The sequence below is a fragment of the Diabrotica virgifera genome, chromosome 6, assembly GCF_917563875.1.
Source record: "Diabrotica virgifera virgifera chromosome 6, PGI_DIABVI_V3a".
Lineage (NCBI taxonomy): Eukaryota > Metazoa > Arthropoda > Insecta > Coleoptera > Chrysomelidae > Diabrotica > Diabrotica virgifera.
The window spans coordinates 176,002,287-176,290,644 of NC_065448.1; the positions used below are offsets into that span (position 1 = coordinate 176,002,287).

The window sequence follows — 288,358 nt, forward strand, 5'->3', positions numbered from 1 at the left end:
CTCGATAAAAACTGACTTTTCGAAAAAGTACTAAGAACCAAAAAAGTTTTAAACATAATTTGTTTAAGTAATGGTACTACAATAATAATTTAATTGGAACGTACACAAAAGTTTGGGGGGGTTTAAAGGAACTAAACCCCCATAAAATTTTTATAGGATGTCCAAATTTCACTAAGTATAATTTTTTCTTAAGATGCTACTGTCATAAGAATGCCATATGTCCATTTTCAATAAAAAAATCTTTAATAATTTTCGATAAATTGGAAAAAATCGATTTTCATTTTGTAACTTCAAAGGGTTGTAACTTTTTTATACGCACATTTGTACTAAGGTAAGTTAGGTTCAATCAAACCATTTTTGGTCCCAGAATATGTGATTAAATTTATGACCTGTATTTTCGTTACAGCCTGTATTATAGCTTTGCAAACATAATTCACGACGACGCACGTTCCCAATAAAACATATGTTAAAGATTCCCTCTGGCCAGTGGCGGATCTACGGGTAGGGAAAATGAGGAATTTTCCCCCTCTAAAGGTCCAAAATTAAAGAAAAAAATTGTTCAAACATAAAAATATATTAGCAGACATGAAACCGAAAACAAAGAAAGACAAATTCAACCCAATAAACACACTAGTTAGGAAAATTAAGGGAACTTAATGCCTATAAGTTATTATGGTCTTTTATGTAATCTGAGTTTATCTTTTTTTATGTTTTTTGGTTGGTTTTTTATTGGGAGTTCCCTGCTAAGGCAAATTTCCCCTCCCAAGGCAAATTTCTAGATCGGCCACTGCCTCTGGCACGAAAAAATCTTTAATTCTAGTCTATAATTCCGAAATGGTAGACGGTGGATCTGTCTGGCTCCTTCGGAATTCCCCATATGTACGCATCTGGTGGCGTTAGTTCTGGTGAGTGGCAACTAGAGATGTTGAAAAAGTATCTATTCGTTACAAAGTACTCGTTACTTACGAATACCGAAAGTAACGATTATATACAGAGATGCAAATCGTTACTTTGATTACTTTGATTACCCTGATTACTTCGTTACTTCGTACCAATCGTATCAGAGCGAGTAACGACTATTGTGTCTACAACCAGTACACTTCAATACTTTCTACCAATCGTATCCCAGCGAGTAAAAACAGATCGGTGAACGTCGTTGTTATATCGGAATACCTATACAAAATACCTACCTACTGAGAAATACGATTCTCGATATGATTACCGGTACTTAAATACAAAAGTAACAAAAGTAATCATAGTAATCAAAGTAACGAATACTTTAAATGATTACTTTATAAAAAAAGTAACGATTTGTAACGAATACCCGAACGTAACTATAATCAACATCACTAGTGGCAACACCCAAACAGGGCCGTAACTACCATTGGGGCAACCGGGGCAGTGCCCCGTGGCCCCCCGCCAAGGGGTGCCCCACAGAGGCCTCCTTTTGGTTGGCCGTGCATAGATTTTAACGAGGAAAATAAAAATATGTAATTTAAAAGAAGATATCAACGAAATATTTTTAAATGAAACAATTTTAAAAAGACATCAACATAAAGTCTTTTTCATTGGGGAAATTGGACTTTTCGACTAAAATGCAATTGGAACAGAACAGGGGCCCTGAGGCCTGAGCTAAGCTGGGACCCCCGAGACCTTAACATAAAAATTTAAATTATTAGTTCAGAAATTAGTTATTTCGGCGTAACAAAACCTAAAATGCCATTGGAAGAGGGGACCCGGGCTAAGATGGGGCCCCCAAGACCTTTCGTAAAGATATAAATTGTTGGTGAGGAAATTACATATTTTGCCGAAATAAAAATTAAAATGCAACCGGAATGGGGGCCCCAGGTCCCAGCCCAGCTACTTTGTCTTAACCCATTTTCCTAGACCACATCATGGTATGTGAAAGGAACCACATGGTACCACATTTTGAAAAGAAGGGTAAGGGTAAGATCCCAGGCAACCAAGTGACGTCATATAACGTTGCTTTTTTAAAACACCCGATCTTTATCTACACGGTGCGAATAGTACTGCTGTCGTAAAATGATTGTAGAATGTTAAAATGATGTTAAGGGTGGTTTACCGGGAAATCCGGATTTTATTTAATTTTATTACATTTAGTAGGTATAATTTTGGCGATTCTTTAAATGCCCTATTTTTAAGAGAATATTTACACATCTAACCATCGTTTTACGATTTTCTAACAGAAATTTAAATGTGATTTGAATCAGGTACCGTAAATTAGTAAAATTAGTCACCTTAGTCGGTCAATGCGAATGTTTAGTTTTTGTGTAAAAGTACATTCTACCCTGGTTTACTCCTGGATCAGAGCCTATCCTGAGTTTCTTTACACCAATGCAAAATTATTCTGCAAAGAATGTAGTAAAATGGTGAGTTTTAAGATTGCTTTCTTCCTCGCTTTTTCTTTTGATCTCTAGATCAGAGAAAATGTTTCCTCGTAAATAATTTGGAAAAACACATTGTAGTTAATTATAATAATCGAAGATAAATATGTAGTCCTATTGTTGTTTTATTCTAAATAACTAGAGTAACTAGTAACTATTGATATCAGTTTTTGTAAAAAAAAATGAAAAAATTGCGTATATAAAAAATATTGTTTTAATAATATAATAACATTTATTAAACCCACTAGAATAGAACAGAAAATATGTGGTTTCTCGAAATGCGCATTTTTTGAATTTTTGTGCATATTTTGCGCATATTTCGTAATTTTTTACTGCATATGTATGCGCATATTTCATCAAAATTGATCGCATATAAATCCGTTCCCTACTAATGATAGTGTTTCCAGTGTCATCTTGCATGATGTATGATTAGTGTGACCAACTTCAATTCAGTCGAATTCGGGACAAGGCTAAAAAAATACCTAAAATCCGTGACATTACCATGAAAATCGGGCCATTTTTTTTAAATATAGAACTTTAATCCTTTTTTTGATTATTTATTATTTTTATGTTGAAGAAAAATTTTTTATGGGATGGGTTGTAATGATATTCACACTTTTGTTTGTTTTTGACGTTTCGGATTCCAATCAGGGAATCGTTCTCAAAGAAGGAAAAATTAGAAAATCAACTGATGTTGGACTTCAATATATGTAAATAGAACCTTAGGTTAATATAAAAATATAATTATCATAATTACATTGTCATGTTTTTAAATCGTCTTTTCAGAAACCGATAATTAAAATACAGAAACGGAAAAAAACCCAGAGTTTGAGTTTTCGTAGCATTATAATATCACGAAATAAAATGCATGCGTTTTTGATGTGGTATTTGTTTTACACTTAACACTAGACAGATAGTTTAGGTCGACTATTAGAAATTGTCGACTTTTTTTCGTCCCACCAATTCAGTGTGATGTGAATTCTTAAAAGAATAACGTGTTCAAAATTTGAAAATAGAATTTTACCAAACCGTTGAAAATTCGGATGACCCGGAAGCCTTGTCCGGGACGCCGGGACACGACTTCGTAATTCGGGCCATGTCCCGGATTTTTCGGGCTAATTGGTCACACCAAAGAATACTCCATCCAACTTCAGTTGGATGGAGTATTCTTTGGTCACACTATGTATGATTAAGGTGATTCATGTTGATTCAAGATTTTGGCAAACTTCCAGGTGTTATTGCGGTGATCAAGGACTGTTACATCCATGTCTTTATTCAATCATCATCATCATCATTATTTGGCTCTACAACTCTATATGAGTCTTAGCCGCATTTACTATTTCCCTCCATTGTTGTTGGTCCTGAGCAGCTATTTCCCATTGATATACTACCATTTTGCGTAAATCACTGGTTACTGCATCCTTCTATCTCTTTCTTGGGCGACCAACTAATCTTTTGCCATCGAGCCTTTCTCAGAATGTGGCGTTCAGAATTATTTCATCACTGATCTGGGTACGTAGCCGTAGCCCTCCCATCTTATTGGGTTTGCTTTAATGTAGCGTATTATGTTTTCATCTCCGTATAATGTCTGGAGTTCATCGTTGTGTCTTCTTCTCCATTCTCCTGTTGCCTCTTCTCTGCAAGGTCCATAGATAGTTCGCAGTGTCTTTCGAGTAGGTACCAGTAATTTTGTCGTTTCCCGTTGGTTCAGAGTCCATGTCTCGCCTCGCTTCCATACGTTATTATGGAACAGATTATTGTCTTATATACTCTTTTTGTTGCTGGTCTTAAGAGTATTTTTGATTTAAGTATGGTCAATAATGAGTAATATGCCCTGTTTCCTGCAATGATCCTGGCTCCCACGTCCTTTTAATATTTTTATTCAGATGTTATGATTGCTCCCAGGTACTTGAATTCTTTGACGACTTCAAAGTTGTATTCATTAATTGTTACGTTTTGTCTAACCCTTGGTCTTGGGTTCTTCGTAACCACCATGTACTTGGTCTTGTCTCGTTGACCTTAAGACCAACTTCCTTGACTCCGTTCTCGAATAGGGTGAAAACTTCTTTTGCATCTCTGGTGAATTGTGACATTGTATCCACGTCATGCGCAAAGGCCAAGAGTATTTTTATCCTTGGGCGGCAAATACGTTTGTCAGTTGTGGCTGAGCTTTCCTTACTGCATGTTCCAGTGCGAAGTTAAACAGCAAGGGGCGAGAGGATCTCCTTGTCTAAGCCTGGTGTCAATGAGGAATTCCTCCGACGTGGTGCTGCCAATTCTGATCCATGCGGAAGCGTTCTCCGTGCTCACCTGTGCTAATCATACCAGCTTTCCAGGTACTCCCATTTCTACCATGGTCTCCCACAATGCTTCTCTGCTAACAGAATCGTAAGCTTGTTTAAAGTCCACGAAGATTTGGTGTACATCGCGGTTGAATTCCCAGTTTTTTGCCAACACCTGGCGTAGGACGGTGATCTGGTCTATGGTCGACCTTCTCGGTCTGAATCCGCTTTGGTAGTCGCCTATTATATCCTCTGCGTATGAAGTTAGTCTTCTAAATAGTATTATGGATATAATGTATGTTTTATTGACTAACGATATTCCTTTATAGTTCCGACATATTTGTTTGTCTTTATTCAATGGCTTCAATATTGTTGCATTTTTATATATCACATGTACCTAACTAATAAATATCATATACTAAATATTTTGTATTGTGACCCTTATTTAGGGTATTTTAATATATACCTTTTACAAGAAACTTGGTATTTTTGTGATTTATGGTATACAGCCAGCTACAGGAAGTTTATTTTCCTCCTGGATTTTTTTTAATAAATATCAGTAAAACGATTTTTTTTTATTTCACATTGTTATTTTCAATTCTCAATTGCGTTCGAGTGTGAAAAATTATGTCACCATAAAACACAACACGGCTCGAATTATCTCGAGTCTGCACAATTTGGTCAGTTTAGCGTGCTCGAATTAACTCGAGCGTGCACGTTAAGGAGTTAATTTACATAAGAATTGATGGCTAATCAGCGGAAGCTACTCTGTGGCGCTGCTTAGCAACGCTGCAGGGTAGTCCGTGTGTTTCTACACTAAAGGAACATAATATGACACATTAAACGGTAAAGATTCCCGGACTCAACTGTACCTAAAGATATTTTACAAAATAGTTTATGTAGTAGTGTACAACCTCCATTGACTGAAACAACGGATGAGACAATTGCTCCTGATGAATTTTGTAGTTATTTCCAAGATAAGTCATGTCATCAAACCCGCAAACATAGAACCTTTTCTGGTTCTTCCTTGGATCACTATCTCGCTCCAGATGCTCAATATGAAGTTATTCCAGAACAGGAAAATTATCATCAAAACTCGAGCAATTTGAGTAACACTATATCAACTTTAAATTATGACCAAAACTATTATAACCAGAATAAAGTTAATTTTGGTTACAATAACCCTGGAGGTAAAAATGTACCACCAAAAACCTTAAATCTAAACCAACAAGCAAGAAGAAATTTGGGTTCTAACATATCTGCCCTTATACAGAATTTGGGTGGAAATCCTGCTGGATTACTCTATGGAGATGCTACAACAGAAGATGAGGCTCAAGTGCAAGGATGTCACAGTGACGGTACTATGGATTCGGGTTGGCAAAGTGGTTCTGAAAAAAGTGAAACTCGTAAACAAGAGGAAGAAGAAGAAGGTGTTCATAAACCGGTCAAAGTGTAATACTCATTAAATAAAGACAAAAGTGCGTTACAAGTTGTTGAATTTGAGACGGGACAAAGTAATTTATTACGTTGGCTTATGTTAAATACGAAAATGGCAGTGCTGATATATGGACAGATCAAGATTTATTTATATATATATATATATATATATATATATATATATATATATATATATATATATATATAATACATATATAATTTTCTAATCTCTTTTTCGACAAAGTAAATATATCTTGATCTGTCCATATATCAGCACTGCCATTTTCGTATTTAACATAAGCCAACGTAATAAATTACTTGGTCCCGTCTGAAATTCAACAACTTGTAACGCACTTTAGTCTTTATTTAATGAGTATTACACTTTGACCGGTTTATGAACACCTTCTTCTTCTTCTTCCTCTTGTTTACGAGTTTCAGTTTTTTCAGAACCACTTTGCCAACCCGAATCCATAGTACCGTCACTGTGACATCCTTGCACTTGAGCCTCATCTTCTGTTGTAGCATCTCCATAGAGTAATCCAGCAGGATTTCCACCCAAATTCTGTATAAGGGCAGATATGTTAGAACCCAAATTTCTTCTTGCCTGTTGGTTTAGATTTAAGGTTTTTGGTGGTACATTTTTACCTCCAGGGTTATTGTAACCAAAATTAACTTTATTCTGGTTATAATAGTTTTGGTCATAATTTAAAGTTGATATAGTGTTAGTTAAATTGCTCGAGTTTTGATGATAATTTTCCTGTTCTGGAATAACTTCATATTGAGCATCTGGAGCGAGATAGTGATCCAAGGAAGAACCAGAAAAGGTTCTATGTTTGCGGGTTTGATCACATGACTTATCTTGGAAATAACTACAAAATTCATCAGGAGCAATTGTCTCATCCGTTGTTTCAGTCAATGGAGTTTGTACACTACTACATAAACTATTTTGTAAAATATCTTTAGGTACAGTTGAGTCCGGGAATCTTTACCCGTTCGTCATCATTTAACGCAGACGAAATAAGTCGATGATAAGTCGGAAATTGAAATTTACTAAACATAACAGCAAGTGACAGTAGGTGACTTGCTGTTGCGTTTAGTAAATTTCAATTTCCGACTTATCATCGGCTTATTTAATGCTTTAAATGATGGCGCACGGTAAAGGTTCCCGGACTCAACTGTAAGAGTTGTAAACATGATTCAGCGCTAAATTCCATATCATTAGAATCTGGCAAAGGAAACATTAGACTTCTGGTAGACATTTGTTGATTTCCCATTCTATGAGCCAAATAGTCTTCATCTTCAGTTACAGTAGATGAAAAAATGTTTTCTTGAAAAGATTGTAATAGCTGAGTGATATTCACGTCTTTGGGATCTGGTTTTTGTAAATAAATTAATCTAGGCTTTTGAGTTTCCAAAGCTTCATCATACAAAGAAGAATCTTGCACATCGTTTCTAACAGAAATATTACAACAACTGCTTACGTCAGCAAAATATAACTCTGATTCGCTCGGTTCAGGTTTTTGGGGACTAGTTGCTTGCTTTTGGCATTGTAATTTTCAAGTGTCAATTGCGTTCGAGTGTGAAAAATTATAGCCATATAAAATAAAACGCCGCTCTAATTATATCGAGTAGACAAATTTGGTCAGTTTAGCGTGCTCGACTTAACTCGAGCGTGCACGTTAAGGAGTTATTTTATATAAGAATTGACAACTAAAATCAGCGGTAGCTACCCTGTGGCGCTGTTTAGCAACGCTGCAGGGTGGCCCGTGTGTTTCGACACTAAAGGAACATAATATAACAAATAAATATAAATGTATAGCAAATTCAACTAAATTTTATGTAACATTATAATTTTCTAATCTCTTTTTCGATAAAGTAAATATATCTTGATCTGTCCATATATCAGCACTGCCATTTTCGTATTTAACACAAGCCAACGTAATAAATTGCTTGGTCCCATCTCAAATTCAACAACTTGTAACGCACTTTAGTCTTTATTTAATGAGTATTACACTTTGACCGGTTTATGAACACCTTCTTCTTCTTCCTCTTGTTTATGAGTTTCAGTTTTTTTAGAACCACTTTGCCAACCCGAATCCATAGTACCGTCACTGTGACATCCTTGCACTTGAGCCTCATCTTCTGTTGTAGCATCTCCATAGAGTAATCCAGCAGGATTTCCACCCAAATTCTGTATAAGGGCAGATATGTTAGAACCCAAATTTCTTCTTGCTTGTTGGTTTAGATTTAAGGTTTTTGGTGGTGCATTTTTACCTCCAGGGTTATTGTAACCAAAATTAACTTTATTCTGGTTATAATAGTTTTGGTCATAATTTAAAATTGATATAGTGTTAGTCAAATTGCTCGAGTTTTGATGATAATTTTCCTGTTCTGGAATAACTTCATATTGAGCATCTGGAGCGAGATAGTGATCCAAGCAAGAACCAGAAAAGGTTCTATGTTTGCGGGTTTGATGACATGACTTATCTTGGAAATAACTACAAAATTCATCAGGAGCAATTGTCTCATCAGTTGTTTCAGTCAATGGAGTTTGTACTCTACTACATAAACTATTTTGAGAAATATCTTTAGGTACAGTTGAGTCCGGGAATCTTTACCCGTGCGTCATCATTTAAAGCATACGAAATCAGTCGATGATAAGTCGGAAATTGAAACTTACTAAACGCAACAGCGGTGTGTAAAGGGGTAGTGAAGCGCAATACATGATGTCGTATCCTGTTGGCATCACTTAGCCTCTCCTACTCAATTCCTATCTTCACCTCCAAGCTGGTACACACCGGTAACCTGAGCAACCCCACTGGAGATTGGGTAACCAACCCCAGTGGAAGGTGGGGTCAGGGCTGACGAAGAAGGGAGTCCTGGTCCTTCGATGAATAGGGGGTTGGGCCGAAGGTTAACTACCTCCTCCTAGATAAACTACGAGTTATGAATGTGAAAGGAAGAAAAGCCGGACTGATCAAACGACGACGACTGTGCGAGAAAAAGGAATACGATTTGAGGGTTGCGACATGGAATATTCGAACCTTGTATAGATTGGGAGCTCTCCAAAATCTCTTAAATGAACTAAATAGATACAAAATAGACATAACTGCCATACAAGAAATGAGGTGGATTGGAAACAATATAATGGAAAAAAGAAGCCACACGATTTTCTACAGCTGCGATCCTAAAGATCACGTCTTGGGCACTGGATTCATAGTAAACAAGAGAGTAAAACATACTATAAGAGATTTCAGAGCAATTAGCCCCAGAATGTGCATTTTAAGAGTTAAAGGACGTTTCTTTAACTACAGTCTAATTAATGCGTATGCCCCGACAGAAGAAAAAGAAGATGAAATTAAAGAAGAGTTTTATGATGAACTAGAGTCCGCATATCAGTCATGCCCAAAAAATGATATAAAAATAATCTATGGAGACCTAAACGCCAAAGTTGGAAGAGAACAGCAATTCCAACCCACAATAGGTAGGCACAGTCTCCATGAGCAATCAAATGACAATGGCAATAGGTTAATAAACCTATCAAGATCACTTAACATGGTGATTGCTAGCACATACTTCGCTCGCAAAGATATACACAAGGGTACCTGGAAGTCCCCAGATGGAATGACAGTAAATATGATAGATCATGTTATTGTAGACTCGAGACACCAATCGAATATAATAAACGTCCGCACCAGAAGAGGGGCAAATGCGGATTCTGATCACTACCTGGTCGAAAGTAGAGTAAGGGCTAGAATTTCAAACATCAAAAAGGAAAGAGGCTCTAAACATGAACGATACAAGGCAGGGCCGGACTGGCTCATGAAAAAGGCGCCAACCCAAATTCTAAAAAAGGCGCCAACCTAATCTCTAAACAAAGGCGCCAGACCCCCTCATAAGCTTTTACATCAAACTTTTTATGTTAAGTAAATCAATATTACTTGTGAATTTTTTTAAATGTAATTTAAATTTAAATCCATGAAGTAATTTACTATTTTTATTGGGAATAGTAAATTATATTAAGATGTCACAAACATATAGCTTCAGTTTTCAAGTATTCCTTTTACTACGTTACGCTCTTTGGTTTTGAAAAGTGCTAATAATTTTTCAACTGCTTTTACAGAATAATCTACTGGTTCAAAAACATTTGACAAAAATCATGATGATTGGTGTTAGTGATGAATGGTCTAGCGGTCTAGCGTCAGACGGCCGCAAACGGAGCCCTCGGAGAACTGACGAAACCCTTTGTAATTCAAGCCTTAGTGTGGACAAGGGCGCACTGCCTTGCCGGATAGTATATTTCGCCCCTACTTGTGGGAACTATATGAATAAGTATTTAATCACGCAGGAAATAAAACAAAACGAAGAGACAATGGAGCGAGTCACCAGTGGTGGTGCAGCTAGAACAAACTATGAATGTACAAAGGAAAGTACTCAGCGAAGAGGAAAAGAGGAAGGAGGAGACTATAATCTTCGGAGAAGGGGGTCTTCGGTTAGAAGGGGTAGGGACCTGACCAAGACGGATCTTCCAGGGAGGCAAACTTGAAAGGAGCTCCTCATTTGGGGAGAGCTCCGACATAAGGCTATGGTAAGAGCAATGGAGAAACTTACCAGCGTTACAAATAATTTAGTGAAACTAATGTCCAACCATACAGACACGAAGGTCGAGATCAAGAATGCGGTAAAAACCTTAAAAAAGTCACAGAAGACATGGAGGGCACTTTCAGACAAGTCGCCCTCGGTAGCATTGAGAAACGAGATAGAATAGTGGAGAAATCCGGCGAGGAAGGAACGACTAAGGACACGGCAAGCGTGTCCACACAGATGGACATCGAAAGTTGATTTACAACGAATGCTGCACCATTTTTTAACATAACCGCCAGAAAATTTAACTTTCTAATTTCCCCAAAAAGACAAAATGCATGGTTATAACAGCAAATCCAATAATATGTAAATTGAAGCTGGATGGTCAGATAATAGAACAAGTGATGGAGTTTAAATATCTAGGCATCACACTATCTACCTACGGAAGGCTCGAAACAGAAATGAAAGTTCAAGTGAATAGAGCAAGCAGAGCCGTAGGTTGCCTGAATGACACAATATGGAGAAATAAAAATATCGAAAAAGAAATGAACGGCAGAATTTACAAAACAGTCATCAGACCAATTATGACATGCGCGGCAGAAACACGACTCGACACAGAGAGGACAAAAAGTTTGCTCGAAACAGCGGAGATGAAAACCCTTCGAAAAATCGATGGTAAATATGCGACGGAGATGTAAGATGGATAACATTGATAACTGGGTAAGAAACAGAAGAATAGAATAGAGTTACCACATAAGCCGAATGGCAACAAATAGAGTACTAAGGACAGCGAGACACGGTTCCCAAATAGGAAGACGATCAATTGGAAGACCACGAAAACAATGGAACGACAACTTACTAGAGGCACATTGAAAAAACAGACAGGGTCATGTCTATACAAAAAGAAGAAGAAAAATCCTATGATGGCTAAATTAAACCCATGTGTTAAACTTTAAAATTCACAGGTATTATTTTTTTATACAGGTATATCGTATTGAGAACAAAAAGCAGCGTACTAGAAAAACGTTAGGATTTGGGTACCATTTATTGGGTCCACGGTTTTGGTTACACTATACATACTAATTGGCGCTAACTATTTTAACACAAAACCTAAAGTGTAAGGGCGCTGCTTGTTGTACTCACCGACTTCGTTATGTAAGATTCTCGGGCGCGAAAATCTTATATGTATAATGTAGTTAACCAGCTCAGGAAACTGCACATGTAGATTTAATGCCAATTGTAGGATGTAACATTCTTATATTATAACAGAAACAGGGGAGATTGATACCTAAAGCCGCCCTAATCGTAAAAATGGTCTTCGAGGGCGCCGCGCGTTGCATCTAGACTATTAACATAAAACCCTGGGTACCATTTTCGAGCTATGTGTTCTGGTCTTTGATTATCTGATACCTGATACGAGTTGAATTTTGTTGTACCCACTGGCTTCATTATACGGTTCTAATTTCTACTATTCTAATTATACTCTAGGGCGCAACAATTCTATATATGTATAGTGTAGTTATGGAGCACAGGAAACAGCACTCATATATTTTAGGCCAATTGTGAGATGTGACACTCTTATATTATAATAGAAACAGCGGATATTGATACGTACGAAAGGCACCTGAATCGCAAAAATGATCTTCGAGGGTGGCGCGCATCGCATCTAAACTATTTGATTATCTGATACCTGATACAAGTTGTCAAGTTGTATTTTGTTCATTGTCTGACTTCAATATTTAGGATTCTGGGGCGCAAAACTTATATGTATAATGTATCTATATGGAGCGCAGAAAACTACACCTCTATATTTTAGGCCAATTGTGGAGTGTAATACTCTTTATAATAATATTAGCTATAAGATAATCAAATAGCTTAGATGTGACGCGCAGTGCCCTCGAAGACCATTTTTACGATTTGGGCGCTTTTCGTAGGTATAAATATTCGCTATTTCTATTATAATACAAACAGCAGTAATTGATATACCTACGAAAGGCGCCCGAATCTTAAAAATTGTCTTCGAGGTCGCCGCGCGTTGCATCTAAACTATTTATTATAATAGAATCAGCGGAAATTGATACCTACGAAAAGCGCCTAAATCGTAAAAATTGTTTTCGAGGGCGCCGCGTCTAAGCTATGTATTAGAATAGAAACAACTGAAACTGATACTTACGAAAGGCGCCCGAATCGTAAAAATTGTCTTCTGGGGCGCCGCTCCTTGCATCAAAGCTACATATTTATTATAAAAGAAACAGTGGATATTGATAGCTAGGAAAGGCGCCCAAATCGTAAAATTGGTCTTCGAGGGCGCCGTATCTAAGCTATTTGATTATCTGATACCTGGTATTTTGTTGTCTGCTCGCTTCATTGTGTAGGTTTCTGGTGCGCCCTCGGGGCTAAACGGCGAAATCAGAGGCAAGTAAAAACATTTTTAGGGGAATAATAGCTGCATCATCTTTGTGTAAAAGTTAAAAAAAAAATTTTTTTCAGAATTTAATTTTTTTTATGGATAGTTACTAACTAAAACTAAGGCAAAAGGCGCACCGGCACAAGGGCCGGTGGGCCGGCGGGCCAGTCCGGGCCTGATACAAGGTAGAAGGACTCAAAGAAACAAACAAAAATAAAGAGTATAAAGAAAAGATAAGCATCAAACTAGAAAACAGACCAAAACATGAAAACCCAAATAAGGAGTGGGAACAGTGCAGAGAAATCATAAAAGAGACAGCTAAAGAAGTGTTAGGCATAGAAGGTAAAGAAAGAAGAACAAGAACGAATGACTGGTTTGACGAAGAATGTCAGATTATAACAGACAGAAAAAACAGAGCATATTTACTGATGCAACAGGGGCACAGAACCCGACAAGCAGAGGAAGAATATAAACAACTACGCAGAGAAGAAAAGAAAACTCACCGAAGAAAAAAGAGAGAATATATGAACAAAGAACTTCAGGAACTGCAAGAACTAAGTAGATCGACAGAGACAAGAAAATTTTATCAGAAACTGAACAAAAGCAGAGAAGACTTCAAACCGAGAACGACGATGTGTAGAGATAAGGAAGGTAATATATTGACAGAACAGCAAGAGATACTAAGAAGATGGACAGAACATTTTACGGAAAAGCTTGAAGGAGATGGGAGTTAGACGAACCCTGATATATCATTAGACCAAGCAGACAACAGAGAAAAGAGTCCACCAACAATAGCCGAGATTAGAACAGCAGTAGACAAATTAAAGAACAATAAATCACCGGGATCGGATCAAGTAGCATCGGAATTACTGAAGGAAGGAGGAGACGCACTACAGAAAACAATACATGTATTGATAACAAAGATATGGTCAAATAAACAGCTACCAGCGGAGTGGAATAGTGGTATTATTGTACCATTACATAAAAAAGGGAATCAGTTAGAATGTGGAAACTACCGTGGAATCACGCTGCTGAATGCAGCATACAAAATAATGTCCAACGTCATTTATGAAAGACTTAGACCACACGCTGAAAAAATAGTTGGCAGGTACCAAAGTGGCTTCTGTAGACAGAAGTCAACAATAGACCAGATATTTGTTCTGCGACAGATCCTTGAAAAAACAAGTGAACATAACATCGACACACATCATCTCTTCATAGACTTCGAAAGCGCATATGACAATATAAACCGAGAATTCTTAATAAAAGCAATGAAAGAATTTAATATACCAACACAACTAATAGAACTGATAAAAGAATCTCTAAAAGTAGAAAGTAAAATCCGGATACAAAACGAACTAACGGAAACAATAGATGTGAAAAAGGGACTACGCCAGGGAGACGCTCTATCATGCATCTTGTTCAACATTGTACTCGAGAAAATAATGAGGGACACAACAGTCAATACTCGAGGAACAATAATTAATAAAAGCGTGCAAATACTAGCATTTGCAGATGATGTTGACATAATCGCAAGATCAAGAAGAGAAATGATAGAGGCATTCAATCAAATAGAACGAGCTGCACAAAATAGTGGCCTGAAAATCAACCAGAACAAAACAAAATATATGCAGGTAAGTAAAAACACAGAAATAAGGCAGCCACAAAATATAACAATAGGAGAATACAACATTGAGGGGGTAAAAAACTTTACATACTTGGGATCCCTAGTCACATCTGATAATATCGTAGCAGAGGAAGTGAAGAGGCGAATATTTATTGCCAATAAAAGTTACCATGGCTTAATTCGGCAACTAAGATCAGACAACGTCGCAAGGAAAACAAAATGGCAAATATACAAAACCCTAATAAGACCGGTACTCACATACGGCTCAGAAACCTGGACACTCACTAAAAGAGAGGAAACATTGCTAGCCACCTTTGAAAGAAAAATCTTGCGACACATATATAAGGGCACAAAAGACAATGGAATTTGGCGAAGAAGGTACAACTTTGAACTATACGAAATATACCAGGATCCAGATATCATAACATTCATTAAAATAGGACGGCTGCGTTGGATGGGACATGTAGAAAGAATGGAAGAAGGCGAAATACCAAACAAAATATTCAAACAGATGCCAGTAGGAAAAAGAACAAGAGGAAGACCGAAGCTGAGATATTTAGAACAAATAGAAAATGATATAAAAACCTTAAAAATAAAAAACTGGAGAAAAAAAGCACGAAACAGATCAGAGTGGAGAAGAATCCTGGAACAGGCCAAGACCCAGAAAGGGCTGTCGAGCCAATGATGATGATGATGATGAAACGCAACAGCAAGTGGCGATTAAGTGACTTGCTGTTGCGTTTAGTAAATTTCAATTTCCAACTTATCATCGACTTATTTCGTATGCTTTAAATGATGGCGCACGGTAAAGGTTCCCGGACTCAACTGTAAGAGTTGTAAACATGATTCAGCGCTAAATTCCATATCATTAGAATCTGGCAAAGGAAACGACATTACACTTCTGGTAGACATTTGTCGATTTCCCATTCTATGAGCCAAATAGTCTTCATCTTCGGTTACAGTAGATGAAAAAATGTTTTCTTGAAAAGATTGTAATAGCTGAGTGATATTCACGTCTTTGGGATCTGGTTTTTGTAAATAAATTAATCTAGGCTTTTGAGTTTCCAAAGCTTCATCATACAAAGAAGAATCTTGCACATCGTTTCTAACAGAAATATTACAACAACTGCTTACGTCAGCAAAATATAACTCTGATTCGCTCGGTTCAGGTTTTTGGGGACTAGTTGCTTGCTTTTGGCATTGTAATTTTCAAGTGTCAATTGCGTTCGAGTGTGAAAAATTATAGCCATATAAAATACAACGCCGCTCGAATTATATCGAGTAGACAAAGTTTGGTCAGTTTAGCGTGCTCGACTTAACTCGAGCGTGCACGTTAAGGAGTTATTTTATATAAGAATTGACAACTAAAATCGGCGGTAGCTACCCTGTGGCGCTGTTTAGCAACGCTGCAGGGTGGCCCGTGTGTTTCGACACTAAAGGAACATAATATAACAAATATATATAAATTTATAGCAAATTCAACTAAATTTTATTTAACATTATAATTTTCTAATCTCTTTTTCGACACAGTAAATATATCTTGATCTGTCCATATATCAGCACTGCCATTTTCGTATTTAACACAAGCCAACGTAATAAATTGCTTGGTCCCATCTCAAATTCAACAACTTGTAACGCACTTTAGTCTTTATTTAATGAGTATTACACTTTGACCGGTTTATGAACACCTTCTTCTTCTTCCTCTTGTTTACGAGTTTCAGTTTTTTCAGAACCACTTTGCCAACCCGAATCCATAGTACCGTCACTGTGACATCCTTGCACTTGAGCCTCATCTTCTGTTGTAGCATCTCCATAGAGTAATCCAGCAGGATTTTCACCCAAATTCTGTATAAGGGCAGATATGTTAGAACCCAAATTTCTTCTTGCTTGTTGGTTCAGATTTAAGGTTTTTGGTGGTACATTTTTACCTCCAGGGTTATTGTAACCAAAATTAACTTTATTCTGGTTATAATAGTTTTGGTCATAATTTAATGTTGATATAGTGTTAGTTAAATTGCTCGAGTTTTGATGATAATTTTCCTGTTCTGGAATAACTTCATATTGAGCATCTGGAGCGAGATAGTGATCCAAGGAAGAACCAGAAAAGGTTCTATGTTTGGGTGTTTGATCACATGACTTATCTTGGAAATAGCTACAACATTCATCAGGGGAAATTGTGTCATCGGTTGTTTCAGTCAAAGGAGTTTGTACACTACTACATAAACTATTTTGAGAAATATCTTTAGGTAAGAGCTGTAAACATGAGTCAGCGCTAAATTCCATATCATTAGAATCTGGCAAAGGAAACGGCATTCGACTTCTGGTAGACATTTGTCGATTTCCCATTCTATGTGCCAAATAATCTTCATCTTCAGTTACAGTAGACGAAGAAATGTTTTCTTGGAAAGTTTGTAATAGCTGAGTGGTATTCACGTCTTTGGGATCTGGTTTTTGTAAAGAAATTAGTCTAGGCTTTTGGGTTTCCAAAGCTTCATCGTACAACGAAGAATCTTGTCCATCGTTTCTAACAGAAATATTACAACAACTGCTTACGTCAGCAAAATACACCTCTGACTCGCTCGGTTCAGGTTTTTGGGGACTAGTTTCTTGCTTTTGAAAAGCTGCGTTTTCAACTCCTTGTAATCTTGGAAGAAATCTACATTTTGGATTATCATTTGAAGATTTGGATTCTGCTAAAGCTGGTTCTCGATAATTATGCTCAGTTTCCTTTTTATCTTCTTCTTGATTGGCCTGGTTAAATACAGACTGAACATTGGTTCGTGTACTAGGTTGAATACTTGACTTCACCGAAGCAATATCAGTTCTTTTCTTTATTTTTCTCACTGGTAAAGTATGTGAAACTCTTTCTACGCAACTAGATGTGTCAGTACTTTCATTGTTATCATTTCCGTGATGAATTTCGGGTTCCGTGGTGTTTTCATAGTTATCTTTGTTATTAAAATGAGGTCTAGTCCGACGGGAGGTTCTACTGAACTGACTGTTTTCGTTCATCTGACAATGAGATTCGTGTCCGTGGGAATGGTGATGAATGTGGTGGTATCTAAAACAAACAAAATACGTTAAAAAACTTATACAGAAGTAAAAAACTTCAAATTGTATTTTGGTATAAAATAGTTTATTTAAACACTATCTAAAAGTGATCCACATGGATTGCAAAACGTTTTCGTTGAAATCAGAACATCTTCAGTGCCTAGAATGAAGTATTTCCACGTTCGATTAAGGCAAAAAGGTTAAAATTGTGACTGTTAATAAGAAAAATATGTGGAAAATACTTACATTCCGCAAAGTAGTTGTAACTAGCACAACAATGAAGGTGGTAACTTCATAATATATGGCTTACATTATAAATTTTAATAAAATATTGTGACTACTAGTCGATGTTAAAAGATTAAATTATGTATACGTGCCTAAAGAGCAACATGCTTCCTTGCTCGAAAAAACTAGGTACTTGCCATTTCAATTAGCACAGACCAACTGATATAAAACGAAATGGAATGACAAAGAGTGACATGACAAGACAAGGTAAAGTCAATTTTTGGTTACGAACTTCAAAAAGTGTATTTATTTTTGGATTTTAATCAAAATGTAAAGTTGTAATAACTGATTGAAAATATAATTAAAACTGTTTTAAAAATATTTTGAGAATCTATTTAGTCCAGAAAGCCACTGCGCATCCGCTAGGAAAAATATTCTAATTCGGATTTTTTGCACAATCTTACTCAAAAAGGACTCCTTTTAACAAATTTGCATGTTGCCAGGACCAAAAGGTGGTCGAAAATTTTTTAAACGTTTTTTTTTGTTTTTTTCCTAAACTTATTTTCTTGCATGGAAAAAAGTTTTTTTAGGTTTTTTGGATCATTCCAAACAGAAAATGTCTTTAGTGACTTTTCTCTAAAAATGATAGTTTTTGACATATAAGCGATTAAAAATAAAAAAATTGCGAAATCGGACATTTTTAACCCTGGAAAACTATGTCAAAAACTGAAAATTTTAATGTTGCCAAGGTAGGTAGATATTCTTTAAACATCGATTGATGAAATCCCGAAGAGTTTTTAGCAATACAATATTCAAAACACCTTTGCTCTTTAATTGCTAATCAAGCGTGCGCGACACTATTTTCCACCGACAGTATGGTGCAAATGAAAGGAATAAATTCGTTATTTCGTAAACCGGCGACTTTAAGGAAAAATCCCGAAACCGGTCGATTTTTATTTTTAAGTTATGATATTGTGGCATATATGGTATACTAGTGACGTCATCCGTCTGGGCGTGATGACGTAATCGATGATTTTTTTAAATGAGAATAGGGGTCGTGTGGTAGCTCATCTGAAAGGTTCTTGAATTCTCTATTCAGTAATGTAAACATTTACATAATTATTTATACAGGGTGTCCTTCTACTTCTTTTTATGTCAAATAATTTAATTTAATAAAAATTTTTTGGACACCCTGTATAAATAATTATGTAAATGTTTATATTACTGAATCGATAATTGAAGAACCTTTCAAATGAGCTAGCACACGACCCCTATTCTCGTTTAAAAAAATCATCAATTACGTCATCACGTCCAGATGGATGACGTCACTAGTATACCATATATGCCATAATATCATAACTTAAAAATAAAAATCAACCTGTTTCGGGATTTTTCCTTAAAGTCGCCGGTTTACGAAATAACGAATTTATTCCTTTCATTTGCACCATACTGTCGGTGGAAAATAGTGTCGCGCACGCTTGATTAGCAATTAAAAAACAAAGGAGTTTTGAATATTGTATTGCAAAAAACTCTTAGGGATTTCATCAATCGATGTTTAAAGAATATCTACCTACATTGGCAACATTAAAATTTTCAGTTTTTCACATAGTTTTCGAGGGTTAAAAATGGCCGATTTCGCAATTTTTCAATTTTTAATCGCTTATATGTCAAAAACTATCATTTTTAGAGAAAAGTCACTAAAGACCTTTTCTGTTTGGAATGATCCAAAAAACCTAGAAGAACTTCTTTCCATGCAAAAAAAATAATTTTAGAAAAAAAACAAAAAAAAACGTTTAAAAAATTTTTGACCACCTTTTGGTCCTGGCAACATGCAAATTTGTTAAAAGGAGTCCTTTTTGAGTAAGATTGTGAAAAAAATCCGAATTAGAATATTTTTCCTAGCGGATGCGCAGTGGCTTTCTGGACTAATTGTAAAGTTTAAATTAGCAACTCTCTAATCCAGAAAAAACTTTTGGTTTGTTGGAAATAAGATTGGTATATTTCATGATTATAAGCGTGACGTCATCGATTGCAAAATGAAAAGCTGAAAGTTTAATTTAGTATAATAGAATGAGATATATACTATATAGTAAACAATTAATGACCTGAAGTGGAGAGATGGGATGGTAAATAAAGCAGATTCTAATTTTAAATGTTTTAGATATATGTACTGTTGGTTGCCTAACATGATGAGGAATATTTCAATTTAGCTGTATACTGTTGTAATGATGATTCTGTCTGTTAAAGGAAAGGAAATTGTGAAAAATTAAAGTAAAAGTAACTAAAAGAATACAGGTGCTTCGCACCTCGGTAAACTACCTTGCCGCTCGGCTGAAATAGAGTACTTTCCCGCTAGGTATGTAATATACTATTAATCCATGAGAAAATACAGAAAATTAAATGGACATCCAAACGATATACATTGTGTCTGCTACATACAAAAAACCTATTTAGTATCACGATATTATTAACATTTTTATGGTGCGTTTTATATAGTTTTATCGTGCGTGAACAAATTAAGCCCAACATACAAATAAATGGTATCACCCTTCAGAGTTCCCAAAGCTTTATATACCTGGACAGAGAGCTAAATAGTATCGACTAGTAGGCTATTGATTATGTTCAGAATAAGAAAGCTAAAAGGAACTACAACGTTAACGAGATTTTATTGTCTCATATGGTCAATGGACCTCTATATTTGAAAAAACTGCGGAGTGCTACCATTTAAATTGGTGCGTTTTTGAGAAAGGGGTGAATTAGTCCCTAGGCACAGGGTGAATTAGGGTGAGTTCTATGCACTTTTGGTACAAACATGTCTACAGGAAAATTGTTCCAGGTTAAATTTACAATCGAAATATCACCTTTTAAAGTCCAAAATATTTTTAATACAAAAATATATTCAAAAGAAAAGCAAGAAAAAACACGAAAGAAAGCAATTTTGTTCTTTGCCCCACAACTTTTCTCCACAGGGATATAGGTATAGGCATTGCTTCAGCGAAAAATAACTTTCATCCTTCCTCTTTAAAATGACGTTAGGTAAAGGTCTCTGTGATTTCTAATTTCCGAAATAGGATTTTTCAAAGTTCGCCGCTTACAGCATTTTTGGGCCATTTCCCCATTATTTAGCAAACATTTTTCTGTAACTTTTTTCTACGCATATCTATGTATATAACTTTCATTCTTCCTCTTTAAAATGACGTTAGGTAAAGGTCTCTGTGATTTCTAATTTCCGAAATAGGATTTTTCAAAGTTCGCCGCTTACAGCATTTTTGGGCCATTTCCCCATTATTTAAAAAACATTTTTCTGTAACTTTTTTCTACGCATATCTATGTATATGCAATGGTATATTTAGTAGAAAGAGACGTCAATTACCTTTAAAATGATCTATCGTATAAGGTTCTACGGCTCTTTTTAAGCAAGTTATGCTTTTTCAAGGTTTTATACTTTTAATGATATTTGATATTTTTATGACTATTTTCCAAATTTATCATTATGCCTTTTTTCCTAGTACATTTAGATATATACATTGTGGAATGAATAATGCTTAATTTCTTTGCTTTAAAATGGTGTACCTATTGCAAAATTTCTAGGACTATTTTTAAACAAAATATCCGTAGGATATCCAAGGGTATCCGTAATTTGAGAAAAATTGTTAATCGTTTTATTTTTTTTTTCAATTAGAAGAATATAATTGCGTACCACAATTTTTAATTCCAAATAACTTTTCTTAATAACACTTTTCGATATTGTGAAATATAAAGTTACTTTACTCTTGAGCGAAATTCATATTTTATAACATACCTCGTACACTATTGATAACATTTTATATCTGATGATTGCAACATAGGTTTTAGACTATGTAGAAGCATATCTTGTTTAAAAATACCTCAAGAATTTTTTGCAATACACCATTTTAAAATAAAGAAAATAAGCTTTCTTTTTTATTGTACAATATATATTGTATACAATATGTATATATTGTACAATATATACAATATATAAAAAAAGTTATGAGAAATTTAAAAATAATCGTAAAATATATCAAAAACCATTAAAAATATAAAACTTTGAACAACCATAACTTCTAAACCATAACAAAAATAGTCATACAGCCTTCTGTGATAGACCGTTTTAAAGGTAATTGATATTTCTTCCTACTAAATGTAACATTACATAATATACCTAAAGCTGCGTAGAAAAAAAATTACAGAACAATGTTTGCGAAGTAACAAGGAAAATGGGCCAAAATCGCTGTGAGTGGCGAAATTTGAAATGATACTTTGGAAACTGTAAGTCACAGAGACTTCTACCAAACGTCATTTTAAATAGAAAGAATGGAAGTTTGTTTTCTGTGTAGAAATGCCTATACCTATATCCCCGTGGAAAAAAGTTATGGGGCAAAAAACAAAATTGCTATCTCTCGTGTTTTTTCTTGCTTTTATTTTGAATCTAGTTTTGTTAAAAAAATATTTTCGATTTTAAAATGTGATGTTTCGATAGTAAGTTTAACCTGGAATAATTTTCCTGTAGACGTGTTTGTACCAAAAGTGCATATAACTCACCCTAATTCGCCCTGTGTCTAGGGACTAATTCACTCCTTTCTCAAAAACGCACACATTATAATGGTAGCACTCCGCGGTTTTTTTAAATTTAGACGTCCGTTGACCATATGAGACAATAAAATCCCGTTAACGTTGTAGTTGCTTTCTAAAATACATAATCAGTAGCCTATAGACCATTCAAAAAAAATTAGAAGACGCATTGAAATAGCAAGGTCTGGTTTCATGAACTTGCGTAAAATGCTCTGCAACCCCGAGCTATCAGTCTCAATAAGATTGAGAACACTAAAGTGTTATGTGTGGTCTCTATTACTATCTGGACATTAACACAGTATGACGTCAACAAACTGAATTCATTCGAAATTTGGATGTACCGCCGACACGGTTCCCGGGAAGGGGGGTTATCGTGGGAGGTCTTGTCACTGGGAATTTTCCGGCGTCAACTTATTTCCTAATGATTCTTTAGCCAAAATTCACTGAGAGCGAAATCGCAGCACGTTCTTTTTTAACTAAACGCGAAATGCATTTTTTCTGCACAAAGCTCTACTATTCCGTAAGCATTTTACATCGTTTGAAATTCATATTGTATTACCAATATTTTTTTTCTTTCAAAATCTCTCAGAAGTAGTTTTGGTGACATTAATACATTAGTCTGAATTTTTTCAGATTTTTCTGACTACTCTAAGACCACTTTTTGAGGCTTTGAAAATGATTTTTTTCACTTTTTTAACAGTTTTAAACGCTTTTTAAGATAGTGCTCTTTGTCCGGATGTGAATATATAAATATACTTTATTCAATTTAATGATATTATTAGTATATTTATATAAAGACAAAATACAAGCTTAAATTATGCGCCAATTTAAAAAATTAACTATAAGAGAGGTATGTATTTTTGCATTACAGGTGTTACAGGTAGAAATTCAATAACCATGCCGAATTCGACAAAAAATTAGTGCCGTACAAAGGTATAATGGAACGCATATTTAAAATGGCATTATAATGTCATAATAATATTATTATTTAAAAAAAAATTGAAGGCACTCATGGGAGTGCCGACAGAAGTGAAAACTTCTTATAGTATATAAATTACGAGCTCAATGCTTTTTCCCCATCCAAAACGAATTGCTTCACCTATATCATATACGCGATGCGTATTCCCTATGCTATTTATGTATACATATATATCATTTATATACGTACAAAATTTATTTCAGCGATGTGATGACGGTAGCAAATTTAAGACTTTTTCCCCATCCAAGGAGTGCACAACGTCCCTAAATAAATTTTTAATTCAAAAATTTATTTCGTCGAAGCGATGACGGTCGCTAATTTAATAGTTTTCCCCATCCAAAAAGTGCACAACGTCCCTCATCAAGAAGTTTTCACTTCAAAAATTAATTTCGTCGAAGCAATGACGGTCACTAATTTAATACTTTTTTCCATCCAAAAAGAGCACAACGTCCCTAAAGAAGTTTTCATTCAAATGTTTATTTCGTCGAAGCGATGACGGTCGCTAATTTATTACTTTTCCCATCCAAAAAGTGCACAACGTCCCTAAAGAAGTTTCACTTCAAAAATGTATTTCGTCGAAGTGATGACGGTCGCTAGTTCAATACTTTTTCCCTATCTAAAAAGTGCACAACGTCTCCAAAAGAGGTTTTCACTGTAAAATTTATTTCGCCGAAGCGATGACGGTCGTTAATTTAATACTTTTTTCCATCCAAAAAGTGCACAACGTCCCTAAAGAAGTTTTCACTTCAAAAATTTATTTCGTCGAAGTGATGACGGTCGCTAATTTAATAATTTTTCCCATTAAAAAAGTGCACAACGTCCCTAAATTAGTTTTCCTTCAAAAATTTATTTCGTCGTAGTGATGACGGTCGCTAATTTAATAATTTTTCTCCATCCAAAAAGTGCACAACGTCCCCAAAAGCAGTTTTCACTTAAAAAATTTATTTTGCTGAAGCGATGACGGTCGCTAATTCAATAATTTTTCCCCAGCATCCCTAAAGAAATTTTCACTTCAAAAATTTATTTCGTCGAAGCGATGACGGTCGCTAATTTAATACTTTTTCCCCATCCAAAAAGTGCACAACGGCCCTCAAGAAGTTTTCACTTCAAAAATATATTTTGCCGAAGAGATGACGGTCGCTAATTTTTTTATAGATTTTATTGTAAGCATGATACTATAAATAAAGTTATTTATAGTATATAGTTATTATTAATGTTATTAATGTTATTTATAGTATCATGATTGTAAGTATATTATTATATAATTTTTGAAGTGAAAACTTCTTTCAATACTTTTTCCCCATCTAAAAGGTGCACAACATCCCTAAAGAAATTTTCACTTCAAAAATTTATTTCGTCGAAACGATGACGGTCGCCAATTTAATACTTTTTCCCATCCAAAAGTGCACAACGTTCCTAAAGAAGTTTTCACTACAATACATATACGTACACAATTTATTTCGCCAAAGAGATGACGGTCGCGAAATAAATCTTTTTTTCCCATCCAAAAATGGGTTTTACATTCATTTTAAATTTAAATACTTCTATACAATTTATGTATAGATACACATAATATAGATACGTACAAAATTTATTTCGCCGAAGAGATGACGGTCGCGAAATAAATCCTTTTTCCCCATCCTAAAATAGGTTTTACATTTATTTTAAATTTAAATACTTCTTCTATACAATTTATATATACATACAAATAATATATAGCATAAGCGATGACGGTCGCGATGACGGTCGCGAATTCAATGCTTTTTCCCCTATCCAAAAATCGCAGAACGTCCCTAAAGAAGTTTTCACTTCAAAAATGTTTTCTTTTTCAGTACAAAAAATGTTGTAACACTTTGCCAATTTATTATACATCTAATATCTCTAATAATTGTTAATATTTTGCGGTCAACATATATCTGCATATTTATTTATATAATAAATAAATAATATAATATATTTATGTATGTTATCGAATTTCTACCTGTAACAAATATAGTGCAAAAATACGTATCTCACTTATATACTCTCGGACAAAAATATTGCATATGCATGTGGAATGAAATTTTTTGTGCAGCTATCCTTAGCCCTCCTGTATCATAGGAATAGGATTTATTTTCCGAATGCCATTTTTTAAAGTATCACATAAATACTATAATCGGATTTAAATCTGATCTGGGCTATATACTGGCCAATATAATTTTTAAATTGAATCTCTTCAAGATAAGTATTCACTATGCTAACGACAAGAAGTGCATAAGCACCAATATGTCATATCCAATATGGCTTTCAAATGGCAAAACATGATCTTCTAAAATGTTATCAATGTACATATCAGTTGGCATTCGCCTAATCACCTTCACGTGTTCGGTATGTCCTTTCAAAGCAATACCGCTCCATAGCACTATGTCGCCAGCACTAAAACTAACGTTCTGTATGAAGTTACAACTGACATACTGTTCGCCAACTCTTCTGTAGACGAAGTTTTGTAAATATTGCTTCCATATGGTGAACGGTATGCCAGATGTAACCACATACAGAGGGTTAATTTTGGCGGTGGCGGCATAGTGCTATGGAGTGGTATTTCTTGGTAAGGAGATACTGAACTTGTGGAGGTGATTGGGTGAACGACAGCTGATATGTACATTAAAACATTTTAGAAGATCATGTTTTGCCATTTACCAGCCATATTCTATAACAAATTCGTGTACCATGACGCAGGTCTTAATGTCGGTAGAATAGTGAATACTTACCTTGATGAGATTCAATTTAAAAATTATATTGGCCACCATATAGCCCACATTAAATTTAAATCCGATTATACCATTTATATGAAACATTAAAACATCGGATTCTGAAAAGAAATCCTATTTCTATGACACTGAGGGCAGCACAATATTTTTTATTTCACACGTTAATTTCAAAATATGCAAAATTTTTGTCCGTGAGTGTATATTAGTTTATTTTTCAAATTGGCGCCTAATTGAAGCTTGTATTTGGTGTTTATATATATACTAATAATATCATTAAATTTAATCAAGTATATTTATATACTTACACCCTGAAAAAGAGCACTATCTCAAAAGCGTTTAAAAGTGTCAAAAAAGTGAAAAAATCATTTTCAAAGCCTCAAAAAGTGGTCTTAGAGCAGTCAGAAAAATCTGAAAAAAATTCAAGCTAATGTATTAATGTCCCCAAAACTACTTCTGATAGATTGGGAAAGAAAAAAAATATTGGAAATACAATGTGAATTTCAAACGATGTAAAATACTTACGGAATAGTAGAGCTTTGTGCAGAAAAATGCATTTCGCGCTTAGTTAAAAAAAGAACGTGCTGCGATTTCGCTCTCAGTGAATTTTGACTAAAGAATCATTAAGAAATAAGTTGACGCCGGAAAATTCCCAGTGACAAGACCTCCCACGATAACCCCCCTTCCCGGGAACCGCCGAATGCTAAGAATAAGCTGGACCAGCAGAACTACGAATGAAGAAGTACTGGTAATATCAAACACACGTCCTCATCTAGTCAATACAATTAAAATTAGAAAGACGTCATATTTAGGACACATAATACGCCATATAGTCCAGAAAGCCACTGCGCATCCGCTAGGAAAAATATTCTGATTCGTATTTTTTGCACAATCTTACTGAAAAAGGACCCCTTTTAACAAATTTGCATGTTGCCAGGTCCAAAAGTGAGTCAAAAAATTTTTGAACGCTTTTTTGTTTTTTTTTTCCTAAAATTATTTTTTTTACATCGAACAAAGTTTTTTTAGGATTTCTGGATCATTCCAAACAGAAAAGGTCTTTAGTGACTTTTCTCTAAAGTTGAAAGTTTTTGACATATAAGCGATTAAAAATTTAAAATTTGCGAAATCAGTCATTTTTAACCTTCTAAAACTATGTGAAAAACTGAAAATTTCAATTTTGCTAATGTAGGTAGATCTTCTCTAAACATCGATTGATGAAATCCCGAAGAGTTTTTTGCAATACAATCAGTCGTGTGATGGATGACCGAAGTTAAGTTTAACGTTTGAGTTAAAGTTAAGATAACTCTCAGGAATAACGTGCCCATAACTGTATAGGTAAAATTTGGTGTGATGTATCGCTCGCAGTTATGAGATAGTTATATCATCAACGTTATATTAGAAAGAAGTTTTGAGGAACAAATTTTGAAGTAACAAAGAGAACCTTATGTACAAATAGTACAAGTTGGAGTGAGCGCGAGAGATTGTTCCGAACATACCCGTCGTCGGCTACCGCCGATGACCGAACAGCAAACAGCTGTTTGGGTTCCTTGGTGTTTCTAAGTTGCTTTCAAACGGTAGATATAAACAGGGTTTCCAGATTGGTGTATTTTCCCAAAATTTTGGGTTAATTTGAAAGCGTCTATTGAAATTTTTCTAAGCAGAAATTGTAGTGGGATTTTTTGGGGGCGGAAAATTATGGATGATTTTAAGGGGTCATGGTAAATTAAATTTGCGAATGTACATAGAACTGTATATTATACTCCCATATAATTGAAGACGATAGGAACTATGAATTATTTCCATGGCCCTCGTTGATATTGTAGTATGAATTTTGCTTTACTGTTCTCTTCATTTGACTAATAATTTATTAAAATGCGGCAACAATTTAAATTTGGGGACTTTGGGGTATTTGAGCTTCAATTTCAGGGATTTCAGTTTCTAAGTGGGGGATTTATAAAATATCATCTAGCAACTCTGGATAGAAAGCTCAGTAGGTACTTATATTAAAATAAAATTTCAACTTATATCGCTCGATTTGATTCTTGTATAATTTTTAAAATTGTATTACCCTTCTATTCTTAATTATTAAATTACTAGCTTCTAAATTCACTTGATTTCTGTCTAAAAACAAGTCAAAAGATGAACCTAACCTTGCATAACTACAAAGTTATCTCATAACTTGAGGTTTAACGTCGCGTTATAAAGTGACCAGATAACTCAAGAACTCTCAAGAAATAACGCAAATAGTTAAGTATGATACATCACACCAATTCGATGGTTATAACATAACTACAGGATAACTTTACGTTAACGATAGCTTCGGTCATCCATCACAGGGCTGATTATCGAAAACCCCTTTGTTTTTTCATTGCTAATCAAGCGGGCGCGACACTATTTTCAACCTATGCATGTATGTAAAATGCGTAAATATATATGAATGGGCGGAAAAATATTCTGATTCAATTTTTTTTTCACCATCTTGCTTGAAAAGGTCTCCTTTTCACAAATTTGCATGTTGCCAGGATTTAAAGGCAGTCAAAATTTTTTTTAACGATTTTTTTTTTGTTTTTTCCTAAAACTATTTTTTTGCATCGGACAATTTTTTTTAGTTTTTTGGATCATTCCAAATAGAAAAGATCTCAAGTGACTTCTTTAAATATGATAATTTTCGAGATATAGGTTATGATTCAATGTTACCAAGGTACGTAGATATTCTATGAGCATCGATCGATGAAATCCCGAAGAGCTTTTTGCAATACAATATCGAAAACCCCTTTGTTTTTTAATTGCTAATCAAGCGGGCGCGACATTATTTTCAACCGTTGCATGTTTTAAGATGTAATCGAAAAACATTTCAAGTTTAAAAAAAATTGTTTAAACAATTTTTTGATCCATTTTTGACTCCCGCAACATGCAAATTTGTTAATAGGGAACCTGTTCAAGCAAGATGGTAAAAAAAAATTGAATCAGAATATTTTTCAGCACATAATTTACGCATATTACATATACCTACATGCAATGGTTGAAAATAGTGTAGCTTCCGCTTGATTAGCAATTAAAAAACAAAGGGGTTTTAGATATTGTATTGCAAAAAACTCTTCGGGATTTCATGAGTCGATGTTTAAAAAATATCTACCTACCTTGGCATTATTGAAATTTTCAATTTTTCACATAGTTTATGAGGGGTAAAAATGGCCGATTTCGCAATTTTTAAATTTTTAATCGCTTATATGTCAAAAACTATCAACTTTGGAGAAAAGTCACTAAAGACCTTTTCTGTTTGGAATGATCCAAAAAATCTAAAAAAAAAACTTTGTTCAATGTAAAAAAAATAATTTTAGGAAAAAAACTTTTAAAACATTTTTGACCACTTTTGGACATGGCAACATGCAAATTTCTTAAATTTTTTGAATAAGATTGTGCAAAAAATCTTAATCAGAATATGTTTCCTAGCGGCTGCGCAGTGGCTTTCTGGACTAATAGGGAATTTGAGCAACTCCAGGCAATATTAGAAGGCGAAATCGAAGGTTAAAGGGGTTATAGGAAGAAGGAAAAAATCCTTGCTCCAAAACATCAGAGATTGACACGCAACAGGGAATGACTTAATTCATCAAGCCCAGAACAGAGAGAAATTTGCCATATTGATCGCCAACCTCAATAGAGAAGGCACTTGGGAGGAAGAGATAGTGCGTCTAATAATTTGGCTAGGGACTGTAAATCACTTCTAGATACTACTTTAAATGTAATTTATTTACCTTCCTGGAGATTGAATAGGTCTTCTAGCTGGAGAATTTGGATTCGAATACGGTGGTGGAGGTCCCCAAACATATACCCCTCCCGGTGGAGGCCGATTGTCTAAAATGCTGTACGATCCTGTCGAGCCAGCTATTTGATCTTGCATATTTGTGTCTGCTCCTGATCTGTTACTGAATCCATATTGACTGTCTGCACTGCTAGCACCTCCTTGGTATGCTATGGAATTGCCTCTAAAAAAATGAAAATGAATGTAATATTAAAGTATAAAACTACGGGCGCCCGTTCATTGACAATAATATTACTGACTTAAAATATAAGGTTTTGTAATTAGACGAGTGACACACCCCTAATTTGAGGCTTAGAAATCTAAAAAGCGACCATGATAGGTGTATGACAAAATTTGGTCATTTTGTATGTTCTAGGGGTCGCTGAATCCGAATATAAAGTTTATTTTTATCTAGAATTAGTGAAACATGTTAAAAATTCAAATTTTATGCAAAAATGCGAGAAATAAGCTAGAAATAAACTTACTTACTTTTACTTAGTCCTAAGCCTTTCTACCTTTAGGTGTAAGGCTAGAAATAAAAAAGCTAAATTTCAAATTTTGTCACCCAATTTTTGCGATTACACTTTGCAATTCAGGAATTTGCACCTTTTACTTTAAACAATTCATAACTTTTATTATAATAAGACAGAAAGATTGAAACAGATCCCATTGTCTTCAGAAAGGTATGAAATATACTTATACTATATAAATTTCAAAAAAACGTGATTTCATTTTTTATATTTTTAGGGTAAAATTGCAATTTTGACAATTGTCCTCCACGTAAAATTCAAAATAAACCTAATTTTTGTTTTCAGCACCATTAAAAACATAAGGTATGATAAAAATTAGCCATTCACCACACCGTGGTCAGTATCTCGAGAAATAAGAGTTTTTTGGGTGTGCCGCTCATCTATAAAGTCATATAACTTTTTCCCCTTGCATATTTTGACTTAAAATTTTCCAAAAAAACTGTGTTGGTTAAAATTATAAACTAAAAAGTTTGTCACTCAACTTTTTTAAGTAACCATGAAACTGACGAAATCTGACCACAAAATACGTATCAATTAACAACTCCTCTTTTAATTTGTTTATACATTTTGTGATACAGAGCAGCCATCTCTAAAATACGAATAGCTATGATGATTGCCGACCTCCGCCGCGGAGATGGCACTTAAAGAAGAAGAAGATACATTTTGTACAAAGCTGATTGTTATCTAAATACTTCAAAGATGGTACAATAAAATAATCAAAAGGTAATATTTACAGCGACCAAAGAGACAGCGAGGTAAAGTTGAAAAATTATCAAAATTGATTTTTCGCATTTTTGCATAAAATTTGATTTTTAAACATGTTCCGCCAACTTTAGATAAAAATAGACTTCAGATTCGGATTCAGCGACCTCGAAAACATAAAGAATGACAAAAATTGGTCATTCACCTTAAAGTTGATTTTCGTGGTCATTATAACGTAATTTTAGGCGCTGCTGCCGCTCGCCTAAATATTATGGGAGGTAGTTTATAAGATAATTACATTTTTTATTAAAAGAAAACTTTCCGAGTTTCGACCAACCCTGTATACCGAAATTACATATTTCGCTGTTTTAATAATTTCTAACTACAGTAGATTATATAGTCTGTTCGCTAAACTCAGACGCAACTTTCTAGATATTTTAGTCGGTAATTTTCCCATTTTTAGTAAAATTGGCAAAAAATAATTATTAAATAGTTAATAATCACTAAATAGTTAGTAATTTTGCCAATTTTTGCAAAATTGGCAAAAAACAAAAAAATTATCGACTAAAATATCTAGCCAGTTGCGTCTGAGTTTAGCGAACCGACTATACTAAGAAGCATTTGAACATAAATAGATTTTTTATGTCAAAATCACTACAATTATACATATAGGTAGGTACACGGTGAGAATTTTGCTACGAAATTGCTTTGGCTTTGTTTATTCCTGCCTGCCAACCTTCCTAGGTCTATCTCTTCTTCTTTTCATTACGGTTTCCAGTTTTGTACTTGTTTTGGGAATATGTCCTCATGCATTCTTTGTACGTGACCAAACAGTTATATTTCGTTGATTTCCTCCTTTGTTGTACGTGTGACCTTCATTATTTCTCGCATCCGTTCATTGGTGACATGTTCTCTTCTTGATCTTTCTGCAGTTCTTCTCCAGAAATCCATTTCGGTGACATCTCCCATTCGTTTTGATTTTTCCTTCATAAGCCATACTTCGCAGCTCTATGTTATAATGCTTTTCACTACAGCGTTATAGATCTTTTTCTTGTTTTAATTGTTTATCTGCTTGTCCCAGAGTACTGAGTTTAGTAGCTTAATTCCTTTCTTGTCCTGAATATTTCGTTCTTTAATGGCTGCGTCCAGTGTTCCATCATTCGTGATTTTCATACCCAGGTATTTATATTCGTTACATTTATTGATTGTTTCTCCTCCTTCTAGTATCAAATCGTGCTGCGTTCCACCGATATACATATATTTGGTTTTTCCTATGTTGATCACTAGTCCCCATTTCCTGTATTCATCTATTAGTTTTCTTGTCATGTAGGTAACAGCTATCATCGAAGTCTTGTGCTTGTGTTATTAGTATTTGATGGTCTGCGAAACAAAGATTATATAGTGTATGGTCATTCAACGGGAGTCCCATGTTCATGCATTTTCGTTTCCAATTTTTCAGAGCTTGTTCCAAATATATGTTAAAAAGTGTTGACGAGAAGCAGCATTTTTGTTTGAGCCCTTTATTTGTCAAAAACTCTTCGGTCAGTATGTTTCCTTGTTTAATTCTCTTGGTCGTGTTGTTATAAAAATTTTTCATTATTTTTATGATTTCTATCATACAAATAAGTACAAATTTCTGTTTGTATTCTCCATTGCCTCCCGTAACTTTACCAAAGGTACACTGTCGTATGCTTTTTTCAGATCAAGAAATACGAAATGAATCTCTTGGTTGACAGCTGTTTTCTTTTCCATGACGTAGTTATGTGATTGCAAAAAGATCATCAATTGTAGATCTTCCGACTCTAAATCCTGCTTGTTCTTCTGCGTCCATTTCCTTGTATTCGTCTTCTATTCGGTTTTTTTAGATCCTTTTGTATATTTGGCTGATTATTGGTGTAACGAAAATACCCCTGTAGTTATCCCCCTTTTTTGTATATTGCTGACATATATGATAATTTCCATTCTTGTGGAACTTCTTTGCTCCACAGAAGAAAAATCGAGAATAAAAAATGTAAAAATTTACAGGGAAATTTGCGCGAATTGATAACGTTATGAAAACAAAATCTTTTATGAGGAAAGCGATTAGAGAATGATACTAAATTCCCACAATAGCTACATACATATTAAAATACCTTTGAGAATTATTTTGTCCAACATTACTCCTACTCCAAGGTAACCTCCTCCAGCTCCAGCCACTTAATGATCTTATTCTATTGTTATGATTGTCCGAAATATTTGGAGTATTATCTTCTGGGTTTGGAGAATAAAAGTTACCAACTCTACCTGGAGTCCAAAACCTGAAGAAAAAAAAACACTTTTAAATTAATATGATCACCATATTTTTTTATTATGTAATAGTTGGACACACTCTTAAATTGTAACATGTGAAAGAGGTCCATGTTATTTCCTTTTTATTTTATTTTATTTTATTTTATTTTTAAGTTTTGATTCATTTACAATAATGTTTTGGAATTAATTATCTAACGCCTTCTCTTGTTCTCTAGATCAACTAAGTAAGAAAGAATAAGATAGGTTATATTTTTATCTTTATGTAAATTTATATGTATTTTGTAATAATTTTTTTGTCTTTTAGTAATTTTTTACTTGAGGTACTTTTCAATAGTTTTTTATTGTTTTGTATTCCATTTCTTGGTAGACGATTTCGCCCACTATTTTATTCAGTATTTCTATTGTTATTTCAATATTATCTGTTTCTAAGCTGCTAACAAAATGTAAGGAAAACATTTTTTCCTGACTATTTCACTAGACTGTTTTTAACTGATAAAACGGCATAGCAACGCTTCGTTTGCTACTGACAAAACTCCTTAACGACGTGAAATCTCAGCGACAAAATTGTGACAGATCCGTCACGAAAGTGTATGGTAATAACAAATAAATAAAGATTATATTTCGTTGATATGGTGCATTAATTGTCTCGTGAAATAGTCTTGTCGAATATCAGTCGAGAGAAAATTATTTCCGGCAAAATTTTCTCCTGGTTTCATTCAAGTTCGTTGCCTTTTTGTAATTTTCGCTTATGAAATTTTGACAAAATCACTCGACTGACGTCTCGTGATTTAAGTCAAAATTTAATTCGCGAAAATTGCCAGGCAACAAACTTTCATACCAGTCGAAAATATTGGCGGCAAAATTTTCTCTCTTGTGATATTATATACGCCTATTTCACTAGACTGTTTTTAACTGATAAACCGGCATAGCAACGCTTCGTTTTCTACTGACAAAACTCCTTAGCGACGTGATTTCTCAGCGACAAAATTATGACAGATCCGTCACGAAAGTATCTAGTAATAACAAATAAATAAAGAATATATTTTGTTGATATGGTGCATTAATTGTCTCGTGAAATAGTCTTGTCGAATATCATTCGAGAGAAAATTTTTTTCCGGCAAAATTTTCTCCTGGTTTCATTCAAGTTCGTTGCCTTTTGGTAATTTTCGCTTATGAAATTTTGACAAAATCACTCGACTGACGTCTCGTGATTTAAGTCAAAATTTAATTCGCGAAAATTGCTAGGCAACAAACTTTCATACCAGTCGAAAATATTGCCGACAAAATTTTCTCTCTTGTGATATTATATACGAAAAATGTGCGCTTACAATGTTTTGTCAAAAACCCATCGATACAGTCTACATTTACTCAGTAACTTACCTCTCGTTAGTAATGTGATTATCCCAAGGATAAACCTGTGGGCCGGTTGTAATGGATGGATATCGACATTCCTCACAGCAACTGCAGTATGTAGATGGAGGCATGGGAGGACCTCTTACTGATCCATGGTTACTGGGCGGTCCAGAATGTTGTTGATAGAACGATCGGCATCGAAGTTCAAGCTGCTCCCAATACATTTTCTTCTTCTCGTGACTATAATATGATACTTTATTAAGAAAATGAGGAAATTAAAACTAACAGTACAATAATTTAGATAGATAGCTTAAATCCACTACTCTTTAACCTAGTTATTGAAAAAATGACGGCAGGTCAATGATACAAGGAGGATAGAAACCAAAAAAATTAGTTGTTAGACATACAACGCATATTCTGATCTCAGAAAACGATAATGGTATACAATGAGTGATAAAGACATTCAAAAGCCTCAAAATAGTCCGTTCTTTAACGGTAAAATATTGCAAAATCTCTAAATTTTAAAGAACCGCTTGGATTGACATAAAAATTGGAATACACAAAGCTAATAAGTCAAAGAAAAAAAGTGATATTGTGCCGATATGTGCTTTTGCCCTGGGGGTGCTTTTCACCCCCTTTTGGGGGTGAAAAAATATTCGTCCAAAGAAAGTCAGCAAATGGATAAACTGGCTAATTTTAAGTAACTTTTGTTCCATAGAGTTTTTTCACTAAGTCAATACTTTTCGAGTTATTTGGCAGTGAATATGTTCATTTTTTCAACAAAATAACCACGCTTTTAGACGGTTTTTCGCAAATAACTCAAATAGTAAGTATTTTGTCGAAAAAACATTCTTAGCAAAAATATAGCCTGTAAAAAATTTTAAAAAATGGTGTATATATCACGTATCTACACCTAGCAGAAGCAGAGTTATAGCTAATGAAAAATAGGTTCATATTCGTCAAATTCCAAATGGAATACTTTAAGGTGAAATAACCAAAAATGAAGCACATTTCGGGGAAAACTCATTACAACTTATTTAAAGTGTTTAAAAAAAGCTTCATTTTTGTTTTATAAAAGAAATTTCTAGCATCAAAATTAAACAAGTTACGCTCAAAATAAAGTTAGTCCCTTTTGGTTTTGGTAAAAAAATTGAGAAAATCATCCCCTAATTAGTATCTTATGTGAACTTAATCGTTACGACTTCATAAGTTTCTTGACTCGTGTATATATTGTTTATATGATCTGTAATTTTCATCGGTTCAAAGTCCTTATTATTGAAAGGGCTGTAGTTAAAAGGGGTTGAACGAGTCACTGATCACGAATGTATGCAAATTTAGAAACACCAAATCTTAATCAATTTTTGTCTAACAGAAAAACAAAAAAATACGTGATATTCAGAAAAGCAAATCTGACTTTTTTTTGTTCTTCGAGATTTTTGGTATCTCTAACAATTTTTAAGTTATTTTGAAAAAAAAGCATATTTTTCAAAATTTAAATTTTTAAAAATTTTACTTTGAAACCAATTTTTTTCAAAAATAAGCACTTTGAATCGATAAAACTTACATATCATATAAACACAACATAAGTAAAATAATTTGTGGAGCGGTAACGATTAATTTCATTTAAGTTGCTAATTAGGGGTGGTTTTCCCGATTTTTTTTTGCAAAAACGAAAGGGACTAACTTTATTTTGAACGTAACTTGCTTAAATTTAATGCTAGAAACTTTTTGTAAAAACAGAAATAAAGCTTTTTTAAACACTTTAAAAAAGTTATAACTGGTTTTCCCCAAAAAGTGCTTAATTTTTTGGATATTTCACGTCGAAATATTCTATTTGAAATTTGGTGAATATGAATCTATGTTTCATTGGCTATAACTCTGGTTCTAAGAGATCCAGAGACCTAACGCGTACACCATTTTTTTACTTTTTTATAAGCTATATTTTTACTAAGAACATTTTTTTCGAAAAAATACTTACTTTTTGAGTTATTTGCGAAAAACCGTCTAAAAATGTGGTTATTTTGTTGAAAAATGAACATATTCACTCGCAAATAACTTGGCGAAAAAGCTCTATAGAACAAAAGTTGAGAGAATGGTACGGATGTACATCAAATGAGCTTTTCAGAACAGTCGTCTCTAAAGTCCGAATAGCTATGATGATTGCCGACCTCCCTCGCGGAGATGGCACTTAAAGAAAAAGAAGGTGAAATATTTATGGGTGGTAAGAGAACGATAGGTACACAATATGAATTATCATGTGCAAGGTAGAAAGATAGAGGCTAAAACAGGTTACAAAGCAAGCCATCGGTCAAAAAAGACATCCCAGAGAACGGCAGTTCTCGCCACTATATATACACGAAATTTTTGATTTTCTAAATCTGACTGAATTGAAAATTGGGCTAGATCCAATCTTAAAGTTTAGAAAAAGACTCGCCCATCCATGTGTCAACCATCCATTTTGGTCCAAGGATGTGGATTTTATGGCCCTTCCCATTTAAGGCAAGCATCCACAGACCCGCATCGTACGCATCGCACGCATCGTACGCAACGGATTTGAGTTTTCCTTGTACAAAAACTTATGTAACTGCGTCCCCTGATCCGCATCGTACGGATCGCATCATCGGCAATGCCGATGGGTTGCTTCGAGAGGCAACTTTTACGATGCGTGCCGATGAATCATTCGGAATGCCGATCAGTGGACGCACCCTACGCGCTCTGTTTGAAATTTCGTTTGGTCCAGTGGCAGATGAGTGGCAGCTATTTGCATTTGACGATCGTCTTGTTCGTAATGAAACAAATAAACTTAGTTTTAACTGTTATTTTATATAGATTCAGAAAAAAATATTACAGGCCATGATAAGTTGATTATGGGGATTAAAATATAAATATTACTCATTTTTGATGTGTATTAGACTTTTTCAAGATATCTTAAGTATCTAACTACGAAAATTATTATTCTCGTTAAAAAGCAACATATTTTTCTATCTTAAAGCAATGAACTTTTTAAAAAATATTAGACTTGTTAATGATGTTTCTAAGAGAGAATTGATGCAAGACATTTCATTGTCCTTCACAAAAGATGAAAAAGCAAGCAAAGTGTGTTACAAGTAGTTGAAAACCACAAAAAGTATTTTACCGATTTCAGAAAGGTAACTTTAATAACGCTTTAATTAATCTTTAAAGAAACTTTTACTGATGTAGTTACTATTTTCCATTTAAATCAAATTGTAACAGCTTTGTGTATTCCTTATTCCTATTATGCGGTCTACCGTCGTGTTTCTGCTATAGCTTTCGGTCTACCGAGAGAATTTGTGTGTAAGCTGTAATATAAAAAATGTGCCGATAAAAAATGTTTACAAATCATTTTTGAATATATTTTTTAAAAACATGTAGAGTTTGTGTAAGGTTTTATAGGTCTAAAGTTAATGAGTTTCGAAATATTTAAAATGACATATGAGAGTTTTATCACTATAGTGTCATTTTTAAATAATTTAATATCTTTGACATAGGTATATCAATATAAAATACAAAGTGATACCTATTTGAAAATACACTTTTTTTCATTTTTTTAAATGGTACACCCTGTATATTGTATATTAGTATTGTATTTTGTAGTAAATATTACAGGTTTTCTTTTGATATCAGGTTGTATGTACCTAGCATTAATTATTAAATTAAATAAACAACCAATAAATAAATAAACAACCAATTTTAAAGTCTACCTTAGTAATTTTTCTACCCTAGCAGGTAGTCGCATCGGCAATCCGATCGCTGCCGATACAGTGGACGCAGTATGAAAAATTAATCCGATGCGTACGATGCGTCCGATGCGTACGATGCGGATCTGTGGACGCTTGCCTTTAGGGTTTGTTTTCGTTCTCGTCCCCAAAACTCCAAAAAAATTAGAAAATTTAAGTCCGACCTTCTGACCGTACTGATCATTATCTTTCCAAGGCATGTTTAATTTTGAAAATTAGCTTATACCATTCAAAAGTTACCGAGCTCAGAAGTATTATACAATTTCTATTTAAAAAGGGGAATATGTTTGTGTGTATGTATTATATATATACACAATATATAATATACAAGAACAAAAAACCGCTGAACGCCGTAAAATTTATAGTTCAGAGAAATAAGGAAAAAAATAGCCTGTTGGTGACACAACCCCCTCCAGGCTGAAACCAAATTTTTTGAGTAGTATGGACATCTATAATTTACTTTACTTTACTTACTTTACTTTACTTACTTTACTTAATCAGTAGACCCATTTGTACCTTTCGGTGTTGGGCCGTTTATAATACAATTCATTAAATTACAATATTTTACAATCTTCTGAATTGTCCTAGCTCTTAACGAACTTTCTCCATGCCTTCCTATTGAATGCCATATGTATTGCTTCCTGCCAAGTCCTACCCTTACTCTGCAGTATCTGCGAAATGTCACTGTTCCATTCTTTAATGGGTCTTCCTCTTCTATTCTTCCCTATTGGTTTGGCGTCCCACACTCTTTTTACTTGTCTATTATTGTCCATCCGGGTTAGATGTCCGAACCATGCCAATTTTTTCTCCTTGATTGAGTCGAGTATCGGTTTGATTTTGAGTCTTTCTCTTATTTCTTCATTTCTGATTCTATCAGTTCTTTTTACACCGATCGTTCTTCTGAAGTATTTCATCTCTGCTGCCTGAATTCTCTGATGTCTTTTGTTCAATATCCAATTTTCTGCTCCATATGTCACCGTAGGTCTATATATTGTTTTGTATATTGTCATCTTGGTCTTTGTTGATATTTCTTTATTATTAAGGAATCCTCTATTTAATGCTTGGAATAGCTTTCCTGTGTTTTCTATTCTGTTGTTAAGATCGTCCTCGATGTCTCCTTTGTTGTTGATTACTGTTCCTAAGTATGTGTATGAATTTGTCTGTATTATTTTTTGTTGGTCTATCATTACTTCTATTTGATCTTCCGTCCCTTGTTTCCTTGATATTTTCATTATCTGAGTCTTCCCTTTGTTTACGTTTAAGTTGTATTTGCTTGCTTCTAGGTTCCATTTCTCTAAGTTGTATTTCAGTTTTTCTGCTGTTTCCGCAATTAATACTATGTCGTCTGCAAATATACACATCTCAGCGTTTATCATTTACATTCTGTTCCAACCGATGCAGTATTTCTTGAAAGTTTTCTTACATTCTTTCACTATCACATCTATTACATTTAAGAATAGCACTGGGCTGAGACTTCCCCCTTGTCTAACTCCTTGAGTTGTTTCAAATGGTTCTGACTGTATATTTAACATTCTTACTGTATTTGTTGTTTTCATGTATATACTCTTTGTTGCTTCTATCAGTTCTTCACTTACTTCCTTCTTCTTTAGGCTTTCCCATATATCTTTTCTTTTGACTGAGTCGAATGCTTTTTCCATGTCTATAAAGCTCAGATATATTTCTCTGTTTTTCTTTAATGCTTTTTCTATTACTTGTTGCATGGTGAATATATGGTCTTGTGTGTTGTGTCCTTTCCTGAATCCACTTTGTACGTCCTCTAATTTATGTTCTATTTCTTTTCTGATTTTCCTTTCTATTATGGTTTCGTATACTTTTGCTGCTACACATAGTAGTGATATACCTCTATAGTTCTTACAGTCTCTTGTGTTTCCTTTCTTGTATATAGGTATAATTACTGCATTTGTCCATTCTCTGGGTATTACTTTTCTCTTCCATATTAGGTTATATATGTATAACAATTTTTTCTTTTGCTTTTACTCCTATATATTTCATCATTTCTGGTGCTACTTCATCGCTTCCTGGTGCTTTTCCAATCTTTATCTTTCTTATTGCTTCTTCTAGTTCTTCTTTTTCTATAGTTTCTGGATTTTCCGTGTTTCTCATGGATACTCTCTTGATGTGGCTTTCCTTCTCCATTGTATTCGCTTGATTTCCATTCAGTATCAGCTGGAAATGTTCCCTCCATCTTTCCATTATTTTCTTATCGTCATTTATTATTTTTCCTTCCTTGTTCATTATTTGTTTCAGTTTCGTTTCTTTGTTGCTTCTTAGGTTTTTCAGTGTTCTATAAAATAATTTTACGTTTTCTGTGCTGTTTTCTTCCATTTTTTCTCCGAATTTTTCCCAACTTTTCTTTTTCTCTTTCTTAACTATCTCTTTAACTTTTGTTCTTTGTCTCTTATAATTTTCATATTTTTGTTGTTTTTTGTCTTGTATGTAATCTTTCCATAATTTCTTCTTTTCTTTTATTTCTCTTTTCAATTCATCGTTCCACCATGATGTTCGTTTCCCTCTGTTGTTATTTCTTGTAGTTCCACATATTAATTTAACTGTTTTTATCATCGCATTTTTAAATTTTCCCCATTCTTCCTCTATTGTTTCTGTTATTTCATATTCATTGTCCATCTCTTTCTCTAGCCCTTCTGTGTATCTTATTTTCGTTGTTTCTTCCCTTAGTTTATAAATTTTTATTATTTCTTTGTGTTTTCTATTTAAATTCTCATTTCTTTTTATTTCTTTTCTTTTGCTTTTGAATGTGGTTTCTAGTAGATAGTGGTCACTACCAATTTCATAACTCCTTTTCACCCTTACGTCTCTTCTCCAGTTCTTCTCTGTTTTTTGCACTATAGTATAGTCTATAATTGATTGTTCGTCTCTTGATTTTACTTCTGTTGTGATCTTGTGTATCCTTTTATGTTGGAAGTGTGTGTTCATAATCACCAGATTATTGTCTAGACAGAATTCAAGTAGTAATTTTCCATTTTTATTTTTTCCTCCCCATAAGATCCTATGACATTGTTCCATTTTTCTGCTTCTTTCCCCACTCTACTGTTCATGTCTCCTGTATCACAATTTTCTCTGTACAATCATTTATCACTTCTTGTAATTTGTCCCAGAACTCATTCTTTTCGTTTTTTGTTCCGTCTTCATCTGGATGGACATCTATAATAATAACCTATATATTTCCTGCAGCCGATTTTGATGATATACATAGTTATAAACAAATGAAGATCAAAAAACGGTAAATTTTCGCTTTTTTCGTCTATTACTAAGAAAATAGGCATTTTAAACAAACTTGAGAGTAAGAAACTCATAAACCGTATAAAAAACTTCAATATGGCGTTCGCTTAATGTTTATCCTTATTGGTTGCTTAGAAAATTGCAAATTAAATCATAAATTTTGAGTTTTTATAAATATTCATAACTTATGTAAAAATTAACTTAGAACCTTCTTATGGAATGCTGAGACTTATGGTGCTTAATTCATACCCTAAATTTCAAAGCAATTGGTCAAATAGTTTAAAAGTTATTTAATTTGTTTATCCCAAATTAATTTTTTTTGCAACACTGTAAGTCAGAAAATAATGAAGCTACAGTAATACTTTCGATAGTTTATGGAAGAAGGAAATTTACAGTATTAATTTAATTAAAAACAAGCTGAAAATGCGAGAATTATCATAACGAAAACTTTGTTTATTTACGTATTTTAATTCATAATATAAAAAATTGCTATTATGAAAAGTAGTTTAGAATTAATAATTATGTTTTAATGTGCAATTATATCATTCTAATTTAAATGTTATGAACTATAAAGGCAGTTTACTCTTTATCGAAATTCATATTTTTTATATTCCTCGTATAAAATTAATAAAATTTTACATATGATGGTTGCATCATAAATCTTAGAACATGAAGAGCTTTTTATGAACAATAACTTTTCTTCGTCAAATTAAAAATAAAAGAGTTATAAATGAAAATGTTGCTGGTATCCATAATTTGAGAAAAATATTCAAATATTTTTTTCCACCTACCTCTCTGAAAGTATACTGTTCCGGACCTGATTGTAGGGAGCAAAGTTGTACTTTTCCTCCCTAGGGAGGAAAATATTTTTCCTTCCTAGGGAGGAAAAGTAAAAGTGACGTCATGGTATTTCATTCATGAAATATAACTTATTGACGCCCTGTACAATATCTATTTTCTATTACGTAAGTATCTATACATTTTAACGTTTATTTATAAAACACTCTGTATTTTGCAGAATGGTAAAAAACAGTAAATTGTTATTTTGATTTAACAATGTTTACATTAATAATTTGACTTATATTTGACAGTTAACAGTTTTATTGTACCTACTTGTTAGTTTTAGTTTTAATAAATTTTGTTGGTTAGTTACATAAATAAATTAAGTAAAAATGAAAAATGACTTGTTATTAATTTGAGGAAGGTGGAAAAACCATATGTATAACATGGGAGTAAAGTGCCTTTTCCTCCCTTGAATGATTACTGCCCTCCGCTACGCGTCGGGCAGTAAACTTCATTCTCGGGAGGAAAAGTAGCACTTTCCTCCCTTGTTATACAAATAGCTATTTCCATTCGAAAGATGTTATTGCACATATCAGACCATAATTGTTTATACCAAACAATATTCTTTCATATACTGTCAGTTCGCTAAACTCAGACACAACTGGTTAGTGATTTTAGTCAATAATTTTGCCAATTTGGCAAAAAAAATAATTACTAATTAGTTAATAATTACTAAATAATTAGTAATTTTGTCAATTTTGGCAAAATTCACAAAAACAAAAAAATTACCTACTAAAATCACTAGCCAGTTGTGTCGAGTTTAGCGAAGCGACTATATTTTAATTACATAGCAAATGGATCAGTCCATTTATCATAAAGGGGAGGCCGCATACTCGTATAAATCTTTTTGAAGTTTTTAATAAATTATTGCTTTTAAAATATACTCAAATTGTATTTTTGAACATATTATTTATTTTATATAATAATTAAATTCACTATCAGATGTCATTGATGTTTTATTAATACTTAATTTAGTGTCAAACTCAAATGTAAATAACCTAAGTATTATGCTTTGCTTAACAAATCGAGATTAAAAAAACTAGCCTACTTAATAGCAACGATTTCAGCTGGACGTGTAGTGCGTCGGTAGAAAATAACCCGATTTTGACGTCACATTTTAGACTTTGGGGTCGATTATCTCGAAGACGGTTAGAAATATCGAAATGCCGTTTTCAGATTTGGATTCAGAAGAAAAAACTACAGAAGAATCCATCGATAAATCTGATCTGAGTATTGCAGGAGCGGCAACGCAATAACATACAGACTTTTGCGAATTTATAAACGAAATGTTTTCGTTGAAAATACAAAAAATAATTATAAATATTGCAAAATTATTTTGCAAAAACAGGTGAATTAAATAAATGGGGGGGGCTAACTTTGTCCCTAATTGTCCTAGGACAGTTGTTTTTCTTTCTAAATGTGTATAAAAATTCAGTCTTTCTAAATATGAAAAAATAATTTTTCTACGGGTAACGGTTAAAAAGTTATTCTAATTGTTTTTAAGTAAGCAAAAAATCGACATGTTTTTTCAAAATAATTTTACACTGTTTAAAATTATTTTTTGTCATTTATTTTTAATTAAGGTAATAGTATAAATGTTCTTATTTCATAGACTGTCCGAAGTATTATTGTTGCCTCATAATTTTCTGACTTATAGTGTTGCAAAAAAAATGAATTTGGGATAAACAAATTAAATAACTTTTAAACTATATGACCAATTGCTTTGAAATTTAAAATATAATTTAAGTACAAGAAGTATCAGCATTCCGTGTAATAACAAGGTTCTAAGTTAATTTTTACATAAGTTATAAATATTTTTAAAAACTCAAAATTTATGATTTATTTTGCAATTTTCTAAGCGACCAATAAGGATGGACATATTCAGCGAACGCCATATTGAAGTTTTTTATACGCTGTGAGCTCGTACGTAGAGGGGATATTTATAAATTCGCGAGCGCCAGTAGTGACAAATCTGTAAACGTTTACCGGAAATTTGACATAAATGTCAAAGTGATTAATTTAAAATTAAAATTAAAAACATTAATTATAAAAGATATTAGTTGGTCAAAGCTGTGGTATATATTTTTACCTTAAATATATTTACGTTTTAAATACTGAATTTACGTTTTTTTAATGTTAAGTAAAACGTAATTATAAATTAATATATTAATCTTAGCTCCATCTACACGATAATTGTGAAAGTATCCGAAGTAAGAAATTAATATTTCATCAATTGAACGTCAAAATGGTTAGCAAAATCTTAAAAAACTTTATTAGAATTTAATTACTTTTTAGCGTTGTAAATATTAAGTGATAACAATTAAATGATAAATTTAAAAATTACCGGTGAAAGTTGAATTAGTAATCCGCTAGGAGCGACACCAGCGAAGCTCAGAGCGTATACGATTTATGAGTTTCTTACACTCAAATTTGTTTAAAGTGCTTAACTTTTTGGTAATAGACGAAAAACGCGAAAATTTAGTGTTTTTTGATCTTCACTTGTTTATAACTGTGTATATCATCAAAATCGGCTGCAGGAAACATATAGGTTAATAATATAGATATCCATACTACTCAAAAAATTTGGTTTTGGCGTGGAGGGGGATGTGTCACGAGAAAAATCTTATTTCTCTGGACTATTAGTGGCGCATACAATATTCCAGCTACAAAAGAGCTGATATGAATATTACGTGGCGCGAAAATATATTTTCATTTTGATAGAAAAAAAAATTCTAGCTTTATTGTGAAAGATTTTTCCTTAATATTTACTAAATTTGAAGTAAACCACAAAAGAGTAATTTTAGAGCCACGTAATATTCATATCAGCTCTTTTGTAGCTGGAATATTGTATGCGCCATTCATCTTTAAGGCGTTTAGCGGTTTTTTATTCTTGTTTCACTTATACATTATAAATGTATACTCACCTTAAAAGCTGATAGACTAGCATACAGGAAAAAATACAAACTAATATTCCACTAACAGATAATCCAAACATGGCTCTAAGGCATGAGTACAGTGCACCATGGATGACTTCACAATCAGGAGTTGAATCAAAAACATATCTCATACCTGAAATAAAATAAAGTTGTCAAAGGATATTGGTACAAAGCCTACCAATGCTAGGCCTACTGTCAAAGAAAATCACAAGGGTACATGGGCTGGATAGGTGGGAAAAAATATAAAATATATTATGTATTTCTACTGTTAGTTCATTCTTTTAATGGAAAAACTCAACTTTAACAAATTACTGAATTTTTTCATACTATTTTTGACACTTTATCTAAGTGGGCGCTCACAACGTGGCGCCGACCCTCGCTCCATAGTATCGCTCGTACCATAGTATCGACCGCTAGCAGTGCCGGTTTATCCACTGGGCGCTTGGGGGCGGGCGTCCAGGGGCTCAAGCCCCAGAGTGGCCCGAAGTGGCCCTTTCTTTTGTTAATAACAAAATAAAGTCCGATAATAATCGAGGTACATATTATTTGAAATAGAGAAAAAGACTACGAAATACCTGATAACCTTGTAAGAACCTGATAACTTTTAAACCAGAGTGATTCCTTAGAAAATTGTATTAAATTAACGTATGAAGCTGGAGACAAAGCTTGTTATAGACGATTAATGAAAGCACATCTGATATAGTAAAGCCCAATGGAGGCAAAGAGAAGAGAGATTGGCTAATATAATACAAAAGTGTTAAAGCTGTTTATTGTTACCTGTGCAAACTATTTTCAATTGAAAAAAATAGTTTAACTGATTTTGGATGTATTTTACCCACTGGAAATATCTGAATAGTTTGCTAAAATCTTACGAAGAAAGTAAATTTCATCTGAACTCTATGGTTGCATTAGTAACAAGATCATCAGTTAGATGGAGTTATATGGATCATCAGTAAGATTTTAGTTATAGACGCTGGCTTGAAAGAGCAAGTAGAACGCGAAGCTGACTATTGGGTAAAGGTCCTAAGAAGAGTTGTTGCCATCATTAAATTACTTGCTTCTTAAGAACTAGCTTTCCGTTGATCTCATGAGGAATTAACGAGTCATCATAAAGGTAATTAATTAAGTTGTCTTGTATACTTCGCCTTTGACAACTTCGTAGATGAGAATTTACAGCGGGATATACAGCAATAAAGCAAAAGGTTCAGTTAGCTATCTGTCTGACCAAATTTGTAATGAATTCCTGGAAGTGATGAAAACAAAACTTGTAGAAACTTTTGACGCTGTAAATGCATTACTTAAAAACTACGGATCCATCAAACATATTTTTTCCAATTAAGCAATACTAGAGACAAAAAATCAGCAGTTAGAAGTGAAGTTAAGGCACTGTAGAATAAAATGGATACCTTTGAGACAGCTCTATTGACACTGATTTGGGCAAAAATTTTAAAAGTCGTAAATGCAACAAGCAAACGTGTCGAATGTGTCAATTGGAGTAGAATTAATGACATTTGAGCTTTGTTGGAGACGTGAGAAAGAAATTAAGTGAAATTGAACTAGAAGCCAAAAATATTTTTTTTGCGAAGGCGAGGATACCTCAAATATATTCTATAGAATTGACCTTCAAAGAACAAAGAAAAGAAAAACAGTTGTCGATGCAGAAGTTGAAAGTGAAATAATTTTAAAGGGGCAAGAGAGATTCAAAATTGAAGTAATTACCTATTTAATGTTATATGCAACAATATTACTGAAGATCTTTTAAAGAGAATATACAAAGATGTTACATCAGTTAGATGTTTTTTTACGCTAAATAAAGAAGAAGTCAAGACAGTGAGTTAATATTTTATGCGAGAAATATAAAAAATGTTGATGAAACCAAAGAGAACTTGCATAATGAAACTACTCATTTTGTAACGTTAAACCAAAATTTGAATAAACATTTGAAAAAGTTGATGTCATCTAGGATGTAAAGGCAACTTTTCCCAATTTTGAACTTTACTGAAAGTTTATTTGATGATACCAATATCTAATGCGTCATACGAATAATTTCGGCTTTAAAAAGAAAGAAGATACATATATTAAAAGTCACATTTGGGTCAAGAAAACCTAGAAGCATTATCACTATTGTATTATAGAAAACGAAGGACTGGAGCAACTGAATTTTGATAGTAGGTATTAATATGGCAGTTTGCTAATGCCAAGTCAAGAAATAAAGTGAGCTAATTTTTGTCTTATGTATTTTTTAGATTACATGTTTTTTTGTTTGTCATGCGTTGTTTTCTGTTTTTCTTTTGTATTTTTAAATGTATTATTTGGAATATTCATTACGTTTGCTATTTTTCTTGTTTGTTTTAAAAAAAAATTATGGTATGGATTTTACAATTAACATTTATAGTTAATGCATGTGTTCTTTTGTTAAAAAAACTGACAACGAATAGCAATGAAGGGGGCCCCTAAATCTCCAGTGCCCAGGGCTTGAAGTTAGGTTAAACCGGCACTGACCGCTAGGTAAAATAAATGCATTATTTTAAATGCTAGAGTTCACGAACATGAAGAATACGGTGCTATGTTCTAGGCCAGTGGTTCTCAACCGGTGTTCCGCGGAACACTAGTGTTCCGCGAATTCCTTCCAAGTGTTCCGCGAAATACTCGCAATCCTACATACCATTTTGCTCAATTACTCTTTTCTTCAAATAAATATTTTCAAATTTTAAAATAGCCACTTACGTACATTTTAATTTAATAAAATTCTGCAGCGTAAATGTTCATTTGCCCAACGTGACAACACCGCGTCGGCACAGTGCACACGTTGGATTTTATAAGCGCCGAGCGCCGAGTGAGCTCCGCACTGGCCACAGCCAATCTGAATCACCCACGACGGTATGCCTCGTATGCCTATTGAACATTGAACGATGCGCGATGGTTTTGGCTCTAAAGACGCGCGCAACCCAATAAGCATACCGTGTATTTGTGTATCGTGGAATCACCTAACAGTCTGCAACTGAATGTTGAATTTGTTAGATCGCACAAACGTTTGTCAGATTTGAGACAATTTGAGACGTTTGAGACAATTGCCAGGTATTTTCCATCTCTGAACGTAGAAAAATATGACTGGATAAGAAGTCCTTTTAGCACAGGTAATACAGCCAATTTCCAGTTTTCTCTGAACCAAGAAGAAGAATTTATCTCGTTGTCATCTGATCGTACTCTGAAAATTAAGTTTTCAGAAGTGAATGTTCAGGAATTTTGGATCTTGGTCCAAGAGGGATATCCACTTCTTGCCAAAAAAGCGATTAGTATTTTAATACAGTTTTCAACGTCCTATTTATGTGAATTTGGGTTCTCATCTTTAACAAACATTAAAATTAAGAAACGGGAAAGGCTGCTAAACTTAGAACAAGAAATGAGAGTAGCTCTTTCCCACATCAGGCCTGATATTGAGCAAATTTGCAAACGACACCAGGCACAAGTGTCTCACTAATTTGAAGTATTTACTCATATGATGTATTTTGAGAATTACGCTTTTGTTAATTTTAAAAATGTTTTTTGTTTTCATATTTTAAGTAAAATTTTACAAATATGAGTACGTATAACGAAGTTTATTACAGAATTTATGTGCTAATCCTAATCTGTTTATCAATATATGCATGTTATTGCTTTGGTGTTCCGCAATTTTTTTCGGTAATTAAAAGTGTTCCGTCGCCACAAAAAGGTTGAGAACCACTGTTCTAGGCTATGATATAATGCGATGGTCTCCGTTATGGTAGGGGAGCCCAAGCGGGGATTTTTGCAGTTACTCGAGCTCGTCAGATTATCATATGGGGAGAAAATTGGTACCCTGCAGATGTACCTATACCATATATTGGCTCAACACAGGGGAGTTCGTCAAGGGAGGCCCGAAAAAAAATATATCCTTAAAAAAACTCGAGATTGTCATATTAAGATAAGGTAAGTTAAGTACATGCAAGAGAGTGTATATTTCAAAAATCTGACGATTTGAGTCGGGCTTAAGGAAATAGGTGAGTCCCAAAGTTTCACAAGAAAAAAGCGAATATTTCGCGAAATGAATGACAGATCGAAAAACTAAAAAATATGTGCTCAATATTGTTTAAAAATCTATCAAATGACACTAAACACGACTTCCCACGGACAGGGGTGGGGGGGGGGGTGGGTAAATTTAATATTTTAAATACGAATCCCGCGATATTTCGCGAAATGAACATCAGATCGAAAAACTGTAAAATACACTTATTCAATATTTTTGAAAAATCTATTGAATGGAACCAAACACGACCCTCCACGGAGGAGGGGTGGGGGTTACTTTAAAATCTTAAATAGGAGCTCCCATTTTTTATTGCAGATTTGTATTCCTTACGTAAAAATAAATAACTTTTATTCGAAACATTTTTTCAAATTATGGATAGATGGCGTTATAATCCAAAAAAAAAACGATTGTTGGAAATGGAAAATTAAATTAAAAAATGGCAAGCGCCCACTAAAATGGAAAACTTTACTTAACTTTTTTTGGTTTTAGGACCTACTCTTCACAACCCAATAGGTCCCCAAAGCGCTCGAGTGACTGCACATTTAGCATACTTTGCTCCCCTACCATTATGAACGTACTCTGAAAATATTAATCATATAACTAAAAAAATAATTGTAACTTCATACAGTTTCTGTAAATTGTTGACTTAAGTTTTTATTCACTGATGTTAAGATTAATTCATCATAATCTTTGGTCGACAATCCTTTGTGGATCGCCTTCTCTAAAATTCGTCAACATTTTGTTTAGTTTTTGGATCTTCGGATTTTTTGGTATCCCTAAGTTGGATCACGCTAAATTGGAATCATTCAAGGCCACGGAAAGCAGACGGACTTAAAAAAAACATTGGAAAAAGACAGTACTGGATGAAGGAAAGGAAATGGAACTTCCTATCTGTGGGATTTCCTGTTTAAGGAAACTAAAAAATATCCGAGCTTGTTGAAAGATTCAAACGACGATGTTATCATTACTGTTGATTTGTGTACCCTGCCCGTATGAAGATTTAGACCTGTCCGTATGCCAAATATAATCATGTAGCTGTTGTTGTGCGTTTCCTCTGTTCCATCCCTTTAGTTATCGGAGGATGTTCAGCTGGAAAGGTACTTTAGGTCTGCATTTGAGTACCAAATGTCCAAAAGATCATCCATGAAGTATCACCAATTAACGTAACTGTACCCTGATGCAACTATTACGTTACTAAATGTATTGGCTTCACTGTTCGCTTCTTCTTGATGTGCATATTCGTGACGAATGTTGGCAATCATCATGGCAATCTTTATCTTATCTGCAGCAGCGCGGAAAAGCTGCACAGATGTTGTGTTGAACCAGGTTCTGAGGTAAACCAAGATGTTCTTCTTCCTGAACCTCGCTTTCCACATATTTTTCCTTGCAGGTCTTGCTTGTAGGAGGGCATATCTGGATTTATTTCGCATAATGTGTCCAAAGTATTCTAACTTTCGAGATTTGATGCTGGTCAGTACCTACCTCTCGGCTGTTCTTTATTCTTCTGAGGACTTCTTGATTTGTGACCAGGTCAGTCCGGGGGATTTTAAGATCTCAAATGCTTCCAATTTTCTGCACATATCTTCGTTCAAGGTCCACAATTCAACACCATAAAAAAGGATAGAGAAGACGCAGCATTCTTAGTTTTATACCAAGAGCGAGGTTGTGGCTCTTGAAGAGGGCTCTCATGCGGTTGAAAGTGGATCTAGTTTTTCCGATGCGCGCCCTTATCTCTTGGTTGTTGGTCCATTCTTCATTTATTATAATGCCGAAGTAGTTGTAGAGCGTCACTCTTTCTACAGGGGTTTGGTTCATGTAAAGTTGACCTTCTGTTATCTCTTTCTTGCTAATGATCATGAGCTTTGTCTATATATTTCAGATGACTTTAAAAATTCTTTAAAACACGAAATACATAATTAATTACGATATAATTTATAAAATGTTAAATAACAAAACAGACGATCACTTGTTTACAGGCGAATGTAGGACACACAGAACGAGGTATGTTTTAATGACAGAGTAATTTCTGCTAAGTAAGTAATAACATTTATTATATCATACCTAAACTTGACACAGAAACAAAAGTAAAAAAGGATATAAACATATATATCCAACAAATAAAGAGGACGCGAATAGATTGGGAAGAATCGGTTAGGTTTGGGGTTTCCTGAGAGTGACAGTTGATTAGAATACTACGGGTACCGTCATAAACTAAGTACTATTAAACGTATTAATAACTGTATTTGACGTCGAATAAAATACTGATGGATATAATAGTGTATTCCTTCTAAACAACCCCCTACAGTAGAAAACATCCCGCTTATTTTTTATAATAGGGTTGAACTAATTTAAATCAAAATAATAAACATTTGACTTACCCTCATCAGCAACAGCGTGAGCTTCTAACAATACAGAATAACAGGTACATGTTCTGGTTTTTTGAGTGTAGACACATTCTCTTAGCGTTTGTAATCTGTTCATGTGGATGACCGTTGTTGTAATTGTCACTAATACGCAGGTTAAGGCACATACCAAGCAACAAAGACCACATACTTTAATCTAAAAAAAATCAGTAAAAATGAAGATTACAAACAGTATTTAAATCAAACTTGCCAAACACTTTAAAGGCAAAGCAAACAGCGTAGTCCACAAACTTAAAGTGACTCAGAGAGCTATGGAACGGAAAATACTCAACATTAAGCTCAGTGATCGCAAGTCCAATGAAGAGATAAGAAGTCGATCAAAGCTAACAGAAGATGTTATCCTCAAGGTTGCTATGTTAAAATAGAACTGGACAGACAATAGGAAGAATGTAAGACAACCGTTGGACAAAGCGAATTCTCGAGTGGCGACCAATGGCATCCAAAAGAATTGGAGGCAGACCTCAAACAAGATGGACTGACGACATCAAGAGAATGGCTGGCCACGAATGGATGCAAAAAACAGCAAACAGATGTGAATGGACACATCTAGGGAGGCTTACATCCGATGATGGATGGAATAGCTGTTGATGATGATGATGAAAAATAACGAGAGCCACAATTCTTTATGTAAAAAATTACAACATATGATTCAACAACATAATAATCAAAAAAGAGATATCTTTTAAGCAAGTACTATCTACAATGTGGGGGACAGAGTTGCTCGCGTCCGTGGTCTATCGTAAGGTACGATCACACGTGTCCCCTGGGTAACGCTAAATGAGCAGCAGCGATTCGTCGTTACGCGCGCTGATCCATGAGTGTACGAATCCCTACTCGAAACGGCCCTTCTCAGGGCAGCGACGCAGACCTCAAAGTCATCTTCTGGAACGCTGGAGGTCTAAGCAACAGTAAGTTTTTAGAACTCAAACGAAGCGTTCTCGAAAAGAACGTTGATATATATGTCATTGTAGAGGCAGGAGCCGCTTCAGACACACCTCACCTCTACTCTACAGTTGGCTATTCAACCCATGTGCTGAAGAGGAGTCGACAAGTAGCGTCAGGAATTATCATCGGAATCAAAACCCCTCTAGTATGCAAGACTAACATAATCCACGAAATGCAGGATAGAGATAAACTGGAAATGTTCCAGGTCGAAGTCTGGAAAAACTCGAAACATGTCACCCTTTTCTTACTATACAATCCGCCAGATAATATACCTGCATTGGAATTGGTAGAGCAACAAATCCAGCCAAGTACCATCATAATTGGAGATTTCAATAGTCCATCCACGAGATGGGGCTACTCTAGAACCACCAACGTTGGGAAACACCTCGAGGACTTTTTGGATAACAACTATCTTGATGTAGTGAACACCCCACCTACGTTCTTATCGTTTAGAGAAAGTCAATCAAGGCCCGATCTTGTCGTAACACACCCACACATTACAGGGAAGACCAGTGTAACCCTCCTGGACGACGCAGCAGGCTGTGGTCACCGCGCTCTGCTAGTGACATGCAAACTGGCAAAGGACAAAAAAGCCAAAAAACGAGACCCGCGCTGGAATTTTAAAAAGGCGGATTGGAAAAAGTACATGGAATGCACAGATGAAGTCCTTACTCAACTAACACTACAAGCACCAGAAGAAGCAGCAAAGAAAGTAACCGAGGCCCTACTTAAATGTGCAAAAGAGTGCATACCGCGAGGTCAAATTAAGGGGTATAAGACTTTCTGGTCCCCAACGCTATCCAAATTGAAAGCTGCCAGAAATAAAGCCAGGGGCAAAGCTGAAAAATCCAGGCAAATGAACGATTGTGTAGAGCTTCGAAAGAGACAAGCGATCCTAACTCAAGCCATTAAGTCAGGGAAAAGAGAAGCTTTCAAATCCTTCCTTGCTAAGCTCGACTTCCGAAAAGACGGCGTCAAAGCGCACAGGTTCGTTACTAAGCTAAATAATGATGGAAACAAGCAACAGCAAATGCCAATGAGAGGCATGGCTAGATAACTCACTACACATGCCGATATAGCGAACGAACTCTGTAAACACTACACAAAAGTGAGTAATATTAAGATAAATAAGAGGGAGAGAGCAAGACTGTTGCGCTATCCCCCTCCCCGGCGGATGAGCAAAAGTATAAAGGACATCTGTACAGAAGATTTCTCGATATCAGAGCTGGAAGCGGCTTTCTCTGACACAAAAACGAAAAAGGCAGCAGGGATTGACGAGTTGTGCCCGGAAATGCTTAAATATCTGGGAGCCGCAGTAAAAAACACCATTCTGAACTTGATTAACCTAACATGGAATTCAAGAGTCCCAAGTCAATGGAGGAAGAGCGAGGTCATACCCACCCTAATGAAACAAAAAGACCCGAGCCTGACTTATAGCTACCGGCCAATATCCCTCACAAGCTCCTTATGCAAAGTAGCCGAAAAAATAGTTCTGGACAGACTGAACCGAGCCATAACCCATCTTGAACTGATTGACGACGCACAAACTGGCTTCAGGAAACACAGGAACACCATGGACCATGTAGTAGAGTTTGCTCAAAAAGTCAAGGATGCTTTCCACCGTAAGATGTCAACAGTTGCAGTGCTAGTAGACCTCAAAGCTGCATACGACACAGTATGGAGAGGTTTGCTGTTACACAAGATAGCGAAGTGTGGAATTGACGGTAAACTGTTCAATTGGATAAAATCTTTTCTCGGGGAAAGGTATCAGAGAGTCAAATTTCACAACCATTGTTCCAAATTCAGACTACAAAGACAAGGGCTGCCACAAGGAGCAGTCATCAGCTGTCAATTGTTCAACCTAATGATAAACGATGTGCTCGCAATGATTAGAAAGACACCTGGTGTTGAAGCCCTCCTGTATGCCGATGACCTCCTAATATGGGCATCAAGTAGCAGTCTGAAAGCGCTCGAGGGAGTAATGACCAGGCGTAATGACCAGGCTCTCAAAAATCTAGAAAAATGGGCGGATAAAAACTGCCTAACTGTCAGTACAACCAAAACCGTATATCAAGTACTTACCCTTTCAACAAAGCAGACTGCTGTCAAGCTGACATACAAAGGAGTCGACCTGGAAAGAGAGGATGTAACAAAATACCTGGGGGTGTACATATATAAGAAAATTACGTGGAAACCTCAAATCGACGACATTGCAGAGAAAGCCACAAAGAGATGTCGACTGCTCAAACGTCTCACAGCAACAAAATGGGGCGCCACGCAAGATGTCTTGGTAGCAACATACAAAACCTATGTCCGGCCGATACTAGAATATGGGAGTGAAGCTACAATAACTGCGAGTACAAACACCACCTCCAGGCTTGAAGTCGCCCAGAACACTGCCCTTCGCGTCATCACCGGTGCTCCAAAATCAACACCGATTACATCAATGGAAGCCCAGACCGGTATTGAACCAATACAATGCCGCAGAGAGCAACACGCGTTAACCTTCTGGGAAAGGCAAAGACGAATACTTCCACAAAAATGGGACGAATATAGACAAGCAGCCTCACGTCTTAAAATACAAACCACTCCGCTTACAGTAGCAAATCAAATCATGGAAAAATACCACATTGACCTGTCGAAAGCCGCCCCCTTCCCAGCGCAAACTACACTCGCCCGCTGTCTACCAAACACAGAATTGCGTCTTGAAAACCATAACGACCCGAAGCACTTATCGTCAGAGATTGTCCTAAGGAAAGCCGCCCTAGAGACGATACACACCAATTACCCAGCGCATGAGTGGCTCCACATCTACTGCGATGGCTCCTCGATGCCGGACTCGGGAAGAACAGGATCAGGATATGTCTCAACGTTCTCCAAAGGCTCCATAGCTGTGGGTGCCCCTCTCACCAACTATGATGGTGAAATTGCTGCTATACACGAAGCCGCTAAAAGTTTCGAGAATCTCCAACACCCCCAAAAAGTTGCCTTCTTCATCGACTGCCAAGCCGCAATCCTCGCCCTGTCGACAAATCGATATACCGCCTGTGCCCAAACAATATCTTGCCGCGTCCAACTATCGAACTTGCTGGAAAAAGGGTGGCTGATTACTTTACAATGGATCCCTAGTCATGTCGGTGTTGACATGAAGGGAATGAAGCGGCGGATGAACTTGCAAAAGAAGGCACTACTCTTCCACAGCCCCCTAGCTTCCAATCGTACACATCAGCAAAGTCCACCATTAAAAGAGGAATCAAAGCGAAGATAAAAGACCAGCAAATACAAGCCGGTGCTGGAAAATCTTGGGCCCACTTAATAGAGTCACCAATCCCTCACAACTTGCCGAGACCCATCAGTGTAGCCGCGTTCAAAACAACTACGGGGCATGACTACCTGGCCTCCCATCTACATCGCATCAGCGTCCGTGAAAATGACAACTGTCCACTATGTAATCAGCCCCAGATGGATGCTGCTCACCTCCCAGAGTGCCCAGCCCTGATAACAGACCCACCCGAGGAGGATGAAGACCGCCTACGAGAAACGGCTCGTCTATACTGGTCAGCGCGCCGCCAAATGGCTAACATGTCAAGGGTGGGCGTTGGCTAGTAAGTAAGTAAGTACTATCTACAATGTGAATTGAAACAAGATGTGTAATCGCACAGGGTGTTTTTCTCCCCAACAATAATTTGGACAGCTTGTATATTAGTGCACCTAACCTACATCTGAATCTTATGTTCGTGCGTCAGTGGGGCCATATTTTTTTGTTTATTTCTTTCATAATTTCAATAAATGTTAAATAAAGAACCTACAAGAATAATAGAATAATTTTATAAGAACGTGAAAAATGTAAAAACTTTGAAATATCCACGTCTGTCTGTCCGCCCGTCCATATGTCTGTCCATAAACACAACTCCTTTGTCAATATACCAGGTAGACTGACAAATGAGGTGTCAAATGAAAGTTTATAATCCAAGGATACCTGGTATAGTGACGGAGGAGTTATATTCGCGGTCAGACGGACAGACGGACAGACACTATATGTCAAATTTCTCACCTTTAGTACCATCCTTGGATTATAAGCTTTCATTTGACACCTCATTTGTCATTCTACCTGCTATAATGACGAAGGAGTTGAGTTTATAGACAGACAGACGGACAGACAGACGGACGTGGATAATTCAACGTTTTCACATTTTTTCAAAATTGGTGAAAACAACAACATAAAAACTTTACTTAATTTGTGTTTCAAAACTATTTTTTGAATGCAACTTTACGTAATGTGAAGTATGAAAAATAGAGGATATGGCAACGGTGTTACATGTCAAGCTCGGATCCAATGCCAAAATACGCACATAAGCTAGTAGGGTGCACTAATATACAAGCTGTCCCAATAATTTTAAGATTACTTTTTCGCGAAATAAAAAAGTACTTACCAAATAACTATAACGATTTTTTCTCCTGGCTAGACTCATCACACAAATTCCTGTTAACATTAACTGAAAAAGAAAACAAAATATTTAAGGTACACAAACATAAATTAAGTTATACAGTGATGACCGCGCTAATAACCGGCAAAATAACGCAAAAGATGGATAAACTAGTGGAGGTGAGAGATTTAGCGATAATAACGTATAAACTTACATTCTGTTTATTGTTTCCTACCTTTAGACACATCAGAGGAGTATGTCAACTAAAACTGTCACTGCCACAGTGGCAGTTGCCAAATTCATCCGATACGTCTAAAGGTGGGAAACAATAAGTAGAATATTTTATAGGTTTTTATCGCTAAATCTCCACCTCCACTAGTTTCATTTCTTTTAATCTCACAATTTAATGTGTTTTCCATCTTTTCCGTTATTTTGACGGTTATTAGCGCGCTCATCGCTGTATACATATATACACAGAGGGGCAAAATTATGAAATTAATTCATTTTTTTTTTGAGAATGGGAGACTTTGGAGAGAAGTCCCGAAGCAGGTCGATTTTTATTTTTAAATTATGATTTTTTGGCATATGTATCATACTATTGACGTTATCCATCTGATCGTGATAACGTAATCGATAATTTTCTTAACTGGGAATAGGGGTCGTGTGATAGTTCAGTTGAAAGATTATTCAATTCTCTTTTCAGTTATATAAACATTACCATAATTAGTTATACAGGGTGGCCAAAAATAATAATTTATGAATTAAATTAATTCACACAAAAAGAAGATTTTATGTCAGAAATCAGAAAAAAGTACACAAACATATTTAAGTTATACAGTGATGACCGCGCTAATAACCGGCAAAATAACGCAAAAGATGGAAAATACATTAAGTTGTGAGAATAAAAGAAATGAAACTAGTGGAGGTGAGAGATTTAGCGATAATAACGTATAAACTTACATCCTGTTTATTGTTTCCCACCTTTAGACACATCAGAGGAGTATGTCAACTAAAACTGTCACTGCCACAGTGGCAGTTGCCAAATTCATCCGATACGTCTAAAGGTGGGAAACAATAAGTAGAATATTTTATAGGTTTTTATCGCTAAATCTCCACCTCCACTAGTTTCATTTCTTTTAATCTCACAATTTAATGTGTTTTCCATCTTTTCCGTTATTTTGACGGTTATTAGCGCGCTCATCGCTGTATACATATATACACAGAGGGGCAAAATTATTAAATTAATTCATTTTTTTTTTTGAGAATGGGAGACTTTTATTTTTAAATTATGATTTTTTGGCATATGTATCATACTATTGACGTCATCCATCTGATCGTGATAACGTAATCGATAATTTTCTTAACTGAGAATAGGGGTCGTGTGATAGTTCAGTTGAAAGATTATTCAATTCTCTTTTAAGTTATATAAACATTACCATAATTAGTTATACAGGGTGGCCAAAAATAATAATTTATGAATTAAATTAATTCACACAAAAAGAAGATTTTATGTCAGAAATCAGAAAAAAGTTTATTTGAAAAATAAACATTATTTTTCGCTTAAATTCAATGTTAAAGCTGGCACCCACCAGCCTCTGGGTTGTTTGAACATCTAATTTAAGCGAAAAGCAATGTTTATTTGTCATATTTTTTTTTCTGTTTTGTGACAGCAACAAAATGTATTTTGAATATAAATAACATACTTTCTTTTTGGCGACCCTGTATAAAAACTTATGGTAATGTTTATATTACTGAAAGGAGAATTGAGTAACCTTTCAAATGAACTATCACATGACCATTATTCTCATTTAAAAAATTTATCGATTACATTATCACGCCCAGATGGATGACGTCACTGGTATGATAATATATAATATATGCAATACAAATTGACCTGTTTCGGTATTTCTCTCCAAAGTCTCCCATTTTCGAAAAAATTTATTTATTCCATAGTTTTTCCCCTCACTCTATATAAGATCATCTATAAGATATATGTGTTAGATAAGATTTTTATACTTACCATAGTTGCAGGCACAAACGTTGGTATCGTTTCAAAATATCCAAGAGTTGAAGTATAGGACCGAAGAAGAAAATAAACAGCCAAAAATAAAGCTCCCAGAATTGTAGATAATCCTCCACATGCACAGCACCAGAAGACATATTTTCTGATACCACCCCCACCGCCATGATTTGCTGAAAAATATACATCTAAATTTATCCCGTTTACTAATAAACCAAATGCAAAAAAATGTTACGAGATTCTGTATCTCGGTTTAAGGGGATATGAGCAAACTTTCGGCTCCAATGCTATTTAAATAGGATTTATGTTTTTCGAATTCTAAAAAGACCTAATAAATATTTTTGAAAAATTTAAACGCAGAATGAAAGATTACGTTATTACCGAAGGCCGAAAGTCCCTGAAAACTTCTCTAATGTTTATTGTAATAAGTTACAGGGGTGAAAAACTAAGAAGAAATTTAGTGTGATTTTGAATTTCAAATATCGCATTCAAAAGAAACATTTTATTTATTCTAAGGGACTTTCAACCCTCGGTAATAATTTAGTCTTTCATTCTGCGTTTAAATTTTTCAAAAATATTGATTAGTTTTTTCAGGATTCCAAAAAAAAATGAATACCATATCCGTGGTGATCTTTTTCCAAATCAAACATTCGCTATCTTTTTCATACAATGCACTCAGTCGAACAGAATGCGCTGACAACACAGTGACAATAGGCCATTTCAAGACTTTTATTTCGCCGCTGGGAGACAATTAATAGGTGTATTCGCAGAGACACTCAGGGACTAGTCTACGACAAGTGGAGCATGTCATGACTAGAGGTACGGAATTTTCGTTTTTACGAAATAGATGCGAATTTCGGCGAAATTTTGAACATAAATGCTATAAATGCGAAATATGGAGTTTTTGTTTATTTCCGCGAAATATCTGCAGGTGCTCAACTCACCCCTAAATAAGTAGTTAGTTAGGAAGGTATGGAAAGATTTTACGGAAAGTTTTCTATTGTAATTTTTGAAAGGATTGTTTATTATTGTGTTGAAACAGAAGGATCTTTCATTGTTCATCATTAAATAGATAAAGATAAGATAAGGAATTGATATTTTTCACTTTTGATCACTTACTTCGGTCTTTTGTATTGGTAAAAATCTAAGTAGGGATAAAAGTCGGCTAATTCTTATTTTCTAAACATATAAAATAAATTAGTCAACCAGGACAAGCAGTGCTCATTCCGTCAATTTTTACTGAGTGAGAACATAGTCTATCAAAAAAGTTTTCATAGTAAAATTAACTTACTTAAAGTATCCCCTAAAATGGGACGCCCTAAAACAATTTTGAGTGATCGAGTCAAAGAATTTGCAACAGATGGCCTATATCTGTGTGACACAAATATTGTGATGTGTAAGTATTGTAATACTTGTTTGGAAGGTGATAAAAAGGACACTCTGCAGAAACATGTGAAGTCGACTAACCACATTAACAAGAAAAAATCTATAGCATCTACTTCAGGAACTAAGCGACAAATGTCAATTGCTAGTGGCTTTGAGAGACAGAAACGAGCAAAAGAAGAAAATGATCCTTTGGTGGAGGATACAGTTAGTAACTGTCTGAAAGCCAACATTCCACTTCATAAATTGGATCATCCAGCTGTGCGTGAATATATTGCTAAATATGTGCCGGGGTCGGGTGCTCTTCCATGTGCGGACACTTTAAGGAGAAAGGTAGTGCCACGGTGTGGGCTGTCTGAAAAAGCCAATACAAAGCAACAGCTGAAAGACAAGCCCATTGTAATAGTAGCAGACGAGACCTCGGATGGACAAGGAAGATGTGTTTTTGCTATTCTCTTCAGAACTATAGATTCTGTACTACATCAAGAATGTTTTTTAGCAAGTGTTAACTTCCTTGATACTGCCAACGCATCAACCTGCTCACAGGCAATTATAGATACATTAAAAGACTTTGAAATTGATTATTCACAAGTTAAAGGCCTGGTATCAGATTCAGCAAGATACATGTCTGCTTGCTTTAACCTATTAGAAATTCTAATAGAGCCACATATCTTACATTACCAGTGTTGGGCTCATAAAGTTAATCTTGTTGGTGATGTTTTTGTAGGAGAGTTCAAGGTGTTAAACATGTTTACAGCAAAAGTCAAGTCAGCCTTTCGTCTTTCAAGAAAAATGAAGATCTGTTACTTGATTTATTTGAAAGAAAACGTGCCCAATCTCCCAGCAAAACTATATCCAGCACCAGTTGTAACTAGATGGAACTCTTGGTTCTCAGCAGTGTCGTATCTAAGTGAATATCTTAATCACATACTCAATTTTTTTGATGTGTGGGAGAATGAAAATTCCAGTATTAAATTTCTTAAAGATAATTACGCCGATGAAACTTTCAGACGTAAACTAGAAATTCAAATGACCTTCACCACCGAATTCTGTCCAAAATTAATGAAATTAATAGACGATTTGGAAGGAGCCAGTTATCCATTCGCCCATCTTTTATGGAACAAATTAGAGGACTTAAAATCGTCACTTGAACACCATCGCCAAGGTTATTTTGATGTAAAAACATCTCGATTGATCACTGAAAACGAAGAAATTGACGCTACACTGAAGGAAATGCTTATGAAAGCAAACGACAAAGCCTTTAATAAACTAACTCTCCATATGACTTTAAAAGACACAAACGAGGCTTTCTTACACATTGGACAGTTATTTAACCCATGTATAGCTGCAAGTTTTACTGTGAACCCAAGTGTACTCTCAGAAAGCTTTTCTAAAATTCCTTTTTTTACAACAATGACAGAATTGGAGTACATAGATGGATATACTCACTTTCATAGATTAATCCTTCAATCGATACGAATGAACGAAGATCCCAATGTGAAGGATATATTGCTTGCTACACAGTACAGTTTTCCGTCATTTGCTAAAGCAGCATTACAGAGCATCTGGAGTCCAACGAACAGCGTAGACGCAGAAAGATTCTTCAGCAAATACAATATTGTAGTGACAGATCGAAGAACAGCTCTTAAAGAGTCGAATGTCGAAATTACAACGATATTAGCTTTTAATTATTAATGTTTTTTGTTGTTTTAATTGTAGTTAAAAATAAATGCGAAATAAATGCGAAATTTTGTAATTATAGAAAAAGTAAATGCGAAATTCATGTTTTTTATTTGCGAAAATTCCGTACCCCTAGTCATGACTAAAAGTCCACGGCAGGGTCCGCGAACGAACATATTTTATTTGTTTATATTTTTTGACATATTGTTTCTTAAATTGTGTACCCCTTTAATAGTTTTTTAGTCGTATTTTGCGAACATTTTGTTGCTGATATTGTGTAGTTTTTAGTTGTAGAAATACTTGAACGACTTTATTTAGTTTTAAGCAGTGAATAAATAAAGATGAGTGAATATTTTCGAAAGCTGTTGGCAGACAATACATATGTTGTTAGAAGTACAGTAGTTAGTTATTTAACATTTTATATTTTATAGGACATTTTATAGCTGTATTATTATATTTAACCATTGTTTTTGTCTGTAAGATCATAACTTATTTAGTTCAGTTGGTTTTATGCTTAAAATGTAGTACTGATGGTAACCGATAAAACTGAACTTTATCACGATTACTTCGCATTCCACACCTCAAAACACAACAGAAATGAAGCATGTCGATTCTTCCGGTAAAAATGTTAAATTGATCCTTGTACAAAACACAATTACAGATTAACGCAACTAAAATTATCTAAAACACATTAAGAAATGACAGAATAATATTTATGTTTGCCTCCCGGCTGTCAGATTGATTTAAAATTGACATGTTGGAATGGCCTATTTTAAATATTTGACACGGCTTCAGGTATATTTTGAGTTGTTTATTAAATAATATTGATCGTGTATTTGATAAATAAATTGATTTAAGACGTGAATTATTTATTGTTTATTATTTATGGATGGAAGATCTAAGCACAGAATACACCATGGTATATTCTGTTATCCAAGTATTTTGTTGTTAAAGATGTTCAAAATTTAACCAAGCGTTCCTTAATAATAATATATTATTAAAAAAATCACTTTATAACTTTTCCTCTTTTCTCGATTAAGAATTAGTTTTTATTGTATAGTATACAAATTATTATGATTACTGAATACATATTTAGTGAAAAAATTATCGTATTAATTAACTGAATTAATAGTATAAGCGATTACATAAGTAACAGTTATCCAAGAACATTCAAACGCCATCTCTTTAGTTAAGGATGGCAATGCCATTGTCAAGTAATGTTTACATATCCATACCAGTGAGAATTTTACTACACGTAATTTGCCGTGTAAAGAAAGAAAAAGTAGGGATAACCGTAAAATATTTGCGCCTAGACTCTTAAGGAATCAGAAATTAAAATTTTTATAAAATTTTATACAAAATCAAATCTGTAAAACCCGTGTATTCACGCTATTAGTTTTATTATAGAACTGCAGAGATCAACGAACACATTTTTCATAGATTTACCAAAGCATTTAACTTAGTCAAACATAGTACCATATTAAACAAACTTCTTAAGTCCTAGGCCTTCACTCAACGTGACCGAAAGTAGAACTGGAAATCAATATTTGAACTTTTCGTGTAACTTTACGTCGATTGATATACGATTTCACTAATTTTGAGTCATTTTTGCAAAACTTCGGTCATAACTTTTTAACCGGAAATGACATCAAAACCGGAACTAAATATTAAAGCTCGGCTTTTCAATATGCGATTATTGATATATCAAACCATTTCTGCGACAATAACGTGGCACTTCCGATTACACGTTTTTAAAACCGAAAGTATATTAGTATGGTATAACTAGACCCAAACCCAGACATCCAAAGTGAAACTTATCCTCCAACACCAAATTATTCTATATGGTCCACATTCGAAGATTCGAAGATATATGGTCCACATCAGGGCGAAGATCTGACCTGATAGGTGAATATGGACTAGGGGAGAGCAATGAAAGAGGCGATAGATTATACCAGTTCTGTCAAGAACGTGACATGATAATCGCAAATACATGGTTCAAATTACACAAAAGAAGATTATATACATGGAAGGGACCAGGAGATAACTCACTTCATATAATTAGAAATCAGATAGATTATATTCTAGTAAACAAGAGATTTAAGAATGGTGTCAAGAGATCAACGACATATCCTGGTGCAGATATCGGTTCAGACCATAATCCTCTAATAGCTGACATCCAAATGAAGCTCAAAAAAGTCGAAGAAAGCCCCAAAACACCAAAATTACATATATCAGCATCCAACAAAACGCTAATAGAAAATGACCTGAATAATCAGCTAAAGAATTCAACAAATGAAAACAATACAGAAATATGGAACACGTTTAAAGATCTCACCTGGAAAGTAATGGAAAAATATACAACAACGATGCAGAGGCACAAAAAACAACAATGGATGACTGATGAAATCCTGGAATTGATGGAGCAGAGAAGAAAACTGAAAGATAACAAAACAGAATACAAAGAAAAACAGAAACTAATTAAACAAAAGATAAAGGTAGCTAAAGAAAAATAGATGGAGGATAAATGCAAGGAATTAGAAAAGTTGAATGAAAAACACGATACGTTTAATATGTTTAAAAAAGTTAGAGAAGTAGCTGGTCTTTATCATAAGAAAACTCCACATACTATAACCGATTCGTCGGGAAAAATGATAATAGACGAACACGAAATTCGAACTACCTGGTATAATTATATAAATGAACTGTATAATGATGATAGACCCGAAGAACTGGAGGCTTTAGATGAAGGTGAAGGACCAGAAATACTGAAATCAGAAATACTACATGCTATAAAATTGGCAAAAAACAAGAAAGCCGTTGGTCCCGACAACATACCTACAGAAATGTTAAAGCTCATAAATGAGGAAAACATTGGAATACTAGTCAAACTTTTCAATGATGTTTATTCGACTGGTGATATCCCTGAAGATTGGTTAAAGTCCGAATTCATAACCCTACCAAAAAAACAACGTCCAAAAAACTGTAGCGATTATAGAATGATAAGCCTTATGAGCCACACTTTGAAAATCTTTCTACGTATCATTCACAGTAGAATCAAAGATAAATGTGAAGAAGACCAGGATGAAACACAATTTGGCTTCAGAAATGGACTGGGAACCCGCACTCTTTGCACTAAATGTGTTATTGCAGAAATGCCGAGATCAAAGGAAAGATGTCTTTGCTGTATTTATTGACTATGAGAAGGCCTTTGATCGAGTACAACATCACACATTAATTAAAATATTAAAGGATAAAGGAGTTGATAGTCAAGATGTACGAATCATAGAAAAATTATACTGGCGTCAAACAGCGACAGCTTGCATAAATGGAAAATCAACAGAAATATGCAAAATACAAAGAGGTGTCAGACAGGGTTGTATACTGTCCCCACTGTTATTCAATTTATATTCAGATAGAATATTTAAGAAAGCGCTGCATAATTTGGAATGGGGTGTGAAAGTTAATGGAATTCTGATAAATACAATCAGATATGCAGACGATACAGTTATTTTAAGTGATGATATAAATGGATTACAACACCTTTTAAATGCCATTGACACAGTGGGAAGAGAGTTTGGCCTAAATATAAACTGTTCAATAACAAAATACATGGTATTTAGCCGTTTGGCTCATCAAGATTCACGGCTATATGTTGATGGTCATATAATTCAAAGAGTACCCAGTTTTAAATATCTTGGTTGCCATATTACTGAACAACTAGATCCAGATAAAGAGATAAAATGTAGAATCGAGATAGCCCGCACGACATTTTTAAAAATGAGGTCATTCTTCTGTAATGATACCTTTCAACTTCAACTTCGAAAGCGTATGATTAAATACTACATTTGGTCAGTCCTCTTGTATGGTGTCGAAGCATGGACATTAAAAATATCCACCATTAACCGTTTGGAGGCCTTTGAAATGTGGCTGCACAGACGTATACTGAAAATACCATGGACGGCTATGCTGACAAATGTGGCAGTCCTTAAGAGACCAAATGCTACCCGCGAGCTGCTTGATAATATCAAATATAGAAAGATGGCCTATTTTGGACACGTAGTAAGGGGAGACCGGTATAATATTCTTCAACTTATTATGATGGGTAAAATCGAAGGACGCAGAGGAATTGGTAGAAAGCAGGCCTCTTGGTTGAAGAATATCCGGGAGTGGACAGGAATAAAGAAAGCAGAACACCTATTTAGAATAGCTCGAGACAGAGACAGTTTCGCCATGCCGACTTGATAGGGTACGTTAAGAAGAAGAAGGTCCACATAATGTTCAGAAAAAAGTCACACCATTTTGAGCGTCGGGTTTGGGGGGCGAGGGGGGAGAAATCGGTAAATTCGTAGTTTTTTACGTATTTCGTCAATATTTCTAAAACTGTGTGGTTTAGCATGAACAACCTTTTATACAAAAATGTTCTACATTAAATTTGAAATAAAAAAGGTCCTATGCATAATCCTTCTAAAATGAACGGTTCAAAAGTTACGAAGGTATTATAGTATAATTGGTCCAAAAAAAGGCCTAACCCAGACATCCAAAGTAAAAGTTTTCCTTCAACACCAAATTATTCTATATATGGTCCACATATTGGTCAGTAAAACGTTACACCATTTTGAGCGTCCATTTTGGGGGGGAGATGGGGGAAAAGTCAGTAAATTAGTAGTTTTTTGTACGTTTTTCGTCAATATTTCTAAAACTATGCTTTAGCGTCAACAATGTTCTATACAAACATGTTCTACGTGAAATTTAAAACAAAAAAGGTCCTATACATAATTATTATAAAATCAACGGTTCCAGAGTTACGGAGAGTAAAAAGTGGAGGTTTTCGATACTTTTTAAATTCTTTGGGCAATTTGTAGAAATTTTCTTTAACAGGATTGTGTTTTGTTAAAATAATTTGCTATTTCAGTGGCCGATGATATGTTAGTGATAAGCCCTTGAAGAAACGTCAACCTCATCACCAAAAATCATCATCAATTGCTCAGATAATATAAAAAGTATCGAAAACCTCCACTTTTCACCCTCCGTAACATTGGAACCGTTGATTTTATAACAATTATGTATAGCAGGGGTCACCAATTAGCGGACCGCGGTCCGCATCCGGACCGTGAGCTAGTTTTGTGCGGACCGCGATTAAATTCAGAATATAGTGTTTTGCAATTGAAAATGTTTGGCCATGAAATTGTGTAGTATGTTTGTCAACTTATATGTGCGTAGCCGCTTTTTCAAGAATGAACTTTATTAAATATCGGTACGGATCTGAGCTCTGAAAAACAGATGAATCTCAACTCCTTACCCAATGAAAATAAGTTGAACTAAACTCATTCCAGACTTCAGACAGGTGTAACATAGTTTTTTTACATAGAAAACAATTTTTTTAAATAAATTCAAAATTATCTTTTTGCCCAAAAATGTATTTTTAGGTTTTTTGGGCGATTTTAAACAAAAAAGGTTTCTTGTCATTTTTCTTAAAAGTTGATAGTTTTCGAGTTATAAGCAATTTAAAATGTGAAAAATGCGAAAATACGCACACACATTTTCGAGGCTTGAAAACTCATCTGTAGATTATTAGTGACTAGTGCTTAAATTGAAGCTTATACATTTAATTTCAAGATTCTAACGAGTAATCGGGGCTTATTTCAATATAGATCGTTGTTTTTTAATTGTTAATCGCCGGTCGTCGCACTTTATGATGCGTCTCTGTTGCATGTATACATATTATACGTACTTATGCCAAAAATTCCCAACAAATACTGGACATTTATTAAAATTTTATAATATATTATTAACATGGTTTTTTTAGATAATTTATTTCTTTATTCAATTAATTATTGCCAATGTGCTAATTAAATACGCCAATCATATAGTACGATACGCACCACATAGTGCGACTTGCCGCCGCGGCGGATTAAGTGTCGAGAGGACGCGTATAATAAACAATTAAAAACAACGGTTTAAATTAAAATATGTCCGATTACTTATAAGAAACTTGAAATTGAATGTTTAAGCTTCAATTTAGGCACTTGACAACCTCAAAAATAATTATTTACACATGAGTTTTAAAGCTTATTTTCGCATTTTTTAGATTTTAAATCGCTTAAAACTTGTAATCTATCAACTTTTGCGAAAAAAGATCTTTTTTGTTTAAGATGACCCAAAAATGAGAAAAAAAAATTCGTGGGAAAAAAACGTGATGTTTTGAATTTGTTAAAAAAAGTGTTTCAACAATTTCTGCCTAAAAATTTCGCCCGGTACCCTTCTGATTTGTTGTTATGATGGATATATTTTTTACCAAGTATCCACAAAGAAACCGAATCAGAACAACCAGAGGTAGCATTAGGTCCGGACCCCGGAAGTGTCACAGGTTTTCGAAACGGACCCTCAGGGAAACTAATTGGTGACCCCTGATGTATAGGACCTTTTTTGTTTTAGATTTTATGTAGAACATTTTTGTATGGACCATTGTTTACGCTAAAGCATAGTTTTAGAACTATTGACGAAAAACGTAAAAAAACTACTAATTTACCGACTTCTCCCCCATCTCCCCACAAACCGAACGCTCAAAATGGTGTAACTTTTTACTAAACAATATGGTGACCATATAGAACAATTTGGTGTTGGAGGATAACTTTCACTTTGGATGTCTGGGTTATGCCATTATTTGGATCAATTATATCATACTATATAGCGTGTCTACTTAAGTTGGAAACATATGGGAAACTTTTTTATTAATTTTACGAAAAAAAGTTATTCTTTATAAAAAGTTCTGCATGCCCCAAAACCTAAGATTCAATCATCAGATATAAAATTTTCTCAATATTATACGAGGTACGTCAAAAAATATGAATTTCGGTCAAGGGTAAAGTACCTTTATTTCTCTCAATATCGAAAATTCTTATGATAAAAAGTTGTTTGAAATTAAAAACTAAGATCAAATATGCAATTACATGCTTCTAATTGAAAAAAAAAAATTTTTCTCAAATTTATGGATACCCAACATCGTTTTTAATTATTACAAATATGATAACTCGTTTATTATTCATTTTACGAAAAAAAGTTATTCTTCATAAAAAGCTTTGCATGGTCTAAAATCTAAGACACAACCATGATATATCAACTTTTATGAATTTTATACGAGGTGTGTCAAAAAATATGAAATTCGCTCAAAATTATAGTACCTTTATATTTCACAATATTTCAATTAGAATGATGTTATTGCATATTGAAACATAGTTTTTAATTCTAAACAACTTTTTTAATAACCGTTTTCAATATTGTGAAAAATAAAGGTACTTTACTCTTGAGTGAAATTCATATTTTTTGACAAACCTCGTATAAAATTAATAAAATGTGATATCTGATGGTTGCATCTTCGGTCTTAGGACATACAGAGCTTTTTATAAAGAATACCTTTTTTTCGTAAAAAACATGAAGTAAAAACCACTTCTATGTAAAAGGTATATATTTACTAAAAATTTTTTAGAATCCCAATGGATTCAATAAAATGAGTTCATCAGAACTCATTCTGAGTTCACTCAGAACTACTTCAGTAGTCATCGTTGACCGAAGATGGTTGATTGGGTCCTCGGATAGAGTTTCACCATGTTCCCAGAGGTTTAATCCCTGAACATCGGCGTTTAGCCATTTTAAATTTATTTTAACATAATGTAGATCTATTTATAATCACAACTATTGTTTGGTTCTGGGGCTATTTTGCAAGTATTCAAATTCACTGATGATGGACCGATAGGTTTGAAAACGTTCTGATGAACTCATTTTATTGAATCCATTGGGATTCTAAAAAATTTTTAGTAAATATACCTTTTACATAGAAGTGGTTTTTACTTCATGTTCCAGTTTGTTTAACTATAAGGTATACAGCCAACCCAGGGAACTACCCCTTTTTAGTTTAGTATCAATAAATTTGAGAAAAATTTGGAAAATATTTTTTTCTAATTAGAAGCATGTAATTGCATATTTGATCTTAGTTTATATTTCCAAATTACTTTTCATAATAAGAATTTTCAATATTGAGAGAAATAAAGGTACTTTACTATTGAACGAAGTTCATATTTTTTGACATACTTCGTATAATATTTAAAAAATTTGATATCTGATGATTGAATCTTAGGTTTTAGAACATGCAGAACCTTTTATAAGGAATAACTTTTTTTCGTAAAATGCATAACAAAAAAGTTTTCCATATGTTTCCAACTTAAGTAGACACGCTGTATATTTATTCACGTCTTGCTAGCTTTCGCTGGCAAATGTATTATTTATTATAATTAATTATTACAAATAAGTAAATGAGAGATGGAAGAAATAACCAAATCCCTGAAAAATGGAAAATTCCCTGGTCCTGGGGCCTGGGGATATCCATGTCGAATTAGTGAAAGTCGGTAGGTACAGAGAAACTCCAGGAACAGCTAAAAAACTCTTTCAAGACTTATTAAATGGTGCCGAATTACTAAAAGAGTGGAAATTATCTATCATGTCAACTATCCACAGCAAGGCAGCCAGGGCACCAAGGATCAATAAAAAAATTACAGAGAAATTGCGGTAGACAGTACAATAAGTACGACGTATAGGAAACTTATTAAGAACAACATAAAAAATTACTATAGAAATTACGAAGCAGAGGAGCAAACTAGCTTTAGAGCTGGATGGTCCACAGTAGACCACTTGTATTCTATTATGTTCACCATATAATAAAGAAGTTCACCTGGTGTACGTAGACTTACAAAAAGCATATGGCAGTGTGCCCCTCAGCAAACTACAGTGACTCTAACAGCAAACTGTAGTCAACCCTACAACAAACCAACATTATACATGGTGTTATCAAAGCCATCCAAAGTCTGTATAGTGGAACTGCTGAAAAATTTTAAACTGGATCAAAGATGTCTGAGGGATTTAAGATCACGAAAGGATTGAAGCAGGGTTGATGTATTTCGCCTACTCTTTTCAAAATTTATCTGGAACAAGAACTGGAAAAAATTTATCTGGAAAAAAATAGCCGCCAATAAAGAATTTCACCTGGTGTTCGTAGACTTACAAACAGCATATGATGGTGTGCCCATCAACAAACTATGGTGAACCCTACACCAAACCAACATGGTCTTATCAAAGCAATCAAAAGTGTGTATAATGGAACGACTGCAAAAACTAAAACGGGATCAAGGATGTCTAAGGGATTTAAGGTCACGAAATAATTAAGGCTTGCTGTATTTCGCCTACCCATTTCAAAATGTATCTGGAACAAGCACTCAAGCTGTGCAATCATCCCTCTCAATGACGAGACAACACTATCGCTTTATTTTTCGCTGATGACCAAATTCTGATTGCTCAGGATCCTGACGACTTGAATTACACGATGCGGAAGCTATTTAATAGAAAAATATAACAAATGGGGTCTCGAAGTCAACATTAAGAAAACTGAAGCCATGTGTATTGGAGGGACAAAGCAGTCCATTACATTACACCATGGGGTAGAAATTAAACACTGTGATAAATACAAGTACCTTGGCATGAAGGTAACTCAAGATGGAACACTCGATGCTGCTATAAAAGACAGGAACATACAGGGTAGAAAAGCTATATGCATGGTGAACGGCACTATGTGGGACCAAAGAATATCTAAAGCGAACAAACAGCTCATATACCATACTTAAAAGTGTAATCACATATGGCAGTTAAGTTTGCTCAATGAAACAAACATAAATTGACTTCTGGAGAAGAGCAGCAGGCAAATCAAGAAGAGATCAGATACCAAATAAGAGGATACGAGAAATGATGAGAGTCACGCATACAATAATTGATAACAAAAACAAAACAACTAATATGGTACGGCCATGTATAGAGAATGTCAGATGACAGGATCCCTATAAACAGATTTTGACGTGGACTGCGGACACCACAAGGGAGAAGAAAACGACTAAGTCCAAAAAGAAGCTGGAGGGAGGGAATCGAAAATGAGCTAAAAAATTTTTAGAGGAAAGAGAAGTCGCTCCAGGTCTATGGTTAAACAGAGAAGAATGGCGGTTATGAGTTGAAAGACGTCAGAGAAAGCTGTAAACCGATATTAGTAGTAATCAATCTATTTTTTGACGGCTCTTGTCAGACAAAGTAATACATATAGGGTTTCTTTTTTATGACAACATAATCCTATATTGGAAATCATGCGCTACGCTACTTGAAAGTTTACTAATAGGCAGTTTCGGTATTATTATTTTTAGTTTAACCTTCATCAATCTACCTGTAGATTTATTTACACATACTTATGTTCTTACCTGCATGGGGTAAATGATGAGAGTAAGGTTGTAGAGTAGGGGGTATGTGGTACTGCACCACTTGCATTACAGGATAGCCGTGCATTTTGTTGTATTCGCATAACCGTTCACAAGAATATTACCCCGCGTAACCTAAGACGTAAGGTGCACACTATTATTGTCGCTTTTGCCATTGTATCACAAACACGATAACACCACATTTTATTATTTCTAACAAAACAGCCCCAAAAAATAGATGAGCAGCGATCTTGTCAGCTTTTTACAGAAGCTGCGAATCTTATATGAATTTTGATTTTGGAGGGACATCAATTCCTTGTTCAGGGCAGGACTCACGATCTAGCGTCACGCTTTGCGTTGACACATAGATACTACATATTTAGGAATTCTCAAGTCAATATTTAACTTTGACGATCTGTTAAGACAGTACCTATTATTATTTTTCATATTCAATTTTCTTTTCATTGCAGCTTTTTTTAACGTTTTGATCCAGTTAGATAGACCATACGAAAAATATCAAAAGCATAATATCATCATCATCAAAAGTGGCTCGACAATCCGTTGTGGATCTTGGCCTGCTCGCAAAGAAGTATCCACTCCTGTCGATTTCTGGCAACTTTCCTCCATCTTCTGATCTTTAGGTCTTCTTCCACATCATCAATCCATCTTCTCCGTGGTCGTCCTCTACTTATTGTGCCCTCTGGTCTTCAAAATGTTAATTTCTTCGTGTATTCGTGATTTGATATCCTAGCAATGTGTCCAATCCATCTAAGTCTCTGCACTTTAACGAATTTCATAATATCTGGATCGGTGTATAACTGGTATAGTTCAAAGTTGTATCCTTGACGCCATAGCCTATTTTCATTTATAGCCCCGAAAATCTTTCTAAAGGGTGTGCCCACTACGAAGACCAAAGGATGATATCCTAGCCTAGATCATAGTATCCTATTCTTTATATTCGTGAATTCTGGCATTCAAAATAATGCATTTATTTTACATAGCGGTCGATAATATAGTTTCGATCGCCAGGTAAAATAAATACATTATTTTAAATGCGAGAATTCACGAATATGAAGAGTACGATTTATAGGGATGGCGGTTGTTGACAAAAACACCGGTTTTCGGTTATACCGCTTTTCGGTTATACCGATTTCGCTCCATATAAAATATACCTTTTATTCTACGAAATTATATTTAGTTTTATAGGGTAAACAACTCGGTGAAAACTGGAGTAGGGCTGCGGTCACGTCTTGTGTGAAATTATCTAAAAACAACATTTAAAAATAGGGGAACAACATTTAAAAATGAATGGATGACAGAGGGTCTTCTAAATTCTGTACATGAAAAACATAGATTGTAATGTTGTTGTGAAGCTGTTTCCTTGTGGAATTTTTATAATAAACTAGTCTAAATTCGAAATAAGCCACAACTCAACTAAAAAATAATAATTTTATTAACTTTTCTACGCCCAAATCGGATGTCGAAACGTTAATATAGTATATTAAGTATGGAGAACGGTAAGGGTTTTATACCGATCGAAGACAATTATTGTCTGAGATCGGCTACCCTTAACGTTCGACATGCTTATAACGTTTTTTGCACGATTGATACCATTATAAATTATAAAATTAAACATTTTCGTAATATTGACTAGTTTCATTCATTTTATCAAGATAGATACTTTGGTTGTTAGGTAGTAACTAAGGTGCATAACAACAATGGAGAATTGAGTTTTTATTTAGTTGTCAATAATTTTAAGTACAATTTTGATTATTATAAATTAAAATATGAGCGAAAGTGAATTTGAAGAAATTTAACGGGCTTGGGAAGAAGGGTGTTCCGCAATTATTCCCGAAAAATCCAAAATCCGTTATCAAAATACCTACCAAAGTTTTAAAAAATGGTGCGAAGGCAAGAATTTAAGAATCGAAGAAAAGACTCTATTGGCATATTTCGTTCAAAGACATATGCAGTTGAAAGCTCCTGGAAGCCTCTGGGCAGAATATTCAATGATTAAATCCACCGTTTTTCTTTATGATGGCATTGATATTTCCAAGTTTTCAACTTTGATCGCGTATTTGAAGAGAAAAATTAACAAATTGTACCATAATTTTCAATATTAATAAATAATTTGTTAGTTTTCTTTATTCTTTCAAAAAATAAATTAAAATTAAGAGATTTTTTAACTCGACGGTAAGTGAATTACTTACCGTCGAGTTGGAGTACTTACCGTCGAGTTGGATTACTTACCGTCGAGTTGCTAGTAAATGTCACCTACTGACGTAAAATCTGTCAGGGTAAACAGTAAAATATGATCAATCGTGCAAAAAAATCATTTTTTTAGTTCAATTGTGGCTTATTTCCCATTTAGAATAGTTTGTTACATAGATTGTATGAGCTAATTAGATGAGCTAATCCAAGATCCTACGAATAACTTAGTAGAACAACGATTATAAAAATAAATTAAGGCTTTTAATTAAAAACATAAGAAATAATAACTGACAAAAATAGAAATGGCAAATGAATGAAATACGCATTATAGTACATTAGGACAAAAGTATGGACAAAAAATACCCATGTGTAATGATACATCGTAATGATACATATCAGACATCGTATCATGTACCTACCTCAGCCACAAAGTGTAAATAAAAATAATATACCAATCAACACAGCAAAATATCTTCGTGTGACTCAATTCTTATTGTGTGAAAAGGATAGGTGCGTCAAAACTATCGCACGAGAAAACTCTCGCACGTTCAAAACTCTTATAATGTGAAACAGCACATAGTTTTAAGAATAAAATGCACTCATACGCCTACTCGCACATCTCCCTCATTTCGGCCCTGTTTCAAAAAGCGTCGCTATAGTTACGCTGTGGTCTTTTCTGTCTAATAGTCAATATTTCCTCCCACTACTACACCGTTTGTCCCCTTCCAGCCCTTAACTCCTCACTTCTGCATAATTTGATTTACCTCACGATCCGTTAAGGCTATTGCATTATATTTTAATCAAAAGTAGTGCCCTTAAATAATTTTCCACTTGTTACTTCGTGGGCAAATAATTAAATTGAAAACCGCCACCTGATCCGTGTCTGAGCGTTATCTAAAAGAGATTCTAGCCCTTAACCGTTGAGGTGCGTAATACGTTGCGTGGGGCCTTAACGTACCCCATTTTGAAATAATGTTTATCGGCTTACTTTTTTATAAATTTGAAAAATTGATGTTGTGTATTTACATATTACTTTAAACTACAAATAATAAAAAAAATAACATGTTCTGAATAAAACCCTTGATTTTGACAAACATAAACTTTATTAGTAACTAAAACAAATTCGTTCAGAATTTTAACAGTTAAACTTCAAAAACCACAAAATGAAAGCATATTATTTTTCAACAAAGCTAAAAATAATTCTAATAAAAAAATATGAAAAATTTTTTTAAGAAACGCTTTTCTTTAACAACGAGTAACTAAAATTAAAAATATTAAAAAAAATCAACTAAAAAGCAAAAAATAAAAATTCAAACTTGAAGGATTATTCGAAAAAAACTGTTAGACAGATTAAATATACAAAAATCTCACACATTTGTTAAAAAATTGAAAAAATCTAACACATTCGTTAAAGAAAAGCGTGGGGCGCGAAAAGTAAAAAAGTATCTATCCTCAAATCGTTTATTCGATGAAGCGCCCCACGCTTTTCTTTAACAAATGTGTTAGATTTTTTTCAATTTTTTAACGAATGTGTGAGATTTTTGTATATTTAATCAGTTTTTTTCGAATAATCCTTCGAGTTTGAATTTTTTTTATTTTTTGCCTTTAGGTGATTTTTTTTAATATTTTTAATCTTAGTCACTCGTTGCTAAAAAAAAAGCGTTTCTTAAAAAAAATTTTCATATTTTTTTATTTTTTACTTTTTAGTCTTACACTTTTCAAACATTAAAATATATCGTCATGTTTAAAAAAAAGGATGAGAAACAATTTTTGCATTTATTTCAACATTTGATACATACGTTGTACATTTTCTGTAATTTCTTCATACATTTCTTAAATCAAAATCATTATTTACACCTACTACAGTTTTTACAGTCTTTCCATATCTTCCTTCTAATGCTTTACTATTACAAGGTGTAGACTCTGTTAATTTCCACTCCATCCATTAAGGGTTCGTAACAAACGTTGAATTAATACGCCAAAGCGAATTGTAATGTTAATTGTAGCACGAAACGTCTCTACCGGTGGGTTTTCTAAGACTACGTTAAAAATACAAATTTTTTTAATTCGAGTTTTGGTTTTGAAGTTTTCTTCGTATCGTATTGAAATTTGACACGAATAAGCGCCAATGTTTATATAAACAAAGATATGAGCGTTCAAAATCGTCGCCGCTTAGGATGTTTATAAACATGATTAGCGCAATAAATGACCGTTTTGGAGTGTAATTTCCAGGGGCAACTCCGAATTGCATGAAAATTTGGATTTAGGTTCTACTTACCCTTCACTTCAAAGTTGAAATTGTGTCGTTGGTTGCTTTTACTTGGGGGGTCACAGTCACCCCTTCTCGGGGGTGAAAAAACATACGTTCAAGATAAGACCGGAAATGGATAAATTGACTGATTTTAAGCACCTTTTGTTCTATAAAGTTTTTTACGTAAGTCAATACTTTTCGAGTTATTCGCGATTTAAAATGTTGATTTTTCGACAAAAAAACTACGTTTTCATACCGTTTTTCGCAAAAAACTCAAAAAGTACATATTTTATCGAAAAAAATATTTTTAAAAAAGTGTAGCTTATAAAAAAACGAAAAAGATGGTGTACCAGTAAAGTCTACAAATTGAGTAGAAGCAAAGTTGTAGCTCATGAAAAATACGTTCTTATTCGTCTAATTCCAAATCGAATAATTCAACGCGAAATCACCGAAGAATGAAGCACTTTTCGGGAAAACCTTATTAACATTTTTAAAGTATCTAAAAAAAGCTTACTACTTGTTTTTTACAAAAGTTTCCAGCATCAAAAATAAACGAGTTACACTGAAAAGAAAAGTTTGCCCCTTTTTTGGTAAAAAAAATCGTGAAAACCTCCCTCTATTTAGCACCCTAAATGAATTTAGTCGTTACCGCTTTACCATTTATTTTAACTGTATGTGTATTGTTTATATAATCTGTAAGTTTGATTGGTTTGAAGTGCTCATTTTTGAAAAAATTTGGTTTTATAGTAAAAAAATTTTCTAAAAATTTTTGAAAAATTTCCTTTTTTCAAAATAACTTAAAAAGTATTAGTGATAAGAAAAATCTGAAACAGTAAAAAATATAGATTTTGCTATTATAAATATGCTAGTTTAATTTTGTTTCTCAGTAAGACAAAAATTGGTTAAGATATGGCTGTTCAAAATTTGCATACACTCGTGATTAGTGACCCATTCAAGCTTTTTCAACTATAACCCTTTCAAAAATAAACAGTTTAAACCGGTAAGACTGGCAGATCATAAATAAAATAAATAGGTAAGTAAATTGTTTGTAAAGCGGTAGCGATTAATTTTATTTGGGGAGCTAAACATGGGAAGATTTTCATGATTTTTTACAAAAAAAAAGAGGGCCAACTTTATTTTGAGCGTAATTCGCTTATTTTTAAAGCTAAAAACTTTTGTTAACAATTAAAATAAAGCTTTTTATAAACACTTTAAAAAAGTTAAAATGGGTTTTTCCCGAAAAGTGCTTAATTTTTCGGTGATTTCACCTTGAAATATTCGATTTGGAATTAGACGAATAAGAACGTATTTTTCATGATCTACAACTTTGTTTTTACTTGATTGATAGACTTTACTGACACACCATTTTTTTTTTTTTTGTTTTTTATAAGCTACACTTTTGCTAAGAATATTTTTTTCGATAAAATATTTACTTTTTGAGTTATTTCCGAAAAACCGTCTGAAAACGTAGTTTTTTTGTCGAAAAATCAACATTTTCAATGACAAATAACTCGAAAAGTATTGACTTACGTAAAAAACTCTATAGAACAAAAGTTGCTTAAAATCAGTCAATTTATCCATTTCCGGTCTTATCTTGTTTTTTCACCCCCAAAACGTATGTTTTTTCACCCCCGAGAAGGGGTGACTGTCACCCCCCAAGTAAAAGCAACGAACGGCACAATTTCAACTTTGAAGTGGAGGGTAAGTAGAACCTAAATCCAAATTTTCATGCAATTCGGAGTTGCCCCTGAAAATTACACGGTATCGCCGCATTTCCCGTTCATTTACTGGGCTAGATGTACAAACATGAAAAGTAGTCGGAATCGGCAAAAAATTTGAAATTTTATGGTTTATTTATGAATCATAACGTAAACAATTAACGTAAAAAGTGAAATTATGTATAAATCATATAATTAGCTACAATCTATAAAAGTTTCAAGTTTCTACATTGTAAAAAACAAGAGAATTTAAGCATTTTCCATTAAAATCGTTTTTTATTTAATCAATTAATAAATATAAAAAAAATTATTGACTATTCGTGTATTGTTCCCGCAGATTCATATGTCTGCAAATTTTTATTCATTTGCATTGAAGAAAAGGCAGTCAAATTAACGTCTAAAGATTTGACCCAAACGATTGAACTAAAGAAAAGCGTTTAAAAAGTGTAATTTGTTAAGAAATTACACTAGATTTATTCGACCAAATGTTCTCTGCAGGTATGGCTATTGTATCGTATATACAATATATTGTTTCCTCTTCAGTACCGCTATCTAAATCGCTAAACCACTGCAAAACAGTCTCCTCAAAGTTGGGATCATTGTAGGATATTTTTTTTATTACCTACTGGCCACTTTTCTACAAAAAACCAGAATTACATAATAAAAAAATTACACGGTGATGTGGTGCCTTCACGTACCCCAGCTAGTATCTCTCTCCTATGGCGCTATAGCCCAAGTCGGGCACTTTCCTCCCCCAGCATCCGCCTCCAAGTATCTCTGTCTCTGGCTGCTCTTCTCAAGTTGTCTACTCTAAATATCTCTTTGGCATCGGTTCTCACTTCGTCTATCCACCTCTTTCTTGATCTTCCTACTGGCCGACGTCCCATCATAGTGCCGCTAAGTGCTCTACTAGGTGTTTTGTCGTTATCCATTCTTATAAGGTGTCCTGTCCAGCGCAATCTTTGAATTTTTGCATAATTTGCTGTAGGCGGTTCTCTGTAATATACCCCATCCAATATTTAGCACGAAATAAAAGTAAAATAATAATTCACAAGGCTTTTTCCTCGTAACCGCTCTCATAAAACTACTTAACCGATGCATTCCTAAAAGAGACTGGTGATTACATCGCCGTTACCTTGAAATATCACCAATATTTGGTAGTGGTAGCGTAGGGTGACCAAACGTTACGTAAAAACGGGATTGTCCCGTTTTTTAACGATTTGTCCCGGGGTCCCGACAAAGTCTCTCGGGAGGCCTAAATGTCCCGTATTTACGTTGGGTTGATTTTATGTATCTGACTATATTTTCTCTCTTAAATTCTTCTTCAATTTCGGCATTTGTTTTCATTCTTATTCCTCCCTCTCTTGTTACATTCTGGCCAAGTATATTGTTCTCATTATTTTTCTTTCAGATTTCAGAAGGCTATATTCATCTTTCTTGTTATTCGTCGTTGTTTCCATTCCATATGTAACAACAGGTCTTATTAAGGTCTTATATAGGTTCATCTTTGTTTTCTTTCTTAGAGTTTTGCTTCTCAGCAAATTTTTATTCATTCCATATATTTTTTGCTTTTCAGAATTCTTTCCTCTGTTCTCTCTTTTTCGGTTTTCCCTATTGTTACTCCCAAGTAGCTAAAGGTGGATATAGTTTCAAATTGATGGTTCTGTGTTATTAGATATTTCTGAGTTGTTGTGTCGTCCTTGCCTATCGTCATGTATTCTAGGTGCGCTACTGCTCCTAGTAACCCGGTCTATACAGGGTGTCCAGAAACTCTACCGACAAACGAAGACAGGAGATTCCTCAGATAATTTGAAGACAATTTAACCCAATTCACCTAGTCCGAAAATGCTTCCTAAGGGAGCTAGAGCTCTTTGAAGATGGCGCCATGTAATTAGTTTTTCTTAAATACCTCCAGAACGCTTCTATTTAGAAAAACGAAAATTTGTATACATATTTACTTTCCAGAAATGAGTCGATTCCATCCATTGCGAATTTCTAGTACCGGTCATAGGCGTCCGTTTTGGGTAGGGCAACGAATATGTTATCGCATAACTTTTTTGTCTTTAACTTTTAAGCATTTTTGATACTGGATTATTAAATTGTGAGTTATTCTAGTACTAAAAGGTACTCTTACTTTAAGTCGGTAGGACACACCGTTTTCTAGAAAAATCGATTTGAAAGTTTTTGGTTTTGGGAATTTGAAAAAAAAAATTGAAAAAAATTAATAAAAAAACGATGTATTTTACCAATCTAAAGCAAGAGTAACTTTTAGTACTCGAATATCTCATAATTGAATAATCTAGTGTCAAAAATACTTAAAAATTAAAGATAATAAAGTTATGCTATAAACTGACTGTTGACCTACCCAAAACGGACGCCTATGACCGGAACTAGAAATTCGCCATTAATGAAATCGATTAATCTCTGGAATATAAATAAATGTACCAGTTTTCATCTTTCTAAATAATTTTTTTTGAATCTTCTTATTTGAAATTCAAAGAACGAAAAATTTTCAAATCGATTTTTCTAGAAAACGGTGTGCTATCGACTTAAAGTAAGAGTACCTTTTAGTACTAGAATACCTCACAATTTAATAATTCGGAATCAAAAATGCTTAAAAATTAAAGACAAAAAAGTTAGGCGATTAAATAACCGTTGCCCCTACCCAAAAAGGACACCTATGACCGGTACTTGAAATTCGTAATGGATGGAATCGATTCATTTCTGGAAAGTAAATATGTACACCAATTTTCGTTTTTCTAAATAGAAGCGTTCTGGAGGTATTTAAGAAAAACTAATTACATGACGCCATCTTCAAAGAGCTCTAGCTTCCTTATGAAGCATTTTCGGACTAGGTGAATTGGGTTAAATTGTCCTAAAATTATCTGAGGAATCTCCTGTCTTCGTTTGTCGGTAGAGTTTCTGGACACCCTGTATAGACATTTCAAATAACAAAAATTGCCGGAGAGCCAAATTTTGGTGGAGAGCTAGGGTATACCATAACAAATAAAGTTTAAAAAGTCCCCATCGATCCCATGTGTGCGTCAAAAGTTATTCGGGGTCAAAGGTCAAAATTTGAGATTTTTTGGACTTTTTTCGAAAACGGTAGGTTTTATCAAAAAAAACCTTAAACCAAAGTTGTAGATCTTAAAATTCTCTACAAAAATAGTCCTTACTATTTTTTTCCTAAGAGTTGCCATTCCTGAGATATCGCGATTCAAAGAGTCACATTATACATGATATGCACACGTTTCCATACCACCTGTGAGGTAGTGTACTCGGCGCGTTTTTTTACCGTGGTTTCCCCTGTAGGCCTACTCCACTAACTGTTTTGACAATTTTAGGATAATTTAAGGAAACAATACCGGTCAAGTTCTAGATATTACCTTATTATTGATATTGATTATTGATATTGCTATTGGTTATTAGGTTAACTATTGTTTTGATTTCTTTAGATATTTTAATCAGATTCATATTCTTGAAAGTCTACTTCAACAGTCAAGTCTTCTTCGATTTCATCTTCTTCCTCTTCCTCTTGCTGGATGTTCAAAAATTGTTCAAATGTGACTTAGTCAGTGGTCTCTTCATTAAAATCACAGGAGTCTTCCTCTGTTGTACTAAACTGGACATTTGAGCAAGACTGACCTTGGCAGTTGGTACACACTAGAGAACACAGCAACCCGACTTTTTTACATCCACATTTGGCACTACAACCTTTTTTGCAATTGCAAAAAATAGTGTTAAGGAGTTTTTCTGGAGCAGGTGGGAGTAAGGTTTTAATCGGTTCCAGAGTATTATCTATTAATTTCCAACCCCAGTCTTCTGGATTCAGTTCATTGCCTAGCCATGTTTGAACTTGATAATATACTCGATACAAATGTTGAAAATCAGATGCTGCTTGGAGGAAGGCATGATAGTTGTACTTGTTTCTTGTTTTGCGTATTTTTTACAAAAGTTAAGTATCGGTATTTATCAAGACAAATAATTTTTTTTGGAGCTCCATAAACCGCAAGAAGAAAGCTGAAAGAAAGTTGAAATGCTAACTGACAAATTAACAGCTGCGAATATTGAAGTGAAACAAGCTAAAAATGACGCAGATATCCTTATAATTGAGACAGCAATTGAAAAATTTAAGGCAACAAACACAACAATTGTAGTTGGTGAAGGTGTTGATTTGTTGGTACTGATTACTGCAAGGACACCAGTAGATAAAGTTATTTATTTTCTGAAACCTGGAAGGGCTCAACAGCGAACAGAGATATATTCTTCGAATAGTTTATCGGCTTATCCCAAATGCCAAAAGTACATTTTATTTTTAGCTGCGATAACCTGCTGCGACACTACGTCCGCAATGTACAGAAGGGGCAAAACGTCAGTACTTAAATTATTCGAAAAAAAAAAAAGATTTGACTGACTGCTGTACAGTTTTTACAGAACTTTATTCTACACCGCAAACAATAATGACGGAAGGAATTCGCTTTCTTCTTGCGGTTTATGGAGCTCCAAAAAACATTATTTGTCTTGATAAATACCGATACTTAACTTTTGTAAAAAATACGCGAAACAAGAAACAAGTACAACTATCATGTCTTCCTCCAACATCAGCATCTGCTTTTCAACATTTGTATCGAGTATATTATCAAGTTCAAACATGGCTAGGCAATGAAGTGAATCCAGAAGACTAGGGTTGGAAATTAATATATAATACTCTGGAACCGATTAAAACCTTACTCCCACCTGCTCCAGAAAAACTCCTTAACACTATTTTTTGCAATTGCAAAAAAGGTTGTAGTGCCAAATGTGGATGTAAAAAAGTCGGGTTGCTGTGTTCTCTAGTGTGTACCAACTGCCAAGGTCAGTCTTGCTCAAATGTCCAGTTTAGTACAACAGAGGAAGACTCCTGTGATTTTAATGAAGACACCAATGACTCAGTCACATTTGAACAATTTTTGAACATCCAGCAAGAGGAAGAGGAAGAAGATGAAATCGAAGAATACTTGACTGTTGAAGTAGACTTTCAAGAATATGAATCTGATTAAAATATCTAAAGAAATATCTGATTAAAATATCTAAAGAAATCAAAACAATAGTTAACCTAATAATCAATAGCAATATCAATAATCAATATCAATAATAAGGTAATATCTAGAACTTGAGCGGTATTGTTTCCTTAAATTATCCTAAAATTGTCAAAACAGTTAGTGGAGTAGGCCTACAGGGGAAACCACGCCACGGTAAAAAAACGCGCCGAGTACACTACCTCAGGTGTGGTGTGGAAACGTGTGCATATCATGTATAATGTGACTTTTTGAATCGCGATATCTCAGGAAGGGCAACTCTTAGGAAAAAAATAGTAAGGACTATTTTTGTAGAGAATTTTAAGATCTACAACTTTGGTTTATGGTATAGTAAGGACTATTTTTGTAGAGAATTTTAAGATCTACAACTTTGGTTTATGGTTTTTTTTTTGATAAAACTTACCGTTTTCGAAAAAAATCCAAAAAATCTCAAATTTTGACCTTTGACCCCGAATAACTTTTGACGCACACATGGGATCGATGGGGACTTTTTAAACTTTATTTGTTATGGTATACCCTAGCTCTCCACCAAAATTTGGCTCTACGGCAATTTTTGTTATTTGCCAAGCATTTTGATGTCTAAGTTGACCGGATTATAGGATGTGTTCCGTTTTTTCAAGTTTATGATTTGGTCACCCTATGGTGAAGTCGTATATGACACCACTTCACCAGTTCAGGGCTAATGAAACACGCTGCAGATTGTTTTCGGTTGATATACGAAATGGCAAAAGTAGAGTAATCTGATGGTGGTAAAAATAGGAAAAGAAAAAATGAATGAAAAAATGAAATATATAAAGATTTGGAAGGAATGGGTATATGATCTTTGAAAATAAAAGGTTACCAACAATGAAGCTAATTTAACTGTAACAAAAAGATAAAGCTAAGTAGAAGCACATAAAAGCCTATATGATAAACTTGACATCAAAGGGAAATAGGGAAAACGCATATACATACATATTAAAACATATACAGTGAGCACGTGAAAGTTGAAATAAATTCATTTTTTCGGGAATGGAAATTCGAATTTGTGATGAATGTTTCCATTTTGGAAATAAATTCCGAAACCGGTCGATTTTTATTTTTAAATTATGATTTGTCGGCATATAATATCTATATCATACTAGTGGCTTCATGATTTTTTTTAATGAGAATAGGAGTCGTTTGCTAGCTTATTTGAAAGATTATTCAATTCTCTATACAGGGTGTTTGGTAAAGAATAGGCCATAGCTTAATCTTAGATTCCTGGGGTTAAAATAGGTCGATTTAAGCTAATTTACTTTAGTACGAAAGTTGATAATAACCGAAATACAGGGTGTCAAAGTTAAACTTTTATTTTACTTATTCTTAAATATTTCCTGACAGGCATGGGATAACAACACAAAATTTGGTAAGCGGGGTTTTTTGGGATGAGAAATCTAAATTCGCCACCAAAAATGATGTATTATCCAGAGGGTGCCACATACGTCTTTCAGCTCTCATTTTTAATACGTTCAATTTTTTTTATCCCCCACTCTACATACTTTTTGAATCAAAACTTTTATTATCTTAATATAATTATTAATTCCCTATCGACACCCTATATAATTATTACTATAATTATCTATTTTTAATATTTAAACATCTATTTTTATGTAATGTCGTTCAATAAACACAATGGTTTACATTTTTTTGCGCTTGCTATTGTAGTTTTCAGGAAAATTGCGGAAAATCTCTATTTTCCATTTTTCCGGATTTCTCGGCATTTTCTCGGAAAACTAATTTCAGATTCGGATTCTTGAGAGTCGAAAACATGGTGCAAAAGGTTTTCGTCTTCTCTGCCAATTTTGAGCAGTTGAAAATATTTCAGTGGATTAGGTTAGTTAATTCTGTAGTTTGTTCCTGATGAAGTTGAAAAAGTATCTAAATATTCAACGGGATATCGAATTCAACAGAAATAAATGTAGTTTTAATGCAAGCGGGGATTTTTGCAGTTACTCGAGCCCGTCAGATTATCATACGGGGAGAAACCTGATACCCTGCAGATGTACCTCTACCATATATTGGCTCTTAACACAGGGGAGTTCGTTAAGGGGGGCCCGAAAAAAAATCTAAATCAGATTAAGATAAGGCAAGTTAAGTACATGCAAAAGAGTGTATGTGTGTGTGGTTGGGATATTGACTGCGAAACCTAAGGCTTCATTCGCCTAATCATATTTACCTTTGATTCTTATAACAAAAATAAAATTTATTAACATTTTATATCAATATTATTAATGTTTTTAAACAATATCATTATGGTAAAAAAGGAGGAAAGGATTATGTGTCGGATTGACCGAAAGTGTTCCTGTGGCGGTTGGTTTGGATTAAGGTCCTTCACTTAGTTCCTCCCTGAGTAAGAGGACAACAGCAAAGCCTGTACTGATTATGGAACCACAGTTTGTTAAACCATTTATTGAAAATTTTTCTGAAGGTAATACATTGTCGTATCTACAATAAATGCGAGGAATACCTAAGTGACACACAGTTTGGTTTCCGTAACGGGTTTGGAACGAGACAGGCAGTGTTTGGGATGAACGTACTTGATCAAATATATCGAGATATATCTGTAGACATATGCTGTTGTTTTATTGACTTCCAAAAGGCATTTGATCGTGTTAAGCCCTCTATATTGATCTAAGTTCTAAAAGACATTGGCTTGGACGGCAGAGATGTTCGAATAATTGCAAATTTATATTGGAATCAAACAACTTCAGTTTTAGTAGATGGTGTTGAATCACAGGCTCTTAATATTAAAAGAGGAGTACGGCAGGGATGCCTCTTGTCACGCCTGCTTTTCAACGTTTACTCCGAAAGAATTTTCACAGAAATGCACTTTCTGAAAAACAAGAAGGAATAATAATTGTGAACGGTGAAGTCGTCAATAATTTGCAATATGCGGACGATACAGTACTCCTAGCTTCTAGTCAAGGAGATCTGCAAACACTACTGACTTGATAGCGTTGTTGAGAATTGTAGGGAAGCAGGTCTGAATCTGAACATAGGGAAAACCAAAATACTTGTAATAAGTAAACAACAGAATATAAAACCGTCTATATGTAAATAATTCCAAACTTGAGCAAGTTGATAAAATCGTTTACCTTGGACAGCAATTAAATTGTAACGCAGAAAGTCACGGCGAAATTAGATCTAGGATAGAGCAGGCCAGAGCCGCTTTTAGAAGAATGTCCAAGGTGTTATGTAACAGAGACCTAAATATGGCATTGAGTATCCGCCAACTTCGCTGCTACGTGTTCTCGGTCTTACTCTCGGTGTCGCAATACTCTACATTCTACAATTGGCAAACTTGCAAATCACATAAAATTAATGTTCGTACACAGTTTTCTAATATTATCCAGTTCCGAATCTAGTGGTTATATTTCTCCCGTATTGTCCAGTTTCACTTCCAGTGATTGTATTTTTTTTTTTGTTTTTTTTTGAAATATTTATTTATTATTTTATTATATTTTTTTATTGTGCTCATATCTCTTTTCTTTTATCTATTTATTGATTTTTTGATCTTTTTTGTCTCTTTTTTTTATCTTTTTGGACCAATATTTTTTTTATATTAGAATGATTTTTTCTTTTATTTTTCGTTTACTTTTTTTTTCATTTTTTTTTTATCTTTTCCAATTACATATGTACAATTTTGGTATACATTTTCTTTATAAACTAATACTTCAAATTCTTATATTTAAACTGCTGATATAAAAATGTGTTGATATAAAAACTTATAAACTTCTAAATTGTTAGACACTATGAATTCATGGTTTTACTAAAAATTTAATTTTCATAATTAATTCCATAAACATATTGATCTTCGTTCTATTTTTATTGCAATTTAATATCATATGTTCTAGTGTGCTATATTCCCCACATTCGCAGTTTGGGGAATTTACCATTTTTAATTTAAATAAGTGTGAAGGTGCTAGTGAGTGATTAAATCTGATTCTACAAATCATCTTTTTTTTCAATGCCATTAGAGAACAAAAGAGTGTATATTTCAAAAATCTGACGGGTTTCAAAATGAGTGAGTCCCAAAGTTTAACAAGAAAAAGCGAATATTTCGCGAAATGAATGACAGATCGAAAAACTTAAAAATGCAGTGGGTGATCATATTATTAGAGCCACCTCAGAAAATTTTACTTTTGTATAATAATTGTATGTACGTTATTTCTTTATACTGTCCACGTTGCCTTTGAAACTTTAGAAATGGGTGCTATGTTTCTGTTGGAGTGATTAGTATTGAATATTAAAGTTTTATTTCTGCTATTTTCCTTGGTGAGATGTCTTTGGATTGCCCATGATGTTCTGGTACCACTAGTGTAAGGAACGCGCAATTTTTACTAAATTCACAAAAATAGTATAGGTCTGTCAGAATATCACTAGAGAGCAATGAAAACCCTCAAAGTTTATTATAACTCTAAATACCAAGAATACAAAATAATAGGCACACGAGTTGCAAGCTAGGCTGTGCAGCACTGACAAACAATGGCATCACCCACTGTATGTGCTCAATATTTTTTAAAAATCTATCGAATGATACCTAAGACGATTTCCTACTGAGAGGGGTGCCCTCCTCTCCTGAGGAGAGGGGGGGAGAGGGATCTTAAATAGGAACCCCCATTTTTATTGCAGATTTGGATTCCTTACGAAAAAATAGGTAACTTTTATTCTAAACATTTTTTCGAATTATGGATAGATGGCGTTATAATTGAAAAAAACGATTGTTGGAAATGGAAAATTAAATTAAAAACGCTGGACGGAAGGGTCGCCCGAGAACTTTATCGTACCGATCTATTATCGTTCTGGTACTAGATACTGGCATTCTATAAAAATAACAAAGTTACTCGTTATTTTGATATTTTAGAATTTCAAATTAGTTCATTTTTCTGAGAAATTAATAGCTTACATTATTTACATTTCATTCTATTTCGATTATGCCAGCCAAGATATTATCTCCGAATTCTATCCTACTGCATGGATTTTAAGGAAATTTTGGGAGTAGCCCAATCTCCTAATTCAAAGTCAATCCTATATACTATGGCGCTTTTATCATGGGGGCGGTTTCCACCACTTCTCAGGGGTGAAATATTTTTATTTTCGAATTACATGGAGAAAAAGGAAGATTTTTAAGGAAATTTAAAAATTTATTCTATAATTTGATCACATTTTCTACAAAAACCATTCATTTTAATCTCGTTCAACTTTTTGAAAGTAGAAGTAACACTATATTAAAAGGTATTGCAAAAGAAAAACAATACATTTAAATTATGTTGGATGGGGAGTTAAATGTATATACTTTTCATTTTTCCTTAAAGTACATTAGTCATATATTTTTTTACACCATATCTCGCTTAATTTGTATGTAACCGACATTTAACGGTGCTCGTTTTAAAGGCCTTTTTAAACACTACAAAAGGTGTTGGTAGCATTATACACCTAAAACCTACCGTTCCTCTGTTATTTTAAGTTGAATAAACCAATTTGAGCATGCACCAAAAAACAAACTATTTTCACCTACCATATCTATTTTTGTATTATATATACAACATTTACGAATGAACGAATCTCTTTATTATTTATAATCTAAATAATGTTTTATATAGTGTTTTTAGTTCGATGCATAGTTTTTAAGGTATTCACAAAAGATCCGTCCGAAAAGGTGTCATTTTTCAATGAAAATGGCCAATTTTCAACTACGCATAACTCAAAAAGTATTGAGTTCTCAAAAAAAAGTATAGACCAGTTTTTGCTTAGACATAGGTTTTTTAGCCACTTCCGTGCTTACTTTGACCAACAAATTTTCCACCCCCTTGAAGAAGTGGGAACCGCCCCAAGATAAAAGCGCCATAGTATATAGGGTTGATTTTGTTTCTTGAGCTATTCCCTACTTACTGTGAAAATATCAAGTACATCAATGTAGTAGGATAGAATTCGGAGCCAAATACCCTCATTGAGTGCCCTACAATAATGCTCTGCTATGATCGCGTGAGAGAGGACACACTTAAGATTATATCAAAATTTCTATTTACCGTAACTTTTCGAGTTTTTGAGGCACAGCAACGAATTTTATGTCATTGGAAAGGTAATGTTGCATTCTTTCAAAATATGTAAAAATATACAGGGCGCATCTAAAAAGATTAAGATTTTTTATTCATTTCCGGTTCAACCGGAAGCCATATTTTTGGTAAAATTTATTGTGATAATAGATAATAATGTACCATATATGTCTGCAAAATTTAAAATTTAAGTTTCTATTATGAAGGAAGTTACGGGCACTCAAACATTTTTTTATAAAAAATACATAACTCGGCTCCTATAGGGAGTTAAGAAATCTGACTAATGTCATTCAATTTACCGATAGGATATCAAAAACATATCAAAAAATAAAAAAATTCCTTGGAGCCATTTTTGAGAAAATCTAGTTCAAATTTATGTCAAATTTTGACCCCTTAAATATAGGCAACCCGTAACTTTCTCTGAAAAACGATAACATTCCTCTTATAGCCCCATCTTTAGGCTATATAACGACGTTTTCAAATTAAACTTATCTTAAACAAGTTTTTAGATAGGTAGCGAAATGTGTCGGATGGGCGGTCGGCCATGTTGGCCGCCATTTTGAATTTGGAAATGTCAAATTCCGTATTTTTATTTACCTATCGATGAGCTTACTTTGAGTTGAATTTCATTCATTTCGGTAAAAATTTGCAAAAATGGGCCCTAAATAACCCCCCTATTTCGGCCCCCCTTTGAAAGGTTTTTTTTAAAAGCTTAGTTTCTCGACAAAATTCTCTTAAACCTACTCATACCGAATTTCATCAAAATCGGTTCGGTAGTTTTTGCTGGGTGGTGGCGACATACGTACGTACATACTTCCGACATGTTTTTTACTTTATCGTACTATATACGTAGTATAGTATAATAGATAAAGTTATAGGATCGTGCAAAAATTTTTTTTTCAGATTTCACTTTTTTTTACGTTTTGAGTCCCCCTGAGTCTAAAAAGCAAATAAAAAAAACATGTCGGAAGTATGTACGTACGTATGTACGTACGTATGTACGTACGTATGTCGCCACCGCCCAGCAAAAACTACCGGACCGATTTCAATGAAATTCGGTATGAGTAAGTTTAAGAGAATTTTGTCGAGAAACTAAGCTTTTAAAAAAAATCTCTCAAAGGGGGGCCGAAATAGGGGGGTTATTTAGGGTCCATTTTTGCAAATTTTGACCGAAACGAATGAAATTTAACTCAAAGTTAGCTCATTGATAGGTTAATCTAAATACGAAATTTGACATTTCCAAATTCAAAATGGCGGCCAAAATGGCCGACTGCCCACCCGACACATTTCTCTACCTATCTAAAAACTTGTTTAAGATAAGTTTAATTTGAAAAAGTCGTTATATAGCCTAAAGATGGGGCTCTAAGAGGAAGATTATTATTTTTCAGAAAAAGTTATGGGTTGCCTATATTTAAGGGGTCAAAATTTGACATAATTTTGAACTAGATTTTCTCAAAAATGGCTCCAAGGAATTTGTTTATTTTTTGATGTAGTTTTGATATCCTCTAGGTAAATGGAATGACATCAGCCAGATTTCTTAATTCCCCATAAGAGGGGAGTTATGAATTTTTTATAAAAAAATATTCGGCTGCCCGTAACTTCCTTTGTAATAGAAACTAAAATCTGAAATTTTGCAGATATACATGATACTTTATTATCTATTATAACAATAAATTTTACCCAAAATATGGCTTCCGGTTGAAACGGAAATGAAAAAAAAATCTCAATTTTTTTAGATACGCCCTGTATATTTTTACATATTTTGAAAGAATCCAAAATTACCTTTCCAATGACATAAAACTCGTTGCTGTAGCTCAAAAACTCGAAAAGTTACAGTAAATAGAAATTTTGCTATAATCTTGTGTGTGTTCTCTCTCACGCGATGATAGCAGAGCATTATTATAGGGCAGTGAATGAGGGTACTTGGCTCCGAATTCCATCCTACTACATCGATGTACTTGATATTTTCACAGAAGGTAGGGAATTGCTCAAGAAACAAAATCTACCCTATATACTATGGCGCTTTTTATCTTGGGGCGGTTCCCACCCCTTCAAGGGGGTGAAAAATTTGTTGGTCAAAATAACGAAAGTGGCTAGAAAACCTATTTCTAAGCAAAAACTGGTCTATACTTTTTTTTTTGAGAACTCGATACTTTTTGAGTTATGCGTAGTTGAAAATTGGCCATTTTCATTGAAAAATTACACCTTTTCGGACGGTTTTTTGTGAATACCTTAAAAACTATACATCGAACTAAAAACACTGTATAAAACATTTTTTTAGATTATAAATAATAAAGAGATTCGTTCCTTCGTAAATGTTCTGTTAATAATACAAAAAGATATATGGTAGGTGAAAAAGAGTTTGCTTTTTTGGTGCATGCTCAAATTGGTGTATTCAAGTTGAAATAACAGAGGAACGGTAGGTTTTAGGTGTGTAATGCTATCAACGCCTTTTGTAGTGTTTGAAAAGGCCTTTAAAACGAGCACCGTTAGATCGACGCTGTCAAGCCAAAACGGCATAAACGACAATAAATTGATTTTTCAAGAAAGCCAAAAAACTGATTATTTTTATTTTTACCAATTCTGCTTATCTGCACAGTGACTCAAAAAAATTGGTGATTTTTTTTTCAAATTTTAATATTTTATGAACATTAATGTGGCTGAAAATACTGTCTGAAATAAATTAAAAACTAGAAAATGGCGCTTATGTCAAATCGAGATATAACATTGGTGAATATGCCAAACGTACCTCTGGCGTTTGTGTCGATCGCATCGTTGTAAGGTTAGCCAATATGGCGCTTAAAAGGGATAGTTTAAACATATTGTACAAATCTCATTGTTGTCTAATTACTTCAAAGATAATACAGTAACATTTTCGAAAGCAATCAAAGATAAATCTAGTTAAAATTGAAAAACCATCTTAATTGATTCTTTGCATTTTTGCATAAAATTTGATTTTTGAGCATGTTCCACCAATTTTAAATAGAAATAAACATCATATTTAGATTCAGCGACCTCGAAAACATAAAGAATCATCAAAATTTGTCATTCACCTTAAAGTTGATTTTCGTGGTCGGTATAACATCATTTTAGGGGTTGCTGCCGCTTGCCTAACACTAGGTGTGCGATTTTTAAAGTCATATAACTTTTTTCCTATTACATATTTTGACTGGAAATTTTTCAGAAAACTTCTTCATCACTTATATTTTAATACTGTATTGGTTAAAATTATAAGCTAAAAACTTCGTCGCTCAACTTTTTTAATTAAACATGAAACTAACGAAATCTGACGACAAAATGTTTAAAAATTAATAATTCCTTTTTGAATTCGTTTAAACACTTTAGACAAAGCTCGTTGGTATCTAAATACTTAAAAAATGACACAGTAAAATTTTCAAAAGGAAATATTTACAGCGACCAAAGATACAGTGAGGTAAAGTTGAAAAATCATCAAAATTGATTTTTTGAATTTTTACATGAAATTTGATTTTTGAACATGTTCCACCAATTCTAGATAAAAATAAACTTCATATTCGGATTCAGCTACCTCGAAAATATAAAGAATTATAAAAATTTGCCATTCACCTCCCATGGTCGCTTTTTCGATTTCTAAGCCTCAAATTAGGAGTGTGCCGTTCGCCGCCGTGTAAGTGAGCTATGGAGTGACGTCAGAATTACGCCTCTTTTCGCTTTGACAAGTTGTTGCTAAATCAGTTTTAAGCGTACCCTAATTATTAATTGTAATTCTATATTTTTGATAGATTAATAATATAATTTGTGTGTTAATTTTAATTGATTTCATATTTTTAGTTTTGATTTGATTTTGTTCTAGTGTTACTTTTAGGTGATATTATTCTAGGTATATAAGGTAAGAAATACTTAAATTTTTAAAATATGTTAAACAATGTTGTTTTGAAGCTATTTTCTTGTGGCATTTTTGTAACTAACTATTTTTAATGGGAAATAAGCCACAATTTTACTAAAAAAATGATTTTATTAACGTCCAAATAGGATCCGATTTAACCGTCGAAACGTTAATAAAAACATTTTTTTAGTAAATTTGTGGCTTATTAGACAAGCCGAAAACGGCGGGTTCGTCGGAGAAAATATTCCCATGACATTTTTTGCATAATCACGTTCGTGAGACATCCCAGAATAAGGTTCAAGAAGTCGCCCAAGGGAAAAGTGTCCAAATTAAAAAAAAAAATTTTTTTAATCAAATTGCAAAAATCAATATTTTTGGCCCGGACAAATTTTGTTTAGATTTTTTGGACCATTCTGGATAAAAAAGATCTCTTATAATTTTTCTCTAAAGTTGATCGTTTTCGAGATATAAACAATTTAAAATTGAAAAAAACGAAAAATGGCGATTTTCAAGGCTTAATAACTCTATTAAAAGTTATTACTATGAAAATCAGAAAGTGACTAAATCAAAGTTTAAAGCACCCCCTACAAGATCCTGGAGAAATTTTTGTCATTATTTTATTACTAAGCTGTTATTTTTAAGTAATAATAATGAGCGTCTGCACGTATCAGGTGCCCGTCTATAGTGAGTGCAAGAGAGATGCCATTCCGGTAGTGTATCTTACTCGCACTCACATTTACAGTTGCGTCAATGCGATCTTACGGCTTATTGTTAATGATTAAAAATAACAGCTTACTAATTAAATAATGACAAAAATTTCTCCAGCATCTTGTAGGGGGTGCTTTAAACTTTGATTTAGTCACTTTCTGATTTTCATAGTATAATAATAACTTTTAACAGAGTTATTAAGCCTTGAAAATCGCCATTTTTAGTTTTTTTCAAAATTGTTTATGGTACATTCCATGTCAAATCACTCAGGCAAAAAATTTTGGATCTCCGATTTGTCTGAAAATTGGTATATAGCTTCTGAGGGACGTAAAAATACGATATTTAAGGTCAAAAAATCTTCTTCTTTTTTTTCTCAAAATTGTTATTTTATGCGATTTTACAGTGATTTGGTGTTTATTTAAACAAATTTGCATTTTCTGTCGTAAAGTATCAATGAAAAACATAATATTTTAATAGAAAGTACTCAAAAATGTCATTATATGGCATTATAACAAGTTATTTTGATTCAAAACAAGTTTTTGACCAAATTTTATAGTGTAAAAAACGTTAAAATACCGTTTTTTACATTTTCCTCCATTCCCAAAATACATCAGTCGTGCTAAAGAAACCTATTTCTAAGCAAATACTGGTCTATACTTTTTTTTGAGAACTCAATACTTTTTGAGTTATGCGTAGTTGAAAATTGGACATTTTCATTGAGAAATGACACCTTTTCGGACGGATTTTTTGTGAATACCTTAAAAACTATGCATCGAACTAAAAACACTATATAAAACATTTTTTAGATTATAAATAATAAAGAGATTCGTTCCTTCGTAAATGTTCGATTTATAATACAAAAAGAGATATGGTAGGTGAAAATAGTTTGTTTTTTGGTGCATGCTCAAATTGGTGTATTCAACTTGAAATAACAGAGGAACGGTAGGTTTTAGGTGTATAATGCTACCAACACCTTTTGTAGTGTTTGAAAAGGCCTTTAAAACGAGCACCGTTAAATGTCGGTTACTTACAAACTAAGCGAGATATGGTGCAAAAAAATATATGACTAATGTACTTTAAGGAAAAATGAAAAGTATATACATTTAACTCCCCATCCACCGTAATTTAAATGTATTGTTTTCCTTCTACAATACCTTTTAATATATATAGTGTTATTTCTACTTTCAAAAAGTTGAACGGGTTTAAAATGAATGGTTTTTGTAAAAAATGTGATCAAATTATAGACTGAATTTTTAAATTTTTTTTAAAAATCTTCCTTTTTCTCCATGTAATTCGAAAATAAAAATATTTCACCCCTGAGAAGTGGTGGGAACTTCCCCCATGATAAAAGCGCCATAGTATATAGGATATACTTTGAATTAGGAGATTCAAAGAAAATCCATGCAGTAGGATAGAATTTGGAGATAATATCTTGTTCTTAATCTCGCGCATTGACTGGCGTAATCGAAATAGAATGAAATGCAAATATTGTAAACTAATAATTTCTCAGAAAAATGAACCAATTTGAAATGAAAGTATGACTATAATATTCTATTGATTTATGCAATAAGCTACACATCTATAGTGTGTCCCCGAAATATGGCATCGAACATTCTCTCAAATGCAGGAATTAATGATGCGTAGAACCATAAAATACTTTTAAGTACAGTAGGTGTTTCTAAAATATCAAAATAATGAATAACTTTGTTATTTTTATAGAATTCCAGTATCTAGTACCATAACGATAATAGATCGGTACGATAAAGTTCTCGGGCGGCCCTTCCGTCCAGCGTTTTTTATTTGCTTTTTAGACTCAGCGGGACTCAAAACGTCGAAAAAAAGTGAAATCTGAAAAAATTTATTTTGCACGATCCTATAACTTTATCTATTATACTATACTACGTATATAGTACGATAAAGTAAAAATGGCAAGCGCCCACTAAAATGGAAAACTTTACTTAACTTTACTTAACTTGATTTTAGGACCTACTCTTCACAACCCAATAAGTCCCCATTACGCTCGAGTGACTGCACATTTAGCATACTTTGCTCCCCTACCATAATGAAAACGCGCAAAAACACATTATTTAAAGGAAGATCGTGTAGTACTTACATATTCGCGATCTATACCTCGAACTAAGACTTCCATCATACCTAGGTCTAGGCGGTGGCCTCGGTGGCAAGGCGGGTGGAAGTGGTGAAACTTCTATCCTATCATCAGCCTCATTTTTTCTCCCCTGTTCCGTCTGGTTGAATTCTCCTATATTCTCACAGTCGTCCTGTATATGGCATCTACAACTAACGCTTTTTACTTTTGGAGCGTGTCCTATCTTTGGCGAGTGACTATGTGCTACTGCATGATTAATATTTACAATTTGTTGTAGACTACCGGATCGTACACCAGCATGCACGTGGGCATTTTCATTCTTTGTGTTCTCGGTGGTTGGCTTATCAGAACACGTGCAGGTATGGACATGAGCAAGCAAACCACGGTCGCTGGTTTCGCTGGATTGGTAGGCAAGCTCCCCCTTTTGGGGGTCCGGAGAGGGAGTTGACATCGTTTTGTAGAGATTACATGTCTTCCAGCCTGAAAAAAATTTAAATGATTATTTTCAGACAAGTAAAATTTTAATTCATCTTACTATTATGTATGACAAAGTTAAATAGGTAGATAGATTAGGTAGTTTATTATTACTAATAAACATTTTAACAAACTTCAGAATAAAACTCCACTACAAAAAAACAGTAGGTATATGTAATTCCATGTAAAGACTGTCAACAGTTTATATTGGTCAAACAAGTCAGCACATACATCAGTGGCTGATGGTCAGGGTCGGCAGGGTCGGCACTGCCGACCCACACATTTATGGACACATTATAGATTGTTTTTAAATATTTAATTTAATCTGAGTTGATGATATTCGTTTCTGTGAAATAAAAAAAATATCTGTGAGATAATACAGACTAAATTTTATTCATTGTTTTTAAAAGAATTCGATCGATCCCATACGTTAAGTGATCCCTGTGCGCTGTGCGTAAGAGACTTTTCAAAAATGATCCTATAGCCATGCACCCGATTACGATTGTGTGTTTTCGGCAAGCCGTCCCCAGATTGAAGATTTGCTTGTAATAAGAAGCTATGGAATATTAGCCGATAGGCAACCAATTATACATTTCCCGTATTTATTTGAATGGCAAGTACGCGCAATGGCAAGTATCTTGTTAGCGCGCCCGGCATAAAATTATGAAATAGGTAAGTAGGTAGTCTTACGTCGTTTAATGATTGATATTATAATTTAGTTGTTAGGAATTACTATTTAGGTGACAGGAAGAATCGGAGGATTCGTTACATCAAGTTAATTATAAAGAACAAATAAAATTGTTTAACAAAGGACATCGCACACGTCTTATGGAAAATATAATGTCACTCAAATTCAATAAAATTTATACGAATAGATTCGTTTTAAATTAACGGTCAAATCTTATCATTGCGCCAACTCTTAATTATGATTAATTACGGCGCAAATTGCAATTACAGTTTATCGAAATCAAATTTTTTAGTCAGTAAAAGTGTCAGTTACAATCACTATTGCTCTGGGTGCTATTCAAAAGAGCTTAAACCCCGCTGGGCCTAAGCGGATTAGTGAAACTAATCCGCTGATTTATGGAGTACCCACAATTTGGGTATTATAAAATATTTTTTCTCTCTCTAACTTATGTACGTATCCATTTGATTTAAGATTTATTTATATCAATTTCTGCTCTTATTATTGAAAATATGGAGTTGGCGCAATGATAAGATTTGACCGTTAATTTAAAACGAATCTATTCGTATAAATTTTATTGAATTTGAGTGACATTATATTTTCCATAAGATGCGTGCGATGTCCTTTTCTAATTTACTTTCTGACTCGAAGACATTTAGCGGCGTAGCTAAAACAACACAGAATGAAAGAGTCAATTAGTATGGTTGATTCCACCAACATACGATTGTTTTTGATTATCGCGGCAACGAATATTTCAGTGTGCAACATAAGAAGTACGAAAGTAGATGGCTCTAATAATTATTCCAATAAACAGCAATGTAAATTGCAATTTATTTTCGTTCTTCATATTTTGCACAATAAAATATTCGTTGTCGAAATAATCTAACACAGTCGTATATTCGTGGAATAGGGTATAGTTACATTTTGATGCTTTTCGGTAGAAGTAGACAAAACTACTGATAGAGTTAACATGTCATTCACAAGTATTATCAAGTAGATATATCAATTGTTTTTCGATACGCGTTACGTCTGATATTTATGAGAGGTTTTTAGGTTTTCAGACGTGAGTAGAAGCCCATAAGACAGAATATATTTTTGGTGTTTTAAAGGATATAATATTAAACAATTTTGATATCAAAAATAAATTGGTAAGGCAAATTTATGACGGCGCTGCCACAGTATAAATGGAATCTCTTTATACTGTGGCGCTGCCTTGATGTCCGGTGAATTGTATGGTCTCCAGGCAAAAGTTAAAACTATTGCACCAGGCAAAACTATTACTTAGTCACTGTTATAAGTCATTGACCTCTTTGACGATTCAAAATTTAAAAGTTACGCCAAAGAATTTTCAAAATATCTATTAGACAAGTTCTTTAATGAAATAAAATAAGAAAATGGATTAACAGGTTTATATGCTGATCCAAATATTTTCAAAAGGTGGGATAAGTTACAAAATATGTATAATTTTATAAACTGCAATTCATCAGGTACAACAAACTGTTCCCGAAATTAATAAATTATTGTGCTCAAATGTGGGCAAACTCTACCTCAAATGAACGGGTTTCTCTTGTCTCAAAAGAGTTAAAACGTATTGTCGAAACAACATGAAACAAGACAACTTGTCTCAAATTTCAAATGTCAATAGAAAAAAACTTTTAAAATCTCTCCAAAGTAATAATAAATTTTACAATGACGTTATAACCCATTTTGCTACTTCGAAACAACATAGACTAAATAGACTTAATTTATAAACAGGTTTAGGTTCTACATTTAGAGGAAAAAACAAAAAAAAAACAAAAAAAAACAAACAAAAAATAAAAAAACAAAAACCAAATTAAAGCCTTTTGATTAGATGGCAAGATGGCATACCTATCTGAGGAGACAAAACCTTGCCGACCCTGTCCCTAAAGCCACGAGTATAGTCTGGGCAGATTATCGGAAAATAGGTAATTTTTGGGAAAAATTAGGTATTTACCAGCAAGTTTGTTGCTGTAATGGAATCTTATGATGGTATATATTAATAATGTAGGTATGCAACTCTAATAATTGATGCTTGTTAATTGTGGAACAGGTTACAAATTTGGAACGGTCAGACCACGAAAACGGCACATTTATTTTGTCCGACAGAACAGACTTAAACTCTCCGAACGGAGATTAAACTCTCATGCAAAAATCAGACTGCTATTTATCACCTGTCATAATTCCTGTCGTTTGACATATTCTACATGTTCCACTCATGAAAACGCCAATTTGGTGATAAATAGCAGTCTGATTTTTGCATAAGAGTTTAATCTCTGTTCGGGCAGTTTAAGTCTATTCTGTCGGACAAAATACATGTGCCGTAGTGATGTTGATTACAGTTACTTTCGAGTATTCGGTACAAATCGTTACTTTTGTATAAAGTAATCATTTACAGTATTCGTTACTATGATTACTTTTGTTACTTTTGTATTTGAGTACCGGTAATCATATCGAGAATCGTATTTCTCAGTGGGTAGGTATTTTGTATAAAGTAATCATTTACAGCAGCGTTTCCCAACCGGTGGGTCGCGACCCACTAGTGGGTCGCGGGCGAATTTTAGGTGGGTCGCGGCGTGGCTCTTACAGTTGCTGAATAACGTACATATATACCTATCATCATGGGTGAGGGATGGGTCGCTAATATGAAAAAACATCAAAAGGTGGGTCGCCAGACATAAAAGGTTGGGAACCACTGATTTACAGTATTCGTTACTTTGATTACTATTATTACTTTTGTTACTTTTGTATTTGAGTACCGGTAATCATATCGAGAATAGTATATCTCAGTAGGTAGGTATTTTGTAGAAATTAATCATTTACAGTATTCGTTACTTTGATTACTATGATTACTTTTGTTACTTTTGTCTTTGAGTACCGGTAATCATATCTAGAATCGTATTTCTCAGTAGGTAGCTATTTTGTATAGGTATTCCGATATAACAACGACCTTCATCGATCTGTTTAAGGGATCAAACTGATTTGATTACTATGATTACTTTTGTTACTTTTGTATTTGAGTACCGGTAATCATATCAAGAATCGTATTTCTCAGTAGGTAGGTATGTTGTATAGGTATTCTGATATAACAACGACCTTCACCGATCTGTTTAAGGGGTAAAAATGATTTGATTACTATGATTACTTTTGTTACTTTTGCATTTGAGTACCGGTAATCATATCGAGAATCGCATTTCTGAGTGGTTAGGTATTTTGTGTAGAAATTCCGATATAATAACGACCTTCACGAAGTACGAAGTAATCAGCGTAATCAAAGTAATCAAAGTAGATACAATAGTCGTTACTCGCTCTGTTACGATTGGTACGAAGTAATCAGAGTATTCAAAGTAATCAAAGTAGATATAATAGTCATTACTCGCTCTGATACGATTAGTACGAAGTATCGAAGTAATCAGAGTAATCAAATTAATCAAAGTAGATACAATAGTCGTTACTCGCTCTAATACGATTGATATGAAGTAACGAAGTAATCAGAGTAATCAAAGTAATCAAAGTAGATACAATAGTCGTTACTAGCTCTGATACGATTGGTACGAAGTAACGAAGTAATCAGAGTAATCAAAGTAACGATTTGACTCTCTGTATAGTAATCGTTACTTTCGGTATTCGTAAGTAACGAGTACTTTGTAACGAATAGTTACTTTTTCAACATCACTAATGTGCCGTTTTCGTGGTCTGACCGTTTCAAATTTTTAACCTGTTCCACAATTAAAACTTCCCTGTTCCAGTGTTTCCATATATCAAAGTTTGTCCGACTAGCTTAAGCTATTAACAAATTTTCAGCTTGCTTGCTATTAATCAACTTTTTTTTCATACGCGGGATCCAGTCCTATTATGTTATTTAAGTTTACTTGCAATATTCTGCTATAAAATGTATCTTCCAATACGCAATGGGCGGGGGCATGTGGGAGGGGGAGGGAGGAATAAATATGATTTTTGCTTAAACAATAAAATGCAAATGGGCAAAAGAGGGTTAAACTATTAACAAATTTTCAGATTGCTATTAATCAACATTTTTTTTTTGGTACACGGGATCCAGGCCTATTAATTTAAAATAACTCACGATAAATTCAATGAATCATATTTTTATCTCTATATTCCTAATTATTCGATATTTTTAAAATAATTCTGAAATTAAAAAAGCTTGCCTCCTGTGAGGATTGAACTCACGACCCCTGGTTTACGAGACCAGTGCTCTACCACTGAGCTAAAGAGGCAGATGCCTGGCCTTGGTTATAATTGCTATTCACTATGTAACGTTCATTGGAATAATGTAAAATATTTTTTTATTCAAGTTCATACATTTATTTCTCATATTAGGCATTAATGATGTATACTAATTGCATTATTAACATTATTTCTTATTTATTAGGAATAATACGTTACACGCGATGATATTGAAATGTACATTCACCTTTGTGAACCTTGCAGATGAGTACCTACCTACTAGGGATGGCGGTTGTTGAACAAAAAAACGGTTTTCGGTTATACTGGTTTTTTTACTTACGGTTTAACCTGGCGGTTATAACCGGTCAAAAAAACCGCTTGTTCCAAAAACCGGTTTTCGTTTTTTTTTAATCAAAAGCAAATACTCAATAGGTTATAATGTTACATTTATATTGAATCTAAACGGGAACTGGTGTATGTTTTCAAAAGACTGATAGTGTGTAAATAAATTTATTAAATCAGCTAAGTACTTTCAACATATTAATGCCATCATCAGAGCTATCGTCTTATAGGTGTAAAAACCTCAAAAGAAGAGAAAACTTCGAACAAACACATTCTATAGTTTAAAATAAACCCAGGGATATAACCAATGGTTAGGGTAAAAAACCCTTAAATGTTTAAAAAATCACATTTAATGTGTTTTTATAAAATGGCTACCATTCTTACAAACAACAGCTGTTACTATTACTATTACTATTACTGTTTGTAAGAATGGTAGCCATTTTATAAAAACACATTAAATGTGATTTTTTAAACATTTAAGGGTTTTTTACCCTAACCAGTGGTTATATCCCTGGGTTTATTTTAAAACCCTTTCAGCACCAGTGGACGTACGACGTACGTCCACTTACGATACTTGACGTACGACGTACGTCAAATTTATTTTATTACGTTTGAACTGTTTTTGTTTGGATTTTTTGCTTACACTGAAAAAAAAACTATTTAGTTTAGTCAGAGTTTAGCATATCATGGGTCGGGGGTCCGGACAAATAATCCCCGGACAAAAAATCCCCATAAATTATCCCCGGACAAGAATCCCCACAAATAATCCCCGGACAAAAAATCCCCACAAAAAATCCCGGACAGATAATCCCCACAAATGTTTTTGGAGAAAATATTCCCATAAAAAATCCCGGACAAAAAATCCCCAAGAAATATTTTTGCCGATTAAAATTGTCAAATGAATGCTTATAATCCAACGATGGTACTAAAGATGAGCAATTTGGTCCGTCGGTCTGCCTGACCGCGAATATAACTCCTCCGTCACTGTAATAGGTAGCATGACAAATAAGGTGTCGAATGAAAGCTTGGTCGATGGTACTAAAGATGAAAAATTTGACCAAGACTGTCTGTCCATCTGTCCGTCCGACCGCGAATGTAACTACTACGTCATTATGCCAGGTAGAATGACAAATGAGGTGTCGAATGAACGGTTATAATCCAACGATGGTACTAAAGATGAGCAATTTGGTCCTTCGGTCTGCCTGACCGCGAATATAACTCCTCCGCCAATGTAATAGGTAGGAAGATAAATGAGGTGTCGAATGAAAGATTATAATCCAAGGATGGTACTAAAGATGAGACATTTGACCAAGGCTGTCTGTCCATCGGTCCGTCCGACCGCGAATATAACTACTCCGTCATTATGCCAGACAGAATGACAGATAAGGTGACGAATGAACGGTTATAATCCAACGATGGTACTAAAGATGAGCAATTTGGAGAGGGGGTAAATTTAAAATTTTAAACACAAATCCCGCGATATGCAAAATAAACATCAGATCGAAAAACTGAAAAATACATTTTTTTAATATTTTTGAAAAATCTATCGCATGGTGTCAAACACGACCCGCCAAGGAGGTCTGGTGGGAGGTTACTTTAAAATCTTAAATAGGATCCCCAAATTTGTATTGTAGATTTGGATTCTTTACGTAAAAATACTAAACTTTTATTCGAAACATTTTTTCGAATTATGAATAGACGGCGCTATAATCGGAAAAAACGATTGTTGTAAATGGAAAAATAAATAAACAAATGGTAAGGCCCCACTAAAATGGAAAATTTTACTTAACTTTTTTTTTGGTTTTAGGACCTAGTAATCACAACCCAATAGGTCCCCAGAGCGCTCGAGTGACTGCACATTTAGCATACTTTGCTCCCCTACCATAAGTAAAAAGTGTGGGAAATCCTGGAGAATCCTATACAGGTGTCATCTATCCGTGAGAAAAATTTGGCACAAATTAGTACATTTAGTTGCGTCTCTTTATACTTTTCACTCAACGGTATCATGCATTGTAATAGAAAATATATTCTTTTGTATAAGTTATTACATTTTTCAGTGTAAGTTCGTTTCTATGACGTACAACGTACGAATGTTGGTATAAAAGCATGGAAACTTACGCCGTATGTCCAAACTTAAAATCGCTGGGATTATTTACTTCAAAAAAATTAGTAGCTGGGGGTGAAAGGGTTACTATAGAATGTGTTTGTTCGAAGTTTTCTCTTCTTTTGAGGTTTTTACACCTATAAGACGATAGCTCTGATGATGGCATTAATATGCTGAAAGTACTTAGCTGATTTAATAAATTTATTTACACACTATCTGTCTTTTGAAAACATACACCAGTTCCCGTTTAGATTTATATAGAAGTGTGTACAAGTCAAACAGTCTTTTTCTATACATTTATATTGCACTTTAGTTTAGTCCTCCCGAAAAATTTCAAAACCAATTCAACCTATAAAAATGTTCCCAGGCTCTTTCAAATTACCCTAAAAATGGGCGAAAGTACCCCAATCTGGCATCTCTGATTCGTCACTCGTAGACGGGCGGCGGCGTCGGCGTATATTGCGTTGCGTTGTCAATTGGGATATTCCCAAAAGTGATGATCCTACTGATCTACCGAAATGTCCCTTGGATTTATCGAGTTTTAAAAAATATCCAAATGACTTATATTTTACTTAAAAATAAATTCGATAAACGAATTCATCATATTTTACTTCTGTATTGCCATCAAAAAATTTCAGTAGGTACAGTGAATCTTTACTCGTGCGTCATCATTTAAAGCATACGAAATAAGTCGATGATAAGTCGGAAATTGAAATTTACTAAACGCAACAAGTCACCCGCGGCGCATATTGAACCTAAGGCCGATGTCAGATTATGCGTTTTGACCGGATGCGTTTCCGCCGCATCCGGTGAAAACGCATAGTGTGACAGATCGGTCCGGTTGCGTTGGAAACGGATGCGTTTTGAGTCATCGGTACGCGCTTACAAATTGCACCAGACTAAACGCATAGTGTGACAGGTCGGTCCGGTTGCGTTGGAAACGGATGCGTTTTCACCGCATCCGGTCAAAACGCATAATGTGGCATCGGCCTAAGCGAGTCACAACCTGCGCCGGTGGGATGGGTGACCTGTGCAGTTATTTTTCTATCGTGCCGCATATTGAACACAAGCTAACCCGACCATCGGCTGTCGCCGTAACGAATAGAGACGGGCAAAATAAGTGCAAACGTGTAACGGTTACTATTGATACTGGTTCTCAGTGGTACTGAGTACAAATACTGATTACAAAATTCTGATGTATCTGATCCTTGTACTGAATTGAGTAGGCAACTAAAAAACGGTAGTTCCGTACATGTAACTAGTAACGTTTTTAAAAATATGTTACATGTCCCTAGTAGTCGTAGCGGTATGACTTTCGAAAACATCGAATTTGATCATAAGCGGGTGCATAAAAAGATATCTTACACTGAGTATTCTATTTCTACATACCTTTATAATAACAAGCATAAGTTAAACACTGCATTGATTGTGATTGCAAAAACGGTTCTTTTGCTGATTATGTTTTTGATAAAATATTAAATCACACAAAAAATACAATTCCCAACCATCATTTAATTTTTAACGATAAACAAAAGTCTAATAAATATATGATGACAAGTTTAAAATTGAGCGACTTTGTCGATAACAGTGTCATTAATAAATATTTTTTACCATGAATCATTTTCCAATGATTGTGTGGATTTAGAAACACATACTAAACAATTTTTTGATCTGTATAAAGGAGATTATAATTATGACACATTATGGTACTCCTTATTTTTCAAATAATATGCTCTTGTAAACGCATAACTTTGATTTATTGGCTAAAGCCACACTAACTAGATACTTCACAAGAAATTAAAAATACTTAACATGTAAAAAATTCACTGTTTTAATCAGATATATTATATTCCCTACTGTTGCGCCTACTATATTATATAATAAAATACATATTAAAACAAATAAACGAAAACTTGTAGAGTAGTGCTGATTGATACAACAGAGCAATAAAATGTTATTCATTCAAGATAGTGTAAAATATATCGCCGCTTATTCATTTCAGATATTTCCATCTAGCAAAACAAAAACACGTAAAAATTAACATCTGGCGCTGAGTCACCCGTCCCAAGCCCAAGAAAACTGTACGTCGATGACAAACCTTCCCAAGCTCGACCTGCGAACGCATGAACTGATAGTAGGATGCGCAGAACGGTCTACGCAACTCGCCGGTGCCAGGTTGTGTCTGCTTAGGATCAATTTGCGCCGGTACTTAGACCGTCCGCACATGGGGCGACGCTCGAACTACTCGACTCGATGCCAGTCACGTAGGTCTCTCCCCGCCAGTAAAGTTCCTTCGTTGTGGCATTGAGCTCCGTACACGGAGCGTTTAGGATTGCAAATCTCCTCGTCTTGTACGGCTCTCGTCGCATACGATCCGTAGTGCACGAGAAAGTTCGAGTGAGACGCACGTTTTTAGTCATAATAGGTAGTTTATTTTATTTGTTTCCTTCGTTTTTTGTTGTTTTTTGCGCTGAATGAAATTTTACTTTTATTTAAAGATCGGTGCATGTTATGTTCGTTGATTGTAATACTATTATTAGCTTTGTGTAAGTATATAAATATATTGTTTGTAATGTAAAAGTCTGAAAACATTGAACTTCTGTTTCTAGGTGTGTAATATAAAATTCGTTGGGGAAGTAGAAAAATACCCTCAATTGTATAATGCTTATTGTATACAAATTGTACTAAAAATGTAACAATTCCGTACTTTTCACAGATCGACATAGTCGTTTTGGTTAATATATAAAAATGCGTTCTTCCTGGTTGGAAGATGTGAGCAAACTGAATCGACAAGTGTGCGGAGAGCAATCGCTTGTGCCGCAGGGTTCGTACAAGACGAGCAAGACGCGCGAACTTAGAGACGTGTCTTCGATCGACCCATGTGCGGACGGCCTTTCTGTCACTTGCTGTTGCGTTTAGTAAATTTCAATTTCCGACTTATCACCGACTTATTTCGTATGCTTTAAATGATGACGCACGGGTAAAGATTCGCTGACTCAACTGTACTTAGTATTTTTTAATACGTTTGTATAATACCTTCTTTTTCATAAAAGGTGTGACACTTTCGTCCAGGTCTCTATTAGTAAATAAAAGTTGAATTATGGTTGTTTGGGTTAATTACTTCGCATATTATTTTTATAATACATATGATTGGGATCGAAAATGGATAGAAATCTCTTCATTTCTCTCTGAATTATTTTTTTTTTCCACAGGTAACTTATTCGGTTTTTCACCGGTTATTACTTTAAAAAGAAAAAACCGGTTATAACCGGGACAAAAAAACAACCGGTAAAACCGGTTGTTTTGAATTAAAAAAACGGTTTTAGAGGTTATAACCGGTAGGTTTTTCCCATCCCTACTACCTACCTAGTATTTTACCTAATAGTAGGTAACATGTACAAAAACACAAAGCAGAATGAAATTGAAAATTTTGGCCAGAAAGATATACTAGACTCCTACTGGACACTGGACCAGAATAAAGGAAGATAATGAAGCAGCAGCAAAATATGAAATAGAACTGAAACTTGTGCCCGTAAAGAATGCCCCACGAATTAAGAACAACTAGAGAATAACCAGAAAACCAGAAGAGAAGAAAATAAGATACACAAACGAAAGAAACCTCTTTAATGAAGAAATTTAAATATTAATGTGATATTCAAAGATCGGTGTGCTCAAAGCAATTGATTAGATAATTAATTAATTAATTAAATTTAATTTTAATGATGCACTTATGATTTAATCACACTATTTAATGCTCTAATCTCAGGGTTTTATATTCTCGTGCTTCAATATCTCCTTTGCTTTACATATGATAAATAAGGTCAAAGACTAACGGAATAAAACACATATATGGTACAAAAACATCTATTGAAATAAATTCACCCTCAAAATATCCTCTAAAAATAATATCTCCTATTCTGATTATTGAAATACTCCTACCACTATCTAAAGTACTTATTGAAATTTGCGTTATGAATAATTCTACAAAAAAAAATAAAACTGTCTCTCGGATGATGAGTTGTCCAAATTCTTGTCTCTGGTCGCCTACAATTTACTCTTAGCAGCCCCCTATGTAGTCAGCAATCTCGCAACAAACTATTGCAAGCCTATTGTCATCAATGACCCCCTACAGATGCACGTATCTTTCAAAAAACAATGCTAGCCTTTTCTCCTCTCAATAAACTGAATCTATTTCTCGTTCCGGCATGCAACGGTGACTCTTGGAATATAAGTAGAACAATATAACTTACAATGCTTTACGTGATGAGCCTCCGTCAGGACACTTATTTCAACAAACTCACAGCTATTCATTTATCTGCCTTACTACTTCAGGAGACTCTCAGAGATCACCACTATTCGACTTGACGATCATTTAACAACTATCGTCTAGAATCACATTCGTTTAAAGGCCAGCACTAAACAGTAACGTTGAAAAAATTATTCTACCGTAAAATTAAATTATGTAAAAAATTATGAAAGTCCACTGACAACGATTCCAAAGAATTAAATTCAAAATTGTCAATGTCAGATTCAACACCAACTTTTCCTACCATTAGAAATTTCCTAAAACTAATTATAGTGTAGGAAACAAAGGTTGAACCTTGCAAAATGGACACAAGTCCGGTTTTATTTTTTTTCTGGTATATCAAGGGGTGCTTATTATAAGACTAACTTTTTCTGAAAAAATTTCGCCCCGGAACCTCCCTTTTCACCCCTTTAAAGGGGGTAATTTGTGGTTTTTGCGGAACGTAGCCCTTCCTGTAACGTTTACAAAAAATTTCTTTTAGAGAAATATGAAGAGGACTATATTTTCTACGATTTATTTCCGACACCATCTCTCTATCATCCACCGTTTAGCGGGGGTGGCGCCCTAAAGTTGACAAGTTTTTAAAAAAGATGTTTTTAAAAAATATATATTTTTCCCTAACTGTAAAGGAAATTAAGAAGGAATTCTGCGGCAATTATTCACAAATAATTGACTGATTTTTTGGTATAGGTTTCACTTAAGGGTAATTGCCCTTTTTTTAATTACAGGGTGTTACATTTTAAAAAACCTCTTTTTATACCATCTGAACCGTTTATGCTAGAGTAAAAAGGCTTTCAGCGATTACCCATGTACTGGTGCTATTTACAAATTTGTATAATGCACCCCCATTTTTTTCCCGGAACCACCCCAAAAAAAGAAAAATTAATAAATAAATTGATTTTCTTGGAATCCTTCACACACAATGCCCTTTATTAATATGCTTCATATATCATTTTCTGCACGTTATTATTACCCATGCATGGACACCAAAAGCAATTTCCTAGTACAACCCCTGTAGCAAAAAAAAATAAATAAAATGGGGGGTTGAAAATTTTTTTTTGTTTTTTGCTTTTTGATCCATATGGGCATATGCTTCATCAATAGTGCTTTTCAAAAATATATATGGTTATTGCAACATCTCTGCGAAACCACCCGTATCCTTGAAAATATACTGCAGAAACTACCCCTATCCCTTGGCGAGCATGTTTTTACGATTTTCTCATTACCTATGTATTATTTTTAAACAAAACTTATACAAGGTTAAAGACCACTATTTACTCTAAAAATTATGTCGTATTCATTTTTTCGTATAAGCAACCGTTACGGCACAGTGGCGCCGTAAACCTCATATATGCTTTGGCGGGCTCCCGTTTTTGTTTTTTTTTTCGTCATCTGTTCGTTTTATTGATAAAGTACTTATGCAAAATAAAACAACACAGTGTAACCTACAAATTATGACTTATGCACATTTTACATTCTTTGCTCCCCAAAGCCACAGTGGTGGCCCAAAATAAATTTTTGCAAATTTTCGCCACCTACATGAATTTTATTGCATTAATGCTACCTTAACAGCACAATATTTACCCTTACGTGGTCGCTACGCAGTGGTGGATCCAGGGAGGGGTGATGGGGGTGATCACCTCCCCCCCTCTCAAACCAAGTGATATTATATTCAAAGATTATAAAAATATTCATTTATTTTTATAGAAATTTAACCAATTGGCACCCCCCTCTTAACGATGCTTGATCCGCCACTGTCGCTAAAGCATAAAAAGTAATTCTTATAAAAATAATATTAATATAATATAAGTATTTCTGTAAAAATAAATGAATATTTTTATAATCTTCAAATATAATATCACTTGGTTTGAGAGGGGTGGGGGTGATCGCCCCCATCACCACTCCCTGGATCCGCCACTGCTTAGCGACCACTTAGGGGTGAATATTGTGCTACTAAGATAGCAATACCGCAATAAAATGCGTGTAGGTGGCGAAAATATGAAAAAATTTATTTTGGGCCACCACTGTAGCTTTGGGGAGCAAAGAATGTAAAATGTGCATAGGTCATGATTTGTAGATTACACTGTGTTGTTTTATTTTACATAAGTACTTTATCAATAAAACAAACAGATGACGAAAAAATAAACAAAAACTGGAGCCCGTCAAAGCATATATGAGGTTTACGGCGCCACTGTGCCGTAACGGTTGCTTAAACGAAAAAAATGAATAGGACCTAATTTTTAGAGTAAATGGTGGTCTTTAACCTTGTATAAGTTTTGTTTAAAAAAAATTAATAGGTAATGAGAAAATCGTAAAAACATGCTGGATAAGGTATAGGGGTAGTTTCTGCAGTATATTTTCAAGGATAGGGGTGGTTTGCGCAGGGATGTTGCAATAACCATATATATTTTTGAAAAGCACTATTGATGAAGCATATGCCCATATGGATCAAAAAGCAAAAAACAAAAAAAAAAATTTCAACCCCCCATTTTATTTATTGTTTTTGGCTACAGGGGTTGCACTAGGAAATCGCTTTTAGTGTCCATGCATGGGTAATAATAACTTGCACAAAATGATATATGAAGCATATTAATGAAGGGCATTGTGTGTGAAGGATTCTAAGAAAACCACTTTATTTATTAATTCTTCTTTTTTTTGGGTGGTTCCGGGGAAAAAATGGGGGTGCATTATACAAATTTGTAAATAACACCAGTACATGGGTAATCGCTGAAAGTCTTTTTACTCTAGCATAAACGGTTCAGATGGTATAAAAAGGGGTTTTTTAAAATGTAACACCCTGTAATTAAAAAAAGGGCAATTACCCTTAAGTGAAACCTATACCAAAAAATCAATCATCTATTTGTGAATAATTTCCGCAGCATTTCTTTTTAATTTCCGTTACAGTTAGGGAAAAATATATATTTTTTAAAAACATCTTTTTTAAAAACTTGTCAACTTTGGGGCGCCACCCTTGCTAAACGGTGGATGATAGAGAGATGCTGTCGGAAATAAATCGTAGAAAATATAGTCCTCTTCATATTTCTATAAAAAAAATTTTTTGTAAAAGTTACAGGAAGGGCTACGTTCTGCAAAAACCATAAATTACCCCCTTTAAAGGGGTGAAAAGGGGGGTTCCGGGGCGAAATTTTTTCAGAAAAAGTTAGTCTTATAATAAGCACCCCTTGATATGCCAGAAAAAAAATAAAACCGGACTTGTGTCCATTTTGCAAGGTTCAACCTCTGTTTCCTACACTATTACATGCCAATCGGTTTTTAAGGAGATTACATTCATTTAAATTTCTAAATACAATTGTTCCCTAACCCGGTCTCATTGTCCAAACACATAACCACTTCCTTATCATACTAACTGTACAAAGAAAATACTTAATCCCTATTTAAATTTTGTTTACCTACGGCCATCCAAAGATAATTGACTTTCATTTCTTCGAAATGAATTTTGGTATATTTTTATTATATGTTTTAACTTTTCTAAAATATTAAGATCGAAACCATATTAATTCAAATTTTACATATCTTAACAATATATAGAAAATCTTAGAAGAGAGAAATAATTCAGAACATTCTAAGTAAGTTAAAATTAGGTAACATAAGTGAAAGAAGTCAGCGCAACTACAAACCAATGCAGAACTATGATGAATGGCGACCTATTAACAACAAGAATCGATGGGTGAAATATTTTTACCGGGTCTTAATACAGAGGAGGAAGAGGAAAACCTGAAAGACGCATAAAGATCAGGTACCTAAGCGAAACAGACGGGATACGAAGATTCTACCAAAGAATATAGACGTGAGTAGAAGGGTACTGCCTGTAACGTTTTAGCATAGGATTTTGTGTTCCCACTGAGTAGGTGCATAAACCTGACAACGACTACTGAGCTTACGCGATCTCACCACCGCCCGCACCGCGGACGCAACATCCCTCGTCAACAAGCCTGCTTTGAAGTGACATATAAACGTGACCATCCGTCCCATATAAAAGCTTCTTCTAGGAGAGTATATATTCTTTGGTTCTACCAAAATATCAGGCTGGTTTTACAGGTCGTAAACCGAAAATTCATCAGATTGCAACCCTGAGAAATATTTTTAAAAAACACTAATACATACGGTATAGATCTAAGAAGATTACTAAGCTGTTATTTTTAAGTAACAATAATGAGCGCCATGCACGTGTTAGGCGGTCGTAAATGCTGAGTGCGAGAGAGATGCCATTCCGGCAGTCCAATTGTGCATCTTACTTGCACTCACATTTACAGCCGCGTCAATACGATCTAACCGCCCATTGTTATTAATTAAAAGTAACAGCTTAGTAATAAATGTATAACACAGATTTCTTCAGGATCATGTAGCGGAGGCTTTACATTTTGATTTAGTCACTTTCTAGCTTTCATAATAATAATTTTTAACGGAGTTATAAAGTCTTAAAAAGGGTCATTTTCGCGTTTTTCAAATTTTAAATTGCTTATAACTCGAAAAAGATCAACTTTAGAGAAAAATTATGAGAGACCTTTTTTGTCCAGAATAGTCCAAAAACCCTAAAAAAAATTGTCCGAGTCAAAAATATTGATTTTTTCAATTTGATTAAAAAAATTAAACCGCTTTTAACGTGGGCGACTTCTTGAACCTTATTCTGGGATGTCTCACGAATGTGATTATGCAAAAAAATTTCATGGGAATATTTTTCCCAACGGATCCGCCGTTTTCGTCCTGTCTAATAATTGTCCTGTGTTTTATATCTGAGTCCATTCACGAATGATTTTGACCAAGAAACTTGTTTTCTTTCTCGGAGATGCGCACCAAATATTAATAGATTACACAGCGTTTCCCAACCAGTGGGTCGCGACCCAGTAGTGGGTCGCGGGCGGCTTTAAGGTGGGTCGCGGAGTGGCTCTTAAGCCGATGCCGCACTGCAGGATGCTAGATGGTCGCTTGGAGGGTGGATTTTAAAGGTGGATGGTGGAGGGACGCTGCATCCTGGACGCAGTGAAAGAGTGAAATGAAGTCAGAAGTCAGTATCCAACTGACTGCTGAGGAATCGTTTGTTTCATTTGTTATGTTACATTTGGTTTGTTTTTTAGCATTCGTCCTATTAGAGGTAAAACTCACTAACTACACTTTTCAGAAAGTGAAGAAAAATCGACTTAAAGGTACAAATTGTTTTTTAAATTCACCTGAATTGAATATTGGATTTTTTTAATGCAACTGCAAAGAATAAATAAAACAGATATTTTAAGCCATGTTTCGTCACATAGTGGGTCTGCTGGGTCCCAAATTGCCTTTCTTTTATACATAGCACTTATTACGCTTTCCTACATAGCGAGGCTACCCAGATGGAATATCAAACACGACTGATTTGGGTAGATAGACGCCTGGTGAACCACCGGATGGTTAAATGGTAGTGGGAAGCCACTGCGGCTACCGTCATTTTGTTACTCGTGGTATAAGTAGCTGGATGGTCGCCAGGCAGGTATCTACCATCAACCATCCTACCAAACTTCCTGCAGTGCGGCATCGGCTTTACAGTAGCTGAGTAGTTTACAGTGAGCGTGCTTCTTATTTTTTTCTATCATAATGAGTGAGGGATGGGTCGCCAGACATAAAAGGTTGGGATCCACTCGATTACAAGATAGCCACGACTCTGTAAATAGAAGCGAAATATTAGTAGTAGGTACCAAATCAGTTGGTAAGTTTAACAAAAACAAAACTAATCCTTGAAAAAGTTAAATTGTAGACTACTAATACTTCTTCTTCTTCAAATAAAAATATTTGGTAAATATTTGAACCATTTTATATTAACCAAGCATATTATGATAATGCTGCTGTTATGACTGGAAAGTATTCAGGAGTTCAGCAAAGAATTCAAGAAATAAACCCTAAAGCTGAATTCGTACCTTGCTCAAATCATTCGTTAAACCTAGTTTGTTTACACGCTGCCTCAATTGAGATGGATTCACTAACTTTTTTCGGCACTCTAGAACGTTGCTACTCTTTTTTTTCCTCATCGAAACATCGTTGGGAAGTTCTGATAGCAGCTACAGGTAAAAACCTAAAACGGGTTTAAGACACGCGGGGGAGTGCAAGAGGCGATGCCGTAAACGTGACATGGCATCATTACAAAGACATTCTCGTCACTTTGGAAAACCTGACAGAGGCAGGTGAAAGCTTAAATACTAGGACAGATGAAGGTGCTTTACTAGTTTCGATGCAGTCATTTCCCTTTCTTTGTTTTTTGGGCCTGTGGCAAGTGGCAACATGTGCTACATGAAGTGAATGATGCACAAAAATATTTACAAACAAGAGGACTTGACATAAGATTGTGCGCTCAGAAAGTAAATGCTTTGCAGACGATATTGACAGAGAAAAGAGAGGAATGGGCAAATGGCGGTGTAGGTTATGAAAAAAATATGTGTAAAGAACTTGGAATTTACATAAAACCTAAAAGTTCTCTATAATTATTAATGTATGTAATGTATAGTATACATTAACTTAAAATACCTAAATAAGAGGGCGACAAAATTGTCTTCCGCCCCGGGCAGCCGACAGTCACGCTACGCCATGCACTGATCGTCTTCCTATTGGTAAACCGTCTCTCGCCATCCTTACTAGTATATTTGTTGTCATTCGGCTTTTTTGTGGTCGTTCCATTCTACTCTTTTGTTTCTTGGCCAGTTATTAATGTTGACCACCTTGCATCTCCGTTGTATACAGTTGGAAAAATGAAAGAATACTCATGAACGAACATATAAAACACGCTGTATTTTCCTGTTACCGTGTCACACAAAAAATTGGCAAGCGCAAGTAGGCCCTACATGTAATAATTATTATTACATAAACTTGCGCTGCGCAATTTTCTTTGTGACACGGTGGCAGGAAAATACAGCGTGTTTTTTTATTTGTTCGTTCATGGGTATTATTTCATTTTTCCAACTGTATCTGCATTTGTAGATTTCTTCTATAGTCTTAACAACGATTTTTCGAAGGGTTTTCATCTCTGCTGTTTCTAGTATTCTTTTGTTCTCTCTGTATCAGATATTGTAAGCTACATTAAGATTGACTTTCTGAGGTGGATATGCAGATGGAACAAACTGGTTCAGCTATAAAAACGCTCTTTATACACACATTGATCAGAGAATTAGAGGAAAACCAGAACATCTCCCTTTATCGAATAATGAGAAAGCTTCTTCGAATTCGGCAATTTGTTCTTGGTGAGTTGGTCAGCCAGACAGCCAGTGTAATATTTCAAGATAAATCGGTACGCTAAGCAGAAAAATGTCACAACGAAGTAACAATGATCCTGTAAAATTAAACGGATATTTTTATGAAAAATACATCTCGGCTGGATTATTGGAAAAGATACTTAGTATCTAATACCACCATAATTCCCTGATGCTGAAAAGAACAATAGTGTTGGATTATAAAATAAGATGATTTTAATTTTATATTTATTTCGCTTCATGCTTTAGGAGTACTTAAAATCCTTTAAATTCTTCTTGCAATACCCATGAACGTAAAAATTTTTGCAAGAAAACCTTTTGTGAAAACTAATCCCTCATTTTTATTAAAATTACAACAAAACATCTTTAAAATAGGTATCCCGCCCTCATGGTACATTGAATAATTTGAAAAAACTATTATTTACCTTTGCTACCTGAACCAAAAAGACATACAAGAGTGGTCTACCTGTTGTTACTGTACAGTGGGTGTTATACAAAAGATTAGAGATTTGAGAATATATTATGACCACATTCAGAATAACCTTTTGACAGAAATGATACCTTTTTGAACATGTTTGGGTTAGAATTATTTATTTTGCTCTACAAGGTGGGCCATTAACAAATTTATTTGTCTAAAGGTTCGCACCAACAGAGTGTGTTGAGTCGCGTTTCACCATTTTACTAATTTAAACGTCAGCCAAAGAGAAATAGCAAATAATATAATAGTGAAAACAGAAGTGAGCACATTTGGCACCCCACATTGCTGTAAAATAATAAATATTTACTTTGTGATAAAATAGGTGTTAACTTAACTTAACACGCGTTTGAAATGTGGACATTTAAAACAGTGTTAAGAATTTCATGGGTACATAGAATAACGAATATAGAAGTTTTAAGGAGAATATGCAGAGAGAGGGAAGTTGAAAACAGTGGCGGCTCGTGGTAATTTAAGGAGGGTGTTCAATTAAAGAATGTAATTATACAAACGGTGAATAAGCGTCGCAGGCGAAAAAATTTTGGGGGCCTCGCCAAAAGATGTTCTGTAAAATGAAACCTATATTTGACCCGATTAATCAGGATGTCACACACTTTTTTGTTTTGTGCAGAATATGATGCCTACTGAATGATGGCGCTTCTTCGGTGGTGAAGGTGGACGATGAAGTTACGAATATTGAAATGGCTTTGTCAAAACTGTTTAAAAATCCGTTTATTTTAACGGCATCCAAAGACCGAGATTGAAATTATAGTTTCATTCTTTGAAAACACTAAACATGGAAAACAAAACAAACAATGTAGTTTATCACACCGGCATAACCACGAAGTTTTTCTATATTGTTCAACTTTAAAACAATGTTTAAACTTTTTATTTCTTATTGCACATTCTTGTACAAAGTTTATCTCCGGCCAAGTTAGGCCATTCTTTTTATAAGACGTCGATTTTCAAAAATATTTGCATTTTCCTTTATAAACTTCACTGAATAAGGCTCCATATTAAAAAACTACCAATATTGTATTTAATAAATTCCCACAACAGAAAATGCCAAACTGTGAATCGAAACGCTCCGCCCCGGTCTCTGTGTGCACTGCACAAATCCTCAATGTTTTAAGATAGGAGAATCGCTGGTTCACGGATCTCTCGTTCTTCTACAGGTTTACTGTATAGTGGCTGGGTTCAATTTGAATTCTGCACTTGCCACGTGCATCTAGCGTAGCGGTGTAGTTCAAATAAATTATATGATTAATAAATTTTAATATATATATATATATATATATATATATATATATATATATATATATATATATATATATATATATATATATATATATTGTTAAGATATGTAAAATTTGAATTAATATGGTTTCGATCTTAATATTTTAGAAAAGTTAAAACATATAATAAAAATATACCAAAATTCATTTCGAAGAAATGAAAGTCAATTATCTTTGGATGGCCGTAGGTAAACAAAATTTAAATAGGGATTAAGTATTTTCTTTGTACAGTTAGTATGATAAGAAAGTGGTTATGTGTTTGGACAATGAGACCGGGTTTCCCAAATGGACTTTTGCGGCGAGGGAATAATTGTATTTAGAAATTTAAATGAATGTAATCTTTGTTTAGATATTAAGAAAGGAAAAAAAAAACCGATTGGCATGTAATTAGTTTTAGGAAATTTCTAATGGTAGGGAAAATTGGTGTTTGTTATCTGAAAGGTAGATGGGGATAAAATTGAGGAACTCGGATTGGTGAAGAAGGAAAAAGGAGGGGCTAGGTATGAAGAATGGGAGTTTAGCGAAATGTTAGAGGGTGGAAGAAGAGTCAGTTGTTAAATGATCGTTAAGTCGACTAGTGGTGATCTCTAAGAGTCTCCTGAAGTAGTAAGGCAGATAAGTGAATAGTTGTGAGTTTGTTGAAATAAGTGTCCTGACGGAAGCTCATCACGTAAAGCATTGTAAGTTATATTGTTCTACTTATATTCCAAGAGTCACCGTTGCATGCCGGAACGAGAAATAGATTCAGTTTATCGAGAGGAGAAAAGGCTAGCATTGTTTTTTGAAAGATACGTGCATCTGTAGGGGGTCATTAATGACAATAGGCTTGCAATAATTTGTTGCGAGATTGCTGACTACATAGGGGGCTGCTAACAGTAAATTGTAGGCGACCAGAGACAAGAATTTGGACAACTCATCATCCGAGAGACAGTTTTATTTTTTTTGTAGAATTATTCATAACGCAAATTTCAATAAGTACTTTAGATAGTGGTAGGGTTATTTCAATAATCAGAATAGGAGATATTATTTTTAGAGGATATTTTGAGGGTGAATTTATTTCAATAGATGCTTTTGTACCATATATGTGTTTTATTCCGTTAATCTTTGACCTTATTTATCATATGTAAAGCAAAGGAGATATTGAAGCACGAGAATATAAAACCCTGAGATTAGAGCATTAAATAGTGTGATTAAATCATAAGTGCATCATTAAAATTAAATTTAATTAATTAGTTAATTATCTAATCAAGTGCTTTGAGCACACCGATCTTTGAATATCACATTAATATATATATATATATATATATATATATATATATATATATATATATATATATATATATATATCCACAGAGAACGGCAGTTCTCACCAGTGGCGCACAACACCCCTACATGCGACACTATATATACACGAAATTTTCGATTTTCTAAACCTGACTGAATTGAAAATTGGGCCAAATCCCATCTTAAAGTTTAGGAAAATACTCGTCCATCCATATGTTACTCCTCCATTTTGGTCCAAGGGTGTGGATTTGACGGCCCTTCCCATTTAAAGCCTGTTTTTCGTTCCCCTCCCTAAAACTCCCAAAAATTTCAAAAATTTAAGCCCGACCTTTGCGGCTTCTGATAGCACAGATCATTACCTTTCCAACGCATGTTTAATTTTGAATATCGGTTATATCATTCAAAAGTTATCGAGCTCAGAAATATGACTCAATTTTTATTTAAAAAATGGAAAATGTTTGTGGATATGTATGTATGTATGTATGTATGTGTGTGGAAAAGTTAAACCGATCTGAATTTTTTTTTTCTGTGTTTCAAGAGGGTGTGAGGGCCGATTCAGAACCGGTCTAATTTTTGACTTCTGACTAACCGTAAGTCAGCTAGAGGGCTAGGTAGATACAAAATAGCATATTTTTTGGGCGTATATATCTTAGGTTTAAGGAAAGACAGGAAAACCACAAATACACCAAATCAATAGGGTTGAGTTAAGCTTTCAAATGACGCCTAAGCGATCAAGCTGAGACATACACACTGTTCACCATAGCCAAAAAACTGAAAAATTAAACTTTGAAAATTTTGGTTTTTCGACAATTACTCAAAATTTCAACCTACGAATTGCGCCAATAACTGAGCGTTTGTAGAAGGACTCAGGATGCGTCTAACGGTGTATACTTTATATCTGGGAAAATTCGAATTTTTAAGTTATAGGGTTCATAAGTATGATCAAATCTATTTCTTATGGGAAAAACGGTTTTTCAAGCTCAATAATTCCTGTAATACGTTCAGTTATCATACTTGATCTTGGATGCATCAGATACTACTTGTCAATACGTTTGAAATTCATGTTTAGTGATCAACATCAGGTAAGCCGTTCAGAAGTTATAGAGCTCCAAAGGTATAATTAGTCCAGGAACTGAAATTTTTCACTTCGCAATTTTTACAGAATGGATAGATTTGCTTGAAAATTTGACAATAAGTAGTGGATAGTCCAAGGATCAAAATCTATATGATGCCGAAAGACGCTTTTACCATGGGGTGGTTGCCACCTCATCTCGAGGGTGGAATTGTTTTTAAATTTTGACCGCAAATGCTGGTAAAAATATTAATTATAAGCAAAAAATGTTCATTATACATTTTTTTGATAAAATTAATAGTTTTCGATTTATTAGTTATCGAAGCTGTTCGTTTTATATCGAAAAGATTACCAGATAACGGCAGTTCTCGCCAGTGGCGCAGAAATACACCCTCCTACATGCGACACTATTATATACACGAAATTTTCAATTTTCTAAATCTGACTGAATTGAAAATTGTACCAACTCCCATCTTCAAGTTCAGAAAGAGACTCACCCATTCATATGTCAACCATCCATTTTGGTCCAAGGGTGTCGATTTTACGGCCCTTCCTATTTAGGGTCTGTTTTTCTTTCTGGTCCCCAAAACTCCCAAAAACTTCGAAAATTTAAGTCCGACCATTGCGGCTTCTAACAGTACTGATCATTACCTTTCCAACGCATGTTTAATTTTGAACATTACCAGAGAACGGCAGTTCTCGCCAGTGGCGCACACCCACACCCCCCTACACGCGACACTATTTATATACATATATACAAAATTTTCGATTTTCTAAATCTGACTGAATTGAAAATTGGGCCAACTCCCATCTTAAAGTTCAGAAAAAGACTCACCCATTTATATATCAACCATCGATTTTGGTCCAAGGGTGTAGATTTTACGGCCCTTCCTATTTAGGGTCTGTTTTTCGTTCTCGTCCCCAAAACTCCCAAAAAGTTTAAAAATTTAAGTCCAGCCTTTGCGGCTTCTAATAGAACTGATCATTACCTTTACAACGCATGTCTAATTTTGAAAATCGGTTATACCATTCAAAAGTTATAGAGCTTAGAAATGTGAATTTTTATTTAAAAAAGGGAAAATGTTTGTGGATATGTATGTATGTGTGTTTGAAAGTTAAACCGATTTGATATTTTTTCTCTGTGTTTAAAGAGGGGGTCAGGGCCGATTTAGAACCGGTGTAGTTTGTGACTTTTGACCACCCATAAGCCAGCTATAGGACTTGGTAGGTACAAAACGGCATATTTTTTGGGGGTATATATATTCGGATCAAGAAGAGACAGGAGAACCGCAAATACATCAAATCAATAGTGTTGCTTAAGCTTCCAAATGGTGTCTAAGCCGTTAGGATCAGACATACACACGCCTCAGTATAGCCGAAAAACTGAAAAACTAAACTGGCTTTTCGACAATTACTCAACATTTCAACCTACGAATTGCGCCACTAACTTAGCGTTTGTAGAAGGACTCAAAACGAATCTAACGGTGTATACCTCATATCCGGGAAAATTCGAATTTTTAGGTTATAGGCTTCATAAATATGATAAAATCTATTTCCTGTGGGAAAAACGGTTTCTCAAGCTCAATAATTCCTGTAATAGCTTCAGTTATCATACTTGACCTTAGATCCATCAGATACTACTGGTCAATACGTTTCAAACTCATGTTTACTGATCAAAATCGGTTAAGCCGTTTAGAAGTTATTAAGCTACAAAAGTATAATCCAATTAACGATTATTCCCCAAATGGTTTATGTAGTTGTACCGACTTCATTTACCGGCCCTCTCAATATTTTTTTTCAATCTATTTCGAATAGAAAAAAATCTAGTGTACATTCGATGGACACTAGATCATTTGGGAGATAATGCAACAAAGGTGATCATTTATAAAGCTTGACGTGTAATAGAGGAACATTGCATTCAACTTCATACATTTAATTTATAAATAACTTTGAAAAACTCCTGATACAAGAATAAAAAACCGCTAAACGCCGTAAAAATGAGTGGCGCATAAAATATTCCAGCTACAAAAGATCTGATATGAATGTTACTTGGCGCGAAAATGGATTTTCATTTGATGCAAAACAAAATTCTAGTTTTATTTTAAAATATTTTTCCATAATATTTGCTAAATTTGAAGTAAACGCGCCACAAAAGAGTTTCAAAATTCAAACTGTATCAAAGTTACTCTTTTGTGGCGCGTTTACTTCAACTTTAGCAAATATTATGGAAAAATATTTTAAAATAAAACTAGAATTTTGTTTTGCATCAAATGAAAATCCATTTTCGCGCCACGTAACATTCATATCAGATCTTTTGTAGCTGGAATATTTTATGCGCCACTCATTTTTACGGCGTTTAGCGGTTTTTTATTCTTGTTTTAATGATACTATGATATTTATGAGATTTAAAAAAATATTTTAATGGTACTATAATATTTAGGAGATTTTTAAAAATCTGTATTTTAATGCACATTTAACGCACAAGTGGACCAATGGAGAAACCGCCCCTGGTTGAAAACACAATAAAAGAAAAGAAATTGCAATATCTTGTACATCTGATGAGAGGCGAAAGATATAACATCTTGAGACTCATAATTCAAGGAAAAATAGAGGGTAGCAGAAGCGTAGGAAAGAGACGAGTTTCCTGGTTGAAGAACCTGAGAGAATTGTTTGGTTGCAGCTCAAGACAACTGTTCAGAGCAGCTGCCTCGAAGGTCAAAATAGCCATGATGATTGCCAACCTTCGTCGCTGAGATGGAACTTAAAGAAGAAGAAAATCGGTGTACACCGCCACGGTTAACGTTAATATTATTAGTAGGTTGGTTAATTTACACAATGATAAAAATTAAAACACAACGACAGACCATAAAATTACCAAAGCACTGAACGTACCGCCTTGCACAGTTGGAAGGGTATTGTTTGAGGTTCTGATTTTCTTTGGAAATTGATGGGAAAATACGCGCTGCTCCACAGGGACCATAAATAGAGGGTTCGGTATTAGCTTAAGGATTATAAAATCACAAATTTTGAGGAAAATTTCAGTATTTCACATTGCGTTGATCTTTAATTTTTATCATTTTCTATTACATTTTTCTACAAAGAACTTGAGGAATTACATTACAGCAATTTATCGCAAAACAAAACATTTTTTTGTATTTTTTGGGTGATTCTCAGCAAAAAATGGTCTTACAAGTTTTTTCGTAGGGTGCCTAATTTTCGAGATAAACGCGGTTGAACTTTCAAAAAATCGAAAAAGTGCAATTTTTGAACCCGAATAACTTTTGACTAAAGAATAAAATAGCAATTCTGCTTACTGCATTTGAAAGTTCAAGTCAAATTCTATCGGTTTTGATTATTTGTATTGCTAAAAATTAAGTTTTTATTTGTTAAACAAAACCATAAGGCATAGACCATAAAACAGTAGCATTGTCTTATAAAGGAGTCCTTCAACCCTTACCTCTTAATAACAGCCAGATCAGTACCGTTGATTCTGTGAAATTTCTTGGTATTTTTTTAGACAACAACCTTAAATGGTCCCACCATATCGATTTGTTAAGGAAGAAACTATCCTCAGCTTGCTATGCTATAAGATCTGTTTCGAATGAACTCAATTTAGCATCTTCCAAAATAACATATTTTTCTTTGTTCGAGTCACATCTTCGTTATGGTCTTCCTTTTTGGGGTTCTGGTACAGCTGCCCAATTCGATGTTATTTTCAAATTACAAAAAAGAGCAATTAGATATCTGTTTGGCCTCAGAAGAACAACACATTGCAGAAGTTACTTCAAAGATCACAGAATTTTAACCCTTCCATCTTTGTATATTTTAGAAACTGTTTGCTTAATTCGTAAACATCTACATGTCTTTCCACCAAGACCTAATCATGACTACTTCACGAGAAATTCTACGTTTGACGTCTATATGCCGACCCCGTCCTCTGAGTTAGTAAAGAAATCTATATTATATTCCGCAAAAAAACTTTACAACCATCTCCCTCTACAACTTAAATCTGCAGCATCTTTCCCCAAATTCCGTAAACTGACAAAAGCCTACCTATCTGAAAGACCATATTATTCAGTAGAAGATTTTCTTAATCAATAACTAAGAAATTACAGTACCCTTTGCACAAGTAGTATTTTTATTATCATTTTTTTTTGTCTATATTTGGGTGTCATATGCAGCAGCTTAACTTTTAAACTTATTAATTACTAGGTAGACTATGCATTTGCAATTTACTTAAATTTTGCAATTGACTACTTCTGTTTAACTTCATTATTATTGTTATTATTGTAAATATATTGACGATTTATGTAATTTTAGTAAATTGGATTGTTATTGTTTTGTTGTCTTGACTTTTTATAAGCTTTGTCGATAAAATTGTACAATTTTTCATGACAATAAAGCATATTTCTATTCTATTCTATATTTCTAGACACATAGTGTTTCCCATGCCCAATGCATGCGTTTTAATGTACGTAATTACAAATATACAAATACAAATGTACGTAGAAATTGTCTGTATGCGCGCCTACTCGTTCGATTTCAAATGAGAAGTGCATTGAAAACATCATTTAATCACTATGTGTTTATAGCTTTGTTCAACAATAAAAAAAATAATTTTTAGCAATGAAAGTAATCAAAACCAATAGAATTTGACTTGAACTTTCAAATACGGTAAGGCGAATTGCTATTTTATTTTTCAATAAAATGTTATTCGGGTTCAAACATTGCAATTTTTCGATTTTTTGAAAGTTCAACCGCGTTTATGTCGAAAACTATGCATCCTACGAAAAAACTTGTAAAAACATTTTTTGTTTAAAATGACCCAAAAAATACAAAAAAAATGTTTTGTTTTGCGAAAAATCGCTGTTATGTGATTCCTCAAGTTCTTTGTTTATAACAATCTTATCGACATCCGGATCGACTGTTACCCAAAAAATTCGTATTCTACGGGTCAAAATACATAAAAAAAACTTGGGTAAGTCCATTTGAATTAAGGAGGCCTTTGTACCCCCACTGGCGACAGGACTAAGTAAAATGAAGTGCGAAAAATGGGTACCACGGTGAGTGTAGTGGATGGCCAGACTGATAGTACGTTCTTTAGAGGTAACATATTGCAAAACCTCTAAATTTTAAAGAACCGCTTGGATTGACATGAAATTTGGCATACACATAGCCGTCAAAGAAAAAAAGTGATATTGTGCCGATGTGTGCTTTTGCTCTAGGGGTGAGTTTCACCCTCTTTCGGGGGTGAAAAATATATGTTCGAAATAAGACCGGAAATGGATAAAATGACTAATTCTAAGTAACTTCTGTTCTACAAAGTTTTTTCACCAAGTTGATACTTTTCGAGTTATTTGAGAGTGAATATGTAAATTTTTCTACAAAATAACCACGTTTTTAGCTAATGCTAACCACGATGATAAAAAAACTTTTTAGCATCAAAAGTAAACAAGTTACGATCAAAATAAAGTTGGTCCCTTTTTTTGGTAAGAAATAGGGAAAATCACCCCCTAATTATCATTTCAAATGAACTTAATTGTTACCACTTCACAAGTTTTTTACTCGCGTATGTATTGATCATATTATGATCTGTAAGTTTCATCGGTTCAAAGTCCTTATTTTTGAAAGAGCTGTAGTTAAAAGGACTTGAACGAGTCACTTATCACGAGTGTATGCAAATTTAGAAATACCGAATCTTAACCAATTTTTGTCTTACAGAAAAACAATACAATACAAAATATTCAAAAAAGTAAAGCAGACTTTTTCATTGTTTAAGATTTTTGGTATCTCTAACAATTTTTAAGTTCTTTTAAAAAAAGCATTTTTTTCAAGATTAAAATTTTAAAAAATTTTACTTTAAAAATAAATTTTTTCAAAAATAGGCACTTTCAATCGACGAAACTTACAGATCATAATATAAACACGACATAAGTAAAGTAACTTGTGAAGCGGTAACGATTAATTTCATATAAGTTGCTAATGGGGGGGTGATCTTTTGATTTTTTTGTCAAAACAAAAGGGACCAACTTTATTTTGAGCGTAACTTGCTTACATTGGATGCTAGAAATTTTTTTATAAAAACAGAAATAAAGCTTTTTTAAACACTTTAAAAAAAGTTGTTATGTGTTTTCTCCAAGAATGCTTCATTATTAGGATATTTCACATTGAATTATTCTATTTGGAATTTTTCGAATATGAACCTATTTTTCATTAGCTACAACTCTGCTTTTGTTAGGTAGAGAGACCTAATGCATACACCGTTTTTTTTTTTCACTTTTTATAGGCTATAGTTTTGCTAAGAATATTTTTTTCGACAAAATGTTTAAGTTTTGAGTTATTTGCGAAAAACCGTCTAAAAACGTGGTTATTTTGTTGAAAAATGAACATATTCAGTTGCAAATAACTCGAAAAGTACTGATTTGGTGAAAAAACTCTATAGAACAAAAGTTGCTTAAAATTAGTCAGTTTATCCACTTTGGGACTTATCTTGAACATATATTTTTTCACCCGCAAGATGAGGTTAAAGTCACCCCCAGGACAAAAGCACACAGCGGCATGATATCACTTTTTCTTTAACATGTTAGCTATGCTATGCGCATTTGCGCATGCCAAATTTCATGTCAATCCAAGCGGTTCTTTAAAATTTACAGCAAAAACCGTGAAAGAATGTACTATGAGCTGTAAAATATCGCGCAGCAACATTGGAACATGGGATAGAACCCATTTTTCGCGCTTCATTTTACTTCTCTTACGGCGCTGTAAAGTGTCGCTTGTCTGGGCGTACATAGCCTTACCATCGATGTCAGGTTTATGTAACATCGATATCACCATCGATGGATACCATTCGATAATGTTTGTTCAAGAATGTCAACCGTCATCCGCCATACAATGTATTACAACGTTTTTATATACTTGACTTGGTATTTGTCACTATGTCCAGGGAATCATGTAATCCATTTAAACACATTAACCGCCACATTAAAATTTTTTGTTTTTGCCTTCAGGCTCGACGCTCAGAATCTCAATGTTAATGTGAATTATATTTAACTCACAGAACGCATGTGCCAAACAGGGTGTGAGTTAAATACAACTCACGTGACGTTCAATGTGTTAAACATACTTAAAGATTAAGTAGACACCTGAAATTTTAAGAATCCCTCAGAACTCGATTAAAATGCAATATTTAACAGCGTTTGTATAGATGCATTGAGTTTTGTCAAATATTTATATTAATAGGTTGTTGTATTCTTGCTAGGAATGAGTGAAGGCGTGTTGCTGTCACCAGGGCACCTTTTTTAGAAGGTCCGTAACTTAATTGGAGACACGTTGTTACTTAATAAAAACATCAATAAAAAATTATATTGCGTTTTATTTGCACCTTGTAGTGCACTATAACTTGCTGTAACTTAAGTAAGTCTCTAGCTGAATTGTTTACAATGAAAATTTAGTTTTTATAGAACAGCCCAGAAGCTCAAATCTTCCAGTTGTTTAGGAAGGAGTTGTTTATTATTTTTATTCTCATTAAATAGTTCTAGAATATTTACTTTGACCAAAATAATGAGTTTTTGTAAACAGAATATTTCCAAAATAGTCTAAGCTGATTATCGGAGAATAGGCCATTTTTGGGAAAAGTTATTTATCAGCAATTTTATTGCTGAAATCGAATCTTATGATTGTATATATTGATAATATAGATATGCAGATTCTGAAGTCCGCAGATAGTGTGCTACTTTTTTTATAAACAAAATGGCGCCCGAAAATCGCGTTTTTTTCAATTTTTGCTCTATAACTCCAAAGATTTTAACTTTAGACCAAAAACACCCAAATAAAAATTCACCGCAATTAAATTCTGCATAGAAACGTGTTTTTTCCGATTTACTTCGACGAAAACTTTCTCCGGAAAAAGCGGGTTTTCCCAACAAAATCTTTAATTTTCAACTAAACTTTTAGATAAGTAGTTGTTAATCAATAATTATAATTAAATAACTTAAAACCCTTAAGTAACGTAAAAGCCCTTTCCGTATGTATTATAATTCCAGAAGCCGATGGAAATTGAATGAACAGTTTAGCAACAATTGAAATGTTAATTAAAAATTTACGGTCGCTATAATAACGACAATAATTATGATGCATAAGAATAACTATGATTTTTTCATAAAAAGACACTATACCTATCTAATGTACTTTACAGAATTTAAATTGGACTATTTAAGCGGCTCTACTCGAGTTATTAGGGAACAAAAAAAGAATGAAGGAAATTGCTCCATGGGAAGCCGAGAAAATGCATTTTGTTAACGTATACCGAACGTATACCGATTTTGAACTTTGAAGGTTACATTTTCTCCAACCTAATTTTTGATTGGAATTTTGCTATTTTTGGCTATTTTCACACGTATTATCGATAGTTTTTATTATAATAATATATGTTATGAGGATTTTAAAGATATGAAAATTGGTGTGGAGAAAGAGGACAAAAATAAAAAGCTGATGGTTTGAAAATTATGATCCTATTGTTTATATCTTTGCCGTAAATTCCGGTCAACTTTGACCGATTGTATCTCAGGAACCACTCGTCATAATTAAACGTTTTTTCTTTTAAAAGAAGTGTCCTGCCGCTGTCTTTCGAATACTGTTTTCACAATTTAATTTAGTTTAATATTTCCCGAGATATTCTGTTTGTTTATAAGCCAAACAATTGTTTATAATTTTAAAATATTCCTGAGGCCGCTTAAATAGTCCAATTTAAATTCTGTAAAGTACATTAGATAGGTATAGTGTCTTTTTATGAAAAAATCATAGTTATTCTTATGCATCATAATTATTGTCGTTATTATAGCGACAGTAAATTTTTAATTAACATTTTAATTGTTGCTAAACTGTTCATTCAATTTCCATAGACTTCTGGAATTATAATATAAACGGAAAGGGCTTTTACGTTGCTAAGTTATTTAATTATTGATTGACAACTACTTATCTAAAAGTTTAGTTGAAAATTAGAGATTTTGTTGGAAAAACCCGCTTTTTCCGGGGAAAGTTTTCGTCGAAGTAAGTCGGAAAAAACCCGTCTCTATGCAGAATTTCATTGCGGTGAATTTTTATTTGGGTGTTTTTGGTCTAAAGTTAAAATCTCTGGAGTTATAGAGCTAATATTGAAAAAAACATGATTTTCGGGCGCCATTTTGTTTATAAAAAAAGTAGCACACTATCTGCGGACGTTGCATATCTATATTATTAATACATACAATAATAAGATTCGATTCCAGCAATAAAATTGCTGGTAAATAACTTTTCCTTGTATTTTGCTAATTAGCCCAGAGTAAAAAATGAAATATTAAAGTGAAAATAATGAAAAATAGGAAGAATCCTTATTCTAGAACGAGAATATTCCGATACTTAATTAATAAGGAATATTTTGTTTACTGTTTTTAGCAGTGTTTGGAAAATTTATAAATTATGATTTATGTATCGAAAAACAATATTTTAAACAAGATTATACAGTGTGAATAAAAAGTATCTAGTGCAAAAATATGAGGTATACAACAAGCTATATTAAATCAAATAATGGTCTCATGTCTAGTGGCTAGGATACGTGGCTTTCACAAACACTCAACAAAAAAGGTACGTAATATCAATAAAAATTTTAATTCAGACAACAAACGCAATACTTAAAATTTGTCCAATTCTTGGTTTTATTGGAACAACAAAGCGATGTTCATCAATTCATTATTTTCGTTAGTTGAGCCAATGTATTACGTTTATTGAATGGATGAACATTCATTATGTATACCATAAAATCACTTTAATGATATTACGAGCTCTGTTCATTGAGTCAAGGAATATTATTCATTGAAACAACAACGTCGTTAATTGACCGACGAAGACTATTCGTTGTGTCATGTGTCAATAACAGTGTTATTTCTCCTAACGTATTTCGTTTATTTCTACAATTATTTCCGTTTATTCTTACAATTAATTCCGTTCATTCCCACAATAAATACTGTTATTCTTACAAGCAATTCTATTCATTCTTACAATCAGTTTCGTTCATTCCTACTATGAACGTATTTTATATTAATAATTACTGAATGCATTAGCCCAATATATGATATTGATTAATACTAATTTTTTAAATCCCCCTTTTTTGTCCTAAACTTAATGGACTTTACACTGTGTGATTTCTCATAATAAGTATGAGAAATCATATTATGATTTCACTTATACAGTGCGCTGCATAAAGTGTTACACTACCCGCCCCCCCTCCCCCATATTAACTTATTTATTTTTAGCACATGAGCAAAACGCTCGGACAGGTCGATTTTTAAAATAATCAAAGTATATCATAACACCAATGTTTCGAACTTTACACGATTCCTCTTCAGGTGACAGGCATAACTTTGATTTTTTTAAATGGGAAAGTACATCATGTGACAGCTCATTTAAAAGCGTTTGAAATAGTGATTCCAAAAATGTATAACACTTTAATCCTTTTGGAGAGCGCAGGTGCAAAATTTCGATCGAATTCTTTTTAAACGCATTCATTTTTTTTGAAATCCCGAGAAGTATTTTTGAAAAATTTAAACGCAGAATAAAAGACTACATTATTACCGAGGGCTGATAGACCAGTGCAGATAGCTCTAAAATGGACCAAAAAAATAAAAAATGAATAGCAGGATGAGACCAATTTCAAATGAAAGTACACATATTAGATAACATGTGGAACATTTTTCACCAAATTTAGATGAGGGGAACATGGGTTGGGAGAGCGTTTTTAGGGGTGAAAACGGTTAATTACGATTTGCGGCAAAACGGCACATCCTATCGAAAAAAGTTAAATCGCAAAGTTGTAAACAATAAAAAGATCTACAACTTTTGTAAATAAACATTTTTCACATAACCTCAAAATATCCGAGATAATTGGAAAATTCAATGTTTTTTATTTTATTTTTTTTTCTCACTCAAAAAAAATTTTTTCTACCAAATATGGTGGAAACTTACCTCTTTCTGTCCCAAACACGCTGTAATTTTTCTGTATAAAAATGTTTTTTAAAACTCTTGTTTTTTATGTTTAAGGGAAAATGTAAGCATTTTTTCAATTGAAAAATCTCCCGAAATTTTTTTAGCTTTTTTAAAGAAGTTGGCATTTTTTTTGTTTATTGAAACCTCTATTTTCTGATGGTGTAAAAAATATATACGTTACTGTGGAAAATTTTGTCACAAAAGGCAAAAATCGAAAATTTATTTTCAACCTCTCACCATTTTCAGATTCTCAGACGTAATATAAGTTGCATAGCGAGCAGGAACCAACGAACCTCTGTTAAAAATTTACTACACTAATGCCGTTGTCTGTGATTTTTAATTTTGTGAATAAATTATAGTTAAAAAAAAATAAAAAACACGCTTTTAAAGCACTAAAAATTTAAAAATAAAATATTACTAGCTTTAATTTTAAAAGTTATTTTTAAATTTTTAGTGCTTTAAAAACGTGTTTTTTATTTTTTTTAACTATAATTTATTCACAAAATTAAAAATCACAGACAACGGCATTAGTGTAGTAAATTTTTAACAGAGGTTCGTTGGTTCCTCCTCGCTATGCAACTTATATTACGTCTGAGAATCTGAAAATGGTGAGAGGTTGAAAATAAATTTTCGATTTTTGCCTTTTGTGACAAAATTTTCCACAGTAACGTATATATTTTTTTACACCATCAGAAAATAGAGGTTTCAATAAACAAAAAAATGCCAACTTTTTTAAAAAAGCTAAAAAAATTTCGGGAGATTTTTCAATTGAAAAAATGCTTACATTTTCCCTAAAACATAAAAAACAAGAGTTTCAAAAAATATTTTTATACACAAAAATTACAGCGTGTTTGGGACATAAAGAGGTAAGTTTCCACCATATTTGGTAAAAAAAAAATTTTTTTTCAGTGAGAAAAAAATAAAATCAAAAACATCGAATTTTCCAATTTTCTCGGATATTTTGAGGTTACGTGAAAAATGCTTATTTACAAAAGTTGTAGATCTTCTTATAGCCTACAACTTTGCGATTTAACTTTTTTCCATACGGTGTGCTGTTTTGCCGCAAATCGTAATTAACCGTTTTCACCCCTAAAAGCGCTCCCCCAACCCATGTTCCCCTCATCCAGATTTGGTGAAAAATGTTCCACATGTTATCTAATATGTGTACTTTCATTTGGAATTGGTCTCATCCTGCTATTAATTTTTTATTGTTTTTTTGCTATTTGCACTGGTCTATGAAAGTCCCTTAGAATAAACAAAAAGTTTCTTTTGAATGGTATATTTGAAATTAAAAATCAGACTAAATTTTCTCTTTTTCACCCCTGTGACTTATTAAAATAATCATTATAGCAGTTCTCAGGGACTTCAGACCCTCGATAATTCTGTAATATTTTATTCGGCGTTTAAATTTTCAAAAATACTAATCAGTTTTCTCAGAATTCGAAAAAAATTTAAAAAGAATTCGACCAAAATTTCACGATAATAAGACACACGAAAACTTCCTTCTACTACGAACTACACTTGGAAACGAAATGAAATTATTATTCGGCACTTCGGCAGAGGTAACAGCATTGTTTAACAAAGAATTCTTTTTTAAACAATGGTAACACAGAGAAGCTAGGGGTATCACGATAAGGAAAAGCCGTTACATTTCAAATGGTCAAGCAAAACATTTATTGTCTCAACAACTACGTTTATTGTCACCATGAACGCATTGATTGTGGTTATTAAACGCAGTAGTAGATTGATTAATGCATTCGTTGTCACAACAATCAGTTTACATCTATACAATAATCATATTATATTACTCTATATTAACAACATTTATACATTGTTTTAATGAAATCTGTACGTTGTCACGATAAACCAAGGTAATTGCTCGTCATCTACGAAATCAAGAAATTGAGTTGCTGCTAGAATTAACATTATTTATTAAATATACGAAACTAAGTTATTGGCTGAATAAATTGAGTGTTATTGATTAATGTACACTAGTTATTTTCACAATTATTATTCAATCATTGTGACAATAACCAAATACATTCGTCAGTGTCTAAAAGTTCGTTGAAACAAAAAATTTAATTGTTGTTAGAACGAAATACTATTTAATAATCACTGTTAATCAATATTACGAACTAAATTTTTTTGAGTGCAAGAGGCTCGGGTTCGATTCCCGGCACCGGAAGTTCTTTTTGTTTTTAAAATTGACATTTTGATTTGAAAAATTATTGTTTTTATTATACTTTTTATATTGCGTCCTATAAATAATAAACACGTGGTATTATAAAAAGTTCTTTTTTTATAAAAGTGTAATTATTTTTTGTCGTGTGTCGTTGAAATCGAAAGCATACGAAAAATTAAAATAATTGATATAGAACACAATTAGACCAGGGCGCATCTGTAAAAATATTAGTATATTTGGACGTTGAGAGGTGACTCAAATTTTTTTGCAGAAATTGCTTGAAAATAACTCAAATAATAATATTTGAGTTATCCTACCTCTCAAAAAGGTCCGGAACATTGTTTAAATAATCAAAATGTCAAAAAATGAAGGAAAAATTCGATTTTTTTCTTCGTTTTTTGATTATAACTTTAAAAGTATTCATTTCCGAGAAAAGTTGTACTATAATAAAAGTAGCGTAATTAAATTTCCTATAATATAGAATTGGTTAATAATTTAAAAAATAGTCATCCTTGTTGCAAAATAGCAATAATTGCGAAAAAACCATACAAAAACAAGTATTCACATTTTACGTTTTTCAACCATTTTTGCTAAACTTAGGGCCTTCATATTTCACCCAGAAAAACTTTATGATGCTGTAAAACAATGATGTAAATTTCATTAAGATCGGTTCAATAGATTTTGCAAAATAAATTTTGCAATCACGCTTTCGCAAAAAAAATTCATTTTTTCAAAATGTTACAGAACTGAAAATAAAGCAGATAGCAAGTTGAATTTTTTTTTGGTGATAGAAGTGTACTGTACCTTTCATTTGCAATTTGCAAAACTAAAATCGATTAACTACCACGACGTCAGGATTTTTTTTAAATAAACATTAATTATTGGTGCTACGCGCAGGACTGCGGATAGTTTGCTCTGATTGGGCATTCCAATGACCTTTGATAATGATTGATACATTTTAATTTTTATTACATTTCGATATAAATAAATAAATTTGTTTATTGCAAAATAAAAACACATATACTCTATCCTTTGAAATAACACTTTTTTAGCCAAAACTTTCTTTGTTCATATATTTTAACTTAGAGAATAAAAGTTTATTATTTTTAAACATATGCAATTGTTTAAACAATATTTCACAAACAATAATAAAATTAGTTTGATTTTTGTGGAATCAAAATATTAAAATACAACAAAATATAGAGTAAGAAAATAATATATTAGATAAAGATTGGAAGAAATTTTGGTGGAAATCAACTTATGTAAATCGAACACCGCTGTCCTGCGCGTAGCACCAAAAATTAATGTTTATTTAAAAAATTTCCTGACGCCGCGCCGTGGTAATTAATCGATTTTAATTTTGCAAATTGCAAATGAAAGGTACAATACAGTTCTATAAGCAAAAAAAATTCAACTTGCTATCTGCTTTATTTTCAGTCCTGCAACATTTTAAAAAATGATTTTTTTGCGAAAGCTGGATTGAAAAATCTATTAAACCGATCTTAATGAAATTTACAGTGTTGTATTACTATATCATAAAGTTTTTCTGAGTAAAATATGAAGGTCTTAAGTCTAGCATAAATGGTTGAAAAACGTAAAATGCGAATAATTGTTTTTGTATGGTTTTTTTCGCAATTATTGGTATTTTGTAACAAGGGTGACTATTTTTTAAATTGTTAACCAATTCTATATTATAGAAAATTTAATTACGCAACTTATGTTAGTACAACTTTTCTCAGAAATGGATAGTTTTAAAGTTATAATGAAAAAACCAATAAAAAATCGAATTTTTCCTTCATATTTTGACATTTTGATTATTTAAACAATGTTCCGGACAATTTTGAGTGGGAGGATAACTCAAATATTATTATTTGAGATATTTTCAAGCAATTTCTGCAAAAAAATTTGAGTCACCTCTCAACGTCCATCTCAAAACAGATGCGCCCTGGACTAAATATAGAACAAGTTGTGGCAGTATTATACCTATATTTTGTTAGAGAATAGGTGAAACATACAGTGTGACAAAGCCAAATGGAATAAATTTATTATTTCGTAAGCCGGCGACTTTAAAAATCCTGAAACAGGTCGATTTTTATTTTTAACCTATGCTTTTTAGCACATAATAATATATTGTACTAGTGACGTCATCCATCTAGGCGTGATGACGTAATCAATTATTTTTTAAATGAGAGTAGGGGTCGTGTGCGTGTGCTAGCTTACTTGAAAGGTTATTCAATTGTCTATTCAGCAATATAAACATTAACATAATTAAGTATTTATACAGGGTGCCCAAAAATTTTTTTGAATTAAATTAATTAACACAAAAAGAAATATTTATGTAATTTATTTAATTCAAAATACAATTTACTGCTAAGCGGATATTTCTTGGTCCAATGCTATTCAAATGCATTCATTTTTTTTTCGTATCCTGAGAAAACTAATAAATACTTTTGAAAAAAATCCACGAGGAAAATAAAATTCCTGTAGCTGGCTGTATAAGTAGATAGGTATAGGTACCATAAATCACAAAAATACAAGACCCTTTGTAAAAGGTTAAGGGTTACAATAAATCGCAGAACGTTTCCTGATTGAAAAATACATCAGTGTTACTAAAAGTCAAAAAATAGCATGCCGGAGGGCTGAGCCACCAAAATGTTTTGGGCAAAAACCCTTTAAATGTTGAAACTTTGTTGTGCTATACTACAACTAAAAGTTGGCCATTTAACTCCAATATGTGAGGTTTCAATCCTTATATTCCAACCACGTGGGAAGAGTCCTGTGTTGCCCTGGATAATATCCAGCAATCTTTGCAACATCACTACGTATTATTAAAAATATGTAGCATAACACAACAATTTTCAACATTTAAAGGGTTTTAACCCCAAAAAATTTTGGTGGCTCAGGCATTAAAGATGTTGAAAAAGTAACTATTCGTTGCAAAGTACTCGTTACTTACGAATACCGAAAGTAACGATTACTATACAGAGAGGCAAATCGTTACTTTGATTACTCTGATTACTTCGTTACTTCATACCAATCGTATTAGAGCGAGTAACGACTATTGTATCTACTTTGATTACTCTGATTACTTCGTACCAATCGTAACAGAGCGAGTAACGACTATTGTATCTACTTTGATTACTGTGATTACTCTGATTACTTCGTACTTCGTGAAGATCGTTATTATATCGGAATACCTATACAAAATACCTACCTACTAAAAAATACGATTCTCGATGTGATTACCGGTACTCAAATGCAAAAGTAACAAAAGTAATCATAGTAATCAAATCATTTTTATCCCTTAAACAGATTGGTGAAGGTTGTTGTTATATCGGAATACCTATACAAACCTACCTACTGAGAAATACCATTCTCGATATGATTACCGGTACTCAAATACAAAAGTAATCATAGTAATCAAATCATTTTTATCCCTTAAACAGATCGGTGAAGGTCGTTGTTATATCGGAATATCTATACAAAATACCTACCTACTGAGAAATACGATTCTCGATATGATTACCGGTACTCAAATACAAAAGTAACAAAAGTAATCATAGTAATCAAATCATTTTTATTCCTTAAAAAGATCGGTGAAGGTCGTTGTTATATCGGAATACCTATGCAATTCTAGATATGATTACCGGTACTCAAATATAAAAGTAACAAAAGTAATCATAGTATTCAAAGTAACGAATACTGTAAATTATTACTTTATACAAAATACCTACCTACTAAGAAATACTATTCTCGATATGATTACCGGTACTCAAATACAAAAGTAATAATAGTAATCAAAGTAACGAAGACTGTAAATGATTACTTTATACAAAATACCTACCTAGTAAGAAATATGATTCTCGATATGATTACCGGTACTCAAATACAAAAGTAACAAAAGTAATCATAGTAATCAAAGTAACGAATACTGTAAATGATTACTTTATACAAAAGTAACGATTTGTAACGAATACTCGAAAGTAACTATAATCAACATCACTATCAGGCATGCTATTTTTGGCTTTAAGTAACACTGATGATGGATTTTTTAATCCGAAAACGTTCTGTAATTTAATGTAGCCCTTATTTGGGGAACTTTAAATATACCTTTTACAAAGGATCTCGTATTTTTTTTTATTTTTGAAAAAAAATTTCGCACAATGAAAAATTACGATATTACGGAGGACCGAACGTCTCTTAGATTAAACAAAAAGTTTCTTTTGAATGAAATATTTGAAATTAAACACACTAAATTTTCTCTTCTTTTTCCACTCCTGTAACTTATTAAAATAAACATTATACATAGAAGTTTTCAGGGACTTTCGGCCCTCGGTAATAAAGTAGCTAATCTTTCATTATGGGTTTACATTTTTCAAAAATATTTATTAGTTTTCTGAGGGGATTCGAAAAACATGAATGCATTTAAATAGCATTGGACCAAGATTTTGCGCCTACCCTCTTAAGAGAAAAATTACATAAGACCTTTTTTGTTTAGAATGATCCAAAAAATCTGAAATACTACCTGCCCGGAGCGAAAATTTTTTTTTAATTTATAAAAAAAAGCCACTTTTTACTTTATCGTACTATATACGTAGTATAGTATAATAGATAAAGTTATAGGATCGTGCAAAAAAAATTTTTTCAGATTTCACTTTTTTTCGACGTTTTGAGTCCCCCTGAGTCTAAAAAGCAAATAAAAAAAACATGTCGGAAGTATGTACGTACGTACGTACGTATGTACGTACGTATGTCGCCACCGCCCAGCAAAAACTACTGGACCGATTTTGATGAAATTCGGTATGAGTAAGTTTAAGAGAATTTTGTCGAGAAACAAAGCTTTTAAAAAAAATCTCTCAAAGGGGGGCCGAAATAGGGGGGTTATTTAGGGCCCATTTTTGCAAATTTTGACAGAAATAAATGAAATTCAACTCAAAGTAAGCTCATCGATAGGTAAATAAAAGTACGGAATTTGACATTTCCAAATTCAAAATGGCGGCCAACATGGCCGACCGCCCCCCCGACACATTTCCCTATCTATCTAAAAAGTTTTTGAAGATAAGTTTAATTTGAAAAAGTCGTTATATAGCCTAAAGATTGGGCTATAAGAAAGATGTTATCGTTTTTCAGAAAAAGTTACGGGTTGCCTATATTTAAGGGGTCAAATTTTGACATAAATTTGAACTAGATTTTCTCAAAAATGGCTCCAAGGAATTTTTTTATTTTTTGATATATTTTTGATATCCTATCAGTAAATTTAATGACATTAGTCATATATCTTAACTCCCCATAGGAGGGGAGTTATGAATTTTTTATAAAAAAATATTCGAGTGCCGGTAACTTCCTTCTTAATAGAAACTAAAATTTGAAATTTTGCAGACATATATGGTATTTTATTATCTATTATCACAATAAATTTTACCAAAAACATGGCTTCCGGTTGAACCGGAAATGAATAAAAAATCTTAATTTTTTTGATACGCCCTGTATATTTTAACACATTTTGAAAGAATGCAAAATTACCTTTCCAATGACATAAAATTTATTGCTGTAGCTCAAAAACTCGAAAAGTTACGGTAAATAGAAATTTTGCTATAATCTTATGTGTGTCCTCTCTCACGCGTTCATAGCAGAGCATTATTGTAGAGCAGTCAATGAGGGTATTTGGCTCCGAATTCCATCCTACTACATTGATGTACTTGATATTTTCACAGTAAGTAGGGAATAGCTCAAGAAACAAAATCTACCCTATATACTATGGCGCTTTTATCTTGGGGCGGTTCCCACTTCTTCAAGGGGGTGGAAAATTTGTTGGTCAAAATAAGCACGGAAGTGGCTGAAGAACCTATTTCTAAGCAAAAACTGGTCTATACTTTTTTTTGAGAACTCAATACTTTTTGAGTTATGCGTAGTTGAAAATTGGCCATTTTCATTGAAAAATGACACCTTTTCGGACGGATTTTTTGTGAATACCTTAAAAACTATGCATCGAACTAAAAACTCTATATAAAACATTTTTTAGATTATAAATAATAAAGAGATTCGTTCCTTCGTAAATGTTCTATTTATAATACAAAAAGAGATATGGTAGGTGAAAATAGTTTGTTTTTTGGTGCATGCTCAAATTGGTGTATTCAACTTGAAATAACAGAGGAACGGTAGGTTTTAGGTGTATAATGCTACCAACACCTTTTGTAGTGTTTGAAAAGGCCTTTAAAACGAGCACCGTTAAATGTCGGTTACTTACAAACTAAGCGAGATATGGTGCAAAAAATATAATGACTAACGTACTTTAAGGGAAAATGAAAAGTATATACATTTAACTCCCCATCCACCATAATTTAAATGCATTGTTTTTCTTCTCAATACCTTTTAATATAGTGTTATTTCTACTTTCAAAAAGTTAAACGGGTTTAAAATGAATGGTTTTTTTAAAAAATGTGATCAAATTATAGAATGAATTTTTAAATTTTCTTAAAAATCTTCCTTTTTCTCCATGTAATTCGAAAATAAAAATATTTCACCCCTGAGAAGTGGTGGGAACTTCCCCCATGATAAAAGCGCCATAGTATATAGGATAGACTTTGAATTAGGAGATTGGGCTACTCCCAAAATTTCATTAAAATCCATGCAGTAGGATAGAATTCGGAGATAATATCTTGTTCTTAATCTCGCGCATTGACTGGCTGCGTAATCGAAATAGAATGAAATGCAAATATTGTAAACTATTAATTTCTCAGAAAAATGAACTAATTTGAAATGAAAGTATGACTATAATATTCTATCTATTTATGCAATAATCTATACATCTATAGTGTGTCCCCGAAATATGGCATCGAACATTTTCTCAAATGCAGGAATTAATGATGCGTAGAACCATAAAATATTTTCAAGTACAGAAGGTGTTTCTAAAATATCAAAATAACGAGTAATTTTGTTATTTTTATAGAATGCCAGTATCTAGTACCATAATAATAATAGATCGGTACGAGAAAGTTCTCGGGCGGCCCTTCCGTCCAGCGTTTTTAATTATTAATTGATTATAATATGTAGTCAGAACAAAATTAGATTGGAACCCCTTGTTTTTTGTAATTGTTAACATACCTACTAAATTACATATCCAATGATTTTTATGCATTAAACAAATCGGTCCCAATCGACCTTATATCGTATTTTAGACTAATATATAAATATAAATGAGTGAAAATTGGTTTGTTACCTGTTCTGATCGATCATACAAATCACTCTGCCACTTCACCATCCTCTAAAGACCATATTAAAAGATAATCTTGTTTTTATCGATGAAAACCGTTGTTACTGCAAAAATGTAGCACATCAACAACTGTCACACACGATCAACATAAACACACAGTCTGCAAGACGGTACCCGAGTTCACGGAACCTTAATTTAACCCCGGTTTGTTTGCAGTTGCTTCCGCTTTGCAAAAAACAACAGTGTCCGTTGACATTCGGTAAAAATTCACACACTCATCCCGACAGGTCCTTATCAAGTATTACAACATATGCAGCCACTTGGGGATGTTTAAAGTGGACCACCAGTCGTTTGTTCTTTTACTTCAATATACAAGACTACAAGAACCAGAAGGCTGTGATTACGTGACAGGACGTTTAAAAAAAACAAGCAATTATCGACCGTAAGCGTACCTATACAAGGGTATAAATTGGGTTCTTACGAATACCGGTTTATGGGTTCTACTGCAAAATGCTAGATCAAGAAAGCACAAGAAAGACCTTGGTAGAAGAATGTTATCCCCACCATGATATTGAATGTAAGATCGGTTCTCTTTACTTCAACGGCTCTCTGTATTGCAAGCGTTGTTGACAAATTGGTAGGAAAGAATGTAAACAAGCGAAAACGTACGGGGTAGTTCAGAACCCTGTATATTGACAATCCTCATCTTATATCTCTGGCTCCTGTGAATAAGAAAAGCACTTTTTTGACGATAACAAGAAACTATTATTGGATAAAAATATAATTAGTTACATTAAATTAAATTTTAGAAGATATTGAATGACTTATTCGGATATTCACGGTTGTACTTTAGGTGCGAATTTGACATAACTCAAGATATCTTAAATAGTGATATTACTCTGGGCTAATTAGCAAAATTCATGGAAAAGTTATTTACCAGCAATTTTATTGCTGGAATCGAATTATAAGATCCTATATATTAATAATATAGGTATGCAAAGTCCGCAGATAGTGTGCTACTTTTTTTATAAACAAAATGGCGCCGACAAATCGTATTTTTTTCAATTATTGCTCTATAACTCCGAAGATTTTAACTTTACAACAAAAATAACCAAATAAAAATTCACCGCAATTAAATTCTGCATAGAGATATGTTTTTCACGATTTGCTCCGACGAAAATTTTCCTCGGAAAATGCGGGTTTTCCTAACAAAAACTCTAATTTTCAAATAAAGTTTTAGGTAAGTAATTATCAATCAATAATTAAAAAACTTAGTGACATCAAAGCTTTCTTGGTATAGATTGTAATTCCAGAAGCCGGTGAAAATTAAACGAATATTTTAGCAACAATTCAATTGTTAATTAACAAATTACGATCGCAATAATAACCAAAATAATCATGATACATTGATCAAACTTATAAATATTATAAAGATGAGATGCTTATTTAATATTTTATCGACAAAATATAATTTTTCTTTTTTTTTGCATAATCTTTAAATTTTGAAAAAAAAAATAGTTATAATACGCTGGTCTAATTAGTAAAGTACAAAGAAAGGTTATTTACCAGCAATTTTATTGCTGGAATCGAATTATAAGATCATATATATTATTAATATAGGTATGCAAAATCCGCATATAGTGTGCTACTTTTTTTATAAACAAAATGGCGCCGACAAATCGTATTTTTTTCAATTATTGCTCTATAACTCCGAAGATTTTAGCTTTACACCAAAAACACTCAAATAAAAATTCACCCCAATTTAATTCTGCATAGAGGCATGTTTATCCCGATTTGCTCCGACGAAAATTTTCATCGGAAAATATGGGTTTCCCAACAAAATTTCGAATTTTCAAATAAATTTTTTGGGCCAGTAATTATTTATCAGTAATTATATAGCTTGGTGAAATAAAAGCTTTCTTGTTATAGATTATAAATTCAGAAGCCGATGAAAATGAAACGAATATTTTAGCAACAATTCAATTGTTAATTACCAATTTACAGTCGCAATAACAACCAAAATAATCATGAGACATTGATCAAACTTAGAAGGATTATAAAGGTGTGATGCCTATTTAATATTTGGTCGACAAAATATAAATTTTTCATTTTTTTGCATAATCTTTAAATGTTTAAAAAAAATTGTTATAAACAAATGAACATTTCTCAGAAACTGTTTAATATATTCTAATTTTAAAAAATACTTAAAACGCGTATTTCATAGGTCTTGAAAATGAATGCTTTAAAAAATTTTTACAACCATTTGCAAAAAAGTTATGAAACAGCAAAATAAATATACGATTTCTCCATTATTTATAATTTGTTTTAATTGTTTCAAAGCTTAAAAGTGAGTCTATGGTACAATCTAATTACTCACAAAGAATGTCAAAAATTAGTGCAATGATTATATTTTAATCAAAGATTAAAAATACTTTTTTTTGTAATTTTTAGCGCGAAAGTAGGCTTGATACAGAGCCGGAGATAAAATGTTCACTCGAAGCGACTGACACGCTTAAACTCGCGCGACTTGTGTATGTGGGCGGGTAGCTACGGTACTGTATTATTCTACTTTCGCGCGTGTAAATTACAAAAAAATATATTTATAATCTTTAATTACAATGTAACCGTTAAACTGATAATCGATATTTTTTTATAAATAATTAGCTTGTACTTTAAACTCACTTCTACGCTTTGAAAGAATTAAAAAAGAATTATGAACACCTTAGTAATCGTATGTTTATTTTGCTGTTTCATAACTTTTTTGCAAATGGTTTCAAAAAAGTTTTAAGGCATTCATTTTCAAGATATCTGAAATGCGCATTTTAGGTATTTTTTAAAATTATAATATAATAAAAACTTTCTGAGAAACGTTAATTTGTTTATAACTATTTTTTTTAAACATTTAAAGATTATGCAAAAAAATAAAAAATTTATATTTTGTCGACAAAATGTTAAATAGGCATCTCATCTTTATAAGATTTCAAAGTTTGATCAGTGTATCTTAATTATTTTGGTTATTATTGCGACCGTAAATTATTAATTAACAATTGAATTGTTGCTAAAATATTCGTTTCATTTTCACCAGCTTCTGGAACTATAATCTAAACCAAGAAGGCTTTTAAGTCACCAAATTATTTAATTATTGGTAAATAATTACTTATATAAAACTTTATTTGAAAATTAAAGATTTTGTTGGGAAAACCCGCATTTTCCGAGGAAAATTTTCGTCGGAGCAGATCGGGAAAAACACGTCTCTATGCAGAATTTAATCACGGTGAATTTTTATTTGGGTGTTTTTGTTGTAAAGTTAAAATCTTCGGAGTTATAGAGCAATAATTGAAAAAAACACAATTTTTGGGCGCCATTTTGTTTATAAAAAAAGTAGCACACTATCTGAGGACTTTGCATACCTATATTATTAATATATAGGATCTTATAATTCGATTCCAGCAATAAAATTGCTGGTAAATAACTTTTCCCAAAAATGGCCTATTCTCCGATAATCAGCCCAGACTATATGTATTACGCACATTTAGCGATGATTTATTTGCTTAGATCTAAAATAATTCCACAAAATTTTAATCAAAATATTTTATTATAAACCAAAGTAACACAAAAAATATCTAAATATCATCAGGATCGACCTCCAGTAAATCGGGATCGAGGTCAGGAACATCAGCTGCCAACAACTCTTGATAAAATGTTTATCTATGAAAGGCAAAAGCTCCATAAGGTTTTTCTTCTTCTCTTTGCTTGTCGGAACTGGCCCATCATGCAGTTTTAGTATCTGAAACTGGGCTGATTGTTTTCCCCTTTTTCTGTAGTTGACAGACTTAAATTCTTCTTCATTATTAAGTGACGATTTGAAATACAGAGTTGTAAAATTATTTGCAGAATAACGTGCCCACTTCAGATCTTTCCAAAGAAACTTTTCGCCACTCTCAGTAACTTTTGTTTTTGTATCAAATCAGTTTTCAATAATGCTGCAAAATTATGCAAATCGTTGGATTCCATTACTTTTACTATAACAGAATTCTTTTGTTTACAGCTTTTTATAAGCTGAACCCAATCGTTAATTTTCATCGTAGTTTTCTTCTTCTCCTTTTCAATAACAGAATGATCTGCATCATATTCCATATGTGTATGACCGCTTACAAGTAACTTGTGATCAATATACTCTATTGTACTTTTGTTTTGCAAAACGCCCATAAACATTGCTGACACGTGACTGTTTTTATTCTGGCCCTGGCATGTATCCAAATATAAACATACTCTTTTTATGGTTGATGGAAGATTCATAAGATGTTGGTACAAACATGAGACAATTTGATTTCCTCGTCTGGCTGAAAGAGACTCATTCCAAATATAGCAAGTAGCTATACCAGTAACTAAATTGGGGACAGTTAGATTGTAGGTCCAGAGTTGCCGTTTGTAAAATGAAATGGATGTTTTCAAATAAGGGGTTGGCAAACATTGTTGCAAATCAAAAGCAAATACTGCAGTTGTCGGATCATTTATGGCTAAAGTTTTATCACTTGACTTTGCGTTATACGCTTCTTGAGCTGCTACGTGATGCTTTTTCTGCTCTAAGATTAAGTTTTCCTTTTCAGTTTTTTCTGCATATATTTTAATTGCTAAACTATCGCATTTAGAACACGTATCTTTTTAGGACTTTTTAAATTTGAGCCCTAGTTTATGGAATTTTGCAGAGTAGATTAATTTTTTATTTCAGTGTTCTCTTTTCAGACAAACAGAGAATGGAAGTAGAACGAAGCGAGGCAAGGTTGCAAGAAGCGGCCGTCTACACTCTCGTATTTGTTGAACTTCGATCGACTTCCGCGAGTGTAGACGGCGTTCAACTGTTATAGATAGACAGAAACTAAACAAATTAAATTTCACAGATACTAAGTTCCATATTTTTTATGGCTCATGGCGTCATAAACATCTAGTTGACGATGGCGTGAAAAAAGAATGACAAAGAATAACATTTATAACATGGGTAAAATGCCTACTATAGAAGTTTCAAGTAAACCCAGTCCGATAAATCGCGTGGTGAATAAGCAAACAACTGTACTTATCGGCTTGTTTCCAATTCGCAAAAATTTATTGAAACCGTATAAGACTAGTTATTCTGTTACATTTCACAATTTTCGAGATGTTTGAATATTCACATGCTCATAATTCTCTAAATTTAAAAATATTGGACCTATTTGTTTATGCACAGGCCGGGGAATTACATTTTAACGTTAAGTACATAATATCTCAATTTTGATAATTTGTTGACTTATGTGCTTATTCACAGGGGCCAGAGATATGTTTGATGGATGGAATTGGTTTTTAAAATATAGAATATATATAAAAATGTAGGTACAATTATCAATGGAGGCGATATTCATCCCACTACCGAAGAAGCCAAACCCACAACACTGCAATGAGTTCCGTCTGATATAAGTCTTATGATTCGTGTAGTAAAAGTCCTATTAAAAGTCGTACATAATTGTATCTATAGAAAGTGAGAAAACAATCATCGGAGACGATCAGTTTTGATTCAGAGCCGGCATGGGAACGAGACAAGCCCTCTTCAATTTACTAGTTCTCGCTCAAAAATGCTACGACCATCAGAAAGATATATTTATATGCTTTATAGACTTCGAAAAAGCATTTGATAGAGTAAGACACGACCTATCTTTAGAACGTTTGCAAGAAGTCGGTTTAGATGGAAAAGACATCAATTTACTAAAAAACTTGTACTGGAACCAAATCGCCAGAGTTAGGATCGAAGGTTCCACATCCGCAGCGTAATGGCGTAAATATCAACAGCATCAGAAACGCCGCTGATACGGTGTTGATTCCGACTTGGGTCTACAACGACTTATAGACAAGACCAACTCGACCTGTGAGCAATTTGGTATGAAAATAAATATTAAATAAACCAAAGTGATGTCAATCCGAAAAATCCAAAACGTATCTCAACCTTGCACATTAAATGGGCACATTTTAGAACAGGTCAATAGATTTAAGTACTTGGGATGTTGGATCGATAGCAGCCTAAATCCTGATCTAGAAATAGGATCGAGAATAGAACAGGACAGAACATCCTTCGAAAAAATCAAAAAACTGCTTTTAAGCCAGTCAATGGGAGCAAGAATAGGATATTACCTATGAATTCTATCCTACTGCATGGATTTTAATGAAATTTTGGGCTTATCCTCTAATTATCTCCTAATTCAAAGTCTACCCTATGCCGATGTGTGCTTTTATCTTGGTGGTGGAAAATTTTTTGGTTAAAATTACCACGAAATTCGCTAGAGAACCTAATTCCAAGCAAAAACTGTTCTATATATTTTTTTTAAAACTCTATACTTTTTGAGATATTCGTGGTTGAAAATTGGCCATTTTCATTGAAACATAATACCTTTTCGAACGGTTTTTGCGAATACCTTAAAAACTATGCATCTAACTAAAAAAACTATTCACGAGGAAAAATTTCCTGTAGTTGGCTGTATACCATTACAAAAACATAAAATCCTTTATAAAAGGTATATTTATTAAAATCCCTATACAGGGCTACATCAAAGACAGAACTAGTTTTCAATCGGTTGACCGATCATCATCAGTGCAATCCTAAAATGTGTACAACCAGATAAAATGATGCAAAGTATTTGAAATGTTGACTAAGGTTAAAAAATTTTTATAGGTTATACTCACTTAGAATCTACATGCAAGCCACCAAAGTAAAAATAACAGGGTAAAAACCCTTTACAATTGATCCGTCATCGGAACATATGACTAAGATGTGAATTATAACATGGATGATTAAGATATCCAATGTTTTTCGCCCGAGGTACCAATGAGCTCTATCTGACAAGTTCACATCATGACTGTATGGAAGCAAGTGATTTTGATAACGGAAATTCTGAATGGTGACATGACAAGAATGACAGTTCCACAGGAAGTTATAATTTCCCTGTTGTTTTGTGGCATTTATTGTAAAATTTGTTAAATTAATAACAATAAAAACAGTCGTTCCCACTGTGGTAGATAGTCTGTAAAAATGGAAATAGACTTGATGTAAATGTTAAAATATTGTAATGGAGGAAGTAGGCAAACCACATTACACATAATACAGACAACTTAATAAACGTTATCAAACCCTTTATATGTGATATCTAGGGCTTAGAAAAGCAGTTGTGTGTTTATTTAAAAGTTATCAATTATATTAGAATAATTGGACGTTGTTGTAGTATGTGGAAGTACCATAAAAATCACTGTGTGGGTGACAAAGTTGTAGAACTGTTTTCTGATCTGGGAGGGATATATAATACAAGCTAAGATACATGCCACCTGTGGAACTTCTATAACTTCTATAACTATAACTTCCTGTGGAACTGTCATTCTTGTCATGTCACCATTCAGAATTTCCGTTATCAAAATCACTTGCTTCCATACAGTCATGATGTGAACTTGTCAGATAGAGCTCATTGGTACCTCGGGCGAAAAACATTGGATATCTTAATCATCCATGTTATAATTCACATCTTAGTCATATGTTCCGATGACGGATCAATTGTAAAGTGTTTTTACCCTGTTATTTTTACTTTGGTGGCTTGCATGTAGATTCTAAGTGAGTATAACCTATAAAAATTTTTTAACCTTAGTCAACATTTCAAATACTTTGCATCATTTTATCTGGTTGTACACATTTTAGGATTGCACTGATGATGATCGGTCAACCGATTGAAAACTAGTTCTGTCTTTGATGTAGCCCTGTATAGGGATTTTAATAAATATACCTTTTATAAAAAAACTATATTAAACATTTTTGTAGGCTATAAAAAAAACAAAGAGACACTTGCCTTCGTAAATCTTCTAGTTATAATACAAAAAGAGATATGGTAGGTGAAAATAGTTTGTTTTTTGGTACATTCTCAAATTGGTGTATTTAACTTGAAATAACAGAGAAACGGTCGATTTTAGGTATATAATGCTACTAATATACATTTGTAGCGCTTGAAAAGACCTTTAAAATGAGCTATATTAAAGGTCAATTACATTAAAACTAAGCGAGATATTACGCAAACAAAATTGATAATTAATGTATTTTAAGAAAAAATGAGAAGTAATTTTAACCCCCATCCACCAAAATGTAAATGCATCGTTTTCCTTCCACAATATTTTATTATAGTGTAATTTCTATGTTCAAAAAGTTGGACGGATTTAAAATGAATGGTTTTTGAAAAAAAAAAGATCAAATTATAGAGAGCATTTTTAAATTAAAAACTTGAAAATGATAAGAGCTAGAGTAATGAAAAATAAAAAGGAAATTTTATATCTAAAAAAGCTCTACATTTTTTTTGGTATCTTTTTTTCGTATCTCTTATCTTTTTCGAGTTACATGGAGGAAAAGGAAGATTTTTAAGAAAATTTAAAAATGCGTTCTATAATTTGATCTTATTTTTTTTTTCAAAAACCATTCATTTTAATCCAGTCCAACTTTTTGAACATAGAAATAACACTATAATAAAAAGTATTGTAGAAGGAAAGCGATGTATTTAAATTCTGATGGATGAGGGGTTAAATATACTTCTCATTTCTTCTTAAAATACATTAGTCGTCAACTTCTTTGCAGAATATCTCGCTTAGTTTGAATGTAATCGACATTTAGTATTGCTCATTTTAAAGGTCTTTTCAAGTACTACAAAAGTTATTGGTATCATTATACACCTAAAATCGACAGTTTCAATGTTATTTCAAGATGAATACACCGATTTGAGCATGCAGCAAAAAAACAAACTCTTCTTACCTACCATATCCCTCTTTGTATTTTAACTAGAAGATTTATGAAGGAATGAATCTCTTTGTTTTTTTATAACCTACAGAAATATTTTATATAGCTTTTTTGTTAGATGCATTGTTTTTAAGGTATTCGCAAAAATCCGTCCGAAAAGGTGTCATTTTTCAATGAAAATGGCCATTTTTCAATGAAAATGGCCAATTTTCAACCACGAATAACTCAAAAAGTATTGAGTTTTCAAAAAATAATTATAGAACAGTTTTTGCTTAAAATTAGGTTCTCTAGCCTCTTTCGTGGCTATTTTAACCGAAACATTTTTCACCCCCGAGAAGGGGTGGGAATCATCCCCAAGATAAAAGCGCACATCGGCATAGGGTAGACTTTGTTTCTTGAGCTATTCGCTACTTACTGTGGAAATATCAAGTAAATCGATGTAGTAGGATGGAATTCGGATCCAAATACCCTCATTGACTGCCCTATTTATGATTCTCGAATAAAACTTGAAATTCGACTACGTTTATCCAAATGCTGTATGGTCGACACTTTTCTATGCAGTTGAGACATGGACCCTTAAAACATCAGCCGTAAATAAGTTGGAGGTCTTTGAAATGGGGATCTACCGGAGAATCCTCAAAATTTCATGGACATCGCATACCTCAAACGAAGAAGTGCTGCATAGAACAGGCAAGGCAAGAGAACTTTTTAACACAGTTAAACTTAGAAAAACATCATACTTAGTCCACATACAGAGAAATAAAGTACTAATATGCTCAACTTATAGTGAAAGGAAAGATGGAGGGAAAGAGAGAACTAGGAAGGAAAAGACTATCGTGGCTTAGAAACATCCGACAATGGACAGGGCTAAATTTTGAACAGCTAATAAGAACAGCTGAAGACAGAAAAGAGTTTGCAATTGTAGTAGCCCACCTCCATTGAGATGACGGCACTTTAAAAAAAACGTACAATTATTTGACAACTATACACGTATTAGGACCGCCGCATAGGACTCACTTGGGTGGCATTCGGCAAGCTGAGCTCTGTCTTTAAGTAAGAAATGCCTATGTGTCTGAAAAGAAAAGTCTTTGATCAGTGTGTGTTGCCAGTACTTACATACGGTGCAGAAACTTTAGCAATAACCAAGAAAGTAAGAAATAAAATGTGTGTTGCTAAAAGAGCCATGGAACGCTCAACGTTAGGCATTTCTCGTAGGGATCGAATTACGAACAAGGAAATAAGACGAAGAACAGGAGTAACAGATGCAATAGAAAGAATTATGATCCTAAAGTGGAACTGGGCTGGACACATTGCTAGAATGTCGGATAACAGATGGACACAGCGAATAATACACTGGAAACTAAGACAAAAGATTTAGTTTACTATGTATATGGCCTTTGTGAGAAATTATCTTTACTTGGTGACTATTAAAATAACTGGTGACTCCCATTACCCGAAGGATGGGCTAATGGGAGTCAAATCCTTTTTTTATTTTTTTTTTAATAAATTTTACTAACAAATATGGTATGGTTTAAAAACAAGTATTTCCTTAGGTGACTCTCAATCCCCCCAACACCCATAAGCCTTGTCAAATTTGCATATTTACTATACAACTGTAGATAAATTTCCTTTACTATTAGACTGATACTACAAAAAAATTCTGGAAGAGTTATTTTACTGCCAGGAATGACAATAAAAATTTTATTTTAATAAAATTTAAAACAATAATTCTCTCAAAATGTGGTATCGACTTGGCAACAGAGCAAAAGAGTCGGTCAGAGGCAAATGCACCGGTTGGTACCTCGATGGGAAAATTTTAATTATTTATCTTGAAGGCAAAGAATGCGCGTTAATACTTCTCTTCACCTTATCGATGTTTCTGAGTATTATACCATGTACAAGATTCATCTTGAGTTTATTGGCCAAAAATTAATAAAATCAAGCGAAAAATACTTTAAATACAGTCAATATGCCATTTTTATTTTGTTACTAATAGTCCAGGAACCAAAGCTTTTCACCTCGCAATTTTTACAAAATGGATCAATTTGCTTGAAAATTTAAGAATAAGTAGTGGATAGTCCATGGATCAAAATCTATATGATGCCGACAGGAGCTTTTACCATGGGGGTGGTTGCCACCCCATCCCGGGGGTGGAAATTTTTTATTATATTTTGACCGCAAAAATTAATAAAATTATTCAATCTTATCAAAAAATGTTATATACATTTTTTTGATAAAATTACTTAATAGTTTTTGATTTATTCGCTATCGAAAGTGTTAGTTTTATATCTAAAAAATCAATGTTTTTCGATGGTATACTCAGTTACGATTCACTCAATTTTTGCCGTAGAACAAATTTTATCAAACCAAGTTCTTGGGATTTAAATTACCTACAATTTCATATTTAAACATTTTTTCGTATCTCTGATGCTAATCTTTCTATTCTGAAGAAAATGGAATTTTTTTACCAAATTGCAAACATTTGTTATTCGCTTTAAACTTCAGTTTTTTAAAAACTAATCATTGTAAGCCAGTCAAACTTCTAGAATATATTAATAATATAAATAAAGAAGAATAAATAATGCCAATGACCAAAAACACCGCCAACTTACATTATTATGCTTCCAATTGGATTTCTCCTTTTTTTTCAAAAAAATATATTGATTTTTTGACCCCCACTTTTTATTTTTATCTTAGAAAGTTCGTTAAAAAATAATTTTGTAGGTTTTTACAAGATCTATAAGGCTATTAATATTAAATCCTTTTAAAATTCTCAGTCACAAAAAGAGGTGGCATTGAAAGTGTTGGTAAAGGTGGTTTTTGCATGATATTACAAGTTTTAATTGTCAATATCTCACTCAATTTTTGCCGTAAAAAAATTTTTGCAAACCATGATCTTTGGAATTAAATAAGCTACAATTTCATATTTAAATATTTTTTGTATCTCTGATGCTAATCTTTCTATTCTGAAGAAAATGGCATTTTTTACCAAACTACAAAAACTCGTTGTTCGCTTTTAACTCCAGTTTTTTAAAAACTAATCATTCTAAGCCGATCAAACTTCTAGAACCTATTAACAATACATCAGTAAAGAAAACCAAATCAGGTCAATGACAAATTTTAATTGGGGTGGTGATTAGAGGGTTGTTTGCGATCACTTTTTTGCTGAAAAAATAGGAAATGATATTCTTTTCATTATAAATCACTTAATTTTTTTAGCTAGAGATTTTTTTTTATTTCTGGAGATACATATTTTTAAATACTTTAAATTAGTTTCAACAAGGTATCCTCGAAAAATGCGTAGTTTTCCCGTTCTTTGACTTTGAAACTACAATATTTAGCATTTGACGAAAAAGAGACAACATAAATAAAGTATAGCTCAATTACTATTAATTGGTCTTAAAGAAAATAAAAAAAACAGTTTTGTTTATTTTTTCAAAAGGTACATCTTTGTTAAGTAAAGTTGTTTTGATAAAACGAAAACTTTTTGAGTTATTAGCAGAAAACTTACTAAAAACATTGATTTTTTCGATATAAAACTAACACTTTCGATAGCGAATAAATCGAAAACTATTAATTTTATCAAAAAAATGTACAAAACGTTTTTTGCTTATAATGAATGTTTAGATCCTTGGACTATCCACTACTTATTCTCAAATTTTCAAGCAAATCGATCCATTCTGTAAAAATTGCGAGGTTTTGTCCTATTTTAAGTTTCATTACTTGGACAATAAGCCCATTACCTAAATGATCGTTTTGGAGTGTAATTTTTCTAGTCACAACGGATTTGGTTAAAAATTTGGATATTGGTTCCATTTACCCTTTACTTCATTAAGGGTTGCTTTTTCTTGGGGGGTGAAAGGCACCCCTTCTCGGGGGTGAAAAAACATGCGTTCAAGATAAGACCGGAAATAGATAAACAGACTATATTCTAAAGCCACTTTTGTTATATAGAGTTTTTTCACTAAATAAATACTTTTCAAGTTATTTAAGAGTGAAAATAGTCCATGTGGTGAGACCGCTCCCGTCTGAAAAAAATTCTGATTCGGTTTCTTTGTAGATTTCTATTCAAAAATGTTCCCTTTAAAGAAATCTGAAGGGTGCCGGGCGGAATTTTCGGGCAGAAATTGTTTAAACAATTTTTTAACAAATACAAAAGATCACCTTTTTTGACCCAAAAAATATCTTTTTGGGTCATTATAAACCAGAAAGGTATCTTGTGAAAAATGCGAAAATAACCGTTCTCAAGGCTTAAAAACTCCTATTTAGATTAGTATTTTTGAGGTTGCCAAGTACTTAAATTGTAGTTTAAACATTCACTTTCAAGATCCTGGAGAGTGATCGGGTCTAACTTTACTTTAGACCGTCCTTTTTTAATTGTTAATTATGCGTGTCTATCTGATTTTTTTGCCGGTGCGGCGCGCTCTATTTCAACAATCTCCCCGTTCCCTGGCTTGATTGTCTGCCCGTGGCCTACACGTAAGCATTTTTTATCTATCTGTCGTCTTTCATTCTTGTAACATGTCACGTCCATCTCCATTTTCGCGTTGTAATACGTTCGATAATGTCTTCTACTCCAGTTCGTCTACGAATTTCCTCGTTGTTACGTTGGGATGTCCACGAGTTACTTTACGCAAAGATCCCTAGGTTCGAAATTAAATTATAGAAAATAACTTTCGTTTACCGAAAACTACCCCTATTAAAAATACGCAAGTGTAGCTTAAAACAAAGTTTTTATTTGGATGTTATCCGAAGAATGTTACAAACTCGACTGTCTTTAAAAACATATTACAATATCTACACATTCCTTAAAACGGCAATATATTCTTATCAAAGGTTTCAATCTCAAGTGAGCTAGTAAGCCCAACCATCCCTTCACCTTAAAACAACGAAAAACAAGCCATATGGCTCGCCGTATGTATAAAGCAGAAATATCTTTTAAACACGGACACTGCCATCAACCATCCCTTCACCTTAAAACAACGAAAAACAAGCCATATGGCTCGCCGTATGTATAAAGCAGAAATATCTTTTAAACACGGACACTGGCATATAATGACTCGACATTCTCCCACCTTGGGGAATTTGACAAAATTTCTCAAAAAATACAGAGAGTCACGAAAAATTACAAAATATCAAATAAAGTGAAAAGTAAAATATCAAAAAACAAAGACCGGTCTAGGACTCAAAAATAGGAGTGAGGCTACAATAATTACCATCAAGCTGAAAATTGGCAGGATTGTTCAAAATACCATCATAAATGAAATCTAAAAAGTCCTCATAAATCCGACCCCTGCTAAAAAATTTACGCGGGGTCAAAGGTCACCAAATATGGTTTTTGGCGATTTTCAGCGAAACTGTAAGTTTTATCGTAAAATTAGCTCTAACAAAAAATGTAGGTTAGATAATTATCTATAAAAAATATTTTAATAGTTTTTTTCCTAGGAGCCACTGTTTTTGAGATACAACGATTCAAAGAGTTGAAAGACTTCTAATCGTCATAATATGTATTAGTACACCAGTTATATACATCACTGAAGCTGTAATACAAGTAAACATAATATTCTATCGGTCAACGTAACTTATTTACGCATAATAATATAAGATTATAAATATGATAATGTTTCTACTATACAGCTTGCGGTCTACTGAGGAATGCAATGTATAAGCTGTATTATATTACAGTGCCAACAAAAAAATCTTTACAAAGTGAATGTAACGCGAAAATAATAAGAATTATTTGAATTGGAGGATTGGAAAGCTCATTTAAACTGCCTTCGAGAAATGCTTCCTTATTTTCACGCGTCTGGACATTTTCCTTATGCTAAGTCTGCACACATATATTTACACGATATGCTACAATTACAGAATTTGATAGATCCTGAAGTTTACGAAAAATTTACAGAAGGATTTTTTGCTGTTAGACGTTCAGACAAATTTAGTTGTGGAACTTCAACAGATATGGTGATTGAGCAGTCAATGATGAAAGCTATGAAGACAGATGGAGGTATTGCTCGAGGTAGAAATACGAAAGAGAGTGTCATGAGTAAATGGGCTTATAGTATGCATGCAATGAATACAGTTTGGATACCACTGAGCAGCATGTTGATGCAAGTGATTCACGAGTAAACAAAGATGCAAAAGATATACAGAAACTTCTTGAGTGGTTCTCCACGCATGATCCTTTTCCAGAGGTTGACAAAATTGTATCTATTGCAAGTGGTGTCGTTGGTGATAGTACAATTAATGGTTATAAAGCTCGTGAAATTGGGCTTGACTCTATTTCAAAAATAACAGGACTAACATTTAACAATATTAAATTAAACCGCGCTGAAAAAGTAGTCCCTCTTTTAGCTATGAATAGTACCATAAAAGTTCGCGATAAAAAAGTACCTGTTGACCCTGTATTATTGTTTCAACGAATGAGTATTACTGCTGCATTTCAAGATGAAATTGAAGAATATTTTGGCTATGAGTTGGCTCCATACCCTTTATCATTGTTTGACGACATTGGAATGCGTAAAACACAAAAGTCTGCCATTTACGATTGTTTTCAGAAGGTAAATATTAATATTAACAACATTAAAGCGACATACATCATTGATGGAGGATATCTATTACATCGCACTGTGTGGGATAGCGAAGAAACATTCAACGTTATCTTATAAATACGTTCAGTATGTACGGCATCATTTTGGTCCCAGAGTTACTGTCGTATTTGATGGCTATAATAATTTTACGAGAAATATTAATCTCGGTTCATTTCAATGCTGAAAGATAAGTTTATTGCTGAAAATATATCGGTAAAACAAGCTAATAATGATGCTGACGTAATGATAATTGAAACAGCCATAGAGCAATTCAATTTAACAAATACAACTATTGTTGTATGTGAAGATGTAGACTTGCTCGTATTACTCACTGGTAGAACTCCAATCGAAAAAACTATCTTTTTTTTTTAACCTAGAAAAGCTCAACACCAATCGGAAATATATTCATCGAAAAGTTTATCTACTTTTGCAAAATGTCAAAATGATATACTATTTTTACACGCAATAACTGGCTGTGATACGACATCTGCATTTTTCAGGAGGGGTAAAACGACTGTTTTTAAAATGTTTGAAAAACAAGATTTACTTGAATGTGCTGAAGTTTAAAAAAAAAACTAATTCATTTCCACAAGAAGAAGTTATTTCCAACGGAATTAGCTTTCTTCTCTCTATGTATGGAGCGCCTAAGAAAACTACGTGCTTAAATAAGTTTCGATATGCGTGTTTTTTTAAAAGTACTCGAAACAAAAAACAAGTGCAGTTATCTTGTCTCCCTACAACCTCAGCGGCTGCTCATCAACATCTTTTTCGGGTATATTACCAAGTTCAAGTGTGGCTTGGTTATCAGCTAGATCCAAAAGACTGGGGATGGAAATTAGTCGACAGTTCATTAGACCCAATTCAAACTTTACTCCCCCCCTGCGCCGGAAAAACTCCTGAACACAATTTTCTTCAACTGTAAAAAGGGATGTAGCGCTAAATGTGGTTGCAAAAAGTTGGACTGTTTTGTTCGGTAGCATGCACTAATTGTCAAAACCGGTCGTGCTCCAATGTTGAATCACCAACGATTGAGGATTCATTTGATTCTATCGAGGAGCCATGCGATGTGTCATTATTGGGACAATTTACCTGCACTCAGGATGAACAAGAAGAAGAAGAAGAAGAAGAAGAACAAGAAGAAGAAGAAGAAGAAGAAGAAGAACAAGAAGAAGAAGAAAAAGAAGAAAAAGAAGAACAAGAAGAACAAGAAGAAGAACTAGAAGATGAAAAAGAGGAAGAAGAACAAGGGAAGCAGAAGTATTAGAAAATTATGAACCAGGTTGATAAATTTCCCTTTTTTTAATTTATACCGCTTTATATAACTTTTATCATTTTTAACCCTTGCCAATATCAATTATTAAATAGCTTTAAATTAAACAGAATCATAACAGATCCGTGGAATAGGCCTACTAGGGAAACCACGTTAATAAAACGCGCTAAGTACACTACCTCAAAGGTGGTGTGGAAACGTGTGCGCATATTATGACGATTACCACTTTTTGAATCGTTATATCTCAAAAACGGTGGCTCTCACGAAAAAAAGTAATAAGACATTATTTATAGATAATTATCTAATCTACATTTTTTGTTAGAACTAATTTTACGATAAAACTTACCGTTTCGCTGAAAATCGCTAAAAACCATATTTGGTGACTTTTGACCCCGCGTAAAATTTTTAGCAGGGTTCCGATTTATGAGGACTTTTTAGATTTCATTTATGATGGTATTTTGAACAATCCTGCCAATTTTCAGCTTGATGGTAATTTTTGTAGCCTCGGATGCGTAAGTTGACCGGAGTACAGAGTCATGAAAAAATCAAGTCAAGAAAATGTCACTTGAATCTTACAGGAGTTTTAACTACCCGACCACTTCGCGTACATCTTTCATTTAACTTGTTACAAGTTACAAAACACTTTCCTATTTCACTTGATTCTTCCTCAGCCTGGAGCTGACAACCGTTCTATTGAGGCGCTGTCTCTGGAGCCGCATCCCCTAAGGGTAAAACCCTGGATATTCTCGCCAGCAGTAACTGCCTCCACGACTTCCACTTGGTAAAGCCTTTGCGACGGTCTCAGAAGTTGGCCTTGTGCCGTCGCAAGACGAACTAACCGCACCTTATTATCTCTACCGGGTAAAAGTTCAATAACTTTTCCTAAAGGCCACTGACGACGCTTGATATTGTCGTTGCCTACCAAAACGACATCCCCGATAGACACTTTAGACACTTTCGTCTTCTTCGTTCCCGCTTTGAGTTGAGCCAGATATTCAGCACGAAATCTTTTTCGCAAATGAGTTCTCAACTCTTGCAAACGGCGTATTTTGCGTGTGAGAGAATTCTGCTCTAGCAAATCACAATCCGGCAACTCATAACTGACTTGCTCACGTAAAAACATACCTGGCGTCAACGCGGATAACTCAGTAGGATCATCCGAAATATACGTCAACGGCCGCGAGTTGGCTATACCACAGTATATAGAGGAACCGCTTTATACTGTGGCTATACTCCCACAATCACACAACAATGTCAATAAGTCTTCATAATTGAGAGACGCTCGACCCAAAACTTTTCGCAAAAGTCCTTTCACAATACCTATTAATAGTATCGTTCGCGGTAACGATTCCGTACTTGTCCAGGACAACTTCGCATGCGCACTTTAAAAATCGCATGCGCACTTTAAAAAAGAGAACGCTCTTTTTTAAAGTGCGCATGCGAAGTTGTCCTGAACAAGTACGGAATCGTTACCGCGAACGATACTAATCGCTCCCAAAATCCACCCCACCATGCAGCTGTAGGGGGATTGAAACGCCACTTAATACGTTGTGTGGAACTATATTCCGCGATCATGTTCCAGTCCAATTGCTTAAGCGCGTTCTCAAGTCCCGTAAAATTCGTTCCATTGTCACTATAAACCGTTCTCGGGCGTCCACGCCTGGCAACAAAGCGACGGAAAGCTTGAATAAATGCATTTGTTGACAAGGAGGTAACGCACTGGCGAAGCGTCCATGTAACCACTGTTACCATTGGTAACAGTTAAAAATCTTGCAAATAAATATTTTATGACGATGAATAATTCTATTTACCAATATTTTTACCAATAGAAATATATTATTATATTATGTGGTAATAGTACCTAACTCAGTAAATATCTCACTAAATAGCCAACTACTCGTAGACACGAAAATATTGGCGAGTTTATAACGAGAAATAAGTTTTCACTTTCGTAGAGTTTGTTTTTAAAAACTTTATTCTACAGAAAATGTGGAAATACGTATACAGTGTTCAACAAAACTTATATACGTAATACCAATGAATTCTTTGTACACTTTTATATGGAATAATATCTACTGAGTTACAACTATAATGTTAATACATAGAATAATTAATTGGAACTGAATAATTGAAACTGAGTGCTAACAAACACTGTAGGTTGTATTTATAAGTTAGGTGTTTACAACAATTATAATAAACAATAACAATAGTATTTTCCATGGGTTATCTTCTTATGATAATATAATTCGAGTTCCAGATGAACTGCGCGATAAACGGCACAAGTGAACAAACAAATCCATGCCTTATCGCCCGACTTCAAGTAAAGAGGCCCAGCTAAGTCCACCCCGGAAATCTCAAACACTGCAGCATCTCGAACTCTATCGGCCGGCAATGAAGGCGTTTGTACTTCGAACGATTTCCCATCTTGTCTCTTGCCCACACCACATTCTTTTAACCCTTAACTACAGACATCCGGTATTTTTTACCGGCGGGCATTCCCAAAATGTGGATTTCGTGGTAACCTCACAACTTACAAGTTCATGTGTCTCTGTACCTCTCGGGCAGTTTGTATAACAATGCTAGTCAAAGCGTGTATTGTGTATTGTCAATATTTTCTTTTCTGGTACACATCAAAAATCTTAACCGGTAAAAATTACCGGATGTCTGTGTTAAGGGAGTATTTTTATATGAGTACTATATTTGTAAATCTGAAATGTTTACATTATTTTTTTGTGTTTTTGGGGAAAAAGTAAAGAAATGGACTGTGGAAGACATCCGGGACCTTCAATGAAGGTTAAATTTGAAGATAAAAATTTTGAGGCCACTTTGCAAAAATGGAATTGCCATTTAACTTTATTACAATTTTACCCCTTGCAGATTTTTTTTCATGGATGTAAAAATTTTCGTGGATGCTATTTTATATTTCCTTTGTGATTCTATGTTACGTTTATTTGTTAAAAAAAAGTTTAAATTTTTGTCCATAGCATTTATGGCCGTTTGTTTCAATAGACCAAAAATGTTACCAAAATTCTGGTTTAATAGATTATTCTTCAAAAATCTTGTATTATATTATTAAAATCACCCATTTTACCATTTTTCCCATATCTAGAGACTCCATAAAAACACATAATGCAAAACGTTTTTGTTTTTTATTATTAACTTTATATTTTGACTCTATTTTATAATGACCGGTAAAAAATACCGGGAGTCTGTAGTTACGTGATAATATTGGGATGTCTGTAGTTAAGGGTTTTAAAATGGTCCGCACAATCCGTCTACCCCCTAAAGTCCAATATTTTTCGCGAAGCAAACTAAGCAGTCCCTGTGTACCAACGTGACAAGAGTTTTTGTGTAAGCTCAAAATCAACTTGCGCACTATAAAATGTTCACCCGGAAGTAAGATAGGCAGACGAAAATCTTCCGTGTCAATTCTCTCGGTAACGCGAGTTTTTAAACGTATAAGTCCAAATTCATCGACAAACGTGTTTAGCGAGGAAATTCGTTTCGTATCTGAACCGAACGCTTCGTTCTGCACTAACTCGAACACAAACATTTCGGCTTTGTCGATTTCCTCCGCGACCAATTCGCCTGTAAGCTTTCCATTTGAATTTCTCGTATTGTAACAAAATCGTAGCGTCCAAGCCATCATTCTTAACAGTTTTGTGTACTGAGAAAAGTAACACAGGTGCCATTGACGTTATTGGTCGGACGTCATATTCAATAGTGACGAAATGGCTTTTTTCTTTTTCTCAGTGCCGACTTCTTCTTCATCAAGCTCTACTTTTTGTTGGGGCCAATAATTTTCGTTTCTGTACAACCATTCCGGGCCTTCCCACCATCGAGATTCGAACAATTGCCGAACACCACAGCCTCTTGATGGAAGATCGGCAGGGTTGAGAGAACCAGGCACATATTTCCAACACTCAGCATTGGCTAAATTTCTAATCTCCTGAACTCTATTAAAAACAAAAACAGACCAGTCATCCTTACGTTGAATCCAAGAAAGAACCGTAGTGAAATCACTCCAAAAATAAGACTCAACATGCTGAGAAAATTGTCTTTTGACTGACTGATAATATCTAGCACCAATAGTGGCTGCTAACAGTTCCAATCTAGGTATAGAAATCTTCTTCAAAGGAGCCACACGACTCTTAGCTGCTACAAGAAAAATCGAAACACCATCATTCCGAAGAACTCTCAAAAACACTACGGCTGCATAAGCTTTCTTACTTGCATCTGAAAAGGTGTGCAAACTCCAACGGTCAGCTTCAATGGGCCCAGCCTGGATCCAACGTGGAATCTCAATACTCGACAGTTCAGGAAGATGAGTAACCCATTGACAAAATTCCTCAGCCATGTCATTCTCGGCTGGTGCATCCCATCCCAGGCGCTTTTCCCAAACTTTCTGCAGCAACAGTTTAGGGAACAGAGATACTGGACAGGTAAAACCAATAGGGTCAAATATACTCTGAGCTACAGAAAGCATCAGTCTCTTAGTTATTGGTTCTTTTCCGACCACTCCCTGAAAAATTTCACCATTGATTTGTAGTGTGTCTCTTGAGGAGTCCCAGAGAAGACCAAGAACAGGGACAGTTGTTTTTGTACTACCAGAAAACTCCCACCCTCTCAAATCCATCTTAGCTTCCTCCATGATGGCAGTTGCTTCTGATACGAACTTTCTCAACTCATTCTCATCGGTAACACTAGTCACACAATTATCTACATAGAACCCAATCATAAGCCTTTCAATTGTATTTTTAGAGTACGGCATATCATTACAACATTTCTCCAGCGCCTTTATTAAATGAAATTATATAGTAGCACCCAGAAGAAATGGACTACAGTTAACTCCAAAAATAACTCTCCTATGTCGAAATACAAATTCCTTTCCTTCGTTGTTTACCCATAGGAACCTCAAAAAATCTCTGTCCTTCGAATGTACAGAAATTTGAAGAAAAGCCTTTCGAATATCCGAGACAACACCTATTTTTTGTTGTCTGAACCGTAATAACACAGAAGGAATAAGTTCAATAAGATTAGGCCCTACCTCTAAACACTGGTTCAAAGAAGGACGACCCTGTTCGTGAGATGATGCATCAAAGACTGGTCTAATTTTCGTGGTTTCGCTAGTATTTTTAATAACGGGCCTATGAGGCAAATAGTGCACACAATTATTCTCTTCGGGATTATTTACTATTTCGATCACACCCTCGTTCAACCACTCATTGAATATTAAATTATACGATTCAAACAAATTGGACTTTTTCAACTTATTTAAAGTAGTATCTAACCTTCTTCTAGCGACAACTAAATTATCTGAAATTAAAGGATGCTTGTTCAACCAAGGTAACATAACCTCATACCTACCTTCGTTGTCACATCGGATAGTCTCATAGAAAAAATTCTTAGCCTCCTTGGCCGCCACCTCTCGTGTCAATTTTTCTACAGGATCGGTTATCCCAATAATATCAAGCTCCCAGAGTTTCGCCACAGAAGAACTATCAACAAACAACGCAATCGACATCGTAGATATGCTGAAATTAGAAGCAACTGCCGGCACCTTGCCCATAAGAGTCCAACCTAACAAAGTTTCAACTGCTACAAGACCACACTGTAACTGATATTTCCTCCCTGTATACAATTTGCCTACAACATCAGCTCCAAACAAAATCTCAATTGGTGCTATATGTCCGACATCGCTGAGCTAAATATTCATGTCACTAAGTTCCTCACCCCAAGGGCCGTGATAAACAGGAGATACATCTGCACAAATTTTTGGTTGATCTAAGGCATCAAATGAACAAGAGTAAGCTCCTTCACTCGCAGTTACCTTGTATAATTTATGTCGTTGTTCAGAAGTACTTTTACCGCCAAATAACGTATGTACGATATTTTCCGTTCCTTTAGCAGAAAAACCCATTTCTTGTGCGGTACGCTGTAAAATATATATTCTCTGCGACCCAGTGTCAATAAGTGCCCTTACTTGTTTAGTACCATAATATGCACTTCTTATGTTTACTCGCAGAGTTTGTAAAAAAACCTGTGTATTATTCAAATTCGCAAGCGTCTGATCCTCAGTCCTATTTTCTTCCGAGCGGCTAATACTTGAGGTCGATGTATCAATTTTTTAACAGGTAAATCAGGACCCATCAAAACACCATGGGATTTACAACACAAAATACAATTCAAACGTCCTCTACATTTCTTCGAAGAATGTCTCACCTTCAAACATCGAAAACAGGCTTTCTTTTCTGACAATGTTCATCGTTTCTGTTTCATAGACAATTTTTGTGCTTTAAAACAATTGATACTGTCATGCTGTCCTTCACAAAAAATACACCTGCCAACCTCATAATTTATCAACCCAGCAGCGGTCGCTGATGGCTGATCAGTTCCTTGCTTTGGTAATTTTATATTCTTCTTTTCAACCAGGTTATTGGATTTATATTTATTTTCAGTCGATAAACGAAAACCTTCCGTTGCTAAATTAATTTTTTGTTAATTTTGAACTTCATTTTGTAGAAAACTCATTAGCCCACTTAATCTTGTCACCAAAGTTGAAACTTCTGCAGATTCTTCGACATTGTGCATGGATACGGAACCAGAAGGCCTTAAAAACTGTGAAGATCTATGCCATAGTCTGATCATATCTTCCGGTAAACATGATTCAATAAGGGGATACAATATTGCCGCATATTTGTCAGCAGTTATGCCTAAGGTCTCAAGTGAACGAAGTTGACTCTCTATCATATCATATAGTGCAGAAACATTACAAGAACTACTAGAAACTCGACTCAAAATTAACTTTAAGAGCTCCCTAATATATACTTCAATCTGGAGATCCTCTCTGCCAAACCTAGACTTCAAACTCTTTATAATTTTTGAGTAATTATCGGCTACTGCAGGAAAACTCTCCACTAAACGTCTGGCCTTACTACCGTCTACAGTGGCTTGTCCCAAATAATCTATTTTGTCGTTTAAATCAATTGATGGATCATCATGCACTACTTTGAACTGCGACCAAAATGGAAGCCAATCTATCAAGCCCCCAGAATATTTCTTGAATTCGATTGGAGGTAATTTAAAACTGCGCTTACCTTTTATTGATGACTCTGAACTTACTAAACTGGGTCTGTCATCACATTTGTACTTAAGTTCGTAGTTCGTAGTAGCGTGTGCTGTATCTATCCTTTGCCTCCATCTCACTGATTAATTCTGCTTCGGAAGCCTTTTCGACCATAGCTTCAAATACCGCACTTTCCACGACACAAAGCTCATTGTACTTAACTTGTAAAAGTTCCCACTGTACACTAATTTGTTGCCAGGGTCGAGTGTCCACAGTTTCAGATAACAAATTGTCCAAAACATTAGCAGCTATTGTAAAAGAAGTACGAAGCACTGTTCGGCGTTTTGTTTCTAATTCTAATGCCATATTTTCTCGCTTATAAAGATAATAACTTCGGCCGAGCCTCACGACAAACGAATTTATTCGTCGGAAAAGGTTTACACTAAAATAAGCGGAAACAACTAACTTTTAAGCACACCCGTATAAAAGTCCTTATCGCGGTCGCCAAATGTTACGTTGGGATGTCCACGAGTTACTTTACGCAAAGATCCCTAGGTTCGAAATTAAATTATAGAAAATAACTTTCGATTACCGAAAATTACCCCTATTAAAAATACGCAAGTGTAGCTTAAAACAAAGTTTTTATTTGGATGTTATCCGAAGAATGTTACAAACTCGACTGTCTTTAAAAACATATTACAATATCTACACATTCCTTAAAACGGCAATATATTCTTATCAAAGGTTTCAATCTCAAGTGGACTAGTAATCCCAACCATCCCTTCACCTTAAAACAACGAAAAACAAGCCATATGGCTCGTCGTATGTATAAAGCAGAAATATCTTTTAAACACGGACATTGCCATATAATGACTCGGCACTCGTCTAGTTCATTTCTCACGCTGATTCCAAGCTTTGATGTCTCCATTTTACATTGTATTCTTCTCAATTTTTCTTCTTCTTCTTCTTCCTGCTTTATAAATAGGCTCAGTGCCTGTTTTACTTCAGTTTTTAGCCTTAATTACCGTTGTCTGACCATCTTTTCCTCGGCCGTCCAAATGATCTTCCATTTGGCGATTTGTCTCTTGCTATTCGTACTATTTTCTGTCATTCTTTCTATGTGTTGATTCCATTCTATTTTTCTTCTTTTGGTCCACATGTTTATTTCTTCTATACCACATCTCGCTCGTATTTCCTCGCTTCTTGTTCTGTCTCTTAGAGTTTGGTTTGTTATTTTTCGTAAGACTTTCATTTCTACTGTTTCCAGCAGTCTTTGTGTTTTACGCCGTATCTGCTCTTGTTTCCGCTGTTTACGTCATTATCGGTTTTATTGTTGATTTATATATCCTGGTTTTCGTTTCCGTTGTGAGGTATTTGTTTCTCCAGATTGTGTTGTTGAGACATCCTGCTGCTCTGTTCGCCATGGTGACTTGTTTTTGTACTTATTCTTTAACTTTTCCGTAGCTTGACAGCTTTATTCCCAAGTATTCCGTTTCCATCAGTTGTTCTATTATTTTGTTATTTACGACCAGTTTACATCGTCTCGGTTCCGCTGATATCACTATCGATTAAGTTTTCTCTGTTGAGATCACCATGTTGTATATGAGCGCCGTGTCTTCGAATTCTTTAATTAATCGTTGTCGTTGTAGGTCATCTTCATTTTCGGCTGTTATTATGACGTCGTCGGCGTAGCAGATTATCTTTAATTCCTTTTCTCCCATTCTATATCCTGTTCTTCTTAACATAACTTTCTTTGTGATTTCATCCATTATCAGATTAAATATTAATTTTTCCTCTACTGTTTTTGTGAAAGTGAAGATTTCTGTTCCGTATGTAAGAACTAGCAGAACACATTGGTTGAAGCTATCCTTTTAAAATGGATTGGGACATGTGTCTCTTATTTTTCCGAATGAAGCCCAATCTAAACATACATTTCTGAGTATCTCACATGTCTGGTGACCTCGCTTAAATCTTAGGTATTTTGTGTCCCAAATAGGTACCTACCTACATATAAATTTCCACAATGTCTATGAGCGATGTCCCGATTTCTATCAGTCCATTGGAGACGAGATTTGTTTTCGTTTAAGTTTTCCTATAGTTTTAATCAGTAATAAGTACATATTTAAGACAGCGCTAGAGGAAAGCATAGAGGACATAAAGATAAATGGAGAAATAATTAATAATGCTGACGACACTGTGACTCTTGCGAGCAGCATGGAGGAGCTGAGTTGCCTATGGGTAAGATACAAAGAACAAGGGCTCATTACGGGCTGAATCTGAACATCACAAAAACCAAATGGACGCTAATATGCAAAACCCAACAACGAGCAAGACAACTGATATTAGACAATCAAAGAATATTGATTGTTGGACCTGTTGATTTAATTGAAGTCATAGGCGTAACCAGGGGGGTTTTGAGGGTTGTAAGCCCCCCCATTGGGATCTACTGTGAGCTCTATACGCTTAACACTTTTAACAGTGGCATAACAAACTCTGTCGGCCCCCCCCGCAGAATATTAAATGGGATCCCCTTTAAAAAATTACTAAATGCAACTTGTGTAACAGAAACGTATACGCGTTAATGTATTTGTGCACTGTTTATAAAAACTTATATTTTTGATCTTTATTTGTATAGAATAAAATGGGACAAAAATTGAGAGCGTAGGCGCAAAATTTCGTGACAATGCTTTTAAAATTCATTTTTTTCGAACCTTGAGAAAACTAGCAAGTATTTTTGAAAAATTTAAACGCAGAATGAAAGATTACATATGAATCCTGAAAACTTCTTTTTCTTAACGTGCCCTATCAAGTCCCCTTGACGTTGGCGATTAACATGGCGAAACTGTCTCTGTGTCGAGCTATTCTAAATAGTTGTTTTTCTTTCTTTATTCCTGTCCACTCCCGGATATTCTTCAACCAAGAGGCCTGTTTTCTACCAATTCCTCTGCCTCTGAAAACTTCTATATTGTTTAATTTAATAAGTTACAGGGGTGAAAAAAAGAGAATGTTTAGTATGATTTTTAATTTCAAACATCCCATTCAAAAAAACTTTTTGTTTATTCTAAGTAACTTTCAACTCTCGGTAATATTGTAATCTTTCTTTCTGCGTTTAAACTTTTCAAAAATTGTATTAGTTTTCTCGGGATACAAAAAAAAATTAATGCATTTAAAAATAATTAGTCCGAAATTTTACGCCTACACTCTTTAAATTATTACATTATTACATAGTATTATTCTATGAGAGAACAATTTTTCTTTGTGCACTACTATCAGCGAATAAATCTACAATTATTTTATTAATATCTACCTGATGGGCAACTTCGTTTTCAATACTTAAAAGCACTTGAAGAAGCATTTCAATACCTATAAGAAGATAACCGTGCTTCTGACATTGTACTATGAAGATATGGTTTTATTAATTTAAGTTTAGAAATATATCTCTCTGAGCTAGCGGTCATAACAAGTAAAGTTGAAAACAAGGTGTACGTATGACACACTTCTGGTACGCAAGATTCAAGTACTAGTACAATGAAAATCTATAAGAATAATTTTAGCTGCATCATAAATTGAGTTCGATGATTCCAACTGTGTCCCTAATCATTTTCTAACAAATTTCAGTTGCTCCAAAAACTCATTACTTAAATCTGACGGGTACGCAGCAACTAATTTACTGGCTCCTGCAAAAACTTCTGAATCCGATTTGAAAAGATATCCACTTCTAAGATGCAAGACTTTAAAATCGTTGATCACTTTGTACATACTTATAAATCCAGCTTGAATTTGTTCGGTAGTATCGTTCGCGGTACCTGTTCCGTACTTGTCCAGGATTACTTCGCATGCGCACTTTAAAAAAGAGCGTTCTTTTTATTAAAGTGCGCATGCGATTTTTAAAGTGCGCATGCGAAGTAATCCTGGACAAGTACGGAACAGGTACCGCGAAAGATACTAATGACTTCATCAAGATTTCCGAAAAACACGCCTACTCTATAATATTAAAATATTATATTTCTTCAGGGTCTGAGATGCACTGATTATGTAATAATTCATCAAAATATTTCTTAACTCGGCCAAACCTTTTGATTTTAAAAGAACAGGGAAAGTCACAATTAGTAGCAAAATCTTTGGATTCTTGCAAAATGACGTATCGTTTTGCCTAAAGATTTGATAAATTTTTTTAGTTATGTAAAAGTACTACTATTTTATAAAACAAATGCGAAGACATATTCAAACTGTTCCATTTTACTTTTTTAATTATTAGTTGTCATTATCTACTCACGATCTGTGGTAGTTAATATTATTTTTCTACAACCGTGTTAAAAATGCAATTTTTAGTACTCTATAGGATCGTTAAAAATGCTACTTTAAAGCACTATATAGTGCTTTAAAAATTTTAAGGCACTGCAGTTAAAAGTGAATTGTCAAATTGTGAAACGTCAAAATATTTATCATTTATTAACATTAATATTAATAGTACAACTTGCGCAATTTGAAAAAGGTGGTTTAAAAGGTTTTTTAAAATTTAATTTAAACTGTATTATTGGATTTTTAACACGTTTGTAGAAAAAATACTATTAAAATTTGTTAGAATATACAGCAATAAAAGTAAGATGTTATTCTATAGTTGTTATGATTTACGTATTGACAGTATATGTAGTTTTGATGTAATGTCAAGAAAAATATAAAAATGGACTGTAAGTCAAGTTCAAGTAAAAGTCTTTGTAGATATTGTCCTGTAATTGAGAATGAATAAATTATAATTGTTGATATATAAGACGTTTGTAGAAAAAATTGTGTATGATATATGTATTAGAAAGTACATTTTTAAGGCGTGCCTTAAACGTGTACTTTTAACACTTATATCATAAATAACTATTTAGACAGTGTTGTCTGATGATCTGAATGCCCACCTAGTCACCGATAACGTTTTTAGAGTAAGCGATTTTGGTTGGACGTTTTTCTGTATTATTTGGTAAATCGAATCGAGGGAAGTTTTTGAAGATTTCCAGGCACTGCTTAAAAACGTTGCGTATGCATGCGTAAAATAATATTTCAATTACACATTTTTACATATATATTAGACGACAAGATGGGGCCCCTGATATATTGGGGCCCCCCGCAAGCTTCATGATACGGGGGCCTCTGTTACGCCCCTGACTTTTGATTGAAGTAAAACACTTGAAAGCGTTCACTTATTTAGGAACAACAGTTAATTCAAATTGGGATCAAGCGAAGGAGATACGTATAAGAATAGAAAAAGCAATAGCGTCGTTCACTACCATGAAGCAAATTTTCACCTCTAGCAGCCTCACCCTACCTCTCTAAAACTGACTTCTGAAATGTTCTGAAATGTACCTATTCCCGGTTTTGTGATATGAAATAGAGGCTTGGACAATGATCTCAACATTAATGAAAATAGAGGCCAAGCAAGCAAGCAAGCAATTTGATTCAACCCGACCCGTGAGACTTGTTCACCCCTGAGGAAGTACGTTCGGGTGTAACAATTCATTGGAGCGAGGTGTATTAACCCGAGTCTAAGACAGGAGTCACTTCACCGCGCTCCAATGCTCCGGGCCATCCCTTTCCCCCCTATAGCACGCTGATGCGCGGTAGGGGCACAACTATCAGCCAAATGCTTTTCACGTGGGAATCCTGGGTAATAGAATAGCAACGTGGTGCCCTAATCGATTTGCAAATCAGGCCAGTAAAGCGCTATATACCTGTTATCTTCTTGTGACTTGTCCGCGGTACTAAAATTGCTTGCTTGGGCCCCAGGCCTCTGAACCGAGTTAAGCTCGGTTCAGAGACCTGGTGCTCAAGGGTTGGGCCCTACTTGCCCGGGTTTTTGTGGTTTTTTTTGTTAGAATTTTTTTTTTTGGCTTGCGCCGGTGTTAGTATTTTTTTTTGGGTTTTTTATATTTTTTTGTAGGATGTCCTGAAAATAAAATCTTAATTAGTAAAAATTAGCGAGTATGGGGCCCACACTAATTGCCTTGTCGTTGTTGATGGAGCCAACGTATTGTCCACTTTTATTTTATTTCTTATTTTATATATTTCTTTTTTTTTATCTCTGATGTTTATTTTCTTTAATCCACTATTTGTTGTTTTGGACGTTTTTGCTTCCATCGGTGGAAGGCGTCGTATCGCATTATCTCTCGCAGTATGGGACTTGGATGATTTTCCAGCTCTAGGAATTTTGTCCTGGATCTTTCCGTCATTATGTCGGTCACTCGGATTTGTTGGAGTTCTCTGAATAGGTGTCTTTCCGCCACGTATCTTGGGACGTTCGCTGCTTCCCTTAGGCTGCTGTTGTGTGCCGCTTGGATCTTCTTTTTCGTTGTTTTGCATACGTGTCCCCACGCGAGAGATGCATATGTCAAAATTGGTATTATTATGCTATTAATTAATCTTATCTTCGTTTTAGTTCTTAATTTACTTTTTCTACCTGCGAGTCCTCTTAGTGATGCTTTGGCCATATTGGCTTTTCTATGTGTGGCTTCTACGTGTTTTTGAAATGTTAAGCCTTTGTCCATTATGACTCCTAGGTATTTCGCGTGATCTTTCCACTCGATGGGGTTGTTTTGCACCGTCAGTTGTTCTTCTGGGCTTTGTCTTCTCTTTTTGAATAGCACCGCTTGTGTTTTTTCTGAGTTTATGGCTATTTTCCATTTAATACACCATTCTTCAACGTCATCTAGCGCTGTTTGTAGATTGTTCACTGCTACATCTATGTCTCGGTGTTTGACCGCTATCGCTGTGTCATCGGCATAAAGGCTTAATAGCATTCCGGGTGTTCTTGGAACGTTGGCGGTGTATATTGAGTACAGTAGTGGCGACAGGACCGCTCCTTGTGGTACTCCAGCTTCCGGAGTCCCGAGCCCGGACAGGACTTGTCCTATGCGAACTTTAAAACTCCGGCCTCTTAAGTACGAAGAGATTAGTCTTGTCATTGCCACGCTGTATCCATAGCCTCTCATTTTGTATATTAGTCCTTTATGCCAGACTCTGTCGAAGGCTTTGCTTACATCCAGAAAGGCTGCGCTGGTATATTGTTTTTCATTAAATCCTGCTGCTACGTATTCTGTTAGTCTGAGTACTTGTAGCTCACTGGAATGTTCTGCTCTAAAGCCAAACTGGGCTTCGAGGATTATTTCTAGTCTGTTTGTCTCGGCTTGTAGTCGGATTAGAATGACTCTTTCTGCTATTTTGCTTATTGCTGGAAGTAAGCTTATCGGCCTGTAATTTTGCGGAAAAGTGCTATTTTTGCCGGGTTTTGGTATCATAATGACATGGGCCAATTTCCATCGGTTCGGGAATTTTCTGTGTCTTAGTATTCCATTTATTAGGTTGGTTAGGAATACTATGGCTCTTGCCGGTAGGAATTTTAAGGCTCTGTTTGTTATCTGGTCTGGCCCTGGAGCTTTTTTGGGTGAGCTATTTTTGATAAGTTCGTTGATCTCTTCTGGTGATGTTGGGGGGATGTTCTCGTCTGGGTTTTCAGGCCTTTCTCTTTGTTCTTCGACTTCTTCTATGAAGTCTATGTCTTCGTCCGGATGATAGTTTAGTAAACTCTCTCTCTCTCTCTCTAGTGTGAACATCATCACTTCTGCCTTTTTCTCAACTGTGTGGACTATGCCGTTCTCTCCGTGTAGAGGTGGGATGGGTTTTCTGTCGCTTCTGAGTATCCTTTGTAGCTTCCAGATGTTCTGCATATTTGGATCTTGTTCTTCCATCTCTTGGACATAGTCGTTCTAGCTTTCACTACGGTATTGTTGTAGTGCTGCTTTGACTTCTCTATTTAGTCGATTTGCCCTGTTTTTGTCTGCCTGATTTCTTGTTCTTCTGGCTATCTGTTTCGCTCTGTTCTTTTCCCGAATCATGTCTTTTATCTCTTGTGTAATGTTCCTAAACCTACCCTTGTTTATTTCTACTTCCTCTTCTGTAGTGCTATTCCTGAGTGCTTCTTGCATAATGTTTTCTAACTCTAGGACTCTAAAGGCTGCTGCACAATTGCCCGGGAACGGGAACGAGAACGGGAACGGGAAAAAAATTAACCTCTACGTAAATTAATGTTGTAGACGCACAATAACCGAGAACGAGAAACTGTCCGATAACGGGAACGAGAAAGTTGACCATGTTTAACTTTCTCGTTCCCGTTGTATTCCCGGAACCAATCAGAAGGCAGTACCTATTAAAAATAATGTCAAATGCCCAATAAAAATTTGTTAGAAGTGTGTGACCAAGTTTTACTGACAATTTTTATACATTTTGCATTAAAATAAATGACGAACGATTGATTTCTTTATTGGAAAAATAATGTCCTCATCCGTATGATGATTGATGTAGATCATAGTACGTACTTATATGGTAATTATATACATAATAATAATATAAATATTTGAATGATACCTATGCTTTTTATCATTATGCTGACAAACCTTTGTGATTGAACACATATTGTGCAAATTGATTCCAAGATCATAAAAAACGAAAATATTAAAAGCTATTATTAGCTAATATGCTAAAAAAGCATATTTTTAGAGAACAGACATTTTCTTTTAATAAAATTAGAAAAAGATCGTTCCACAAAATTTATTTTGAGAAGAAAAATAATTAACAGCACAAGTGACAGTGACACAAAACAGCTGTTTACCATTTAATTGTGAATCTGCTGATGCTTTCAGTTTCCGTTATCATTCCCGTTTCCGTTCTCGTTCCCGTTCCTGGTCAATTGTGCAGCCGCCTTAACTTCTATTTCTTGTGCGTTGTTTATTACTGGGACGTTGTTTATCCCTTGACTAAAAAGAGGCCTTCGAAATGTGGCTTACCGACGTATATCTATTATGTATATTATCCTGGACCAAGCACATGACCAATGAGGAGGTACTACGCCGGGTAGGTAAAGAGAGAGAGGTAGGAATAGAAAGTTGGAATACTTGGGTCACGTTAATAGATAAGGTACCTAATCATCCAAGGGAGAAGGAAAAATAGACAGCAGAAGGGGTTCAGGGAGGAGGAGATACTCGTCTTCCAAGTGGTCCAAGGAGAGGTCGAAAACTTGCGGCAATGATTCGGATTGTCATCTACCGAACTATAACTATTCAGATCTACCGTAAACAAAGTCAGAATACCCATGTTAATTGCCAACGTTCGTAACGAACAAGGCACGTGAAGAAGTTCCATATTATCACAAATATTTCTTCCGTCAACTGTCAGATGTCATGTATGGAATAACAAACAAATCAAATGTTGACTTGACACAGGGTTGTTAACTCTACGGATTTTTCCGTAGATCTACGGATTTTCGAAATTATTTCGGATTTTCGGATATCGACCACATTTCTACGGATTTTTCAGCTGCAGCCATCAAGAAGCTAAAATGAGGATTTTTTACTCTTAGGCCCGTATTTATAGTCGAGTCTCAAGACAGCGTCGATGCTCAAGACCGACCTTGAACCAACTTTGTGTTTTATAAACCGATCTCGAGACACGACGTTGTCTTGGGAAGTGTAAAATGACAGGCGAATCTCAAGTCATCGATCGACCTTCCTCAAGACCGCGATTCTAACCTAACTTTGTTTGTTATTGTTTGAATTTTGAATATTTTAAATTCAGTTCCAACATATATTTTTTGTTTTTCTAATTACAACAAAAATGTATGAAGAAGTAAAAGCATTTTTAGAGTTTATTGATAATATTGGAGAAGAAAATCGCCCGGGAAGTATACAAAAGCGATATATTCAAGATAAAAATATAATCTAAAATACAATGGAGTATTACAATATTGAAGTTCATCAGCGAATCAGCGCATTAACTTAAACAATAAAGGTTTTATGCTACTTATAGGAATATAACCAGTTTTTATGAGGACCCCGCTTTCCAAAAATGTACAGGTACTGTAAAGACATACAATATATTATGTTATTCAGGCTCTTATGTAAATGAATTTGTAGGTACTAGAAAAGAAATTATGTGTATTATTGTTCAACAACAAGGTTATCAAGTCATTCAATATTTGATCTAAGAGCATTAAGAGTGAAATTGTGAAATGGAAAGAAGTGAAATTCCAGGATTATTAATAGGAATAGATGACAGTAGTGGGTATGCATGCAGACACTATCTACTTACCCCAGTATTACACCCAGGTATTTATTGATAATTGCTAAATAAATAGTAGGTTATGTAATAGACATAAATATCTTTTTAGGTAATGATCAAGAAAATAAGATATTTTTACCATAGTACTCATGTGAGAACAAGAAATGTAGAAAAGCTATTTGGAACCTGGAAAAGAGAGTTTCCTTGTCTTCAACAAGGTCTACAAACCAAATTATATACATGTCTTGCAATAATATGTGCTACAGCAGTACCTTACAATCTAGGTAAATAATGATCTGGTGGTAAATAGACATGTTAATGATGTGGAACAATCTCTAAATTTTTGGTGACATTTTTTTCAACAATATTTTGCATGACAATACATTATTGAATACCTACTCTTATTGTGTTTGATTTTTTTGTCTATTATTTCTCAAAATATCATGATCATTGTTCGACAGCCCTTTTTGTTTGAGTTTTGGTCTCTTGAGGAATACAGCTCCATTCCAATCTATTTCAGGATTTGTTCTTGCAATTTTTTATTTTTAAAATATCAATGTCTTATTCTGTTTGTTCCTTATATCTAATCTATAGTCTTTCTCTCGTTATATGTCCAGCTGACATTTGTGTGTTTATTTTGGAAAGTATTTCATATGCTTCCATCCTTCCTCTTAGAACGTGGTCCTATTTTGATGAATGCATATGGATCGTGGTATGCCCTGTATAGTTCAAAATTATATTTCATATGCTTCTATCCTTCCTCTTAGAACGTGGTCCTATTTTGATGAATGTATATGGATCGTGGTATGCCCTGTATAGTTCAAAATTATATTTCATATGCTTCCATCTTTCCTCTTAGAACGTGGTCCTATTTTGATGAATGTATATGGATCGTGGTATGCCCTGTATAGTTCAAAATTATATCTTCTCTGGTCTTCATATTTTAGATGCTATTTAGCCTGATTCTAGTGCTTTATCGTTGTTTCCAGTACTTTATCAATTTATCATCATTTATTTTACCTACCTGTCTACTGCTACTCTACTATTGTACTTTCACCATATATTTTTGGAATATAAATATACCTTCTGTCTTTCTCTTGTTCAACTGGAATTTGTTTATTTATTCTGAGAATACATTATTGAATCTGTATTATGTTAGATATATTATTTTTTATTTTATTTCTTAATATGTATTTTTTATATTTTATTTTAAAATAAATGAGTATGAGTTTCCCTCTTCTTAAATAAGTATTTATTTGACAAACCTTTCCTTACCAAATATAAAATTAATTACACATCTGGACCTCAGAGGTAAACTACACTATGTCATTTCGAGCAACTGTGTTTAGCGTTTGTTTGCAACAAAGTTTAGAGCACTTAGGATATTAATAAAAATCTGATATATCCCATAATTAGTTAAAAGACAATATGACTATATTTTAATGATAATATATAACCAATGTGTATAATCCAACTAATAAAAAAACACCATGTCAACATAGTGTAGATTACCTCCGAGGTCCAGGCGTGTAAACAGCACTCTAATAACCAGCAAAATAGCGCAAAAAATGGAAAACATATGTTGTGAAATAAAAAGAGATGTAAAATTATCTATAGAAACCTATAAATTTACATGACATAGTTTGTCACCTTTAGATGTGTGGGAGGAGTATGACAACTGTCGCAGAGGTCTAAAGGTGGGAAATTATGTAATGTAATGTAAATTTGTAGGTTGATAATTGTACATCTCTACTAGTTTCATCTCCTTTTATTTCACAACGTACTATATGTTTCCATCTTTTGTGTCATTTTGCCAGTTAATAGCACGCTCATCACTGTATACCATTATTTATGCAGATGACATAGTCCTCTTAACAAGAAAAAAAGCTGAAGTTGTTTAGAAACTTGAGAGGTGAAGCAAGAAAATTGCATGTCTATAAATGAAACAAAAATAAAATATTAAGTGTATTGAAATGTGTGGAGAGATGAAGTAGAATAAATTTTTCACACTAAAAACAGGAACAAATGCATACAAAATTGAAAATATCAACCAATTCAAGTATTTAGGAGTGGCAATAATTGATAAATGGGAAGAAGAAAAAGAAATAGAAAAGATACTACTAAGAGTAAGCTAGTAAGCAGATCGATGGTATATGATTGAAGTCAAAAACGTATGTAGGACAACTATAATGCAAAAATGTATTATGAAGCAGTTATTTAAGTGGCATTGTATGCTTGTGGCACTTGAAACAATTAATAAGAAAGATGAAATGAAAATAGACATAGTACTGGTAGGGGCTGGCAGTACTGAGTTAGGACTGGCAAAAAATAATAGATATGGAAAGTCAGGTGGCTAGGTCAACATTACTTGAATGTAAGAGCGACATGTAAGAGATTATTTTTGGAGGAAAAAAAAAGAGAAAGACCATGAAAAGAGTTGTTAGAAGCAGTAAGGAGATTTGGATGATATAGAAGTGTAGAATTGGAGGAGGAGCGTTAATGTCCAGTAGAAATGGATAGGCTATATTTACTTTTGTGCTGTTATTTGGGTAAGATTGTTAATATTTTATATCAATATTGTTGTTGCTTGATAAAAATTCTTCTAATAATTTAATTTTATCTGACTCATTCATATTGACAATTCAGACATATATTTATACATTTTAGAGTGATGACTTTAAAGCAATATAGCCAATATTTATGAGTTGCGTTCCTGGGACGATTTTATTAAAATATAGTTAATTCGATTACATAAAATCAACTTTAACTCAATAATATCCGTCACAAAATTTATAGCACTTGATCTGTCGTTAAGAATTTAAACATTAAATAAATTTAATTTCAAACTTAAATTGCAGCTTATTCCCATGAAAATAGTAATTGCATTTTATATAAGTTCCACCTGTCATGGTTTCTTCTTTGTTTTAAGTCAGATGAAGAATATAAACATACAAGAAAGCTTACACCATTAATAAAAAGGCAGGTAATACTAGGAAGTACCATAGTTTTATTTGCTTTCACTCAGAAGAAATAAAGGATATCTCCAACGAAGAATAAAGTAATATCACAGTATTCTGTTATATACTGGGGTAATATCAAAGAATATATTTATACTTTCCTTTAATATGCAATCCTTTACCACAAAGAAAAGAAATCCTTTACCTCATAATGGAAAGAAATGAGAGGTCATTAACCTTTGAACAAATAGCATGTAAGATTTAGAAAAAATAAAAATGTAAACTATCCACTAATAAAATAAACTTTATTTAACTGAAAACATTTTAATAATCCATTTTCAAAAAACAAAATAAATATAAAAACATTTCAAAGATATTTAACTTGACGATTGACAGTTTTTAGTTGGTGTTCTATGTCAAAATTGCTTAAAATCTATAATTTTCCAGCCTCGAGATCAATCTTGGCCGAGATCAGCCGAAGACTCGTTTATAAAACAGAACGTGGTCTTGAGCTCGACGTTGCCGTAAGATCGTCTTGGCTGAGACCGGGCCCTGGGCCCTGATTCTAAATCAAATTTCGACACTAAACAAGTCGCTTTCAATATGGCGATGGCGACTGTCGAAATTATTTGACACGGAGATGAATGAATGGCCAAAAGCGAGGTTAGGTTTAGTTTAGATGTGTTTTGTTTATTTCTTGCAAGGAAAACTAAATCAAAAGGTATTATAATATAGCTGGGTTTAATTGAAATTTGCTTGTTTTGAGGAATTAGATAGAATAGTATTAAATTAGAAATATAATAATTGAGAATGTCCACAACATGAATCATCAACTCAATGAAAGATGTGAGGTAATAATCTGGGAAAATTAGTAAAAAACAAGGAAAATTAATTACCAGCTATTTTATTGCTGGACATGCTGAAATAAAATCTTCAAGATTTCCTATATTAGTAATATAGCTGTGCAAAGTCCACAGAAAGTGTGCTATTTTGTTTATAAACAAATTAGCGCTCCGAAATCTTTTTTTTTTATTATTGCTCTAAAACTCCGAAAATTTTAACTTTAAACCAAAACACTCACATAAAAATTGACAGTAATTTAATTCTGCACATTAATAATTTATTCCAATTTCCTTCGACGGAAATTTTCTTCGGAAAATTCGGGTTTTCCAAACAAAATCTTTAATTTTCAACTAAAATTTGAGGGAAGTAATTATTTATCAATAATTAAATAATTTGGTGACAGTGACATAAATCTTTTTTGTTATGAGTGTCTTGAAGATATGAAAATTTGTATGTACAAAGAAGACCGGAATTAAAAGGTATCTAATGGTTCAAAGATTAAAATCCTGTTGTTTATAACTCTGTCGCAAATGCCGGTCAAATTTGACCGGTTATACCTGGAATCACTCCTCGCAATTCAATTTGTTTTTCTTCGAAAAGGACACAGAAGCCGTGCTCTTTTCAACAGCGTTAACTAATTTAATTTAATCTAATATTTTCTGAGGGGTTCTATTTGTTTATAAGCCAAAAAATTGTTTCTTTATAACATTCCCGAGACCGCTCAAATGGTCCAATTTCAATCCTGTAAGGTACGTTGAATAGGTATAGTGCTTTTTTATATGAAAATCATAGTTATTCTGGTGTATCATAATCTTTCTGGTTATTATTTCGACCGAAATTTTTTAATTAACATTTTAATTATTGCTAAACTATTGGTTAGATTGTCGCCGGTCTCCTGATATACAGAGAGGGGCTAAATTATGGAATAAATTCATTTTCTCTAAAATGGACGATTTTAGAGAAAAATCCCGAAACAGGTCGATTTTTATTTTTAAATTAAATTTCTTGGCATATATTTCAAACTAGTGACGTCATCCATCCGAGCGTGATGACGTAATTATTTTTTTAAATAGGAATATGGGTTCGTGTTGTAGCTCATTTACAAAGGCGTTCAATTCTCTATTCAGTATTATAAACATAAGTTTCATTATTTATACAGGGAGGCCAAGAAAAATTTTGAATTAAATTAATTGACGCAAGAAGAAGAATGCATGTAATTTATTTAACTCAAAATACATTGTATTGCTGTCAGAAAATAGAAAAAAATGTTTATTTTGCAAATAAACATTGCTTTTAGCTTAAATTAAAAGTTCAAACTGCCAATAGGTAGGAGGGAGTCTGTTTGTGATTTAATTTAAGCGAAAAGAAATGTTTTTTTGTGAAATAAACCTTTTTTTCTATTTTCTGACAGCAGTACAATGTATTTTGAGTTAAATAAATTACATACATTCTTCTTTTTGCGCCAATTAATTTAATTCAAAATTTTTTTTTTGGCAACCATGTATAAATACCTAATGATATTAATGTTTATATTACTGAATAGAGAATTAAACGCCCTTTCAAATGACCTACCACACGACCCCTATTCCCATTAACAAAATTATCGATTACGTCATCACGCTCAGATGGATGACGTCACTAGTATGAAATATATGCCAAAAAATTGTAATTTAAAAATAAAAATCGACCTCTTTCGGGATTTTGCTCCAAAATCGTCCGTTTTAAAGAAATGAATTTATTCCATAATTTAGCCCCTCTGTATAATCTACTATAATAAATCTTTCATGTCTTCAATTATTTAATTATTGATAAATAATTAGGTACTTCCCTAAAATTTTAATTGAAAATGGCAGATTTTTTGGGAAAACTCGGATTTTCTGAGTAAAATTTTTGTTGAAGGAAATCGGAAAAAAAATAACTTTGTGCAGAACTAAATTACGGTGAATTTTTATTTGAGTGTTTTTGGCTCAAAGGAAAAAATATAGGAGTTACAGACCACTAATTGAAAAAAAAAAGAAGATTTAGGAGTGCTAATTTGTTTATAAATAAAATAACACACTTTCTGCGGACTTGTCATACCCCATATTACTAATATATGCAATCTTAAGATTCGATTTTAGCAATAAAATAGCTGGTAAATAATTTTTCCCAAAAATGGTATTTTTTCGATAATTTTCCCAGACTATCAACAAAATCCAAGAAACCGAAGCGCCAACCCAAATTCTGAGCAGTCTCAACATAATAAGGTTAATATCCCCAAGAATCGCGCGGTGTCGAAATGAAATTGCGACTGTCGAAATGAATTAGAATCAGGCCCCTGATTCTAAATCAAATTTCGACACTAAACAAGTCGCTTTCAATATGGCGACGGTTGAAATGCGATTGTGCGAGCCTTGTGGATTTTAGTTGAACTAACGAAGTGACGTCATGAAATAGCGACTATCGAAATTAATAGCGACTTTAAAAAGGGTGTTGATATTATAATTTCGACTGTCGAAATTATTTGACACGGAGATGAATGAATGGCCAAAAGCGAGGTTAGGTTTAGTTTAGATGTGTTTTGTTTATTTCTTGCAAGGAAAACTAAAGCAAAAGGTATTATAATATAGCTCTGGGTTTAATTGAAATTTGCTTGTTTTGAGGAATTAGATAGAATAGTATTAAATTAGAAATATAATAATTGAGAATGTCCACAACATGAATCATCAACTCAATGAAAGATGTAAGGTAATAATCTGGGAAAATTAGTAAAAAACAAGAAAAATTAATTACCAGCTATTTTATTGCTGGACATGCTGAAATCAAATCTTAAGATTTCCTATATTAGTAATATAGCTGTGCAAAGTCCACAGAAAGTGTGCTATTTTGTTTATAAACAAATTAGGGCTCCGAAATCTTTTTTTTATTATTGCTCTATAACTCCGAAAATTTTAACTTTAAACCAAAACACTCACATAAAAATTGACAGTAATTTAATTCTGCACATTGATAATTTATTCCAATTTCCTTCGACGGAAATTTTCCTCGGAAAATTCGGGTTTTCCAAACAAAATCTTTAATTTTCAACTAAAATTTGAGGGAAGTAATTATTTATCAATAATTAAATAATTTGGTAACAGTGACATAAATCTTTTTTGTTATAAGTGTCTTGAAGATATGAAAATTTGTATGTACAAAGAAGACCGGAATTAAAAGGTATCTAATGGTTCAAAGATTAAAATCCTGTTGTTTATAACTCTGTCGCAAATGCCGGTCAAATTTGACCGGTTATACCTGGAATCACTCCTCGCAATTCAATTTGTTTTTCTTCGAAAAGGACACAGAAGCCGTGCCCTTTTCAACAGCGTTAACTTAATTTAATTAAATCTAATATTTTCTGAGGGGTTCTATTTGTTTATAAGCCAAAAAATTGTTTCTTTATAACATTCCTAAGACCGCTCAAATGGTCCAATTTCAATCCTGTAAGGTACGTTGAATAGATAGTGCTTTTTTATACGAAAATCATAGTTATTCTGGTGTATCATAATCTTTCTGGTTATTATTTCTACCGAAATTTTTTAATTAACATTTTAATTATTGCTAAACTATTGGTTAGATTGTCGCCTGTTTCCTGATATACAGAGAGGGGCTAAATTATGGAATAAATTCATTTTCTCTAAAATGGACGATTTTAGAGAAAAATCCCGAAACAGGTCGATTTTTATTTTTAAATTAAATTTCTTGGCATATATTTCAAACTAGTGACGTCATCCATCCGAGCGTGATGACGTAATCGATTATTTTTTTAAATAGGAATAGGGGTTCGTGTTGTAGCTCATTTACAAAGGCGTTCAATTCTCTATTCAGTATTATAAACATTAATATCATTATTTATACAGGGAGGCCAAAAAAATTTTTAAATTAAATTAATTGACGCAAGAAGAAGAATGCATGTAATTTATTTAACTCAAAATATATTCTATTGCTGTCAGAAAATAGAAAAAAATGTTTATTTTGCAAATAAACATTGCTTTTAGCTTAAATTAAATGTTCAAACTGCCAATAGGTAGGAGCATTGATTAATAAGTACGTAGGAGGGAGGCTGTTTGTGATTTAATTTAAGCGAAAAGAAATGCTTATTTGTGAAATAAACCTTTTCTTCTATTTTCTGACAGCAGTACAATGTATTTTGAGTTAAATAAATTACATACATTCTTCTTTTTGCGCCAATTAATTTAATTCAAAAATTTTTTTGGCAACCCTGTATAAATACCTAATGAGAATAATGTTTATATTACTGAATAGAGAATTGAACGCCCTTTCAAATGACCTACCACACGACCCCTATTCCCATTAACAAAATTATCGATTACGTCATCACGCTCAGATGGATGACGTCACTAGTAAGAAATATATGCCAAAAAATTCTAATTTAAAAATAAAAATCGACCTCTTTCGGGATTTTGCTCCAAAATCGCCCGTTTTAAAGAAATGAATTTATTCCATAATTTAGCCCCTCTGTATAATCTATTATAATAAATCTTTCATGTCATCAATTATTTAATTATTGATAAATACTTAGGTACTTCCCTAAAATTTTAATTAAAAATTGCAGATTTTTTGGGAAAACTCGGACTTTCTGAGTAAAATTTTTGTTGAAGGAAATCGGAAAAAAAAAATAACTTTGTGCAGAACTAAATTACGGTGAATTTTTATTTGAGTGTTTTTGGCTCAAAGGAAAAATTTTAGGAGTTACAGACCACTAATTGAAAAATAAAGAAGATTTAGAAGGGCTAATTTGTTTATAAATAAAATAACACACTTTCTGCGGACTTGTCATACCCCATATTACTAATAAAGTAACGCATAAATCCGTTATTTCGTAAACTGGTTACTTTAGGAAAATTCCCGAAACACGTCGATTTTTATTTTTAAATTACGGTTTTTTGGCATATATATCATACTAGTGAAGTCATCCATCTGGGCGTGATGACGTAATCGATGATTTTTTTAAATGAGAATAGGGGTCATATGATAGCTCATTTAAAAGGGTATTCAATTCTCTATCCAAGAATATAAACATTAACATAATTATTTATACAGTGTGTTCAAAAAACATTTTTTAATTAAAATAAGTGAGACAAAAAGAAGAATATAATGTAATTATTTAATTCAAAATACATTTTACTACTGTCAGTAAACAGAAAAAAATTTTATTTGACAAATAAACATTGATTTTCGCTTAAACGAAATGTTCAAACTGCCAAGCGACAGGTGGGTGGCAGCTTTAACATTGAATTTAAGCAAAAAACAATATTTATTTCTCAAATAAACATTTTTTTCCTGTTTTCTGACAACAGTAAAACGTATTTTGAATTAAATAAATTACGTACATTCTTCTTTTTGTTTCAATTATTTTAATTAAAAAAATGTTTTTTGAACACCTTGTATAAATAATTAGGTAAATGTTTATATTAGTGAATAGAGAATTGAATACCCTTTCAAATGACCTATCACATGACCATTCTCATTTAAAAAAATCATCGATTACGTCATCGCGCCCAGATGGATGACGTCACTAGTATAATATATATGCCAAAAAATCTGAATCTAAAAATAAAAATCGACCCGTTTCAGGATTTTTCATTAATGTCGCTGGTTTACGAAATAATGAATTTATGCGTTACTTTATGGACGCACTGTATATGCAATCTTAAGATTCGATTTTAGCAATAAAATAGCTGGTAAATAATTTTTCCCAAAAATTGCATTTTTTTCGATAATTTTCCCAGACTATCAACAAGTTCCAATAAACGGGAGCGCCAACCCAAATTCTGAGCAGTCTCAACATGATAAGGTTAATATCCCCAGTTGTAACTAATATCGAAATGAATAAGAATCGCTATATTCTGCGGCTGTCATGGCGGTGTCGAAATGAAATTGCGACTGTCGAAATGAATTAGAATCAGGGCCCCGGTCTCGAGATCAGTTGAGTACTGACTATAAATACGGGGCTTAAGGTGTCATTCTTCTTCTTTTTTGGTCTATCAAGTAACATTCTTCTTCTTTTTTGGTCTGTCAAGTGCCATTCTTCTTCTTTTTTGGTCTATCAAGTGTCACCATTCTTCTTTTTGGTCTGTCAAGTGTCATTCTTCTTCTTTTTTTGGTCTGTCAAGCATCATTCTTCTTCTTTTTTGTCTGTCAAGTGTCATTCTTCTTCTTTTTTTGGTCTGCCAAGTGTCATTTTCTGTCAGATTTCTGCACTACGGATTTCTACGGATTTTTGAAGCGCCATCTACGGAAATATTCAGTTGCGTTGTTAACAACCCTGACTTGACATGACATGTTGACCGTTGACATGTTGATGTTATTTGAGTTCGTTGTTCGGTGGTGAATGGTGGTTGGACGTTACGTTAGGGGTTAAACGGTTTATTTTTGTTTATCTTTATTTTTTGTTAGGCTTATCATATTTAAGTTATATAAACAAATTAAATTAACCCTTAATAAACAGATAAAAGATTTGTCGGAGCTATATTCAATTTAAATATATAATTCTTGTTGTAAAAAAGGTAAGCAACATGTGTTTATTCTGGAAGTGTTGGTTTAGATAATGTACCTACTTATTTTAGTTAGATCTTCTATTAATTTCTTGTGAATTGTATGTTGTTTATAGTCGATATTGATGGTAATTATTGCCTTTTGATTTCACCCCAACTTATTTTTGTTCTTACAATGATTATTAACCCTTTCAGGACGGTGCCTATTTTCCCTTTCAGTGCCACACATATGGCAGTTTTTAACCTGCCTTGTGGAGAGACGGAACATATATTTATCAGAATAAAAAAAATAAGGACTTGTTTAGCTCTGTGATGTGTGTGGCAGATTAGCAAGTCGTGATATATTAGGTTTGTTCTAGCAAACAGTCAAACTAGTCAGAAACCATCAGCAAACAGTTGGTCAGTGAGAGAACATAATACAGCCACCAGTGCTATCCCCTCTACTCACACTGGTCGACTATTCGCTGATGGTTTCAAACCATTTGAAACTGATGCTAAAACAAACCTGTTATTTGCCAGTCGTCTACCTGCCAGTTTCACTTATAAACGTTTGCTGATTAATGATACACTGGTCTGTAAAGACTGGTAAGCGTGGTGGCAGATATATCAGTACATAGTCCATATGACAATTTTTTTACAGTCAGATATATTGGTCAGCCGAGTCTACTGTCAGATATATTGGTCCTGGGTTAACCATGAAAATACAAAAGAAAACAATACATACCTGTTAACATGTTAATCGCTATAACACCCGACATTTTTGTTTCGGGTTTCAGATCCTTCACTACTAGCGTTAACAACAAAGCCTGTAACCCAACTGCAGTGCTTCGAAACACATTTATCTATATGAAAGTGTTTACAGAGGGGCCTGGCAGCCAATACTAGCCAATGAGCTCGGCACTTTTTATGTGTTTATTATTATTATTTTTTTTATTTAAACAATATAAATACACCTAATCTACAAGATTAATCAGTATTTTTTCTTTAACCTAATTTCCCTAAAAATGTTTGTAAACTAGATGTCACCTGGTCCATCTTAGCTTTTTTTTACATGAAATGTCCACTTCTTTGTTGTGGCTACACAGCACAGCACTGACTCTGCTTTTCACTAATTGCTCACGTCTTTGTTGTGGCTACAATACTATGCACAACACTAACTAAGCCCGGCACAACTTCACACATTACACGAGTCTGAATGGTTTAGTCCTCTTGAGCCTTCACATCTGGGGTTCGTTGACAAGAAGCTGAAGTGCTTCATGGTTGGGATGCTTATGGAGCCTCTCTTCATGTCTCCTGGTGACTTTCTTAATTTCATTTGGAATATATTCGATTTTAAGATCTCTACGCAAATCATCATTCCGAACATACCAAGGAGCACATACAATATTCCTTAATATTCGGTTTTTTTTTGGTATAGCCCCATAATTGTAGGCCATAGGTCCACACCGGTTTCAATATCTGTTGGTAAATTAGTACTTTGTTCTGGATGGAAAGTTGAGAGTACCTACCTATTAGCCAATACATATTTTTGTACTTTATCTTCAACTGTTCAGTTTTCTTTTTAACATGCTCCTTCCATTTTAGTTTGACGTCGAGATTTAAACCCAGGTATTTCGCTGTTTTTTTATTAGGAACAACGTTGTTGTTTAGGATAATTGGAAGATTATTGATTTTTATTGATGTTAATATGAACTGACTTCTGTTCATTAAACTTTATATGCCATTTTTTGGACCAGCCATCTATGCCATTAATTGCATTTTGTAAGTTAATCGTAGATTTCTCTATAGTTGCTCCTATTGTCATGACTGCTGTATCATCAGCAAATGTGGCCAGTTGGATGTTTTCCCTCTCCGGAATGTCAGATGTGTACAAAAGGTATAGTATTGGTCCAAGAACGCTACCTTGTGGAACCCCTGCATTTATTTGCTTTAACTCAGAGTACTCGTTTTCCATTTTAACTCTAAATGTTCGCTGGTGTAGGTATGACTGCAATATTTCAACAAGTTGCATAGGAAATATTTTCTTTAGCTTCATTAACAGACCGTCGTGCCATACTTTGTCAAATGCTTTTGCGATATCCAGGAATACTGCTGAACAAATTTTGTCTCCTTCAAGTGCTTTCTATATTTCAGTTACTATTCGATGGATCTGGTCGATTGTGGAGTGTTTATCACGAAATCCAAATTGGTGAGTTGGAATAATATTTTTTTTGTTCAATTATATGGTTCATTCTTCGTAGTAGTAATTTTTCAACCATCTTTGAGATTATGGATAGTAAAGAGATCGGCTTGTATGATGTTAATTCATGGTTATCTTGTCCTACTTTGGGTATCATTATAACCTCTGCAGTTTTCCAAAGGATGGGGAACATATCTAAGCTTAAAGGATGCATTTATTAGTGTAGTAAGCTTTACTATGGCTTTTCTAGGTAATTTTTTTAGTATCTCACCATTGATCAGGTCAAACCCAGGGGCTTTTTTTGTATTGATGTTCTTGATTAATTTTTGAACTTCTTTTGTAGTAGTCAGTTGTATGTTAACAGAATCAGAAGCTACTGGTTCATCGTCTACGTGAGTTTCCCCAGGGTTTGGTTGAAATATGTTTTCTAAATAATCAGCGAACGCATCCACTTTCTCTTTGGGATTTCTTGCCCATGTTCTGTTTTCTTTTCGTAAAGGAGGTATATGCTGAACTGGCTTATTTATCTTTTTGGCTGCCTTCCATAGGGAGTAATCGGTGTATTCATCATCAGTTAGTTCTCTCAGGTACTTATTGATTGATTCGTTTTTAATTTTCGAGATTTCCCTTTTGCAGCATTTGTTTATTATGATTAAACATTTTTCTAAAAAGTTAAAAGGATTTATGAAAAAATATTTTTATTTTAATTAAATAATACAAAACAGTTTTTATTAATTATACAGAATAATGGTGAACATCAAAAAAACATAACAAACAATAAAACTTATTACATGCGTCACATGAAAATTTTGATTTTGGTCCCTTCTTCTGAGCTGTTTTTCTGCCTTCTTCAGCGCTTATTTTCGCTTAACATTCTACACATTTTCGACGATCTTTTGAAGCAACTTCATGTGAAATATGCTTTCTGTTATCATTTTCCGGCACTCTCCTGACATCTACTTCATCGATTTGTAACATACTTAGAGCAATGCTCTGTCTAAAATATGTTATTGATATTTTGGCATTTGTCACCATTTTGTATATTATAAAAGCGTCTGCTACTGCTGAGCCAAGTAATATTAAAAATGCAAGTTTTCTATACCACTTAATCCTTTTACGCAAAGGGGAAGAATAATATTTCAACTGATTGGATAGATCTATGAATGACTTACATGAATTATAGTCAACTATAATAAGAGATTGATTTTCTAGGTCTGCTCCTCTTCTTGTATATTTAGTAGTTGTGTCAGTATGAATAGTGCTTTGGCAAAGAATATCACGTTTATCCTGCCATTTTAAAACACCTACTTCTGTATTACTCTCCTTTGAGTGAAGGTGTCCTTTATTTAATTTTTAGGCCTCTACATCCTTTGGATTGTTTTTTCTACTTTTCCTTAAAGTACCGACAAGTTTCAATGAATGGATTGTAGACTACACAAAACAACTGCAATTTTAGCACACACAGACTTGTTAGAATTCGAAAAAAATGACAACTGATATTCAGGTTTCGCTGTGCTCGGTCGTCAGAGTATCTGAAACCCATAAGTAGAGCGTCATTTTCAAAATACATTTTTAGAGAATTTTTTTAACCTAGCACTTTATAACAGCCAGTACATCATATCCAGTGTAAAAACCTAATGATTTACTAGAAAAACTAAGTTGGGCCTGGGGTGGGATATTTTTCGCTTCATTTGGGCGATTAACGTGTTAAATAAACCTTAAAACAAAGTAGCTCTACTTTCTGATTCTTCTTCTTTAAGTGCCATCTCCCAATAGGAGGTTGGATATCATTATCACTATCTTTATCCTATCTACCACTTCTCTGAATAGTTCTATAGAACTGTATTTAAACAAGCCCTTAAATTCTTCAACCATGACACTCTCCCTCTTCCTATACTTCTTTCCCTGTATTATTAGTCTTAGCATTTCATATCGCTGTCCCCCCATTACTTTGTCGCAGATATTATAACTTTCTTATTTTTATTGTGTTTATTATTTCATATTATTCTTTGCCCATTTCTCAGAATACTTCCGTGTTCGTTTTTTTTCTGTGTCCATGCTATTCTAAGCATCCTTCTGGAACACCGCATTTTAAAAGAATAAGTTATTTGTATGTTCTTGCTTCAATGTCCAGCTTTCAAGTCCATATTGCAGTATCAAAAACATGTAGCACCTCAAAGCTCTTATTCTCAGTTCTAACCTAAGGTCTTTGTTGCAGAGAGCTGTTTTCATTTTTACAAACTCATTTCTTGCTATTTCTGTTGTTTGATCCTTATTGTCTGAAATCCAGGTTCCTAAGTATTTGTATTTACCAACCATTTCTCTTGGTACATTTCCCAAAGGTATACTTGTTTGTATATTTGTCTTCTTAGTTATTATCGTTTATCATGTATTTTTTTATATTCATTTTTAGTCCATATTCTTAACAGAAACTGTTTGTTTTGTTTATCTTTATCTGCATATCTTATGTTGTTAATAGATTTCCTGATAGCTTTATTTAAAAGATATTTTCTCTATAATCTCTCATAAATAAACTTAATAATTACACTTTTATAAAAAAGAACTTTTTATAATAAAACGTTTTCATTATTTATATGACCCAATATAAAATTATAAACTACATATTTTGTTGTTTCCATTTCTGTCATAAAAGAATTTTGTACTCAACTATTTAAACCAAAGAAAATATTTAAAATGGTATAATAAATATATAATATTTATATATAATAATTAACTTATAAAGTATGAACTTTACGTATATTAATTTTTAATTATTTATTTAAAAAATTAAAAAAATATACGCAAAATCCGGGTTTTCAACTCGGGACCTCTCGATCTGCAGTCTAATGCTCTACCACTGAGCCACCATCAATTTGTAATTATCGATTTGTTGACGTATCATTGCATTAGTCACATTTTTAAAATAGTTTGAAATTAAAGAAATCGATTTATCCATAATGAAAAACTGTAGATTAGCAAACATCTGTAAAAACAACAAGCCGTATAGCAGAAGACCCGTTAGAAGGCCGCCGAAAAGGTAGAAAGACAATGTACAGTCAACAACAACTGAAACAGAATAAGAGGCAGACAAACAGGAGTAATCCTAGTCACACGAAGAAGAAGAAGAAGATTTATCCATATAATAGCAGTTAAATATTACATTGTTAGCAAGTTCTGAGCTGTTCTGGAAATTTCAGGTGCCTAGGTGGCCTAGAACTCTGTTTAAAATGGATTACAAAATTTGCGGAGATAGTGACAAAGACGAAGCCAAGTATATAAACACGTTTTAAAATTTAAGTCCTGTTATAACCACAGAAATTAATTCCTTTCAAAATATTTAGAACATAGAGCTTATTGTAATTAGTGACGTAAAAAAACATGTTTTTTTTTTAATTCTAAAAAAACGGAAAAAAAATAAAAAACGTGTTTTTTTTGTTTTTAATTGTTTTTTATTAGTTTCTCAACGTAATATTAACAATATCAATATTAGGAGTTGTTTGTAAGCCTAAAAATCACCCAATATTTCAATATTATATCCAAAATATCTAGAAACTCAGTGTTTGACGTTCCTTTTTAAAAAATATTGAAACATTAAACCCTTACTGCCTTTATCTATTATTTTTTTACGTCGTTGCTTTTGGGGAATCACCGAAATTTAGCAGGACGCTCGTATTCGTTGGCGCTGAGAAAACCGGGGAATTACCGATTAGCTTTTGCAGGTGTTCTGTTGTTATTTTGTGATTTACTTGCCTTGTGCCGGAAATATTTGTGTTTAGTGCTTATTTAAGTGTGTTTAAATAAATTAATTATTGTTAATTATATTTTCTGTGTTTTATGATAATAAATTATTTGTTACCTACTGTAGTGACATTAGTGACAAAAACTGAATGTTTATAATGTCTTCGAATTCGAGTTCTTGTTCTTCGCGGGAATCACGGGGAAGGAAAAGTTGCAAAGTAAGTTCCCTGTTTAAAATGCTAAAAACACAGAAAAAAAAACTCCTCAAGTAGAGTGTACTTTTTGTACACTTCAACTATCAAAAAATGGGACACGTTTGTTGGAACATATTAAAAAATGCCTGAAATGTCCAGAGGAAGTTAAAATAAAGTATGGAGTGACGGAGAGAAAACAACGAAACATTGGACTATTACAAACAATACATGAAAAAGGGGAGGAAAAAGTTAAAGGTATGTACCAAAGCTCTAAAAATATTTCCAAATTTCCCTCTTCTTTATTTAGTAGAAATTACTAAAGATAACCTTACTTTACAGACTTATTTTTAAATTTAATAAATTTGGGAATTTTATTTACAGAAAAACCGAAATCACAATCTAAAGAGGTGTCCGCATTCATGGATAAAATGACACCTGAACAAAAAGTAAAAGCCGATGAACTGCTTAGCCGGGCTATCTATTCAAGTCAAGCACCACTGGCTTTAGTAGAAAATATACAGTGGCAGAAGTTGTTTAAATTTCTCAGACCTGCTTATCAGATACCAACCCGACACCTTGTATCAGGCCCACTATTAGACAGTGAGCACCTACGTGTAAAGGCTATGGTTTCGGAAAACATTGGTAAGATTTAAGTTTTACCATGTTTATTAAAATTTATTGTTTCGGCCCTTACTCTGTGAAATTCTGCGTAATAACAATAAATTAAATATTTTTTAGAAAATCCACAAATTACATTAGTTTTAATAATAATCTAATACGGTTCCAACCGGTTTCGATGCCATTGCATCATTACCAAGGAGTGTTGTACAAAATGATGTAATTTGGCATCGACTCTGGTTGGAACCGTATTAGTTCATTAAAACTAATGTAATTTGGGGAATTTTGGAATTTTTAAAAAAATATTTAATTTACTGTTATTATATTTATTAAAACATTGACAATATATAGGCGAGCCGCTGTAAAATTACCACTGAACAACGTACTACGGACGAAGTTTAACAGGAAAGACCTTGAACAGCAACCAGATGCGGTACAGTGTTGTACCACACCGTCCGTCGTATATATTTCAGTAATTTTAGAACGGCCCGACTTTAATATAAGTAAACCTACATTATGCTAGTAGGTCAAAAATAATTATCTCTTTACTTTAAGCTGGAGCACATTCTGTTGGACTAATGGTGGATGGATGGTCCAATATTAGGAACGAGGCTGTCCTAAACTTTGTTGTAACAACTCCAAAGCCATTCCTTTTTAAAATTATGCCCACAGGCACTGCACCTCATACTGCAGAATATATGGCAAAAACCCTTGGTGCAGTAATACGTGAAATCGGTCCCCGAAAGGTATTTGGTATAGTCACAGACAATGCAGCAAACATGAAAGCTGCTTGGGCCTTGATTGAAAATGATTTTGATAATAACATTTTTACCTATGGATGCTTTGCTCATTCTCTTAATTTAATATTTACCGATCTCAAAAATTTAACAAGTCTGAAATCGTTTACTGCCGAGGCTGTTGCCCTTACAAAGGCCATCCGACAAAGCCACATATTATCTGCGTGGGTAAAGGAAAAACAAAACGAATTAAAAATAAGTTGCAGTCTTAAACTCCCAGTGCCTACCAGATGGGGATCATTAGTTCTTTGTCTACAATCATTGCTTGCTAACAAACAAATAATAAAAAGGATGGTTATCAATGAAGAAGTTGAAAAGGCAGTAAGCAAACACCCATCTTTAAAAGAAAATGCTCTAAGCGATATATTTTGGGACCGGGTACAAGGATACATTATGCTTCTGGAACCAATTGCTAACACAATTACCTCTGTAGAAGGTGACACACCAACGATTTCAAAATGTCTGCATTTATTTAAAAAAATGGTTAACACCTCATTAGAAAATGTCACTAAAAGTCCATTGTTATCCAAAGAGGAAGCAGATACAAGGGCAATTTTTGAAAATCGGAAGAAGTTTGCTATTTATAGTATTCATTTTGTAGCTAACCTTTTGGATCCAAAATATCGTGGCTGCGAACTTAGCTCAGATGAGACGGTAAATTTTTTTAGGTTATAGTGGGTTTTTTTTATATTTATATTAATTTTTTTATTTAATGTAGACTGATGCGACAGAAGTCATATACAAGGTAGCACAGAAGATGCCAGATGTCGATGAAGCAGCCGTCTTAGCTGACGTTGTCAATTTTATTGCAAAAGAAGGACTATTCAAAACGGCTTTTCTATGGAATGAGGACACAATTGCAGCTATCAGCCCTATTGCCTGGTGGAGTGGTCTTTGCTCAAATACCGCACTCTCCAAGTTGGCGATTCGTTTTCTAGAGTTGCCAGCGACATCAGCAGCATGTGAAAGATCCTTTTCTTCATATTCGGGAATTCACACCAACAAGAGAAACAGGCTGACCAATACTCGAGCGTCAAAAATCGTGTATGTGGCTCATAATTTAAAATTAATGGCTGAACTACAGCCAAGTGAATCATCCAGTTCAGAATCAATTGCTGGCCCTAGCTTCACAGTCAATCCTGCATTAGAATCTGAACTGGAACCAATGATAATATCCAATTCAGATCAGTCGGAGTCTGTCTTTGAAAGTGATGAAGAGGAAGCTTCAGAGTCTGAAGAAAATGCAGATAGCGACGGGACGGATCAGTGTTCATTTAAGGGATTCGGTTAATTAATTGAACCTTTTCAATCATTAAGACGTTGTTTTTTTTATTTGATACATTTTTATTACTTATTTTTGCTTTGATTTTGCAAGTTAACGAATAAACTCTTCTTATTTTGTTTATACCCATGGTCTTTTTATTTAAAGGATTTATACGAAATTAATTATGAAACGAAATAATACTTATTTTGTTATAAAATTATACAGAATATTATATTTATTATATGTTTTTGTCATTAAATAAACTGTACCCACTTAAAAAATCAAAATAAAAAAAAACGAAAAAAAAACAAAAAAACGAAGGCTTCGTTTTTTTGCAATAAAAAACGGTTTAAAAAAAACGGTACCGTTTTTTATTGGTTACGTTTTATTGGTCTTATCTAATAATTTCAGCTAGAATTGCATATTGTAATAAATATTTATAATATAGATATTTATTAGCATATTATGCTAATTAATTGTTTTACAGATTACTACTTTATTAAATTATATTCAAGCTTGTAATGTGAATATTTTTTTGGTTTTTAAGGTAAACATCCATGATCGAACTAGCCCTTGATATTTTTAATTGTAGGAAACATAGATAAAGGTTGATATCACGTGTTGATCTCAAAATACTAACCTATGGTACTTCTGAGTATATTAAGTCTAGATTAGATATGTATTATCTTATTTTTAACATGAGAAACAAATATACCTAAATGATTAGAATCTAATTATGTAATGAATGTGATAAAAAACGCTTATACCAAATTTTCTGTCAGTAAGTACCTACTATTAGAGATTCTAGAAGACAGGAGTAGCAGATTATCAATAATGTAAGGAGTAGCACATTATTAATAATGTAGCTACATTATTAACAGACTTTATTAATGTAAAAATAAAATCAGGATACATAGTGTTTGGAGAAAACAATTTATACAAAAAAGAAAAAAAAAGAACACAATAATAATGAACGTAAATATAAAACAAATAGAAGAACTGACAGTTAATACATTTATGAGTTGAATCACGATGATCCCATCTACAAAACCATAAATAATTTAAGGGTAGTTTTAATTTACATATATTTTAAAATATATCAGCATTCTAACATCAATAATTGGTGCGAAACAACTAAAGAAAGGGTTTTAGTTTTAACTATATAATACTGATAAACAAAAAAAAAAAAAATTTAGAATAAAGGAACATTAATAAATTAATAAACTTGTGACCGGTAAAATATGGGCTAAGTGAAACTAAGTGAATGCAATAGGCATCAAGGAAAATATATGAAGTGCATGGGCAACTAAGAATTTTAACATATTAAGCCCCATGTGTACCAGAGTGATGCAGATCATTTTTTTATTACAGACCCACAGTACCTATATTACAGTGGCGAAGCGTCCATGTAACCACTGTTACCATTGGTAACAGTTACAAATCTTAAATAATTCCATTTATCTTTTTTACCAACAGAAATACTTGTTAATAGTACCTAATTCAGTAAATAGCCAACTAGACGCACGAAAATATTGGCGAGATATGTGAATCCATGGCACGTTATCATAATATATTATTATGCTGTTACCAATACTGGCACTGGTAAACGGTACGCAGGAGAAACCTCGCTATCGGTCGGGACTAGCTCTGAAAATTTTGAAGGAGCGACGGGTCTAGAGATGGCGCGCGGGCACGCTCTGCATACCAGTAGTGTCACCATTTTGAAGATTGGTAACGTTGGTTTAGTACCTATTACAGATTACAGTGTGCGTGCATTTAAACATGGAAGAGTGTTGCTACGTATTGCGTAATTGATCAACTACTTGAAAAGTCATTCTACTTGTATATTTTTTTATATATTATTTTAAAGAAAAAAATGATATTACAGTAATCCCTCGTTATCCGCGGACTCATCAACCGCGGATTCACTTATCCGCGGTTGTAATATCTGTTGAATCTTTAATGAGAATATTTTATTATTTTTATATATTTTTTAAAATTTGACCAGTCGCGTTAAATTACTCATGATACGCCTCTGGCGCTTGTTATTAGTAGTAAGACTATGGCAATTAGTTTATAATTCGGAAGGTTTAAAACGCCGTCTACACTCTCGCCGAAGTCAATCGAGGTTCAAGAAGTACGAGAGTGTAGATGGCCACCTTGTGCAATTTGCCTCGCTTCGTTCTACTTCCGTTCTCTGTCTGTCTCGAGTGTCCGAGTCAAAGGGATCTTTGTCGGTATCGCACCACTTGAATGTGTTCCTCGCGAAGTAGAACGAGTGTGTAGTGAGGTACTTCGGACAACTTTGGCGAAGTAACTTCGCCGAGAGTGTGGTGCGCGCATATAAAATACCGGCGAATTAGACGCTGATCTCAGCGTCTTTATTTTTATTGATATGATAATACTATTTCACAGATATGCAATTTCATCATATTTCTTTCTATGTACATACAAATATATGTACATACGTATCCAAATTGGGATTATGTCACATTCTTATTTGGATCGTGGATCCCTCGCCAACCACGGTTTCACCAACCACACCTTTCTCTTCGGAACGTAACCCCCGCGGTTGAAGAGGGATTACTGTATTAAAAATGGAAGAATTAAAATATAAACAATAGTTTTCAAAATCTGTTCTTTTTCCTACTTGTTCATTTTTTTATGTTAATTTTATGGTAGAATAATATGTTTTCCGCAAATCGCCAGGAAATTGTGACATTCCTGTCAAAATTTCTTGAAGAAAAAGTCAGGACTTCCTTACTGTAAGGAAATGTCATTTCCTTACTGTAAGGAAATGATATTTCCGTACAGTTGTTAGTGTTCTACATAAATGATAATTCAACCTCAATACGTTTCCATAGTAACCCAAGTAATTTTACTAGGAATTTCAAAGCACCATTTATTTGGGAATAAAATTATCGCGTTTTTTTTTTAAATCAATCAATATCTGTCGAATTTTAAACGATTTGCGGAAAAATAGTATGTTTACCTCGTAGAAAAAGCCACATTCCTGGACTCTGTGTTGCTAAGTCTCGGCTTGCGCCTCGACTTAGCAATCTTCACAGTTGTCCAGGAATGTTAAGCTTTTCCTACCCGGTAAACAATGTAATTAGTTTGTTTATTATTTATTGTTATACCTGTTACATATACATAATTACATACATATAATTTGGGAATAGTGATTTGTTTAATTTTATCCCACAGGATTGAAAACAAAAACTTATATTTGGGCGGTTCAAAATTAAGATTTTTTTACATCTGGTTTTGGTAACACTTTAGAAAAACTCACGCGTCGCCACTGCTATATTATCATTATCATGTTTAAGCAACTTTACCGCATGTCAGACATTAGATTCAGTGTACAGAGGATAGGGCCCATACAAACTAAATGAAAATTTTCTTGACAATGCTGCCGCTCTCAACGGCAATGGCTCTGAAAGGTAGTATTAGGCAGGTACTTTTTGAGGATTATCGCTCTGCTGTGAAATACTAAAGGAGGATTTATTTATGATAATTCACAGAATGGCAATCCCGCTTGTAATATACAACCATACTGATTCAAATGTTTGAAATGGAGATTAGCCATGTTTCATTTGAGACGAAAGGAGCATGCCTATAGTATGGAGCTTAACATGTTAAACTCTTATTTGGACTTTTGTCCAACTTAGACCAATTTCGACTCAATCCACCCAATGGCAGCACAACTTCAAGATATTAAAATTATGTTTTTTTTTAGGTTTAATTTTTTACACAAAATGTCAGCAGATGAACCTTCATATGAACCACTCAATAGAATAGGAAGAGGTAAATAAATACATATTTTATTCAAGACGATAGAATCTTACTACTCCGACACTATTAACCCGTTAACGTTAGGAACCACATATACGCACAACAAAAGTTTTCTTGCCACATATACGGGGTTTTTGGGGATTGCACTTCCGTTTAACATTTCCGCGCATCTATGCATTTCCCGACGTTTGTGGTAAACAAGTTCGTTAGTGTAAAATTGAATAAACAAACACACAAGATAAACGTGCTATTAATTATTTATAAAAATTAATATAACGTTTCCTGCTCTGAAGTAGATTTTGATGCAAGTGAATATATGCGGCTCCCGTATCTGGGGCACAACATGTTTAAAAATTCCCGTCGCGAAAGGGTTAACCTATTGATTGCCAACAACGCTCCTCTCGCGTTCTTCGTATTATTCATCTTATGCTGGCAAATGGAGAATAACATCTTGTGGGTGGCAGTCAAAAGGTTAAAAATATTCGAATTACTGAATAGTATGGGAAAATTCATAGCAAATGAAATAAAGCATTTCATAAAGGAAATAGGTACATAAAAACTATTGAAAACATCTACCGAAACAACAAAATGGAAGTCAGAATAGGTGGACAGTTTTCAGAACAGAAAAGACCATAAAAGAAGAAGAAAAAAAAATAGACAAAATCTTACATGTTGTTCTGAAGCTATTTCCTTGTACTCTGGACTAATTAGCAAAATTCTTGGAAAAGTTATTTACCAGCAATTTTATTGCTTAAGATCCTATATATTAATAATATAGGTATGCAAAGTCCGCAGATAGTGTGCTACTTTTTTTATAAACAAAATGGCTCCGACAAATCGTATTTTTTTCAATTATTGCTCTATAACTCCGAAGATTTTAACTTTACAACAAAAACACCCAAATAAAAATTCACCGCAATTAAATTCTGCATATAATGTTCTTCCCAATTTGCTCCGACGAAAATTTTCCTCGGAAAATGCGGGTTTTCCCAACAAAAACTCTAATTTTCAAATAAAGTTTTAGGTAAGTAATTATTAATCAATAATTAAATAACTTAGTGACATCAAAGCTTTCTTGGTATAGATTGTAATTCCAGAAGCCGGTGAAAGCTAAACGAATATTTTAGCAACAATTCAATTGTTAATTAACAATTTACGATCGCAATAATAACCAAAATAATCATGATACATTGATCAAACTTATAAAGATGAGATGCTTATTTAATATTTTATCGACAAAATATAAATTTTTGTTTTTTTTTTGCATAATCTTTAAATTTTGAAAAAAAAAAATAGTTATTATACGCTGGTCTAATTAGTAAAGTACAAAGAAAGGTTATTTACCAGCAATTTTATTGCTGGAATCGAATATTATGATCCTATATATTATTAATATAGGTATGCAAAGTCCGCAGATAGTGTGCTACTTTTTTTATTAACAAAATGGCGTCGCCAAATCGTGTTTTTTTCAATTATTGGTCTATAACTCCGAAGATTTTAACTTTACACCAAAACACTCAAATAAAAATTCACCCCAATTTAATTCTACATAGAGGCATGTTTTTCCAGATTTGCTCCGACGAATATTTTCCTCGGAAAATGTGGGTTTTCCCAACCAAATCTCGAATTTTCAAATAAATTTTTTGGGCAAGTTATTATTTATTAACAATTAAATAACTTGGTGAAATAAAAGCTTTCTTGGTATAGATTATAATTGCAGAAGCCGGTGAAAATTAAACGAATATTTTAGCAACAATTCAATTGTTAATTAATAATTTACAGTCGCAATAACAACCAAAATAATCATGAGATATTGATCAAACTTAGAAAGATTATAAAGATGTGATGCCTATTTCATATTTTGTCGAAAAAATATAAATTTTTCATTTTTTTTGCATAATCTTTAAATGTTAAAAAAATAGTTACAAACAAATTAACATTTCTCAGAAATTGTTTATTATATTCTAATTTTAAAAAAATACTTAAAATGCGTATTTCAAAGATCTTGAAAATGAATGCTTTAAAAAAATTTTCCAACCATTTTCAAAAAAGTTATGAAACAGCAGTTAATATACGATTGCTCCGTTGTTTATAATTTGTTTTAATTGTTTCAAAGCTTAAAAGTGAGTCTGTGGTACAATCTAATTACTCACAAAGAATATCAAATATTAGTTCAACGGTTATATTTTAATCAAAGATTAAAAATACTTTTTTTGTAATTTTTAGCGCGAAAGTAGGCTTGATACAGAGCCGGAGCTAAAATGTTCACTCGAAGCCACTGACACGCAGCATACATAATAATATAATTTTATTTATTAAGTGTACGTCGCGCGACCTTCGTCGCATCGAGTGAAAATTTTAGCTACAGTACTGTATTGGTCTACTTTCGCGCGTGTAAATTACAAAAAAATATATTTATAATCTTTAATTAAAATATAACCATTACACTAATAATCGATATTTTTTGTAAATAATTAGCTTGTAATTTAAACTCACTTTTACGCTTTGAAAGAATTTAAAAAAATTATAAACAACGTAGTAATCGTATGTTTACTTTGCTGTTTCATAACTTTTTTGCAAATGGTTGCAAAAAAGTTTAACCGCATTCATTTTCAAGATATTTCAAATACGAATTTTAACTATTTAAAATTAGAATTTAGTAAAAACTTTATGAGAAACTTTAATTTGTTTATAACTATTTTTTTTAAAGATTATGCAAAAACATAAAAAATGTATATTTTGTCGATAAAATGTTAAATAGGCATCTCATCTTTATAAGATTTCAAAGTTTGATCAGTGTATCATAATTATTTTCGTTATTATTGCGACCGTAAATTATTAATTAACATTTGAATTGTTGCTAAAATATTCGTTCAATTTTCACCAGCTTCTGGAACTATAATCTAAACCAAGAAGGCTTTTAAATCACCAAATTATTTAATTATTAGTAGATAATTACTTATCTAAAACTTTATTTGAAAATTAAAGATTTTGTTGGGAAAACCCGCATTTTCCGAGGAAAATTTTCATCGTAGCAGATCGGGAAAAAACATATTTCTATTCAGAATTTAATTACGGTGAATTTTTATATGAGTGTTTTTGTTGTAAAGTTAAAATCTTTGGAGTTATAGAGCAATAATTAAAAAAAACACGATTTTCGGGCGCCATTTTGTTTATAAAAAAAGTAGCACACTATCTGCGGACTTTGTATACCTATATTATTAATATATATAATCGTATGCTTCAATTCCAGCAATTAAATTGCTGGTAAATAACTTTTCCCAAAAATGGCCTATACTCCGATGATCAGCCCAGACTATTGTGGAATTTTTGTAATCAACTATTCTAAAATCTTACATAACCTTCTATAGGACAATGTCAGTTTGACACATATAGTACAGATAGTTATCTTTGTTTCGCACCGTTAAAGACAAATAGAAATAATGTAGCCGGTAGTTGCTATTCGCACCGTGCAAGTTCGGCAAAGCGACCCCTATTTCTACGCTCTGCAACTTTATTCGCACTTTTAATTATATTGTCCAATTATATTAGTCCTGGTTACTCGATAATTGTCAAGGCCATAGCCCAAAACAAATAATAAGAAGAAAAAATTAGATTCAGGTTATGTTATCAAAACGTAAACATTTGTATGTAGTAAATAAAATTAGTTATTAAAATGCAGTACTGCATGCAAAATACAATTAATTAAATTTACCTTTATTTAATAATTGCATATCATATTAATATTATGGAGCAATATATAATTTTTCTGCTTCAATGACAGAAGGTATGAAATATACGTCAATTTGACAATTTCAATTGACAATATGAATTATTTAAGATAGTTGCAATATTTCTCCGCGACTCGCGCACGGTCGTTTCTCGTTTCCCTTCCAAGTACTTGCACACCGCCAATACTAAATACATACTGTTTTTGATTTAGGAACAGCACTTACCTGGCAAACTTAATGGTAGCGAAAAAACTAATATACTTATTAGAAAAAATTTATTGAATTTGTTTGCTGTCAAGTTTGTATTGGTGGGTTATGATGTCATTAAATCTATGACGTGCATTCCTAATTGTTTGACTTTTAGTTTAATATACATACTGTGTGCCTTTAACAGGTACATCTACAGGATGGCTTCTTGATATAATAATTACTCTCTGTCAATAAAAAATGTATTTTAAATATTATAGGTGCTTATGGGACAGTGTACAAAGCTAGAGACAGAAAAACGGGAAACCTTGTAGCCCTGAAACGAGTATGTGTACATTTAACAGAAGATGGTATATCATTAAACACTTTAAGAGAAATATCCTTGTTACGACAAGTAAACTCCTTTGATCATCCAAACATTGTTCGTCTTTTGGATGTGTGTCATGGACAACAAATGGAAAAAGAACTCATAATGTATTTGGTAAGTCTTTAGTTGCTCTAATTACCTACTTCAAATATCCAATATTCTTATGCAAGATTCGCATGTCTAGATCTAGATATTGTAGAGTATATTTTACTTTTTTCTTCTGTTCTGGAAGCCGGGTGTTCTACACCAGTTATTGGCTCAGTCAGGGGCGTCATTTGACAGGGGGGCATTTCCCCCCCTTACCATGAAAATGACTGAAATTTACAAAAACTACATCAATTTTATTACTATAGTATTGTATAATGTATTGTATATATAATGCTTGCCCCTCCCCCAATAAAAAGTTCAAATGACGTCCCTGGGCTCAGTGCATGACTGACGCGACACCTAGTGTAGTCTATTAATTATTATAAAAATCCTGGATACTTCGGCACATCTGTTCATATAACATGTCAGTCAATAAGTTACAGGCTTAACCATGAGATGGCAACTCGAATTAATTTTCTGTTTGACGTTTCGGTAATCCTAACATTCAAATAACTGTGGAACTAGCATAGCTGATCTAAATCACATTTTTTAACTGTCCCTTACATCTCAATACAAGTATGTGGCTGCTACAAGAATTGCTGAACGCAGGTTTAAATACTCCCCTAAACTTAAATGTACTACTAAGTAAAGATAACATAAAAAATTTTAAACTAATTATGATATTTCTGCAAAAAATTACATTAAAGGTGTGAATGTAAAACTAGTTGTTTGAATGGATAGGTATTCCCTTTGTATTATGTATGAATGAGATGTTTCCTGTTATTAATTATATTATTTTGTAACCTATGTTCGAAAAAAAATTATATAAAAAAAAGATTAAAAAACATATATATATATATATATATATATATATATTGATACATGTATCCATGTGACTTCCAAAGTAGATTCTCGTAATACGTTGTTACTTCATATATACCGTTATGACTTCCGATTTCGGAAGTCACAACGTTTTGCCTATATTTTTACGAATTTGGCTACTAGATGGTATCAGAAGGCTTATATTAAAAATTTCGCTGGAAGTCATATCGTATCTAACATACTCATAAGATCAGATTTTAGTTCGACGGTATATCACCAGCGCTAGTGTCGCTCCCGTGCTACTATACAGGCTATGTACACAACGCGTAGCGTCTTCCGTATACCACACCGCTCGGTGTGACTTCCGTTTTTTGGCAACCCTGTGTAACGGTTTCCAGACATTTATCTGTTGTAGATTCGCGGTCCTAATCGTACTTAGTGTTTTTAAACATGAATAATAGCAGATCTGCTTTACTTTTAAAGTTAGCCTTAAATGAAGGTACAATAAGTGATTATATATCTCTATAATTATATATTTTCTGTACTTATTTTAATCTATAATATTTACTTACCTATTTACTTATATAAATTCATTTTTCTCGTGTTTTTGTTTACTTCCTTTTTTACAATGAACTTCTAATTTAATCTACACCCACCGGCACGAAAAACGGGCACCCCAAAAAAATGGGTAATTTTTGATGTCTCGTATCTCCCAAACCTGTTGTCCGATTTAAGTAATTTTTTTTAATATGTTATAGCCTTATTCTTTAACAAAATAGCTATGATAATATTGTTGATAGACAGGTAAATTTTCATTGTATACCGGGTGTACCAATCAAACTGGGTTTTTTTTCTCAATTTTCACAACACCCTGTGGAATATTCTAGCCTTTATAAAATATTTAAATCAAAGCCTAACTATAGCTCCAGGTTTTATTAACATTCTGTTTTTTTATTCATTCGCTTACGTTGGATAATAAAAAGTTAAGGACTTTAACAACTAGCCATGTTCTTTATCGATACAGGTGTTTCTAAATATAAGTGCGACAAACTTTAAGGGGTAATTTCTGCATGAAAAAATAATGATCGTTTGGCAAAAGAATTTTATATTTGCAAGCATTTGCGGACATAGCTTTATCAAGTAAACGATCATTATTTTTTCATGCAGAATTACCCCTTAAAGTTTGTCGCACTTATTTAGAAACACCATGTATTGATAAAGAACATGTTTAGTTGTTAAAGTCCCTAACTTTTTTATTATCCAACATAAGCGAATGAATAACAAACAGAACGTTAAGAAAACCTGGGGCTATAGTTGGGTTTTAATTTCAATATTGTATAAAGGCTAGAATATTCCACAGGGTGTTGTGAAAATTGAAAAAAAAACCAGTTTGATTGGTACGCCCAGTATACAATGATAATTTACCTGTCTAGAAACAATGTTATTACAGCGATATAGTTAAAGAATAAGGCTATAGCACAGGGGTGGGCAAAAGCCGGCCCGCGGGCCGGGTCCGGCCCTTTCGCTTACTTTGTCCGGCCCGTTGAAAAACCCCGCAAGTACCTAATATTTTTAATCCCTTTTATGTGATTTTGTTGAAATCAACAGTAATAGTTTGCATAGTGTTCACATAAATTATTAAATATATAAATAATAGAGAGTATTATAATTACGAACAGCCTTAGCTAACTATATTTTTAAAAACTGTTTAATTGTAACTATTTACTTTAAATTTCTTTTAAAATATAGGGAAATCCCCGGAGATTCATAATTGTTTATTCGGTATTAATAATCGTATTTAACTCTCAAGGTCTCAAGACAAGCACTCGGTGTTTGGGTATCTATTTCAACCATATCACTGACAGTTTATGATCTAAATACCTCAGCACTTTGGTCCCAATAATATGATTCTTTATTTATTAAATCTGAATTAAGTATGGTTGTTTGGAATACCTACTTCAGTATAAAATTCATTGTTACCGATTTTTGCCGAAGTTTTACAACTACTTCGAAAGACGCGTATAAGTTTATTTTGATTTAGCACTGGTCGTATTTCCTATTACTCCTCATATTTCTTTTGATACAGTGTGTGTTATTTTGCAAATATATAATAAATTGAAAAAGTGGAGGACATTTTGTAAGTAAAATTTGAAAACATTGTTTTTATTTTATTGTATTAAAATATTTATTTGTAAGCATTTGCAAAATGATACAATCTAAAAAATGAAAAGTTGATTTGGAATGCAGAAATTTTAATGAAGCATGGACAGAAAAATACCTTTTTACGAACATTGGTAAGAAAGCAATTTGTTTAGTATGCCATTAAACCATTGCTGTTTTCAAGGAATATAATTTAAAGAGGCATTTTACATCAAAACATCCAAAATATGCATCGTTTTCTTTAGAAGAACTTAAAAATGCTGCAGACAACTTAACAAAAAACTTAAATAAACAACAAAATATTTTTAGCAAACAAAGTAACATCGAGAAATCTACCACACAAGCAAGTTATGTTATTGCACACAAAATTGCTAAGTTATGTAAACCTTTTTCTGAAGCAGAATTTGTTAAACAGTGCATGGTAGAAGTGTCGGAGATATGTTGTCCTGAAAAAAAACATATTTTTGAAAATTTAAGCCTGTCAAGGAGAACAATAGTACGACGGATCGAAAATATTTCTGGAAATTTACTCGACCAGCTAAAAACAATAATTGCTGATTTTACATATTGTTCTCTGGCGTTGGATGAGTCCTGCGATATTACTGACACAAGTCAATTATTAATATTTATTCGGGGCATTAACAAAAAATGTGAAATTCGCGAGGAACTTCATAGTGTGCATCCAATGAAAGATACAACTACCGGTGAAGACTTCTTTAACGATGTTGAAGAGTGTTTAGTTAAAGTAAATTTACCTTGGAACAAAATAGTAAGCATCACTACGGATGGCTGTCCTAGTTTAACAGGGAAAAATGTGGGCTTACTAAAACGAATCAGCGACAAAGTAAAACAGTTGCAGCCAGAACAAGACATATTATTTTTACACTGCATTATTCATCAAGAAGTGTTATGTAGAAAAGTTTTAAAATTGAATCACGTCGTTACTGTTGTGACAAAAGTTGTAAATTTTATCCGGGAACGTGCCTTAAATCATCGACAGTTTGTTGAATTTTTGAAAGAAATTGAAAGTGACTTTTACGAAATTCCTTACTACACTGAGGTGAGATGGCTTAGCATCGGTAAAGTTTTGGACAGATTTCAATATTTGCTTGATGAAATAGTATCCTTCTTGTCGATAAAAGAAAAACTACATGATTTTCCTGAATTGCAAAATGAGGCATGGCTAAACGATTTGTCGTTTTCTGTAGATATTGTAAAATATTTAAATGAACTTAATGTAAATTTACAAGGGAAAAACCAGTTCGCTTTCAATATGCACTCAAATGTCAAAGCATTTATGATAAAACTAAACTTATTTGCTGAGAACTTTAATAAAAAAATATTAAACCACTTCCCATCATTACAAACACGACGAGAATTATTGAAAAATTCTGATTTTCTTAAATATAGTTCAGTAACACAAGACCTGCATACTGAATTCCAAAGAAGATTTCAAGATTTCAAAGCTATTGAAAAACCTTTGTCATGAATTAGTCAACCTTTCAATTTCGATGTGCAAGAAGCTCCTGTTGAAATTCAGCTAGAATTAATTGACTTACAGGCAAATAATTTATTAAAAGAAAATGTTCAATCAAACGAATTGAGTGCTTTCTACGGTGCTTTGAATACAGAACATTTTAAACATTTTTTAAACTATGTTCAAAAATACCTAGTTTTATTTGGTTCGACATATATTTGTGAAAGAACTTTTTCGTTGATGGTTTCCACGAAAAATAAATATCGATCACAAATTACTGACGAAAATCTACACTCGGTATTAAGGATTGCTACAGGTGATTTGGATCCCAATTTTGAAGAAATAATATCACATGAACATTCGCGATTTCACGTTTCGCATTAACTATTATAGAAGTTATACTTATAATGAGTATTCTATTAATTTTAACGTTTAATGTTTGTCTTTTTTTTTTATAATTTTATTTAATATTAGGTATATTTACAAAATATGTATCAATATAAATTAATTTGTATCGTTAAAATATAAATAAATAAGAAAATAAAATATTTCAATAACTGATTTATTTAATTACCATTAATTTATTATTATTCTTCTAACGCCGACTCCACTAATGAAGGTTGGCTAAAACACCATTGCAAATTCGTCTCTATTTTCTGCTTTTCTTAAAAGCGTCTGTGTGTTTAACCCGGTCCAGTCTCAAATGTTTTCAGTCAGAATATTTGTCGTCTACCAGGACCCCTTTTTCCTTCGAACAACTCGTACATATCATTTCTGAGCATGTGCCGTAAATATGCTGTCTGTCTCCTTTTAATGGAGGTCAAAAGTTCTCTGTCTCTTTCCATTTCGTGCAACATCATTTTGTTCGTATATGATCGGTCCACGGTATTTTCTAAATTCTCCCAAAAAGCCACATCTCAAAAGCTTCCGGCTTTCTCATTAAGTCAGCATTAACAATCCAAGCTTCGGCACCATAAAAAAGAATAGAGTGGATATACAACATTTTATCAACTAATATCAGATTTGCAGATTGAGTCTTTGGTGACTCAGAAATGTCCTCATCTTCAAAAAGTCTACCCTCAATTGCTCTATTCTTGATCGAATTTATGATTTCGAATTTAAATCTTCCGTAATCCAGACTCCTAAGTAAGTATTTCATTTTGTCCACTTGCTCAATATCTTCATTTTTTATCTGGTTCTTTTTCTGGATCTTCTTATGATTTAATATAATGACCATTTTTTTTTTTCAATTACGTGACATATTTTACTGGGCACAAGTTTTTCGCATGTATTCCCAAGTAGGACAATTTATTATTACCATTTTCTAATTATTAACAGTTAAATTTCTTTGTCCAAATGCTTTAAAATAATACTTATAGTATTTATTTCTTGGGCAGGGAATAAACTACACCAAAAAAATTCGCGTGGGCACAGCGTACATATCCGGTATAGTACTCCGGCCCGAGAGACATTTTGAAACTTTCATTTTGGCCCGCGCTTAAAAGTAATTGCCCACCCCTGATCTAAGCGGTTTTTTAAAATTTATGGGTTTTGCAATATTTTACCGTCAGCGAACGGACTAATAGTAGAGGATCCGATATAAGGCCGATCTGCATCGATCTATTTAATGGATAACGTGTGCGTGAAGTAACAATGTATTTTAAACGGGATTTACTTTTTCGCACTGTTTTTGACACACTTTCATATAATCAAATATCCTTAACTTTCGCGTTGTCATGGTGATGACATAATGAGCAATAAATTACAAAAAAAAATTTGACAGTTTTGTGGTTTGAAAGAAATTAGAATGTTTAAATAAGTTCTAAAAATTGTAGAATAGGAATGAATTCCAGTGATGAAGAGTTACAGTTTTTTTATTTGTTTATCGTAGATAAAATATTGTATGAAACTGTGCGTGAAGTACTTTTTGCGAACTTAAGCGATGTATAGCACTCGCTCCGTTGTCGCTTGTGCTCTAAACATCACGTGCATTCGTAAAAAGCATACTTCACGAACTGTTTCATAAATAACTATTTTCATATATTAAAAAAAATGTTTCGACCCGGGTAGATATTATTCCAGATTTTCAGATTTCAGCACAGTGTTAGATGGTTGGGGCATATATGGAGAGCAGGTAGCGTAACAACTATAAACTCAATTTTACAATGGAAACCCGGAGTTAGAAGGAGACGAGGAGGAACTAGAATAAATGGTTACAGGAAGTAAAGGAAAATTTTTATAGAGGGCAGTAATTAGAGACTAGCAGAAAAAGACAGAGGATAGAAAGAACTGGAGAAGCACAGTCAATAGTATCGAGTAGCAGACTGGGACTAATCTGCTCTAAAAAGATGGACCTAGATAGCTTTTTAGCAGCTCAACCCCACCTGGTGTATTTAGCCGTTTAATTTTCTTATTACACATTATTATTGGTACATCAAAAATTAAAAGGACGGTGCCTGTAATAAAATCTAAAATTCAAAATTTAATCAAGAAAAATAATAAATATTAAAATTTCCTATAAGTTCAAATTTATTTATTAAAATTTTTGATATAATTTTCATAAATAAATTACTTACTAATAACACTTTTTTAATTAATTCCAAAAAATCCATTTTGCAGCAATAATAAAATATTAGTATTTGTAAAATAAATATCAATCATATCATAAATAATACAGGTTTACAAAAAAAAACTAAATTTCGGACTATTTGACGAAACCATGTTACAAGGAGGTTTTTGGGGTGGCTGATCACGAATCCGGGGTCCGCTCACCTCTTTCACGCCAGGTAAAGGTCATTTCAAGGTCAAATCAAGATAAATCGACAGTCGCTCTGAGAAAGTATATTAGGGCGTTTTTGGTGTCGCTGATGACGAATCATTAGTCCGCTGACCTCTATCACGTCTAGTTCAAGGTCAAATCAACATAAATCGACACAATCGCTCTGAAAATATAGGGGTTTTGGAGTCACTGATCATGAAAACTGCGGTCCGTTGAGCTCTACCACGTAAGGTAATGGTCATTTCAAGGCCAAATCAGGACAAGTCCACAAAACTGATTTGACCTTGAAATGACCTTTACCTGTCGCGGTTGAGCTCAACGGACCCCAGTTTTGTGATCAGCGACCCCAAAAACCCCCTAATATACTTTTTCAGAGCGATCGTGTCCTTCGTGACCAGCGACCCCAAAAACCCCCTAGTCATATGGTTTCGTCAAATATTCAGAAATGTATTTTTTTTGTAAACCTGTTTAATCAAAAGAATATCAATCTTTTAATTTAAATAGACAACTTTAAAACATAGAACTGCATTCACAACTGTATTCACAGTAAAAGTTTCAAAAGATCACACATTACGCTTAAAGTAAGAGGTAAATCAGCAGACGAGTCGTTGTGACTTCCAAAATATGACAACACCGCTGGAAGTGACAACGCACCTTGAACTACCCTATATATGGAAGCCATAACGTATGCTGTACGCTTCGGTATATACGTATATATATACAAAATTTATTTTGGTAAATCCTTTCCCCTCAATAGGTAGACCCATTTTATAAGCCCCCCTTTTACCAAATACACAATTTTTAAAAAATAATTCCTAGTAGAAAAGGTGGAAGTCGGACAGCCTCTTCTGTATACCGGAAGTCACAACTTAACGTGCATCAATATATATATATATATATATATATATATATATATATATATATATATATATATATATATATATATATATATATATATATATATATATATATATATATATATATATATATTTATTTTTAGCATCTCATGACGTCCCCCCATGTTAAACTGTAGTCTGTCGTGGCGTCCAGGTCTTCGTGGACTCCGATATACGGTTGCCACGAGGATTTTTTCTAAAATTTATCGCAGGTGAAAGGTACCACTTCCTACAATGCCTGAACAAAATATTGGCCGGATGTCCTCAGACACGTTATCTGTATAATAATATACACATTACTTGGGGCAGTTGCCGTCAGGCGCGCCACGTTTGCTTGCTGTATATCTAAAATCACTTTAACGGTTTTGATGACGTCCAAATATATATTTATTCATTTTAAGGTTGTCGCGGAATCCGTATATTTCAGTTTATGTCCTCATGGCTTCTACTACGCTGTTGCCACCTCAAATGTTGGTATTTAGACTTCGGATATTTTTATAAATAATTATTGTAGTATTTTAAAACAATTATTGTTGTGACAGATTAATGATATTCTCTTTGTATAATTAACAGTGTATTTTTACTGCAAAAATAAAACAATTAAAAAGTATGTTCATTAAACTTGATGAATTTATCATAACCAGTTGCCGAAACTGGTGGTCTAATTGCTCAATTGTAACATATTATAGAAGTGTTAGATTTTATTCTTAATTCTTTATTAGACGATCCAGATTTAGAAATTAGAACCACAAATACATTTAACGAATATAAATATCTCGAATCTATATTATCTAAAGAAGGCAAAAGAGACATCGAAAACAGAACACAGCAGGGCAAAATAGCGGTAAACATTCTAAGCTCTCTACTATGGTCTAAAGAGATAAGACAAAAAACGACAATCTATCGTACCTTGGTAGAGCCTATTATGACTTATGGAGCAGAAGTTTGGCAGATCACAAAAAAAGATAAAAAGAGAATACAAGTAGGTAGTAGAAATAGATTATCTAAGGGGAGCGTGTGGTATATAAAAGATCGCATCAGGAAGGAGGACAAAAACTGTATATTCCAGTGTAGATAGAATTGAGACGAGACAACTAGTGTGGTATGGTCACGTCAAACGAATGAATGAAGATAGATGGCCAAAGAAAGCTTTAAATTACATACCACAACAAAGAAGAAGAAGGGGAAGGTCTTCAGTTACCTGGGAAGAACATGTACAGCACATCATGAGAGATAAAGCCATCAAAGAGACGAATGGATGGACAGAAAAAGATAGCGGTCGAAATGCGAGAAGTAGCAGAGGCTATAGGAACCTCGCTTATAGATATACAGGGTGTTTGGTAAAGAATGGGCCATAGCTTAACCTTAGGTTCCTGAGGTTAAAATAGGCCGATTTAAGCTAACTTACCTTAGTACAAAGTTTATAATAACCCAGATACAGGGTGCCAAAGTTAAACTTTTTTTTTATTTATTATTGAATATTTCCTGACAGCTTTGAGATAACAACATGAAATTCGGTATGTGGGGGTTTTTTGGGTTGATAAAACCAAATTCCCTACCAAAAATTATGTATTGTTCAGAGGGCGCCACATACGCCTTTCAGCACTAATTTATTACGTTCAATTTTTTTTATCCCTCACTCTGAATAATTTTGACATTAAAATTTTTATTCTCCTATTAGTTTTACTTAAAAAAAGGTATACTTTTTTCATCTCCCTAAACTCAACCGTTTTCGAGATAAACGCATTTTAAATCTTCGATACACCATCATTTTTAGCATAATATCATTGTAGTTCCACCCGAAAAATAACTTAAAACCATAATAATTGTGTCAGTTCTCAAATTTATGTCATTGCATCGCAAATTCCACTTGAAGAAATTTGCGATACATTTTTGGATAATTTTATGGTTTTAAGTTATTTTTCGGGTGTAACTACATGATATTATGCTAAAAATGATGGTGTATCGCAGATTTAAAATGCGTTTATCTCGAAAACGGTTGAGTTTAGGGAGATGAAAGAACTAATAAAAATTTTAATGTCAAAATTATACAGAGTGAGGGATAAAAAAATTGAACATAATAAATGAGTGCTGAAAGGCGTATGTGGCGCCCTCTGGGGAATACATAATTTTTGGTAGGGAATTTAGAGTTTTCTCGGCCCAAAAAACCCCCACGTACCAAATTTCATGTTGTTATCTCATACCTGTCAGGATATATTCAATAATAAATAAAAAAAAGTTTAATTTTGACACCCTGTATCTCGGTTATTATAAACTTTGTACTAAGGTAAGTTAGCTTAAATCGGGCTATTTTAACCTCAGGAACCTGAGGTTAAGGTATGGCCCATTCTTTACCAAACACCCTGGATAGATAGAATTCTTTATTACAATATTTTTAATAATATAATTTTTCTATTCTCATACTATAATATATCAATTATAATGTCACCACCTGTATCATAGACAGAATCAGATAGATCATTAGATAGAACTAAAAAAGCAGGACGAACTTCTCCAGGAAGTAGGTACATAAAATAATGCCCTCTATTCGTAACGGAACATCACAAGAGATATGGGAGACTTTTAAACAACACCAACTGATCATCCAAAGATAAATAATCCTGTGAAACGGAAACACTGGATAACAGATGAAACCTTTCAAATCATTGAGAATAGAAGAAATCTTTGTCAAAGTGGTATGCATAGTGAAAGGGAAAAAGCTAGTTTAAGAAACCTCAATAAAAAAGTAAAGCGAAGATGCAAGGCAGATAAAAACTGTAGTAACAAAGTATATGCAAAGAAATTGAGAGACATGATCAGAATAATCAGCCGAGAGATCTATTTAGAAAAATACGCTACTTAACAAGATACTTCAAAGCCAGAACTTGGGCCATAGAAGACAACACTGGAACACTGAGAACAATCAGAGAAGATATAACAGAGACATGGAGATCGTATTGCAGGGACCTATATAAAGATGATTAACCCCAAAAACCTATTAACCAAATCTTTGATGAGGAAGAAGAAGAACCTGATATACTTGAAAATAAAGTAAGACTAGCGATCATTAAGCTCAAATATAATAAAGCACCAGGTCCAGATATGATAACAGCAGAAATACTCAAAGCCACAGAAGAAACTGGCGTAAAATTACTTCATCTACTCTGTAACCAAATATGGCATTCTAAACAATGGCCTGAAAACTGGACAAAATCTACAATAACAACAATTCATAAAAAAGGCAGCTTCCATAAATGCGACAATTATAGAACTATTTCTCTTATATCACATGCCAGTAAAATAATACTACATAAATATAATCAATGAGAGACTAAAAACATTCCTTCAAAGAGAAATTCCACAAGAGCAAACGGGATTTACCAAAGGTAGAGGTAATCGAGAACACCTGTTGAATATAAGACAGATAATCGAAAAATCTAGGGAATTCAATATTCCACTGTACATATGCTTTATAGATTATCGTTAGGCGTTCGACAGGGTCAAGTGGAGACACTTATTATACTAAAAGAAGTAGGCGTACCCAACACCCTATTTCGCTTATAACTGAACTATACGAACACACAAAGAAGATACAATGTGGAAGCTCTTAAACAAGAAAAAACAAGAATCGAATTCACAAAAAGACTGAAATTAAACCGAACAGCACTGTCCCAACATGAGGAAACAGTGGAAGAAATATGGAAGAACTTCAAGGACATTATGCAAAAACTGCAAACGAAATTATAGGGATGAAAAAAAAAGAGAAAAGAAATGGATAACCGGAGACACATTGTACTCCAGGGAAATAAGGCAAAAATATACGTTCGGAACACTTGACCGGCCAGGTTGCAAATGAATTTTTTGGATACTATATACCTATTACATTATAAATACAAAAATGTCCGTTACAGTTCGCACGATAATTTTAGTTATTAACAAGTAAGGGTCAAAAATGTCAGTTTTTGAATTTTGGTACGATTATTTGTTGCTTCGGAAGTTGCAAAATAAAACTTAAATTTTGAAAATAAAAAATTTGCCATAACTTTTGCAAAAATAAACTTAAGACTGATATTACATGAAAAATTGGGTAAAACAGTCCATCTCCAGTCCAGATAATACACAAAAAATTTCAAGTCGATTCGTCAATTAGTTTACATTTTATTCAATTTGTTTATAAAAAAAAGCTTTTCTTTACAATGATGAAGCATGCTTTCTTCATCAAATAATAATGATATAGCAATTTTGTGGAAACAGCATGAAAAAAGAATACTTATGTTTTCAAAGTTTTTAAAAAAAAATAATAAAAGGTCATTTTTATCATTCCGAAAATATTTTAGTAGAGTCATTTTTGGCTTATAAAAACAATTTGAATAACTTTGTTAGTAATGACTGCAAACTAAATTAATCGACTTAGGGATGGGAAAAACCTACTGGTTATAACCTAAAACCGGTTTTTTTAATTCGAAACAATCAGTTTTACCGGTTTTTTTTGTCCCGGTTATAACAGGTTTTTTCTTTTTAACGTAATAACCGGCGAAAACCGAACAAGTTACCTGTGGAAAAAAATTTGTTTAGAGAAAAATGAAGAAATTTCTATCTATCTTCGATCTCAATCATATGTATTATAAATAATATGCGAAGTAATAAGTAATTAACCCAAACAACCATAATTCAACTTTTTTTTGCTAATAGAGAACTGGACGAAATTGTCACATCAGCTTTTATGAAACAATTTTGGGAATAGTTATTTAGTTTTAGATGATAATATATTTACATAAAAAAGTAAGTGATCTGCTTGAAATCGATATTCCAACCATCATCTAAAAAATTGTTTATACTTGAGTACTTGAGACTTGAGACTCTTGTATGAAATATGAATACCGAAATACGATTAGGAATCTCGAATATGTAATTTTTAAATATTAGGAAATAAAAGGTAGCTATTATACAAACGTATTAAAAAATATTACCTACTGAAATTTTTTGATGGCAATAGAGAAGTAAATAATGAATTGGTTTATCGAATTTATTTTTAAGTAAAATATAAGTCATTTGGATATTTTTCTAAACTTGATAGATCCAAGGGACATTTCGGGTAGATTGGTACGATCATCATTTTTGAGAATATCCCAATTATTCACAACGCAATATACGCCGAAGCCGTCTACAACTAGCGACGAATCAGAGATTGGGGTACTTTCGCCCATTTTTAGGGTAATTTGAAAGCCCCTGGGAAAATTTTTATAGGTTGAATTGGTTGGGGAATTTTTCTGGAGGAAAATTGAGCAAAATAAAGTGCAATATAAATGTAACATTATAACCTATTGAGTATTTGCTTTTGATTAAAAAAACGAAAACCGGTTTTTGGAACAACCGGTTATTTGACCGGCTATAACCGCCAGGTTAAACCGTAAGTAAAAAAAAACGGTATAACCGAAACCCGGTTTTTTGTTCAACAACCGCCATGCACCATCCCTAGACTTTAGGATTTAAAAAGCTGGTACTTTTACATTATTATTGTATTATCGGTTTATAACCTTCTCCGTCTTCCGATACCCGTTCGCCATTCCTCTCTGTCCGCACATTGATCTACTTGCAGACCTCTTTCATCCATGGCTTTGTTTATTCCTGCCTGCCAAATTTTCCGCGGTCTACCTCGTCTTCTTCTACCTTGCGGTTTCTAGTTTTGCACTTGTTTTGTGATTTTGTCTTCATGCATTATTTGTACGTGACCAAACCATCGTAGTTGTATTTCGTTGATTTCGTCATTTATTGTATGTGTGACCTTCATTATTTCTCGTATCCGTTCATTGGTGACATGTTCTCTTCTTGGTCTTCCTGCAGCTCTTCTCCAGAAATCCATTTCAGTGACATCTAACATTTGTTTTGATTTTTCCTTCATATGCCATACTTCGCAGCTGTATGTTATAATGCTTTTCACTACGGCGTTATAGATTTTTTCTTGTTTTGGTTGTTTATCTGCTTGTCCCAGAGTACTGAGTTTAGGAGCTTTCCTGCCCTGAATATTTCGTTCTTTAATGGCTCCGTCCAGTGTTCCATCATTCGTGATTTTCATACCCAGGTATTTATATTGGTTACATTTACTGATTGTTTCTCCTCCTTCTATAGTCGAGAAAATTAAGCATTTTGGCTCGCAATTTTTTCGTCCAGCATGGATTTACTTAAAATTTTCACAGAAGGTAGGGAATGGTCCAAGGATCATTTTCTATATCATGCCGCTGTACGTTAAAAGCTTGGAGTGGTTGCCAGCCCATCTCGGAGACGGGAATTTTTTATTATATTTTAACCATGTAAATCGATGTAAAAATGAATTCTAAGAAAAAAATGTTTTTTACATTTTCTTCGTAAAACTAGTATTTTTCGAGTTATTCGCACTTGAAAGTAACAGTTTTTCGACGAAAAAATCGACTTTTTTAGATGGTTTTTTGAGAATACCTCGAAAAATATGCATTTAATCAAAAAAACTCTGGATATAAAAATGCATCTTTTAGTAGCACAAATTAAATTAAACTTAAATAATCTTTTAAGTATACTGTTAGACCTTTCAAAAAATAATAATATGAAGCTCCTAGCATGAAAATTAAGCGACTCATGATCAAAAAAAGGTCGGTACCTGCTATCTCTATGAAAAAATCAGTGAAAACAACCCCCTAACTACCCTACTGATTAAAAATTGGTATTCACCTTTCTGTAATTCCCTTTATATTCGTATTATCAATACACCCAAGAAGTTCGACCTATTTAAAAGGCCTAATTTTAGAAAAATTGGCCTATTTGTCACCTTTTACTTCAAAATATCTCCGAAAATACTGGAGATACGAAAAAAATTATGGACTACTAAATTGTCGCTTATTATTTAATAAGTAAAATTCTCTTGTGCATAGATTTTCATTACAGTGAACAGTTAGAGAGATACTATAGCTATTTAAAACCTCTATTTACGAGCAAACACCCCCTTATTCGCGTCTTTTAAACTCACCCCAATTAAAAACTAAGGGATCTTACAGAATTTAGTTTTCACGGTCTTAGAACTCTTCAAAAATCCTACAGAATTATTTTTGAAAAAACTTTTTATCGTCAAAAATAAAGGAGCCATGTTTAGAAACGATTATTTTTTTAAATATCGAATAGTATGCTTATGGATAATTTTCAATATATGTATAATACCACAGAACCGGTTGATATACTGGAAGATGATTAAAAAACTATTTGTATTTGTACATATTTGTAAATTCGTATTTTTGTGTAAATAAATGTTTTTGTAATTCTTTAATTCTACTTTTTTCTGTATAGATCTATTAAATTATCTACTTATAAAAATTGTGATGTTATTAAGGGTGGTTTTTAAGGGTTGAAATATGATATTTTATCCTAAAGTATAAAACAATCATTATTTAACCAATCAAAACCAAATTTTACCCATATTAAAATTTACAATGTTTTTATATAATTTTTGTCAATAGGGGGTAGGTTACACCCCTAAAATAATCAACGCCCTTAAGCATGATATATAATATGAAGTACAGGGTGATGTGATCCTAATCCCAAATTTTTATGTAAATCGATGCAAGCTGAAGTGATTCTTTTAGAATAAGTAAATTTTTAATATATAGCTCCAGCAAGGGTGGTTTTAAGGGTTGAAATATTATGATAGTATATCTTAAATCATAAAACAATCATTATTTACCTAATAAAAACCAAATGTTGACAATATTAAAGTTAAAAATGTTGTTTTATAATTTTTTACAGTTAGGGGTAGTTTTCAATTTTCACATTTCTATGTTTATATTTGTATTCTCCATTGCCTCCCATAACTTTACCGAAGGTACACTGTCGTATGCCTTTTTCAGATCAATATAATATACGAAATGAATCTCTTGGTTAATCGCTGTTTTCTTTTCCATGACTTGTGCGATTGCAAAAAGGTGATCAATTGTAGATCTTCCGGCTCTGAATCCTGCTTGCTCTTCTGCTTCCATTTTCTTGTATTCGTCTTCTAGTCGGTTTTTTAAGATCCTTTCGTATATTTTGCTGATTGTTGGTGTACAGGAAATACCCATGTATTTATCACATTGTTTTCGATGTGTACTTTTACACAAATGTTAAAAAAACTTTCACCTTGGCTAATTACGGTCAAAGTTAGCCACTTTTTTTTTGTTTAATGCACAGCTAGTTTGTTCATAACAATTAAGAAAGCTAACTAGCGCTATTTTGAAGTTCAAGGTATGTATATAGTTTATATGTAAAAGTTTGAGTAAACTTGAACAGAGTGGTTAATATATCTTTAAAAATAACGCCCTAACGAAATCGACTCGTGGTCGGTGGAGGGGAATTATTAAAATCTGTGCATTCAAAAAATGAAATTTATTTTTCAAAGATATGTTGCTCTTAATATCTCCAGAGATAGTTGATGGATTTTGATCATTTTTTTTTATTTATATATACTTCTTGTAGTCTTGTAGAGTATGTTATGTACACATATACCTACCTAACAATACAAAATGTTATGGGGCCGATAATTATGATTCTAAGACCTTCCAGTATACATATATAATTTCATAAAAATCGTTCAAGCGGTATCGGAGGATTATGAATAGAATAGAATAGAAATATGCTTTATTGTCACTGAAAATTTTTACAATTTTATGGACAAAGCTTACATATAGTCAAAAGAAAAATATAATATAAATAACAAATAACAACTACAATTTACTAAAATTAGATAAATCGTCAATAATGTACAGTATAAGATATAAAAGCCAAGACAAAAACAATTTATTGCAAAATATATATAAATTGCAAATTGAACATACAACAAATAAAATAAAATAGGTACAACATAAGGAACTGACAAGTTTATGCTACTGCGTATGGAACCCAATTTTCTTAGTTATTCATTAAGAAATTCTTCTATTGAATAATATGGTCTTTTGGATAGATAGGCTTTTGTCATTTTACGGAACTTAGGGAAAGATGGTGCAGATTTAAGTTGTAACGGAAGATGATTGTACAGTTTCTTTGCGGAATATAATACAAGAATAAAAAACCGCTAAACGCCGTAAAAATGAGTGGCGCATAAAATATTCCAGCTACAAAAGATCTGATATGAATATTACGTGGCGCGAAAATGGATTTTCATTTGATGCAAAACAAAATTCTAGTTTTATTTTAAAAGATTTTTCCATAATATTTGCTAAATTTGAAGTAAACGCGCCACAAAAGAGTAACTTTGATACAGTTTGAATTTTGAAACTCTTTTGTGGCGCGTTTACTTCAAATTTAGCAAATATTATGGAAAAATCTTTTAAAATAAAACTGGAATTTTGTTTTGCATCAAATGAAAATCCATTTTCGCGCCACGTAATATTCATATCAGATCTTTTGTAGCTGGAATATTTTATGCGCCACTCATTTTTACGGCGTTTAGCGGTTTTTTATTCTTGTATCAGGAGTTTTTCAAAGTTATTTATAAATTAAATGTATGAAGTTGAATACAATGTTCCTCTATTACACGTCAAGCTTTATAAATGGTCACCTTTGTTGTATTATCTCCCAAATGATCTAGTGTCCATCGAATGTACACTAGATTTTTTTTATTCGAAATAGATTGAAAAAAAAAATATTCAGATGGCCGGTAAATGAAGTCGGATTGCCCGTTGCCAGATCAAATTTAGCGTCGTAACCACTACAACTACATAAACCATTTCGGGAATAATCGTTAATTGGATTATACTTTTGTAGCTTAATAACTTCTAAACGGCTTAACCGATTTTGATTAGTAAATATGAGTTTGAAACGTATTGACCAGTAGTGTCTCATGGATCTAAGGTCAAGTATGATAACTGAAGCTATTACAGGAATTATTGAGCTTGAGAAACCGTTTTTTCCCACAGGAAATAGATTTTATCATACTTATGAAGCCTATAACCTAAAAAATTCAAATTTTTCGGGATATGAGGTATACACCGTTAAATTAGTCTTGAGTCCTTCTACAAACGCTAAGTTATTGGCGCAATTCGTAGGTTGAAATGTTGAGTAATTGTCGAAAAACCAAAATTTTCAAAGTTTAGTTTTTCAGTTTTTCGGCTATACTGAGCCGTGTGTATGTCTGATCCTGACGGCTTAAACACCATTTGAAAGCTTAAGTCAACACTATTAATTTGATGTATTTGCGGTTCTCCTGGCTCTTCTTGATCCGAATAAATATACCCCCAAAACATATGCCGTTTTGTACCTACCAAGTCCTATAGCTGGCTTATGGGTGGTCAAAAGTCACAAACTACACCGGTTCTAAATCGGCCCTGACCCCCTCTTCAAACACAGAGGAAATATATCAAATCGGTTTAACTTTCAAACACACATACATACAACCACAAACATTTTCCCTTTTTTAAATAAAAATTAAGTCACATTTCTAAGCTCTATAACTTTTGAATGGTATAACCGATTTTCAAAATTAGACATGCGTTGGAAAGGTAATGATCAGTTTTATTAGAAGCCGCAAAGGTTGGACTTAAATTTTTAAAGTTTTTGGGAGTTGTGGGGACGAGAACGAAAAACAGACCCTAAATAGGAAGGGCCGTAAAATCTACACTCTTGGACCAAAATCGATGGTTGACATATAAATGGGTGACTTTTTTTTCTGAACTTTAAGATGGGACTTGGCCCAATTTTCAATTCAGTCAGATTTAGAAAATCGAAAATTTCGTGTATATATAGTGTTACGTGTAGGGGGGTGTGGGTGTGCGCTACTGGCGAGAACTGCCGTTCTCTGGTAATGTTCAAAATTAGACATGCGTTGGAAAGGTAATGATCAGTACTGTTAGAAGCCGCAAAGGTCGGACTTAAATTTTCGAAGTTTTTGGGAGTTTTGGGGACCAGAACGAAAAACAGACCCTAAATAGGAAGGGCCTTAAAATCGACACCCTTGGACCAAAATGGATGGTTGACATATGAATGGGTGAGTCTTTTTCTGAACTTGAAGATGGGAGTTGGCACAATTTTCAATTCAGTCAGATTTAGAAAATTGAAAATTTCGTGTATATAATAGTGTCGCGTGTAGGGGGGTGTATTTCTGCGCCACTGGCGAGAACTGTCGTTCTCTGGTAATTTTTTCGATATAAAACTAACAGCTTCGATAACCAATAAATCGAAAACTATTAATTTTATCAAAAAAATGTATAATGAACATTTTTTGCTTATAATTAATATTTTTACCAGCATTTGCGGTCAAAATATAATAAAAAATTTCCACTCTCGAGATGAGGTGGCAACCACCCCATGGTAAAAGCGTCTTTCGACATCATATAGATTTTAATCCTTGGACTATCCACTACTTGTTTCATTTGTCAAATTTTCAAGCAAATCTATCCATTCTGTAAAAATTGCGAAGTGAAAAATTTCAGTTCCTGGACTAATTATACTTTTGGAGCTCTATAACTTCTGAACGGTTTACCTGATGTTGATCACTAAACATGAATTTGAAACGTATTGACAAGTAGTATCTGACGCATCCAAGATCGAGTATGATAACTGAACGTATTACAGGAATTATTGAGCTTGAAAAACCGTTTTTCCCATAAGAAATAGATTTGATTATATTTATGAAGCCTATAACTTAAAAATTCGAATTTTCCCAGATATGAGGTATACACCGTTAGACGCGTCCTGAGTCCTTCTACAAACGCTCAGTTATTGGCGCAATTCGTAGGTTGAAATTTTGAGTAATTGTCGAAAAGCCAAAATTTTCAAAGTTTAATTTTTCAGTTTTTTGGCTCTGGTGAGCAGTATGTATGTCTCAGATTGATCGCTTAAACGCCATTTGAAAGCTTAACTCAACCCTATTGATTTGGTGTATTTGCGGTTTTCCTGTCTTTCCTTGAACCTAAGATATATACGCCCAAAAAATATGCTATTTTGTATCTACCTAGTCCTCTAGCTGGCTTACGGGTAGTCAGAAGTCAAAAATTAGACCGGTTCTGAATCGGCCCTCACACCTTCTTGAAACACAGAAAAAAAAATTCAGATCGGTGTAACTTTTCCACACACATACATACATACATACATACATATCCACAAACATTTTCCATTTTTTAAATAAAAATTGAGTCATATTTCTGAGCTCGATAACTTTTGAATGGTATAACCGATTTTCAAAATTAAACATGCGTTGGAAAGGTAATGATCTGTGCTATCAGAAGCCGCAAAGGTCGGGCTTAAATTTTTGAAATTTTTGGGAGTTTTGGGGACGAGAACGAAAAACAGGCTTTAAATGGGAAGGGCCGTAAAATCCACACCCTTGGACCAAAATGGAGAGGTAACATATGGATGGACGAGTATTTTCCTAAACTTTAAGATGGGATTTGGCCCAATTTTCAATTCAGTCAGGTTTAGAAAATCGAAAATTTCGTGTATATATAGTGTCGCTTGTAGGGGTGTTGTGCGCCACTGGTGAGAACTGTCGTTCTCTGTGGATAGATTTCTTTACTAACTCAGTGGATGGAATCGGTAAATAAATATCAAAGATTGAATTTCTGGTGGAGTAAAGATGATTGGGCCTTGATGGAAAGACATGAAGGTGTTTACGAATTAAACAAACCGTTTCTAGAATATATAAAGATGGAAGTGTTAAAATTTCGCGATCTCTGAAGTAACTTCTGCAATGTGTAGATCTTCTGAGGCCAAACAAATATCTTATTGCTCTTTTTTGCAATCGAAAAATGACATCAAATTGAGCAGCTGTACTAGAACCCCAAAAAGGAAGACCATATCTAAGATGAGACTCGAACAACGAAAAATATGTTATTTTAGAAGATGCTAAATTGAGTTCCCTTGAGACAGATCGTATTGCATAGCAAGCTGAGGCGAGTTTCTTACTTAACGAATCGATATGAAGGGACCATTTGAGGTTGCTGTCTAAAAAAATACCAAGAAATTTTACAGAATCAACGGTACTGATCTGGCTGTTATTAAGAGGCAAAGGTTGAAGAGCTCCTTTATAGGATCATGCTACTGTTTTATTTACGTTAAAAGAGATTAAATTAGAGTCAGACCAGGTCTTTATCGTCAGTAGATCCGAAGTTATAGTTTCATGAAGAGATGCAATAGTTGAGTTGCTCCAAGTGATACTGGTATCATCAGCAAAAAGAAAAATTTTCCCATTGATTTTTAAATTAGTGATGTCATTTATAAAGATAAGGAACAGTATAGGACCCAATACTGAACCTTGTGGTACTACACATACGATGTTTTTGAGACTAGAGTCAGTATCATTTGCTCTAACTAGTTGTTTCCGATTATTCAAGTAGGATTGGAACCAATTCAAAGAAATACCTCGAATTCCATAGAAATTTAGTTTTGTAATCAAGATGTCGTGATTTACACAATCAAAAGCTTTGGCATAGTCGCAGAAAACAGTAGCAGTATAAAGATTATTGTTTAGTGCTTGGTAAACCTCATATAGTACAGAAAACATGGCATCAGTGGTACATTTATTTGTTAAAAAGCCGAACTGATTTTGTGATAAAATGTTGTTATCAACGATAAAGGATATAAGTCGAGTTTTAATGAGTCTCTCAATAATTTTGGAGAGTACCGGTAGTAAGGCAATAGGTCTATAGTTGCAGGCATCAGATTTTTCGCCACCCTTATGAAGAGGAATAATAATGGCTGTCTTTAGGCAATCTGGAAATTTACCTTTTTCGAAGGAATCATTAATTAGTGAGAGGAGGATTTCCAACACATTTTCTGTGAGATTAGAGAAAAATTTTATAGATAGTCCATCAGTACTACAGGATGATTTGCTTTTGATACTATTGATTGTTTGGATCAGTTCAGAGTTATCGACTGGTCGTAAAAAGAATGAATTCGAGACCTGTCTTGAATTAGAAAGATAGGAAATGGGATCTTGTTGCGGCAAAATTGTTGATGTTATATTTATACTCACATTAACGAAGTAGTCGTTTAGACTTTCAGGATTTGGAAGGGAAAATGATTGAGCTGTGTGAGTTTTATTTCGAAGATCGTTTATTATAGACCAAGTTTCTTTTGCAACACTTTTAGAGCTTCCCAGACGATTTTGATAATAGTCTTTTTTAGCTGACCTGACAAGTTTTAGATATGTTGTCCTGTACTTCATGATATATTCAGTGACAGCAACATTGGTAGTAAATTTCTTGATGTATAGTAGTGAACGCATATTCTTAGCTGATATGCGAATACCTTTCGTAACTCAAGGTTTCCGATGTTTTGGCTTAATAGGAATTAAAGGAAATGCCTTATTGAAGATGTGGAGAAGCTTATCTAGAAAAACACTGAAATTATAGTCCACGTCTATAGAAGGAAATTGCCACTCAGAAGTTAAGCATAAATTTTGGAATTTACGAAAATTCTGGGCGGAAAAAATCCTACCTAAACGTCGGGTTTTTGAGGAGGGTTTGCTGAAGATGTTAAATTTCGTATACACTGCTTCATGATCAGATAGTCCCGCATTAATAACTCTAGAGCAGACATCAAGTGGTGAGAAATCTGAGACAATATAAATATAATCGGTTATGATAGATGTAGTTTTTGTAATCCTTGTAGGAGAATTAACGTGCATTGAGAGACCATACGATTCAAATATGTTTGCCAGGGACACTTGGGTAGCACTAGCAGCAGCATAATTAATGTTAAAATCACCGCATAGAATTTTTCTGCTTTTATGAGGCAGGTCATCTAACAAATTTAGCAGGTTCTGAAAAAATAGTTCCACGGTAGAATCAGGTGATCTATAAATGCAAATAATGTAAAGATTAAGATTTTTATTATAAACTAAGGAAAACTCAAAGAAGGATTCACTTAACAAAAAGTCATATTTTGTTACCAGAGAAAAATCATTATTTCTAGAGAGAATCAGGGTGCCTCCATGAGCCGAACTTGGACGATCATACCTGGCAATTGTGGTATATTTTTCTACAAAAAAGGCTCGTTAGGAAGCTCTCAGACCAAATGCAACACATACAATAAAATTCATACGTAAAATGTTGCACAGTTCATAATAGCGTACATCTGTTTATACTCAACAGAGATAACGTCCCATAACACATTTTATCATTATGTAGAATACAGGAGCGTGCCAATTTTGGAACTTCCGAATATCAATCAGTATTTGAAAAATGTCTTCAAGCGAAAAAGATGTTATTGTAGCTTGGCAATTTTTAAGAAGATGTCAGAGAAAAGAAAGAAAAATGCGTCGATGACGCACCCACTGAATGCATTTAACATTATTCATAGTCCAGCAATTGTTTTACATGAACAGACATGAACATTTTTGCTAGGAGTGTTTTTTTTTATAAAATTACTTACTTTTTGAGTTATTTGCAAGAAACCGTATAAAAATGTGTTTTTTTTTAATGAACATATTTACTCTCAAAAACTCGACACGTTTTAACTTAGTGAAAAAATGCTATAGAACAAAAATTGCTTAAAATTACGTAGTTTATCCATTTCCGGCCTTATTTTGAACGTATAATTTTCACCCTCGGGAAGGGATGAAACTTGCCCCACATGCTACCTACTTACATATGTCTATGAGAGATTTTCATGTTATTTTAAAGGGTTCTTTACAAATTTATAGGTTTTGCAATATTTTACCGTCAGCATTAACTTTAAAAATATCACAAATTTTTATTTATATAAAAATTGTTTTTTTATATATTATTAAAGAAAGAAATATGAAAATAAACATGGAGAAAACAAAGATAATGGTCATGGGAAATGAGGATAAACAAGTAAATATAGAGATAAATAACCAGAAATTATAACAAGTAACAACATATAAATACCTGGGTGTGAAAATATAAAATGGAGGAAGATCAGAAGAAGAAGTCAACGAAAGGATAACCATGCCGTTCAGAATCTACTACAGCTTAAACAGAGCATTCATTGGAAAAAAGGAGTAAGCAGCAGGATGAGGCAAGGATGAGGCAAGATGAGGACAATGATAGAGGTATATAAAACGATCTTCAGGCCAATCCTTACCTATGGTAATGACAGCTGGGTGCTAACACAATCATCGAAAAGTAGAATAAACTCAATGGCCATGAAGTACCCAAGAAAAGTAAAAGGAATTACAAGACGCGATAGAATAAGAAACAGCATTGTAGAGAAGAACACAACTTGGACTGAAGCGAAGCGAAGGGCTAAGAATAAACAAGAGTGGAGACGATTTGTATATGATATAGATACATGAAATTTATTTTTTAAACACCTTGCACCGTTAAGTAGAAAGATTTAGATTATGTTATTATGAACATATAAAATTATTTACTACTTGGACTAAAGAAAAATGGGATCTGTGTAACAATTTAATAAATTTAAATTATACTAGAAAATAACATGTTTTTTTTCTCTGATTCTGGCCTTGATTTAGAACTAGAACCTTTAGCCACGTAATTGGATAACTTATCACTAACTCAGATGTAATGTGTAGTGTGTGTGTTGAGTAAGTGTCTTGTTACTTTGCAAAGTCGACGTCATTGTCTTTGCAAAGAGACGCTAATTGTATCCGAACGTCTGCGGTCCAACATAGTTAGAATCTCTAAAAAAATGATTTGTCAAAAAACTGTAAATAGGTATTAATCTGTAAACATTAGATAGATAAGTCAACAAGCACGTTTATCCTTTTAAGACTTTTTTACGTTTATTTTGTAAGTAAACAAATCATTGTAAAAAATTGAATTAAATAAACGTATTATTATCTCAAAACTTAAATAAATTTATCCTATTATCCCTAATAATTATATTCTACGCCCTAATTCCAAACACACACATTTGCACATCTGGGCACTCTTTACTGCCCTTTTCTTGAGAATCCGATCGCCGTTGCATCGGAATTCTAGGAATTTTAGTTTAAGTGCGTTCAAGGGATGCCTGTTAACCGTTGAAACATATTAGACCAGACTATGTCATCGTCCCCGTGAGGTAAATTATTCCGATTCGTATTTTTGTACAAACCTACTCAAAAACAGGTCCTTATAACAAATCCACAGGGTGGCGGGAAGTGGCGCGGTCGGAAAATTGTTTAAATAATTTTTTAAAACAAATTCAAAAAATCAATTTTTTCACTTCGTAGGTATAATTTTTTTAGACTCTTTGGGTCATTATAAGCAAAAAAAGTCGGTTGTATTTTTCTCTAAAATTGATTGTTGTCGAGTTATACGCGATTTAAAAGTTAAAAAACGAGAGAAAATGGCCATTTTTAAGGCTTAATAACTCGGTTAATAGTACATTGTGTACCTAGTAGGAAAAGCTTAACATTCCCGGACGATGTAAAGATTGCTGTCGAGGCGCAAGCCGAGACAAGGGAATACAGAGTCCGGGAATGTTGCTTTTCCTGCAAGGTATACATACTATTTTTTCGAAAATCTAACATTTAAATTATATTAAAATAAATATGTTAAAATTTTCAAATAGACATATTCTGACTCAAATATTCTTGATGCCACCAAGTACATGTTTTGTAACTATAGAAACAAAAATATTGAATTGTCAAATTTGACGTATTTGCGTATTTTTGACAGTACTTATAATACATTTGTTCTGAATCTGCTGTAAGGAAAAAATATTTTTCTATGGATGTTATACAATGTGCAACTTCTATCACTACTTACATACATTCAAAACGAACAATTTCTTATGCAGTGAGAAAAGTCGGCCATTGCAGTGGGAAATATTTTTTCTCACGGGTTCTCGTACGGTTTTCCATATCGTCGTCTTAATACTATAACTTGATAACACGAAATTAGTAGTTTTGAGATAAACGAGTTTAAAGATTTTAAAGATATTTGTGCTGCTACCATGATGTTGGTAAAATACGGAATTCACTCTGCGGCTCTCAAATACTGTTCCTTAACTTTTTGGCAACTGATCTATTTGGGAATACGGTGCAAATTTGTTTTCCAATATGGAAAAAACCATGAAAAATTAAAGTTATCAACTTTTAGCATTACCATAATGTTAACATTTGGTAATGTCGCATGTTGTGTCAAGTTGCATATAAGTGAACTTTTTAACACAACTAATATTTTATACATTATTTTGTTGAAAATTAGCCCCCTGCCATGGGGGTTACCAGATCTGCTAACAATTCTCGAATTCTTGCATTAAAATGAACCGAATAAACAGATAGCAATTATGTGGTAAGCTCAATGGTTTCAGAAAAACATGTGCTACAACTAGATAACTCGAGTAATCAAGTTATAGCATTCAGTGTATGTCGTATTCACGATTATTTCGATTAAATAATAGCTTGATAACTTATCTTTGTCAACTTTTAGCACTGAATGTTAGGGGCATTTGAGTTTTATCAACTTTCGTCAATCATAAATAAATACTTAACCCGTTTGGAGCGAGCTATTAAGTTTTTACACAATATGGAGGCAAATAAAATACATCTTGTGAACTAGTTATCTCAAAAACATCAATTTTGGAGTTATTAAGTTATAGTACTAAGGCGACGATATATGATCGCCGTTTCCATGGTAACATGCGCAATACAAGCACAAGTTAATATTGTCAAATAAAATGTGTTGGAGCAAAACTTACCAGGAATTACTTTTCAAAACTGTTCGAAAATAACTGTTAATTAGAATTTTAAATAAATAAGGTAAATATATAAATTTTAAGAATATTAAATAACTACATGTATATGTATTTTATTTCAATTTATGTATATAATATACGTAAAAGCACCTAAATTATTCAATTTTGAAGTTTAAACTCATGACGTCATGACACAACCGCATCCATAGAAAAAGTACAGTATACAACACATGAGAAAATGACATATTTCTCCCTGTTGTACAATATACTATTCCTTATGTATAGTAAGGAATAGCTATTTGTATAACAAGGGAGGAAAGTGCTACTTTTCCTCCCGAGAATGAAGTTTACTGCCCGACGCGTAGCGGAGGGCAGTAATCATTCAAGGGGGGGAAAAGGCACTTTACTCCCATGTTATACATATGGTTTTTCCACCTTCCTCAAATAACAAGTCATTTTTTCATTTTTACTTAATTTATTTATGTAACTAACCAACAAAATTTATTAAAACTAAAACTAACAAGTAGGTACAATATAACTGTCAACTGTCAAATATAAGTCAAATTATTAATGTAAACATTGTTAAATCAAAATAACAATTTACTGTTTTTTACCATTCTGCAAACTACTGGGTGTTTTATAAATAAACGTTAAAATGTATAGATACTTAAGTAATAAAAAAAGATATTGCACAGGGCGTTCAATAAGTTATATTTCATGAATGAAATACTATGACGCCACTTTTACTTTTCCTCCCTATTGAGGAAAAATATTTTCCTCCCTAGGGAGGAAAAGTACAACTTTGCTCCCTACAATCAGGTCCGGAAAAGTATACTTTCGGTAGAGGTGGGTGGAAAATAACATTTTCGTACAGTTATTTTTCATTTCCAGGCAATGGCTAAGTATAAGGAAATATCGAACGTTTCTTTCAAAAATATCTAAATTCCTGACCGATTTTCGGAAAAAATTATTATTATGAAAGTTAGAAAGTGAAAAAATAAAAGTTTAAAGTCCCCTTACATGATCCTGAAAAAATTTGTGTCATTAATTTATTACTAAGTTGTTATTTTTAATTATTAACAATGAGCGCTGAAAGCGTATTTAGGCGGCTGTCATGTGAGTGCGAAAAATATGCACCATTCCGGCAGTCCAATGGTGCATCTTACTCGTACCCACATTGATGGCCGCCTCAATACGCTGTTAGCGCTCATTGTTAATAATTAAAAATAACAGCTTTTTAATACATTAATGTCACAAATTTCTTCAGGATCATGTAAGGGGGCTTTAAACTTTGATTTAGTCACTTTCTGACTTTCATAATAATAATTTTTAACAGAGTTAAAGCCTTGAAAATATTCTCCTTTTCATGAACATTTTTCAGTGCGTCACAAATTATAGAAAAAAAGGTAAGTCCGTGATAATACACATTTATGACATTTATTCTAACGTGACATTTTTGCTAAATCTGACAGTTGTCAAATTTTATTTTCAATTTGGAATAAAACCAAATCAATTGTGTCTATTGCATTTATAAAATGGTATTTTCTTTCATTTGTATAGTCTTATAAATTGTACAGATTATATTGATAATATTATTATTTTATTTAATAAATAATTCTTTTTTGATTATGGCGCCATCTATCGACAACTAGAATAATCACCGAACTAGAATAATTACCAAAGTATTCAAAGACGTGCCTTTTTTTCTGTCACATACAATTTAATGCGTTAGAGAGAAATCGAAAAACTGTGACGCACTGAAAGATGATCATGAGAAAAAGAATAACTATTTTCGTGTTTTTCAAATTTTAAATCGCGTATAACTCGACAACAATTAATTCTAGAGAAAAATCATAAGAGATTTTTTGCTCATAATGTCCCAAAGAATCTAAAAAAATTGGTACGAAGTGAAAAAATTGATTTTTTAAATTTGTTTAAAAAAATTGTTTAAACAATTATCCGACCGCGGCACCTCCCGGCACCGTGTATTTGTTATAAGGACCTTTTTTTTAAGTAAAAACGTTTGTGCAAAAAAAGACGGATCAAAATAATTTACCTAACGGGGGCGACGATACAGTCTGGACTATATGGGATGTTGCGTGTTACATATATCGATCGGATATCGCTTTTGGTATGAGAGCTTCCTTAACTTCAAGCCAGTGCTCTGTAACCGCAACTATCGGAGGAAATCCTAATTCCTCCAGAAACAAAAATAATTCATCAATTTTATTTCTTATAGAACGAATACTAATCAGAACCATGCCAAAGTTGTCATCACTAAAATAATTGGCAACTAACACTACGACAGGAGAATTTTATAGACGCAAATAAATAGATGTCTATTAAAAAATAGGGTCTTGGTGATAGAAGGGTGAAAATTAAGGGTTGTATATATATTTTTAATGGTACATACTATAAAATTAAGGTAGACAATTTTGTCTAAAACAATAAAAAAGTGGCAGAGGGTAACCCCCTTATTACTTATGAGTATAAATAATAGATTACAATCTATTTTCAGTCCTACAGAATATATGTGTAAAATTTCATAAGAATCGGTCAAGCCGTTTCGGAGGAATATGATAACCAACACTGTTACAGGAGAATTTTATGTATATAGAAGTAACTGTAAATTAAAAAAGTAATAGAAGTGGCTAAATTTGCTCGTAATTAACCTAGGCGAAAAGTTTTTTTTTGAAAATTCGTATAAAAATATCAGCTTTTCAAATCCCAACGCAGATTTAGTCAATATGTTAATATAGTTATTCAAATTGTTTATAAGCCAAAAATGATTCTACTTTCGTAAAATGTTTTCAGAATGGTAAAATTGACTTCTTATTGATTTTTTAAATAAGTTGAAAATGTAAGTATTCTTCTTTCCTGTGGTTTCCACAGAATTGCTGTATCATTATTATTTTCTGAACAACAACATTGCAAAAAAGCTCTTTGTGATAAACAAATCGAATGCAATTTAAACTAATTGACAAATCGTCTTGCAATTTTTTGTGCATTATGTGGACTGTTTGACTCAACATTTCATGCAATATCAAAGTCTTAAGTTTATTTTTGCAAAAGTTATAGCAATTTCTTTATTTTCGAAATTTAGTTTTATTTTGCAATTTACGAAGTAACAAATAATCAGAACAAAACTCAAAAACTTCCATTTTAAACCTTTGCTTATCTACTAAAAGATATCTACAATTACGTTATTTTTACCTGTAGCCATTTAAACAAAAAAACTGTCATATTTGACCCTTATTTGTTAATAACTAAAATTCTCGTCCGAACTGTGACGGGCTTTGTTGTATTTATAATGTAATATGTATAACTCCAAAAAAACCATTTGCCACCTGGCTGGTCAAGTGTCCTGACAAAAACCTTATTTTTCTGGACTATTGCAATTAAGAGAAGAAAGAAAGAAAGTTAAAGAAGAAATGTTACAAAAAGAAGCAACCGAAGAAGGAAAAGCAGTAGAAAGGAAATACAAAGAAAAATATAGCGGTTAAAAAGCAAGTCAGAAAAGACAAAAGATACTACGTAAATCATATGGTAAATATGAAAATACAGTACAATATCATCCGAAATTTGACAGGGAAAACGCTAAACAGTAATAAACAAAGCAAAGATAAACAAGGAAATAATATAATTAAATCAGAACATAAAATAATACAAAGATGAAAAGAACACTGCAAGGAAATATACTCCTAACACCAGATATAGACGGAGATAATGTAATACAGGAAATAAACATTAGAACAGTTGAAATTACGAAAGAAGAAATACAAAACACACTGAATCAACTAACAAAAATGGCAAAGCCGCTGAAAGCGACAAACTACCGATAGATTTAATAAAGGCGGACGCAAACGAATCAGTAGAAATGTTACACAAACTCTTTAACAAGATATGGGCCGACCAGGAGCTCCCACAGAAATGGAACGTGGGTTTAACCATTAAGATACCAAAAAATGCGAGAATTGGCGAGAAATAACACTGCTAAGTGCCACATTCAAAATAATGTCAAATATCATATTGAATAGACTGAAGCCAGAAATAGACAAGAAACTAAGACTAAGAAGCAACCAAGAAGGTTTTCGCGCAAAACGCTCCACTATCGACCACATTTGTACTCTATCTGTACCTCTGTATCTTGTACCTGTACCTCTGTATCTCTTGTACTCTATAATTATCTTGGAACAAGCTGGTGAATGGCAAAAAAATATAAACTTGTGACTTTGAAAAGGCCTTCGAAAGTATAAACAGAGAACAAATGTGGAAGATTCTAAAACTATATGGACTACCGATAAAATAAATCAACTTAATCAGACTATTTTACAAGAAATATAGAGCCAGATTACAACATGCGGGAAAAATGGTAGTAGATATAGCTATACAAAGCGGAGTTAAACAAGGATGTGTGCTATCCCCGACAATATTTATAATAATAACGGACTGGATCATGCAGAAAATAAGCGATAATAAAACAGGTATTAGATGGAAATTGCATAACTAGTTGGACGATTTGTAGTTCGCAGATGACATTTGTCCCCTAACCGAACATAGCAGCCATAAGCAAAAGAAGATCGACAAGCTTGCAAAATACTCCAAGATAATGGGTCTGAAGATAAAGTCAAAAAAAAACAAACTTAAAAAAAACAGCAACCAAGAAACTAAAATTAAAATACAAGGAAGACAAATAAGGAGGTAGATAACTTTACATATCTGGGATCGATCATGGAAAAAAAGGCGCTAATAGAGCAGATGTAGAAAAAAGGATAGTAAAGGCACAATAATATGCACTCATTATATAATCATATAATGCATTAAGGTGATACAGTAGCGATCAACAGGTAGCCAAAATGCGTTCCAAGATTGCGGCTGTAATTTTGAATATTTTTTCGAGATATTTGGCACACGTATTCGTAATATAATAAAGAATGGCGGTACAGAGACCCAAATTAATAAATATATTAATATGTGGAAATTACTCTGTAATTAAATACAATATTAAAAAAACGAGCCTGTACCGCCATTAAGAAGAACAAAAAAATACACTTTCTTCAAATAAACTTTTTTATCCGATGCCTAGATTTTGTGTCATTTTGGAACTACTAATGAAATAAAAAATTTTAGTAGTTCCAAAATTACACAAAATCTAGGCATCGGATAAAAAAGTTTATTTGAAGAAAGTGTATTTTTTTTTGGTCTTCTTAATGGCGGTACAGGCTCGTTTTTTTAATATTGTATTTAATTACAGAGTAATTTCCACATATTAATATATTTTTCAAATTGGCTCTGTACCGCCATTCTTTATTATATTACGAATACGTGTGCCAAATATTTCGAAAAAATATTCAAAATTACAGCTGCAATCTTGGAACGCGTTTTCGCTACCTGTTGATCGCTACTGTTTCCTCCTAAGAAAAATCTGGAACACACGCGATATATCAGAATTAACCAAAATCAAAATATTAATTGCTGGAGAGGAACTGTAACAAGAGATCATGAAAGAATTGGCGTTGAGATGGAGAGAAGTCAAACAGAGAGCGAGAAATAGAGAGCAATGGAAAATACTTGTATAGCAAATTTCGAAAGAATAAAACAGAAAAGGATGCGCTAATCCTGCGAATCAGTCATCTTTGATTTTTGGCTAAGAAACGCAAGAGCGCCCAATACTTCATAATAAGGGAAGGTATTACAGGGAGAGAAAAAGAGGGAGAGAGAGAAAGAGAGAGAGAGAGAAACAATACCGATTATTTATCAAAATAAAATTTAAGAATAAACCAAACCTAACCTATCGAAAGGATCATCAAACAATTATTAACTAAAAAAAAAACATTTGTCAAGGGTATATAGTGGTATTGTTAGGTATATTACATTATAACTTATTCCATCGAAATCTTCCGAAATCCATAATCTTCTTCCATCAAAATAAAATAGAAAATTTTAAAGTCTAGAAAATACATTATTCATAACTACACCCAGGAAATAAGTTTTTCTAACCTGATTTAAGAGTATAAAAACGGAAACAAAGAATTTACAGCAAATCCTTATCGTATATTCGAGCAAACCACATAGTTGGCAAAAGTTATAAATAGAATTTGTCTGGGTTCTTCAACTAAATTCTCACGTAAACACGACCAAGGTTAAATATTTGACTTGATACCATAGTACATTGTTGCCAGTATAACGGATGCCAAAGCGAGCGCTAACTGTATGGAATCATTCTTGTTAATATACAGGCTGTATATTGATCGGAAGTCACGAAGAGTCAAAACTATACAGAAGCCACGAGGGACGCAAATGCAATATATATATATATATATATATATATATATATATATATATATATATATATATATATATATATATATATATATATATATATATATATATATATATATATATATTGATACATGTATCCATGTGACTTCCAAAGTAGATTCTCGTAATACGTTGTTACTTCATATATACCGTTATGACTTCCGATTTCGGAAGTCACAACGTTTTGCCTATATTTTTACGAATTTGGCTACTAGATGGTATCAGTAGGCTTATATTAAAAATTTCGCTGGAAGTCATATCGTATCTAACATACTCATAAGATCAGATTTTAGTTCGACGGTATATCACCAGCGCTAGTGTCGCTCCCGTGCTACTATACAGGCTATGTACACAACGCGTAGCGTCTTCCGTATACCACACCGCTCGGTGTGACTTCCGTTTTTTGGCAACCCTGTGTAACGGTTTCCAGACATTTATCTGTTGTAGATTCGCGGTCCTAATCGTACTTAGTGTTTTGTGTGCCTTTTGTTTTTAAACATGAATAATAGCAGATCTGCTTTACTTTTAAAGTTAGCCTTAAATGAAGGTACAATAAGTGATTATATATCTCTATAATTATATATTTTCTGTACTTATTTTAATCTATAATATTTACTTACCTATTTACTTATATAAATTCATTTTTCTCGTGTTTTTGTTTACTTCCTTTTTTACAATGAACTTCTAATTTAATCTACACTCACCGGCACGAAAAACGGGCACCCCAAAAAAATGGGTAATTTTTGATGTCTCGTATCTCCCAAACCTGTTGTCCGATTTAAGTAATTTTTTTTAATATGTTATAGCCTTATTCTTTAACAAAATAGCTATGATAATATTGTTGATAGACAGGTAAATTTTCATTGTATACCGGGTGTACCAATCAAACTGGGTTTTTTTTCTCAATTTTCACAACAACCTGTGGAATATTCTAGCCTTTATAAAATATTTAAATCAAAGCCTAACTATAGCTCCAGGTTTTATTAACATTCTGTTTTTTTATTCATTCGCTTACGTTGGATAATAAAAAGTTAAGGACTTTAACAACTAGCCATGTTCTTTATCGATACAGGTGTTTCTAAATATAAGTGCGACAAACTTTAAGGGGTAATTTCTGCATGAAAAAATAATGATCGTTTGGCAAAAGAATTTTATATTTGCAAGCATTTGCGGACATAGCTTTATCAAGTAAACGATCATTATTTTTTCATGCAGAATTACCCCTTAAAGTTTGTCGCACTTATTTAGAAACACCATGTATTGATAAAGAACATGTTTAGTTGTTAAAGTCCCTAACTTTTTTATTATCCAACATAAGCGAATGAATAACAAACATAACGTTAAGAAAACCTGGGGCTATAGTTGGGTTTTAATTTCAATATTGTATAAAGGCTAGAATATTCCACAGGGTGTTGTGAAAATTGAAAAAAAAACCAGTTTGATTGGTACGCCCAGTATACAATGATAATTTACCTGTCTAGAAACAATATTTTTACAGCGATATAGTTAAAGAATAAGGCTATAGCACAGGGGTTGGCAAAAGCCGGCCTGCGGGCCGGGTCCGGCCCTTTCGCTTACTTTGTCCGGCCCGTTGAAAAACCCCGCAAGTACCTAATCTTTTTAATCCCTTTTATGTGATTTTGTTGAAATCAACAGTAATAGTTTGCATAGTGTTCACATAAATTATTAAATATATAAATAATAGAGAGTATTATAATTACGAACAGCCTTAGCTAACTATATTTTTAAAAACTGTTTAATTGTAACTATTTACTTTAAATTTCTTTTAAAATATAGGGAAATCCCCGGAGATTCATAATTGTTTATTCATTAATAATCCTATTTAACTCTCAAGGTCTCAAGACAAGCACTCAGTGTTTGGGTATCTATTTCAACCATATCACTGACAGTTTATGATCTAAATACCTCAGCACTTTGGTCCCAATAATATGATTCTTTATTTATTAAATCTGAATTAAGTATGGTTGTTTGGAATACCTACTTCAGCATAAAATTCATTGTTATTTACCTTGCTGAAGTTTTACAACTACTTGGAAAGACATGTATAAGTTTATTTTGATTTAGCACTGGTCCTATTTCCTATTACTCCTCATATTTCTTTTGATACAGTGTGTGTTATTTTGCAAATATATAATAAATTGAAAAAGTGGAGGACATTTTGTAAGTAAAATTTGAAAACATTGTTTTTATTTTTTTGTATTAAAATATTTATTTGTAAGCATTTGCAAAATGATACAATCTAAAAAAAGAAAAGTTGATTTGGAATGCAGAAATTTTAATGAAGCATGGACAGAAAAATACCTTTTTACGAACATTGGTAAGAAAGCAATTTGTTTAGTTTGCCATTAAACCATTGCTGTTTTCAAGGAATATAATTTAAAGAGGCATTTTACATCAAAACATCCAAAATATGCATCGTTTTCTTTAGAAGAACTTAAAAATGCTGCAGACAACTTAGCAAAAAACTTAAATAAACAACAAAATATTTTTAGCAAACAAAGTAACATCGAGAAATCTACCACACAAGCAAGTTATGTTATTGCACACAAAATTGCTAAGTTATGTAAACCTTTTTCTGAAGCAGAATTTGTTAAAGAGTGCATGGTAGAAGTGTCGGAGATATGTTGTCCTGAAAAAAAACATATTTTTGAAAATTTAAGCCTGTCAAGGAGAACAATAGTACGACGGATCGAAAATATTTCAGGAAATTTACTCGACCAGCTAAAAACAATAATTGCTGATTTTACATATTGTTCTCTGGCGTTGGATGAGTCCTGCGATATTACTGACACAAGTCAATTATTAATATTTATTCGGGGCATTAACAAAAAATGTGAAATTCGCGAGGAACTTCTTAGTGTGCATCCAATGAAAGATACAACTACCGGTGAAGACTTCTTTAACGCTGTTGAAGAGTGTTTAGTTAAAGTAAATTTACCTTGGAACAAAATAGTAAGCATCACTACGGATGGCTGTCCTAGTTTAACAGGGAAAAATGTGGGCTTACTAAAACGAATCAGCGACAAAGTAAAACAGTTGCAGCCAGAACAAGACATATTATTTTTACACTGCATTATTCATCAAGAAGTGTTATGTAGAAAAGTTTTAAAATTGAATCACGTCGTTACTGTTGTGACAAAAGTTGTAAATTTTATCCGGGAACGTGCCTTAAATCATCGACAGTTTGTTGAATTTTTGAAAGAAATTGAAAGTGACTTTTACGAAATTCCTTACTACACTGAGGTGAGATGGCTTAGCATCGGTAAAGTTTTGGACATATTTCAATATTTGCTTGATGAAATAGTATCCTTCTTGTCGATAAAAGAAAAACTACATGATTTTCCTGAATTGCAAAATGAGGCATGGCTAAACGATTTGTCGTTTTCTGTAGATATTGTAAAATATTTAAATGAACTTAATGTAAATTTACAAGGGAAAAACCAGTTCGCTTTCAATATGCACTCAAATGTCAAAGCATTTATGATAAAACTAAACTTATTTGCTGAGAACTTTAATAAAAAAATATTAAACCACTTCCCATCATTACAAACACGACGAGAATTATTGAAAAATTCTGATTTTCTTAAATATAGTTCAGTAACACAAGACCTGCATACTGAATTCCAGAAAAATTTCAAGATTTCAAAGCTATTGAAAAACCTTTGTCATTAATTAGTCAACCTTTCAATTTCGATGTGCAAGAAGCTCCTGTTGAAATTCAGCTAGAATTAATTGACTTACAGGCAAATAATTTATTAAAAGAAAATGTTCAATCAAACGAATTGAGTGCTTTCTACGGTGCTTTGAATACAGAACATTTTAAACATTTTTTAAACTATGTTCAAAAATACCTAGTTTTATTTGGTTCGACATATATTTGTGAAAGAACTTTTTCGTTGATGGTTTCCACGAAAAATAAATATCGATCACAAATTACTGACGAAAATCTACACTCGGTATTAAGGATTGCTACAAGTGATTTGGATCCCAATTTTGAAGAAATAATATCACATGAACATTCGCGATTTCACGTTTCGCATTAACTATTATAGAAGTTATACTTATAATGAGTATTCTATTAATTTTAACGTTTAATGTTTGTCTTTTTTTTTATAATTTTATTTAATATTAGGTATATTTACAAAATATGTATCAATATAAATTAATTTGTATCGTTAAATTTAAATAAATAAGAAAATAAAATCTTTCAATAACTGATTTATTTAATTACCATTAATTTATTATTATTCTTCTAACGCCGACTCCACTAATGAAGGTTGGCTAAAACACCATTGCAAATTCGTCTCTATTTTCTGCTTTTCTTAAAAGCGTCTGTGTGTTTAACCCGGTCCAGTCTCAAATGTTTTCAGTCAGAATATTTGTCGTCTACCAGGACCCCTTTTTCCTTCGAACAACTCGTACATATCATTTCTGAGCATGTGCCGTAAATATGCTGTCTGTCTCCTTTTAATGGAGGTCAAAAGTTCTCTGTCTCTTTCCATTTCGTGCAACATCATTTTGTTCGTATATGATCGGTCCATGGTATTTTCTAAATTCTCCCAAAAAGCCACATCTCAAAAGCTTCCGGCTTTCTCATTAAGTCAGCATTAACAATCCAAGCTTCGGCAACATAAAAAAGAATAGAGTGGATATACAACATTTTATCAACTAATATCAGATTTGCAGATTGAGTCTTTGGTGACTCAGAAATGTCCTCATCTTCAAAAAGTCTACCCTCAATTGCTCTATTCTTGATCGAATTTATGATTTCGAATTTAAATCTTCCGTAATCCAGACTCCTAAGTAAGTATTTCATTTTGTCCACTTGCTCAATATCTTCATTTTTTATCTGGTTCTTTTTCTGGATCTTCTTATGATTTAATATAATGACCATTTTTTTTTCAATTACGTGACATATTTTACTGGGCACAAGTTTTTCGCATGTATTCCCAAGTAGGACAATTTATTATTACCATTTTCTAATTATTAACAGTCAAATTTCTTTGTCCAAATGCTTTAAAATAATACTTATAGTATTTATTTCTTGGGCAGGGAATAAACTACACCAAAAAAATTCGCGTGGGCACAGCGTACATATCCGGTATAGTCCTCCGGCCCGAGAGACATTTTGAAACTTTCATTTTGGCCCGCGCTTAAAAGTAATTGCCCACCCCTGATCTAAGCGGTTTTTTAAAATTTATGGGTTTTGCAATATTTTACCGTCAGCGAACGGACTAATAGTAGAGGATCCGATATAAGGCCGATCTGCATCGATCTATTTAATGGATAACGTGTGCGTGAAGTAACAATGTATTTTAAACGGGATTTACTTTTTCGCACTGTTTTTGACACACTTTCATATAATCAAATATCCTTAACTTCCGCGTTGTCATGGTGATGACATAATGAGCAATAAATTACAAAAAAAAATTTGACAGTTTTGTGGTTTGAAAGAAATTAGAATGTTTAAATAAGTTCTAAAAATTGTAGAATAGGAATGAATTCCAGTGATGAAGAGTTACAGTTTTTTTATTTGTTTATCGTAGATAAAATATTGTATGAAACTGTGCGTGAAGTACTTTTTGCGAACTTAAGCGATGTATAGCACTCGCTCCGTTGTCGCTTGTGCTCTAAACATCACGTGCATTCGTAAAAAGCATACTTCACGAACTGTTTCATAAATAACTATTTTCATATATTAAAAAAAATGTTTCGACCCGGGTAGATATTATTCCAGATTTTCAGATTTCAGCACAGTGTTAGATGGTTGGGGCATATATGGAGAGCAGGTAGCGTAACAACTATAAACTCAATTTTACAATGGAAACCCGGAGTTAGAAGGAGACGCGGAGGAACTAGAATAAATGGTTACAGGAAGTAAAGGAAAATTTATATAGGGCAGGAATTAGAGACTAGCAGAAAAAGACAGAGGATAGAAAGAACTGGAGAAGCACAGTCAATAGTATCGAGTAGCAGACTGGGACTAATCTGCTCTAAAAAGATGGATCTAGATAGCTTTTTAGCAGCTCAACCCCACCTGGTGTATTTAGCCATTTAATTTTCTTATTACACATTATTATTGGTACATCAAAAATTAAAAGGACGGTGCCTGTAATAAAATCTAAAATTCAAAATTTAATCAAGAAAAATAATAAATATTAAAATTTCCTATAAGTTCAAATTTATTTATTAAAATTTTTGATATAATTTTCATAAATAAATTACTTACTAATAACACTTTTTTAATTAATTCCAAAAAATCCATTTTGCAGCAATAATAAAATATTAGTATTTGTAAAATAAATATCAATCATATCATAAATAATAAAGGTTTACAAAAAAAACTAAATTTCGGACTATTTGACGAAACCATGTTACAAGGGGGTTTTTGGGGTGGCTGATCACGAATCCGGGGTCCGCTCACCTCTTTCACGCCAGGTAAAGGTCATTTCAAGGTCAAATCAAGATAAATCGACAGTCGCTCTGAGAAAGTATATTAGGGCGTTTTTGGTGTCGCTGATGACGAATCATTAGTCCGCTGACCTCTATCACGTCTAGTTCAAGGTCAAATCAACATAAATCGACACAATCGCTCTGAAAATATAGGGGTTTTGGAGTCACTGATCATGAAAACTGCGGTCCGTTGAGCTCTACCACGTAAGGTAATGGTCATTTCAAGGCCAAATCAGGACAAGTCCACAAAACTGATTTGACCTTGAAATGACCTTTACCTGTCACGGTTGAGCTCAACGGACCCCAGTTTTGTGATCAGCGACCCCAAAAACCCCGTAATATACTTTTTCAGAGCGATCGTGTCCATTTATCTTGATTTGACCTCGAAATGACCTTGAGCTAGACGTGATAGAGGTCAGCGGACACAAATTCGTCATCAGCGACCACAAAAACCCCCTAATATACTTTTTCAGAGCGACTGTCGGTTTATCTTGATTTGACCTTGAGATTACCATTACCTGACGTGATAGAGGTCAGCGGACCCCGGATTCGTGACCAGCGACCCCAAAAACCCCCTAATCATATGGTTTCGTCAAATATTCCGAAATGTATTTTTTTTGTAAACCTGTTTAATCAAAAGAATATCAATCTTTTAATTTAAATAGACAACTTTAAAACATAGAACTGCATTCACAACTGTATTCACAGTAAAAGTTTCAAAAGATCACACATTACGCTTAAAGTAAGAGGTAAATCAGCAGACGAGTCGTTGTGACTTCCAAAATATGACAACACCGCTGGAAGTGACAACGCACCTTGAACTACCCTATATATGGAAGCCATAACGTATGCTGTACGCTTCGGTATATACGTATATATATACAAAATTTATTTTGGTACATCCTTTCCCCTCAATAGGTAGACCCATTTTATAAGCCCCCCTTTTACCAAATACACAATTTATAAAAAATAATTCCTAGTAGAAAAGGTGGAAGTCGGACAGCCTCTTCTGTATACCGGAAGTCACAACTTAACGTGCATCAATATATACATATATATATATATATATATATATATATATATATATATATATATATATATATATATATATATATAAAATAATTAAAAAAAAGTTAATTTAAAAAAATCACTAAGAGGTTCTAAATCTCCGAGAGGTTGAATCGGGTTTAGTTCCTATCGTAGTAAAAAAAAATAGCATAGTTGTATTTATTAACATAGTAAGTAGACATTGTTATTTGTAAGGTTTATTTTTCATTATTCTTTATTTTTAAGTGTATACTGGACAATTTTGTATGAACGAATAATAATTTTATATGTAATTACGTGGCTAATGGTTCTAAACCGAGGCCAGAATAAAAAAAAGCATACTAAAATTTTATGTAATTGGGATTATTATTTATCGAGTTACAGTGTTTGAAGTGACGCTACTATTGTGATTTTCATCAACAGTGGATTCAAATAGCTTCATGTGTGTTGATTTTTCACTATTATTTGATGGGAAAAAAACAGCCCAAATTGAGTAATGACTCTAAAAGTGTTACCGAGACTCTGCTCCTTCGGTTACAACCGTTAAACAATGGTATGCTGAATTTAAATGCGTTTGTACTGACAACAATGATGCTGAGCGCTCCGGAAGGTCATATGATGCAGTTATTCCCGAAAACATCGAAAAATGCTGAAAATTATTATGGACAACCGCAAAGTAAAATTGCAAGAGATAGCTGATACACATTAATATTTGGGTATGTGAAAGCTGTTTTCCAAATGGGTGCCGCATTTTTTCTCACCAGAGCAAAAACAATACCAATTGATGAATTTCGGTGCTCTTTGGACGTGTTCAATCGAAAAATATCAGAGTTTTTGCATCGGTATGTCACAATGGACGAAACATGGATCCATCACGTCACTCCGGAATCAAATCGGTAGTCATCTGAGTGGACAGCACCAGAAGAAAGCCGTCCAAAGAGATCAAAGACGTAACAAACGGCTGGAAGGGTTATGGCTATTGTATTTTGGAACTCGCAGGAAATTACTTTTATTGACTATTTGAAAAATGGTGTAACGGTCAACATCAACTGAATACTATATAGGTTTATTGGAGCATTTGAAGACCGAAATCACAAAAAAAGCCTCATGTGTTGAAGAAAAAATTGCTGTTTGGTCATAAGAATGCACTGTGTCACAAGTAGATGAAAACGATGTTAAAAATGCACGAATTGGACTTTGAATTGCTTCCACGCCCACCGTGTAGTCCAGATCTGGTCCCCAGCGATTACCATATTTTTTCTGATGCTCCGTGGCAAGAGATATAGCTCCGATGAGGAAGTAATCGCCGAAACTGAAGCTGATTTTGAAGGCACAGATAAATCATTTTACAAGGGCGGCATCGAAAAATTAGAAAAGGGTTGGTATCATTGTATTGGTGCTAAGGAGTATATTTTGATGAATAACGAATAGCTTTTGCAAAAAAATGTTGTCTTACTAGTTAGGCCCGGGACTTATTGATTGACGGGCTACGTATAAGCCCTCTGCAAACAACATCTTTTATTTTACCCTGGTACATCCAGGGCTCTTGTATCAAGGGGCCGTTCAAGTACTACGTAACGCAGGCTGGGGGGAGGGGGTAAAAATCTTCAAAAATTGCGTTACGCAATAGTTAAACACCCATTAGAGTGCGTTACGGAGGGGGGGGGGTCAAAAATCGCGTTACGTAATACTTGGACGCTCCCCAATGCTAAATCGAATCTTGTGATAGCAGCATTAAGTTCTGCTGAAGCTGTCTGAACTATATTGAAGATTCGCATGCAGTATCCTTATTGGTGTAATTAAAACATATTTGCGACAGAGACCAAGATCAGGGTCATTCCTTTGCAGGTTCCTTTTAAATTTTTATTTGTATGCACGCATAAAATAATGCCCCAGCAGGTGTTACTCCTGCTGTTTATTCTCAAATTGTCCCATTCTAATTCTTTAAAAACATCTTCAAGGCCGATGCCGCACTGCAGGAAGGTTTGTAGGATGGTGGATGGTAGATACCTGTATGGCGACCATCCAGCTACTTATACCACGAATAACAAAACGACGCGACGGGAGCCGCAGTGGCTTCCCACTACCATCTAACCATCCGGTGGTTCGCCAGGCGTCTATCCACCCAAATCAGTCGTGTTTGATAGTCCATCCGGGTAGCCTAGCTATGGAGGAAATCGTAATAAGTGCTGTGTAGAAAAGAAGGGCAATTTCTGACCCAGCAGACCCACTATGTGACGAAACATAGCTTAAAATATCTGTTTTATTTATTCTTTGCAGTTGCATTAAAAACAAGCTGAAAATTCGAGCATTATCATAACGAAAATTTTGTTTATTTACGTATTTTAATTCATAATATGGAAAATTGCTATTATGAAAAGTAGTTTAGAATTAATAATTATGTTTTAATGTGCAATTATATCATTCTAATTTAAATGTTGTGAACTATAAAGGTAGTTTACTCTTGATCGAAATTCATATTTTTTAATACCTCGTACAAAATTAATAAAATTGTATATTTGATGGTTGCATCATAAATCTTAGAACATGAAGAGCTTTTTATGAAGAATAACTTTTCTTCGCCACATTAAAAATAAAAGAGTTATAAATTAAAATGTTGTTGGTATCCATAATTTGAGAAAATACTTCAAATATTTTTTCCATTATTATTAGAAGGATGTAATAATTGCACATATCAGACCATAATTTTTTATACCAAACAATATTATTCCATATACTGTCGGTTCGCTAAACTCAGACACAACTGGCTAGTGATTTTAGTCAATAATTTTGCGAATTTGGCAAAAAAATTATTACTGATTAGTTAATAATTATTAAATAATTAGTAGTTTTGCCAATTTTGGCAAAATTCGCAAAAAACAAAAAAATTACCTACTAAAACCACTAGCCCGTTGTGTCGAGTTTAGCGAACCGACTATATTTTAATTTCATAGCAAATGGAACAGTCCATTTATCATAAAGGGGAGGCCGCATACTCGTATAAACCCTTTTAAAGCTGTTAATAAATTATTGCTTTTAAAATTTACTCAAATTGTATTTTTGAACATCTTATTTATTTTATTTAATAATTAAATTCACTATCAAATGTCATTGATGATTTATTAATACTTAATTTAAAATTTAGTTTGACATTCACGAAGTGTCAAACTCAAATGTAAATAACCTATGATTTGCTTAAGAGGAAACAGTAGCGATCAACAGGTAGCGAAAACGCGTTCAAAGATTGCGGCTGTAATTTTGAATATTTTTTCGAGATATTCGGCACACGTATTCGTAATATAATAAAGAATGGCGGTACAGAGCCCAATTTGAAAAATATATTAATATGTGGAAATTACTCTGTAATTAAATACAATATTAAAAAAACGAGCCTGTACCGCCATTAAGAAGAACAAAAAAATACACTTTCTTCAAATAAACTTTTTTATCCGATGCCTAGATTTTGTGTCATTTTGGAACTACTAAAATTTTTTATTTCATTAGTAGTTCCAAAATGACACAAAATCTAGGCATCGGATAAAAAAGTTTATTTGAAAAAAGTGTATTTTTTTGTTCTTCTTAATGGCGGTACAGGCTCGTTTTTTTAATATTGTATTTAATTACAGGGTAATTTCCACATATTAACATATTTTTCAAATTGGGCTCTGTACCGCCATTCTTTATTATATTACGAATAAGTGTGCCAAATATCTCGAAAAAATATTCAAAATTACAGCCGTAATCTTGGAACGCGTTTTGGCTACCTGTTGATCGCTACTGTATCACCTTAACAAATCGAGATTAAAAAACTAGCCTACTTAATAGGGCTTTTCATTCACAGTCATTTGTTTCGAGCTTCTGTCAAATGTCGTATAATCCGTGTATATTAATATGATACACAGATTATACAACATATGACAGAAGCTCGAAACAAATGACAATCGATGAAAAGCCCTATAGCAACGATTTCAGCTGGACGTGTAGTGTGTCGGAAGAAAATAAAACGATTGTGACGTCACATTTTAGAATTTTGAGGTCGATTATCTCGAAGACGGTTAGAAATATCGAAATGCCGTTTTCAGATTTGGATTCAGAAGAAAAAACTACATAAGAATCCATCGATAAAACAGATCTGAGTATGGCAGGAGCGGCAACGCAATAACACACACACTTTTGCGAATTTATAAACGAAATGTTTTCGTTGAAAATGCAGTATTCAAGTCAGGTGAATTTAAAAAACAATTTGCACCTTTAAGTCGATTTTTCTCCACTTTCTGAAAAGTGTAGTTAGTGAGTTTTACCTCTAATAAGACGATATGCTAAAAAACAAACCAAATGTAACGTAACAAATAAAACAAACGATTCCTCAGCAGTCAGTTGAAGACTGACTTCTGACTTCATTTCACTCTTTCACTGCGTCCAGGATGCAGCGTCCCTCCACCATCCACCTTTAAAATCCACCCTCCAAGCGACCATCTAGCATCCTGCAGTGCGGCATCGGCTCAAGGGTGAGGGTGAAGAGTTTTTTAAGGATATTCTTGTATATTCTTCAAATGATTTTATTAATCAGATTTTTCTAATATTTCTAATCAGATTGATATATTGTTGATCTATTCTGGCATTTCGCCGTGACCAGACATCTCGTAACGCGACAGTTCGTAACCGGACAACTGGTAACGAACAATTCGTAACAGTGACAGTTCGTAACGGCGACAGTTCGTAACTATATAAATTTGTAACGGACAATTCGTAACGTCAAAATTGAATTATTCTGTTTATTTTTGTTAACGTGGAAACTAACACCCGTGTTGAGCTGCCCCCCCCCCACTTGCAAAAATTAAAAAACAAATAGCCCTGATTTATGAGCTATTTATGAGCTTTCATATTCCGCAAACTAAAAATTTTGAGCTCGTTCTACTGAGCAGGAATTTAATACTTTAGTGGGGGGACTGAGTCAGCCCCCCCCCCCCCCACTACTTAAAAATAGGAATATTGAATCGGTTTTTGCGGCAGAATTACGAGCTATTTATGAGCTCTTGAAATTATATAGTTTCGATTTTTGAATTCATCCCCTTCACCCCAAACAACCCTTTAATTGATTTAACTTAAGAGAAAAATACTGAGAAAACTTAAAATATATCGTATTGCGGATATAATTCCTATAGCTTATAAGAATACTTTCGAACCCCTTCGAAAGAAAACCATCCTATCTTCCCGGCTTAAGAGAAAGTTGTACTTAAATGCATTAAATTAATTATTTGGCGACTACATATCATTTAATAATTTATAAGCTTCCAAATTACGCGCATTTAGATCAGTAAATTGCAATTTATTTTGTATAGTGCAGTCACTGAAGGTAAAAATCAACGATTACCTTCAATTTCGGTGAACCTTCATCGATTTTCACGAAAATTGGTCAGTGGTTAGAGGATATGGTTCGGCTGTATTTTCGTTTTGCAACGAAATTGAGAATGGTTATTCATTTTTGATTTACATTTTTCTCTGTGTGGAGTATGAAGGAAACCATTCTCGTTGGAACTTTACCGCGCTGAGCAGATGGGACGTGAATTGTAAATTGTAGAATTCCCTCATCTTCCTTAGTCTCAGCATCCGTATGGCTTGCAAATTGTAGAAGCCTCGGATGTGTAACCAGAGAAGGTTCCCATTGTTTTCATTCTGGTGGTATGTAGAATAGCATTATGTTGTTTTATATGCCATTAGAGTGAAAACTTAGTCTTTTTGGTAGCAGTTGCCGCTCGGGCATCTATGCCATTTCGTTCGTTGCAATCCGGGACTGCACGCTGGCGTTTGTTTTGGTTGGATCAGGGAGAGCAGCATATGTGCCTCCTGATGAGAGACTAATAAGTTTCGAAACCGGTAGAGGTGCTTGCAGCACTCTCTGATTGGACTAGAATATGGTTCGGCTGTATTTTCGTTTTGCAACGAAATTGAGAATGGTTATTCATTTTTGATTTACATTTTTCTCTGTGTGGAGTATGAAGGGAACCATTCTCGTTGGAACTTTACCGCGCTGAGCAGATGGGACGTGAATTGTAAATTGTAGAATTCCCTCATCTTCCTTAGTCTCAGCATCCGTATGGCTTGCAAATTGTAGAAGCCTTGGAGGTGTAACCAGAGAAGGTTCCCATTGTTTTCATTCTGGTGGTATGTAGAATAGCATTATGTTGTTTTATATGCCATTAGAGTGAAAACTTAGTCTTTTTGGTAGCAGTTGCCGCTAGGGCATCTATGCCATTTCGTTCGTTGCAATCCGGGACTGCACGCTGGGGTTTGTTTTGGTTGGATCAGGGAGAGCAGCATATGTGCCTCCTGATGAGAGACTAATAAGTTTCGAAACCGGTAGAGGTGCTTGCAGCACTCTCTGATTGGACTAGAATATGGTTCGGCTGTATTTTCGTTTTGCAACGAAATTGAGAATGGTTATTCATTTTTGATTTACATTTTTCTCTGTGTGGAGTATGAAGGGAACCATTCTCGTTGGAACTTTACCGCGCTGAGCAGATGGGACGTGAATTGTAAATTGTAGAATTCCCTCATCTTCCTTAGTCTCAGCATCCGTATGGCTTGCAAATTGTAGAAGCCTTGGAGGTGTAACCAGAGAAGGTTCCCATTGTTTTCATTCTGGTGGTATGTAGAATAGCATTATGTTGTTTTATATGCCATTAGAGTGAAAACTTAGTCTTTTTGGTAGCAGTTGCCGCTAGGGCATCTATGCCATTTCGTTCGTTGCAATCCGGGACTGCACGCTGGGGTTTGTTTTGGTTGGATCAGGGAGAGCAGCATATGTGCCTCCTGATGAGAGACTAATAAGTTTCGAAACGGTAGAGGTGCTTGCAGCACTCTCTGATTGGACTAGAATATGGTTCGGCTGTATTTTCGTTTTGCAACGAAATTGAGAATGGTTATTCATTTTTGATTTACATTTTTCTCTGTGTGAAGTATGAAGGGAACCATTCTCGTTGGAACTTTACCGCGCTGAGCAGATGGGACGTGAATTGTAAATTGTAGAATTCCCTCGTCTTCCTTAGTCTCAGCATCCGTATGACTTGCAAATTGTAGAAGCCTCGGAGGTGTAACCAGAGAAGGTTCCCATTGTTTTCATTCTGGTGGTATGTAGAATAGCATTATGTTGTTTTATATGTCATTAGAGTGAAAACTTAGTCTTTTTTTATAAAAATAACAGTTATCCAAGAACATTCAAAAGCCATCTCTTTAACCTTTAACTACCCGCGCATCAAGTTATAACATAACTACACGCGTGGCGTACTTTATACGCCACAAGAAAATACACTTAAAAACAGCGGATTTGTTTATTTTTTTTTTTTTTAATACACTTAGTGTTTGTTATAAACCTTATTCGGCATCAGTGAATACTTGAAGTTCCTTCTCAGTAAGCCAATTGAAATTTATAACTGGAATCATGGAATAACTGGATTCCATGATAAGTAATATTACTAATAAAAAATTTTTTGAAATGTGATTTTTTACATGAGAAAAAGTATTGTTTATAAAGAAAAATATATTTTGTGCCATAATGACTAAAAAACAATTAAAATATGTACTCACATTACGACTTCTACCAATATAATCGTGGCGTATATTGTCCACCACCGGAAACAACAAATAATAAACTGTAAATTACGATCTTCCCAGAACGCCGATTATAACGAAACTAAAACCAAATTGTAAAGCACATTCCAGTGATAGGTTAGAGAGATAAACAAGGTCAAAAATTAAATTTTTAAATATATTTGCAGTAGAATTCTTATATCTAGCGTACAAAATACGCCAGCGCGTGTAGTTAAAGCTTAAATTAATGATGACATTTTCAAGTAGAATGACATTCTAGTAATGTTTACATATCCATCCAGTGTGAATTTTACTACACGTAATTTGCCGTGTAAAGACAGAAAAAGTAGGGATACCCGTAAAATATTTGCAAATTATGTACCGATGGCCTTAAACTGTATTATTACATTTTTAACACGTTTGTAGAAAAAAACTATTAAAATTTGTTAGAATATACAACAATAAAAGTAAGATGTTATTCTATAGTTGTTATGATTTACGTATTGACAGTATAGGCAGTTTTGATGTAATGTCAAGAAAAATATAAAAATGGAATGTCAGTCAAGTTCAAGTAAAAGTTTTTGTAGATATTGTCCTGTAATTGAGAATAAATAAATTATAATTGTTGATATATAAGACGTTTGTAGAAAAAATATTGTTATATACGTGTTCAAAAGTACATTTTTAAGGCACTCATGTGAATTGCAGAATTCGCTTCGCTCATTCTGCAAACTTTCACATGCGTGCCTTAAACGTGTACTTTTAACACTTATATCATAAATAAATATTATTATTATATGTACAGTAAGGTCTCGTTTTATGCGGTGGATACGTTCTACAGAAAAGCGCATATAAAAAAATCGCATAAAAAAAGACTTTACTCTTGCATTGAAAAAGTAGGGATACGTTCCGTAGGTTTCTAAAATCACATAAAATGTGGACGTTTGTCCACCAAAAATTGTATGTGTTTGATGTTTTTAGTAGCTCTTCTTAGAACCTCTTCTAATGAAACATAAAAACTTTATGACACTTAATTAAATGTTTCAATCCAGAAATCAAAATGCGCTGTTTATTATACTGCAACTTGAAATCAGCAACATTTTAAACTCTTAAATACTTAAACATTTAAATTTAATTTCAAAAGAATTACAGGTTATACCTTTCAATGCGAAACTCAGATTGATGTAGTAGCTACATGCTACAAGGAACAAGGGGAATACCCGAATTGCAAATCCTCAAATTAATGGCATCTGGATGGGAATAGTTAATATTAATTATACTAGTTACTAATAATAGAAATTGTTGGATGAAATACAAACCGCATAACTTCAAAATCGCATTAAAAAAATCCGCATAAAAAGAGACCTTACTGTATTCTGAAACACGAAATATTAAATTCCTTAAAAATGTTTATCCTAATACTGATTCGTTAAACTGATAAACATAGTTTCATTTATAATTGTAATAACATTTAGTTTCCACGTTAACAATTTGTATAGTTACGAACTGTCGCCGTTACGAACTGTCGCTGTTACGAATTGTTTGTTACCAGTTGTCCGGTTACGAACTGTCGCGTTACGAGATGTCATGAAACCCATTTCGCATGGCAGAAATAATAACTATAAGCACAGATTAACATAACACAGATGCGAAACACCGGCGATCATTCTTGTACCGACTTTTGGTAAGCTCCGCCCACTCTGAGTTACCAAGAGAGTATTTGATTTAGTATGTAGGCCCAAGCTTATTTTCAGTTCGAAAATAATCAAGCTGCGTTTAGATAGTATATGCGCTTTAGTGGTATTATTAGTATTTTTTCTATTCTACAAGTGTGAAATTTAAATAGTATTGCTATACTTATTTATAAAAATGGTTGGATAGAAGTGTATTTGTGAAGGGTGTTTATCTAAAATGGGTCAAGTAATATCGTTGTTTAGATTGCCTAAGGTAAGGTACATTTGTATTGTCATTAATAAATTGATTTAATTTCCAAATACTGATTAAGCGGTATATTACTTATATCATAATTATATAATATTAATTATATTAATGTTTGAACTTTATATTAAATGGTAATTCAAGCTCGGTGTGTTAGAAATAGTTGCTATAGTTTTTTTCCAAGTATTATTTTGATAAACGTGAAAAAAAATATTGGTACATATAACCTTTTACCAAAAGAAAGCTTGTAATATTATCTATTGCAAAATGCAATAATAGTATGCAGGGTGTTCCATTAAAAAATGAAAAAATTTTCTTCTTCTCTTGATCAGCAATTCTGCTTGTTCATTGGCGGATTGATACCTCTATGGAAGGTTATCACTCCATCTTTTGCGCGGTCCGCCGATACTTCTTTTACCGGTTGGTGATTTATCTCTTGCTACTTTGACCACACGTGTCTCCCAATTATACAATGTATGTTACATTGTCTTGTAATTTCTTCACTCCTCTTTCGATCTCTCAGCGTATTTCCAGTAATTCTTCTCAGTACTCTCATCTCTGCCCTTTCCAGTAGTCTTTGTGTTGTGGCTGTATCGGGTCTTGTTTCTGATGCATATGTCATTATTGGTCTTACACTGGCTTTATAAATTCTGATAAAATTTCGGATTGGCAAATAGTGATCAGTGATCACACTGTATGGCTACATGTCAAAGATATTAAATTATTTAAAAATAACACTGCAGTGGAAAAACTTTGGCATGTCATTTAAATTTTTGTTATCTTGGAAATCTAATCCACAACCCTTTAAATATTACAATTTTTCTCAATAATAGTGTAAATATTTCGAAAATTATTAACTTTATACCTATAAAACCTAATAGTCTTCATATTTTTTAAAAAATATATTCAAAAACGACTTATTATATAGGGTGTTTTGTTAAAAACACATTTAAATTATAGATGTCATTGATAGAAATTAGTTTTGTTATAAACATTTTTTGTGTATATCCCTTTGTTTAGCCGTAATCAAAGAAAACCAGAGGTTTGGCGCACCCTGTATGTTATCCATTTTGATCAATTTTCTTGCAAAAGTGGAGTTTCTAAAACTTTGTTTAAAGAGATGTCAAAAATATTTTTTGACCATCCATATCTTAACTTTTCAATATCGTACATTGTTAAACTATTTATCAGACTAAAAATTTTTATTCGTTGAAATGTACCAATAGAGACCTACGGCTGTTTGCCAATTTTCGAGTGAGACACGTGCAAGTTTAATCCGACGTCGTAAAAAAGTGTCTTGCTGAGAAACTGATGTAAATCAAAATTTCTTGTTAAGTACCTACCAATTTTGACATTTTCTTATCTACAGCTAGTTATAAAATCTCATATAAAATAATTTGTTGTGCATTATAAGCTAAAATTGTTTTTATTCTAACAGCCATTTTACTACATTCCCTTGTTTTATTAAGGATATACCTGGAACTTCCAAATTATTATATTAACTACTTTCTCTTGTTTTGTTAAGGCCATACCTGGAATTCCCAAATTACCTATTATACTTATTTTTTGTTCATTTCAAAGCTACTTTTTTATACTTTTTCAATTTACACAGAAATTTTTAACGACTGTCACTTTTATAACAGCCAGTTTACTTACACTTATTTTGCTAAGGACATAGGTACCTAGAATTCACAAATTACATATATTTATTTCCTGTTCACTTCAAAGCTACGTTTTATACTTTTTCGTTTAATACAGAAATTTATTAAATAACCACTATTTTGTTAAGTTTTGTTTGTCGTAATTTTTAGTGTAAATATAGTAAAAATATCAAATCAGGTGTAAGAGTAAGTATTATAGACCAAACAAACTATTTTGTAAGTTATCCATTGTATTGGTGCAAACACCGGCATAACAACGGTGCTTCTTAGTTTCAAGGTTACCAATTTCTGTACAGGCCTCATCGCATAGCTTTCGTATCTGTGTTATGTTAATCTGTGCTATAAGTAACTACATTTACAGTCACAGCAATAACAATGCAAAACATACTTTTTATGTTACAGGTATTTGAACATGTGGAACAAGACTTGGCAACATACATAGACAGACATCCAAATGGATTCAGTACAATACATATCAGAAATTTATGTAAAGAAATTCTAAGGGGCGTGGATTTTTTGCACAGCATTCGAGTCATCCATAGAGATCTGAAGCCTCAAAACTTGCTGGTCACCCATGATGGACACATCAAATTGGCAGACTTTGGTTTGGCCAAGATCTACGATTGTGAAATGCAGCTGACATCAGTAGTAAGTAAACTGTTTTAAATAGAATTTGAACATTTTAACTATCCGCTGTGAGCTCATAGGTAGAGGGGATACTGAAAATTTCGTGAGAGCCAGTAGTGACAAGTCAGTGAACTTCGGTTGAAAATGTCAAAGTGAATAATTTAAACCATTGAAATTAAAAACATTATTAGGAAAAAATATTAGTTGGCCAAAGTTGTGGCGTATATTTTTACTTTAAATATACTTACGTTTTAAATACTGAAATTTGGTTTTTTTAACATTGTTATAATATAATTTATCTATTAATTTAGCGCCATCTACACGATAATTATGAAAGTATCGGAAGTACGAAAGAAGGAAACTAATATTCGTAGTCAATATAACGTCAAAATGATAAGGAAGATCTTAAAAAAATACTTACTTACTTAATCCAGAACTCGTCAACCTTTCGGTGTGAGTTATTACGGAGTTAGGTTCTCCGTCGTTTTCTTCCACATTTCCTTCCATTTCCTTCTATCTATGGCCAATGCTTTTGTTTCCTCCCATTTTATTCCTCTTTTGTCGGCCGCTTCCCTCACTTCTTCTGTCCACGTCTTTGTCTTCCTCTCTTCTTTCTTCTCATATCTCTCGCGTCATATATTTGTCTTACTATTTTCTCTTCTCCTCTTCTCAGTACATGTCCGAGCCATCTAAGTTGTCCTTTTGTTGTTTAATCGTTGTTGTAACTGGGTGTATTTTCATATTTTCTCTAAAGGTTTGATTTCTAATTTTATCTTTCCTTGTTTTCCCCTCTATTGTTCTCAAAAATCTCATTTCTGTGCTTATTAGTCTATTCTTTTGCCTTTTTATTAATGCCCAAGATTTACAGGCATAGGTTAGAGTGGGTTTCGCAATCTTTTTTACTATTTCCGTTTTTATATTCTTGGTATTTCTATCTTTTTTAAAAAGTTACTCTTAATAATATTGTACAGCCTTACCAGTCTTTGCAATTCTTTCATTTATCTCATCTTCTAATTTTCCATCCCGGCTTACGATTACCCCCAAATACTTATATCTGTCTACCTGTTCAAGTTGCTTGCCATCTACTTCTATTTCATGCTTTCCTTTTTGTCTTCCAATTATCATTGTTTTTGATTTTTCTTTGTTTATTTTCATGTTTCGGATTTTTAGCTCTTCATACAATATGTTTATATTTTCTTGTAATTGTTTTTCTGACTCCCCAATGATCACCTGGTCGTCTGCGTAGCATAGTTCTGTTATTTGTATCATTCTCAACTTCCAATATCCTACATTATATTTTCTCTATTTGTCATCTTTTATTACGTCATCTAGTACTAGGTTAAAGAGTAGTGGACTCAGGATACAACCCTGTTTTAATCCAATGTTGCTGTCGAATACTTTTGATTTTTCATTTCTTGTCCTCACATAGCTTTTCGTTTTTTCGTATAAACTCTGGATGCATCCTATTAGATCTTGTTCAATTTTTCTCTTCTCTAGTATTTTCCAAATATCTTCTCTTTTAATTCTGTCGAAATCTTTTTCCATATCTATGAAATATACATGTATTTCTTTTTCTGTTTTAAGAGCTTTTTCTATTATTTTTCTTATTATGAAAATCTGATCGTTCGTCCCTCTTTCTTTTCTGAAACCTCTCTCCTCAAAGGTGTGTTCTAGTTTTTCTCTTAGCCTGTTTTCTAGTATACTAGCATAAAGTTTTCCTACTGTGCTGCCAAGTGTTATTCCTCTATAGTTTGAGCATTCTTTGCTATGTCCTTTTTTATGCAGTGGTGTTATAATGCTTATCTGCCAGTCTAGTGGTACTTTCTTTTCATTTTTAGCTTGGTTCATGATGTTTAGTAATTCTTGTTGTCTTTCTTCATTCATATATTTGACCATTTCTGCAGTTATATCGTCATGCCCCGGTGCTTTTCCCATTTTGATTTTGTTGATTGCATTTGTTAATTCTTTTTGTGTTATATTTCCTATCTGTTCCTGTTGCTCTTGTGGAATGTGTTTATTTTTGTTTTGTTTTATCTTATCTCCTTCTACTTGTTCCACTTCCAAGAGTTCTTCAAAGTATTCTCTCCACCTCTCCATAATCTTATTCTCTTCTGTAAGTATGGTTCCATTTTTATCCTTCACGTTTTTCAATGTATTTGGTTTTGGTTTTCTCATGCTCTTAAGTGTGTTACAGAACAATTTCTGGTTTTCACTTAAAAAAATAATCATAATAAATCATAAATTCTGTACTTACTGATATTAACCATCGATTACAATCTAATTACTTCTTTGCGTTGTCAATATTACACGATAAGAATTAAAAAATAAATAAGTGTGAAACATTTGTTTGCTGTTGTTTTGTTTTGCTATTGTATTTGTATTTGCTGTTTGTTTCACAATACTTTTCTCATTAAATTTCCAACTGAAGTTGCACTAGTAACCCGCTATTTGACGATACCAGCGAAGCTCCCAGCGATCAAAGGGATAAAGGTTCAAATTTAGATATGAGGCCATCTCAGATTTTGCCTTTTACAAAAATGGCGGGTATTCAAAATGGCGACTATACATATGTGACTAATAGCACGATAACTTTTGAACGAGACTTCAGATTTCAACCAAATTTGGTATATAGGTTCTTTTTTTGATGTATAAGATCGAGGTCGTGAACCGGAAGAATCGGTTTACCAGAAGTTGTGTTTTTCATGGTTTTTATGTAAAAATATGTTGTTTTTTTTTTTCAATTCTATCACCCTGTATGTATTAATTTTTTAAAGTTAATACTGCCATTAAAAAGAGCGTAAAAATATTTTTTAGGAAATATGTTGAACTTTTTAGTTATGTTAATTACCATTTAATAAATACATAACGTATCTTCACATGTACCTATGTGCGGCAGATTGGTGCAAATATAAAAATTATTGTGCATTTAATGGTAGAAGCATATAATTTGGACCACATATACTACACAAATAAAGGTTCAAATTTAGATATGAGGCCATCTCAGTTTCTGTTTTTTTATAAAAATGGCGGACATTCAAAATGGCGACTATACATATATGACTAATAGCACGATAACTTTTGAACGAGACGTCAGATTTCAACCAAATTTGGTATCTAGGTTCTTTTTTTTTTATGAATGAGATCGAGGTCTTGAACTGAAAGAATCGGTTTACCAGAAGTTGTGTTTTTACTGTTTTTTTTTTTTATCTAAAAATATGTTGTTTCTTTTTCAATTCTTTCACCCTGTATATATAAATTTTTCAAAAAGGTAATACCGCCATTGAAAAGAGTGTAAAAATATTTTTTAAGAAATATTTTGCATATTAATAAATGCATAACGTATGTTCACATGTACCTATGGGCGGCAGATTCATTTTGAATGCCCGCCACTTTTGTAAAAGACAAAATCTGAGATGGCCTCATATCTAAATTTGAATCATTGTATGTGTAATATGTGTCGTCCAAATTATATGCTTCTACCATTAAATGCACAATAATTCTTATACAGTGGAACCTCGATTATCCGTCAAGGCACCGGACCAAGGGTATGACGGATAATCGAAAAGACGGTTAACAGAACATTACAAAAAATTAAAAATTCACAGTAAAATTCATTACAAATTATACTTGTATGTTTTGTTTGACAATATAAGAGGGATTTTTGTTCCAACAATCGAATCAATTTTGTTTAAAATGTTCTGAAGTCTTTGTTTTACTGTTGCTTCATCTTTTGCAACGGCTGAATTTCTTAATGGCATAAGCTTATGCAATCTACTTTATTGGCTTCTTATCTTGTCGAGAATACCACTCGATGAACTATTGCATGTGCGATGCAGCTTCTCTAGCTTCTTAACGCAAATCTTTGTTACTTGCAATAGCATCATCAACATCCCACCGTCAAATTCCAAGTCTGTGTCAGCTTCTGAATCTGTTTCGTTCGCCTCTGTTGCCATTTCAACGATTTCATCATCTGTCAGCAATCGATAGCCGTTTGCGTCCTCATCACAAATTAACCATTCCTTTATCTCGTCTTTAGGCAACGAAAACAAAATAGTTGATTCAGCCATAACTTCATCTGTTACCGCACCACGCTCTTCTGTCATGGAAGCATTTTCATCTTCAGTTCATTCAGGCCATAATTTATTTCACGCTCTTTTTAGTATTACTTCGCTTATGTACGGACCCTGACGGTTAACAGACGTGACGGTTAATGGAGAGACGGATAATCGAGGTTCCCCTGTATTATTATTTGCACTAATCTGCCGCACATAGGTACGTACATGTGACGATACGTTACGCATTTATTAAATGGTAATTAATTCAGTGGAACCTCGATAACTCGGATTAATCGGGACCGCGGCCGATCCGAGTTATCGAAAATCCGGGTTAGCCGAAAAATATGGTAAAAATTAATAAAATACGGTATACTTACAGATAAACTCCGTTAGAATTGAAATAACATGAAATATATTTATAAATATGCACAGTACCTACACATCTAAATTACTAAAAACACCAAACACAAACGTAAGCAAACGGAAGCGAACAATACAAGACACACAATACAGTCACAAGGATGTTATGTTATTTAACCCGGCATTGGTCGCTAGGTCAATTGTTACGCCAGTGGTCGCGCGTGAGATTTTCTCTCACATATCCAAATTTTGCCTTTTTTTACAAAATAAAATTTTTAAAACAGCTTTTAAACTTTTTTTATTAACTAATAATAAGAAAAAAATAATATAACATAATATAGATAATAATATAATTAAAAAAAAAAGAAATAATCGGAATTAAACAAATATTAATCAATCTCCGTATCTTGATAATTTACGGCACAGCACACAAATATAACAAGAATGCTCTGGAAAAATTGATTGATGACAATAATTACAATTTTTTTTTACATTATTTCAGGTTTTAAGTGCCAAAATAAAATTAATTTTTATGTACAGTTCGTAACGCGGGTGGTCGCTTGATGAGAGAATGTCTCACTTGAAGCGCGCTGACTCAACAATTGGGTGATATTAGGTCAACTGAGTCACTATCTAAGCGGACGAGTCTATTAGATTGTCGAGGGAGGATAGTTAGGAGACTAGAAGGAACTACAGAGCGTATAATTTCCCAGAAAAAAAATTCTGTGAATTCCCAGAAAATCTCATATAGCGACCACTGGCGGGTTAAGAACAGTGAAAACTAAAGATCATTGTTTATAAAAGAATTTTTTAAATAGTCTTTATACACATTATCTCTCAAATATCATATTACATACATTTTTATTGTTGAAAAATTTGTCTGATAATTAACTATTTTGAGGGGAAATAAGCCACAATTTAAAAAAAAATAATTTTATTAACGTTTCGACGCCCAAATCGGGTCATTGTCAAAATACAAAATATTGAAAATCAAAATGTTTATCTGATGAAAATCGGTCCGGGTTAGCCGGACTTCCGGGTTATTGGAGGCCGACTTATCGGGGTTCCACTGTATAACTAAAGGGTTCAAAATATTTCTTAAAAAATATTTTTACGCTCTTTTCAACCCCGGTATTACCTTTTTGAAATATTAATATATACAGGGTGAAAGAATTGAAAAAATAAACAACATATTTTTACAAAAAAATCAGGAAAACACAACTTTTGGTAAACCGATTCTTCCGGTTCAAGAGATCGATCTTATACATAAAAAAAGAACCTATATACCAAATTTGGTTGAAATCGGACTTTTCGTTCAAAGGTTAGCGTGCTATTAGTCACATATATTTATAGTCACCATTTTGAATGCCCGTCTTTTTTGTAAAGGGCAAAATCTGAGATGGCCTCATATCTAAATTTGAACCTTTGTATGTGTAGTATATGTGGTGCAAATTATATGCTTCTACCATTAAATGCACAATAATTATTATACATATTTGCACGAATCTGCCGCACATACATAGGTATTATACATGGGAAGATAAGTTATGGTATTTATTACATGGTAACTAACATAACTGAAAAGTTCAAAATATTTCCTAAAAATATTTTTACGCATTTTTCAATGCTGGTATTACCTTTTTGAAAAATTAATATATACATGGTGAAATAATTGAAAAAAAAACAACATATTTTGACATAAAAAGTTAGGAACAACACAATTTCTGGTAAACCGATTCTTCCGGTTCAGGAGCTCGATCTTATACATCAAAAAAAGAACCCATGTACCAAATTTGGTTGAAGTCGGACTTTTCGTTTAAAAGTTATCGTGCTATTAGTCACATTTGTATGGTCGCCATTTTGAATGCCCGCCATTTTTGTAAAAGGTAAAATCTGGGATGGCCTCATATCTAAATTTGAACCTTTGTATGTGTAGTATATGTGGTCCAAATTATATGCTTCTACCATTAAATGAACAACAATTCTTATAATATTTGCACGAATCTGCCGCACTATAACAACAAATACCATTTTGAAGTCGCAATAGTCAAAATCGCAATCAAATACAAATGATAGGAAGTGATCAGTGTGACGTTTACAAACGTAACTAACATTTCAGAATGGAGGTGGTCAGAGCAACAGTGGTCTAACCCACCATCCACAATTTTGCCAAAACGCTCATATTACATGAAAGTTATCTCTTATTTAAGGTTTTTCAGATGCACAGTGACTCAAGCAACCAATGATTGAGCCACTCTGCATCTGAAAATACTTAAGAGTATTTTGAGATGCAGAGTAAATAAGAGATAAGTTTAAAATAAAAGCGTTTTGGTAAAATTGTGAGTTGTGGGTTAGGCAATTGTTGCCATGAGCGCCTCAGTTTCAGTTACGTGCTTACAATAAGCGAAATGAGGTGGCCAAATAGTGGTGCTTGTATTGTTGACAACCATATGGTATACCACTCAGGAAATGACGATGGTCAACATATATATGGGGTTGGAATAATCGTGTCTCCCCAATTACGTCAATATGTTACAAATGTTATACCTATTTCTGAAAGATTAATAATAATCCAACTGAATACTAGCCCCGTCAAATTAAATATATTACAAGTGTATGCCCCCACGAGCGATAAACCAGAAGAAGATCTAGAGCAATTCTATGAGTTGTTGATAAAGTCACTTAAGCGACTTAAAAAAGAAGATATAACTATCATTATGGGTGACTTCAATGCGAAAATTGGTAAAGGGAGAAGCGGTGAATTCATAGGTGATTTTGGTCTAGGACAGAGAAATGAAAGGGGAGACAGATTAAAACTGTTTGTAGAAGAAGAAGAATTTACAATACTAAACACATTCTTCAAACTACCACCAAGACGCTTGTACACCTGGGTCTCCCCGCAAGATCAACCAGGAAACGTAATACGGAATCAAATTGACTTCATAATGGTGAACAAGAGATTCCGTAATGGATGCCTATCGGTTAAGGGTTACCCCGGTGCTGACGTATCATCAGATCATGTTCCTGTTGTTGGTAAATTTAGGTTTAGATTCAAGAAGGTTGCAAAAAAGAACAGCAACAAAAAGTGCGATATGAGAATACTAAAAGATAAGAAAACAAAAGAGACAGTCGCACAGATTCTTTCAGAGAAGCTAATTAATATGGAGCAAACATATAATGCCGAAGAATCACTCCAAAATATATGTGAAACCTTTAACAACATCAGAGAAGAACATCTAATAGAAAAGAAAGAGATGAGAAAAAGTTGGATGAACGACAATATACTACAACTTATGGAAGAAAGAAGAAAATCAAAAAACAACAAAATAATGTACAACACGATTCAGAGACAAATAAGAACTGAAATAAGAAAGGCCAAAGAAAATTGGTTAAAATCACAGTGTGAAGAGATAGAGTCATTAGAGCAAAAACATGATACGTTTAACATGCATAAAAAGGTGAAACAAGCAGCTGGTCTTCAGAAATCCAACACAGCTAGCAAATTGCGAGACCAACAGGGGAATATCATCACAGACAGAAATCAAGAAATCTGCATATGGACAAAATACATACAGGAACTTTTTGATGATACTAGATCCGAACAACCTCCATCCTACATATGTGATGACCACTTACCAATCACATCAGGTGAAGTGGAAAGAGCAATATCACAACTAAAAGATGGCAAAGCTCCTGGACCTGACAATGCATATGCTGAACTCATAAAACTATTTGACACCGACGGTACTCAACGCCTAACCAAAATATTTAACGACATATATTTAAGCGGAGTAATACCAAAAGCATGGTTGAAGTCGACGTTTGTTGCTTTACCAAAGAAAACAAAGTCCGTATCCTGCAGTGATTTCCGAACCATCAGCTTAATGAGCCATATTTTAAAGCTATTTCTAAAAATTATACATCAAAGGATATATAGACTGTGCGAAGAAAAAATCAGCCGAACACAATTTGGTTTTCGAAATGCAGTGGGTACAAGAGAGGCTCTATTTAGTATACAAGTGCTATTTCAACGATGTAGAGACGTGAATTGCGATATTTATGCATGTTTCATTGATTACCATAAAGCGTTCGATACAGTAAAGCACGACAAGCTGATGGAGATATTAACCAATATTGGAATAAACACCTGTGATTTAAGGATTATCAGCAATCTGTACTGGAATCAAACATCATCTATCCGGACAGAGGCAGGAGAATCCGACGATATCAAAATCAAACGTGGGGTCCGTCAGGGATGTATACTATCCCCACTGCTGTTTAACATCTACTCTGAGGAAATCTTTCAAGAAGCATTGGATGATGTTGAAGCCGGAATTAGAATTAACGAAGAATGTATCAATAACATAAGATACGCAGACGACACTGTGGTATTCGCTGACAGTTCTGAAGCCCTACAGGAGTTAATGAGCAGAATCGCAGAAGTCAGTCAGAGATACGGACTTTCACTAAACACTAAGAAAACCAAATGTATGATGATCTCTAAGAATGAACAGCAATTTGGACGAATCAGTGTGAATGGTCAACAAATAGAAAGAGTAAAAAGATACACCTACCTTGGTACGAACGTCAATGAAAATTGGGACCATTCTATAGAAATCAAATGTAGGATAGAGAAAGCAAGATCTGCATTTCAAAAAATGGCAAAGTTGTTCAAATGTCATGATTTGTCGATACCCATAAAAGTCAGATTACTACGATGTTATATATTTCCTATACTGTTGTACGGAGTTGAGTCGTGGACTCTCAAAGACGCCACCTGCAAGAAAATTGAGGCTTTTGAGTTGTGGCTTTATCGTCGAATCCTGAAGATATCTTATACCGACCACATTACTAATGAGGGTGTTTTGCTGAGAATGAAAAAAGAAAAAGAGCTGTTAATCAAAATAAAAACAGCCAAAATCGAATACCTCGGTCACATCATGAGGAACAGTGAGAGATATGGACTGCTGCAACTGGTCTTGCAGGGAAAAGTAGAGGGAAAGCGAGGACCAGGAAGGCGAAGGATTTCCTGGCTGAAAAATCTACGAACGTAGTTCAACACAACCACTACAAATCTTTTCAGAGCAGCAGTGTGCAAAGTGCAGATTGCCATGATGGTCGCCAACATCCGAAACGGATAGGCACTACAAGAAGAAGAAGCTTACAATAAGGCCCGGCGCAAATTGAACCTAAGCCAGACACAACCTGCGCCGGCGGGACTGGTGACCCGTGCATTTATTTTTCTAGCGTGCCGCATATTGAACTCAACCCAACACAACCGTTGGCTATCGACGTGGCGAATAGAGACGGGCAAAATCAGTGAGGACATGTAACGGTTACTTTTGATACCGGTTCTCAGTGGTACTGAGTACAAATACTGAGTATTGTATTTCTGCACATAATACCTACATATTTAAAATAATCTCTCCCCTACAGCTCGGTCATGTCATAACTCATATTCCTCAATTTACTGCTCTGATCACAATCATTTACAATTACTGCAGGATCGCAATCATTTACAATTACTGCAGGTCATAATTCATAATACCTCCGCTACTGATCGTTCATAAAAAATAACACTATCTGCATATTTCGTTTTTAATTTTTAAGCATAAAAAATGTAATATCTAATAAACAAAAATTAGTAGGAAGTAGAAATAGGGGTAGGCCAAAACTTAGATGGAAAGATGGTGTAGATGAGGATGGGAGAAAAATAGGCGCAGCAAACTGGCAACGGTTGGCAATGGATAGGACCGACTGGCGTAATAGACTTGGGAAGGTCGAGGCTCTTTCATAGGCCTGTAGCACCATTGATGATGATGAATAAACAAAAATGTAATATGCCGACAAGTTAAATTTGAGGGTAATACGATATGTTTATCGATCACGGTTTTAAGTAACATGAATAATTTTTCACCTTATTTTTCTAATAATGTGATTTTGTAAAGGCATAACTTCGATTATTAATTTCGTATCGCCGCTTATTTAGTCTACCAAAAGTTATCAGAATTTGTAATGATACATCGATACGCCGAGCGCGCGTCGCCACTTGGAACCGAGCGATTCTCTCAAAGCGCGCAGATGCCCTCACTAAGTTCCACCTCTCCGAACCAACACCGGCAGAGGGATATTTAAGAGCACCGCAAGCGACGATCCGTCAGTCCTGAACGACCGTTCTGGGCTCCATAACCAGCCAAGCGAAGTGAGCGAGGCAGGCCGACCTGAGTCGCGACGTGCACCGTACTGACGTGATTCGCAAACTTAGGCAGGCCAACTCGAGACGCAAGGTGTACCGAAGTGGGGTAATTTGCGACTCGTATTTCAACGGAGGCAAGCGTAGTGAGCGAGTCCCCGATAAATATATATTTGAATATCGCCGTTAATTTTGTTCTTCTGTTACAGACGCCCATCCGGGGGAGGACTTCGCTGGGACGAAATAGAAAATTGAATTATTATTTTGACTTATTTTGTATATAATTTAGAATTAATAGATTTGCTTTATTTTCAACCTGTGTTTTACTGAGTCTGTCGTCCTAAAAGAACTACCACGTTACAAATTTGGCGCCCGAGCAAAAGTTAGAATATACGCAAGTAAACGTCGTTACTCGACGCCCGGATAATACCAAAAATGCCGACAGATAAAGACACAGACTCAGTATCAGGTGCCACGACGGGTACGTCATGGATAAATCGTCTTTCCAAAGAGGAATTACAGCGCGACGCCGAAAGGTGCGGATTGGATTCCAAAGGAACCGTCGACGAGTTAAGGTTAAGACTCAGAACCTTTTATAAGGATCACGGGGAAGCGACAGGAACAATCCCAAAAATGACAAAGAAAACGCAGTTTTCACTCGGGGTGTTGACTATGCTAATATTTTTATTTATCATAATAAATTGTACTTAGGTACCATCCGTATTCATTTCAGATAAGTCCATTTCGCAAACAAAAATAAGTAAAAATAAACATCTGACGGCGAGTCACGCGTCCCACGGCCCAAGAAAACTGTACATCGATGATAAAGTAAACTTTTTTCCACATCACTTTTATATAAAGAGCTAAAACAAATGAGTGTCCGATCTATTTATATACAGCAATCATTAATTTGGGTATTTTCCAATTCAAGTAAGTTAAAAATAAATCAACATCAAAAGTATACAAGGGCAACTCAACAACTTTTGGTTAAAGTACCATTTTTCAGCAAGACAATTACAAAACGATCACTATTTTATTATGGTCCAACTCTATTTAATTTATTGCCAAAAAATATAAAAACAATAATAAATTATAAACAGTTCAAAAGAACCATAAAAAATATGATATTAACTAAAACAATTGAATTCAACATTTTCTAAAAATTAATTTTCTAGCCAAACTGTCTTCTAGTAAATATAGTTGCGCCATGCCGATTAGGTCTTCTCTCCTCTCACTTTCAATTGTATTTTGTCAATCATAGAGTATGTAAATTATACCAGCCACAAGTACTTACTGTTTAAAATTGTACAATTAGATTGTACACCTTCAGGGATTAAGGTTACAATACAGGTATTAAGTTGCCTAGTGTGCTTTTTCCCTGAAGTGGGTGCATTATATTAAATATAATATTATTGTTAATTACAATGTACAAAATTCTTCTTTGGAAATAAATTGAATTGAAAAAAATTGAATCGATGATAAACGTTCCCAAGGGAGACCTGCGAACGAATGCACTGATAGTAGGATGCTCAAAACTGTCTACGCAGTTAGCCGGTGCAGGTTGTGTCTCGCTTAGGTTCAATTTGCTTGTTTCAATTGAAGAAGCTTGTATTTGCTTTTCTTTTAGCTCCTCCAGTTACTGATCTCATATCCACTGTTATGTATTGTCCACACCTTGCTTTTTCTCGAACTTCATCTTTTCTATTGTGTTACAAAACCATAATCCATTGAATGTAGTAACAAATTATTAAAATCTTGATTTTTAGGTGGTTACGCTATGGTACAGAGCGCCTGAAGTTTTACTGGGGCTGGCTTATGCTACACCAGTAGACGTTTGGTCCATTGGCTGTATTATCGTGGAACTGTATAATTTGAAACCACTTTTCTGTGGTACTTCCGATGGCGATCAACTCAGTAAAATATTTAGGTAAGTTTAAATGATTGATGGATTCGACCGTTACTTGATGGAAGTTCATTTTATCTCACAATAAAACACTGAAAACTTTTGTTTTCTATGCTTCCACAAAATTTATTATTTACAACTATGTGACTACAGCTGTTTCGGCAGAGTACCTTTCTCAAGTGATATAATTTACAGTGTGTTTGCCTTTTTAAGTCTCTAACCGAAGAGGTTGAGGAGTGGGGAACTGTTTGTCTCGAGTTGGTCATTCAGAATTATATCTGTATTTTTCAGTTTATTAATTTCCATAGATTCTAAAAAAGATAGCTTAAGGCCTTTATTTTGGATATGCAGAATTTGAAACTCTTCATTGAAAGAATGACTATGATCTAGAAGGTGAAGTGCGTATGTAGAAGTGTCTGTTTTTCTATTGTTGAAAGCCCTTTTGTGTTCTGCTATCCGTTTGTCAATAGTTCTGCCAGTTTGACCGATGTACGTTTTCGGACAGTCACCACAAGTTTGTTTGTACACACCACTCTGTAGTTGCTTTCTCTTTCGGCTTTTATTGTTCTTAATATATTTGCTTAAGTTGTTGTTAGTTCTGAAAGCTGGTATTATTCCTTTCTTTTTTATGCATCTGGCTATTTTTGTTGTTATCTTGCCAGTATATGTGAACCCAGTACCTTCTGCTCTCTCACATATACTGGCAAGATAACAACAAAAATAGCCAGATGCATAAAAAAGAAAGGAATAATACCAGCTTTCAGAACTAACAACAACTTAAGCAAATATATTAAGAACAATAAAAGCCGAAAGAGAAAGCAACTACAGAGTGTTGTGTACAAACTAACTTGTGTTGACTGTCCGAAAACGTACATCGGTCAAACTGGCAGAACTTTTGACAAACGGATAGCAGAACACAAAAGGGCTTTCAACAATAGCAAAACAGACACTTCTACATACGCACTTCACCTTGTAGATCATAATCATTCTTTCAATGAAGAGTTTCAAATTCTGCATATCCAAAATAAAGGTCTTAAGCTATCTTTTTTAGAATATATGGCAATTAATAAACTGAAAAATACAGATATAATTAAAAATGAATAACCATTTTCAATTTCGTTGCAAAACGAAAACACAGCCGAACCATATTCTAGTCCAATCAGAGAGTGCTGCAAGCACCCCTACCGGTTTCGAAACTTATTAGTCTCTCATCAGGAGGCACATATGCTGCTCTCCCTGATCCAACCAAAACAAACCCCAGCGTGCAGTCCCGGATTGCAACGAACGAAATGGCATAGATGCCCTAGCGGCAACTGCTAGCAAAAAGACTACGTTTTCACTCTAATGGCATATAAAACAACATAATGCTATTCTACATCCCACCAGAATGAAAACAATGGGAACCTTCTCTGGTTACACCTCCGAGGCTTCTACAATTTGCAAGCCATACGGATGCTGAGACTAAGGAAGATGAGGGAATTCTACAATTTACAATTCACGTCCCATCTGCTCAGCGCGGTAAAGTTCCAACGAGAATGGTTCCCTTCATACTCCACACAGAGTAAATGTAAATCAAAAATGAATAACCATTTTCAATTTCGTTGCAAAACGAAAACACAGCCGAACCATATTCTAGTCCAATCAGAGAGTGCTGCAAGCACCCCTACCGGTTTCGAAACTTATTAGTCTCTCATCAGGAGGCACATATGCTGCTCTCCCTAATCCAACCAAAACAAACCCCAGCGTGCAGTCCCGGATTGCAACGAACGAAATGGCATAGATGCCCTAGCGGCAACTGCTAGCAAAAAGACTAAGTTTTCACTCTAATGGCATATAAAACAACATAATGCTATTCTGCATCCCACCAGAATGAAAACAATGGGAACCTTCTCTGGTTACACCTCCGAGGCTTCTACAATTTGCAAGCCATACGGATGCTGAGACTAAGGAAGATGAGGGAATTCTACAATTTACAATTCACGTACCATTCGTTTTGCAACGAAATTGAAAATGGTTATTCATTTTTGATTTACATTTACTCTGTGTGGAGTATGAAGGGAACCATTCTCGTTGGAACTTTACCGCGCTGAGCAGATGGGACGTGAATTGTAAATTGTAGAATTCCCTCATCTTCCTTAGTCTCAGCATCCGTATGGCTTGCAAATTGTAGAAGCCTCGGAGGTGTAACCAGAGATGGTTCCCATTGTTTTCATTCTGGTGGGATGTAGAATAGCATTATGTTGTTTGATATGCCATTAGAGTGAAAACTTAGTCTTTTTACAGATATAATTCTGAATGACCAACTCGAGACAAACAGTTCCCCACTCCTCAACCTCTTCAGTAAGAGACTTAAAAAGGCAAACACATTGTAAATTATATCACTTGAGAAAGGCACTCTGCCGAAACAGCTGTAGTCACATAGTTGTAAATAATAAATTTTGTGGAAGCATAGAAAACAAAAGTTTTCAGTGTTTTATTGTGAGAAGTTTAAATGATGCTATGAGATGCAAAGTGGCCTAAGCCACAAATTTACCAAAACGCTGAAAAAATATATCAGAATTCTATATTTTTCTGCAAAGAATTACAATATAACCTCCAACATTAACTGTGTAATTCAATTAAAAATTAAAAAACAGCTTATGTTTCATTTCGGTTCAGAGGTGATGTACCATCCCCATACATACGTTTCTGTCTCTCGAGACGTCTTCAGTGGGGCTACATGAACACTTCTGAATCGAAACGAAACCAAGCTGCCTATTTATAGAAAGCCTGCCTATTTATATTATATATTTATACAGGGTGTTCCATAGGGAAACGGAAATACTTTAATTGTGAATAGAGGTCACCGAGGCGGTTCTAGGTATTCTTTGCGTCACTATATAAGAAATTTGGCCTGACGCTGGTGGGTTGTCCCTACCGGTTTAGTATCATAATAACAAACAACAAACCGTCCAGCATTGGGACTACGTGCATTATCGCCTGAGTCGATCGTATTCTAAGGAATATAGACGGTTCTAGAAGAGACCACACTAAACGTGACTAAACTCAACACGGACGTTTGCATAGGTATATATTAACATAGAGTGAGCCTTCACTCCGCGCGTCCTGACGACAATATCTCTTCGACTGGTTTGCGCTATCTCTTTCTAGCACATTGTACCGAGAAACTAAGATGACATTAAGGTGTGAATATAGGCACGGAAGAGGAGGACAACTGTCTTAGCTTAATATGCGTAAGAGTGAAACAGCACTAATCCAAAGAAAAAAGATGGCGTCGTCACTTCGCTTTGAATGATACTCTCTCTATGTCAATTTACCTCTATGGACGTTTGCTGTGATTGGCAGTCATCGTCATCGGATTTTGACGCCATGCTTCGCTTCGGTATGTTCCGATCTGTCTGCTCCGAATGCAGCCTATGGTAAATCTTTTCTGTTATCTTTGTTTGCAACACATTTTAAAGAAAGAAAATATTATTCTAGGGTTTTTAATTCTTTGGGTTGCCAGTTTAATCCTCGCCAGGGTTGCCAATTTAGTAGATTTTCTACTAGATCTAGTAGAATTTCTTGTGATTTAGTGGGAAAATTTTAAATCTAGTAGATTTTAGAATCTGGTAGAAAATATAGTAGATTTTAGTAGGTTTTGGTTGTAAGAAAGGAATCTTTTATTTTGACAAATGACAATGACATTAAATATTTTTATTTTTGTAAAAAATTATAAAAATAACCTCTAAAATGTGCTAAAATTTCCTCTAGCCGCTCCTCATTTTCCGCTGCTATCACGTTTAGTACATTAATAGGTAACATGCCTATTGGGACCGTGCAAGTTCGGCAAAGCGACCCCTATTTCTACGCTCTATACTAAAATTCGCACTTTTAATTATATTGGCCAATTATATTAGTCCTGGTTACTGGATAATTGTCAAGGCCAAAGTCCAAAAAAAATAATAAGAAGAAAAAATAAGATTCAGGTTATGTTATGAAAACGTCAACAATTGTATGTAGTAAATAAAATTAGTTATTAAAATAGTACTGCAAGCAAAATAAAATTAATTAAATTTACCTTTATATAATAATTGCATATCATATCAATATTGTGGAGCAATATATATTTTTTCTGCTTCATTGACAGAAGGTATGAAATATACGTCAATTTGACAATTTCAATTGACAATATGAATTATTTAAGATAGTTGCAATATTTAGGAGCGGCTAAAGATACAGTGCGGCTCCCTAATTTGCGCGTGCGTGTCCTCAACTCCAACGTTGCCGTTTCCGAGATAGTTTGAAGGACAAATTACGTTGAGAAACAAGAAACGCGTCTAACTTCAATTGTATTTTGTATTTGCCACTGTCACATCTTTGATTGGATTATTGGATATTGGATTTATTTTCATATTTTGGATCTAAGTTGGTTATGTATGTCCTGTTTTATTCATTAAAAAGGATTCCTAAATAAAAGTTTATTCTCAGATACAGATTATGCATGGTTTGACCCAAATCAATATGAAACAAGGACATTTATTGAAGCTATAAATATAATTTGTAAATAATTTTAAACTGTTAATTTTACAAGAATCACATAGACATTCTTTATAATTATTAATTTATACATTTTTGTGTAGAAATAAATATTTTTAGTAGGTATAGATATATAAGATGTAATTTCAATTAATTTGAATGCACAAATATGCTTGTGAAATTGTGGAAAAGTTTAGGATTTGTTAAAATTCTGGATTAAAAAGTACAGTTCAATTCAACAGATATAACATAATATACGTATGGCATTAACAATATAAACAGGTTAATACAATAAAACAAAGGTTTTTGGAATTTTAATCCTTTATTATTTAGATATAGCGCCAGTACTTTATGTCCCGGTTAAACCGCCATTAGCTAACCGGGGTTTAATCAGGACAGAAATGTATGCATAACATAGACATAAACACAATTGTACTTATTATTATGATTAGGAGTGCGAAATTGGAAAACTAAGGTGAGGGATAGGAAGCTGATTCTGGAACAGGTCAAGACCCACCATGGGTTGCGGAGCCAATGATGATGATATTATGATTATACATATTACAACGCAAGAGGCCCAAAGAGGTACTTTTCTGTCCCGATTAGCTAACCGAGGTTTAACGGGGACATAAGTCCCATAATCTATAAAGTTTTGAGCCAAAAGTATGTATCACTTTCATTTTCATGTCATCAGCATTTTTTTATTTAAACATACTGTCAAAAAAATTAATAAAAAAAACACCATAAAGCTAATTTTTCTATTATTATTTTTGTCCTTTAAAATAACTTCCTTGTTCATACATTTTTGCTAGTTGTGGAAGGCCTTTTAACAGAATGATATAAAATAAATTTTAAAGGATACTCAAAATCAAACACCAATATCATGTATTTATAAATTGCTAATAATAAAATACTTAAAATCAAATCAGTCACCAATATAATATACCTATTTATTTATAAATTTATTAACAAACTGCAGTCCAATAAAAATAAAATTATCAACATTATACTACATAACAATGATTTTCCTTTCATGTTCGAAGCATACACTACCAACATTCGTCGGAATATATTCTTTTTAGTATGTGTGTAGTAGAAGCATAGCATGTACTATAAAAACATTCTAAATTTCATGTTTTTTGCATGTACTTCGAAGAATATTCTCGGACCAAATATACTGAGCACATTCATGTATGTAGTTACTTAGAATATTCGTAAAAGTTTATTCTTGGAATAAACCTTTTAGGCTATTGATTATGTTCAAAATAAGAGAACTAAAAGGAACTACAATGTTAACCGGATTTTATTGTCTCATATCTGTCTCTAAATTAGAAAAAAACCATGGAGTGCTACCATTGAAATGAGTAAGTTTTTGAGAAAGGGGTGAATTAGTCCCTAGTCACAGGGCGAATTAGGGTGAGTTCTATGCACTTTTGATATAAACACATCTACAGGAAAATTGTTCCAGGTTAAATTTACTATCCAAACATCACATTTTAAAGTCAAAAATATTTTTTTTTTACAAAAATAATATATTCAAAATAAAAGCAAGAAAAAAACACGAAAGAAAGCAATTTTGTTTTTAGCCCCATAACTATTTTCCACAGGGATATAGGTATAGGCATTGCTTTAGCGAAAAATAACTTCCATCCTTCCTCTTTAAAATGAAGTTTGGTAAAATTCTCTAAGATTTATAGTTTCCGAAATAGGATTTTTCAAAGTTTGCCGCTCACAGCATTTTTGGGCAATTTTCCCCATTATTTCGCAAACTTTGTTCTGTAACTATTTCGTGCGCATTTCTACGTATATGCAATAGTAGAAAGAGAAATTAATTACCTTTAAAATAGTCTATTGTATAAGGTTATTTATACCTCTTTCTAAGGAAGTTATGCTTTTTCAAATTTCTCATTATGACTTTTTTTCTTGTAAGTTTAAGTATATACATTGTGGAATAAAAAAGCTTATTTTCTTTACTTTAAAATGGTGTATTGCAAAAAACTCTAGGACAATTTTTAAACACGATATCCGTAGAATATCCAAGAGTATCCGTAATTTGAGAAAAATTTTAAATTTTTTTTATTTTTTTCAATTAGAAAAATATGATTGCATATTATATCATAATTTTTTTTCATAAAGTTAATAATAAAAAAGTTTTCCATAGGGTTCCAATCTTGTTTAAAAATAGTCCCAGAATTTTTTACGATACACCATTTTAAAGTAAATAAAATAAGCTTTCTTTTTTATTAGACAATAATATACCTACCAATTATATACCTACATATACAATAAAAAAAGTTATAATGAGAAATTTAAAAATAATCGTAAAATATATCAAAAATCATTAAAAGTATAATAGTACATTATATACCGCGGCACTGAAGTAGTACATTTAATCCTGAAGGTAAAGTTTATGGCCCGACCGCAGGGAGGGCCATAATTTACCTGAAGGATTAAATGTACTTCAGTCGCAAGGTATATACGATACTTTTCGTACTTCCGGTATGATTTTATTAATTATTTCAATAATTTCAATCAGTTTTTTCTCTCTTCAACTCATTTAATAAACTGTCTTTAAAATAAGTTACCATAGTAACATTGCGTTGTGACAGTTATAATTTAGAAACATTGTCATTACTAGTGTCATTGTAAAGAAACATTGTTATTGATAATTATTGGTATCATGAGTGAAGAAGGTGTATCTGATATTGATAAAAGAGCAGCCGAAGTAGGTGAAGAATTGTTACCACCGAAATCTAGAAAACTATACGAGCAGCAGTACGATGCTTTTAAAAAGTGGTGCCGCTTAAAAAATGTGAGACAACCTACTGAAAATGCGCTGTTAGTCTACTTCGATGATAAATCAAAAGCGGTTTGTGCCTCAACTCTCTGGGCACATTACTCAATGCTGAAATCGGTTATTAACATTAGAGAAGATATTGATATAAGTAAATTTCCAAAATTATTAGCTTTTTTGAAGAGAAGAAATGAGGGATTTAAGCCAAAGAAGTCAAGAATTCTCACGTCTGAGCAGGTAGATCAGTTCTTACGGGAGGCTCCGGATGATAAATATTTAATGCTTAAGGTAAATTTGGAAATTTGTTTATATTCAGAAATTTTAAGAAATCAATTTTTCAATAAAATATCCCTTAAATTCGTTTGTTTGTGATTTAATCGTTCCGGGAGTTTCGTCAATATTTAATCCCGGAGGGATTAAATGTGACACTTTAGTACCTGTCACAAGGGAGTGAAGTTGTCACTTTAGGCCCGGAAGTACGAAAAACTTTTTAAAGGTAATTGACCTTTTTTCCTATTAAATGTAACATTGCATATACCTAAGGCTACGTAGAAAAAAGTTACAGAACAATGTTTGAGAAGTAACAAGGAAAATGGGCCAAAATCGCTGTGAGTGGCGAACTTTGAAAAATCATATTTTGGAAATCATAAATCATAGAGACTTCTACTAAATGTCATTTTAAAGAGTTAAGATTGAAGTTTTTTTTCTTGCTTTTCTTTTGAATATATTTTTGTAAAAAAAATATTTTTAACTTTAAAATGTAATGTTTCGATAGTAAATTTAACCTAGAACAATTTTCCTGCAGATGTGTTTGTACCAAAAGTGCATAGAACTCACCCTAATTCGTCCTGTGCCTAGGGATTAATTCACCCCTTTCTCAAAAACTCGCCCCTTTAAATGGTAGCACTCCGTGGGTTTTTCATATTTAAAAGTCCATTGACTATATGAAACAATAAAACCCCGTTAACGTTGTAGTTCCTTTCTAAAATACATAAGTAATCAATAGTCTATTTTTATCGAATATTGAATATCGAATCTACCAAGAACATGAAATTGTTATGTGGGAACCATTTAGGCTTGAGTTAAATGGAGAATAATCTTTTAAAACAAACACACACACACACACAACATTTAGTTACACTAGATTTGCTCCTGGTTGAAAATGTAGGTACTGCCACAGCTTGTTCGATTAAATAACAGCATCCTCCTTTTCCAGTATTTTAATGTTTTCTCTATTAACAACTGCAATATTATGTAAAAGTATAAAGCTGATATTATTCTTCAAACAAAAGGTAACTTGCATCTCATTTCACATACTAATATGGAGAATCTTTTCTGCATAAAATACCAAATATTCTTTCTATAACAATTCTTGAGGCAATTTGTGATTGATTATACAGCACTTCAACTACTGTCTGACTGAAGATTCTGCAATGGTGTTATTTTATATACCCATAATATGCAAAAGTATTTAAAAACTTCTAAACCTAAAATAGCACTTCCATATTGTATGATGGTTATGTTGTTCTTTAACTGACAAAATAATTAAATTCAACGTTTTACTCTTTTCAATGATCTTATATTTTCTTAATACCCTTTTACAGGTACAGGTAAAACAAAATAGAATTTTATTTTATAGGTTATTTTTATATTTACATTACAAAAATATTATGTCATTTGTCAAAATAAAAGATTCCTTGCAAGGAGTTTTTGAATTTGAATTTCCCGGCGATGTCAATGTGTAAACAACATGACAACGTTGTAAATATTTTGACGCATGCGCAAAGTAGGGAGCCGCACTGTATCTTTAGGCGCTCCTGCAATATTTCTCCGCGACTCGCGCACGGTCGTTTCTCGTTTCCCCTTCCAAGTACTTGCACACCGCGAATACAGTACCACCAATATCACCAAAATAAAATTTATTATAATTACTATACTACCTACTACTACTATACTATTACTAGGCTATACTATATTATAATTACTACTATACTACTATAATAATTACTACACTATTACTATAAAATTATCCACCTTATCCCTTTGTAAAAATAACCTCAATTTCCCGACTCCCAAATAAGAATAAATAAATTTGCTAAATAAAATTATAAAATTACTATACTATACTATACTATATTATAATTACTATACTATAATTACTATACTAATATATTATAATTACTATACTAATATATTATAATTACTATACTTTAACCGTTCTAAACTATGAAATTATCCACCACTTTGTAAAAATAAAATAACCTTAATGCCTCAATCTCAAATTGAAAATAAATTTTGCTGTCAACTCACTTGTGACGAAATGATAGAAACTTTTCTACGTATAGAATACTATAATGCAGGGAGTCCCACTTATTAGAAATATAATTATGTATTTTTCCTTTGGTGATATGTAGGTAAAAATATTCTACTTATATGCGAATGTGTAACTTTAAATCCAATATGTTTGCTTTTGTTAGTGATGCTTTTTTTTTAAATATCTAGGCATTGTTTTAATTTTTTATTATTTAGGTAGGTTTTGTTTAGTTAGAGGGTTCTTCCTCTTATTACTTTTATTTCTAGAATATTATTATTACTCTTTTTGCCTTACCTCTTGTCGGCTTTCTATTTATATTCCTCCAAACTTTTTTTGTATCATATCAACGTGAATACCTTTTACACCCATATCCTGATCAACTTTCGCCCACCACGTTTTTTTTAGTCTTCCTCTTCTATTTCTTCCAGGGATTAAGCATCTTCCTGCTATTTGTATGGGATGGTCCTCATCTCTATGTTGCTCATAACGTAACCACCTTAACCTGTTTCTTATTTTGTTAACAATAGAATCCACACCCAATTTCCTCTTATATACTCATTCCTAACTTTATCTTTTCCAGTTACTAAACTCGGTCAACAAATAACAAAGCATTCACATCTCACTAATATACAATTTCTGTTCATCCCAATGTTTCACTGCCAAACATTCAGTACCATACATCATAACTAGTCTTAATGCAGTCCTATAGAACTTACTTTTGAGTTTTATTGGTACCTTTCTATCACACAGTGCTCCACTTACCTCTTCCCATTTTTCATCCACTTAGCCCTAATTCTATTATAGACCTGGATCCCTTGTATGAAAAAAAAGTTGATTAATAGCAAGCTGAAAATTTGTTAATGGCTTAGCGGTGTCTAGTCGGACAAACTTTGATATACGGGAACACTGGAACAGGGGAAGTTTTAATTGTGGAACAGTTTAAAAATTTGGAACGTCAGATTAAGAATATGTCATGTATTTTGTCTGACAAACATCCAATTGATTTGTTACACTTTCATTAAACTCTCATGCAAAAATCAGATTGCTATTACTAACCAACATTAACCAACAGTACAATAGTACAATTACTAACCAACAGTAATAATAAAATGCCCAGTTGGTGACAAACACCAGTTTGATTTTTGCATGATAGTTTAATGAAAGGGTGACAAATCAATTGGATGTTTTGTCGGACAAAATACATGAGGATGTTTTCGTAATCTGACGTTCCAAATTTTTAAACTGTTGTACAATTAAAACTTCCCCTGTACATCAAAGTTTGTCCGACTCGACACCGTTAAGCCATTAACAAATTGTCAGCTTGCTAATAATCAACTTTTTTTTCATACGCGGGATCCAGGTCTATTACTTGTATCTAGTATCTCCATGTACTTTCTCATTGCTCAGTAATATCGGGGGATGGCCCGTTTCGGCGCCGGCGATTCGGCGCCAGCGATTCGGCGTCGGCGTTTCGGCGCCTGCCGGTTCGGCGCCCGCCGATTCGGCGCCGGCTGATTCGGCGACAGATACTTTGGCAAAGTGAGAGAGAAAAAAAATAGTTGTTAATGTATGATAGTCTGAAATTTTCTTTAACAAAAAATGTAGAGTCAGGAGAACAATTTTCGACATTTTAATTTTAGAAGATGTAAAATAATACCCGAAAGTTAGGTTTGGACCGAAGGGTTAGGTCTTCCTCCTTTGAAAATTGTACTGTATAATATATAATATATATAATATATTAATTTTTTAATTAATTATGTGCAATTAAATAGCTTACATTTACAAAAGTTGGAAAAAATAACATTTAATATATTTTTTTAGTGTGGTATAGATATAAATCAAGAGCCTCTTAAATTTCTAAAAAAGTAACGTAGGTATAATCTGGCGCCAAAACAGCCGACGCCGAATCGGCCGGCGCCGAACCGGCCGGCGCCGAACCGGCCGAAGCCGAATCGGCGGCGCCGAACCGGCCGCGCCGAACCGGCGGCGCCGAATAGTACTAGACCCGTAATATCGATCCTACATACATAAAACTATCATCTTGTGGAGCTCTTGTTTATCCCAGCTAACTACTCTATGTGGATTTGTAATACCATATTTAAAAGAATATTCTGTTTTCGTTGCTTGAACTCTGATCGTTACCATCTCATACATGTCTAGCAGCACTCACATATTCAGCCGGTATTCCTTTCCTACTTAGTACCAGTAGGTTTCCAGTAACTTTGTCATATGTTTCTCACGATTAATAAATACTATGTGCGAGTCTTTCTTTTTCTCTTTCTCAAGTTTTTCCATTAGCTGTCTTAAAATAAAAATTGCTGTTGTGGACCTGCCTTGCATAAATTCAAAATGACTTTAATTTCTAGAACCTTACACTAAATATTGTTTTCACCATAAATATACGATAATAAAAAATGTTTACTGAAAATAACTATTGCAAACTAAATAAAACACTAAATACCTAATGTTTAAAATTTTTTATTCTTTATTAAAAATCTCGGAAATCAAAGGAGGGGAGGCTCTTATTGGTGCAATGGCGAAGGTAAAACCCCTCTAAACCCCGCCTGGGACCCAGTAATATTTTGATTTTTAAAGTACAACTCTAGTATATTATAATGTTGTCTATAAAATAACATCATTACTTAACAATTCTTTAAAATTCAGACCTAAATTAAGTATGCGTATATTATAATCTTATAAGAAATTTCACAATATTTATGAATCAAGTAAAATCTATAAAAACAAACTAACATTCTTGTAAATTAGCCTATACAACTACAGTAGAACCCCGATCCGTGTGCAGATTATCCGGGCTGCGGATTATCCGTGCTATGATTTTCTATTACTCAAATTGAATTTTTAAGGTTTTATCAAAATAGCATCACTTTAATCACTCGACAGAAACTCTATATGCAGAAAAGGAGACTCATAATGAAAGATTTATTTTTTCTGTTATCTTTTTATGATAGGTAAGTACATATCATGCATAAGAAATTCTTATGAAATATTCTTATATGAATCATATACAGTGAGCACGTAAAGGTTGGAATAAATTCATTTTCTCAAGAACGGACGATTTTGGGAAAAAATCCCGAAACAGGTCAATTTTTATTTTTAAATTAAGACTTTTTGGCATATATGTCATACTAGTTACGTCACCCATCTGGGCGTGATGACGTCATCGATGTTTTTTTTTAATGAGAATAGGGGTCGTGTGATAGCTCATTTGAAAGGTAATTCAATTCTTTATTCAGTAATATAAACATTAACATAATTATTTATACAGGGTGCCCAAAAAAATTTTTTTTGAATTAAATTTATTGACATAAAAAGAAGAATGAGTGTAATTTATTTAATTCAAAATACATTTTACTGCTATCATAAAACAGGAAAAAATGTGTTTTTGGCAAATAAATATTGTTTTTGGCTTAAATTCAATATTAAAGCAGGTACCCACCAGCCTCGTGACAATTTGAACATTTAATTTAAGCAAAAAGCAATGATTATTTTTCAAATATACATTTTTTATTGTTTTCTGCGAGCAGTAAAATGTATTTTGAAATAAATAAATTACATACATTCTTCTTTTTATGTCAATAAATTTAATACAAAAAAAAATTTTTTGGACACCCTGTATAAATAATTATGTTAATGTTTATATTACTGAATAGAGAATTGAATTACCTTTCAAATGAGCTATCACACGACTACTAGTCTCATTTAAAAAAATCATCAATGACGTCATCACGCCCAGATGGGTGACGTCACTAGTATTATATATATGCCAAAAAGTCGTAATTTAAAATTAAAAATTGACCTGTTTTGGGATTTTTTTCAAAAGTCGTCCATTCTCGAGAAAATGAATTTATTCCAACCTTTACGTGCTCACTGTATAAGAAATTAATGATTGGATCATCTGTGCTTTTCAATTATCCGTGCCACTTCCGGTCACGAGGAGCACGGATAATTGGGGTGCTAAGTACCTACTGTATAATACAAATTTAATACAGATACAAAACAAAAAACATTTGTGAGCTAAAAAACTATCTTAATATCAAATTCAATGTTTACTCAGTTTCTCTTTTTATTTTCTCCCAAACACCTTGCAGCATCATCTAAAACAGAGTTAGTATTATTCATAAGGTATTTTTCAGCTCATATACTTTACAGTTGCACTGGTAACAGTGAATACAAAAAATGTTACAAACTCTACAAAACAATGTGTAAGGCTGTTGTCTCCAATAGATGTTGTAGGCTGCGTATGTCACGCTGTAGGAAAATTGTTCATTTTCGTTCTTTTAATAAACTTTGAAGGACAGAAAACTATCTTACAACCGAAAAGAGTTACAGAAAAGAGTAATTCTAAAACAAATTCAAATTACAGAGTAATTTGTAGTAGCCACCGACTTAACTGGTGGTATCCAATAGATGCCTTAGGCCGTGTACAGTGTTTATTGGAGACCACTGCCTTACACTCACTTTCATATACCTGTGTTAAAGTTACATTATGTAATTTAATAGGATCCCTACCTGAAATTGCTCATGTATCTTCACATTCTTGAATCTCTTGAAATTTTATTGGGTGGCACCTCATTAATTTCTCTACAACCATTTTTTCTTGTAGTTTTTACAGATGCATGGTTCAGCATGTCCAGCATGTGTTTTCCAATACATAACTGATAGAAAGCTGTCCTTGATCTCACAGTTTGCAAATCAGTCTGGAGGGACAATGAATGGAACAGGTTTCTCTGTCCTAATTATTTTATAGTTGGGCTTATATCCTAAAGATAGACAAGTACCTATAAGTTTTAATTATTGCAACTAATAAAGGACTTACCACATCAATGAATATAATATACTCTCCTAGCATCTATACTCCTTGCATATTATTATGTTATTTCTGTTACACTCATAGCATGAAATTGATTAAAAACTATACTCATAGTATAAATCATCTTGTTTCTTTGTGTGAACTGTTCTAGACCTTACATAACTTGTCTCAACTTTCTGCATATCTTTCCACGTCTTCATATTTCCATTATTGAACAAATTTTTCAAAAACAAGAAACAAGAAAGTGTCAATCAGACAGACAAAAAATATACTTACATAACCACAAAAATTCATCAAAATCCATATGTCTATCTATGTCAAAATCAGATGATAACGACCAATCACTGCTTACGTCCGTGTGGAATTTAGTAGTCTGTTGGGAATTTGGGAACACCTCTTCTACTACGTCTATACTCTGCTAATTTGCATAAATGCGATCGCATCGCTTGAAACGAAAGTGCACGGAGTCCCGCTGCAGGAGCGGATTCGCTAAAATTAAGGGGCAAGGAACAAAATGCAAGATTTTGACGCCTGTTAAAATTTTCAATGTGTTTTAAATGTAATCATTTTTTTAGAATCCTGAGAAAACTAATATGTAAGTATTTTTGAAAAATTTAAACGCAGAATGAAAAATTACTTTATTACCGAGGGCCGAAAGTCCCTTGGAATGAATTAAAAGTTTCTTTTGAATGAGATATTTGAAATTAAAAATCACACTAAATTTTCTCTTAGTTTTTCACCCCTGTAACTTATTAAAATAAACATTATAGAAGTTTTCAGGGACTTTCGGCCCTCGATAATAACGTAACGGCTTAAAGCCGAAAGTTTGTACCCATCCCCTTAAAAAAAGTTACAAGTCTTCAAGTAGATATAGTATTTTAATTGGGTTGGAATAATAAATATAAATTTAAATATCATATCATTATATTTATTGCGTATTTATATCTATGTAGTTATAGGTATATTATTACGTACAATGAAATAAGAGAAATCAACAAATAAAGAAATTAAGGAAAATAATGATAATAACAGTAAAAGATTAAAAGAGTGGTAGCAAAAATCAGAATTAAAAAAGATAACATTATAAACAACAAGATAACATTATAAAAAATAACAGAAAATAACATAGAAAAATAAAATTTGAAGTTTAGACGGAAAAAAATAAATACAAATTACAACTCTATGTCACTATCGCTGTCATCTTCACTAGAATCGTCATCATCTAATGTTATAATTATTGGTTTAATATGTGAGGTTAATGTTCTGTAATGGTCTTCCGTTTTTATAACATGTGAAACATAATTTTGCCACAGTGTTGGGGAAATATTTTTTATTTCTTCTACAACATGTGACACCGATTGGCTACTAAATTTGGGACTGCAGTTGTTTCACCGTAAACTTTCCTTAAGTTGGCTCCAGATTAATTCAATGGGGTTGAAGACACTGTAGTAAGGAGGTAATCGCAATACATTATGACCATCACGTTTGGCTAATTCGTCTATAACAAACTGTTTCTCAAACACTTTTGTGTGAAGAACTTCCAACATTTCTTTTTTTGTATATGTTTCTTCAAAGTACAAATCATTGTCATACAAAAAATCAGATATTTGTTTTTTTGTCGAACCTACACCGGGGATTAATGACACTTTTTGGAGGCAAATTTGGCAACACCTTCTTTTCAAACCATTCCTTAAACAAGCTACTCGTCATATTTTCATGGTAATCCAGCTTTGAATCTTTAATGTTTTTTGCCGATAGTAAAAAACTTTCCCCTCCAAGCCAGCCATACATAATTATGTGTAAAGCTATAGAATAATAATTAGATAGAGGTATATCTTATCTTTAACTAATGCACTTGCTAATGATTCTTTAATTTTTTTATTTAAAGATAGAAAGCTTCATTATCGGAAGTCCATTTTGTTTAAAATGAAAACGATATAAAATAGATTCCCAGATAACAATATAAACTTGTTTCAAACTTGCAACAAGTTTGATACATCAAACATGAAAGCTTGCTGTAGGTTTGCCTTGGCAACTTTGCAAACTTGCAGCAAGGTTAAATCAAACTTGCTAGTTGGTGTGTGACAAACTTGCATGAAGTTTGTTTTTTCATACTTGATACAAACTTGATATAACAAACTTTCTGAAGGTTTGTTCTTGTTTTGTTGCATGAAGTTTGTTTTTTAAAACTTGCTTAAGGTTTGTTTTGAGATACTAGCCACAATTTGAATAAAACAATGCGTGAATAAAAAATACAATACCATTTTATATAACTATTTATTAATCACTCGACTAAAATACAATCTATTGTATAAAATTATTCATTGGAACTTACATTAAACACCCTAGCTTCAGATTCCGATGCTTGGTTTTGTCTATCAGCTCTGAAACAAATAGAAATTGTTAAAAACTCCTGCTGTGTGAACAGAATTAATCTATGTTATTAAAAGAGGTCAAAAGATGTTAAAGTAACAATTTTACAATAAAACCTAAAATTTATTTATTATATATATTTTATTTTAAATAGTATGTGAGTACAGTTAGAAGCTACAAAAAAAAACATAAAAAGACTTACCTCTACCTCAATGCCACCAGAGTTGACCAGAGCAAAATGAGAATGTACTAATCTGTAATGCAGTAAGCATGCAGTTTGGTCTATTAACAATGAAGAAAATAGGCTTCAGCTTAGTAATAATAATTAAGGTAATAATCTCGGAGAATTGTACGGAAAATTTAAGTTGTAAAAAACTTGAAGAAAAATATCAACATAACCACAAACCACAACAAACTATCACCGCGTACTGGCGCGTACAGTACGCATAGTTTTTACGCATTATTTTTCCCGTGTTGCCAGCCATCGAGTAAGCTTTTTCCCTCAACTTAACTTAAAAATTCTCACTTTCTCAAATATTTTGATTTTTTTAAATATTGTGTAATTTGGACTGGAGCAAAAATTCCCTTTTGAGATAACTTTTTCAATTGTATGTTGAAAATTCTAGCAAACACAGAAATTTCCCTCCGGGTGGCAACACTTTCGTTGTCGTGGGCGGGACATCAGTCGGGGCGCCGAACGAAAACCGAATCGAAGCTAAGCTTGAAGCAAAGTTGTTACAAACTTGAATAATCATCTTTGTCATAACAATATTGCAGCAAACTTGTCACAAACTTGCCTCGTCATATTTGCCGCAGCAATGAAAAATCAAACTTGCCACAAGTTTACATGCTATCTGGGTTATAATCTAACTCTATAAAATTCACGTAATGAGCGCATTGGACATAAAAATTGTTTGTGATCGTTTGTAATTGATTCCAAACAAGTTAATTTCAGATGCGTAAACTAATTCGTCTACAGCAAACAAAATTTTTAATACGAAGCATTGTCTAGAAATTTTAATTTTAATAATTTATTTGCATTGGCAGATAACGAGTCAGTTCTATAAATAATATAAAGTCCGGCCCTAGTAAGCTGTTCCAATACTATTGCCACCCGTCGCAAAGACAATTGAGGGATTAGTAACGTCAACTATTTATTATGATACTAAATCGGTAGGGACAACCCACCAGCGTCAGGCCAAATTTCTTATATCGTGACGCAAAGAATATATTACATTTTTTGCCCTACCCACTTTTATAACCGAGTTACAGGGTGTTTTATCGATATTGCAATTTCATTCCTGAGCCATAACTTTAGAACCACCCTGTATATTTTTTCGATATTTGGTACACCATCTCATCCAACACCCAAATGACAACATACTAATCACAAGAAAAATCCAGGTCCGGATTAACAAAAAATTATAAAGTAATTGTCATCTTAAAACAACACCCTGTATATTGAAATTCTGAAAATCTGCTTGCATACTTGAAAAGAGCACAAAAAACTAAGTCTAATCGTTCGCTTCAATTTTCCGGTCAGACAATGTTATGACTTTAATTTTGAAATTATATTGAATTTTTTAAGAACTCTAGACATTAACGTTTAACTACCCGCGCATCAAGTTATAACATAACTACACGCGTGGCGTACTTTGTACGCCACAAGAAAATACACTTAAAAACAGCGGATTTGTTTAATTTTTTTTGAAAAAATACACTTAGTTGTTTGTTATAAACCTTATTCGGCATCAGTGAATACTTGGAGTTCCTTTTCAGTAAGCCAATTGGGATTTATAACTGGAATCATGGAATAACTGGATTCAATGATAAATAAAATTACTAATAAAAAATTTTTTTAAATGTGATTTTTTACAGGAGAAAAAGTATTGTTTACAAAGAAAAATATATTTTTTGCCATAATGACTAAAAAACAATTAAAATATGTACTTATATTACGACTTTAGTAATATAATCCTGGGGTATATTGTCCACCACCGGAAACAACAAATAATAAAATGTAAATTACGATCTTTTCAGAACGCCGATTATAACGAAACTAAAACCAAATTGTAAAGCACATTCCAGTGATAGGTTAGAAAAATAAGCAAGGTCAAAAATTAAATTTTTAAATATATTTCCAGTAGAATTCTTATATCTGGCGTACAAAGTACGCCAGCGCGTGTAGTTAAAGGTTAAAAAGCAGGTATTGAATTAAAAGCTATTGAATAAATACTCATTTTAAAATTAATCAATACTTATTTACCACATTGGAACGACCAAGTTATTAATCACAAGAAAAATCCAGGTCCGGATTAACAAAAAAACATAAAGTAATTTTAAACATAAACAACACTCTGTATATTGAAATTTTCAAAATTTGTTTGCACATTTGAAAAGACCACAAAAATCTGAGTTTATCGGTTTGCATTAATTTTTTGTGAAGAAAATTTAATGGCTTTAATTTTGAAATTAAATATATTGATACTTTTAAGAACACTGAAATTAAAAAGCAGATTTTTATAGCACTTTAACAATAATTTATTAACGTTATTAAATAAATACCCATTTTAAAAATAATTAATATTTATTTACGACATTCTAATGACCCACTTACAAAACACAATAAAAATCCAGGTCGGGATTAACAAAACAATATAAAGTAATTGTAACTTTGAAACCAACACCCTGTTATTGAAATTTTCAAAATCCGTTTGCACATAGGTATGAAAAGAGCACAAAAACTAAGTTTAATCGTTTGCTTTAATTTTTTGGCCAGACAATTTAATGAATTTAATTTTGAAATTATATCGAAATTTTTAAGAACTCTGGGAACTCATAAAAAAAATTTCTATATAATTTCAAAAGTAATGTCATTAAATTGCCTGCACAAAAAATTAAATCGGGACATTAAACTTAGTTTTTCGTGCTCTCTTTAGGTGTGCAAACGTATTTTAAAAATTTCAATATACAGGGTGTTTTTTCAAGGTCAAAATAATTACTTTGTATTTTGTTGTTAATACGGACCTGGATTTTTCTTGCGATTAATAAGTGAGTCCTTCGAACGCAGTAAATAATAACTTATTATTTTTAAAATCAGTATTTACTCATTAACTTGAATGATTTATTATTAAAAGTGCTTTAAAAACCTGCTTATAAATTTCAGGGTTCTTAAAAATTTGAATATACCTAAGTATTTAATTTCAAAATTAAAGTTAATAAATTTTTGCACAAAAAATCAAAGTGAACCGGTAAACTCGTATTTTTATGGTCTTTTCAAATGTGCAAACAAATTTTAAAAATGTCCATATACAGGGTGTTGTTTCAAGGTCACAATGACTTTATGTTTTTTGTTAATCCGGACCTGAATTTTTGTTGTGATTAATAATTGGGTCTTTCTAATGTGGTAAATAAGTATTGATTCATTTTAAAATGAGTATATATTCAATAACTTTAATAATTTATAATTAAAAGTTAATAATACCTGCTTTTTGATGTTGACTTCTTAAAAAATTCAATATAATTTCAAAATTAAGGTCAAAAAATTGTCTGGCCGAAAAATCGATGCAAAACATTAGACTTTGTTTTTTGTGCTCTTTTCAAATGTGCAAACAGATTTTCAAAATTTCAATATACAGGGTGTTGTTTTAAGGTCACAACTACTTTATAATTTTTTGTTAATCCGGACCTGGATTTTTCTTGTAATTAGTATGTCGGTCGTTTGGGTTTTGAATGAGACATATGTGTACCATATATTAAAAAAATATACAGGGTGGTTCTAAGGTTATGGCTTCGGAAAGAAATGAGAAAAATCGATAAAACACCCTTTAACTCGAATATAAAAGTCGGTAGGGCAAAAAATTTAGTATACCTAGAACGGCCTCGGTGACCTCTATTCACCATTAAAGTATTTCCGTTTCCCAATGAAACACCCTGTATAATAAAGAAAGAACACAAAAATATACTTAACAAATGGGAAGCAATAAGTGAAAGAATACTGATGATAGAATTAAAATGCAAGAACCACATTAAGACAATAATAGCAACTTATGGACCAGATGAAAATGAAAAAACGGAAGAGAAAGATAAATACTGGAATGAACTGCAAGAGACTGTAGAAGAGTGTAGAGGAATATATATATATATATATATATATATATATATATATATATATATATATATATATATATATATATATATATATATATATATCAATAATATACTATATGTATATTAGTAGAAAGAAATAATAGAAACTCAGTAAGGGATGCTAGAGTCAAGAGAAGCTATGAGATAAATAGTGATCATTACTTGCTGATAGCTAAATTCAGATGCGAAGAAAATAGATCAGAGACATGCAGGGAATCCTTTAAAAATATTGTAATACAAGCAGCAAAGGACGCCTGTGGGACTTACAATGAAGACAACAATAAGAAACAAACATCTTGGTGGATGAATGAAATTAAAGAACAAGTAAGAAAAAAGAAGAAAATATGGAAAGAATATTTAAATAATAGAACAGAAGCAAATTATGCAAGTTACAAGGAACAGAGAAACATAGTAAAACAAATGGTAA

At 33.5% G+C, this 288,358-nt stretch overlaps 5 protein-coding genes, 3 long non-coding RNA genes and 1 other non-coding gene across 11 annotated transcripts in view; 4 read left to right on the plus strand and 5 right to left on the minus strand.

Moving 5' to 3' along the window:
• Positions 1-6,500: 6,500 nt before the first annotated feature.
• Positions 6,501-7,124, minus strand: LOC126886245 (uncharacterized). Its single transcript, XM_050653109.1, has 2 exons — positions 7,114-7,124; positions 6,501-7,065 (listed from the first exon to the last, which is right to left on the minus strand). Exons 1-2 carry the CDS (start codon positions 7,122-7,124, stop codon positions 6,501-6,503), a joined length of 576 nt encoding a protein of 191 aa, XP_050509066.1.
• A 9,084-nt stretch (positions 7,125-16,208) lies between these two features.
• Positions 16,209-141,403, minus strand: LOC114328623 (uncharacterized). 2 transcript variants are annotated; one of them, XM_050653381.1, is made up of 10 exons: positions 140,931-141,403; positions 97,042-97,515; positions 59,672-59,844; positions 57,658-57,720; positions 52,235-52,415; positions 45,800-45,944; positions 35,041-35,253; positions 33,504-33,668; positions 30,093-30,323; positions 16,209-17,803 (listed from the first exon to the last, which is right to left on the minus strand). In XM_050653381.1, exons 2-10 carry the CDS (start codon positions 97,484-97,486, stop codon positions 16,405-16,407), a joined length of 3,015 nt encoding a protein of 1,004 aa, XP_050509338.1. In that variant the 5' UTR covers positions 97,487-97,515; positions 140,931-141,403; the 3' UTR covers positions 16,209-16,404. The 2 variants fall into 2 exon arrangements, with proteins under 2 accessions (XP_050509338.1, XP_050509340.1); XM_050653383.1 differs by lacking the exons at positions 97,042-97,515; positions 140,931-141,403 and adding an exon at positions 73,024-73,307.
• On the minus strand, positions 102,379-102,450 carry Trnat-cgu (transfer RNA threonine (anticodon CGU)). The gene has a single exon. It is a non-coding gene; the product is annotated as a tRNA-Thr (tRNA).
• Positions 141,404-162,382: 20,979 nt separating the features above from the next.
• On the minus strand, positions 162,383-163,096 carry LOC126886246 (uncharacterized). Its single transcript, XM_050653110.1, has one exon. The coding sequence runs from the start codon at positions 163,094-163,096 to the stop codon at positions 162,383-162,385; it is 714 nt and encodes a 237-aa protein (XP_050509067.1).
• A 10,939-nt stretch (positions 163,097-174,035) lies between these two features.
• Positions 174,036-175,981, plus strand: LOC126886444 (uncharacterized). The gene is made up of 3 exons (XR_007698620.1): positions 174,036-174,528; positions 174,589-174,780; positions 174,843-175,981. It is a non-coding gene; the product is annotated as an uncharacterized LOC126886444 (long non-coding RNA).
• Positions 175,982-184,862: 8,881 nt separating this feature from the next.
• LOC114328612 (cyclin-dependent kinase 4) overlaps positions 184,863-288,358 on the plus strand; it is a 109,747-nt gene continuing 6,251 nt past the window's right edge. Inside the window, exons 1-5 of the mRNA XM_028277503.2 lie at positions 184,863-185,081; positions 197,599-197,666; positions 201,853-202,073; positions 254,217-254,462; positions 266,816-266,976. Of these exons, the coding sequence (XP_028133304.1) occupies positions 197,618-197,666; positions 201,853-202,073; positions 254,217-254,462; positions 266,816-266,976 (677 nt within the window). The 5' untranslated portion in view covers positions 184,863-185,081; positions 197,599-197,617. The remainder of the gene's footprint in view (positions 185,082-197,598; positions 197,667-201,852; positions 202,074-254,216; positions 254,463-266,815; positions 266,977-288,358) is intronic.
• LOC126886247 (uncharacterized) lies at positions 190,639-193,270 on the plus strand. The gene is made up of 2 exons (XM_050653111.1): positions 190,639-191,822; positions 192,354-193,270. Exons 1-2 carry the CDS (start codon positions 191,600-191,602, stop codon positions 193,268-193,270), a joined length of 1,140 nt encoding a protein of 379 aa, XP_050509068.1. The 5' UTR covers positions 190,639-191,599.
• On the plus strand, positions 264,966-265,364 carry LOC114328614 (uncharacterized). The gene is made up of 2 exons (XR_003652199.2): positions 264,966-265,195; positions 265,259-265,364. It is a non-coding gene; the product is annotated as an uncharacterized LOC114328614 (long non-coding RNA).
• On the minus strand, positions 279,041-281,886 carry LOC126887033 (uncharacterized). Of its 2 annotated transcripts, XR_007698931.1 has the most exons (3): positions 281,416-281,886; positions 281,109-281,359; positions 279,041-280,693 (listed from the first exon to the last, which is right to left on the minus strand). It is a non-coding gene; the product is annotated as an uncharacterized LOC126887033 (long non-coding RNA). The 2 variants fall into 2 exon arrangements; XR_007698930.1 differs by having other exon boundaries at positions 279,041-281,359.

What these genes read in the sequence shown, in the direction of transcription:
- LOC114328623 (XM_050653381.1), bottom strand. Translation starts at nt 97,486, where the DNA reads ATGTCAACTCCCTCTCCGGACCCCCAAAAGGGGGAGCTTGCCTACCAA. An exon ending in AAAATCGTTATAGTTATTTG is followed by an intron (nt 52,416 to 57,657) that starts GTAAGTACTTTT and finishes GATTTTTTTTAG; the next exon opens with ATTAAAGTATGTGGTCTTTG. An exon ending in CTAGTCTATCAGCTTTTAAG is followed by an intron (nt 35,254 to 45,799) that starts GTGAGTATACAT and finishes ATCATATTATAG; the next exon opens with TCACGAGAAGAAGAAAATGT.
- LOC126886246 (XM_050653110.1), bottom strand. Translation starts at nt 163,096, where the DNA reads ATGTCGATTGCGTTGTTTGTTGATAGTTCTTCTGTGGCGAAACTCTGG.
- LOC126886247 (XM_050653111.1), top strand. Translation starts at nt 191,600, where the DNA reads ATGGATAAAATGACACCTGAACAAAAAGTAAAAGCCGATGAACTGCTT. An exon ending in TATGGTTTCGGAAAACATTG is followed by an intron (nt 191,823 to 192,353) that starts GTAAGATTTAAG and finishes CTTTACTTTAAG; the next exon opens with CTGGAGCACATTCTGTTGGA.